Below are 229,879 nucleotides of genomic sequence, written 5' to 3'. Positions count from 1 at the left end.
TCCCCGGCCCTGGGAGCCTGCACACGCGTGGGGGGGGGTCCCTGCCCTCCACCAGGGAGCCTGGACACGCGGGGGGGGGGGGGGGGGGGGGGTTGTCCCTGCCCCGGCCCCCCCCACCAGGGAGCCTGGACACGCGGGGGGGGGGGGGGGGCGGTCCCGGCTCCAGTTCCCCTCACCTGGGGAGCCTGGACACACGTGTGGGGGGGTCCCGGCCCCCCCCACCAGGGAACCCGGACATGCGTGGTGGGGGTCCCGGCCCCAGCTCCCCCCACTCGGGGAGCCTGGACACGCCTGGGCGAGGGGGGGGGGGGGGGGGTGTCCCGGTTCCCTCGACCAGGGAGCCTAGACATGCGTAGCCGGGGGTCCCAGCCCCCCCAGACAAGGGAGCCTGGACACATGTGGGTGGGGGGTCCCGGCCCCGGTTCCCTGGACACACATTGGGGGGGGGGGTCCTGGCCCCAATTCCCCTCACCCAGGGAGCCTGGACACGCGTGGGAGAGGGGGTCCTGGACAAGGGAGCCTGGATACGCGTTGGGGGTCCCAGCCCCCCCGACCAGGGAGCCTGGACATGCGTGGAGGGGGCGGTGGGGGGGGGGTCCAGGCCCCAGCTCCCCCCACTCGGGGAGCCTGGAGAGGGGGGGGGGGGGGGGGGGGGGGGGGGGGGGGCCTGGCCCCTCGCACACAGAGCTGCCCCCTCCCCCCCCGTGGGTGCAGGGTCACACCAGTGGCCCCACGCGTGTCCAGGGCAGCGGTGGGCGCTGGAATGGCGGCAGCTCCCCGGGGACCCTCGCAGCGGTCGGGTTTGGGGGTGGGGGGTGGGATGCCCAGGACTCCCCATCCCACAAACCCCCCCGTGGTGCCCCACTCACCCCACGTTGCTGGGGTGCAGCTCCCGGAGCAGCTGCCGCCTGGAGGAGCTTTGGGCGTCCCGCTGGCGCCTGCCCCTGCCCCGTTTCCCTGGAAAGAAACGCTTTAATATCAAGTGGTTGAACGCTTCAAAGACGAGTGTTTTTCCGCCATCGCGTGGGTTCCTCCGGCCAGAAATCCCAGAGTCTCCCGCCGTCTTGTCTTCTTCCTTAGGGAGACCGTGGCATGGAGCAGGGCCAGCAGCCTCCGAGTTTTGGGGTGATTCACTGGCCATTTGGGCCGGTTTCGGGACGGCCAGGTGGAGCCAACGAGCCTGACAGGTGCTCAGCGTTTAATTATTCTCTTCGCAGTCCTTCCTTCATCAGTTAATGCATAAATCCTGGGGGACGATGGGCCGCAGGTGACAGTCTCTGGGAGAGGAAGGGGCTCAGGAATTGCAGCCATTGCACACAACAGAAACAAGGGCAGCATCCATCCACCAGCTGCCTTCCCGGGGGTGCTGAGCCCCCCACTCAGCAAAGAGATGCTCACCGCGTGGCCCTGAGCCACTCTCATGCTGAACGTCATGGTCACAGAAACCAAACCACATGGTTTGTTAGCAACATGTTGGAAGGTAACTAATGACACCCTCGTTATTTCTCTCCTGGGAGCAGAGAAGCACTTGGTCCGGGCTCCCTCCACACACCGCGAGGGGTGCACGAAGTTGGTACATCAGAGACATCCCCACACCGGTGCCGGGAGAGGTGCCGGGAGGGATGCTGGCCTCGCCGGTGCCGGGAGAGGTGCCGGGAGGGATGCTGGCCTCGCCGGTGCCGGGAGAGATGCTGGCCTCGCCGGTGCCGGGAGAGGTGCCGGGAGGGATGCTGGCCTCGCCGGTGCCGGGAGAGGTGCCGGGAGGGATGCTGGCCTCGCCGGTGCCGGGAGATGCTGGGAGGGATGCTGGCCTCGCCGGTGCCGGGAGAGGTGCCGGGAGGGGTGCTGGCCTCGCCGGTGCCGGGAGAGGTGCCGGGAGGGATGCTGGCCTCGCCAGTGCCGGGAGATGCTGGGAGGGATGCTGGCCTCGCCGGTGCCGGGAGAGGTGCCGGGAGGGGTGCTGGCCTCGCTGGTGCCGGGAGAGGTGCTGGCCTCGCCGGTGCCGGGAGAGGTGCCGGGAGGGATGCTGGCCTCACTGGTGCTGGGAGAAGTGCCGGGAGATGCTGGGAGGAATGCTGGCCTCGCCGGTGCCAGGAGAGGTGCCGGGAGGGGTGCTGGCCTCACTGGTGCTGGGAGAAGTGCCGGGAGGGATGCTGGCCTCGCCAGTGCCGGGAGATGCTGGGAGGGATGCTGGCCTCACTGGTGCTGGGAGAAGTGCCGGGAGGGATGCTGGCCTCGCCGGTGCCGGGAGAGGTGCCGGGAGGGGTGCTGGCCTCGCCGGTGCTGGGAGAGGTGCCGGGAGGGGTGCTGGCCTCGCCGGTGCTGGGAGAAGTGCCGGGAGGGATGCTGGCCTCGCCAGTGCCGGGAGATGCTGGGAGGGATGCTGGCCTCGCCGGTGCCGGGAGAGGTGCCGGGAGGGGTGCTGGCCTCACTGGTGCTGGGAGAAGTGCCGGGAGGGATGCTGGCCTCGCCAGTGCCGGGAGATGCTGGGAGGGATGCTGGCCTCACTGGTGCTGGGAGAAGTGCCGGGAGGGATGCTGGCCTCACTGGTGCTGGGAGAAGTGCCGGGAGGGATGCTGGCCTCGCCAGTGCCGGGAGATGCTGGGAGGGATGCTGGCCTCACTGGTGCTGGGAGAAGTGCCGGGAGGGATGCTGGCCTCACTGGTGCTGGGAGGGAAGTGCCGGGAGGGGTGCTGGCCTCACTGGTGCTGGGAGGGATGCTGGGAGGGACACTGGCCTCGCCGGTGCTGGCCTTGCTGGCAGAAAAATCCTCCTCAGCAGGGTTAACTTCTGCTGCCTCTCCCCCTTCAGCTGCCTGATTGCTTAGAATTACCATATAGATTAAGAAAATCAGGCCTGTCATTTCGCAAGAGCTTCTGCCAGCCTCCTCCGAGCATCTGGAGACCCTCAGCCAGTCCCGGCCCCTGCCCGGAGCTGCTTTCCTTGCAGACCAACCCTGGCCTCCTCCTGCCAGAGGAGCAGCTGATGTTTCCAATTTGGAAGCAAAACTCAGGCAAGACGGCAACCTACACCAGCCACATCCCACTCCCCCCCTGCGTCCCGCGCCGTTCCCCCCCTTGCTCTGCTAAATCCATTCCTCCTAAACCTGAAACAAAATCCCTCCGAGGGCAACAGCCGCCCCCTGCCCCACGCCACCCCCCCAGCTGCCCTCTGGCAGCCCAGCTGGGGCAGGAGCAGCGGGCACCACTCCGCACCCACCTGCTGCAGCAGCTGCGCCAACTGCCCGCACACAGTTAATTCCCGGAGTTTTCCTGCCTGCCCCAGGCCAATTTCCAGAGTTTTCCTGCCTTCCCCAGGTCAGTGATTAAAGCGTGCATCGATTTTGTGATTGCACAGAGTAAGACAGCATCCTTTTCCCAGCCCCCATGGATACGAGCAGGGAGGCACAGATTCCAGCCTCGGCTTGAGGCACAAAAGCCCTGCTCCCCTTTTTGGCTAGAGCCAGGCTGAGATAACCAGTCTTGAAGGCAGGACCAGCAGAGCAGGAGCTACTTCTGCTGCAATCCAGGATCAGGGCACGCGGTGCCACCGACCCACACCTGCACCCCGCAGCCCTGGGAGGCACAGAGCCCCCCTTACAGCACTGCTGGCCTTTCGCTGTGAGCAGGGATGGAGCACAGACCTTGCTCTCCACGGCAGACCCCAGCAGCAGTTTGGGGGAGCCTGCTGTGTCTGGTAACGGCAATAAATATCTGGGGTGCTCGGTGTTCATCATCACGGCGGGAACTACGTGGTGGGGAGAGGAAAAGAGGAAGAATCCTGCAGAGCTCCAAGGAGCCCAGAGCCTGCGGAGGGAGCTGGGAGACCGACAGGGCTCGGGCAAACGGGATTTTTGTCTACACAGGGTTGGGGAGCAGAGGGGGAGCAGAGGGGGAGCTACGGGAGCAGGCGAAGCACAGCAGTGCTGGTGAAGCAGTGAGACGGGTCCATGGCAGCTCAGCCCCCCGTGCTGGGGACAGAGGTGGCCATTTGGGTCCTCCCTCCCCAAACACGCGCTTCCCCAGGTTGGGAGCCAAGTCCCGGCCCCCCCAAACAGCTCACCTCCAGGTCACAGCACAGCCCTGAGCTCTCAGGACCGGCTGCCAGCTGCTGCTCCTTCTCTCTCACCAGCAGCCTCCAATTTCCATTAAATTGAGACTTTGATGCTCTTTTCCCCCTAGTCCCTGTGCATCCAGGCTTAGTGAGTGGTTTGGGATGCTGGAGTTATACCTGATGGGTCCTGGATACTTCTTCCTAGTTAATGATTATCTCATTAGGGGCCTGGCTACATGAAGAGAGAAAAGTTGGACCCCCAGTACCTCCACAGCAGCAAAGGGACACCCAGAGCGTTAAAGATGCCAGTTTGTAACCTCACTCCACAATCCAGCTCACATCGAATTGGATTTGAGCTCCTTTTTACTCCTTTTATTCTTACCTAGGCTGCTCAGTGCTGACAGCCCAAAAAAAAACCCCAACCCACTTATTTTTACAACCTGGCTGCAGCGTGAACAGATGCTGCTGCTCCCTGTTCACCTACAGCAAAACCAGAGCTCCAGAAAGTGAACTGGCTCACCTGGGATTACAGGGCAGGAACGGCAAACACACACTGGTCCTGACTCACGTTAATTTTACATTAATTTCACTCATCCCTGAAATACCAGCAGGGGTGTAGCAGTATGCTGTATGAACTTAGGATGGGGAGGCGGGGTGGAAGAAAAAAAAAAACAAAACAAAAAACAACAACTGTTCTAAAAGCAGATAAACAAGGTGCATTTTTGCCAAAGCAAGCTCGAGCTCCACCAGTTTGGAACCGGTGTCCCTTTCCCAGACTGACCACAGGAACGTCTGTAATGTGCCAAGGCCGGTGCTGGAACCTGGAAGTTTTTGGTTTAGCTCATTGTCACCACCTCGTCTCTTCCGATGTCAATGCCAGGAAGGTGTCGGCCACCCACGAGACCGGCCAGGCAGGTGGGATGCCCAACCGGAGGGAGCTGGGATACTGCACCGTGAGAGCCCCCACCGTGCCATGGTCCCCAACACAAGTTAAACGCAGACAATAAGTGGACCAAAAAAAAAAAAAAAAAAAAAATAATGGATCACATCACCCTCTCTGCCGTCTTTCTTTTGCGGGTTCACCCTGCAACTCACCATAATCACAGCGATACACGGAGCTACTCGTTTCTCTCCAGTCTCAGGGATTGAGCCCCGAAATTTTGCCACAAGTATCAGTAAACTCTTCAAAAACAGGGGGGCCAGGACAGTGCTGCTTTGAGAAAAGCTGGGTACTCTTGACTCCCGCTCACCACCAAGCCAGGAGTCCTCAAGTAAAGCACAACCATGCCACACGCTCTACAACATCCTGCTTCGGCTGTGGGAAATTATTTTATGTATACATATATACTGCAGCAACGTTCGAATGAAGTCAGTCACGTTGGGCCTCCTAGAAACGCGCCAGGGCATTGTCCCTGTGTCAGAACAACAACTCCTTCCCTAAGTTAGGCTGTGCCGACCTCCCAGAGCTGAAAAACCCCAGGACTGTCTCGGTCCTGCCAGCCACCGCTGCTGCACGCGGAGATGGTTCTACATGAGGTTGAGTCTTATCAGCGCTTCGATTTTTCTAAGCAAGCATCGACCTTTGAGATCTGGTGAGCTCTGCTCCCCTCCCACACTGCTGATGCTGGAACTCGACTATAATTTGGCTCTATTTAATAATTACCGTTACTCTGCAATTATCACCTTCTGATTTTTCTCTTTGTTAACGTTTGCTAGGGAGGGGAGGAGGCTTTTCTGCCGTGCCAGAGAGCTAAAGATGTCTCGGATTCAAGACGACGTGGATGTGCCGCTCGCTGCTGCGGCGTTTAACCAGGCACCGATCAAAACGCCTTTCTTAAGTCAACCGTGTCGGAGCTGGCAGGGAGACCCTGGGGGCCGTGTCGGAGCTGGCAGGGAGACCCTGGGGGCCGTGCACTTGCCATTTCCCCCCCAGCTAACCAGACACAAGCCCCCATACACACAGGAGAGGCTAATTAAAGAGTACAGGTGAGCAAAGAGCACTGCCACAGAAGCCGTTATTATTGAAATGAGACAGCAAGGGGAGGATCCTTAATGAAATGGGGGAGGAAGGGAATCAGAGGGAGAACAAAGTGAAAGGGGGAAGAAAGAGTTGAGGGAAAGGAGGACCTGACTGACGGAAGATGTGGCAGAGGCACAGAAACCAAACCAACAAACGTTCTTTCTTTAACATCTGATTTTTCTCCTCTGCTCTCGTTGCTCAGGCGCCCTCGTTCCGGAAGGCTCCAAGCAAACGGCCCGGCATCCTGGGGCTAAAGCACAGCTCACCTTGCTCAGCTCAGCCCTCAGCTGCGCCCGGCCCAGCTGAGAGAGGCTGGCTCTGGCTCCAGGGGCCGGAGCAGACCTTCAGCGTGCGAATCCTTCCCGGAATCCAACACGCTCCAGACAAGCTGCTACCAAGCACAGCCTCGGGCTCCAGGGAAGGTGGCTGCTTACCTGTTCAGACCTGCAGGATCATTTGCCTGAGCAACAAAGAGACAGAGGTGAGCCTACGAGTTCTCCCAGCAAGGCCATTACCTCCTTCCTAGTGGGTTTCCCTAGCTAAAGGCTGCTACCCAGCACAGCACCATCCCGCTGAGCACAGGGCAGGATTATCTCGTTACGCCAGCAGCAGTTATCACCAAGTAAGCAGTTGCATTTGGCTTGTGTCCATTTAGCAGGCGCGGGTTGATGGCCTGTTAGACACAGGCAGTGGCAAAAGCAGCCTCTCTCTCCACCAGCACAGCCGCGCTTCCGCTTCGCTGACTACGGAGAGGCTCCGCAGACCACGTAAGTCTCTGCTTTCCCAGCTGAAGTCACAAGGAACGTGGAATTCCAGCCCTTCCACTGTCATCTTTTGTGAAAAGCGTTTTCCCATGGGTCAACTAGAGAGAGCAGCGACACAGATCTCAACTGCCCGCCAGGGCTGAGTCTGAAACAGAATGTTACAAACCCACGGATCTGAACCCCTTCAGCCACGTGGAAAATCACTCTGCCTATTGCATACAAACTCCTGCCCAGACAGAGCGTGCAATAGCCACATCACCCTCAAACTCCTCCGGAAACGGGCAATATTGTGCCAGCCTCCGTCTCTCCTCGGGACCATCCCGCCACCCTTTTCCCAACCCTGCCTCAATCGAACGCATTGCTGGTGAAAGGTGTGATCTTCTCCAGCGAGATGGTCGTTTCACACTCCTGGTGCATGGCGGCAGGCAAGGCATCCACAGGGCAGGTGTTGCGAGTGGGCTTGGAGACCTGAGAAACACGGTCAAAGGACACCTCGTTGTTTTCCATGGGCAGAACAGCATGGGGAAGGAGCTGGGGGCAGCTGAGGGTCACCACTTCCTTCTGATAGGTGGTGTCATGGTGGTAGGAGACCAGCTGGTTGCTGAAGTTCACTGTCTCCACTGCATTGCTGGGGCAAAGGCAGCCACAGCCCAAGATGGTTGCAAAAGCTCTCCGGAAATCTGCATTGAAGGCGTAGATGATCGGATTGAGAGAAGAGTTGGCCCACCCGAACCAGACGAAGGTGTTGAAGACCACCTCGCTGACACAAGGTAGCTCTCCTGGCTCATGGAGGTCAGCACTACAGAAGGGCACCATGCAGTTGAGCACAAAGAAGGGCAGCCAGCAGAAGACAAAGATGCCCATGATGATGGAAAGGGTCTTGAGGACCTTGGTCTCCCTCTTGAAGGAGTTCTTCAGGGAGGCCTCGTGAGGGCAGTCGTTGCTGTGGCAATTTTGGGCATGTTCCACCGCCCTCTCCAGGGAGGAGATCCTGCGGATCTGCCGCCGAGCAATGCGGAAGATGCGAGTGTACGTCACAATCATGATGGCAACAGGGATGTAGAAGCTAATGAGAGACGACGAGATGGCGTAAGTCCTGTTGAGGCTGGAATCACAGTTCTCCTCCTCCCTGGTGACGTTCAAACCTGGCTCCCGCAGGCTAAGTCGCTCACGATCCTTGTGCCACTTCAGCTGCACAGGGATGAAAGAAATCAAGAGGGACAGTAGCCAAGCCACTCCGATCATGACAAAAGCCACGTGCTGTGTCATCTGCCTCTGATAGCGGAAGGGATTGGAAATGGCCCAGTAACGGTCCACGCTGATGATGCACAAGTTGAGGATGGAGGCTGTGGAGCACATGATATCAAAAGCCACCCAAACATCACAGAAAGCCCCAAAGGGCCAGAAGCCCACCACCTCGGTGGCAGCCTTCCAGGGCATCACCAGTAGAGCCACAAAGAGGTCGGACACTGCCAAGGAGATAACGAAGAAATTGGTGACCTTAGAGCGCAAGTGTCTGAACTTGACCACAGCCACACACACCAGGGTGTTGCCCAGGAGCGTGGAGAGGATGAGAAGGAAAAGTAAGGCAGCTGTCACCACACGGAAGAACAACTCTGAGTTGCCTTCCTCTGCCCAGCTCTTCCTACTGCTGGTGTCGTTGATCCCACCCTGCCCACCTCCTTCTGCGGAGGAGTAAAAACCATCCATGGGTTGCCCTTTGTTCCAGTCCCTTGAGAGGTTTCACAGCTGTTCCAAGACTCCACCAGCATCCAAACCCCCTTTTCACGGCTCCGCTGACATCTCGGAAGCACCAGCTGCAGTCCTCCCAGCTCTCGTACCCAGCCAGGCAACCCAGCACAAGGAAAACTGCTCGAAGCTCTCGTCCCTTTCCAAGTCTCCTCCTGACAGCGTGGCGTTTCGTTTCTTCCCCTCTCGCCTCCCACCCCACTTTTCTTTCTCCGCAGCCTGCTGCTCATGAAAGAGCTGGCACTCACCTCCGGCACTCGAGCGAGCTGGGAAGGCTTTGCTGCAAGCCTTCCTCTCTCGGCAGCTCTTCATCCCTTGTTGATCTGCGCCCGCTACAGAATCCCAGTCAATCCCTTCTGCAGCGGCCAGGCTGTGACTTGCTGCCAGATGCAAGAGGGAAGCCGAGCTCTCTCTGCTCTTGCGGACGGACCCTCTCTGCTCATAAAACAGGCTGCTCTGCTCTCTGCTCTTCCCTCTTGCTAATTGCCTCTGGATTTCACACAGGTGAGGTCTGTCTCTGCCCACACACCAGGTCCCCCACTCACCAGGTCCATCCTCTGTCAGCCAAGAAAAACGTGGCACTGGAAGACTGCGGCTGACAGGGTAAGTCGCTTGGGAATTAGGCGATAGGATGGAAAGGGTGAAACATCAAACATTCGAGTGGGATTTCAGGGTCTTCAATGCAGATCAGCAAGGAAATTTAGTGTGCTTGATCTCTGAATAAAAGACACTTCAATTCACCGCACAGGCACTGAGTCACGGCTCAAACATATGACCCTAAACCAGTTCCTCCCCCCTGTCCCGAGCCGCCCAGCTGCAAGTGCTGCAAAAATGGCATTCACTTTCCACTGCAAAATTCCTTTGTGTCCACACAGAGAAAAAAACAAGAAAAAAAAAAAGAAAAAGAAAAAAAGGTAACATACACACAAAAATGAAAAGCTTGCACAAATCTTGAAGTTTTGCTTTCTGACATTGCCAGACAAAGCACAGTTTTCAGGCTTTCAGTAGAGGTTACATGTAGAACCAAAGAGGATACCGAACACCACTTTGACAAGTTTTTATCCTGAATAAAGGTACTTTTAGCGAAGCAGTCTAAGGTAGCTTCTCTTTCAAATTCCCTGTTCTTTAACTCCTAGCTAATTCCACATTAGCTGTCACCTCAGCGATCGACTAGCAGCTAAAAACATTAACAGGAAAAATCAAGATACCGTCCCAGCACAGCACCCAGCCCTGTCAGCAAACAGCCGTCACCTCCAAAGAGGTCTCCTCGCAACTCTTACCAACCGTGCCTCCAAAAACGCAGAACAGCTCTCCCCCCTCGCACGGGGGCCGAGCAGAGCCGGACAGCCCCAGCCTGCCGTGCCGAAGGTGGGGGCACAGCCGGGGGCTCTCACTCCAGACTGACTCTCACCCCAAGACTCCCCCCTCTTACATCGTGGGGAAAACACCACAGTATTAGGAACCAGGTCTGATCTACTAAGGCACAGTTTAGCCTTGGAAGCACTTGGAGTCCATCACTTCGTAACTAAAGCCACTCTGTAAGCAAAAAGGCTCCTTTGATGAAGACATGTCAGAAAAATCCTTTAGGAAGCAAAGTTTCCTCAAGAGCTGGCTCTGTAACAGCTGCTTAAACGGGGACCTGCTTTTGAGAAACGCCTTGCTGGTATACTGGCCGAGGTGGGAAAGAGCAGCAAACACTTTCCAAGTCAAACTGAGAAAACGACCAGGCAGCTCAGCATTAATTCACTCATTACACCTGTAGTTGCTGTAGTGTATCATGGCCACTTGTGCCTTTGCCTGTCACACATACCACTTCTGAAGAAAGCAGCAGCCAATCTATACAGAACCAGCTCAGCTACACTGAGATTTAATTAACCTGACCCTGCGACCCAGGCTTTGCATCAACCCAGCCAGAGCAGGAACTGCCCAAGAGCAACTTTCAAACGTGAGCACAATTATTCTCTCAGAGATACAGCACCAAGAAGCTGACTCCTAAAGTAAACAGCACACTTGCTTTGTGATAGGTTAAAGAAACTTGTTGCCAGCATGTCACAGCATTTACTTCTAAAGGCTTTGTTTAATTAAGCCTCATTAGTTCCACCGTCGGCAGCCTGCTCCTGCCAAGTGCCTACGCCAGGCAGAGCAGCTGGATGGCACCAAGAGCCGGCTCACGGCTCTGCACCCTCCCTGGGGTCTTCTGCGTTAGGCCAGCTCCCTTCCTCCTGACCAGAACATCACCAGAAGAAAAGAAGGGCCACCCGACTGCCCAGACACCCCAGGACCCTGGCAGTGCACTAAACCACGCAAGGACGCCTGCAGATGCATTGTCCTCTGTGCCCTAACAGGCGTTTTTCTCACGTTCCCTAGACCCAGCACGAAGATTTTTAAGATCTTAAGTTGCAAAACGCAAAGAGGATGATGCTCTCACTGCTCTCAAAGAGAGCGGCGATGGCAGGTGATCTGTCACACAGCATTAAAATCATGGCAGGGGCTTGGAACAGGAGCTCACGGCACGCTTAGGTCGCACACGCGAAGCCAGGACGTGTTCCAGGAAATCATTCCTCGAGATAAAAGGAAGCCTGCCTCCTCCTTAGGAGCTGAAAAACGTCTTAAGAAAGGATCTCACCCTTGCACACAACTTACACTGAAGCAAACATTCAAAGCTGGGTTGGCGGGGGGAAGACAGGATGGGAAGGGATCCAACGTATGATCCGATTTCTGTGCATCTCGGCATTCACCTAATGAAGAAAGGACTGTTAACCCCGCTGTCATCGGCAAACAAAACTCAATTACTCAAACGAAATACTGGCAGTTACTCATGTTCACAGATTAACGCCTCCTGCCTGCTAGATGCAATCTTCTCGACTGAGAAAACCGTTCTATTGCATTATATTACTAAACAGTTGCTGTTTCCTCACATAAGCAGCTGCTATTTTTTCTGAGAATCGAGTTAAGTACTATTTTAAACAGCACTCAAATATGATAAGATACCAGTTTAGTGGCAATTCAGCTCTAGGTTTTTATATTTAATTTCCTCACCCAGCAAGAAACTGCCCTCTATTTCCCTTCCCTGCTGTCTCACCAAAATATACTTAAAATTCTCTATTCAGCCATCTTGATTACATTCCTCACTCTGCATCAAAGGAAGAAAATTACAAGCCACTTCAAATAAAGCAGCAGCTGCTTGGGTTTAACTCTTCCATGTCTGTTCCAGAACGGCTGTCTCAGTCCAATGCGTTACAGAACCACAGGAGAGCGTTTATTCCTACAGGAATCACTTTGCACCTTACTTCCAGAGAAGGTACAAGTTCTGATAGCAGGGGAGAAGGCAAGGGGTTGTCAGATGAATTTTAAAAAAATCCAGTGATACTGGCTGTAAGCAAAACCTGAGCCCTGCAAAAAAAAAAAAAACAACAAAAAAAACCCACCACACCCCACAAAAAAATAAAAAACCACAAAAACCCCACAGTAGCTCTCCAGGGCTCAGCACGCCAGTTCAGATCAAACCTCTTGCCAAAGGAAACAGGCTTGACTGCCTGCAAATTCAAAGCTTACTTCAGGCATCTTAGTATCAGAGGGAAGTAGGAGTAATTTGTTTTGAGCAGTTTATACGCCAGGTTACTCATTTAGAGGCATTGTCTTCAGAGGAAAAAAACAGCACCAGTCTCCTCGGCTGTGCTGCTTAATTACAATCAGAAAAAGGAGCTGGATAAAAACTGTCCCCGAAAAAGGCTTACGAAAAAGGTTCAGTACAAAACCAAGGGGTCCGTTAGAACTGACTTCCTAGCGCAGCAGTTTCCTCCACAGCAAGGTGGGTGAGGCAAAGGACGGTGTTCTGTGCCAGCCTTGAAACTGCATGTTTGTGAGAGGCACAACGACAAAAAAAGAAGTGGAAAGATAAGACAAGCTGAAGGAAAGAAAAAGAAACAAGCCTTTCCAAAACGCTACTCAGAAAATTAAGGCTGTACAACCCAAAATCCGGCACAGGCTACTTGGTAAAAGACAACTTTAAAAGGTTAAGCATCACTGTTGGGCTTTTTTTAAACACAGAGTGAAGACTCGGGGAAATCAAAGTCTGGTACAGCAGATACTCAGTTTGGTTTTCGACAAAGCAGCCCAGGAATCCGCCCATTTACTTTCAGCAGACAAGCTTTATAGATGCAGAAGCACGGCTGGAACAGCACGGATATGGCAGTGATCTGTGGCACAGGGAAAGAAAAAGAGGCACCACAAGGGACTCCGGTTCCTCCCCTCCCCTTTATTACACGTAGGCAGAGAAGACAGTGGTTTTTCTCCCGTTTACTTACAAAGGAAAGGAATACAGAGCTTCAAGTCATTTCACACAGTTCCGTGTGCAGCCTGGGTAAACTGCTAGCTGGCGACAGCACACCTTCTCTGGCAGGAGCCTGCGCTCTGGAACAAAGCGACAATGAAGCCAGAGCCAACACAACACCCTGGTGACACCTGTAACTTCTTCCTCTGTCCTCTGGGGCTAAAAGCTGGGTCTTCAATAATGAACAGGACACGGGAGCTCCAGCCCTAGTTTACCATTCACCCAAGCTGCCATCCACATAGCTCGAGCAATGGAGCTTGGTACAAGAGGCAGCGCAGAAATGGTGACAGGAATACATTCCAAGTCAGGGAGGGGAGGACTGGTTACACACCACCACGTAGCTAGTCACTCCCCCGCCACGCACAGGCTCTGTGTGCAGAAAGCCCAGTTAACAGCACATTCCCCTCCTGAAAGAATTAAATTTATTCATGTTCAGTATCGGGCTTTCTGCTCTTCCATGTGCATACCCATAATAAAAAAGTGACCTGCAAAAGATGACGATTTCACTTCTGATGGGTGAAGACAGCCTCTAAAACACACCTTCAGTTGCTGTGCTCAGTTTTTCTTTTTTTCATTAGAAACATTTACAGGGTTTTGTTTTGGGGCTTTCTAATAACCCATAATCTTGTGGAATTGCAACATCAGGACTGAAGGGAACGTCCGGGCTGTTATATGAAACTGTCCTCTCGGAAAGGGAAAACGATGCACCCCTTCTCCTCCCACCTCAAATCGCACAATAGGGGAGCTCAAAGCAAATCACCCTGCAGCTCCCGAAGAAGTTCTGCAAACAGGGAAGATAGAAAAATAGCGAACAGCTCAGGCTTCAAGTAAGGGCAAGCAGAAAACTGTATTTATAGTGACCACAAGCCTCTGTCACAACAGGCAGTGTAAGAAACTCCTTCATTTAAAATCTTTTGCAGGTCTCCCTTTTAAGGCCTTAGAGTCTTTACAGAAAGAGGAATTATTTTTGTCTTGTGCTTGCAATTGCTGCCCCCTAGAGCAACAACAAAATCTCCTACAATTTAACAGTTACAGTGTCTAGTTGTCCACGACCGTGCAAAATACAGACAGGGAGGGATAGAACTACCAACAGGTGTTTAAGCTTCTTGCAGATAAGTACCGTCCTTGACATAAGTTAGGTGCCAAGTGTTTTAAACAACCACACAAACAGCCAAATGTTGAGCAACTGCAATACTGCTGCAATTCAGGTACTCAACATCAGCCACAGCAAAGGAAAAAAGCCCAAACCAAAACGAGCACTGTTATGGACACAGAAGAGTTCATCTTCACTGGGCAGAATAGTGAATTGCATTCCCAGAAGGGAAGACTGGATGTCGCAGAGTGACTTGGGATCACAAGTCAAACTGAGACCAGTGCAGATGTTGGCACAGATGACAAACACCAGCTGGGGGCCAGTTCCAGAGTGGATTGTCACGGCAGGAGATCCTGTTGCTGAGCAAAGTGATATCCATGAAGAACAGAGGAGTGTTACCCCTCTCGCCAGAAGTTCTAGTCATTAGTTAAGGGACTTGTAAGACAACTTCTCAAACTGCAGCAACAGGATTCTGTTGGGTCTTTAGAGATTCAGTCCCAGAGCTGTTTTGGGTTCAGGGGAAGCAGAGGGAGTCTTTTGTGCCAAATCTAAAAGAAAATTGCAACAGAGAGAGATCAGTTTTCATCAGTAAGAGGGACTAGATCAACCACGTCCGTAACTAACAAATACAGCTTCAGAGCACCTCAGTGCTTCAATATTCAATCGAATTCTCTCAGAAACCCACGCTTCAGGTTTGAGAGGGGACACCGAGTGTTCTCCTGCTGTGAAACCTGACAGTATCAGCTGCCCAAATAGGAAGAAAAATGTATGGACAGTCCTCTGACATTGTTTAATTTTCCTTTCAGGAATCTGTTGATGAAATCTACCCCCGTCCCCGACAGGTCTAGGGGAAGCTCAGCATGCAGTTCAAGCCCGTAAGCTCTGGCCACTCACTGTTACTAAATCAAGACTAGTTTAGTACTAGTTTAAGCAGACGTCATACCCATAACACACAAGACATAGTAAGCACAGAACAGAGAAGATGCTGTGTGCTTGGCAGCAACAGGCATGAAACTGATGGTCTACTTTATCACCGTTAACAGAAGAGATAAAAAACACTGGCTGGCTTTGTACAGGCTTGGTTTAACGACAACAAAAAATAATTAGTCCACACACTAGCTCCCTCATAGGGCCTTCAACTTTCCTATACCCCATGGCAGAAAGCCCAGGCAGGATTTCTAGCACAGAGGGAAGTTCTCTCAAGACAGAGTCTGGTAGTGACAGACAATGCTACTGAGCACCTGGCAGGGATACCAGGAGAGCTTGCTTTCAACTGTGTAACTGGAATTGGGAAAAATTCCGGTTCAGACTTGAGTTCTGCTAGACATCCCTCATTTTACAAGGCTGTCATAGACCGTAATAGCAGCCAGCTAACGCTACTTGCTGACATCCATACCTCCATCAGAAACAGAGAGCTTTTCCAATTCAGCTTCAAGCTCAGCATCAGAAATAGGTAGATCCAGCACCTTCTGGGGAACAGGAGGCAGATCTACAGGCTCCTTAGTCGAGTCCTGGAGGAGACTGTCCAGCTCCTTCTCAAGTTCCTCAGCGTCCGTCTCTGCTGATTAAAGAAAACATTCAGTTCCCAGCAGAGTTAAGTAGTGTCTTTGCAGCACAGAGTGAGATCCCAGTTTAAGCGAGGTATTATTACTCCCATCCATCATTACTCATAACAATAAGGAACTCCCTGTGCTGCTTCTAACAGTGAAAATTCAGTCCTGATCTCAGGAAGAAGCTACTCCTTTAGAAGTGCTTGTGCTGAGGCATCTAAGGGCAAGAAAACATTTCAGCAGAGACGAACAAGCTGCAGCAACACACAGGTCAGAGGAAAGAGATCATCACTTAAAAAACAAAGTGGCAGCCATTCTAAAAACAGATTTAAATCAACACTGCACAACTCTGAACTGAAACCCACCAACACTTAAGAGACTACAAGGATTTGGAGATTCACAAATGCCGATTCCCCTGCAACCCACTGTCAAAGAAACCCACCCTTGTCAGTCCTCATTCCCTCTCAAGGCACCAGCAGCAACAGCCTTGGTATTTCAGTAAGTGCTTATCCTCCCAGGAAGGAGGGCTAGACACGTGTGGGGAGGGAGCAGGGAAGGGATAGCAGCACAAAGGGCCAGAAGTGGCAAAAAAAAAAAAAAAAAAAAAAAGGGAAGGATGAAAACCCCCAAACATACCTAGACCATTGACCCCCACTCCAGCCAGAGTCTGGGCTACTTCATCTTGAGTATCACAAAGCTGAGGAAAAATACACAGCGTTTGATACAGAATATAAATTAATCTTATGTCTTACTGTAGCCACCTGTGTCAAAATTAGAAATAACAAAAAATAAAAAACACAAACCAACCAAAAAAATCAGAAGTTGACTTAAAGACAGCAGGTACTACTGCAAAAGAGACTCCCAACATGACAGCTTTTTCACTAGTGGAAGCAGTAACATGGAAGATTTATCAGAAGTGCTACAAGACCAAGTAGCATGTTTGAGGATCTAACCTGAAACAGAATTTCATAGTGGAAAAAAATAACCCTGCTAATTTTAGCTTTTTCCTCTAAGTAACGAGCTTATACGGTGGCTTAGGCTATTAAAATAAGGAAGCTGAAGACCAATACATCTCCGCCATGAAATTTTACAGATAGCTTCTCACTAGTTGAAGTCACTGTTTAAGTACACCGGGCTGAAGCTGCTAAAAAAGTAATCCTTTTCTGTTTTTTACACCAGCTTGTGCAGACAGATTGCTCTCTTCATTTCAATTCATTCAAAATAAATTCTTCTCCTTTCCCTTACCGAATTACAGAAGATCATGGGTTTGGCAGTTTTAAGAGCCTGTTTTTATGCACATAGTTGCATTCCAGCTTCTAAAGGTATGAACAGACCTTGCTCAACATTCCCTAGGAAAGTTGCGTGCTTGCACAACATTGCTAACCAAAAGAACGTGTGAAATACACACGTTTAACATAAGTTGTGACTACTAGCCAGCAATAAATGCAAATACATAAAACCACATGCAGCCAGTCATCTGAAGACCTCTCCTTGCCGATCTAAAAAGATCATGTCTGTTTGCTCCGGTGACATATGGAACAGGAACCAAACAGCGCCAGAAGCCTCAGCATTAACAGCTGGGCAAGCTTGCTGTGTACATCTACACACCACTTGCTTGTTCATGTAGATGTGCTCTTATTTCAGTACCTCTTGTATCTGATCCACCAGGTTCTCCGCCTTCTCCACAGTAACATCCTTCATAGACAGTTTCAGAGCTCCCACACCAGCTTGATAGGCGTTAAATACCTTTAAACAAAAAATAAAATTAAAAAAAACCCTTGAGATGCACAGTACTAAGAACAAACAACAGGCAGCATAACCTTCTCTGAAGACCTGTTTTCCAAGCAGGACCCTCAGAGAAACATTAACATCCAAGAAGAAAACCGAACCACAAAAGCAGGTTTATTCAGAGCGATATCCCAACAATAACAAAAACAATTCTGTTTCCTAGAGCAGAGAATAAAGTCCTACCAGCCAGCTCGCACCCCACAGGCAAGAGCTCTGACAAGCAGGTAAAGCGGCACAGATGAGAAGAGTGAGGCTAAAGCGAGATGGACAAAATTAACACGCTACCATCTGGTCAGTCTGGGAGGCATATATACGATCCAAGATCCCCTGCACGGCATCCAGCTTGGAATGAAGCTCTTCAATGCGCCTTTCCGTCCTTCTTTTGGACTTCAAGCATCTCAGGGCCTGGAGACATTACACAGACTTGGATCACAAACCAGGCAGCACTCCAAGAAAGTGTAAAAAAAAAAAAAAAAAAAATAAATATAGCAATTCCTCTGCAGCAAGGTACAAAAACACACCCCAGAGCTGGTTTTAAGAGCTAGATAATTCCATTTTTCACTCTGGACAAATATATTCTTATTTTCACCTTAAGGAGACCCTTGGCCTCAGGAACACCACTTCAACACATGCAAGATTAAGAATATCATGTCTAGCCCTGGTCATCATCTGCAGTTAGGGACCAGCTCCAAGACACTTAGCTTGTAGTTCCTTCCAAATAGAACAATACTTACCAATTGCTTTTTCCCAGCTCTACAAGCACTCCGGGCATCCTCTTTACACCTGTACAGATGCAAGAAGGAAAAGCAGCTTATTCCTTTGCAAGCAGTAGTTATTTTACAAATCAGCAACTATCCTCACTACGTTGCTCTGCCGCAGAGGTGACTGAGTAACGATGCATTTTTGATACAACCACCCTTAAGCCATTGCTGCTTCTCTGAAGCAGTCCTTGAATGCATTCCAAATCTCTGCGAAAACTTCTGACATCCATTCGCTGCCCGTTGTTTTCACAGGGACAGGAAACAAAGACTGGAAAACCTGCCCTACCACATGACTGTGGCTACTATGTTTACTGAACAGGAAAGAATAACTCGTGCTTTCAGAGAACAGCTTCGTTCTAACTATGTCACAGGAATACAAAGATCTACATTACACAGACACTCTTCCCACCACCCTTCCCCAAATTACTTCTCTGCTTCCTGGGAAAGGGACTCCACCTTCTGTGACAGCAGCTGTTCGCTTTGCATCAACTGATAGACTCCAATGTCCACATCGTTCATTGGGGAGACTTTGGCATGAAGACCTCGGGCAAACTTCACGATCTAAAGAAAGAGAACCACATGCTCAAGCCCCTTGTCTCCAGAACCTACGCCTGCTGTAGAAATACTTTCACTCTGATGGAAAGAAAAGATGCTTTTACACCCCCAGTTTTAACCTCGTCATAGAGCCATGAGGACGTACCAGTCACCATATAGTCTAATATTAAACTAGACAGGATCAAGTAACATCAGCATGAAAACAGAAAGCCTTAACAGGACACCCTAAAGATTTAAAGCTGTCCTGGTGCTCTGAACAGTGCATGGCAATGTCACACTTCCGAGTACCTCAGTAGTGAACTGTACAGTGCAGAACACTACAGGGAAACCTGCCATCTTAGAGATGACAGCGCCTGCATCTCCGTAGTTACTGACAGACAGGAGAACCTTTCCACAGAAAGTGAAACGCTGATTCCAGTGGTGTGGAGTGACTTTAATTTGGGTAGCTGGAAACAGTCAACCTGCAGGTAGACAACGACAGCATCTGCCAATTTTCTAGCTGTTAAATTACTCAGGCAATATTGCAAATGTTTAAAGAACCTGTTATGCACGAAGGAGGATTGAATCTCATCTATAACCAAATCACAATGTTGGAGTGCATAGATTTTACTTTTCCAAACAAAGAACACCTATGTTTAGCCAATAAAGTATTCTTTCCAGCCAGACGAAATGCAAGACAGGGATTATACCACCCAAAAGCAGTCACCTTTACCCTGTACCTTCTCTCCATTCTGTTCCAGGATCGTGACCCTCTTTTCCTTTTGCAGCTGGAGAAGCAGCAAGTAGAACGTCCTTTCATCTGGACAAACATTGGCACAGAGGGAACGCAGCTCAGAGAGGGCAACAACCGGGTGAGAAGAAAGCGCAGAGTTCTGATACAGGCGATAAACTTCCTCTGCCTTCTCCTGAAGGGAAGGAACAGAGCTGTCTATTAGTTTACACAGCACTCTTCCTTCTCTCACAACAGCTGCCAAGTCCACACCTGCTTCCTCCCACACGCTGATGGTGAAAAGTTAAAGACGCATTGTTTTTGTCTAGACAGACTTTCAGAATGAGTTGTACGTTAACATTCAAAAGCAATTACAACGCTTTAAAAAATATCACCGTTAATGGAATGAAAAATAGCACGGTTTTCCAGGAGAACCAAAACTACACTATTCACATTCCCTGTACAAACATCATGGAACAACATAGGAACTACACAGGCAGCAGGTTGGCTTCCTCTGCACTTCTTGAAATCCACCTCCCCTCTGCCCCAAGTTTAAACCCAATAAAAGCTTTTCCTTACTCCACACCGTAATTGCATGCACCAAGTCATTTTGCACCACGTGTGCGCAGGCAAGGGAAAAAGAAAAGCCTTCCCCATTTCAGGTGAGGATTATGGTCCACTTGAGACTACAGAAACAACTCTTTCCATCCACCCCCCGATTCCCCATCAAGGCTTGTGGTTTTCCAGGCAGCTTTTTGAAGAAGTTTCTCTCCTCCCCCGTGCGCACACCCTCTTGAAAGGGCTGTGGAATGCCCACTGCAGAGGGGAGACACCGTCTGATGTCAGAGTAACTACAAATAAAGGAACACATCTAAAGGGTTCTTGCACTTCTGCCGGTTCCAGTCATTTAGGCACCACCTGCATGCAACAGCAGCAAGTCTTGGTGCTAATTTTAACAGTCACAGAATAACACAGAGAGGACCCCAAGGTCCCGACAGCCAGCACTGCACCATCCAAGTCAGACTGAGCAGCAATGAATTACGTGAATTCACAATGCAACCCACAAGCCTACCACTAACAACATGCCAAAGAAAAGGGTCTTTGACAGGATCCAAGGGCAGTTCTAATCACATCTGAAAAGGCAAGCTGAAAGCAAGTGCCCTGGAGTGAAAGTAGCCTTTAATAATGCACATGCAAGTGCTGCTCGATGATACGCTGGACTGACAAGACAGTGACTTCTACGCCACCCGTTTCTCCCTACAACAGATGGCACTCAGCCTGCAAGTTTCTCTTCCATACTACACTTGCACAACCTCAAACCTGAGATTTACAGCGGTTTCACAGCATACTACTTGCCCTCCCAGGCAAGCAAGCAAGCCTGCCTCTCCCATTTCTTGGAAGTCAGTGAAAAGTCATGACGTTAGTTTCAAGGAACATCTGTAGATATACTACTTCTTATCCGTGAGTTATTCCATCCATCTCTCTACAGGCTTTTAAACACCTAAGGGGTACAATTGAAGGCGTCTTCAACCCTGACCCTTCCTTGCTAGCATATTAAATGACTCACGGTTTTTCTGGAGATGCATAATTTTGAGAAAGCTCTCAACAACACTCACCTGAAGCAGCTCCACATAAATCAGAACTTCCTCTTCCTCAGGGATTTTACTGTCACCCAGCACACTGGAGAGAGTCCACTTCAGGGGCTTCAGAATGAAGACTCCCACACCCCAGGAGATCCAGCTGCTGTCTACACTGGCCATGAAGTCTGACTCCCTCTGCAGCTTGCCACGTCTAGAGAAAAGACATGCACGCACAACTGAATACGGTCAGTCTAAACTTTTTCACTGGCAGTAAGCAAGAACGCCAGCATGAAGAATTATTAACTGAAACTATAATCTAGGCTTTGTGCATCCACAGTCCTAAAGGCATTTTCTAAGACCAGCTTCTAGCTACAATTTGATGTATTACAACTGGGTATTGAAATGGCACAGGGATCTCCACCTCCTCCCACAGGTCTTTTGTTTACTATTTTTCCAGTTTCACAAGTCTCCCAGTTTTCTGACATGAAACCGCTGAGGCACAGCACACAGAAATCAAGAGAGTCAGTTTTTAGAGGAGACAGGTGGACACTTCAGTCTCCTTCTGTGGAGGTACTGAAAACCCACCCGGGATGTGATTCTGTGCAACCTGCTCTAGGAGAACCTGTTTCAGCAGGGGTTTGGACTAGATTATCTCCAGAGGTGCCTTCTGACCTCAACTATCCTGTGACACTTCAATCGTGCATTCAATTGCAAAGATGGCTTTTCTCAGATCTAGAGATTTTACAGACAGTCTCAGCTAGCTCCTGCTGTTCTTGAATCTTTTCAGGGCATCAGCCCCAAGCTCTAATTTCACAACACAAAACGCCTGGCTGCAAACACCAGCACACCACATCCCCACATGCCCTACAGCACGCACCACTGGGTCGTCGCAACAACCGTAGCATTTCAGGGAACAAAATTTAACACAAAGCTCCCGCAGCACAGTATTCCCTTGGGATCCCCGCGCTCCCCGCTGCCCTCCCACACCTCCTGTGAGCGCCTCTGGCTCCTGTCCACGCTTTACCTTGCACAGGGCTCCCAAATTCCCCCCGCAAAAGGTAACCCCCTATTCCCTCGGTGCTCTCCTCTCCTCTGCAAGGCCTGGCACCGCCACAAACCCCCCTCACGCTCTCCCACCGCCAGCGCAGGCCGCCACCTCCCCAAGCCCGGCACCAGGCCTTCCCCCCCGGCCCCCTGCACCCCCAGAGCTCCCCCCCTGCCATGCACACATGGAGCTCTCCTTATCCCGCATCCATGGCGCAAAGCTCCCTCACACCCCCCGCCTTCGGCAGCCACCCCTCCTCAGGCCTCCCCTCCCTCACAGGGCCCCCCCGAGGCCTCGCCTGCCCCCAGCCCCCGCAGCGGGAGGGCTGCCAGGCCCAGGCCCCCCCCCGCCACCGCCGGCGGTACCTGAGGAGCTCCCGGAGGACGGTGCCGAGGCCCAGCGGGAGGCTGCCGCGCCGCTCGAAGCCGTGCTGCAGCTCCCGCAGGCAGGTACGCACGACGCCCCGGCGGCGGCCGCGGGCCAGCACCAGCCCGACCCAGAAGGCCATCTTGCTGTCCCACTCGGTGCTGTTCACCTCGCGGCTCTGCTTGAAAGCCGAGAAGAGAAAAGCCATACGCTCGTCGTCCGTCTCCCACTCGGGCGGCAGGTCCCCCGCCGGGGCCGGCCCAGGCGGCGCCCGCCCCGGGCTGCACATCTACGCGAGCCCCCGGCTCCGCCGCGGCCTCCGCCCGGCCGGGACCCGCCTGGCTGCCGGGGAGGCGCACAGGGCGCATGCGCGCTGCTCCCCCCCCGCCGCCTTTGTGTGGGCTGCCCCGCGCCGCCCCCCGCCCGCCGTGGTACGGCCCTGCGCCTGCGCACTGCGCGCCGCCGCCTTCCCGCCGGGCCTTGCGGCAGCCGGGCCTGCGGGGTGGGGAGCGTGGCGTGGGCCTGGGCGAGGTCTCCTGCTGACCCGGCCTTCGCCGCCCACAAAACACACAGGCACTGGCCTCCCGGGTGCGTGACATCATGTAGCGATGTCATTGAGGGTGATGTCATTGGGGCTGATGCAATTCTGCAGAACAGGGCTTGGGTTTCCCCTGCCTTGCTGGAGTCGGGCCTGGAGGCTGTGGCTGCCGTGGGCCTGCGGTGGGGGTTTCCCCCTTGGGCCCCACTCTGGGGCTTGTCAGCCCAGCCCTCTGTTCCCTCCGAACCCAAGGCACCTGCTGGAAACGCCAAGGGGAGCAGCTCTTCATGCTTTGAACCACACCAGATTAATATGGCAAAGGGCTGCTTTGCCTCTGGGGTCTGTCTGCGCTTCACATGTAGAGGAACCAAGTCAAAACTAAGCTGGTGTCGTTTTATTTGTGTTTTGTCACCTTGTGTCGCAGACGCGGCCCAGCCAGGCGTAGAGCCCTGCATGGGCTGTTGGCAGGTGTGCTGTACGCAGGTGCTGCCAGCCATGCACAGAAGTGACGGTTCAGCCACCGCAGCCACAGCTTTCCCCTGCCAAGCCCTGCAAGCATCCAAGACAGCACCGCAGCAGCAAGCAGGATCCTCCCAGCGCCCAGCTCCTCCAACCGCTGCAGGCAGCTGCTGCCTGATGCTGGAGGAGATCTGAAGTGGGAGAGACTGCATAGCTAAAGCACCTGCCTGATGTCCCCATCCCACAAGCATACACCGGAACTGGGGCTGCGCCAGTCTGGCCCTGCTGGGGTGGCTGAAGGCTGTGACAGGCTCCTTTGCAGGGACTTGGGTCTCCACTAATGTCCACAGGCGATGGCTTTCCTGTCCTTTGCAGCTCTTTTCTTCTTTTCCTTCATGTGGCAGGATGTTTGCCATTTCTCCCCATTGCCCGAGAGGCATCACATGAATCTTGGGATACAGGAGAAGAGCAAGAGAGAGGAGTTTCTTCATGTGGAGTCTGATGTTTTCAGAGTAAAACTCAATGCTACTAAAAAAAAGGGGGAGGCAAACGCTGTCGCATAACAGAGCTACCAACTTCTACGTATTTCTGTATCACTGCATTTGCCATACGTGATGTTTCTTGCAGAGCAGGGGGGAATTGAACTGTGTCTGGAACCTGTGTGCCCTGCCCCTCGTGGGCACACTCACGGGTTAATCAGCCCTTGTGCTTGGACTTTCCAGGTTTCTCAGATATGTTTGGCTTCCCTGAGAGGCAGGGAGGGAAGGATTGCTTAGATCCATCTGCTGTGATTCCTCTGGCTGGCTCTGATGGTGTGCAGTCATCAGTTTAACCCTGTAACCACTGGGATGCAAAAGCCACCGCAGGTGTCTCTGGAAATTGGGGAGAAGTCAGCAGGCCCTCAGGATCACAGGACCCCAAGCTTGTTCTACCCCGTGTTTTTATGAGGAAGGTTTTTGAAGGCTGCTGAGCCGTGCCAGAGCCTGTTTGGACCACAGTGCACTCATGCAAGGCTACTCACAACCACGTGTGGCTGCTGGTTTTGTTTTCATTGAGGTTATTTCACATTCATAGTGAGAGAGTCAGTCCTCCACACAGCCCCGCTGACTCGCAGTGTCTTGGTGAGCAAAGGGCACTGACATCGATAAAGCCAAGCCAGCGATGGTCCATTCAGAGGGTTTGGTAACACCGCCTTGGCTCTCTTCCCCTGGCCAGACCTAGATGGTGTGGGGAAGGCAGCAGGTCTCAGAGCAGCCTTTACACACACCCCGAGATCCATGTTTTAAGTCAGGAGATGACTCAGCAGAGGCAAGAGCCTATTTTTATCTTCTCCCAAGCTTTCTGTGTCAAGCTGAAATTTTATATTAATCCTTTCAGTGCTAGCCCCAAAATAACTTCGCCTTCTAACTGCAAAGCCATTCATACCCGAGGGCCTGCGATCTCCAGGAACCCTTCTGCCAAAAACCAGCCAGTTCTTTCCTGCTAAGCAGGGCACGTTTTGGCTGCAGTCAGCAAAGCGCTGTGTCCAGGAAGCTGAATGACGGCATCTAACCGTGAGTTTTGTTCAAAGGAACCGCACAGGGCTGTGTTTATACACCTGAGAAAACTGGCCTTGAACCTGCAGTGCCGGAGGCTGTTGGACCAGGGCATCACGTGTTCGGTGATAAAAAGAGCCAAGTGAAGGTCTGATCCTGTTCCTGCTCCAGACCAGAAACTCCCTCCTGGAAATTCAGCTGTGGTAAAAACTGTGATACAAGATATAAATTAAAAGATATATTGGCTGAAGAATGAATGTATCCATGTATTTTGAGAAATTCGGGGAAAAGATTCAAGGCATCCTCAGTGTATAAACCCGAAAGCCAGTTTTAAATTTGCTGGCTGTTGTAGCTGTGCGAGGAGATAGAACAACAGCAGCTTGGTCCCTTCGTGATGTCTGCAGGCTCACGTGTGTGACGGGGACATTGGTGCCGCCGGGCAGCGGTTCAGCAGGAGGCGCCTCTGCTCTGCTGAGCCAGCAGGCCTTGCTGCCACCGGTGCGGCTGGACTGCAAGAGCAGGCAGCTGCCGGGCTCCTGCGGGCTTTTCTAGGAGTTTGTAACATTCTAGCTTCGCCCCCACGGAGATTTAAGCTCTCCAAGCTTGAGCAGAAAGCTGGATGTTATGCGATATCGACTATTTCAAACCTCCGACCTGCCGAACCAGGGCTTTCTGCTCCAGTTCTGCTCCAGTTTTGAAGCTGGCAGATGCCTTCATTCGGATATGGAGCCTGGGCTGCAGCTCCTGGGCTGCAACACCCTCACCCCTCTCCTTCATCCCAGAGCTCCTTGTAAGTCCTGGTTCAAGGTGAGGAAAGAGAAGAGGGAAGGGAAAGGGGTAGATCTTAGTTCAGACCCTACGCTGGCAGTTTAAAGTTTCCACTTGCTTTTAGGAGCTCTCTGGGTTAGCAGGGGAAGGAGAGGCATGTAACTGTTTTCCCTTCCCAGTAGCTTCGTACTCAGAGGCAGGGAAGCTCATCAGGAAAGGTGAAGGGAGAAAGGATGAGGAAGTCTGCCCGCTTGCCCTCAGCGTCTCCTGAATCCCAAAGATAAGGCAGGCAAAGGGAGTGAAGACAGAAGGCTGAGCATCCCTGTGCCACAGAGGGGAAACTGAAGCACCGAGGGACTGGGTGGCTTCCCCAGACTTGCCCAAGGAAGGGGCTGCAGTGCAATGGGGAATTGAGCTCCGTTCTCACAAAGTTCACAGCCTGGCCTGCCCGCAAGACCTTTGGCTCCCTCTTTAAAAGAGGAACCGGGCATTTATGAGACAAATAATTTGTTTATCCAGAGGGGGGAAGGTCAAAATTATCAGGTCAGCTTCAGATCCCTCCCAGGCACAAAAACGGACGAGAGGCAACAAAAAGCTGAAAGTAAAGCTGAATGCTGATGTTCAAAAATAATATATATAGGCACGTAGCCCTTCACCTCCCCAGGGTGTGCTGAGGATCACAGTTTAAAGCAAGATGCTCTGGAAGGGGAGATTAGAGCCTCCTTCACTCCCCAATCTCTTTTAAAGATGGACAATGAGCAAACGGCTGCCACGTTAGACAGGACACGAATATTTCAAGGGTCTGAACCGTTGAGTGCCGCAGGGGCAGGCAGCTCATATGAGGTTAACCACTAACCGTGGCATATAAAACTCAGCTTCCCCAGCCAGCCGTTTATTACAGCTGTCCTCCATGAGCAGTTTGGGCTCCAATCTCCCTTCTCTCCATGACGAGGGAGCGGGAGGTGAGCCACAGTCCTGCTGAAACCCTTACACTCGTTTTATTTTCCACTTGCAACAGAGCTGAGGAAGCAGAGAGGGAATTTGGTATCCCAAAACCATGGTGGGTCCCCTCTTCTTCTCAACGTGCTTAATTTCTGTTTCTGTTGTGGTGCAGCCTCCCCGGCTCCTGGGGAGCTCCTGGTTCAGAAGGAGCTGCGGGGATGAGCAGGCTGCTGGTGACAAGGACTGCAGCCTTCCGGAAGGCCTGTCCCTGGGCAATAAACACCCTCCTCTCTCACCCATGACCAGAGCCTGCCCTGAAAATGAGCCTTAAATGGAAACAGCATGCCAGCACAGACAGGGTGGAAATTCTTGCTTGGTGGGTGAACGACATATCTTGCCGGCATGTCCCACCCCTTGGGATGACTGGGGAGTGGGAGATGGCAAGCATCGCCGGCTTCCCTCAGTAGCTCAAATACCCACAGGCTGGACACAAAGTCATCTTTGTTTGGAGCTGTGTGAAAATATTATCTCTGTGGTTTGTCAGCACAGATAACTCTGTTAGTTCAGTTTTATAAATGGGGAGATTGAGACAGATGGAGAAGGCCCTGCGGCTTCGTAACAAGTGTTTGGCAGGAGGAAGATGAAGTCTCGGGGTTTGGATGCTGAGGGTTGGCCTCCTGCTGCTGAGATGTGTCTGAGGGCCCAGTGCAAACTATGGGGCAAACTGGGAAGCTCCACTTCTGTGTCCCTCCTTCCCCACATCCAGTTCCTCCCAACTGAGTTTATGCACAGCAGTTCTCTAAAAAGCATCAGGTTGATTTTTCAGAGAGAGGACAGACTGGCGCTTCCCCATCCCACTGAAGAAGCACAGAATATGCAAATTAGCATTTACTCTGACCTAACTGAAAATTTAATTGCTCTCTAAGGACCCAAATGACTTCAGCTGAAGTCAGTGCTATCTACAGCACAGAACACATGGTTTTGGTTAAACAAAAGGCCCTGCATACTTTTGGGGCTTGTAATAGAAGTACCCACCCAGGAAACAAGCAGGAATTCTTCTTCTCTCCTAAATCCCACTTCAGCTTAATTATTTTCAGCATAGACAGCCCTAACTCCTGCAAGGAGAAAACCAGGTTTCCATTGCGCAGCATGGCTGGGCACACAAGCGCTTGCTTTGCCTTGAGTGTGGTCACCAAAGAGAAGATGCTTCCCAAATACCCACATCTTGAGCGGGTTAGCGTTGGCTCTGCTGATCTGGTTGGACCTGAGGAGCCTCGCTGCTTTCCTCCAAGTCCTGGGGCTGCTGCTGGTGCTGGCGAGGTGGTCAGCAGCCCCACTAGCACCCACATTTTCAATGCATTGAGCCCTTTCCCTGTGAGTAGCTTTTTTTCCTGCTGAGCAGCTTTTTTTCCCTGCAGTCCCACCTGAGCGCTGCCACCTATTTTCAGGCTCACACCTGCTGTTGCTTCTGCCTTGGGCAGCGCTTAGAAAAGCATCAGTCACTCACGAGTTATTCATCCGCAGCCTCCGGTGAGTCACGGCATTTTCAAGGAAGGGAGGGAGCCTGCCTGAAGACTTGGCCCACTGAATCCCGCTAACACACACCACAATTAGTTAGCTCAGAGTTCAGGGCTAGGAAAAGATTAACAAGTCACCACGTTTCTGCCTCGGCTTTGTTTCACAGAATCATGGAACGGTTTGGGTTGGAAGGGACTTTAAAGATCATCCGGTTCCAACCCCGCTGCTGTGGGCAGGGACGTCTTCCACTGGACTGAGTTGCTCCCAGCCCTGTCCAGCCTGGCCTTGGACATTGCTAGGGATGGGGCACCCGCAGCTGCTCTGGGCAACATGTGCCAACACCTCGCCACCCTCACAGCACAGAATTTCTTCCTAATATCTCATCTGAATCAGCCCTCTGTCAGTTTAAAGCCACCCTCCCTTGTCCTGTCGCTACACGGCCTTGTACAAAGTTCCCTCAGGACCTGCGGATGCGTCTCATCAGGCCCCATGGACTTGTGCACCTTCAGGTTCCTTAGATAGTCTCAAACCTGATGTCCTACAGTGGGCGGTTCTTCATCCTCCCAGTCCCTGCCTTCGCCTTCTGTGCCTGGGGCGGTGTGGCTGGGGCACTCACTGGTGAAAACTGAAGCAAAAAAAGCTGTTGAGCTCCTCAGCCTTCTCGATATTCCGGGTAACCAGGTCTCCCGTTCCCTTCTAGAGAGGGCCCACGTTTTCCCTAGTCTTCCTTTTACCACCCACGTACCTACAGAAACTTTCCTTGCTGCCCTTGATGTCCCTGGCCAGATTTAATTCTGTCAGGGCTTTAGCTTTCCTCGCCTGATCCCTGGCTGCTTGGCCAATTTCTCTGTATTCCTCCCAGGTTACTCATCCTTGCTTCCACCCTCTGTAGGCTTCTTTTTTGTGTTTGAGTTTGTCCAGGAGTTCCTTGTTTATCCACGCAGGCCTCCTGGTGTTTTTGCCTGGAGGTTGCAAGAAGTGATCGTTGAATATTAACCAACTTTCCTGGGCTCCTCTTCCCTCCAGGGCTTTATCCCATGGTACTCTACCAAGCAGATCCCTAAGAAGCCAAAGTCTGCTCTCCTGGAGCCCGGGGTAGTGAGCTTGCTGTGCGCCCTCCTCACTGCCCTAAAGATCTTGAACTCCAGCATTTCATCATGGTCACTGCAGCCAAGGCTGCCCTTGAGCTTCACATTCCCCACCAGTCCCTCCTCGGTGAGCACAAGGCCCAGCATGGCACCTCTCCTTCCTGGCTCCTCCACCACATGGAGGAGGAAGTTATCAACGCATCCCAGGATTGTCCTGGATTGCCTATGCCCTGCTGTGTTGTCCCTCCAACAGATATTGGGGTGGTTGAAGTCCCCCATGAGGACCAGGGCTTGTGAAGGTGACACTGCTGCTGTCTATAGAAGGCCTCATCCACTCCATCTCCCTGGTGAGCAACCTGTAACAGACCCTGCTATAATGTCACCTGTCCCTGCCGTCCTTTTGCTCCTGACTCAAGCTCTCCATCGGCTCCTCATCCACCCCCGGGCAGAGCTCCCTGCACTCGGGCTCTCACTGCCATAGGGGTGACCCCCCCCTTGCCCCCGCTGCCTGTCCTTCCTTTAAAGCCTGCATCCTTCCAGCCCAACACTCCCGTCGCAGGAGCCATCCCACATCTCTGTGATGCCAACACGGGCACAGTTTTGCCGGAGTACTGTTTTTACACACCATCCAGACAACCTGACTGCAGAAGAGCTGGTTGTGTAACGGCAGAAAGTTCAAAGGTTTAACTTTTTAATTTTTCCCCCCTTTCCGCTCAAGTTCCCCCTTCCCATAAAACAAACCAAGCCGAGGTGGAATTTCCCCGCTTTCCAACTCAGAGGCAAAAAGGTGACTGTTTTGTGAGGCAGGCGAGCGTTTCGGCAAGCCGTGCTGTGCCTCTGTGCCCCGTTCCGCTGCGCCCCCCCCGGGAATCCCACCAGGGCATGTTTGTGTAACCCCCTTTTCCATGGAAAACAAAACCCTGTGGCTTTGCTTGCTTGAGGCGGTTGCCGCGTGATGGGCAAAAAATGCAAGCTGGAGAAGAACACCCTGGAAGAAACATCCCTGGTGGCTCCCATCGAGCTTTGAAACCCATTTGGGCATGGGAAAAGTAAAAAAAAAAAGAAAGAAAAAAAAAAAAAAAGAAAGGAAAGGAATAGAAGATGCGCTAAAAAATAAAAGTGCTGTGAAAGGTGATCGCATCTTCCCCGGCAAAGCAGGCTGTGACCAACCCCACGCTGAACCCTTCAGGTGTGGTTTCTGGGTGATGGCAGGAGCACGAGGAGGTGTGGCAGAGAAGTGCCCTGAGCCAGGCCAGCCCTCCTCGCCCTCCTCCTCCTCCTCCTCTTCCTCCTCCGCCCCTGCCGGCTGCATTACGAGCGCCCGCGCCTCCCGCTGCGCACATTGTCCAATTCACCGCGCCCGGAGCGGCTCGTCCCACCGTGGCAAAGCGGTGCCCGAGCCTGTAGCCAGCCGTACCCGGTGCCGCGGTCACCCCCGAGCCGTGCCCGGTGCCGCGGTCACCCCCGAACCGTGCCCGGTGCCGTGCCCGGTGCCGCGCTCCGCTCCCCGCCGCTCAAGATGCGCTGGGCGCTGGACCCCGCGGCCCGACAGCTCTGCCTCCCGCTGCTGCTGCTGCTGCTGGCCACGGTGCGTGGGGTCGCGGCCCGATCGTGGAGAGCCCAGGTGAGTGCCGGGGGGTGGGAGGGGGGCCGGGGACCCCCGGCGGCGCTGCCCCGTGCTGCCGCGGCATGCCCGGGCTTGCGCGCCGTCCAGGGGCACGGTGCGCCGGGCTGGGGAAGGGTCCTGCAGGTGTGTGGGGGGGGTAAGGTGGGGAGGGGGCAGCCAGGGTGTTTGGGGGCTGGCCTGGGCTGGGGGTGCGGGTTCAGCCAAGGGAGGGGGGCTGTGTGAATGGGGAGTGCCCCTGGGTGTAGGGAGCAGGGGGCTGGAGGCGCACGGGGGGGAGAGCAGGGGACTGGGGGGGCGTCCCCTTTACCAGGGGTTATAGGGGACGGGTTGGGGGTAGGGCCTTCTATGGGTTAGAGGCCATGTGGGGGAAGCTGGGGCTATAGTGGGACTCACCTGCTCCAGGGGCCATGGGGGGAGCAGGGATTATGGGGGGCTCACCTGACCTGGGGGCTATGGGGAGAGCAGGGGCTATGGGGGCTTACCTGGTGCAGGAGAGGGGGGGGGGGCGCTGAGGTTATAGGGTGCCTCACAATGCACAGGGGCTATAGGGAGAGCTGAGGCTATAGGGGGGGCTCACCTGGGCAGGTTTGCAGGGCATGGGGAGGGGGGGGGGCGTCTGTGGGGCTGCGGCTTTGGGGCAGGTTGGAAGCAGCAGCGTGGAGGTGGACGGGAAGGGTGATCTCAGCCTGCCTGGGTGTGGGGCAGCGGGTAAGGCCCTGTGGCTGTGAGAGCCGTGGGGCTCAGAGGTGACGTGGGGCTCAGTGGGGCTCAGAGGTGACGTGGGGCTGGGTGATCCCCCTGTGGCACTGCCTGTGCTGGAGGGGATTCCCGCTCCCTTCACTTCCAAGCCTGGTTTGCTGTTCGGTGCCAGGATCTTGTGGCTACGCCATGTGCGGGATGTTTGAAAGCATCAGGGTCGGATGCGGGCAGCTCTGGGCTGCCTGGTGCAGGAATGCTGCCTTTCCAGCTTGCCCAAATGATGTTCAAACCCTTAGCGCCACTGGCTTTTAGGACAAAAAATTCCACCTATGCGTATCATATTTCCCCGTGGATTGGGTGTTGGTATATTCTTGGAAATACCTAAAGTTTCGCCTGAAGTCAGGAGGATCCTGCCCTGAGTTTTATCCCAGGGCTGGCCTGTAATCCCTCCGCTGCTGCCGAGCGGGAGTCCAGCGGAGCGGCAGCCCCGGAACACGTGGGTGCTGTACCCGCGTTGGAATTACTCTTGCTGAAATCAGCACTGCCCCTAACAGGTTTTAAAAGAGAGTCAGCTTCTCGTCCAGCTATTGTTTAGCAGAGTTTATTTAGAGTTGCCTGATAAACTCAAGCCTTACTAAACCCATCACCTAAGGGCACACTCTTAAGAGCCTCTGTCTTTTATTTTTTGCCCCCTCTTTTTAATAAAATAAAAGGGGAGGGGGAGCTGATCAGGGCTGGTGGTGCCCCACGTGATAATCATACGATATTGTGGCTGCGGTTCCTTCCTCTGCTCACCAATGCCTGTTGCATCATGCCTGGACCTGGGCCATAGGCTTCCAAGGAGGAATGCTGCTGAATCTCCGTGTTTGCGGGAGCTCAGGTTCTGTGTGTGGGAAGCTGGGGTGGAAAAAACCCCTGTGTTTGTCAGAGCTGTGCCCTCGGAGCGGAGGCATGTCAGGTGTCTGCCCGGAATCTCTTTTTATCCCTGGTCCTTCAGCGCTGTTGGCTGAGGGTGTCTCTTGCTGCAATCGAGGGCTGCGTATTAGTGCTGCGTAGGTGTCCACTGATGGTCAGGGGCTCAGCGAGGGGTCTGTCCTCTGCCGTAGGGTCCAACTGCGTCCTCGGGGTTGCTTCAGGAGCAAAACAAATGGGGGATGGAAGAAGGGAAAGTTCAAAGCCTGATGCTTCCCAGAGCTTTTTCTCCAGACCCGATCATCCAGAAGGAAGAGGCGTTTAGCTGATGAGAGTATTGGGGATTCCTCTGCCTGGTAATTCCTCTGCCTTGAGGCAATGTTGCTTTCTTGGGATGTTTACTGTGGGTGAAAACTACTCTTGAATACCGTCGCCCACAGCTCCCAGCCTGGTTTCTCCCTGTGTTTTGCAAGACTGATAGGTTAGTCAGGGATGGCAGCCCTCGCCTGCCGAGGGCTCTGTGGTGGGCTGATAGACTTGAACTGCTCTTGCTGTGGAAGGTGGTGTGGGCTGTTAACCTCATCACGCACTTGTGCAAGCTCTGCTGAGTCACCCTTTCATGAAAAGCAATGAAATCCTGCACCTAAGGCACCTTTGCAGACAGCAGGTAACACTGTGGTGTTGCTGTAATCACCTTTCACAGCCTGGTAGGCTTTGAATGGTGAAGAAAGACTTTTTTTTTTCCCCGCATGGGGACAAGTGAGGCAGTGGGACACGTTGCCCAAGTCTCAGTCCCTGAAGACATTCAAGACCAGAGTGGGTAAAGCCCTGAGAGCTACTTGTGGCTGGGAGGTAAAAGAAAGACTTCTAAGCTGGATAGAAAAGTACTTTACGAACTTGGAAACCCTCCCGGCTGGAGAAAGCAGCAGCGGGAGATGCGGAGCCAGAAGCCGTTGGAGGGATGTGGGTTTGATCCCCGGTGCTGGCCCCGTTCCCAGGCTGGCTGGGGCTCGGGGGTCTGCGCCGTGGCTGTGGTGGGGATTGCTCTCGCTGTGGCCTGGCCCATCTCAGCCGTGTTGTTTGTGGGTTTGCGTCACCCTCTGCAGCCCCATGACCATCGGACCTGCCGCGGCCAATTCCGGCGCTCACACCCTTCCTTGTACAAGTGTGGGAAGTGTCTGGGAAGAGGGGGGGCATCGGTGCTGTAGATGACCAGGCTGGCCCAGGACATCTCTGGTCTCTATTGTTTCAGCCTTTCAAGGCAGGTTCTGACTCACAGGAGAAATATTTGCCTTAAGGGGCAGGTTTTGTGCTCGGAAAGTGCCTCTGCCAGACTCGCTGCCTTGCAGCATGCAGCATGGCCGGGCATTGTCGCTCCCGACAGCCCAGAGTAGAGGGGCAGAGGCTGGATGTACGGGAAGGTTTATATCCATGGAGCAAGCTGTGCCCTGTGCTGGTTGATAGGCCAAGGGCGTTGTCCCCTCTGGGGATACTGGGGTACCCAAAAGCCCCCAAAACACTGATGGGGCAAGTGGCCATTACTGTCAAGTGTGGCCCCCCTGCAGCTGGAGTGACTCAGTCGGTACAGAAATTGCTGAGCCAGCACAAAGTGTGCAGGAGCTGGCAAACGGCAGTTGGCTTCCTGATCCGCAGCAAGATAACCAGGATAATGCAGAAGCGCCGGAGGCTGTGCTGTCCCCTGGGAGCCCGGAGCAGCTCAGATGTTGCTTGTGGGCGCAGGAGCCATATACCAAAGGGGCTGGTTTCCTCCCCACAAATGCCCTCCCTGTTCCTCTTTCCTACCCTTCCATTTTCTTCGGAGCTGTTGGTTCACGTGCTCGGAAACTGGGGAAGGAAAGGGGTCCTGATGTTATCCTAACGAAGCATTAGCGAACCTTTGCCTTGCTGGTAACCTGGCACAGGGAAATCCCTCTGCAAACCTCCTCCTTATGCTTTGCCAAGGAAATAACCACCTTGGTACGAGGGAAGTGCCCCTCACCTGCGTTCAGGGGAGGTTTGGCTGTTGGGTCCAGTGACTCCAGGTTGTCCCAGAGCTCCTCTCCTGCTTCGCCTGAGTGCACTGGGCAGAGCAGCTCTTGCCTTTCTCTTTCTCCCCTTTCCTCATGGACTTGGGGTGGTTTTTAACACAGGGGTTTCTGTATTTTTTCAGCAGGGGGCTGCTTTGGGACCTGCTGCAGCAGCACTGGATAAAAGGGAGACGTTTGAACCCTTGGACCCAAGCAGGGGAGGGGGAGAGTTTTACCAAGTCCAGGACAGCGATCTCTATTTTAAGCACTATTGTAGGAAGTGCCCCGCAGGTAAGATGGTCTTCAACATCGATCACACCAGCCTCGCCGTGTTTCTGCCTGCAAAGCTGGCATGTCCTTGCTCCTTGCGAGGAGGCAGCAGGTGCTCCAGCTTTCCCCTGCCCCACTGTTGTGAGATCTAAGGACTCCTTATGGGAATATTTTCCTTTTGTTTGTTCCTAATTTGCCTCTTAACTTCAGTGGCAGTGGAATCAACTCCCTCCCTGCAAAGACATCTCCGTCCCGTGCTGTATTTTCACAGATACGCCCTTTCTTTCTCCATCCTTTCTTGCAGGCACCTACGTTGCACAGCACTGTAAAGAGCAAAATGGCTCCAGCAAGTGTTTGCCGTGTAAGGAAGGGGAATACACCGAATACCCAAACGACTTTCTCAGTTGCCTTGGCTGCCAGAGGTGCAGGGAAGGTATGAGCTTCTCTGTAAGAGGGTGATGCTGGCTGACAGCACAGGCTGGGTTCAGCTGAGCAGAGACCTCTCTGCTTAAGAGCACGGTCACCTGCAGCGTCCCCAAAGAACAGCTCAGGCTGTGGGGAGCAGGCTGGGTCTGGAATTGGTGTAGCGGCTTGTGCCAGACCCACGTCTCTGTTCAATGCAGCATCCCTTTCGCAAAGCTCGGACACGAGGCCTCCAGCAAGGACCAGGAGGACTGGGCTCACGGCAGCGTTGCAGGCTGCTGGTGGAGCTTTGATGCGAGCATTGCTTTTCTCTTGGGTACGGTGAGGTGTGGGGCAGAAAGGGTAAGGCTGAAACTCAACAGCAGAGAGTGACATGGCTCGCGGGTCAGCTCAGGTCGTTAGCGGCGTTAACGAAGGGAGCGGGCGGAGGAGCATGGTGCGGAGGGGTTGGGGTGGAGCTGTTTCTCCTCTCGCCCGCAGATCAGGTGGAGCTGAGTCCCTGCCACGCAGTCAGGAACACGCAGTGCGCCTGCAAGAGCGGCACCTTCTGCTCCCCGTTCCAGCCCTGTGAGCTGTGCCAGAAGTGCCGGTCCCGGTGAGCTGGGTGACATGGTGGGTGCTGCTGCGATCCGTGCGGGGAGCCCCAGCGGCTGAGCCTGCCTTGTCTCCCCCTTTCCCAGGTGTCCCAAGGACGAAGTGGAGCAGGCTCCCTGCACACCGCACAGTGACCGCCAGTGCGGTCCTCCCACCGACACCTTGTCCAGCTCCTCTGGTAAGTGGGGGCCTGCTGGAGGAGGAGAGATGGGCTGAGGGGTGGAGGCTGTGAGCTGCTGCTGAGGACACCAGGAGCAGCTCCCCACACATGCCCTGTTTTATCCGCTTCAGTCAACTTGATCGTGATATTCGTGGTGATAACTGTGGTCACGCTGGTCCTCTGTATGTGCTGCTGCTGCTGTCCCCAAGGTGAGCACTGGGGGCGAGGGACCCCTGGGGCGCTCGCCTTGGCTGGGGGCTCTGTGCCCTGGCTGGGGGCTCTGGGTGGGTGTGGGCTGGGTAGGAGGAGGGACCTGCCTAGGGAAAGAGGGATCACAGCACTGTTTGCATCTTCCAGGGCACGGGAGACAGCTGAGCAGGAAGTCCTGCAACATAGTGGTGAGTTGCTGGGATGGTCGGGGGGGGGGGGGGGCAGCCCCATTTGTGGGGCTGGGGGGAGATCCCCCATGCTCTCTGCTCCCCACTTTGCCTGCAGCTCCTAGGAAGGCTGGAGGAGCAGGGAGATGAGTCTCTTCCCTGGAGGGACGTGGTAGAGCTGGGCCAAGCAGAGGAGGGTCTTTGGTAGTGCCCTGCTGTACGTGGGGTGCTTGCAGCCTCCTCTGCAGTGCTGTTAACCCTTCCCTGGCAGAGGTGCTGGCACCTCCAGGGTCCCCAGTGGGGACCCCGGGCTAAAGGGAGGCCTTTGCTGTACCGAGCCCCCTTCAAGCTCAACACGAGCAAGCGAGCTGTGCCCTTGAAACCATGGCAGGGTGGACGCCGCTGCCATAGATGGCATCCCTGCAGTGTGAGCTCTGCCCTCCCAGGACCACCCAACCCAGCTGGTTTGTGCTTCTCTCCTGCCGCAGGATTACCTGATGCGACAGCTAACAAGTTACCGGCGCAGGGGCCCAGGGACACACGACAACCACCACAACGAACAGGTCTTCCAGGATCAGCTGCTCTCCACGGTGTCGGTTTCGGCAGCTCCCAGTGCTGTGAGGCCAGAGGTACATGAGTGTGCCCCTCTGCTCCCTCATGCTCGGCCGAGGTCTGATGCTTTCCTCTGCCTTCACTGAGCTGATCGGCTCGGGGAGCTTCTAAGGCTGGGCCACGTTTCTGCACGGAGACAGCGAGGGGTCTTTTGTCCTTGTTCTGGGTACAGGACTGCAAAATCTGCTCGCAGTCGGCTGCCAGAGTCCTCTGCAGATTTAATGCTGAGCAGACACCCAGCTCTCCTCTCCCTGGCTGGGACTTATGAGGCAGCTCTCCCCTGCTTGTGGCCTGCCGTCACCCCGAAGCTAGGAAATGATGGGTGTCCCGGGCGGGTGTGGTGGTCTCTTGCCCCAACAGCTCCTGGCGAGAGGGAGAAGGTCTCCAGCCCCCTCCATTAAAGGTGCTTGGGGGTAGCGTTTGTGCCAAGGCTTGGCGGGTGCTATAGGACATTGTCCTTCCAGGTGATGGTGCCGAGGACCTCATGTCCCATTGTGAAATCCAGGAGAAATCTGGTTCCAGTGCAAGGAGAAGACCCTGTTAATCGTAAGTGTTGGGGCCCAAGGGACGTCTTGGGGGGGCAGGGAGGCAGCCTGTGGGATGAGCTTTCTGGGCAAACCCCTTTCTGTCTCGGCTATTCGTGCTCTACCCTGTTCTCTGAGCTTTGCTCTTACCCTCGCCCCACCTCTAGTTTTGCAAGGCGCTCTTGAAGTCTTTGCCGAAGACGTGCCCCCCAAACAGTGGAAGAAATTTTGCCGAGCCCTTGATCTGCCAGAGAACACCATTACCCTCATGGAGATGAACAAGGAGGAGTTCTTCCAGATGCTCAGAACCTGGCAGAACAGACAAGGGGTGAATGCCTCCGTGAACACGCTGCTGGAGGCCCTGCACAGGATCAGTCTCGGAGGGGTTGCAGAGGACATCTCTTCCAAGCTGGTCCAGCAGGGATCTTACCAATATGAAGTGAGCTGAGGAGCAGGGCAGGCCCTGCATTTCCCTACTTCAAACTGAGTCCATGCATACCTCTAAAAACACTTGAGTTTTATCTTTTTATAGCTCTCCTGTGCCTTTTCTCCTTTTGAAGCCATTGTACAGTTCAGCTGAGCCCAGAGGAGCTGATCCTCTTGTGAAGTACAAACCTCACGGTCCTCTCTGCTGAAGCTACAGACTTGTTGGTGCTTCCTTCTGAAATCCAAGCTGGTGCCTTGATTTCACTGGGTCAATTGCAAGCTGCCTCTGGGATCGTCTCACTTGGAAGGCTGGTACTATACAGACATCTTCAGGATCTGTGCAGAGAAGGGTGTCTGTAGGTTTTCAAGTGGTTGTAGGCATCCCTGTGTTTTTTAACTGGATCATCCCTTTCTTTGAGGGAGGGGGGGGCTCCTGGCATGCAATGGCTTCTACTTGTAAAACATCTCTAAGCTGGCCAGCAAGCTTAATGCTGTACGCTTGGTGGGCAAGTATCAACTGGATTCTTAGGTTAGTTTCTCAAAGCTGCCCACTGACTTGCATTTTAGCTAATAGTGGTTCTGCTTGTTGTTAGGAGCCAGTTTGAAACTGGACTTTGAGGGGAGGGTGGGAATGATTTACCTGCTCCGTGATCGCTGAGGTTGCCTAAGAAAATAGTCAGCGCAGGGAGCAAGCGAGCTCCTCCTCAGAGCCGGATGGGGAACGTGGGCAGCAAACTATGAGTGTGCCAGAAACTTCCTTCTCCGTGTGACCCTGCACAAGTTGGCTAGCTCACGTTCCCTCGGCCGTGGGGTGGCTTTGCTGTCCCTGTCTGTCTCCAGCCAGCATGGAAAGGCGAACGCATTGAGGTCCGTGTGTGACTGTCGGTACTCACCATCCGTCCTCCAGCTGGATGCGTTGCTCCTCAAACACTTTGCGCCTTGCTCTGGCTCTCACACAGCTCAGGGACAACTTGGCTGGCAGAACTGCGTTACTTGAACTAGCTCCATGTGCCGCAACCCCAGTACAGCCCAGCACACCAGGACCTTCCCCACCATGGTGGGAGAGCGCGAGGGGCATCACCAGCCCCTCTCTGCAGCCAGGGCTGCAGCACCCATCCTCCTACTGCTTCTCCCATGCTCCTCACCAACACTTAAAAAGAAAAATCCTCTCTACAAAACACAAGCAGAACATTTGTATTTATATATTTATTTAGTAATTGGAAACGTACATATATTAACTTAAAAGCTAGTATAAAAATAGTAGTTTTTTACTATGCATGATTGTGTGTTTTTATACAGAGCTCTGGCCCAGCCAGTTTACTATTTCCAGTTTTTACATGTCTCTGTATGAAGGAAGAATAAACTTTAAAAAAATCCTCCTGATTTCTCATCTTTTGGTTTTTCCGTGCCCCCCCCCCCTTGCTCTGCCGTAACGCTGGCGGTGGGCTGTTCTAGGTTTCAGTGGGCACCAAAAGAGCTGGACCAGATGCTCAGCAGCTGCCTCGCATGGCACTGAGGACCCAGCCCGTGGCATCAGCGCTCTGCCACTCCGGCATCCTGCTGGGAACGGTCCCCACCAGCGATGCTTCTGCCAGGGAAAGTCCCCAGCAGCAAACCTGGGCTCTGCCTTTGCTCCTGCGCCATGAGTCCCGTGCTCTTCAGTTGCCTGCAAAAGTCGGAGGCTGAAATCTCAGTTTCTCGAGCGTGCAGGGGCTGGAACCCTGGGGCCAAATGATGCCGCTGGACCCCCCCCTGTGACGGAGCTGTCGCTGCCGGGGGGCTGCGGTGCTCCCTGCTCCGGCTACACCCAGCCAGGGCTCTGTGTGTTGCAATAGCTGTGTTGCAAATCCATGCAGTGCTTAGTGAGCAAAAGGGCTCTGCTCGCCCCAGAAATCCCCCCTGAGCTGCCCGCCAGCCTTCGCACTGCAGTTGGGTTTTATCGATAATGCAGGTCTGGCGCAAGTGCTAAAAGCAGGAGCTCTCGGTGACCTGCCAGGAGGCTTTGTGCCGAGCTCCCGTCCCGGGCAGGCTCAGCGTGCCTCCCAAGCATGCAAACCTGGGCAGGGAGCTCCTGCAGAGCCAGGCACATGCAGGATTTAGTGCCGGGACACAGGGGCTCGGGTCCTGGCCTGGGAAAGGCAAACAGGACTCAGAAGCAACGGCGAGCGCCCGGATTTGAAAGAGAAAGAAACTTGTCGTCCTACCTGCTCGCTGGTGCTGCAAAGTGTGAAAACACCGAGTGTAAGCTCGCTGGAGCTGCAACCTCGCTCCTGCATCTGTGGCTGAGGATGAGCATGCGAGAGGAGTGACTCCAAGGTGCTGTACTGAGGCCAGCCGGGAAGAGGAGCAATGCGGAGCGGGAGGGGATGCCAGCGGGAGCATCCCTGCTGGGAGCACCTCTGCGTGCTCGCTCCAGCGGCAGCCTCTGCCAGGGGTGGGCTCAAAGGAGCGTCCCCCTTCCCGGCTGGGGAGGGTGAGCAGAGGTTTGGGTCCCTCCTGCTCTCCTGCCCTGCCTGGCAGTCCTGCAAAGCCCTGGGGCCATGCTGCCTCCTCCTGCTGGGACCCGCTGGGTTTGTGCACCTACAAGGACACAGGTGGGACATGCAAAGTTAGTCTGACGGTAAAGCCACCCCGCCTCGTACAAGGTGTTTTGATGGCTGGATCCTGCAACGCTTCACTGTCCCTGTACGCCCCAGGAGCGCTGGAGGCGGGGGGGTGCTGGCGTCACCCCAAGCAGGGCACAAGGATGCCCCATGTCCAGCCACTTCCTCCCAAACACACAGGGACCACGCCGGGCTTTTAAAATACCATTTATTACAATGGAGCCTTCCAGGCTAAAATCCCAAGCCAAGAGCCTGGGGTTGGTTTCTGGTGTGGCAAGTTGGGGTGGGCGGGTGGGTTTGGGATGATTGGGTGTTGGAGTTTTTTTTGCTTTAAGTTTTCTTCTTAAATAAAAGAGAAATTAAGAGGCAGGGAGGAGAGGGCTCCTGCCCCCTCCTGCTCCCCAAATTAGGACAGACCCCACTTGTGAGTAGAAGGAAGGATGCTGCAGTGCCTGGAGGCGTCTGGGGACCGGGGTCCCCTGCACCATGCCTAACCCTGCTGCAAGTCGAAGGGGGTGGCAGGACCCCCACAGCGGCTCCGGCTGCCCAGGGTGACAACGTGCCATCAGACAAACCAACCACATCCCGCAGCTTCTGCTTACAAATTCAAGTGGAAGCTGGATGGGTTTCTTCTTCTTCCTCATGCAGCTGATGTCCAAACGAAAACAAAACCAAAAAACCAAAACGAAACCAAAATAAAACCACAACACAGCCCTCGTGCTCCTGTAAACATGAGTTTCTCCTGCTGCTCGGTCTCTGCCAGTCCTGCAGCGTGCTGGCAGCTGCGGCGCGGGGAGAGCAGGGCTCCAGGAGCGCCGGGGGCTGGCGCCCGGCCCCGAGCCCCTCCGCAGGGACAAGCCCCCGCTACCCCCGTCTCCTCTGGGGCTTTGGCCGGTGGCGTCCGCTCCACACTTGGCGCTGGGGCAGGTCACCCCACTCTTCCTCCTCCTCCTCCTCCTCCCCGTCTCCTCCCAGGGATGCTGGAGCCAGGGCAAGGACGGGCTTTCAAACCACAGCCGAGGAGGAGGAGGAGGAGGAAGAGGAGGCTGTGGCTGCCGACGATGAAGGAGAGGAGGAAGGGGAGGTGGAGGCGTTCCAGAAGAGCCACCGCCTCTTGGGCTGCCGTTTGAGGTGGAGGTAGTCTTCCTTCTCCCGCTCCTTCTTCGCCCGCTGGTAGTGATCCTCCTCCTTCAGGTACCACACCGGCGGCCAGCGGTGCTTCTCGAAGTACTCCTGGTTCTCTGCAGGGACACCAGGGGTGAGGGCAGTGCCAGGACCGCCAGGACACCCGTCATCCCGCCCCGGCCCCGGCTCACCTCCCGACATGGCCTTCATGTCCCGGGGGAACTTGCGGCAGACGTTGTTGTAGTTGGTGCAGATGTGATGGAGGCACCAGTCGGCGAGCTGGTAGGCGCAGTGGAACTGGAAGAGATGGAGCCCACGTCAGAGCCCCCACGGCACGGACCACTGGGGAAGCCAGAGGGATTCACCCCACGCCTCCACGGACATCCAAGAGCAGACCTGGTTGTCCTCTCTGCCAGGACAGCATCACCCCCCCGAGCTGCCAGACCCCCCTGCGTGGCACCACCCAGCACCTCGCGCACCGCCAGCCCCGCCGGCACGGCGTGCTGTCCCACCTGAGCCAGCTCCAGGAACACGAGCACATCCCCATCGATGTCCACCATCATCTGGGCCGCCTCCATCAGGCCGGTGACGGTGTACTGCTCTGTGGGGGACACAGGGGGTTACCGGGCAGCTGGGACAGGGTGACAGCGAGGGACACTGTCCTGCTGCAGCCACCTCGACTCACCGGTGAGGGCCACCAAGTGCGGCAGGCAGAGGCGGTTGGCGAGGATGATGAGCTTCATGTCGTCGAGGTCGGGGCTGGAGCTGAACTGCCCGGTGTAGAGGTACTCCAGCACCGCCCGCATGCAGCTCTTGCTGGTGTAAGGAAGTGCCACCTGCAAGACACACACTGGCTGTCACCCTGCGCCCGTGTCCCCAGCTGTCCCACCCTCCCGGGACAAACCCTCCTTACCTCGTTGGTGGAGCTCTCCACGAAGGGGCCGCCGAACATTGCGGCCATCCAGTCGCAGCTGGAGATGAGCAAGGGCTTGTGGGCACTGATAGCACCATCATCCAGCACGAAGGTGACATCTGGGGACAAGCAGAGGGATGCTACTGGGACCATCCCCAAGCACCCAGGGCTCAGCCACAAAGTGCCTGGCACTGGGGACAGCAGCGAAAAGGGGACAGAGCCTAGCACATCCTATATTTTTTCCTAAAGATTCCTTTTTTTTTTTTTTTTTTTCCTGCATCCCCCACCAGCTCAGAGGAGCTCAGGGAAGAGCCCTGGTGGGGCTCCGCTTCTTCCGGGGGATTTTCCCTGAGGCACATCACGACACACTTGAAAGCAAAGGGGAAAACTCAGGAACCAAACATCTCGCCCAAGTTTGAGTCATTGGGAGAGCTGAGAAGGACGCTGGGGGTCTCCTGCTGCCCCGCTCTGCTCTCCACCCTGGACCACAGCTTCTCCTGGTGGCGTGCCATGGGCCAGCACACATCTGTCCCCCGGCAGTGACAGCTTGACCACATCAAGGTCCGTCCTCATGAACCAAATCCAGCTGGAGGGAGGCTGGGACGTGCACACACACCCCCCCGGGATGTCACCCCGCAGCGCTGCAGCACAAGCTGGTGGCACGTGGTGCTGGGTGGAAAGCTGGGGAAGTCCTACCAAGGGCACATTGCTCCTCGTAAATCAGATGACCCAGGGGAAATCTGGGCCTGGGAGGGAAGGAAGTCGCCTTTGCTGCTCTCCCGTAAATAAACAGAGCTGTCAGGCGAGCTGGGGAGCAGGGAACCCAGGGGAAGGGCCATTACACTCACACTTTCTAGGGGGAAGAAAAAAAAAAAAAAAAAAGGCAGCTATAAAAATCCCAGAAACTCACAAAGTGTGACCAAAAAGCCCAAGGAAAGCGAGCGAGTGCCTGCTGATCCACAGCACAGCCACCCTGCACATGCCTGGGGCAAAGCCAGGAGCTGCGAGCCCCGCATCCATCCATCGGAGCCCCCATCCATCCATCCATCCGAGCCCCCCAGAAAGGAGAGGGGGTGCTGCAGATGGTCCTCCCCCTCGGCCCGGAGTCGTACCCGAAAAAGTCCCCTTGGCCAGGCATTCCTTCACCCGGTTGGTCCTCCGGACGTGGAAGGCTTTGGTGATCTCCTGGTTCATGAACGCCTCGTTGTTGAGGATGTTGGCCACCATCATCCGGAGGTCGAACACCTCCAGCAGCTCAGCAATGTGAGCAATGTGCATGAGGTCCCGCTCGTTCTCATCCAGCTCCCCTGTGTACAGGTACTTCAGCACGGCCCGGAAAGGACCTGGCTGGATGGAAGCATCCATCTTCACCACCACCATGAGCTTGGACTTGTAGGTCAGCGGGTCTTCTGCCATCTCCTCCTGGATGCTGGTGAAAGCCCGGCTCCAAGAGGAGAGGTTCCTTCCCCGCCGCAGCCCGTGCTCCCCGTTCTCGTAGCGGTTGCCCCGCAGGATCCCATCACTGGTGGAGGCTCTAAGGCACGGTTTTCGCTGGCCAGACCCAGCCTCCTCGGTGCTCTCGCAGATATCGAAACTAGCAGCTCGCAGGAGGAAATCCCGCCCGTGGTGCCTCTCCTCTTGGTGCAGCATCCGCTCGGCGGCCGCGGTGACGGCCACCCCAAAGCCGTGCCCCGCGGTGCTCTGCTGGTCCTCCTCGCTCAGGTCCATGAGGAACAGGTCGTAAAATTTGGAGGAGGAGGTGGAGAGGTAGATCTTGTGTGCGTAGATTTTGATCTTCTCTTGCAGCACCAGGATGACGTCCGCGCACAGGGGGTCCTCCAAGAGGTGGGCTGGACGCTCCTCGTTGTTGGAAGGGGGGTCTGGGACGATGATGATGGGTGGAGGGGGCTTGGGGGGAAGGAAGGGGGCTTGGAGAAGAGGCCGCTGTACGTTGCGGAGGTGGGACTTCCAGAACTGTAGGTGACGGCGGGAGATGAGGGCGGCACGGATGGCATTGTCAAAGACGTCCTTGATGCCAAACTGGGCCACCACACTCGTCTCGTAGTAGGGGATGCCCAGCTCCTTGGCTACCTCCCTCCCCTTCTCCGGGGGAAGGATCTCGTTGGGTTTGATTGGCCTGAAAAAGAGGGGAGATAATGAAGAGACCTCTTCAGATGCACGATAAGGAGAAAGCGTTGGGCAGGCACGGACACCTCTAGGGCACAAGAGTCCCACCTGGCCAAGGGTCGCCGTGCCCGATTGACGGCCTCCAGGTCGGCATAGCGCAGGTCGAGCTGGCAGCCCACCAGGATGACAGGCGCGCGGGGACAGAAGTGCTTGATCTCTGGGTACCACATGGTCTTCACATGGTGCAGGGAGTTGGGGTTGGCGATGGAGAAGCACAAAACCACAACGTCGGACCTGCGAGGAAAGGAGGGTCAAGGTCCAGCGATGGAGCCAACCCCGCCGTGCTTTGGCACTGCCCTCCCTCCCTGCCCCGGGTAGCCTGAGGCTCTGCCCCTCCCCTACCTGCCATAGGCAAAGCGCCTGTCTTTGTGGTGGTCACCAAAGGTGTCCCAAAGCCGCAAGGACACACTAACGTCATCTACCACATCCCGGGAGCGCTCCAGCACCTGCGGGAAGAGAAACACCATCCAGCTCACGAGTCCTTGGGACCTGCAAACGCAGGGCTGCCCCCACCCCACGCAGGGTACGGAGGGGCAATTCACAATCCCGCTGCGGGGAGGGCGCAGCTCCATCTCCCTGGGGTTCGCAGGGGGCATCCATGAGCCCAGCCCCCCCAGCATCCCTCTCTGCACCCCCCCCCCAGCCCTCACCTCCTGGCAGACACGGTACTGGTCAATGGCCCACACCGTGGGCACGTGGGTGGCGAGGAGCTGGTACTGGGTCAGTGTGGCGTTGCAGGCGCGGGCACAGATGAGTCGGGTCTTGCCCACCGCGTTGTCCCCGACCACGACGCACTTGATAGTTTCTACGTTTGGCCTCTCATAATCCATGTCAGAATCCATTAATTGGGACCTGCAGGGGGAAGCGGGGTGGGGGTGGGGGTCAGCAAAGAGAGAAAGAGAGCCAGGACAAGCCGGGGGGCTGTCTCCAGGTGGGACGGGACGCCAAGGGGGATGAAGCGACAAGATGATGCCGATACTCATGCTTGGAGCTGGCAGCCCCTCGCAGCACGGGGGAAGCTCTGCAGCCAGCGGCAGCCGGGAGCCCCAGCGAAGGCAGCGAGTGAAGGCAGCTGCCCACCCCGCGCTGGCTCCCGTTCCCCGCCAGTCCCCTTTAAAATTTAATATTCCCGTGGCAGCGTGCATTGCTCTGCCGCGCGTCAGACACATGCCCTGCGTTTGATTCGACCCTCCTCCCTCCCCGGCTCTCAGGCTCTGGCTCATGCTTGTTCATGTGAGATGAGGCTTGGCTTTTTTTTTTTTTTTTTTTTTTTTTTCCCCTCCCCTCCTCCTTTCCCCTTTCTCCCTTTCCAGCGTTCGCAAGCGAAGCTTCCAGATCCGCCTGACCCAGTGCACACCCGGGCACTGCCAGCCTCTCTGGCTGCCTGGCTCCGGGGAGCGCCAGCTCTGTCCCTCGACACTGACCTGCCCCCCTTTTCCCACCCTGTTCCCAGAGGGGATATTAGAGAAGCGAAGGAGAAGCTGGTTGCATTTCCAGGAGGCTCATCAGCCCTCGGGTTTGGAGGGCTCCCAGCATCACCAGTCTCCCAGGGCCAGGCGTGACCCCAGTGTTCCCAAGAGGAAGGTTGGTGCTGTGGGTGCTGCGAAGCCGATACGAAGCGCGTGCATCCTGCGAGCGGGCATGCCCGGGTGTACCACCCTCTGCCCCTTCAAAGCCCCAGACTCTAAATCAGCCAGAATTAACTCATCACAGCGTTAACGCAGGGATTTATGTGCTTTCCAGGGAGAAGAGCGAGGAGAAGATTGAAGGAAGGGGAAAAGGACAAAAAAAAAAAACCCACAAACCCACCACATCCCAATTGCTCTGAACTTCCCAAAGCTGCAGCTTTTTTCTCCCTTGTCACCCCCTCCTGGCACCCGAGCTGCTATAATAAACCACCAGCGCAAAGGCTCAGTGAGCTAAAATACCCGGTAACGATGGCAACCGAGCCCTGCACGCCATCCCTGCACGCGGGGACCACGGACACACTTCCCTAAACTAGCAGCCTGGCAAGGACTTTCCAATGTTAGCACCTCCCTCCCGTGCGCAAGCTCTCTGAGCACACCTGGCTCCTCCAGCCTGGAGAAGACGGCACGTGAGAGGGCTCAGCACCGTGCAGGATTGAGCCGTGAGCCTTGCGGGCAAGCAGAGGCAAAGGCAGGTGGCACAAATCCAGGGCACTTTTAGGTGCCAGTGCTTAGCCATCGGCGGGTCCCAAGGCAAAACTTCGCCTGAGTAGCTGTCACCAGATGCCACGTCCCCTCCATCCTTTGGGATACGGGGAGTGCTGTCTGCTGGGGGCATTGAAAACCAGGAATAGCAACCTCCTTGGGCTCTGCACAGCAAAAAGGAGTCGGGGCAGGTTGCCTCCTTCCCCACTAGACCCTGGAAATTTGTTTCCACCTTGGACATGCCCCTCCACCGCCATCCCTGGTCCCCTGCTCCTCCCGGGGATTCGCTTTGCTCTGTAGGACCAGGAGATCTCTGGGTGGGGGGGTTCTCAGTGCTCAGGGAGCTTCGCTGCGGTTATTTTTTGGGCCAGCCGCGCTCCCACGTTGGCCGAGCTCATTCAGGTGGTGGTGGGAAGGCACACGGAGATGACAACTGCGGTCGGCAGTTTGGATGCTTGCCCCGGGCGGGATGCTGGGCCTGCACCCAGCCGGCCGCGGGGGAGCTGGGAGCCTGCTTAGGAAGTCCAGTGCCTCCAGGGAATTAAGGGCTAAATCCTAATGGGATCAGTGCCTGCGGTGAGGAGAGGAAGAGGGGGATAGCAGCAAGCACAGAATGCAGGCGCCGAATACAGCAGAAGCGTGCTGGGGAGCTCTGGCAGCCCCGCAAGGGTGGCTCGTAGCCCCCCCACGCACAAGACATCACCCCAGGAGGGGGCCGAGAGCCTCTTTGCAGGGCCAATTTCAGCAGGACCATGCCACCACCCCCACAGCCCCCCTCCCCACCTTCCCCATCACCGCCTCCCTCCCAGGAGCACTCTGAAACCCACCAGAGAGCAAGAAATAACCCAAGACATCGGAGTTCCCCCCAGGAAAAGCCCTTTCCTGGGAAGCAGGGCTGCTCTGGCCAGCAGCCCCCCCAGCACGTCGCAGCCCCCCCCCCTCAAATCACACGTGCCCCCCCGCACCCCAAAATTGCTCCTTCCAGGCTGCCCAGCCTCTGGTTGCCAAGGCAACCGCACCATCACCCCGGGAGCCGTCGCTTAGCAACTCCCAGGCTAAAAATCCTCCATCCCGCACCTCAAGAGGGGAGGAGAACCCCCAAAGCGGGGTGGGGGGGGCGGGAAGCGCCCCAAAAGGGCGGCAATGCCCCCAGATAAGGTGGCATCTGTCGTGATCCTGGCGGCAGCTGCGGGGTGGGGGCTGCGGCGGGAGAGGGGCTGCACCGCGGCCCCGGGGCACTGCAAGGGGGGGGGGGGGGGGGGCGGGGGTCCCCGCAGCGGGGTGCGGGGCATTGCAATGGAGGCCGGGGAGCACCAGCACCGGGTGCGGGGCATCGCGAGGGGGGCCGAGGAGCACCCAGAGCCGGTGTGCAGCATTGCAAGGGGGGCGAGGGTGCTCGGAGCACGCAGGCCGGGGGTGCAGGACATGGCAAGGGGGCTGGGAAGGACCTAGGCCGGGTGCGGAGCATTGCAAGGCGGGCCGGGGGTGCGGTCTGCACCGGGGCCGGGTGCGGGGCATTGCAAGGGGGGCCGGGGGTGCCGGGAGCACCCAGGCCGGGGGTGCGGGCCAGCGCAAGGCGGCAGCGGGTGCATCGCGGAGGGGCCGGGCCCCTGCTGGTCGCTGGGCCGCGGGGCAGGATGCGCGGAGGCGGAGCGGAGCTGGGAGGCGGAGGGGGGGGTGTCCCCCCCCCGGTACTTACACCAACACAGACGAAGCGGCGGCTCCCAGGGGCCGGGGCCGGGCTCGCCCCTCCGGACATGGCCACGGCGCAGGTTGCGCGGCTCGGCACTGCGCGGCTCGGCGCCGCGCTGCGCGGCTCAGGGCCTGGGGCGCGGGGGCCCATGCCGGCACCTCGGCCGCTCCGCTCTCCGCATCCGCGGCCCGCTGCGCTGCGCTGCGCGGAGCCCTGCGCGGAGCCCTGCGCGGAGCGGCGCGCTGCAGTCGGGGCCGCCCCGCCTTCCATTCACAAAAAACAAGCGGCCCCGCCGAAGCCCCGCCCCCGCCCCCCCGCCGCCGCCCATTGGCTGAGAGCGACGGGGGGGGGAGGGGGGAACACACGCGGGGGGGCTGCGGGCGGGCAGCGGGGCCGGGGCGCGTGGTGGGGGACCCCATCCTGCCGCGCATGGGACCCCCACGCTGCCCCATCCCTCCCTTGCTGGGGTCCCCATCCTGCTCCACCCCCCCCGCCCCTCATGGGGGACCCCCATCCTGCTCTCTCAGTCCTGACCCCACGGGGGACCCCCATCCTGCCCCCCCAGTCCTGCTCCCAGTCCTGCCCTGCATGGAGGACCCCCATCCCGCCCCCCCAGTCCTGCTGCCATGAGGGGACCCCCATCCTGCGCCCCCAGTCCTGCCCTGGCTGGATCTCTGTTCTGCCCCTAACCCCCCCCCTGCCCTCCATCATGTGCTGCATCCAGCCCTCATCTTCCCCCTGCATCTCCCCTCCATCTCCCCACTGCAGCCCACCCTCCCTGCTCCCCCCACACCGGGAAGGGGTGCACCCTCTGCCCCCCCTCCTCTGAGCACTTTTCCCCTCCCCTGCATGGGGGCTGCATAGGGCCGCCAGCCCCCAGGGTCCCAGCCAGGCCCTGTGCGGTGCTGGTGGTGCTGCCAGGCCAACAGCCCGGCTGAGGATGGGGCTGTGCCGGATGAGACCCCTCCTGCGGCCGCACACAAGGCGCAGCACCCCCCCAAGAACACCCCCAGCCCCTTGCAAAGCTGCTTCTCCGGGGGTGAGGGGGGGGCGCAGAGCTGACCCATCCATCCATGCTCTCCAAACCTAGGCCACTCACTACAGCACTGCCTTTGAACCCTGCCACGCTTCTCGCAGCCCCCTCCTCACCCCACAGCCCCCCCCCCCCCCCAGCCCCCCCAAGCTCTGCCACCCCAGGGCATAAAAAACTCAGAGTCATCTTTGCAGCGGGGCTGCCGGGAAGGCATCCGGCACGCTGGCCCTGCTGCTCTGACCCCGTATATCCGTATATCCGCATCATGTGATGCTTCGCCATCCTTCCCCAAGGCTTTGGGCCGCTTGCCCCCCCCCCGCCGCATCGCCTCCACCGAGCCACGCTGAGCTCGGCCCCCCCCCCTCCCGCTCATCTTGCCTGGGCTCAGGCCCATGGCCGCCACTGATGCAACGCCGCGTCAAACGGCGCCAACCTCGCGCCTTCGCATCGCCGCCCAGCGCGGCCCCCAGCCCCCTGCCGTTGCCCCCCGCCTCACCTAACTCGCAGGACGGGGATCTCTCTCTCCATAGCAGAAGGAGATGGAGGCGCTTATTTGGGGAGGGGGGAGCCTTTTGGCTTTTGAGCCGGGCATAAGCAGCTCCCGCTGCTGCCTCCGTGCCCACGGCGGTGGCGAAGCTATCGGCTTCACGGCGAAGTTATTTATCCCCCTGCAACGGGAGCTGCGAGCAGCCGAGCTGCAGCTCTGAGCTTTCTTCTCCTCGGAGTAGATCACGGGGAAGGAACACGTAAAGCTTGTTTGCCAGCCGCATGATTTGGCTTATTTGCTCTCTTCTAGCAGGTGCTTAATTGTGGCAGAAAAAGTTCCTGGCAGCTCTTTGGGCATCCAAATTCCCGCCTGCCCCCCTCCCTGCCAGGCAAAACAAAAGCGCAATTGTCACTGGCAGCCCAAACACCCACCGCCTTTCCCGGCGGGAGAGAGCCGGTGGCGGGAGGCACCGGGAAGGGCACCGGGCAGGGAAAGGGGCTGGGGAGCATCTGCGGAGTATGTGGCCGTGCCCCTCTCCTGTGGGAGGAGAAACACAAGTCTCAGCGGCTCTCGCTGCATCCCACAGCTCCCCAGCCAGCCCACACTGCGGCATGGCACGGCACGGCATGGCATGGCATGGAATGGCATGGCACAGCACGGCACGGCATGGCACAGCATGGCATGGCATGGCATGGCACGGCATGGCACGGCATGGCACAGCATGGCATGGCACAGCATGACATGGCACGGCATGGCACGGCATGGCATGGCACGGCATGGCATGGCATGGCACAGCATGGCACAGCATGACATGGCGCGGCATGGCACGGCATGGCACAGCATGGCACGGCATGGCACAGCACGGCATGGCACGGCACGGCATGGCACGGCACGACATGGCATGGCACAGCACGGCATGGCATGGCACAGCATGGCATGGCACAGCATGGCATGGCATGGCACGGCATGGCATGGCACGGCATGGCACAGCATAGCACGGCACGGCATGGCACGGCATGGCACGGCATGGCATGGCATGACACGGCACGGCATGGCACGGCACGGCACGGCACAGCATGGCACGGCATGGCATGGCATGGCACGGCATGGCATAGCACAGCACGGACTGGCACGGCACGGCACAGCATGGCACAGCATGACATGGCACGGCATGGCACGGCATGGCATGGCACAGCACGGCATGGCATGGCACGGCATAGCACGGCATGGCACGGCATGGCATGGCATGGCACGGCATGGCACAGCATGACACGGCACGGCATGGCACAGCACGGCACGGCACAGCATGGCACGGCATGGCATGGCATGGCACGGCATGGCATAGCACGGCACAGACTGGCACGGCACGGCACAGCACGGCACGGCATGGCACGGCATGGCATGGCACAGCATGGCATGGCATGGCACGGCATAGCACGGCACGGCATAGCACGGCACGGCATGGCTGCAAGGCGACAGCTCCCCTCCCTCAGCACCGCTGCCCCGGCAGGGCTGTGGTTAATAGGCCGGCTGCTGCCCCCTCCCACAGCTCTCTCTGATTTAAGCCTCTTGAACCTGTCCCAGAGGGCTCCCATCTGCCCGGCTCCGTAATCACCCTCGCTCCCGGGCAAAGAGCTCCAAACCCGACGGCTTAACGCTGGGGGTCACACCGGGGAGCTCGCACCGCTGGCACCAAGCAGCCACTACCACCCCACAGCATCCTCCTCCCTCCATCTCCCCCTCCCCAGCAAGAAATGAAGAAACTCTCCGGGTATCGGAGACATGAATGGACATTGCTCCAGCCGTGCCCTCCTCGATAAAGTTTTTTGACTCTCCGAGATTTAATGCCAGGAGCATTTCCATCCTTTCCCTGCCCAGGCATTTGCCCCGATTTGCGGGGGGGGGGGGATGGATGCAGGGATGCAAACCCCTTTGCCTTTTGCTCCTTGGAGCAGCCAGCAAATAAAGCTGAGCTCAGCGTTATCCACCTTGCAGAAGGCTCAGGGGCTGCGACACACCAAGGCGATGCATCCCTCGCCGGCAGCACCCTTCCAAAAGTGGATTTGCAGTGGGGAGACACCCCGACACCCTCCGGTAGCCCCAACGCGCGTTCCCACAGCCCCCGCCATGGGGCACCTGCCTTTGCCTTGCTCTGCCCTAAGCCCTGCTGCGAGTTTTCCACCTGATGCGTGGGGGAACCGGAGGCGTCGCCGTGGCGCGTGTCGAAGGGGAGCAAAGAGCAAAGTCCCTGGAGAAAGTGGCTGGAGGAAAAGTGGCAGAGCTGGGAGGCTGGAGGAGCCGGTGCCACGGCCAGAGGGTACTTACAGGCTGTGAGCCATAGCGGTCATCTTCCCGGCGGGGCTGCCTTTCCCCTGGGTTTCCATCTCTTTCTCTTGGCAGACGCTGTAAGGAGAGGGCAGAAGGGCTCTGTGAAAACACCCCAAACAGGGACTCATGTCTTAGAAGCCCCGCCAGGCTCCTGCACGATGTCACCCCCGCTACCCTGGGGACAGAAAGCCTTTGGGATGGCAGGTCCTGCACGGCCACCTGGGCTGGCCCAGGAGTGTCCTGGCACAGGGAGATGGCTGTCCCTAGTCTACTGAGCAGCTCTGCCCGCCGTCCTACACCTCACTGCCAGGTCTGCTCACCCCACGCTACCACCTTCACTGGACGAAGCAGCCGAGGGGGAGATGCACAGCCCCGTCCCCTGCACTAAGTTTCACAGGGACAGCCCCCCCTCGGCCCCAAGGGCTGGCCAGCAGGGTCAAGGGGTCCCCCAGTACATAGCCCCTGCTCCACGCACCTTACCCTTGGGCTAAAAGCCTTTCCTGGGGGCATGTGCACCCTGGGCAGTGCCTGGTTCCTGGGGTGGCCAGCAGCCCACCGGTGTGTTTGCTTTGGCCAGCACTCCCCTCCTACGAGCTCTGGAGCAAGGCAGGGCAGCAGGGCTCTCCCCTCCTTCTCCCATCACTGGATCAATGGTGCACGCACATGTCAGGCTGGAGCAAAGTCCAACCTGAGCTCCTGCTGGGCAGTGGGAGTGGGTTTCAGAGACCCACCATGGTGCTGGGTCCTTCCCTGGATCCACCCAGGAAAAGCAGTTAGGGCCATCCATCCATTTTGCCGCTCTGAAAACCCCCAAAACCTGCAGCTTTTCTTCCTGGGTGATGTTACAAGGGGTCTCCTTGCTGAGGACAGCTGTCCCAGGTATCCAGGTGGGCTCCCCGGCCCCATCAGCGGGATCAGGAGAGCTGAGCCTTCCCTCGCCGGGCAGCCAGGGAGGGACGCGGCACCTCAGATAAATGGTTTTTAGGGCTCAGTATCCATTTGGACCCAGCAGGCAAGGAGAAGTCTCCAACCAGCACTTTGCAAAAATGGCAAAACCCAACCCGACCGCGACGGGGGAACAGGGGACAAAGGGACCTTGTGCCGCTGGAGACGGCACGATGGGATGTGCCACCGCACTGGTGGGGAGCAGACTGGGAAGGAGAGTCCAGGAAAGAGCTGATACTAGAGGGGAAGTTCTAAAACAAGGAGAAAGAGCATTTCTCCATCTTTCATCCCCTGTCCTGCCAGAGCAACAGGGTCTGTCTCCGAGCCGGGAGATCGGGGTGCTCTGGATATTCACTCTATACACATACTATGACCCAGCTACACGCCTGGAGCCCACCTCCCAGCCCTGAAACACAGCCACCTGATATGCCACGGGTGATAACTCATCCTGCCATCGATACGGCTGCAGAATTTCAGGCATTCATCACTCAGTTTATAAATATTTAAACCCAGAAGGAGCCATGTGCTCCTGTAAAATGCAACGTATTATACAAGCAAAGCCTCCCTCCCTTTACCCCAGCGTGGAGTTAATGAACATCTGGGGCTCTCCAGACAGATCTTTTGCAGCTAGAAACCAGGTCAGGGCAAAATTCAAGGTCTTAGTCCGTGCATGCAGGATTTCTGCACCCTCCAGCTGGGATGCATTGGATTTACCACCCTGGTTGGTGCAGAAAACCCTGCCGATAGGAAATTGCAGCTAAGGCTGCTCCTCCAGCTGCTTTCTCCCACCACCCCAGCCAGGTTCTGGGCATGCATGGCCTGCCCCACGCTCCCGGCAGGGCTGCAGCTGCAGCCTGAAACATTTACAGGCTCCCCGCCGGCCGGCTGCTTCATGCAGTATTCACAGTTTCATACAGTATTAAGAGCTGCTGACGCCTCGTGAAAAAACTGTGAAAAGCTTCTATTTGGGGAAAGTTCCTCTTATAACTGTGCATCCTGTGGCTTCTCTGTTTCCCTTTTCTCCTGGCTCTCTTGCTGTGGAGAGCAGCATGAAAAATAGGCTGATAACATTGCCAACGAGCCTGGGCTTTTCATCAGAAGAGAAAAATAACCCCCCAAGCAACCCCCCCCCCCCCCCCCCCCCCAAGGAATTAATTCTCACATTGCACCCAGGGAGCTGCTATGGGTGCGGGGTGGGTGTCTGCCTGGCTTGCTGCAGCTTGGGGACCGATGCTCAGCAAGAAGGGGGAAAGTGCGATCTTCCTGGCTCTTGGCCCTGGGTCTTGCTGCAGCCAGCACCCAGCGCAGGGAATGGGGCAGGGGCTGGGGGGGTTTGGTGGGGGCCTGCATAGCTCCATGTTAAAAAATTATTAAAAAAATAAAAAACTCAAAGAGCAAGGAGACTGTTTCTAAGCAACTGTCTCCAGTAGGGATGGAGAGCAGGGGAAGGGGGAGAAGGAACGCTGGGCAGGGAGAAAACTTCTGGGGTCCCAGAGCCCCTGGCAGGGTGAGGGAGGGAGCAGAGGAGCTGCCTGGGTCTCTCGGCAGCGATGGCTGTTTGAAAGGCAGGAAAAGAGGGGACGGGGGGTGTCAGACCACCAGCAGCCAGCACTGATGGCAGACCAGGACCCCCTGGGGCTGAGGCTCGTGGGTGGCTGAACGGGAGCATCAGCTCCTTCCCCCACCGCAGAGCCCGGCCGTGCCTCGTGTCTTTGCTTGCCAAGCAGCACCCAAGCCCCCCAGCCCACCCCTCACCCTAACGGCTCCTGGCCCAAGGAAGGGGCGCAGTGCTGCCTGTCGCTCCACCAGGTGGTCCGCAGGGCGAGCAGGGTGGGCAGGTGGGCAAGGAGACATGGCAGCGTGTGGTGGCTGCATGGACATCCCAGCTACTTGCCAGGTGACATCAACACCCCTTATTGAAGCAGCAGACAGCAGCCGTGGAGAGCCACCGGTTTTGTCAGCTCTGTTCTCGTGGGACAGCAGGGTGGCATCCATCCCATGCTGGAAGGTTCTTCGCCCCCATAACCTGGTGCCCTCTCGCACGTGGCTTTGCCCAGCGCCCTCCTCTTTGCCCACACCAGCCACTGGCCACTTGCTAAACCCCGCTTGCCACCACCAGAGCCCCGTCGGGGTCTGACAGCCCAATTCTCAACAGCTCAAAGGGGAGTGAAGGGGCGACGAGGGAACGGGGAGCTGAGACCACCTCCGGAGGGCCTGCATCAGCCCACAGGGCTGGAAACCGCCTGCAGCCGCATTTAAAGCCACCCCTGTGGCACGAGCATCCTCCAGTGCAGCCCACCAACCCATTTCCAAACCCTCAACCCTCACAGCCCTTTCCAGCCCCCCGCAGCTCACCAGCATGGGGAAAAAGCCTTCAGCCTTGCCATATCCCATTGCTGCTAGCAGGGCCAACCTTGGCAAAGGCCTGGGGAAAAAATAGGGGATAATTTTGCTCGGGGCAGCTGGCACAGTTACCTGTGTACGCGGGCTCTGCACCGTCCCGCCGCTCTCCCCTCTGGTCCAGCAAATCTCTTGGCTTTCCTGAAGTGCTAACTGGCCTGGGACAGGTAGGACCCATTTTTATATGCTCGCCCATGTGATCCAAACAAATGCCCTAGGGATGAGTTTTTGCACTGACACAAATAAAGGGGCTGGGACTAAAACCTGTTGAACCACAATCCGTACTCAACGGACAGGAATTTTCCACTCGCTGTGGGTGTGCCAGCGGCACGGCACGCGTCGAGCCCACATCTCCTTGCTCCCGACAATCCCACAACTCCAAAGCCTTTCAGACTCATTCCTAAATGTATTGCAGCTGGAGAAAATGAACTTGGGTGGAGGGATGGATGGGAAGTGTGAAGGAATATGTTTGAGCCAGTGATTACATCTAAATTCTGCAAATCACTCGCTATTTCTCCCACGGTCTGTGGAAGAAAAGAAAGCAGAAGATGCCAGCCAGGGTGAGGAGGGGGGTGGGGGGAACCCTTTGCACCTGGAAAAGCAAACTGCCCCTGCAGCCTTGGGGCTTGGCAATGCCACTTCTGCACGGGTTGGAAGGTGCTTTTGGGAGCCACGAGCTGCCCAACCTGCGGGATGCTCCTCGCGGCCCATCACGGATGCTGCCGCTGGTGAGAAGGCAGGCAGGTACCAGGGCAGGGTGAATTAAAGGGATCAGAAGTGATCAGGATGGGAATGGAAAGGGGAGGGTGAGCTTTGGGTGAGCAGCGGTGAGTCAATGGGAACCGAAGGACCAGGGAAATGGCCACGGGCCACGGAAAGGAGAGGTGGTTCAAAGGCCTGATTCAGTGGGACCAGCTGGTGAGTCAATGGGAAAGGAGGGAGCTAATGAGCTGATGGGCAGCAGGTGTCCATCAGGCTTAAAAAGAGGCAGGGGGAGGCCCTGGGCTTCAACCAGCTTTGCTCAGGCTGCTTTTCTTGGAGGGACTGGAGCATGCTGTCTGCAGGTACCGATCTAGCTGATAACAGGCAGGAACGTGCTGCTCGGCACATGCACGGCGGTTTTGGCTGCTGCAGGTCTTGCCTCACCTTCTGATGGAGATGCTGTCGTGCCCCGGGTGCTGCTGCGTGTGGCTGGCACCCAGGGCTTACTCCCACGTGTGCTATGTGCTCACCAGAGCCATTTGCTCTAGCCCGAACTGAGCTAGAAAGGGGGAGCGAGGGGCATTTTCATGCCTAATTTTGTAGCAGGTACTGAAAGGGTTCCTGTTTTGCTGGGTCACGGAGCAGGGAAAATGTTCCCTGCCTGGAGCAATGCCTGATTTGCAGCTCACAGCATCCTGCAAACGGCCCTGATCTCTGCAAACTGCAGCGTTTGCTGGTGTCCCAGCTGCCAGGGTCAGCCCTTACCTTTGCAAACTCCCCCCTGCTCAGCCCCTGAGCCAGCGCTGGGCTCAGCCCTGCCGAGGAGCCGGCTCTGGGGCTCTGCCAGACTTGGCTGGGCGCAGGCTGCCCTCAGCTGCTGGCTCCTCTGCTGCTGTGGGACTGGGGATACTGGTGGTGCAAAGAGGGGTAGGTGGAAAAGCAGTGGGGGGAGGGGGAGGGTTCTGTTTTCCTGTGTGTTGATGGGGGGGGCATCATGCATTTTCCTCGTTTTGCAGCTGTTTGGTTGTTGGGGTGTAAGGGCAAGGGCTCTGGTAGCTGCAGGAACAGTAAATAGGGGGTCACCTTGGGGTTCCCTGCAGAACCAGGGTGCTAAGGGTCTGGGAGTGAATGCTTGGGGAGGGGGAAGCTGGAAAAACCTTCTGGAAAAGGTAGCCATGCTCCAGGCGAGTACTTGTGGGAAGTACCCTCGCCTCCTTCCAGCATGGGGGAGGGGCTGGGGGCCACCCCCTGCATGGAGCTGTGACGGGGCTCAGGGCTTCCTGGGAAAGCACCATTACTGGGACTCAGCTGAGCTCATTAAACCTGGACGAGCCCCCTGCAGCAGACCAGTTAAACCCATTTAAGGAAGGGTTAAGCCAGTTTAGTGTGATTTGGTACTCTTGATGCAAAGGTTAATCTGGTATAAGTGCTTCAACATTGTGGATTTGGACCAATCTAACGAGTCTGTCTCCCTGTTTTTATCCACCTGACTTAACGAAGGGCCCAGCCTGGCTCCTCTTCATCTCGGGCTGCAGAGAGCCACTGACAGAGAGAAAATAAACTGGGGGCTGAAGGGAAGAGCCACATGCAGGCTGAATCTGAAACGATGCTATTTATAGGCATCCCTGCTCAGCCAGCCTAAATTCCATGTAGGTCCCTGTGCCTGGGGAGCAGCAGGGTGGGCAGCAGGCAGAGCCAGCCCATCACACCTTGATGGGGCAGCTGGTGGGGCCAGGCTCAGCCTGACCTGAGTCAGAGCTGAGGACGCTTCTTCCTCATCCCCAGCTGCTCATTAACCTGCTGGCCCCAGGGCTTTCCCACGAGCATCACCCAGCCCAGCTGGTGAGATGGCAAGGACCAGGAATGGGTGTTTGTTTTTGCTTTGGGTTTTTTTGTTGTTGTTGTCGTCTCTAACCCTAAAGGGCTGTAATCACTATTAGGCACCCACAAGGCATGGGGCAGAGATGGGCCTTCTTGCTAGGGTGCAGCCCTTGGGAGAAGGGGGGGGGGGGGTGAAGAGGGAAGGAAGGTGAAAGTGCTTGGGTGACCCCTCTGTAACCCAGCCCCAGTGCTGTACCCGGCCCACGCAGCATCCCTGGGGAGCATGGGGTGTGTGTGTGTGTCTGTTTGAGCAAAAGCCACAGCTGAGGGTTTCTCAATGCTTTTCCTTCACGCTGCTGTCGTGTGTTGGTCTTTGCAGCAATGCTGCATGGTCTCCCCTGTCCCCAGGAGTGGGTGGGGGGGTGTATGTGTGTCCGTCCTTAATGCTGGAGCTCAAACTAGGAATTTAAAGTGATGCTGAGCAGCTCTGCAGTGGGTTGCAGCAACCTCTCAGCAAGTGTGTGAACGGAGGGATGCATGTGGGAGGTAATTGCATTAGGCAGTGCTCCGGTGAGCAACCGGCTGGGCGGTGTGTGCCAGCACCGCTGGGATCTGGGATCTGCCAGGCTGCGGAGCTGCTGGTGCTGGAGGAAAGGAGGCTCCCGCTCAGCTCTGTGCCTGCCTTGTGACTGCGAAATGTATGCGCTTAATATAGGCCAAATGAAAACATTCTTCCCGAAATAGAAGACCTTCCCCAGAAAGAGCTGCAGCTCCGGCAGGAGCAGTCACAAGGTGCCTGCTGTGGCAGGGTGGGCGCTGGCAGGTGTAGCTGTGCAAGGCAGCACATCCAGTGTGCTCCCAGCGGTGCCTGCCACCAAGGTCACCTCACGCAGGAATCTGCTCCTGGAGCTGCTGTATGTACTGCAGACCCCCAGGGACCCTCCCCACTATGTGCCAGCTGGCTCCGGGGGCCAGATCCTGCTTCAGGGGAGGGGTGTGTGGATGGGGCAAGCATCCATGGGGTGCAGAGGTGGGTGGCCCCATCCCTGAGCCATGCGACACCGCGGGTGAGGATTTTGCTTGGTCTCTGCACTGTGCAAGCGTGCTGGGGCGAGGTGGTGCTCAGGGTGGTGTCGGGTGCTGCAGGGGCTGAAGCATGTTCCTGCTCGCACGCTGATGGGGCTGGGCTGGCAGGAGAAGGGGCGATCACTGCGTGCTGCAGCGCACGGCAGCTCTGGGCTGCTGCCAGGCTTGGGGGGGGGGGGGGCTGCACCTAGCTATGGGCAATAAGCCCAGCAAGGATTGAACATTCCTCCTCCAAGTGCTCCTGTGACGCCCAGCTGAGGGAGAGGGGGCTGGTGCTTGGGGGGCTGTGGTGCCAAGGAAGGCTCTGGGGGCTCATGGCAGCCCGGGGCCTGCTCTGGTGCTTGGTTTGTGCTGCACTGCATCTTCTGTTGGGATGTGATGCGGGGAGCCTGAGCAAAGGGCAAAAAAGCACCGTGCATCCCCTCCCTGACCCCATAAACTGCTGGGCAGGGGGTGCTGCAGTCCTGGACCTGACCCTCTTTGAGGGCTCTGACCCTTCCCCCTTGGTCGCTCAGGACCTTCTCCACTGCTGGTGGTGACAGCAGTGTTTAATCCATCTTAACTAGACACAGCTGCCTGCTAGGAAAATGGGGTGGATGGGGGTGAGAGTTCAGACCTGGGGCTTTGGCAGGTCAAAAGAGAAAAGCCAAAATATTTGGTGGTTAATCTCAGGCTGCACTGTGGATCTGCACCTGGCATTTTCCAAAAGGCAAATCTCTGACGTTTCAGTTTGTAGGCTCATAGGGGTCTGCTTGGGGGTGTGTGTGAATGCAACCACATCACCCTATATTTTGCCCCGGCACCTTATTAATGCTGTAGATGCAGAAACCCAGGCTCAGCTGTTGAACTCTTGCATGGCGAGCTGGTGCTGTCCTGTCTCCTCTGATGCTCAGATCCATCTTATCCCAGTAATGCACGCAAGGGCTGGTGCTGCTGCTGCCCAGTGAGCTGGGGGCAGCTTTTTCTGCACTGTCCGCCTGGGTCTCTAACTCCTGACCCTTCTGTGGCACGAGACAGATCCAGGAAAACTGGAGGCCACTTGAGCCAAGTAAAGCTGTTGCATCACCGAAAGCCACTTAAGTCTTCCCAGAACCTTAAAATTCTCCAAGACGGAAGGCTGGCCCTGCAAATCGGTGCAGATGCAAGTTTATGCTGTGCTCTCGGACAAATGCTTTTTTAAAAAAATTCACAAAGCTCTTGCCCTGTGGGCTGGCTGGGCAAGGTGAAGATGACCTTGTGGTGATTCAGTTGAAGCCGGGAATGAAACTGTTAGCCGTGCAAAGAGGGAAGTGTGAGGACAGCCTGTGGAGAGGTGAGATAAGAGGCACAGCACGGCCAGGGCATGGCTGGAGGTGCAGCAGGTTATGAATGGCGATAGGATGTGGTTTTCTGTTTCCTTTGCTGATTGCTATGGAAAAAATAGCTGAAAAATAGGCTGCCTGCAAGACTGATTAGGGAATTCCCCTGGCCACTGAGGCTCTTGCCAAGTCCTTTCCTTCCTACAGTCTTGCTGGTGGGTATCAACAGGTAAAATCCTTTCTTTTGAGCTGTTTTTCAGACTGTAGGAATTGGTTTCTATTGGTTTCTTGGGTGCTTTGCTCACAGGACTTTTTCCCGATGGGGAAACTGGGGCAGAGAGGAGCCCAAATCAGAGGGAAAAGCTGGGCTGGACTAATGCTGGGAGGTGGGAGTACGTTTACTGCCCAGAACTGCCTCTGCTCATGCAAAGCAAAACAAACCCTTGTTCTCATGAGCACCGGAGCAAAGCAGCAGCCTTGGCTCGGTGGCAAGAAAAGGGGATGAAGTTTCTAATGGGCTGTAGTGGTGAGCTGCAACTTTAGTGCAGCCTAAAACAAATTGGGGGGGGGGGGGGGGGGGGAGGGGAGAAACCCTGGGTGCCAAGTTTCCTTTGTCATGGGACTGGGGAAACTCAAGCCCAGCGCTGCCTCCCTGCTCTGCCTCTGCAGGCAATTAACGTCTGGGGCGAGCAGAGGTCACTTAATGAAATGGGATGGATGTAAGCTTAGATTCCATGAAATAAAATCGCTTTTTATGGCGTGGGGACTTAGTGCTGGGTGAAGTCAGAAGAAACACTGGAGCGGATTATAAATGGCACTGGTTAATCTTAAACTAACATCAACAGGAAGCCAGTGGCTGGGGTGGGAAATTCCAAAGCTTGCAAACAATATGTTTTTGGCTTGCGTCAAAATAAAAAGCTGGTCTCTTCTGAACATTTATGGGGATATTCTGATCTGGAAACACTTGTTTTACATGAAAGCCCAGCTTTAAGTAAACAAACTGCAACAGGGCTGGAGGCTTTGCATGCATGTGGAAGCTTTGAGAGCTTGTCAGATCCAGCTGATGTCCATGGGGTTCCTGGAAATAGTTTAATTTATTTTTTTTAGCTGTGTCCTAATGCTTTCAGTGTTCCCTGGCAAATATTTTGGGACCTTGGCAGTGGCTGATGAGGCTATGAGGGAGTGTCAAGAAGTGGGCTGCAAAGGGGTGATGTGCTGGGGAGCTGGGCAGCACTCGGATGGGCTGCTGCCTCCTCTGCAACAGGCCACCTTCTTCCCTCTGCAAGTACCAGTTTTGTGGCCCCAGGGACCAGCTGATGTGTGTAACTTTGCTCCCAATGCAGGTGCTTTGCATCTTGTATGTGCTTGGTTGCAGTAAGCCCCAGACTTCTCCCTTCTTCCCCTGCCTAATGGTAGTTTCCTCTCATTAAGAGCCTTTTAATCCCTAATATTAATAGGAACTTATTATTTCCTTGGCTTTGCCAACTGTGAAAGGATTTTTAGTAGCTTTTTGACCTGACCTGGTTTGCTGGATTTATAGTTGTGTTTGTATCTTCTCCCAATGAACTGAAGTGATAGTGGGACTGCAGCATATGTAGGCAGCACTCGGCTTCCTTGGGCTTCACATCATTGCTTCTCATGTGATTAACCAAATAAGTCTGTGCAAAAGTGACTGGCTGGGCTTGGTACCTTTTTAAAAGCTTTATTTTTTTTCTTCTTCCTGAATATCTATTCCTGCTGGATGTCAGAAACCTCCTGGCCCTGTGCCCCAGGGCTGTGCAAGGATGGGGAATGGCAGGGAGCAGAGCCTACGTGGCTCCATGCCGAGGTTGTTTCAAGCCATCCTCCAAACTAACAGCAAAAAAAAAATATTTTATTCCTTCCTCTCCTTCCTCTGGAGTTGGGAGGGAAGGGAGAGAGACCAGGGTGAGCAGCAAGGTGACGTGTGGAGATGCAGTGCATAGCTGGAGAGTGGTTAAATCCCCAGGGCTGTGCTTGCTGCCCATGGTCTGTAGAGAAACGATAAAACTGAGGAGCAGGAGGGGGTTTACAGTAGTGTTTTCAATATCGGCTTTGCAAAAAAAGTGTGAAGTGTCTGTTTCGAAGCCGAGGGCAGTATCTCATTCTGGAGTGTGTGTGGGGAATCCTGGATGAACATATTTTCCCCAGCATAGCCGCAGCACCGTGCTGGAGGTTTCCCAGCAGCTGGAAAGATGAGATTCCTGCAGTCCTGGACTGCTTAGTCAGGAGAGGTGACGCGCAAACACGCTGGAGCTGCTGGGAGAGGCAGCTGGCTCGTGCTCTGTACCTGGCTTGACACCACTCGATGTGTTTTCCCATGGGATGATCCCTCTCCGGAGGGGAGGCTGCTCCATGTGGGCTCTTGGGCTTGTGGTATATTGGTTCTTCCCAGCTCCAGGCACAGGCAGGCCGGAGGAGCTGGATGCCAGTGGAAATCAGCTGTCCCTTGCACAGATTTGCCAGGCTCGGAGTATTTGTGCAGGCAGCATTGTGCTGGCTGCAGCCTGGCAGCAAAGCCAGCAGCACCGCTGGCTCCTGAGTCACCCTGTTGTGTGCATGTGTCTAAAGCAAACAGTCTGGTGGCTTCGTGCCCCTTGGGAGCCAGTCTGACCTTGTGGGAGCGGTGCACAGGAGCTCTTGTCTGGCACTGGCAGCACTGCTCGCCCCTGCATTTTCTACCCTCGTGATGTGGGTTTGCTGCATGGGCTTCCTGCTGTCTTTCCAACTCTGCTTCCTGCTCCGGGGAAATGGCATTGTTGTAATTACTTTGCAAATAGCTTTTAGAGAGAAAGCCATAGTTCCTCTTACAGGATGCTGCAAGAGAAATTGTTGCTCCCATGGGTCTTTCTTCCAGAGCATCCCTGGGGGATCCCTCTGCACCTTGTCTGTCGGCAAACCCTTTTGCGCTGATCCCATTTCGTGATGATCCTCTTGGGAGGTCTCCAGATAGAAGCAGCTGATGTTGCCTCTGTGTGACAGGCTTCTCACTGCCTCTAGGTTTAAAATAAAATAGCCCTGTTCAGAGTTCATCCTGTCTCTGGCTTTTGCTGTTATTTGGGTAACCTCTGCCAAGTGGTCACCCCAAGCCACTGCTGCAAAGTTACAGCAGGAACCAACTGGAGTGGGTTAATGCAAAGTAACGATGCTCCTCTGCTGCTGTGTGACAGACCTGGGGGGCTGAGCTGCTGGGGCCACAGCAATGCAAGCCCTGTCCCAGCTTCACTGCTCTTCAGGCTTAAACAGTGAAAATGGATGGTTTTATCGCAGGCAGGGTCCCTTGTCCATGTCTACAGCTCTCCGGTGTCCACATCCCTGTGTCTGTCCTGGTCAAAGCCACTCTCCTGCCAAACTGTCAGCTTTCCAAGGGAAGTCTTGCTGTTCTCAGAAATCCTGAGGAGACTCCCTGGGCAGCTGTAACAATGACCAGCGGTCAGGCATCCCTTGCCTGGGGCTGTGACCCCTCTTCAGGCTCCCCCAGGACCCCAGGTTATCAGTCTCCTAGTGTGTGGGAGCGTGTGCGGATGCAAACCCCATTTTGGTGATCCTGACTCATGCAAACCAGTGCTCCTGACTCCGATGGGAAAAGCGTTACTCACGTGAGCCTGTTTGCAGGATCAGGGCTCTAATTACGGGCTTTGCCCATCTTGTAGCGTGGGAACCGGAGCCATTAGCCCCTAAACCTCCAGATCATTCCCAATACATTAATGTTTCTAATTAGTTAAGCCTGATGCCTTTTTCTCTAATGACAGTGGCGCTAGCACTTACTCGTGTTCGCTCTGCGTGCTGGTACTTCATTATATAATGATACAGTATGTGTTGTAATACCTATTCCCAACTGACAGTGGTTTTTTTTGCATATGCCTCATCCAGAACTGATTAGGCAACGGAGAAGATGGGCTAGTGCAAATAAATGTTTGGGTCACATCCTTTCTAATTAGCTGGGAAGATGCTAGTGTAAGGGGGAGGGGGGGGAATTAGAGTTACCTGGAGCTGGTGGGTTGGTTGGATGCTGTTGTTGTGGGATGAAAACCCGTTGCCTGTTTTTAAGCTCCTGTAGGGGATGAGCTGCCCCTTCCCCAGGCTGTGTTTTCACTCCCAGTCCCTTCTTCCCTTCCTTCCAGGGAAACCATCTCCACGGCAACCTCAAGCCTCCAGGCTCTGCCTCCTGGCTGCTCACCCATCCCCAGGACCCAGCGGGTAAGTCTCTGGGTACCAGGTCCATCAGGTGGCCCGGTGAGGGCTGGCGGGGGGCTTGGCAGGGCTGTGGCTATATAGACCCCCTACCTTGGCTCACCTCCTCCTTGAGGCTTGGCTCCTGCTTTGTGCAGGCTCATGGGTGGCCATGGCTGTTCCCCTGAGAGAAAAGCTCTTCCCTGCTCCAGGGGGGGTGGCTAGGTTCAAGGTGAACCCTTGTGCTGTTCCCCTACAGATGCTCTGCCTGGGGTCAGGGATGCGCTGGTCACGCATCCATCAGTGATGGTCCTGGTTAGACCATGACCAAGCCCCAAACCAATTTTTCCATCTTTTCCATCACACGAGAATCCCATGGAGAGCAGCAGGGCCAGCACCTGGAGGCAGAGACTCTGTCCCCTCTTGGTGTTCCATCTTGGAGTATGGTGGCACAGGGGTCACTGCTGGTGACAGTAGCTGGGCTGCCCAGGCTATGATGTCATATGTGCACATCCCTGGTGCCGTGCAGGAGGGTGGCAATGCACCTTGCTTGTAGGTGGGCAGAAATGGGCGCTCGAAGATGCGGGATCTTGCTGCAAGCCCACTGGTGGCTCGGTGCAGCAGCAGGAAATGTGGTTCCTTTCTGGTATAATCGGGATTAATGATGTAAAAATGGTGGAAATGGGGGGTGGGGATGATGTCTAAGGGTGGGTGTGAGCTGGTGTCTGGGAGGAGCTGAACTGGAGCATGGTGGTGATGATGCTGTGGCTGCCAGGAGGTGCTGAGGGGGGCAGCGCAGGGTCACAGCTCTACCCATGGGACTGACCCTCTCTGTCCCTTGGTCCCCACAGGGCAGGATGAAACTGCTGGCTGCTGTGTTGCTGGCTGCTGGCCTGCTCAGCACCGCTGCTGGGAAGGAACAGCCCCCCCGGCCAGATGAGCCCTCGAAGACCTGCTTCTTCCAGATGCTCAGCAGCGTGGACAGTGAGTTCTGCAGGTGAGGGGGTGACCCCCTGGCTCTTCCCTGAGCTGCCTCAGCTCTGGGATCCAGTCCCATGCGTGCCCAGGCTGTCACCTCCTGGGACACTTAATTCCTGGATCCCTTTTGCCAGAGCTATAAATACAGGCTGCTTTCTCCCTTTTGCCAGGAATCTGAGCCAGAGCGGTGCCCACTGCGCTGTGCTGCTCCGACCACAACCTGGGGTCTTCGTGTCCTGGGTCAGCCAGAGCTGTTCCCTGATCTGTCGTGCAGAGGCTCTTACAGAGACATAACAGCATCAGAGATGACGAGTGGTTTCTACAGAAAGTTTTAGAGGAAGGAGGCTGTTTTTTGGGGAAGAAGCGTGCTGGAATAGTTCACCCTGCAGACCTCAGAGCCCATGCTGCAGGAATGCTGATGCTTACGGCATGGGAAGAGGAAGAAATGGGGGGGGGGGAGGTCCCCTGGAGCTGCAAGCAGGCAGCTGGCTGCTGTATGGGCTGAGCAGCCACCAAATGCACCCCCTGATCAAATATCTGGATGCTGAAGGTCCTTGGCTAAAACTCTTGTGGCCTGTGGGCCGCTGGAGATGGGAGGCAGCGGCACACACGTGCCCCTTGCCTTGGGGGGGGTGGGGGGGGGTGAGTGTCTTAATATCCCACATCGCTGGGAGCTTCTGCCTCAAACCCATCCTTTCTGCTGCTTCTCAGTTAGCCAGAACGTTCTCTAAATAAGAACAACTTGATCTTCTAGATCCAGGCAAGCAGAGACTTCTCTTGTCCCCGGTTTCCTCCCACCAACTATGAGGAAAAGCCCCTTGCTCTGAGCCCGCAGCCCCCCCAGTGCCAGCCCGGTGCTGTGCGGGTGCTGGCTGCAGGATTTAAGGGCTCCTCCTGGGAGGGTCATGGCAGTGGCAGCTTATCAGTGGCCTTGAGATTCGCTAGCTACGTGCTGTGGTGACCTGGCAGCTTGCTCCAGTGGCCCCTTTCGCTGTTGGATAATGCAGAAGCTGGAGATAGAGGATTATTGCACTATCGGTACCCAAAACACAGAGGAGACTTGTCCCTGCTTTCAAATTGCAAGTGGGAGAAGGGGGCTCAGGGCTCAAATAGCCTCTCTGAGGCCAAGGGGGGTGGGGAGTGAGGGTGGCTTTGTTCTCCATCTTCAGCCCTTAGTTTAACCCACATGGGCCATGATTTTTAAAGACTATATTCCCAGTATTTTCCAGTCTAAGGTGTGCTGAGCCATAATGAATGTTTAAAGCTTTGTTGCTGCTTGGGAGAGGGAGCAGACCCCATGGTTATGTTACAGTGTGGGAGGGTGCTTATCCTGGTGTGCAAGGTGCCCAGCATCTTTGATGGCTGCAAGTTGGATCCCACATCCCAGCACTGCAACCACAGCTCAAGCCTGGCTGGGAAGCGGCACCAATTCCCATCCCTGGTGTGGGAATCACACTCTTCTCTCTTTTTTTCTTTTTTTTTTTTTTCCCCCAGAGGGGATTTAGAAATTATCTACCCGGAGCTGGGTGATGTTGGCTGCACATACATCCCCAAGTGCCACCAGTACCGCCGGTGGATCAGCAAGGAGTGGGGCAGCCCCCGTGTCCGGTACCCCCAGGCTGAGGAGGTGAGTCCTGAGTTGCATCACTTGCGAGCAGCTGCTCCACGCTTCTCCAGGTTAATTAAAGGTGTCGCTGGATCACAGGGGAGGAATCCACTGGGAAGGGATGGCGTGTGTGTGTACTTTGAGCCTGCCCGTGACACCCTGGCACTGGCAGCTGGGCTGGGACACCCAGTGCCTGTGCTTTGGGTGCTGGGGACACCCTGGAGCCATTCACCCTGTACTATGTGTGGCTCAGCACCGCTGTCCTGTGGCCAAAGTGCAGTTACTTGGGTTGTGCTCGTAACACTTGCCTGATACCAGGGTGACTTTCTCAGCTTCCCCCCTCGCCGTCCTTCCCTGTTGCTTCAGAGTTTTGGTTCATGGCTGATTTGTGGGTAAACTGAAATGCTGAATTTTCGGGCTGTGGTAGCAAAAAAGTGCATACATGGATATCTTTTTTTTGCAATTGCTTGCAAACTTTCAAAGCAAAGAGATGCTCTGGCTGGGTGTTTGCATCCCTGGGGCTTGCCTGGAGAAACCAGAGGAATTCACCTGCCGAAGTCCTGGGCGGCAAAGGGCTTGTAACGCGGCGTTGATGTGACCGTGATGGGTGACCGGATGGTGGGTGGTCCTTGCCCGGAGCCCCCCGGGCTGCAGTGCCCCTCTGCTGCCGCCAGGTGGCAGCATTGAACTTCCCGAGCCCCAGCGCAGCCCGGCACCGGGAGCCGCGGGGTCCCCCCCGGGCGCTGCCCCCCTGCTGGGGGATGCCCTGGGGGGGCGGGGGGTGGTGTGTGTGTGTAGGAGCGCGGCGCTGTGCGGGTGTTGGGTGTTGCGATGGCATCCCGCATCCCCGCTGCCAGCTGCCCAGCTTGGGGACCACTGTCTGTGGGAGGATGTGTTGGCATCTGCTTGCAGGGGGGTCCTTGTCCCCAAATCCCCAGCGTGATCCTTGTCCCAGCAACCGCCGTGTGCTGTTTCCCCATCATTAGCTCCAACCCTGGCAGCTGCAGATGCTTCAGCTGTAGTTAATAAGGGAGAAACTCGGCTCTTGGCTTTACCTTGAAGTGTTAAGAATCAGTTTTTCTGGCTGCTTCCTTGCCGTCTGGAAAGTCTCTTCCCCCTGTTGATCACATGGTTTGAAGTATAACTTTCCCTTAAAGATGTCTGATTCTTCCAAAAAAATAATTCTCCCTGGCAGAGGATGCTGGATGTAAAATCATCCATCACTTGTGCATTGCTTTCCAGTAGTCTGAAATTTCCCAGGGATGTAGGCAGTTGCTTTTCTTTTTATTTTTGTCCTGGAAAGCAAACCACGGCAGGGAGAAGGGAAGGGACTGGGTGGTGATGCTGGTGGGTGCAGCTCTGTCCTGTCAGCTATGCCGGGGTGGGGGTCTGGGGGAGAAGCAGAGGCAGAGCCTTGCCCAGCTGTGCTAGGGGGATGCAGGTTTGGCATCTGCAAACAGGAGCGGGCGAGTGAACCTGCCCAGTCTGGGCTTGGGAGCTGGCTCTGTGTGGCACTCCTGCAGGCTGATTTTTGGGATGGGATGCTGGCTGCGGGGGGTGGAGGGGCAGGGTCCCTGGGGAGCCCGTGGCAGGGGGCTGGCGGCTCCCACTGGCATCGGGGCTGGCTGATGCCTTGTCTCCGCTGGCAGATCTGTCACCGTCTCTTTCCAAGACAACTCGGCACATCTTGTGCTGAGGTGGCATCTGAGGACACGGGCCCTGCTGCTTCCTGTGGTTTGCATTTCTCCTCTCCTCTGGCCTTCACCAAGAACATCCCAGCTCCTGCAGCGTGCCGGCAGGGGTCTTCGGGCAAGGGGCTCCACTGCCTTGAATCAGTTGCAGAGAACTGGCTCTGAATACCCTCAGGCTTTTCCTATAGGGACATAATATTTCTTACTCCTAAACCTGTAAGGATGCTTTGGGATAATTTCTTCCCCCCAAAAAAAGATAATCCTTAAGTGGGAACAAAGTTGCCTCATCTTGTGCTGGGGCTGAGGCTTGCACAGGCAGCAGGGTTGCTTTTTATGGTTTATGATGGAATTCCTAAGGTCAGAAAGTTGGGGGTTTGTTTTTTGTGGTTATTTTTTTAATTCTCAAGTGAGAATGGGGAACCTCACTCTGCTGAAGTTATCTCTGTCTCTATGTGATGCTTCTTGGCACAGAGGGATGCTCCAGTCCTGCCAGGGCTTGGCCATCTCCTGGATGGAGTGGTGAGACACGGGCTGGCTACATGACTTCCAAATCGGTGACAGAAAAACTCGGGGTTTGAGTATGAAAACTTGTGTAGGAAGTGTCTGCTTTCTGTGGAACACTTTGTCTCTTCGAGAAAAACAACCACCAAAAAAGCCAAATGTGGAATGTTTGTTTCTATCTTTGGAAATATTTATCAGTTTGAGGGAGGGGGAATGGGGTATTTCCCATCCTTGTTCCAGATACTGGTACTGGGTCCAGTGGGGCCTCTGTTTTGCCTTGCCTGGGTCAAAGGTCTCTGCTCACAGCCTTGGAGGCAACATCCATGTGTTTGTGGGTGAAGGATCTTCAAGTGGGGTGGCATCTTGCAAAGCTGAGCTCTGACAGGCATCTCCCACTGTTTGGTCCGGGGGATTTGAATACATCTTCTTGTGTGTTTGTAGGGATTTCAGTGCTTCTCCAGTTTAGACACTGGGCTGTTGCAGGCAGGCAGCCTTATCAAGCACCGCTTTTACTTCCCAAAAGACCCATCTTTGATTTCTTAGCAAGGAAGGCAGCTGTTATGTCTGGCTGCTGTCTCTGCGAGCAGCGTGCTCAGGCGAAGGAGTGAGATGCGTTGCCAGACGCAGGAGGCCAGTGGCTGGTTTGGGCACCCTGGAAACCCTGTAACTGCTGGGGACAGACACATCAACCTGCTCTATGTGGTGGGAAGCGTCTGTCCCCCAGCCCCGAGCTGGAGCTGGGCAGCCACTTGGGCTGTCTGGGTGCCGGGGATGCTCGGTCCTTGCTGGCAGACCACTCTGAACGCTGGGGGACCCCTCTGTGGGCATCCCATTTGGGTAGCACTGCAAGGATGTGACACGGAGCAAACGCCAAATGCAGCTGGGAAAATTTCTGTTGGCACCTTCCTGAAAACCCTGGCAGAGGAGCTGCTGCCAAGCCCTTTCCCAGGTGCAAGGAGGGAGCGGTGGAGAACATCTGGATAGATGGGAAATGCACCCTCCTTGTCCTGCCTCAATATTGCTTTGCTCAACCAAAAATAAATTGGAAAAGAAAATTGGACATTGCATCAATTTGGGGCAAGTTTATAAATTCTGCAGCTAAGCAATCCCAATAGAAAATGATAGATCGCCAGCGCGCACGCAGCCCCTGCCGTGATGTATAGTCGCATTAGCCGAAACGCCGTGTTACATGATTCTGTTTTATTACCACTGTTGGTGGCAGACAGAAAAACAGATTACACTTGAGATCAAATCGATAGGAACTTTATTTACTGGCCTTTTAAAAACATATTTCTGCACTTTATAAAAACATACAATAGGTGCTATTGATGCTATATAGAACTTGTCTGCTTGTTAAAAAGCAATTTACCCGCCACCAAGGTCTTGAGCTGTGCTTTGCGGCTCTACCTTTTTACCTGCTCCTCCAGATTTGTTTTCATCTGTGGGGTTTGACAACTTCCTTAAAGGTTTCCTTGGGCTGTGCCATTGCTTGTTTAGGACATGGGGAAGGGGTAGGACTTGTTGTCTGGACGAGGGGCCAGGCATCTCTGAAATAAAGTGATTTTTTTTTTTTTTTTTTTTCCCAGGGCTCCTACCCCAAATTGAACTTAGTTCAACTTTGAATTGTTTCTGCAAGAATCCTCTCCTGTCCAAATCAGTATGAGGAAGCAACTTGTGCATCCATGAACTAGAACTTTTCTGCAGCTGTACAGATTTTTCTCTGCTCTTCCAAGAACTGTCCCTTTCATAGCATCTTACTTAAAACCGTTTCTGTGGCAGAATGAGCTGGAGCTGAAACGGCAGCTGGAAAAGCCCCCCTCAGCTGCACAAAGCATGGGGTGATGCCTTCATGGGTTGCATCAGACTTAATCCAGCAGCACCTCTGTGTGTTTGTTGTGCCTAAGCCTGTAACCTGCCCCCTGGGGTGATGCCCCTGCCCTGCCCAGGGTGAAGGGCAGGAGAACAAGCCTCTCCCAGGAGCTTGGATTGTTCCGGAGTCCATGGCAGAGTCGTTGCTGGTGATGTCCCAGCCTCAGCCCCAACTCTTCCCCCCTTTTGTGAACACTTAGTGGCTGGGTTGTGGACAGTCCTGATTTATAAAGGTTTCTGTGCTCTAGGGTCTGGTGCCCATTATTTGGAAAATTATTTGTATGGGGAAATTCATTAGCTTTTAACAAAAGGAGGAGAAGGTCTGCTTAATCCCCTAATTGGGATGTGCTCTAGTTGTGTCAGGCAGTGATTTGCAGCTGGCTGGAAGAGGGGGCTTTTGAGTGGCACTCAGGTTAAATTCAAGTCTCATTAAAGCTGGGTTTAAGCAGAAGATTCCTGACAGTTTGTGTATCCTCCTTGGCTCGTGGAACTGTCTGGGGTTAAGGAGCCACCAGCATGTTTTTCTCTCAATCCTGTCTGGGCTACTTTTAAAAAAAACAATGGCCCAACATTCCTTCCTGATGCTGTCAGCCAGATATTATGGGGATTAGCCCAAGCCCCTGGTGATGAACCCCTCCCTTTCGCCCTGTTGGAGCTGATGCTGGTTTGGGTTCCCATGCCCTGGGACCATGCCATGGCATACCAGCATCCCCAACTTCAGAGGGCTGCCAGCCCCGCGGCTCCCCGGCGCCTGGGACCGTCCCGGCTTTGCAGCAACTTCTGAGCGGTGGTGTTGGTGTGAGGCCTGCGAGCTACCAGAGTGCCTGTTTGAGGGCTTGTGTGGGGTGTTAAAGCAAAAAAAAAAAAAAAAAAAAAAAATCTGTGTGCCACAGGCTTTTCTGTGCTGCATCAGCCCTGTCCTCTGCTGACCCGCTCCCAGGCAGGACCATGCAGGACCTGGCGCGCTGCAGCCACCTCTGCTTTGGTGGAGGTTTGCACAGTGGAGCTGGGTCGGGATGCAATCCCTGTCCTGCAAAGCACTGCATGACTTTCTGTGCCTCTTGGAGCAGAGCATCCCTGATGGAAAGCTCTGGAGAAGCGTGGGGTGTTAGTCCCTGCTGGGTCCTTACCCCACCGGAGGGGACCAGTGGGACAGCTGGTGCCACATGCCATGAGAACCTCTTTCCGTGAGCAATCTTGGCAGAAATGTCACTTTGCATCAGTTTTATTACCTACACGTTTGCTGGACGTTTAACCATCCTGGACAAATAACCTTCTCCTTCAGGCAGAAGGGATGGGCTCTGGGGGTGACAAGAACCATGGTCATCAAGTCTGCTCTCCTCGTTGCTGATGTATTGGCATCCGCGCCGGTGCGGGACAGACACTTGTCCCTATTTCAACAGCAAAATGTTTGAAGCAGCTGATGCTTTTACTTTGATCCCTGTAAACACTATACAGTAATCAAAGTTTAAGCTGCTTTGGGTGAAATAATTGCTTAACAATCATATAAGACAAAGTGATTCAACAAATGACAATTAGGACTTGTGATATACAGAACAGATGCATTCAGTGTACCATATTATAATGTGCTAATACAAGATTGACAGCACAATAATAGGAGAGAACAGCCACTCAGCCTATAATTCGAAACCAAATGTGAGGCTGTCCACAGAGCTCAAATCCTAACAGGCTGTAAAATTAGAGGTAAGAAGGCACAAGTTTCACAAAGACTCATTAGCAGGTTGGCTGTGAATTTCCAAGGGAAGGGGGGAAATTTCCTGCTGGAGGATTACTTGTAGGTTGCAGTGCAAGGGATGGAAGGGGGGGGGGACACCTCAACCTCCGCCCATCTATATGTTGGGAAGTGAGTAACTTATATCTCCCTGGTCTCAAATGGGTGGTAGATGCTGCTTTCCCCTGTTAGCACCCAGGGTTTGGAGCAGAGGCTGCTCTGGTGCCGAGGCAGCATCAGCATCCCGATGCCGGGGCATCAGCTGCATCAGTGAGCGTTACTGTACGGCACGGATACATGAACCAGACAACGGTGTGAAGGACCAACTGAAATTCAGACTGATCTGAACACGGAGGTCTAACGGGCGTTCCCTGTGGGAGCTGGGTGCTTTCCAAGCCCTAAATGATACTGATGGGTGACGGGGGCACCCTTTAGCCCTGTCCGTGGCGATTAAGGCGGCTGGCTGGTGCTTGCTCTTCTCTTTGGGTAAATCAAGAGACGGGGACATGTGCAGGAGCGGAGGCTGTCAATCTCTAATGCCCTGCGTGAGCGGGGAGCACGCTGGCACGTGGAGAGGCAGGAGCGGGGGTCCAGCCCCCTCAGCCCCCCTCCCCGGGCTGGATTCGCTCCACGATGTGCGGTGTGTGCTGCTCTCTCCTCCTAGAGCTGCTTTGGAGCCAAAGAGATCAAAGGAGCTAATATTTTCAGCGCTGGTGACAAAACAGACTTCAGCTCATCTTGTACTTTACACACACCATGCACTTATTTCACTAACGTATAATTTTATCATATTTTATTATTAAATAAACATGCCAGAAAAAATACTTTTTGCGTGTGGGGGAGGATGAAAAGGTTTGGTAATTAAAACTTCTATCCATCAATGCTTAACTCCAAGAGATAATTGTGTTGCTTCTGCAGACGTATATTTTGTATTGAATCACCCAGTTTTGTGTTAAAATCGGAGCCGGCGCTCGTGTGTGTGTGTGGAGCTGGGATGTGCCGTGGGCTGTGCGGGATCCCAGCAGGCACATCCCAGGATTGGGAATTTGGCTTTTTGTCTCCGTGATGCTGGTTTATTGCACGGGCAAGTCCCTGACACCACAGGGCACCTTTGTAACCGCTTCGAGTTTGTTAATACAAAAGCCGCAGCGATGCGCCCATCTGGCGGGCCTGTTGTAAAGATATAAAGAATTTTTCAATTTTTTTTTTTTTAACTGTAAAGCTGAAGCACATTGTAGAAGCAGATTAATCTATTCAAAATAACCTAATCTTTTGGGTTTGGTTTTTGGTTGGTTGTTTTTTGGGGGTTTTGGGTTTTTTTTTTCTTCCTTCTTCTCCATTCTGTTTGGGATTTTCCCGGGATGCTCTGGGTGCCAGTGTGGGTGTCCAGCACTCTGGGTTTAAGAGCCTCAGCTGGGGTGACACTAGAGGAATGGCTGCGAAGCTCAGCCCTCCTTTTATTTATTCCTACCCATTTTATTTTGGAGAAGACCCTTAGGAAGCGCTGCCCCCACAAAATGCGTCAGGGGCTTCAAAGTCAGCCTCATCACCACAGTTGCTGGCGGACCAGGGAGCCCCGAGGTGAAGTGTCACTTGCTGGTCTCCTGCCCTCCCCAGGAGCTGCCTTGACTGTTTCAAAAGGAATTTGCGGCATTTTGGGTGGGCAGGAGGGTTCATAGCGGGAGGCAGGCTCCTCTAGCCACTCCTGGCACTTGTGCCTTGAAAATTGAATTTGTGGGGTCTGAAATCAGGTTTAATCGACTACCCGCACCCTCCTCATCTCCCCTGCGAGTTGCTGGCACTGACTCCATGCCGGATTGGTACCCAGAGGGAAAAGCATCCCTGCTGCTGCTGTAACAAGGAGTGAACACAGCTGGACAGGGACACTGTGCAAAGCCGGGCATGCTCCTGCCCCTGCTCTGCAGCTCTGGCCTCACACCTTGTTGGGGCTGGGAAAAGCTCTGGGACCAGACCTGGCCACGGGGTCGGGTGTACTGGGGGGGTGTCTTTGCTCCGTCACCCTTCCCACTGCAGGCAGGTATTGCCCTCCCTGCCCTTTGCAGAGGGGCCTGGGTGCAGCCGGGCTCTCGTGGGTCTCACTGGGATGCGGTGAGAGGCTGAGCACGTGGGTGAAAAACCCACGAAGTGGTGGTGGTGGCTTTGGTCCAGGAGGAGGGGGAAGTGCTATACCATGGGGATGTTTGCCCATAAAACACACCCTGACCTTACTGTGCTCTGGAACCCTCCCATGGGACTATCCGAGCATCTCCCATCCTCTCTCCGGTGTCTGGGGAGGCTCCAGCCTGCTCCTGCCTCAGTTTTGGCAGCGGAGGTTATTGATGCCCTTCAGCAGATCGAGGCGCAGCCCTCGCCATGTCCCTTTTCCACAGGGAAACCCGCTGTGTCCTGCTTTCCTGGGCAGCCTCCCGGGGGGCTCAGCCTCGCCGCTGGCTCTGAGCTGGAGAAACCATCCCTGGGAGCCTTCCTTCCCTGCAGCATCTTCCCCGGTGCCTCCCCGCCAGCACAGGAGCCTTTTCCATGGATGAGTAATTCTTCCCAATTTGGGGGCTCCTTCCTGCGCCGTAACAACCCTGAGCTCGCCTGCTTCGTTCCAGCTGCCAATCTGCGGCAGAAATTTCCCCCTTTTCCCGGCGGAGGGGAGGGGACGGGGGATCTCGGTTATACAAGCTGGGGTTGGGGCGACTATTTTGGATCCCTCCTTCCTGCCTCCAAATTGCAGCTTTGAATGTGACAAGTTACAAAACACTTGAGTCATTTCTCTCTTGCACGCTGCCTTTTCCCCCACAAGGAGAAGATGGTTTGGGTTGTTTTATAGGGGGAAAAAAAATAATAAAAAAAAATAAATGGGGGGGGGGGAGGAAGGCGGCTCCCCCCAGCCCGGGCGGCTGCGTGCAGCCCACACGCAGGGTAACTCTGAGTGCTGTTTATGTAAGCTGCTCATGTTCTGCTGAGCTGCAGCGAGAGCTGTTGTCAATTCAGAGGAAAGCCCACGTCTGCCCACGTAGGATCTCCCAAGCAGGGTTGTGTAACGGGGAACCAGGCAGCCGCGCTGTGCTGGGGGGCTGCCGTGCGATGCCAAGGCTGCTGGGGGGCTCGGGACATCCTGCTTAGGGGGGATGTCTTAGATATCTGGGGGTAAAGAAGTGGGAAGTGTCTGTAGTGCTGGGAAAAATTCTGCCTGCTTTGATGCGGTGAGAGGAGCTTGGTGCCTGCTGGTGGTCCCAGGGGGTTTGAGGATGCTCGGGGAGGTCCTGGCCCCACACTCGGCACGCGTGCCTCCATCCGAGCGTGCACGGTGCGTTTTAAACTCATCGAGTCATCAGGTGACTTCCAGCATCAATGTTTCTTGGGGTCCTGGAAGCAATGGGACTTTTCTGGCAGACAAAATTCAGCGTTGGACTTGAGGAAAATCTTTGCGTTATCCCCAGAGCCCCTTGACGGAGCTGGTGGCTGGTCCTGAGCGTACCCAGATCTCCCGAGACTCCGGCAAGCGAGCAAAGCCCCTGCTGGCCACTGTCGCCGGTGGGTCTGCACCCATGGCTTTAATATCTGGGGGGGTTACATCCACCGCTACAAACCCTTCGCATCCTCCTCCATATGGGGAGGGGGCCGTGCATTATCATTTCAATAGCTCTTTACATAAATACGGAAGAATAAGAAAAGCTGGTGGCTTCTGTTGCTCCCAGCCTGTGAGAAACGCTATCTCGGTTATCGGATTTGAGTTCTTTTGCACTGTTACATTTTTATACATATTTATTCATGCAGAACTGAGGTGCCGAGCGAGTCGCCCTGCCACGGGGCTGCTGGGTGCACTGCTATACATAAGAATGCACCTTCATTTACATCCTCACTACTTGCCCACAATTGAACTATGTGGGTTATTTTCATTCCTCATGTGTATTTTTTTTTTTTTAAAGGTGGGGGAAGGGGAGGAGGAGGAAGAAAAAAAACCCCAACCCTCTAAATTCACTTTTTGGACTTCTGTTAAAATTTTCCCTCCAGTATTTTTGTAACCCATAGAAATGTGGCACATGAGTGAGCTCCACCAGAGGGGAGAGATGAGGCCTGGGGATGAGGGGGCGGAATGCGTTTTGGGGCAAAGAGTAAGTTTATAACTATTTTTCTCGTAAGCGGAGCAGTTAGCTGCACTGCAAGCCATTCATCTTCTGATTTAATAACTCATTCTCCTTGTGCAGACATGAGGTATTATATTCCTGGATATTGCTTTTCTTGGTATCGAGTATGAAAGACGAATCCACATTTTTCTATTAAAATATGTTTTCGTGTAATTGAAATAATAATTTTTTGCTCCTTTTCCCCTTTATTTTGGGTCCTAGAGCTCTCCTGCCACCTGGTCCCTCCTCCTGGCCTGACATTTATTTATTTCCCTTCCCAAGTGACAGGTTCAGCACCGGCAATGCAAACTCCTTCCTTTTCCCCTGTCCTGGGGGGGCTCGTGTGATGGGAGAAGCGCCACCGTTTCCTTTGAGCTGCCTCTAATCAAATAATAAATCGATATTATATGATATATAGGCTATTTTGTATCCAGCGTGTCTCCCATACTATGGGAGCTGATGCGCAGTCAGGGTGCCAGGGGGGTACCAGCTAGCTCAGGGGCTTTGTGTGACCACCTCACCCTTGGCTGACACTTTTTTAGCAGCAACTCATCCCCTGGAGTGGCTAATTCCTTCTCCCTCTGGGGTGCAATGAGTTTGCAGGACCTCGAGGAAGGGCCAGGGTGGGCAGATCCCGGCGCGGTGGGTGCGTTGGTGGCCGTGGTGGGTTTTCTGGGAGCAGAGGGAGCTCTCGGCTCATGGCTCCGTCGCTTCCCGCGCCGCCTCGCCGGGGTTAACATCCTTAAACAAAACTTCTCCCTTTCATGTTCTCCTCGCCTGACTGTCTCTTAACTAATCATTTGATCTCCTCGTTTCTGCGAGAAGGTTCAGAGCCTGATCAGAAATTAATGGGAAAGGAGGAATTAAGCAGTGGATCAAAGTGGCCGCGTCGCGTGCTGCAGTTCGGGGCTGGAAGCAGGGGTGGCTGGTGGGGCGACGCGTGTCGTGGTGTCTGTGGGGGGGGACACACTGGGACCACAGCAGCTCCTGGTGCTCTCAGTCCAGTCCAGCCCCAGTGCCGCAGCAGGGAAGCAGCGAGCTGCAACCCTCGTGCAAAGGGTCTTGGTATTGCTGCAAGTGCCCATCACCCTCACACCAGGCCTGGTACCGAGGGGCTCATAGCTGTCTCCGGAGGTTTTCCCACGTCTGGGGATGCTGCAGGGCAGCTGCGCTCCCCACAGCGCCAGAGCCCACGTACACGCAACAGGAATTCCCTCATTAAACAAATATTTCGCAAGTGGGAGGAGGAAGGGAGGTGGCAGTGCTGCAGAGCCCCCCGCGATGCTGCAGCCCCTTGTGATGCTGCACCCCCTCGTGATGCTGCAGCCCCCCACGATGCTGCACCCAGGCACACCAAGGATGATGGCACAGCAAAACAAACCTGGGGCTGGGGACACAGCATTGCACCCACCAGGTGCAAAAAACCCTTGCAAAAGCAGAGGTGTTTTTTTTACTGAAAACTCTTGCAATTCCTGCTGCGCTGCATGCGCCCGGCTGCTTTTGGGGGGGGGGGGGGGGCGATGTGCCAGGGTGGGAGCGGGGGCACGTGCCAGCCCCATGGTTCAGGGTTCGGTTGCTGCTCAGGGCTTTGCCCCTGTTTTTTTCTGCAGCTGCTGGGCTTTGTCCTGTCCATCCAGGAGCTGCTGCTCCCAGGAGATCTCCCTCTTCACAGAGGGGCAGGTCGCACGCAGTCAACGGATTTGCCAGATTTCTTCCAGCTGGAGGGAAAAGCCTGGGAATTTGGGTGGAAATCTGGCTGCAAGGGAGGAGCAGGGCTCTTGGCATTTGAGGACCAGATCCATTTGGCTGGTGGCGCTGGCTGGTCCTGGTCACCTCTGGGCTTGCTGGGCTGATGCTCTGAGCTCAGCCCCTCCTGGACCATCCGTGAGATGAGCCAGCCTGGGCTCAGCTGCCGGCAGTGGAGCGCTGGGAGCTGCAGCTCTGCCAGCCTGGCACCTTTCCCCATTGAAAAGGGAAGGAAGGCTTGGAAAAGAGGAGTACTGCTTTTGCCACCTTTTGGTCTTCTTTTGCTGGAATGTCACCGCAGGTGCCACTGGCTGCTGTTTGGTGGCAGGGACCTGGCGGGTGGAAGGGGAGATGCTCCTGGAGCGCATCATGTGCAAAGCTGCTCCATCCCTTGCAATGACCGCAGCCTTCACATGGTTTTCCCAGCAAAGATCCTGTAATCGGGACAGGGATACCTGCAGGTGGATGAGCGTGGGGGATTCCTGTGGGACCCCTGCCCGAGCGATACAACCCACGTCCCCCCGGGCAGTGGCTGCACTCAATTTGAGCCCCAGTGGATGCTGCCTTTCCAGGAAAACACTTTATCAAACCTCAGTCTTGAGTCCTTTAATTATCTGCGTCCAGGGTATAAATTGCACGAGCACTTAAGGGCTGTTCTCAGCAAGGGCCTGAGGCCACGGGGCAGGGCTGTGGCCGAGGTGCTGGGTGACGCTTGTTCGTGCCCCTCTCTTTTGCACACCCAGCTTCATTCCAGCACACTCTGGTATGTCAGAAAAAAAAAAAAAAAATCTCCTTCAGGAGGGAAATGTGCAATTAAAATACCACCACCACACAAACACACACACACAAAAAAACCCCAAAAACCTGTGGCAGTCTCCAAACAGTGAATTAAATAAGGATGAAAGGCAAATGCTAGCTCTGGCAAAACCCTAGGAAAGGAGCCATCAGCTATCCGCATCGTCCTGGGATTTCAAACCATGCCAATGAAATTTGGCCGCTTCATTTCATTCGCTGTCAATCAGCGTCGCTGCTACTGATGCTTCCTCCTCTTTTTATATCCCCCGTTTCTTTTGGCGATGCCCAGAGCTCAGTTGTATCCCAGCCAGGCAGCCCTCATCACCAAGCGATTAAATCATCGTAAAAAAAAAAAAAAAGAAGAAAAAAAAGAGAGACGTCGCTTCTCAGACATAATAGTAAAAAGGGGGCGGTGGGGGGGGACGACGGCTCCGGGTCTATTTCTGCTCTGATATGTCCTGGCGCTGCCGGCGTGCGTTCCCCAGCCACCGCGCGATGCTGAGCCGTGCTGAGCTGCGCCGGCAGGTCACCTGCTGCAGATGGTAAAACGCGATGTGCAGAGAGGGCTCTTGCACCATGCAGGGTTTCTGCAGCATCCCAAAGCCCCCAGCCCCGGGTACTGGTCCTGCTTGGGTGCTGGACCGTGCCCTGCCACAGCCTCACGGGGCTGCTATGAACTTCATCCTGGCACAGAGCATTTGGGATGTCGGTGAACGTGGCTGGTTGCGCCTGGTCCCCAAGCGTCTCTGCTCTTGAGCATCCCGACCTCTGAACATCCTGACCCACAAGAATCCCTGCTCTTGAGCATTCCGGCCTCTGAGCATCCTGGCCTCTGAACATCCCTGCCTCTGAGCATCCTGACCCACAAACATCCCTGCCTCCGAGCATCCCTGCCCCGTTCCTCTCACAAGGGCAGCTGCCTCCCAGCCTCTAAAATCTACTGCTTTAATAACAGAGCGCTCAGGCTGTAAAGGGACCGTGGAGAGAGGGGGGGAATAATTGTGCAATTGAGGGTTATCAGTTCGCAGAGCGTTTCCCATCCTGGATTTGGCCATTCCCAGTATAAAACTGAACAATGAGGAAAAGGCTGCCTTAATGAAAATGTGCCTAAAGGCCTGGCCTTGGGGACCACCCAGCAGTGGGCTGTGACCGTCCCAGCCCCGCTGCGGCCGAGGGTCCCTGAACACCCTTATTTGTGCAGATATTTGCGGCAGCGTGGCCCTGGTTTTGCTGTGTGCACGGCTCTCTGCTGGAGGTTTTGGCTCAGTCCTGGGCTGTTGGAAGTACCCAACAGGTTGCTTTGATTTATTTTAAGCATTTTGCATTTAAATGTGGCGCTCTAGGAAATCCTGCCCGGCTCGTGACATCCCCAGGGCTGCTCCTGCCGCCTGGGTGCAAGCGGCACAACACCCAGCTCTGCCCCTGGCAGCAGCCCAGGCGGCAAAATTGGGCTCGGATCCCAGTTTTTCCCACATGGAAAAAAAAAAAAAACCCAACAAACAAACCACCCAAACTTCAGGGTGTAAATGCAAAATCTGTCATCCCAGGGGACCATCCCTGAGGGATTGCAGAGCCAGGGTAGGGGGTGATGGGGCTGGGGGGTTGTTTGGGTAATAACATTAAAAGTCAGTTGCGTAGCGCGTGCGCGGCTGCTGAGCGGGGCAGCACAGGGCTGGGCCAGCCGCTGCTTTTTAATTTCAGAAATGTCACTGAGTCACGAATGACTCATAATTATAATGGGAGACATTTCCAACCCGGTGCATGACTCGGAGACATCTTCCAGTGATATTAGAGCTGTTTGTAAAAGCCAGGCCTTGCCCTGGTGTGCTCCCCCCCTCCCCGGCTGGGTTGTGTGTCCCCCCTTGCCAAGGTGACAGCCCATTGCGCCGCGGCAGCAGGGATGCGGTTGGGGCTGAGGATGCTGGTCTGTGTCGGACAGGAGCAGGGGCCTGCATTAATGGTCCCCATCAGGTGGCAGGTGTCTATTAAAGTGACTCCCATCACCGCTGCAGCTGGCCTGCCCTTGGCTCGGGGCTGCTCCGGCAGACAGCTCCGTGTCGCGGTGTAACCTCAGCGCCGGGGCGGTCGCCGCTGTCGGGGTATCGGCAGGCAGAGGGGCAGTGCATGCCCCCCAGGCTGTGCTCACTCCTGCTGCTTGGGAACAGGCGGTTCATCCCCTTCCCCATCGTTTTGGGTGCAAAAGTAGCTTGGTGGAGTTTTGACGGTTGCAGTTCAATGTCGCGACATCGCTGCCTGCGACGGGGGCAGCACAAGGGGGTGTTGCTGTATCTGAGCATCCTCTGGGTTATCCCTCGCTCTGCCACTTTCCTCCTCTTCCCAGCCAAGGCAATTGTCCTTCCCATTCCTGCTGTGATGGGAAGGGGGTGGGTCTGGCCAGGTCCCCAAGCAGCACATCCTTGAGTGCCGAGTGCTGTGGTGGGCACCTGGGGGTGATGCTCCCCCTCGGAGATGCTTCAACACCTGGCTCTTCTCCTGGCTCACCTTAGCAGGCAGCCCGGTGCTATACCTCCAGACCCAATTCATTAAGCAGGATTGGTATGAATTAAATTAGGGAGGCGTTTGATCCAGCTGGACCAGTTCTGAGCTCCTGGGGTGACTGGTGTCGGTCCATGCCAGCATCGTCCCCAGTGTGATGCCCGGGAGCCGGGCTCGGGGAGCCGTGCAGTTCCCTTCTGACTGGAAATACTTTCTCACCAAATAGCATTAAATATTCCTGAGCTGTGAACATCTTGGACTGATTTTATTTTCCATAAATAAACTTGTTGGGAGATATTTGGAGATGGGCCTAAGCTGCAGAGCTTGGACTGGGTCCCAAATCTCGCTGCTGTTTGGGCTCGAGGGGTTGGTTCAGGATTGTTTCGAGCTTTATTTCGGTTCTCAGAGTCTGAGATTAAATAGCTGCCCTCAAACGCAACTCTCTCCGTGCTTCCACCAGCTCCCTGGCCCCCCCCAAGGGCTGCTGATGGGCGGAGAGGGGCTTGCAGGCATCCCCTTGCTATAGGCATGGGCCATAGGGTTATAGCTCTATAGGCTGCTATAGGGTTTTCCAAAGTGGTCGCTACCGCTGGCTGTTTCCAGCGTGGCCAGCTGGATGCTGTATGTGTCTTCAGGAGGTACCAAGCTGCCGTTGCCTGGTGGGACCGCGGATGCTCGATGCTTGAGGCAGCTGCTTGCACCAGCACCGTGCATTTGGAGGGTGCAGAACCCCTTTCCCCTCGCATGTGCGAGGTGCCGCTCGCCCAGGGCTCCCGTCTCGTCTTCTCGCTGCAAGTGGGTTGTTTTCCAGATTAGGAAAAGGGGGGTGGGGGTGGGGAAGGAGGGGGAAGGGAAGAAAATCTATTCCGGTTGTTTATTTTTAAATGGGGAAATTAAGTAGAAGAGCCGTAAGGATGTGTTTGCAAACCTGCTCCCTACACGGTGCATCCCGGGGAGGCTGGATCGGTGGGGCGAGGTGGTGAGGGCTTAATTCCCTTCCCTTACCGGAGGGGCCAAGCACTTTCTGCTCATCTAACATGTGCCTGATTAATTATGACAAGTACAGGATTGCTCTTTTGGTGAGCACACATGCTCCCCGAACCCCTCGCAGTCCCTCACCCTCGGCTTCCCTTCTTTTCACTCAATTTTCAAGTTTATGCCAAGCGCAGCCATTGGGAAGAGGAGTCTAATCTGACCCGTAAACTCTGTCACATCCTCATTAATTTGGCCATGTCTCCCCTGGTAGCCTAAGGGAACCGTCACATTTTTAATGAGGCTCCGAGGAGGCCGTCACAGCGACAGCTTCATTTTGACAGCTGCGATGGGAAAGGTGCAGTGTCAGGTTTTACGGCGGCTGCCGGGGCTCCCGATGCTGGTGCCGCCTGGTCTGTGTGCAGGATTTGGCCCTTGCCGTGCAAGCTTTTGCAGATCCGTGCAAGGCATTTTGGTTTGGCTCCTTTTTGCCTGGGATGCGGCTGCTGCTCCCGAATTTGCTGGTGGTTTACAGCTGAGCTGGGCATGGACCCAGAGCGAAGGGATGCTGCTGGTCTTCCATCGATGCCTTGGGGTCAGTGCTGGCATCCTGAGCCCTTGGTACAGCTCCAGGATTTGGCACCATGGCTCAAGACAAGCTGCCCTGGCCAATTCTGGGAAATTCTGCTTTTTTCCCCCCATTATTCCTAAATTTAAGCATTTTGGAATGAAATCCCATGGCAGGGTCCATTTCCCAAGGAATTTTCCCCGCTGGGGGGATCAGAGGCCGCATCCATGAGTAGTTTTGTGTTCAGGGTGAGGATCCATTGCTGTTTTGTGCAAGGGCAGCGGCTGATCCTGAGGGATCTTGCTCCACCCTGGGAGCTCTTCTAGCCTATTCTAATGCAAATGCGCATTAGCTGATAATCTGAATGTTGAGTGGATTATTTCACCCCCAGATGAGCTGCTGTAAGGCAAATTTTTTTGCTTTTAGTATACTGAACCCAAACCCCCTCTACCACCACAAATTAACCTACCTTGGAATTATGTTTTATCGCCAGAAATCCGTGCAGAAAGCACACCTCTCTCTTTCCTTTTGCATGCCCTAAAATAAATGAAGAAATAGGACCTGATGACACCCTCTAACAGCTTTATCACATATGCATGATAATTGCATCAGCAAACGTTTGTATTGCAATTAAAATGAGGAGGCAATAAACCATGAGAAATCAATTAAAAGAAGATCCCGGCTGTAGGAGCAGCATCCCATCCTCCTGCCTGTCCTGTGAAGATGCACTAAGACCCTACCATCCTGCTTCATCCTTTCCCCCCCAAAAAAAAAACACAGCAGGGCTTGACCCTACCAAGGTGGGGCTGAGCAGGGTGTAGCTTTTTCTCTCTTCAAATTTCATGAACGTGGAGCATCACTGCTGGCTTCGCATCGTCGTGCTGGAGCATCGCTGCCCGGCACCGTCACAGCATCACTGCCCTGTTTTTGGCAGCTGAGGGCTTGGCCTTGGGTGCTGGCAGGGCAAGGAGCAGAGGCAGCACCCTTGCACCCACACAATGGTGGGATTTGGGTTTTTTTGGGGGGTCCGGAGCAGCAGCATGTTGGGTGGGTTGCTTAAAGCTGCTGGGCTGAGCTCCTGCCAGGGCAGAAATGGAAACGTGCAGGAAATGTGCGTTGTTTAAAGCAGGGTTCAGCTTTTTGGGTGTTGGCAAGCAAGTTGTGAGAATCCAGCCCCGTGCAAATGCTGGAGGCTTTGCTTAGCGCTGCTGTGGGCTCCGCTGGTCCTTCAGCATCTGCCCCCTGCACCTTCCCTAAGACCCTCTCTCACCCCAGCACCAGCTTTTTCCTCCATCCATCCATCCATCCCCCCAAAAAACGGGGATTCGGCTGCAAGATGCCAACCCCCCCAGCCCCGCTCCAGCCAGCACGCAAAGGGCATTTTCCCCCTGGAGATGCATTTCCCCGCTCCGTGCGCTGCACACTTGGGAAAAAAAAAAAAAAAGAGAGAAGATAAACCCACCAAAACAAACCCTTCCCCTGCACGTGCAGCTCCTTCCCCCGGGAGAGACTGAAAGAGAGACTGAACCGCATGTGACAGATGTTAATCGCATCATTTAATGCACTCCTGGCAGGCACTTGGATACAGGGCTTGGTAGGAACCGGTACGGAGGAGAATAGACTATTGTCTCTTGTTTCCGCCAGCACCCACGAAGGAATGGATAACCCCGCGATACACAACTCACCCAGGGTTTTATACAAAGGTGCAAATCCCAGCCCTTAAATGGGGGAATTTTCTCATAATATACACGGTGCTTATGGCCATTTCTGTGCAAATACCTAAAAAAATCACCGTAACCTCTGTCTTTGTTCAGTCTGCAGCTCCCCAGAGCGCTGTTCGATCTGCAGGGGGTAGGGGAGAGGGGAAAATAGTGATGGAGGGATCACGCCTGATTCACGCCCGAGCATCCCTGTAGTAACCCCCTTCTGCGTGGCCTGGGAAATAATGAAACCCCATCAAATATTCCTTGTAGGTTGGAGAAGGGCTATTTGCTGCTTGGGGCTGCTGGCAGCGGGGAATTGCGTTTCTGAGGCAGAAGCAGCATCCCACGGGCCAGCTGCCTGATTGAATTCCCCCTTGGTGACCCAGGAACGTAATTGCAGCAAAGGGGAGCCGGGAGCAGATCGCACCCGCCGTGGAAATCAGCATCTCCATCCATCACCCGACCTGGGAAGAAATTGAGGCAAGATGACTAAAGGTCCATAAAAGTAGCAAACTTATTGACTAATAGATTTCTTAGTCATGAAGTCCCCGTGCTCCATATGTACCGAAATCAAAGCAATTACGGATTTAAATGAAGCTGGAATCCGTGGTGCAGAAAATGCTTGTTTTAGCGTAAGATTGGCCAGAGGTGAACGACCTGTAAAACCCCTGGTAATGAAAGCTCTTCACAGCTTGCAGTGTTTCACTGGATGGTAATTGCTGCAGTCTGTGATACGGATCTGGCTGCGTTAATGATGCCCTGTTCCTTTTCATAGGACTCATTTAAGCTTCCCATTTTTTAGGGATTTCAGAGCAACAAGGTATTGTGGAAATTAACACATTAACGCGGATGTTTTCTCACTTGGAGTATTTAAAATATTATTTAAAGCTTTCCACCGGTATGGATTAACAAAGTGATGGGGGCCGGGAGCCTGGGGAAAGGGTGGCTGGTGTGTCTGCTGGAGACAAATGGAGTGCGACACGGGCGTTCTTTGCTCTTGGTTGGGCTGTGTCCATAGGATTTGTATTTTATTTAGCATGCCAAGATGGATCTATTAGAACAAAACATACATTAAGAAAAAAAAAATAAATTAAAAGAGAGATTTTGGATGGGAATAAAAACCCTATTAACTTCCAAATGAAAACCACATCCAAGGGAGACAGTTGGCTTCTCTTCTTAGTTTATTATTAAATATTTTACTAGGGAGGGAAGTTCTGAGCTGAGCATCTTTTCCCTCCTGTTCCTGGCAAGAGCGCTTTGCGTAGCAGGGAGGGTTATTTCTTGGTGGTTTTGCCAAAGCGGTTTCTGGGTGTAGATCAACAGGTGGTGATGGTGCACCGGGGTGGGGGAAAGGGCCCGGCTGCACCTTTGGATATTTGTGGCTTGGGAGCAGCAAGTCCAGATGCTGGGGGTGCATGGCAGCAGGTAAAGGGATGCGGTGGGTGGGCTGGCGCTTCACCCCTGGGGATGGAGACGGGCAGAGCAGCTCCCGCCGCTCCTGAAATGCTTTTATTTTCCCCCGAATGGGGAGAAAAGCTCTTTTTGCCTCCCAGCCCTTGCAATCTCCGTGGCCGAGGCACCATCCCGGCTCCCAATGGACTCCGGGATTAATTTATTTCGGTGACCCTGGGGGCCGCTGCAGCCTGACCCCGATGCCGGAGGGGAGGCGAGGTCGGAGCCAGGGAGCAGAGGGGACCGGCAGCAAATGATAAGAAGCTTGGGGCACTTAAGAGTTTGAACAATACGGAAATGGCATTTCCAGTTAACTTAATCACCACGCTGGCTCCGGCTGAATGTAAGCGCCAAGATTCAATTACCGTCCCCGCGAGCACGGTCCCCAGGGAGCGACGTGTCACTGTCCCCCCGCAGCCGCCAGCTGCCAGCCCCGCCGTCCCACGCCGCTGCCCCCCCGAGACCCCCGTCCTCCCGCATGGCCTCGGAGGCGGCCGAGGGTCCCTGTGGGCATGCCTGCGGCCGGCGAGCCGGGTCCGAGGGGTCGAGGCGTATTCAGGAATGAGAAATAGAGAGGTTGCAGAGGACTGGGCGCTTGTAGGAATAGGAACTTCTGCCGTTCTTCCTGTGTCAGGCCAGTGATTTCCCTTTTGGAGCTGGGAAATGGTGGGATTTGGTGGCCGCAGAGGGTGTGTTGTACCTGCTCAGCATCATCTGGCATCTCCCTCTCTGCATAGGGATGAGCATCACCCAGAATGAAGCGAGAGCAGGGCACGGGCAGAGCCAGGTAGCTCCCCACACCCAGGGCCGTGACAACCCTGTCCACATCTGGATGATTTTACGGCTGATCATGGTGGAGCAGGGGATGGGAGAGGTGGCGGTGAGGAGCTGGGGTGGCACCAGTCACCCCCACACCCCATGGGGTGTAGCAAGCCCCACTGCATCCTTGCAAAGACCATGGGGACATCCGCTGTGACAATGGCCACGTTGCTAAAAAGAGATGATTCTCAGGTCAGCTGGCTTCCCTACAGCCAAGGTCTGTCCTTGTCCTCAGATCCTCCCACCTCTCACCCCTTTCTCTGTGGCTGGTGTGGCGCTGGGATGCATGTGCGGGGTCTTTGGCATCACCGGCAGCACCGAGCTCTGCGGGGCAGGAAGGTGAGATTGTGACACTGGGATAATCCACTTTTGCTGAAGCTGCTGTTCTCATTTTTAGAGAGAAAAATCTAATCCAGAAAATAAGAAAACACTCATCATTTAATTTTCCCCAGTATTTTTTGCGTGCTCATGGGATTTTAATAATATTAATTATTATTTAATTTGCGCTTTGACAATTCATTTGTGCTGAGCTATTATTTTATCGGAAAGACAGCAACGCTCAATCCACTTGTGCATCACCATCCATCCTGCCGGCCTCCAGCTCTTCCTCCCATCCATCTCCCCATCCTGTCCCATCCAAAGCAACCTGACATCTCCTTGTTGTCCTCCTCCTTTATATTATTTTCTTTTTAATCTTTGGCTACTAAACCCTAAAGATCAATCTGTTGCATGTGTCACTGGGTGCTCTTTGCCTGCATGGGTGGGACCAGCCAAGCAAAGGGCTGCCAGGATCATCAGCTCTGAGTCACAAAGCCAAGGAACTGGTCCCTCATGGGTGTTCCTGGTGCAGGAGCATCTCTGCGCCCCATCCCCATGTGAGCATCCCCCCATCCCCACGGGAACATCCCCCCACCCCCATGCCAGCATCCCCCCATCCCCACTCCATCATCCCTCCACCCCCCTCCATCTCCGCCAGCTGCAGCCCCACTTCCCCAGATAATGAGAGCGAGTTTAAAAAACTTAAAGCCTCTTCCTGCACGCTGGTGACTGACACAAATGGAGTTCATATTTAATCATCTGTTAACTCGTTGTCTATTATAGCTCTTTAATAGCACCATAGATATTCTTAATGAAGCATGATTTAAGGTATTTACAGCTCTAGGACCGACAGACATCACTCACAGTGTGCAGGTAATGAGGCGTAAAACAGCTCTGGAAACCGTAAAAATGGGAGAGAGAGAGAGTGAGGAGGGAAAGAAAGCAGGCAAGGAGTTAGGAGCTGAATTGTTCCAGGGTTTGTTTTAAAATGTTTAGGCATTTAAAGTCATTTCAGCTTTCCCAAGGTGTCTGGTAGCACAGAGTTCAGCAATTCCCAGCACTGGTAACCCCTGCCTTGCTGGGGAGGGTCCGGCCCCACGACGCCCCTGAGTTGGGGCAGCTGCTGCAGTGGCTCCTGCCCTGGCATGGCTGGAGGGAGCGGTGAAAAGCCCTCTGAGGGTCCCCAAGGGCTCTGCGGGCACGGCAGTGGGGGCATGGCAATGCCCCAGAGCAAAGCCTGCCGGTTTTGGTGCGTTTGCCCCTGCCGGTGCCGTTTGCTTTGCTCACTCGCTGGCACGGCCACCACGACCCCCTTGTCTGTGGTGGGGAAACGATGATCCTTTCCTTTGCTCCTTTGCAAATGTCACCCTGTGCAATCCTTTTCCTTTTTCCCCCTAGCAAAAAAAATAATAAAAAAAAAGAAAAAAAAGACAAACCCCCCCCCGAAAAACCCCACCCAAACCCAAGCCAAGATTCGCAAAATAATTTGTGACGGAGATGCCATTTTGCATCAAAATATTTTGTAGAAAATGTCAAATGTCACCAATCCATGTGTCCCCCTGTGTGATAGTAATTGGGCTGGAAGGCTGTGCTCTGCCACTGCAGCCGCTTGCCACCTTCTCCTCCTCCTCCTCCTGCTCCTCGCAGACCGCTTGGGAAATGTGTCGCTTCCCTCGAGTCCATCCCTGGCTCTTGCTGGCCAGCCCAGGGATGCTCCTCGTTAGCTCACCCCGGAGCCCTGCCGCCCAAATGGCACTAAACAGCTCCTGGGAAAGTGGGGGGACAGAGCAACAGCTCGGGGGGTCTGGGGGGGGGTGTTTTCCTTTTTGCTGGTGTTTTCTGGGTTGGGAGACGAGCAGCAGTGGGGCTGAAACGTGCCGCCCCATTCCCCTGATGTTCAGTGTCTGGTGGTTGGCTTGCGGGTGATGATGATGGAGATGGATCTTAATTCTGGGGAAGCTCAGAGTGGGATCTGCAATGGGGTCTCGGAGCCAGGAGGCACAGCCTGTTGCTCCTCTCCCTCCCTAAAAATGACCCAGGGGCACAGCCTCCTCTACAGCCGCCTCATGCAAACCTGTTTTTACAGCATCATGGACCCCTTGGAAGATTTATCCCACTTTCTGCTTGGTTATGTTAAGCGTGTAACACACCCATTGCAGTTTTATTGCGAGGAGCCAGTTTATTCTGCTACAGGGGAAAACTAACCACGATAGCAAATAAACTATTCCTTAAAGCATCCCAAGACCTTAATCCGGGAAGAGACCTTTAACGCGCTCGCTTTAACAATCCCGGATTAATCAATTTTTATTAGAACATTAGGCTGCATAAATATTTGGCCGGCTTCGCCGCGGCGAGCCCCAGGGGAGAGCGAAGGGATGGGGAGAGCTGCAGAGTGTTAGAAAGTCAATGAAGTTCCCTTGGGCAGCGCGGGGCCGGCGGGGAGCACAGACCTGCGGCTGGGGGAGCTGGGTCAGGCGTTCACACGGTGCTGCTTGTCCCCTTGGGCAAGTCCTGCGGAGTAGGGTTAATATTGCTGACCTATTTTTGCAAAGGGAGAAGAGCGTGGAAGCGGCGAGATGCTGATTGAAAATCCAAAGGTAAAATCCTGCCGTGCTCTGCAGCTTTCCCAGAGCCACAATAACAGACTCGGTTGCAAACAATTTTTTGCCTGCCTCACCCCCCGTGCTGTTAGCCACCGAAGAAGGAGCTAGAATTTCTCTTTGGCGAAGCATCAGCAGCAGAATTGCTAACTATGTGCCCGTTATAGAAACTTTTTAGTACTGGGGACAAGCCAAGAAAAAAGCCCAGATTGACTCTCAGCTCTCAGCTGGTGCTCGCAGCGCTTCCACCTCGCGGGAGGAGCAGCACCGCTTTGACTCTTGCACCAGCGGGATGCAGGCTGGAGCCCTCGAACCATCACCCGGGAGAGTTGGGACGATGTTCCCCAGGATGCTGGGCACCTCCCTGCCCATCCAGGAACTCCTGCCCCTCTCCAGCAGGTTGCTTTGGGTATATTTAGATTTTCTGGTTTGCAATTGCATAAACCGAGCTCTCTCCTGACTGTTGTGCTGGGGTGCAAGCTCCAGCCTAGGCGCTGCATGCTTGGGATGCATCACTGCATCCCACCGGCGGGACCGGCCAGCCTCGGTTTGCATCGTCTGGTGCCATCCATCACCCTGAAATGCATTCAAGGAGATAATACAGGCTATGGCAACGCCGAGCTTTAGCTCCTTGGGGAGGTGGAGGGCCTTTTGGCTCAGATACCGTCTTAATCCGTCGGTGCCGTCGTTTGCTTCTGCAGAAGCTCCCTGCCTCGGTAAATTTGTTAGCGGCTGTAAAGGACATGGGTGGCAATAGGTCAGCTCGAAATCTCACCCGTTTCCTTGCAAGGGGCTGGGTGCTACCAGCAGCTTTTGCTGTGAGCAGCGTAACGGCCCTTGCTCTGGGTGGGAACGAACGAGGAGCAGCTCCAAGGGATGGCCAAGCTGGGGAGAATCCATGTGGACTTTTCAAAATGAACCAAACCCGTTTATATACCCTGCGCTGGGAAGCAGGCGCAGGGCTGGGGGCTTGGCTGGGACTTTGCCCATCACTTAGTTTTGAGATTGAATTTCTAAGGCGAGTGGGGCCAGCGAAGCTGGGCACCATCCGGCTTCCCTTCGCAATCAGGAGAAAGTGTATTTCATGCCATTTTTCTCCGTGCCCTGGCAACAGGCACGCCGGCGGGATGGGGCTTTGCTCCGGCTCCATCCCCAGCCAAGCATGGGCATCCCCGGCAGGGCAGAGCCCCATGGCCACCCCAGCTCTGCCGAAAACGCCGGGGCACTGCATGTGTGCTGCTTCCATGTGTGCTGGTTTCCAAGGAAACCGCTCACTCTACATGTGTGTCGCTTAACACCCTATTTGCTTTCATTTGGATAAGTCTTTAATTCCTGTGCAGCCCCAGCTCCACGGGATCTATTGAGCTGTGTGTGTATCCTCAGCGCACAAATCCCTCTCCTGCCTGCCCGCCTCTTGAAAAAGTCCCTGCCTGCTCGGAGCAAGTTTCCTAAACCTGTGCCTAATTGGAGTAGCTGATGCTTTCCGCGGTAATAACTGGATATATTGCTGTTGCTTCCCTCTAGAAACAATTAGCAGGGAAAACACACCACGTTGTGCTGCTGTCATCTGCCACCAGCTCTGCTGCCTTGGCTCCGTGGCGAGGCAGGGCAGGACGCCTGCGCCCGGGGACGTGGGGTGCAAAGCTGGGGGGTAGCGCCAACCCCTCGGGGAAGGCAGAGGCTGGCTAAAATGGTTCGACGCTAATTGCAAAGCACCGCGAGGAGCAGCGGGGGGAGGGGAGAAAGGGTGGCCCTAGCACCAGCACAGCGGTGTCCCCATTGGCGTGACACTGGTGGGACCAGGTCCTGCGCACCAGCAGCTTCTCCATCACCTGGGCTGAACGGGGAAGCGTGACAGGGTGTTGCAGGGATGCTTCATCACCCCAAATTTTCAGCTGCAGTAACCCAAAGTGTTTTTTTCTTCCCTCTCCCCCTTCCTCCCTTCTTTCTGCAAAGCAAGGCGCCGCCCGTTCTCTCTGCACTGGAGGATGGAGGAATTTTTTGATCTAAACCCACTTGCCTCCTCTCCAAAAATCCCCGGGGCTGGTTCATGCTTGTAAAGCTGAGCAGCTCCCGTGTCACTCCGGGCTGGCTCCTGTCTGGAGCCCTGACAGCAGCTAATGCTGTTAGCCTGTGTCGAGGAGGGATTTCAGCATTACAAAAAAAAAAAAAAAAAAAAAATCCAACAAAAAAAAACCCAAACTAAAATCACCAACCACTCGGGATGCTCTGCTGCTAGCGAGCAGAGCTGGAGAAAAACCTGTCTGGGGTGCAGAGCATCGCTCAGGGACATGGCTGGGGGGGGTTGCCCAGCTTTTGGGGTGATTTGGGAGGTGGGGGGGGGCACGGACAGTGCCCTGCTGCTGGCATGGGATGCGACGGCACCTAAGCACCAGGAGATTAACTCGGGTCGCGGAGGGCTTTGCTATCTTTAGGTGGAAGGTGAGGGATTGTGCCTCTTAGGGTGGCCTGCAGGTAATGAGAGAGCAAAATCCCTCGGTCCCAGCCCGGCTCGGGGCCGCTGACCCCAGCTCCCGTCCCCGCGGGGGTCTGGCCTCGCCGGCCCCCGGCCGCGTGCGCTGCCACCTTTCTAGGCCACAATCTGTACCGATTGCGAGCCTGCTGTTAACTTTGCTTGCACCCTATTCTCGTGTTTGCTGTTATTTTTCAACACTTTTTTTTTTTTTTTTTTTTTTAATGCATAAAAGCACTATCCTCTCCCGAGAGCCTGCCTGTAGCGAAGGCATGGTCTGTACAACTGCAATTATTTCGAAGAACAGATGGAGTGAGGAGCAGAAAGTCTGTTAATAGTAATAGAAATGCTACATGTTAACCTGGACAGCACACGATGACAGTCCCATGACTACACGTTCTGTTCCCACCAGCTGGGCTCCCGAGCAGAGATGAGAGATTCAGAAACGCCGTGCTCGGCTCCGCACCCTCCCCAAAGTTAGAGCTCAAATTCCTTCACACTTCCAGCGTAGGGTTTTTGGGTTGTCGGGCTGCTTCTCCCCCCCACCCCCCCCCCACCCCCTCCTTTCCTTTAAATGCTGATATCAGCGCCGGTAAGGAATATTACTGATTTTTTTTCGTGGATGCTCACAGCGATGCAGCCGGCTGCAGCTGCGAGCACCATGGGGAGGGAGGTGGCAGCTCTCCCGAGCTCCAGCCTCACACCCTGGTACCATCACAGCCCCTTTTCCATGCACACATCTGCGTGCTGGATGTAAACCCCCCCCCCCCCCCCCTCCGCGATGCCAGTGCCTTGAGCCAGGCTGGGATTAATGCGCCAGGGCAGCAGCGCCTTGCTGGCCGTGCTCCCGGGTGGTTGCAGAAGTTTGGGATGTTCACTGCCAACTGTTGCCAGGGATTTGCTAAATGGGTTGAAATCCACGTTTTCAGGTTAAACCAGTTCTTGTTGTGGGGATGGGGTCTGCACGGGGGGCTGAGCGAGTCACGGCTGCTGCAAAGGGAAGAGGCTACAGTCGATCCCCGGCTCCGGCAACACCCCGGGGCTTGCTTGCCCCATTTGCCCCAACCAGGGCAAGATTTGCAAGACTTGCAAGATTTGCAATAGAGCAAAAAGGTTGGTTCAACCCCAACCATCGCGCTGTGAAAATCCCTGCCTGGTTTCACAAGCAACCGGGGGATTTAGCCACAGAGCTCCAGCTAATTTCGGTGGGAATTGCATGGCTAAATCCCCCAGCCGTTTATGAAACCTCGGCCCTCGGGCACGCTGGAGCGGTGCGTGGCACCGCTGGCGAGCTGACAGATGCACCTGGAGGTTTTATTAAGATATAGATCCCTTAATCTGGGTGCTTGCAGGATAATCTGGTGCCTGAGGTCCTGCCAAATCCCCTGAGATCAGCAGGTTTTCTATCCACAGCCTCCAGAGGTCACTTCAAACCCAGCTCCATCCTCGGGAGACCAAAATATCCATGTTGTCTTACAGTGTTGGTGGCACCCTTGGGTGCTGGGAACCCTTGGTTGGGACCTGGGGTGGGATGTAAGGGATGCCCAGGGGCTGAGCCAGTATCATCCATGAGTCCCGGCTCTCTTTGACCAGTTTCACCCAGGAGAGGTACCCGACCCCCCGGGTGCATGGCAGCAGCCTTGACTTCATGCAGCATCTTTTGTTAGGCTGGGGTTTGTTCGGTAGGGCTTAGCTCCTTGCAGCCACCCTCGTGGAGGCTGGGGCATCCAGCCTGTCCCCAGCAACCGCCCTGGGGCTGGAGCTACATTTAAATCCCCCAAAATATCCCATCCCCCTCTCCCAGGGATTGCAACCCTTGGCGGAAAGTCCCCTGTGCCGTGGTGCATCGCTCTGCCCTGTGCCGCTGTAGGATGTAGTTAGAGGATGGCTGGCAGGGGAGGAAAATCTCTTTAGTGCCTTTTATTTGGAGGTAGCAGAAAACCCCTGTTCTTCCTCTCTTTGAAGAGATTTAGGTCACGAGGAGTAAATCGTCCTGAGCAGGTTTGTGGCCTTTGTGTTCCCCTGGTGCACGTTCATCGCTTGCCTTCTCTGTGCATTTTGCATGAATGCAACCGTCCAAGTGTGCATGCATGGGAAAATGTGGGAATAAAATGTATTTGAGGAGCTGATCAAACTCCTGGAGGGCTGTTCCTCACTGGCACACCATGGGTGCAAGCCCCCAGCCCTGCACACCATGCCCACAATGCTCTCCTCTCCTCTTTGCAGAGCAAGAAGTACGTGCTGGTGCTGGTGGACCCCGACGCTCCCAGCAGAGCCAACCCCAGGAACCGCTTCTGGAGGCACTGGCTGGTCACCGACATCCCAGTGAGTCCCCCCTGCAGGGTCCGTATTTTGGGGTCCCAGCAGCTCAGGGATTTCCCAAGAACCGGGGTGCATCGGGCGTTTCTGCCCCGGAGGGTTTGATTCCCATGGGATGCGCATCTGGGTAAGGCAGCAGCATCTTCTCAGTGAAATCCCGAAGGATGAGCGTTTGGGAGAGAAATGTAAATGGTGCTCGGCGTGTAGGTAGGGGAGTGCTTCCTCAGGCTATATAGAGCGAAGCTGGTCCAAAAATATTGCTGGTTGGGTGGTTTTTTTGGGGTTTTTTTTTTCCTTCTTCTTCTAAGGAAATGCTGAAAAAAACCTGCTTTGCAAACTCCCCACCACCAGTTCTCTCTGCAGACAACCGATCGTTTCAAACATCTCTTGCTGCCTTTTTTTTTTGGTTAAAAAAGTGATTTTGGTGCAAATCTCGCTGGTGCCAAATTTTGCCTTTTTATTTATTTTTTGGGGGGAGAAAAGTGTTTCCAGCCTGGGGGGTAAATGGGTTTGAATGCCTGCTGCTTCCCAGCTCCGTGGCCATGGGACAGAGGGATGAGCCCTGCAGTGGGGCATCGCCCCCCAACTGTCCCTGAGGACCACTGGTTTGCTTCCAGAAAGGTTGTGGAAAACCGGTTTGTTTCTCTCCTGCTTGCTTTTATCTTTTAAAAGATTAGGTGTTTCAGCCCTGAATCAATCTAACTAATAATCTTAGTACTGAAGTCTAATTAAGATATCAATTAATTTGCAGCACGCATTTAACAAGAAATATCTCGTCATTCTCCTCTATTATTCTCTGAAATTACTGCTAAGGGCTTTTTGTACAGATACCTTAATTAGACTTTTTATTGTTAATGGGAATATTGAGCAAATTAAAATTGGATATTAATACTTTCCATGAATTTCATAATTGGCTGAAAAATATAAAGCTTCAGAATAACTGCAGAGATTTGTGTACAGGGCTTTTTTTTTTTTTAATCCTTCACAGAAACCCTTCTGCATTTCTAACAACAGGGTCCTGAAAGTCTCTCATTAATTTTAATATTTACTAAACGCAAAGAAGCCCAAGCTCTTGTTTTCCCTTCTGTACACAGATCCTTCTGAGGCATTCGCTATTGCTAATTATTGTGTTTTTCTTTTCTTTTTTTCTTTTTTTTGGGGGTCTAAGATCATTTAAGCAAAGAAGGGAAATGCAGGATTAAAACCAGTTCTCCAGCACAAATGGAAGGTGGTTGGTTTTTTTTTTTTTTCCCCTGGCATTTGGGCGATTCAGTTTGCAGTATAAAAGATCAGAAAGCTCCTTGCTGGGCCAGGCAGGAGGGGGACAAAGGAGAATTTTGGGAAGAAGGGCTTTCCCGTCTCCAGGTGCCTGGTCTCTGCCAGGGATGGAGCTTACCCCAACCCCAATTATTCCTTCAGCTTTCTCGTCATGAGATAAATACATGTGTATGTATATGAGCAGGGAGCTGGACTTGATGATCCTTATGGATCCCTTCCAACTTGAGATATTCTCTGATTCCATTAGATATTATATATAATATATGTACGCTGGAGTCGATGATCTTAAAGGTCTTTTCCAACCTAGACGATTCTATATTGACATGGTATATATAAATACGTATAATGATATGATATATATATCCCTCCCATATATATCTTGTGTGTGTGTGTGTGTATATATATCTCACGTATGCACAGACATATATGCCTATACATCTCCCGTGCGCTCTAAGACACCACCAAGGCCAGCAGCATCTTCGCAGGGCGCCAGGACAAACCCAGCTGGCCCAGCCCCGAGGTCGGTGCCCATGGCCGGGGGCGCAGGCTGGGGGGTGCCAGCATCCCCCTGGGGGCTGCAGCCGGAGCTTTCCCAAAGCCCCAGCCCCAAACGGCTCCTGCGAAGCCGGCGGCTCCCCGGGCTCAGCCACATGGTGTCTCGTTGAAATGCAGATCGTTGGGGGGTATATGGAAGTCTTGGCTCCGAGGAGCTTCAGCTGACAGGCTTATTTGCACACTGGCTCTAAAATAACCGTGTAGGCTTTACATGACACCTTCTGTTGCTTTGGTGCAGAGAGGGGCTTTCAAGTGCCTTTCTCCAGGAGGGATGGGGTGGCTGGCACAATGGCTGGGGGGCTGCGAGAGCCCCTGCGCCCCAGCATCGCCCCGGCATCATCACCCTGGCATCGCTGGCATCCCCGGTTTGGAGGGCAGTGGCTCTGGCAGCCCTCCGTGCCCCTTCTAGGTGCTGCAGTACCTTGGCATGCCACCAAGTTTGGTTTCGGCTCCGGCTTTGCTTTCCCAGGTGGGTTTTGGGATGGAGCATCCCATCCCAGCGGTGCCGCTCACTGTTCCTTACCCGCCGCTGCTCCGCCGCTCCTCCGATTGTCAAACATGAGAGATGCTTTCACTCCCATTCAAAATAATTTAAATAAAAATGTTGCTACAAAGTGGAATAATATCTTTTGATGAATGTTTTTAAAGCCCTTTAGGTTTTCACGGTAATTTGCAGTGTAAAATTATTTAGAGATAAGAGCCAAATTAGCTCTTATAGGCGGAGGTCGATATGTCCCGTTATCCATGCAAGCAGTGTTTAAATATAATCAGCCTTTACTCTAATGCAGCATAATTGTTCATTTGAAATAGCTTTTTTTTTTTTTTTTTTTTTTTTTACTCCATTCAATGAGTCATTAAAATATTCAAAGGATAATGCAGTGAATTGGAAATGAATTTATCACATTATCCTGTATATACTGTAGAGCATCAGGTAACTAGGCAGAGTCGGAACCAGTTTACAGAGAAATCCAGTAAACAAGGCTTTCCATTTTGTATTCAGTGGGGGAAAGAAAAAGGGAGAAAATACTGCCCTTCAAATGGAAAGCTTTCCGTCTTTATTTCCCCTCCTTGGGGAGGAGGAAGGGGGAGGGAGAGAGCAGCAAATTTGTACTCCACTAAAGCCTCGCTGCTTTAACTTTATTTTTATCAAAATATGTTTGTAACAGAAAGTCGTTATGGAAACCAGTTCTGCCAGCCAGGAAAAATCCTGCGCCAGGCTGGAGCGGAGCGGGACCCACCGGGTGCTATTGCCACCCGGCATGGCTTAGCTCGCCCCGCCAGCCCCTTCCCCGGGGAGGTGAGGTTGGGGAAACTGAGGCACGGAGCTGGTTGGAAGCGAGTCCGGAGTCAGGTCGGGGAAGCGTGTCAGCTGTGGGTGAAGGAGAGCCAGTCCCACCCCAGCACCCACCACATGAAATGGTTTTTCTCCCCACAGTGGGTGCGCTGGGGTGCAGCCCCCTGGGGTTGAGGTTGCTCCCATGGCTTTGCAGAGTGGGGTGGGGTACCCATGGGTGCAGGACTGGCAGGCTTGGGTGCTGGGGGGACCACAGCATCCCTGGCCGGTCCCAGAGATCCCAGCACCCAGCGCTCTTGGCCCACGGTGCCCACTCCTGCGGTTGCATTTGTCAGAGCGTTTCTCCTTGCCAGTTGATAAACAGGCTCTGGGTTGCAAGTGTCACCATAGAAACAGGTGCTATCTTAAGCAAACAAGGGCTTTATTAACCTTAAAAGTTATGGTATTTTTGCACAATTAGGGGCTGGGAAGGGACCTGCGGGGGGCCGGCTGCTCGCCCACGCGTGTGGCCCTGCACTCTGCCCCAGCGAGCGTCCCTGTCCCCATCCTGAAGGGACACTGATGCACGTGCTCCAAAGCAAACTTTTCCCCCCCGTAGCGTGTCTATACAGCACAGGGTGTGGGGGCCACGCTCATCCACAACGCTTGGATTTATCACTAATCATAAGGAGCAGCTTTAATTGCCGGCTGCTGTTATTTCTGCCCCTTGGCTGCTGGGCGAAGCGCCTGGGATATTTTTGCAGAGCGCTCGTGAACCGGGTGCGCTCAGCTTCCCAGCAGGGCCAGCTGTGGCCAGCCGGGAAAAAAAATCTTGGAGGAGCAGGGAATGGTTTTTACTGGGTTAATTGATGCTAACGGGGGGGGGAAACTCAGCTTTTGTGTATCCCGTGGGTGGGAGGGATCCCTGTTTTGGGAAATGCTGGAGTGCTGGGGTGGGTTTCCCCACCTGCGTCGGGCCTGATCCTGTCACCATCCAGCATCCACGGTGCCTGTGTCCCTGAGCTGCTGGCTGACCCTGCAACACCGTGGGACCGCCGGTCCCCACCACTCCGGGGGATCCACTGCCTTGCAGATGGATCCGTCGGTGCCGTGATATCATTCTCCCTCGTTCGGGCCCTCTTGACTCTACTTTTTGGGGATTAAACCAAAGGTTTGAAAGGGAAAGAACAGAGAGAAATGTTGTTTTAATTGATGACTGGACTCCTTGGAATAGTCAGTTCCCTGGTGTGAGTTTCTATAGCTGCTTGTTAATGAAACCTTTATTAGTAAAAGGAAAAAAAAACCCCAAACCCTAAGGAAACACAAAATAAGCACAAGAGGCTGCTGCTCGGGTGCAGTTTTCTTTGTGCTTCAAGCTGCTCTGGTCCTCCATCGGCACATGGCAAGGTCAGGTCCCCCCAAAACGCCAGCGCCCCAGCAGCGATGGGAACCTCGGCACTGCCGCATCCATCGGAGCCTGGTGCCAGCCCTTGGGCACGTGTTTCCCTGGTGAGGTTTTGTGTTGAACAGGTTTCCCACGCACGGTGTCCCAAGCCGAGTGTCGACGGCTGCGTTGCAAACAGATGGGGTTTAATTGCTGTTACCATCAGGCTCTCTGCAAGTATCGTCTGAAAAGGGTTTTCTCAGCCAATTGTTTTAAAACAAAAGTTCAGGAACGAAGTATAGAAATTATAGATCCAGTGTGTTTTGAAGAGCAAATTGTTGGTATTACCTTTAAACATGGTCTTTAGGCAACAGCATCAGGTTGAGTGAGTGAGCGTAGGGTGCGATGCCACCCTAGGGTCTCGGATGCTGGAGCAGGAGCTGGCTGCTGCAGGGAAGCCCCCACCAGCGCCGGATCAGTCCCAGCTGTGGGAGCACGGAGCAGCTCAGCTGGGGAATTGTTCAAGCAGCATCAAGGCAAAGTGCTTCTTTCCCAGGACTGCAGCTGCAGGAGGGAGAGGAGGGAGCTCAGGGAGAGCCAGAGCCCCCGGGGCTCCCGCTCACCCGGGGAGGGGGGCGGGGAAGGTCTTTACATAGGCGTGGCTGGTTGCACGAGCACATGTGTTTGCCCAAGTGTGGGTTTTTGCATAAGCACGTGTATTTGCACAAATGCATGTCTGCATTAGCGCATGCGTTTGCACAAGGCCATCGCAGGCATGGCCACAGTGCTGGCCGCAGCGCTTCACCTCCTTGCAGCCTGTGCTGACCCATGGCAGCCGCTCACGCCGCAGGGAAACCCCCTCCCCGCATTTCTTTTTCCACTCGTGGTGCAATGGCACCACTCCGGCAAACCTCGGTGCCTGCTCTGCCACCGGCATTTGGGCTGGGAACAGCCCGTCCTTGGTCCTTGCACTGCCCTTTGCTGCCGGGGTTCATCAGTCCTGGGGTGCTCCATCCTTTCCCAGGCTCTGCCCAGGGGACATTCGGTCTGCAGCCCCCCCGCGTGCCAGAGGGTTAAACCCACTGGTGCATCCCTGCAAAGCCTGGCATTCCCACCCCGCGTGAGCTGCTGCTGGGCTCTCCTGGAGCTGCTGCTCGGGTTTATGCTCGCCTGCCTTGTAATTAATGCTCACAGGTAATTACACTCCCAAACCTCCTGAAAAGCTGCTACTAAGCAATTCCCCCTGGAACGCAGCAAGCGCTGAAAGCACATGGGGGACGTGCAATGGCTCTGCTGTGTCTTGGGGAGCCAGCACCCAATAGCCCAGCTGGGGCAGGGGGGATGGGGGCTCCGTCGCCGGGGACCGAGCATGCCTGTGCTTGCTGCAACCCATATTGGGGCTGGGAGAAAAGGGGGAAAGCACTGAGTACCCCAACATAGCTTGTTCCCAGCCTGCCCCTGCCCACCCCACCAAGCCATCCTCCTCCTCGACCCCATGCTGGGCACCATGCTTGGGGGTGCAGCGCCAGCGCAGGGCACGCAGCCACGGCTTGGCCCCCAGCACCACGGCAGGGCTGCAGCCCCCGCTCCCACCGCAGCCCCCAGCGCTGCAGCACCTTTCTCTTCTGCACATGCGATGCCTAGCAAAGCACTCGGGGCTGCGCTCGGGATGACAGGCTCTGCACAGATGTGCATTATATGATTATTATCATTATATTGCCAAGGATCCATGATGAGCGAGATGATTGTGACGGCTACAAAGAGGCTTTTGTAAGCAGGGGCTGCCGGCAGCGAGATGCTCACAGGTTTTTCCCCTCAGCCCAGCCCTGTCCCGTGGATGCTCTTGGCTTTGCTTGGGCCCTGCCATTGCATAGGGATGTTTTTAGGGTGCATGTGAGGTGCTAACCCATTCAGCATCCAGAAACCCCTCTGGTTTTGGGGTTATTCGGGATGTTTTCATGTGCAAGACACGTGGCGTGTTGCACTTGCCAGGAGCTGCCCCGTCAATCAGCCCCTCTGCCTTCATCTCTGCAGCAGGTATCCTTGTTATGCAGATGGGAATTAAGGTTTTTCCCTCGATGCTTCTATTTCATTTAACATGCAAAGGCTAATAATTTGTCACAGTTCAATAAAGTGGAGGTTACAAACACTCTCACTGCTGTTTATTTAAACGATGGTTTGTTAATTAGCTCCTCTTAACGAGGAGAGAATAAATCAGATAAAACGTACCAAAATGGTATGGAGATATTTTGCAGATTAATTTTATTTTCCAGCTGAGATGCTCCCAGCAGCCAGGTGCTTACCTTCTCCCGGCTCTATCCCAACCTGCTTCCCAAGCTGCGGTGCCAGTATTGGTGTGCGGAGGCACATCGTGGCACCGCTCAGCCTGGGCTGATGCTCTGCCCTGTTGCATGTCACCCACCACCAGTCCAAAAAGGACTTTTCTGGCTTTTTTCTGCCGTTGGGCTCTGTCTCTCCAGCCTGGCCGTGGTGGCGGCTGACCCTGCGGCACACTGGGTTTCCCTCCAGTTTAGCTCACCGCTTGTTTAATCTAAGGTGGTTGCAGGGGAAAAATAAAAATTAAATCAAGAATAAAGTTGCGCCGATGCAGTGGGGGGTTGGGGGTGGGTTTACCCATCACCGTCAGCCGGAGCCAAGCTCCGATTTTGTGGCGTGGAGAACACTTAGATCCCATTGGCGTTGTGTCCCTGTCACCTCAGGAATATTTCATATATAGTTTATGAAATGTGTCCGGGAATGGGATTTCTTGCAAACTTTCGTCCACGTCCCCCACGAGCATCCGGGGACCCCCTCGGTGATGGCCGGAGGAGAGCGACGGGGCTGTGCGCTCCCTGGGTCTACCTTGCGGAAGAGACGCTAATCAATGATTAATCGGGCATGTGTGGCTGTGTGGGAGCGATTTGTGTTGGAGGAGGGAACTCCTACAGCACCCCGGTCATGAATCATTTGAAAAGCAAATTTGTGCAGTTACCAAGGGAACGGAAGAAAGGAAGGGACTTCCCTTGCCGAAATGACTCGCGCTCTGATGCGGCTGAGAAAATCGCTCCAAAAAAAAAAAAAAAAAAAGGGGGAAAAAAAAAAAAGAGTCGAAGCTGTGACTAAGCAGCAGAAGTTATGTAAAGTGCTCGCTGGGAAGTGCAGGGGAGGGACAGCACATCCTGCTGCTGCCCACGGTGGTGGCGGGGGGCGGCTGCCGGCCCCCTTCTCACCTCCCCGGGGAGCGGGGGCGAAGCCGCGCCGGCTGGCCTGCTCCCCTCCACTTGCCCTCGCTCATGCAGGTGTTTAAAAAGCCTGGGCACACCCTGCCTTGGTGCCCTTTCTGGAGTGGGGCATCATCCCTGTGCTGGGACCGAGCAACCGCATCCCCCACCTCTGCATCCCCCTCGGCCACGGTCCCTCAGGGACTTGGTGCTGCAGCCGGCGTTGCCCCAGGCAGATGTCCTTGCTGTGGCCAGGGTGGCAGTTTTGGGGTGCTCTGGGGGATGCTGTGCTCTGCGGTGTGCTGCCGCATGCCTGCCAGCCGGATGGGTGCCCACAGCCGGGCTGTTTCCATAGGGAAGGGGAGGATGCGGGAAATGGTGCTGCAGAGTGGGGCTCATGGTGATGCTCGTGGTGATGCTCATGGTGGCAGCCGATCCGGCACATCTTGGCCAGGGCCAGGGCTGGGCTGGTGGCCGAGGGCAGGATGCTCTGCTCTGCTCCCTGTGGGAGTTCAGGCAAAGGCCACGTGCTCATTTTGGAGCTTGATAGCCACATTTAGTGATGCTCACTGAAATTTAGGGATGCTCATCCAAACGGCGTAAAAGCTTGTACACATCAGAGGCACCAACCTTTCCTCCAGAGCAAGGGGATGCGCAAGGCACAAATATGTACCTTAAAAACTCCGAAATCTGATTTCCCTCTGAAAACGTGACCCCAGGGCTGTGCAAAGAGGAGCAGCCAAGACCCCAGGGCCACAGCAACGAGATCCACAGCAGCATCTCGGTGGAGCCCCAGCCACTCCGAGAAGATGCTTGGGATCTTTCCAGCTTCCGCTTGGGAGCCCCCGAGCCCGGCGGGGAGCCGCAATATCTCCCGAAAAGGGAATGCAGAGGCAGCTGCACGGTGAAGGAAAACCCTCTCCCTGCCCTCCCCTGGTGCCACAGACAACCGGTGTCTGAGCGATTAGTCACCGCGATAGCGCCGAGGCTTCCCTCCTCCACAGCAGAGCCTGTCCCCCCACACAGGCAAGCCAGCTGAATGCTTAATTGGAGTTCCTCACACCTACCGGGGTGTAGCCTTAAACGAAGTGACAGCGCGATCAAAGCGCTGGAGTCAGACCCTGGGAGCTGCGGGTTGCTATGGAGTTTCTGGCTTCTGATTTTAAAAGAAAAGGAAGGGGGGGGGGGGGGGAATTAAAATATTAATATGTATATATGTAGCGATCCCAATGGCAAAACTGTGGATGCTGCCGGTAAAGCAGAGTGGTTGGGATGGGAAGGTTGAAGGGCTGGTCCTTGGAGGATCCTGCTCCTTGGTGGGGGTGCTGAGCCCCAAAAAAGGTGCTTTCTGCCCCGTAAAGCCGACAGCAGAGCTGGAAGGGATTTGGGAGTGATTAAGAAACCCCATAAGGGTCCTGTGTCCCGTGCACGGGGAGGGGGGAGGAAAGCTCAGCGTGGCAGGGAGCATCCCGTGGGATCCAGCCGAGGCTTTTGCTCCCTGGTTTACTTTTGGAACCGTCTCAGCTGCATCAGGAAAGTCACCAGTGAACATGTCCCTGTGGTGGGAGGGCTGGGTTAGCTGGCCTGGAGGTGGTAGGGCTGGAGTTTGACCAAAGGATTAATTTTTCTGCCTGAAATGTGCAGGGAGGATTTAAAGCAGATTAAACCCAGTTTCTCATCCCGGTGAGGCTACGAGCTGCATTCTGGTTTGATCAGCCAGGGGACAGTGCGGCATCGGGACCCCTGTAGATGGGGATGCTTGTGTGTGTGTCCCCAGTAGCACCCCATCACCCATCACCTACAGTCACCCCTTCCTCCAAAAGATGCTTGGGCTCAACTTTTAGATGTTTTAAAACTCTGTGAGTGTGTACCAGGACCCGAGTCCCTGACACTGCCCATCGCCTGGGGGAGCCAGGAGTTTTGCCTTCACTCGGGAGAGGGAAATTACAGCTTCATTCCCGTCAGGAACAACTTCTCTTCCCCAAAACAGAGGCGCTGTGCAGGAGGGAAACAGGATATCGTTTGTGGTTTCATGAAAAAGTCATCTTTTTTTATTTTTTTATTTTTTATTCTTGTCGCTTTGGGTTCTATTTAAAATTTGGATATTCTGAGATGGAAAGTTTTTTCAAAAGTACAAAAACACATCAGGTTCCAGAAAATGGTGAAATCAGCTCGATGGCAACTTTTTTTTTTTTTTTTTATTTCTTTCCTGAAATACAGTTCTCCCTCAAATCTCCCCCATGGCCAGTGCAGGATCTGGCCCCATCCCACCCTCACTCTTTGCATGGAGGAGCATCCCTGCTACCAAAATACCATTTTTTCACCCCAATCTTTCCTCCAGCTGGTGGCACACATGCATGCCTGGGGGATTTGCAACCCGCTGCCATGCCAGGACCTCTCCACCGTCTTAAGCCCGACCCCAAATACCCACGCGTGGGCAGGGATGATCGTTGAAGCCCCATCGATCCCGTCTGCCGCTGCCCCAGCAAAAGGGCCCTTCATCGATGAAACATCAACTCTCGCGGGGCACTCCCGCTTTGAAAGATCGCCTTGAAGTGAGGGCTTTCGGTTGCCACCGATTAATTAGTGTATTGTAAATGACTCGGAAAGGAGGTGGCCGGTAAATGCGAGAGCAATTAAATCCGCAGCTCCCGCACCCCTCCGACCCGTCTCCCGATGCATCGATCCTGCTCAGCAGCCTCTGGGGTAGTGATGGGGTGGGCTGAGCTGGGATCACATCCCCTGGCATTGGGAAAAAAAACTTTTCCCAGGCTGGGATCTGCCTCTCCGGGCAGGCACAGCCAGCCGGCTCGCCTCTCCCCAGCAAAATGCAATGGTTTTATTCCCCGCTGTTTCTGAACGAGGGCCGGAACAAGGTAGGAGAGTGAGGAAAACCCTCCGCTGGCTTCCCTTGATGAACTGAGCTAATTTCTCTCTTAATGGTTAGCTACTGAGCTGAATGTGAGGCTTTCCTCCTGCACAGCAAACCCTCTCCCACACACAGACAAATAGGCTGAATATTTAATTGGAATTCCTCACACCTACAGGGTAAAGCCTTGTCAGTAGAAATATAGCCCATCGCCAGCTGGCATCCCCGCACGCCACCCACCTTATCTCTTAAAAAGAAATCCCTCCCCGTCCTCCCCTTCGCCACACACCCACGGGCCCCCCCAGCCACTGGAGGATGCTGCCCCCCGCTTCCCGAGGGGCCCTCTCAGGTGATGGGGATGCTCTGGGAAGGTGCCCAGGCCAGACATGATGCCCGTCGCCCATCACCTGCCACACCGCGGAGGCACGACCCTTGGTGGACCAGCCCCAGTGGAGCTGCTGGAGTGAGCCCCCCCAGGGATGGTGGGGACCCCAGGGTGACCCCAGGCTGGTGGCAGGGGACCAAAAGCAGCAGAGGGCACTGCTGGTCTGTCCGCCCGCACCTTGCCCTGCCAGTGCCCAAGTGATGAAATGTCAGGCAAAGCATTGCCCAACGCTCCAAGGGCAGACAAGGGGTGCTGGCTGGGATGGGGGGGATGCAAGCCCCCCATCTGAGAGTCCTGGAGCCTTGCAGACAGGAAGGCCACTGTGTCCACTCCTGAAAATGACTCTCCCTCCCTTCCCCACGCTGTCCTGGCCAATGTGGGGTGTAACCCTGCGGCATCGAGTACTGCCGCAGACCTGATGGGGATGCAGAGCTGAAGCCCTGCCTGCAAGGTGTCCCCGTCCTGGTGGGCAGTGGATGGGCCCTGCGCTCCCCCTTGGCTGCAGGTGCTGAGAACCCAGCCCAGAGGAATTGCCTGATTCCCAATCCTGATTTTCCAGGGATGGCTGAAGCTGGCATCTGACACGGGATGAGGAGGGAAGCACCCCGGGGCAAAGGCAGAACATGGCACTGGCCCCGCAGTGGCACGACATGGTTGAAACCCTAACAAACCAGCCAGACCCTTGCCTTTTTTCCTGGAAAAATAAGGGATGGGGCTGTGCATTCCCAGCTGGAGCACATGTGTGTGCACACGCCGCAGAAAGTCGAGGGTTTGGGGAGCCTGCAGTCGCTGGGTGTGAGAAAGGGCAGAGATAAGCACTGGGCTGCTTGTGAGGGGGATGCTCGAACACGTTTCGGGGTGACCATCCTGACTCTGGACCACCAGGGGATCAGCAGGTTGGTGCTGGGGATGACAGCAGGTGTTGTTAATGCTTCTGCCCCTTCCTGGGGGTCTGAGAGAGCCCTTCATCCCAGGGTGCAGAGCCAGCTCCAGAGCATCCCTGGGCAGGGAGCTGGGGAGGGGGCAGCAGGGCTCAGCTCCCAGCAAAAGGGCTCTTCCCCAGGGATGTGGAGCTTGCAGTGCCCATAGAGGAGGAGGAGGAGGAGGAAGGCAGCGGGTCATGACCTCTGGGAGCAGGAGGAGACAACAGCACCATGCGCTGCCTTTTGTGCTGCTAAGGGCGATGCTCGTATGCTCCCTCATCCCCCCAATATCTCCTTCGGTTTCTGACAGCATTGCTCTTTTTTCATCCCTCGTATTTTCCTTCTTTGCTCTTTCTCCCTCACTCCTTTCCCTTGTACCTCTCTCATCCCAGGTTTCAAAGACCACCCCCTCCATCCCCTGCAGGGACCTGCCACCATCTGCAGTTTTCTTTCCCTTTCTTCTTGGATTTTTATTTTTTTTTAAAGTTTCCTCGTGTCTTTGTCTTAACGAGCCAGGTTAAATATTCTGTAATCAGTGTAATAATACACCTGGACTCGTTCGCGAGATATCTGCCTTTTGTACTGCGACAGGACATTAATAGTAATTATTCTGCTTTGTAATTGGAGCTTTAAATACTAATTCAAACAGCCAGAGGAAAACCAATTAGTGCTAATTTATCTCTATGTGTTTTGGAGAGCCTGTGTCTGTCATACTGTGAAGAAATAGGTTGGTAATTAGTACAGTTGGGTGGTAGATAGAAGTAATTATCAGATTCTTTCATGTTCTTTAAAGGAAAAAAAAAAATCTAAAGGCTGCACGACTCTTCCTTTCCGAGGAAGTTTGCACCATGAAGGAAGGCAGTGCATGGTCCCAGCCAGCTCCGGGCTCGCCTGCTCTTCCCGAGGCTCGGGGCCGGACCGCCTGGGCATCACGTGCTGGACAAGTGATGACAGACCCGGAGCCAGGATGCTTTGGGCACTGCTGGCGCATCCCAGGCCCCATGTGCTGGATTTAGCCCGGGCAGGGGCAGGGGCGTGGAGGGGGTGAGTGGGACTGACGCTGCGGGGATGGCAGGGGAGCGGCGGTGACGGCGGTGTCAGTGCGCAGCGTGCTTGGGCCATAATGCTGCCTGTCGGGGTGTACTGTGTGTGTCCGTGGAAAGCCATGCATTCCAATCCTACCACATGCCTTTGAGCCAGACCCTATGCATTTGAGCCAGACCCTATGCATTTGAGCCATATCCTATGTGTTTGAGCCATATCCTATGTGTTTGAGCCAGACCTTATGCCTTTGAGCCATACCCTAGACGTGTTCGAACCATACTCTATGCATTTGAGCCATACCCTGTGCTTTTCAGCTGCACCATATGCATTGTTTGAGCCAGACCCTATATGCATTTGAGCTGAACCCTATATGTATTTGAGCCAGGCCGTATGCTTTTGAGCTGTACCCTATATGCATTTGAGCCGTACACTATATGCATTTGAGCCAGACCCTATATGCGTTTGAGCTGTACCTTATATGCATTTGATCTATACCCTATATGCCTTTGAGCCAGACCCTATGCCTTTGAGCCATACCCTATATATGTTTGAACCATACCCTATGGTTTGAGCCTCACCCTATATGTGTTTGAACCAGACCTTATGCCTTTGAGCCATACCCTATATGTGTTTGAGCCATCCCCTATATATGTTTGAACCATACTCTTATGCATTTCAGCCATACCCTATGCTTTTCATCTGTACCATATGCATTTGAGCTGTACCTTATATACGTTTGAGCCAGACCCTATATGCATTTGAGCTGTACCCTATATGCGTTTGATCTATACCCTATATGCATTTGAGCCAGGCCATATGCTTTTGAGCTGTACCCTATATGCATTTGAGCCAGACCCTATATGCATTTGAGCTGTACCCTATATGCGTTTGATCTATACCCTATATGCATTTGAGCCAGATCCTATGCTTTTGAGCCGTACCCTATGCTTTTGGGCTGTACCCTATGCATTTGAGCCAGATCCTATACATTTGAACCATAACCCTTGTTTACGAATCCTAGTCTGTGCGTTTGAGCTCTACCTTATGCATTGCACGCAGACCCTATGCATTTGAGCTGTAACCTATATGTCTGAGCCACACCTTGTGCATTTTAGCCATACCCTATGCATCTGAGCCAGACCCTATGCATTTGAGCTGTACCCTATGCATTTGAGCCAGACCCTGTGCTTTTGGGCTGTACCCTATATGCGTTTGAGCCAGACTCTATCTATGCTTTTGGGCTGTATGTACCCTGTATGCGTTTGAGCCAGACCCTATGCATTTGAGGCATACCATATATGCGTTTGAGCCAGACCCTATGCATTTGAGGCATACCATATATGCATTTGAGCCAGACCCTATGCATTTGAGCCGTAGGCCACGTGTTTGACCCATACTTTGTGTGTTTGAGCCAGACCCTATGTGTTTAAAACCTATGCATTTGAATCCTACCCTATGGATATGAGTGCTACCCTATGCATTTGAGCCATACTCCGTGTTTATGGAACCTGTGCTGTGCATTTGAGGCATACCCTACGTGTCTGACCCATACCTTGTGTATTTGAGCCAGACCCTATGCATTCAAGCCAGACCTTGTGTATTATATACCATACCCTATGCATTTAGGGGGACGTTGGCGGTGGCCAAACAGCCGCTGTCCCCATCGTCCCTGTCCCCGTCACCTCCTGGTGCTCTCGCCTGGCTGCCCAGGAGGCACCAGCAGGTTCCTCGAGGATGCTGGACCCTGCCACATGCTGCTCTTTTATTTTTATTTTTTTTTTTCCCACTTCTTGGATAAGAGGATCTCGAGGTTTTCTATGCAAGGAGGATTTGGTTTGTGGTTACTTCGATCTGCCCCCCGTGTTGCGCTATTCAAAAAATAAATAATGCATGGAGTAGTTGTTCGCCCCATCAGGATGGCGGGCTGAGCCAGACCAGGAGTGCAGCAGGATCTGCAGGAATTCGTTAATGGCCCATTCTGTATTTCCTTTTCTCTCTAAAAACCCAATGGAGTTACCTTGGTAATAATAAAGTGCACTATTCCAGGAGGGAGGGAACAGATTCTTATTTTGATTAAATGGATTTCTCCTCCTCCCCTCCTTGCCCCTTTTATTCCTGCCAATTTAAAATTTTTGTTTAGGGGGGAAAAAAAATATAAGCAAATGCTAATGATGGAAAAAAGCACATTTTTTCAAGGGAGGGGAGAAAATGCCATTGGAAGTCTTCTATGTGAAGAGATGCCGGGGGGCACGATATATCAAAGAAAATATAATACACCCAGGTTAAAACTAATGATTGCCATATAATTAGATGTGAACCATTGTGCTATAAATGTGTATTCTTCAGCGTGCTGTGATTTTACTGTAAAAGAGAGAGAGAGTGAGCGCGAGAGAGAGCGCGCAAGAGAAAGAAAGACAGAAAAACACAGAACCCAGCAACATACTATAAAAAGCACTCTGTTGACTTTTCTGCTGTTTAGTATTCCTTGCCCGTACTCCCCCGGGAGTATGTAATTAGTGCTTTATGAAGAGTGCATTTAAAGCAGTTTAATATTCACCTCATTCAGTCTGAAACAATGTGATCACTGCTTAGACAAATCACTGCTCCTTACTGACATCCTCTGTCAGTACATTACCTCTGAAAAGACCTTTCAAGAGGCTTGGATGTTAATTAGTTGTCTATCATGTATAAACAGAGCAGTGAGCAGAAGGGCTGCACCAGGCCAAAGACACAGAGGGAAATACTGGAAATACTTTTTTTTTTTTCTTTTTTTTTCTTCTTCCCCCTTTAATGAAAATTCCTGGCTTTCTCATCCCCCGCTCCCCAGTTTGCTGGCGCTTCACACAGTTTTGCATGGCCTGGAGTAGAGCCTGGGTTTCCCTGCCACTGGGTGCCCTCCCAGGGATGCTGAGCCAGCCTGGCCCCGTGGCTCTCTGCCACCCCAGCTCCGCAGGCAGGGTGCTGCTGGACCCCGGCCGGCCCACAGAGCATCCTCTGCTTTGACTGGGCACCTGCTGGGCTGCCCTGCTTCCCCCGCCCTCCCACAAAGCATAAGCATCCCAGCCTGCATCCCTGTGCTACATCCCAGCCCTGCATCCTAATCCTGCATCCCAGCCCTGCATCCCAACCCTGCATCCCTGTGCCACATCCCAGCCCTGCATCCCAACCCCGCATCCCAGTGCTACATCCCAGCCCTGCATCCCAACCCCACATCCCTGTGCCACATCCCAGCCCTGCATCTCAACCCCACATCGCAGTGCTAGATCCCAGCCTTGCATCCCAACCCCAAATCCCAGTGCTAGATCCCAACCCTGCATCCTAGTGCTAGATCCCAACCTTGCATCGCCATCCTGCATCCCAGCCCTGTATCCCAACCCCGAATGCCAGTGCTAGATCCCAACCCTATATCCTAACCCTGAATCCCAGTGCTAGATCCCAACCCTGCATCCCCATTCTGCATCCTTGCCCTGCATCCCCATCCTGCATCCCAACCCCGCATCCCAAACCCGTATCCCAGTGCTACATCCCAGTCCTGTATCCCGGTCCTGTATCCCATCCCACATCCCGCAGGTACCCTCCCAAGCAGCCAGGGATGTGCAGCTGAATTCCGCTCGGCTGCCGAGCCCTGCATTGCTGTCCCTTCGGAAGCGTGCCGCTGCCATGCCTTGTTGAACATGGATGCTCCCAGCCTCACGAGCTGGCTGAGCCGCTCAGTGGGACCAGGTAGGGGACCCCCAATCTCACATGGCAGCACCTCGCCACGGTTAGGGCTATTCCCACCGGCATGTGGGCATGGCTGGGGATGGGGCCAGGCACCTGCCAGCTCAGGAAGGTGCTTTAATCCCGGCACTGACACCGGTTTAGTGACTGAACACGCTGAACTAGCGCTTCTGCACCTATAAAATGTGGTTACTGACACCCACCCACTTTTCTAACATGCTTGGAAATGAATGGATGGGAAATACTATGGGAAAAGGAAGTATTGCTATTTAAAACGGAGTTTAGCTTAGCACGGTGGCTTTACCCAGGGCAAAGCCCGACTGGTTTGCTGTGGTGCTTGCTTTATTGATGCTGATAAGCGGCTCTGGCTGGAAGGGATGCGCTGACTGTCACAACCTTCCTCCACGGCACTAGCATGGGGGGGTGAGGGATGCAGGAGCGGGTGGGAAACCTGGCTTAGGCACGCTTATTGCACCCTGAAGTGGCTCCTTAGCCGTCCAAATGGACTTTTTTCCATTTTCCATCGCTGCACCATATTGGCCCCGGGTAAAATGTCTGGCAGATGACGGCAGCTGCCTCACCCTGCCTGCCCCTGGCTTTATCTTCTCAGGGAAATCCAGCAGATTGTGGGCAGCACCGGGCCCTGCTGTGCATCCCTCATCCCCCACCCAGCCGCACACCTGCAGGATGCTGCCCACACTGCCCGTGGGCTGCCAGCGCCGAGCCCTCCTCCCCTGGGGCAGCTTGAACCCCTTGTGCATCCCTGCATCCCCTCGTGTCCCCAGTGTCCCCCCATGTCCCCTCACTGGGTGCAGCGGCTGCAAGGTGGATGCAAGTCGCCATCCTGGGAGCTGGTCCTGGCTCTGCTCGTGGCTCCTCAAGCCTGGCCTCTGTAGCAGGGCTGGAGGACCGGGAGCCTTGGGAATCCTATTACCAGCCTCCATCTGGCAGCCCCCGTTTGCTCACCCGGGTGCTCGTGAGCCAAATCCAGCAAATCCAACACTTCCCGGGGCTGAGGCAGCCGCTCGCTCCCCCACGGAGGTGTTTAAGGGGCAGGTGAGGTCCGACGCTGTCTTGTCCCTCTGACAAGCAGCAGACACAGCCTGTTGCTCACTCTGCTGCTGGGAGCAACTGCCAAGGCTTGAAACCATGGGTGTTTTGGGGGGAGAGCCCCCTGCACCCCATGGCAGGGCTCCCTGTGCCTGCATCCCCATGCACGGCCCTGCACCATGGTGGGGACCCACCGAGCATCCCCATGGGATGCCTTCCTGAGCCTCCCTTCCTTGCCTGACCACCGAGCAGCAGCTCCACACCCTCTGGCTTGGGGTTTTTCCCCCTTTCTCTCCCTTTTCCAGCAGTTTGTTTCTCTGGCTCTCTTAGTCACGAAGGTGAGGCACTGACAGAGACACAGACATCAAAAACAAGAGGTGATGAAACGCTGGGAATAATTAAGTTGCACTAAATCACTGGGCCCCGATGGCATGCTGCCAAAGCGCTGAGGAAACTGGAGCACGAAGGAGCTGAGTTATTATTAATAATCACCAGCGCCCTCGTGAACAACAACCTATTTTGCACCTCTCTGTACCAAAGGAGTAGGGGGGAGCAGCCGGCCATAGGGACCCGGATGGGGAGAGGACCATCAGTGTGGAGGACAGAGCAGGGGACCAGACCCCCAGGTCTCCTTCCCGCTGGCTCTGCCGGTGCATGGTGCTGCACATCCCACCGTGTGTGGGCATATGTGGGGCCAGATCCATCCCGGGGACATCGGCACCGGCCGGGCTGGGCTGGCCATGCTGCAGGCAGCCCAGGACCAGAGCAAGTCTGCTCCCGCCGCGCATCCTCCACACAACCCTGAGCCTTACGTAAGGGCAGCCTTATCCGCCTGCCATCAGGGCTCATCCTCGCACCGGGCTACAAGCAAGAGCTCAAGAGCTCCAGTTCCCAGTGTGTGGGTGAGCCTGCTAGCCCCAGGCTGGGCATTGCACACCTCCTGCACCTCTGCCTGGCCTTGCTTGCATGAGGCAAGCAACAGGCTGCGATTGCCTGCCGCGCAACACCTGATCGGCAGCTGATAGCGGGCCAGAGCGCAGTCGGCGTAGCCCTGGCTTTGCAGAGTGTTTGGGACATGTTTCCCCTGTGTCATTCCAGGTTTTCACCCTTCAAAGCTCTCAGGAAGGTGCTGCGGGGTGTGCAGGACTTGCTGCCTTCGCTGCTCTGCAGCCCCCTCCGGGTCTCACCTCAGCCACATGCTCTAAGGGCTGAGGGAAGCCCCCCAGCACCCATTGCTGGCAGAGGTGCTGCTGGAAGGGATGCTCCAGCTCCCACAAACCTTCCTGCGGCTTTTTGGGGGGACAAAAAGAGACTTTAGTGCAAAGACTCCTTCTTCCAGTGAACGCTGAATCAATGGCTTTACGCTGCGTGGCAGGGCAAGGCTTGTTTTAGGGTTTTATCACACTTGGCTCCATCTCCGCAGGAGCCGAGGCAGGCTCTCTGCAGGATTTGGGGTTGATTTCGGGTGCCACGTGGCTGTGGGCAAAGCCTGGGCCCCAGCTTCCACTGCCGTTCCCACCAGCACATGTTTCATCAGAGGAACTGTCCCGACCTGGTCAAAATCCTCCCTGGCGGGGTAAACCCAACGGTGTCGAAATTTCAGAGAGCTGTAAATCTAATGTGTTTGTAAAACCTTTAAAGCTCTGTCTGCAACGCGCAGGTAAACCTTTAATTCCCTGACAATACAGAGCTAACTCCCAGCAAAATCCTTAATTCTTGCACACCGTGGTCCTGTGAATTCGGTTCCGCAGCCCGGGTCTCGCCTGCAGTCAACAGCATCACTGCAGCATCCGCGCCCTTCGGATGCGGTCTGCATGCTCCCAGTGGAGAAATCCCCTAAACCAGCAGTGCCCAAAGTCCTGGTGCTTTTAATTCAGTTGAGCAGAATCTTTGAAACACCTTTTACTTCTCTTTAAAACAGGGATAACGACAGCTCCCGCATCCCGGCAGTGCCCTGCGCCTGCCCTGAGGTTGCAGAGTGCAGGGGGATGGGGAGGCAGGGATGGAGCCACCCAAACCCTGTGTCCCGGCTGTAGGCCAGCCCCCCCTTCCTCTAAAACAGCTGAAAACCTTTCCAGCCAATGCAACATGTCGGAATGAGCCCATTGCCTGCTCCGGCAGGTGCTGCGAGGCTCATGAAGCATCGCCAGCATCCGCTGAAAGACTTTCCCTTCGGATCCAGCCGGAGCCGATCCCCACGCGATAGGGAGAGGGTGCAGCTGCAGAAAGACCCAGGCGGTGGGGATGCTGAGTGAGCCCGACGGGTTTGGGAGCTCATCAGCATAATGATGACAGCGCTGGTGATTGCTCCACGTGTTGTACAATGCGGGTCCCAGCCGCTGGGAGAATGTTTCCCAACCTGGAGAAACCTGTACAAACGACCACCCTTTCTTAAGCAATTTTCCTGACTCAAGATCCCACCCCGAGTCAGCGGGAGATGGCTCTCTGCTGCCTCTTACAAAACATCTCCATCCAAACAGGTTTCCCCATTAATCCCTCTTCCAGAGATTTTCCCCACCACCACCTCTTCATTTTTTGGGTGACCATGGGTGCTGTTGGCTCTTCGGGAGGGTGTTTGGTGTCGGGCCACGGTGCTGAGTTGACATGGCTTGGCTCTCCTCGGGTGGGGGGCTGAGGCCACCCATGGCATCAAGCACAAATGAGCCAGAATTGTGCCCTTTATAGGAAAGACTTTCTGGAGGCAAGAGGGAAGGGAATGTCTCCTCTGGGAACTGGGCAAATCCAGGTGAGACACAGGGAGAGATTGTCCAGCATTGCCAGGGGATGCTCAGCCCTTTTTTTTTTTTTATTAGTGGCTCAAATATTGACCTGGAGCAAATCCGGAGGACAACACCGTGTTCACCTCCCCTGGATTTACGGCAGATTTCTAAGGAGTGAATACTTTTATAGATGAATGAAAAGCCGCTGATTTATTTCGCTGCTCAGCAAATGGTCCTGATGGGCTAAATCCCACCCGTAACACACCCTGAACTGTCTACGGAAACACCCACAGTGCCTTCTAACCTGTTCAAGACGCTCATAATTTTTTTTTTCCCTCTTGGGGATGACCCGCCACCACTTTGCACGCATCCTGCTGGGCTCTGCCACCGGGTGCCAGCAGGCAAAGGGTTACGCAGCCCCATCTGCTCGGCTCCCCATTTCACAAGGGCGGGTTTGGAGTTTTACTACAAGTTTCAGACAATGAAGGTGTGTCTGCGCTCAGTGCCTGGTTTGCCCGTTGTGTAGGCGTCGGGTTCAGCGCCGTCTTGTCAACACTTGAATATGTTGAGCATCACTCACGGGGCATTCTGTAAGAAACCTATTAAGTTAATTACCGAGGCTCGGTGTGTGTGTGTGTGTATGAGAGCGAGCGTGAGCGCCTCTCCTGTAAAAATTTGGCTTTCTTCGTTGCAAGACACTTCTGATGCAAGCCCCAGCTTCTTGGTATGATGACATCTTGTCTGCTGCTGTAACTGATACAGGGCTCGCATCGTGCTGCTTGCAAGCCAGAGAGGCTGTGAGCCGGTTGTGGGGTCAGGTCCCCCCCGCCAAGCCTGCTGCAGGGACTCCCACCCCAACATAGGGACCTGCTTGTAGGCTGGGGAGGAGTTCGGATGTAGCTGGGTCCTAAACCTGTGGGGTTTGAACTGAAAGCAGGCTGTGCTGCCTGTGTGGGGCCAGCTCAAGCATCCCTGTAGGTAACAGCAGCTCCTGCAGTCGCCGTATATCCTTCCTGCTCCAGCCGAGTACTTGGGAAAATGCAGTTTTGGCCCCTTAGTTTGGGAAGAGGGCTGGGAAGGGACCTTTTGGTCTTTATATGTGCACCGCCACCCACAAATAACCCAAAATAATCAGGGCTGGAGGTGAGGAGCGATTCTTGTTGGGGCTGGAGGGGGGAATGTCCCAGCCTCAGGTGGCAGGAAAGCATGGTTTGTGCAAGGAGATGGTGTGGAAAGAGCCCCGGGTAGCACCAATGGATATCCCTGGGGGAACATCCCCCCTGCTTCTCCTCTCTCCCGGCTTCTCCACCACCTCCACATCCCGCTGGACAAGGAGCCGTGGGTCTGAGCCCCAGCCCGGGTGCGAGCGGGGCTGTTTGAGCGATGCTGAAATGCAGCGAGCAGCAGCACGTGGCTGCGCTGCCCGGCCCCAGCCCTACCATCGCCTCTTGGCTTTCCCCATGTGCTCGCCCAGCTGGGCTGAAACGGGGCCACCGTACGCCGCGCCGCCCCCAAAATATGTCAGAAATGAGTTTTCCCTTTCTGGAGCCCAAGCCAGGGGAGGGAGCAGGGTGAGTGCTGGCTCCCAAGGTGGTTTTTTTGGGAGGTGCACGGGGCATTGCATAAACAGCCCCTGGCGCTTGCATGTGCCCCAGGTAGGGCAGCTCGGCCCCCTCCTTCCCGCTCCAAGAGCATCCCATGGGAGCCCGGATCCGGTGGACTTTTATGGAAGAAAGGGAAGTCCATGGCACCGCCGGAGCAGCCTTGGCAGCGAAGCACTGAGCACCCGCCAGCCGTGCAGTAAAGCAGCACCGCTGCCGTTAACCCCTCATCCTCGGGACAGGCAATGCCAGATCTCTGCCTGTACCACTCCGGCTCCCAGGCAGCTGCTGCCTGCTGGGGGGCATGTCTGCGGGGGGGTCAGCAACCCCAGTGTGGGTCTGCCTTGAGGCGGGGGCTATAGGATGCTCAGCAGCAAAAAGCGCTGGCGAGAAGGCGTGCCTGGCTCTTTCTCATCATCTAAATCAATGCAAAGGGCTCGTCAGCATCCCAAAGCGCTCATCCTGCAAGAACCGCCCCCCCTTCCCCCCAAAAAATAGCACGCAGGAGGGAGAACTTGCGCTGCTCCAGCAAAGGATGTTTCCTGTTGGAGTTTCTCCCGTCCCAGGGGCAGCTCTGGACTCTCCCTCCGAGTGCTGCCAAGTCCCACTGTCAGGAAGCAGCTTTGGGGGTGGGGAGGGGTGGGGGGGTGGACGGCGAGGCCGAGCCCACGGCAGCCCGGATGCGCTGGCGGGGGCCAGACAGCCAGTTCCCCTCCCAGCGAGTCCCAGCCGGGGGTGTCGTCATCAGATGCAAAGGGGATGCTATTTGGCCAACGGAAGGAGGAAAAACAACAACAACCAAAAATTAAAGAAAAAAAAAAAAATCAAAAAAATCAACCCCCAACCCCACGCTCCTTCCCCAGTGCTCCCATCAGATTAACAAAGCCGAAATAGCCAAGTTGGCCCAGAGCGGTAGCAGGGCTGGCACGCGCGGGCTTTGATCCACCCCCGCACCCAGGAAGGTGGCTGGGCCGGGGATCAGACACCCCAGGGAGGAGGAATTTGCAGGGGAGGTTTGCGGCGTGTGCGTGCACCCACGGCCGCTCTCCAGCCCCGAGGTGCCCCCCCCTGCTTGGCTGCCAGGGTGGGATGCAGCATCCCTGGAGCATCTGGGGGAGTGATGCACACAGCATCCTGCCTCCCAGCCCACCGGGGTGGTACTCATGGCTGGGTATCACCCCCCAAAATCTGGGCTCAACACCCCCCTCCCAGGTTTCATGCTCTGGGCTCTCAACCCCAGCTGTTGTTGGTGCATCCACATGGATCCGGCCTCTGCATCGTGTCAGCAGTACAAAAACCCACTCTGAAGTGCAGGACCACCCCGGAGAGGCGGGAGGGGATGCTTCTTTTGGGATTGCTGGAAACCATCAGGTTCTTCTGTGCTCCTAAAGCCTTGCAGCACCATCCGAGGTGCCAGGGCTATATTTTCATCCATAAAAGCCTCCTATCACGTCTAAGAGTAGCCATGGTGGGCCCTGTGCACCGAGCATCACTGCCTCCAGCACCCCCTGGGCTCCTGCCCTCCTCCCCTTGGACCAGACTGATGCTGAGAGCATTTCCACCAGCCTGGTTGTGCCTCGCAGAGGGACGTGCGGTTCACGCACGAGAGGTTCAAGCCCACGTGCCCCACAGATGTGTTTATTACTGTTTACTACTGCTTGGATGGTGGCAGTGCTGGCAACGTGCTGGCACTTTGCAGCCACCGAAGCCAATATATTCCCACCCCCAAAGGCAAAGCAGCTGGCAGTCTCCCCATGGGCATATCCTCAGGGCTGTCCTGCGCCTGGCCCTACAGGAAGGTTTCAATGCAGGCTCCGCTCTCGTCCACACAGAATTGGGCTACAAGGCCTTTAAATGACTGAATTAGGCAAAATTTGGTGTTTCTCCAAGAATCTACCGGAAATCTGCTGCTGGAAAAGCAAGCTCATCTTAAAGCTACACGCACGCAGAGCAAACAAGTTTTCCACTCTGAAGAACTGTAGAGACTTGGGATGGAAAAGACCTTCTCAGTCCTACCCAGCCCTTTTTCTGGCCAGTTCAAGCTTGTTCCCTACGTTGAAATCTTGGGGGCTTTGCTCATGGCTTTGAAACCTCTCCTAGTGCACCTTTGTCTGGCGTTTTTGCAGTGTTTTGAGGATGCCCCAGCAGAGCTGGGAGCATTGGGGGCATCGAGGGGCACCTGCCCCCCAGCTCCATGGGCTGAGGTGGGGGCAGATCCCAGTGGACCTCCTGGAGAAGGACCAGGCTTGTGCCAAAGCCCAGCGCAGCTGCGCGGAGCGATGCAGGTGTGGTCCAGCGGCTGCTGGGAAAATCGGTGTTGCAAGCAGCGTGTTTTGAGCGGTGCCACCCTGCCACAGTGAGCAAAAACTCGGCGAGGTGCAAAAACCGCCCTTCCCCTTCTGCCCCCCGCACCTGAGCCATCCTCAGGCCTTCCTCCTCCTCCTCTTCCTCCTCCAAACCCAGCTCCACTTCCCGCCCCAGCAATGCACCATCAGTCATTATCCCACCGGCACTGAGGAGGCAGGGGATACTGACGGGGGGTCTGGGTTGGATTGCCTGTGGGATGAAGGCCACCCCAGCCCTCCCCTCTGCGGAGCAGCACCGGGCCAGTGGGTCAGGGTGACTCATCCAGCAGCCAGCTCCTCCGTGAGCTCGCCCGCAATTGCAACACCGCGGGGATATTAAATCCAGCCAGCCGCAGAGCCCGGCATCCATGCAGCTTCCTAACACGCCCCTGGGGTTGCTATCAACATCCCTGTTGTTCTTAGCAATCGCATCCATCATTTATCATCCCGGTTTACAACAGAGGCCCAGGGGCTGGGAGACGGGGTGTAACCGTGCAGGACGCGATTGCAACGCTCTCCGAAAGGGTCTTTGGGGTGCGTCAGGTGGCAGCCCCCCCCCCACCATGTGCCGCTGCCTGCCCGCTGCTGCTCTGCCTTTCAGCCACCGCGAACGAAAGCAAGGCAGAGACGGTGTAGACAGCAATCAGAGCATGTACAGCCTTTTCCATAACCTGCTTGAAATCGTCTTCTTATTCAGCTGGTGCAATTTGCTCACTTAAACAAACCCTGACGCTTCTCTGCCACGGACCCGGCAGAGAAGGGGTAGCAGGAAAACTCCTTCATGCATTTTTTTTTTGGCAAGGCAGCCAGCCTCGACACCCAGATCCATCACTTATACCCACGCTGTGAGTGTCCTGGCAAAGCCACATCTCACCTGCCCTCCTGCAGCCCCTTGGCTGCTCATCTGGGGCCAGAGCCCAGCATCCTGCATCCCATTCCCCCCCATCCCAGCGCTACTCTCTGCCTCTATAATACAACAGACATTTTAAAAAACAACACAAAACCTCCTTTTTCAACAGAGGCTGAAGTTTCAAAACCATCCCAGTGTCATCACGGCCTCCACCCCACTGGCTTGGACCCCTCACCTAGATCGTTAGGGAAAGGTGCAGATAGGCAAAGCGTGTGTGCCAGCAACGCCTAAACCAGGCAGGTATCTGTCGCTCGCTGGAAATCCACCCAGCAGAGCCTCCCTCTTTTGAAATGGGATGTTCTGGCACTGGAAACACCAGCCTTGAGATTCTAGGAGCGAGGCAGGAGCCCAGCGAAGGTCTCTGCAACGTGCGGATCCTGAACGGTTCAAGTTATTAAAGGCAGCATTTTGTCTCTGCTGCTTTCCTGCTCCTAGATTAAAAAACCTTGCAAAGAGCCAAACACCGAGGTGATTTATGTTTATTTTGCTTACTTAATAACCCTACAGCATGTCCTTCCCTGGGGCATAAGGGTGTATCAGACAAGCATTAATTTAAATTACAACCGTGCCCGATATTTATTTTTTAATATATTTTTATGGTAGCCTTCCCCTTTTATAGCGATCTAGAAGAAAAGCCAGGCCACGCCAAGAAGCTGTAATCGCTACCTAATAACCCTAAAAGCAATCGGGGTAAATCGTCAGCGATGCTGACCCCGGAGAGCTGGAGCAGAGGCTCTCAGAGCGGTGACATCCCAGCGTGGCCACCCCATCCTGCTCCAACCTGAGCAGAGCAGTGCCTCCCTCGGGGACCAAGGGTGGCAACGGGTCCCCTCAAGCTGCTTCTTCTCCTTGGGGACCCCCGGGGACTCCGAGCGAGCTTTCCCAGGGGCTCGAATGAGCCCCAGTTTATTTTTGGGGGGTCAGGCTGGGTAGTGCGTTGGTGTATATTTGTGCAGCACCATCTCTTTGGCGGTGAGTGCCCACTGAGAAACAGCGTCCTGACGTGATGCCGGTATGAAACACCCGGCTTCGGTGCTTGTAGCTGTGTCAGTCCACAAACAGGCAGATCCACCGGCTGTGCGGTACCGATCCACCCGGATTTAGCTTTTCCACCCGCCGAGGTTCTGGATCTGCGTTAAGAAATGCACCTTTTCAACTCTTTCCGTGCCCGCGTGTAGCTGAGATGTAGTTTATCAAACTTCCATGTGCAGACTGACAATGAACAAGGCAAATATCACCCGGAATGGTGCAACTCCAGGAGATTTAAAGGGAATTAAAATAATGGGCTTGGGTTCTGGGTGACGGGGGATTAGCAGCCAAAGCTGGGGTGATGGCATGTATCCGGCCCCGTGTAGCTCGGCAGGTCCCCAGGGACACGGTGCTGGACCGTGCGCTGCCGGAGCCTGCCGAGAGGAGCAGGAGGCTCTGGAGCAGCAGATTAATCTCCTGTCATTTGCACACATGGAAAGCAAAGCAGCTGGACAATTAAGAGCCAGGCAGAAAGTTAGGCTGGAGGCGTGGGGTACCCATCTTTCGGTGGTGGTGAGATGCTGGGGATCATTTCTGCCTCAGGTCCAGGGTCACCCGTGCCACATCTCCAGCTGCATCAAGGGAGTGAAACTGGCTCCAAGCAAAAGCCCAGGGCCCTGAGTCATCCCGAGGATCCGGGAACTGGGGCTACGGGGAAGCACCAGAGAGCAGGAGGCTGAGGATAACATCTGGGGTTGGGAAAGCTGGTCTGGTTCCAGCAGGAAGGAGAGGTTTCTCTGGATTTGGGGCACGATGGGATCCGGCTCTGGGTGCTCTGCTGGGCTCCGGTGTGGGTTTATCTGCGGCGTCAGGGATGCAGCCCCCAGCCTGCTCTCTGCAGCAAGGTGACCGTGGTTCTCCCAGCTTGGGGCTGAGCACATGGAGACGAAGCAGGAGAGTGCTCAGGCACCCCTGGGACATGCCAGGGAGCAGCAGGAGGGGTGCAGGGAACTGCATCACAAGGGCTGGGAAGTCAAAAGCACGTGTGGGGCGTCAGGGCATCCGTAATCCTCAATTTCCCGGCTTCCCTCCTGATTTTCCTGCTCAGCCGGTGTGGTGGGCAGGCTGGGCAGTGCGATACCAGCCAGAGTGTGCATGGCATACCATGCTGATACCAGCTGGCTCTGCTGCGATGCCAAAAATTGCAACCTTCTTACAGCCAAACCACTGCATTTCGAGTGCAGAAAGTGGGGAGGGGGCTCTGCTCTCCTCCGAAGTGTGCGGGTGCAGCGGGTGCAGAGGTGGGTTTGGGCATACGGGGCCATCCCAGGCTGGGGATGCTGGGGAGCATCCTTGCTCCCCACAAGCCCCCATTGCCCTGAGCCCATGGGGTCTCTTCCCACCGTCACCTGCTCTAAGTCATTCGCAGCCCTGGGAATCCACTGTTAAATCACTGTTCTTGTAATACAGTACCTGGGAAAGACCCTTCCCCACCATGCCCTTCCCCTCCTGGCAGCACAGGCACCTCTCTGGCCAGTGGTGACATCCCCACCTCGGTGCGATCTTCTTCCACGAACTCCTTCCATGTCTTTCCCTGTATTTTCTATTTCTAATTCCTTTCCCGATGGAAAGAACACAACGATTCAGTGGCATAACAACACTGGCATAACGGGATGTGACATTTATCATAAAAACAGAATTTGCATGGTAGGAGCTGACAGTCTCCTTCGGGCATGAAACCACAGCTTGACAGTGTTCGGGAAAGCAAGGGTGGTCATGGAGCTGTGCCGGCAGGGAGAGGGTCGGCGTGGCGTGGGCGAGCCGGGGCGGATCGGGACCATCCCATGCCCCAGCGCAGGGATCGGCGTGGAAGTGAACTAAAATGCAAACGGGCAGCTGAGCTGGGAAATGCCAGAGTTTGGGAGTGCTGGGAGCTCGCCGGGCCCTGCCCTGCTCTCTCATGGCCTCCCTCCATGCCGAAATAATTGGAGGGAGAGTTTCTCTTGGACCGTTTTTTTTTCTCACATGCTTTTTGTTGGAAAGCAGGATGAGCCTGAATGTTTCTGGGGGCTGGGGTGGGAGCGATCCTCACCACTGGTCCTGGCTTTGGTGGAGAGGAGGAAAAACCGAAGTGTGCACCTTCCCTGCAAGGACACGGTTGAACAGATCCGTATCCAGCTGCAATTAGCATCTTGTTCCTTTATTTTATGTTCAAGCCTCCGCTCCTCTTGCAGGAGGCTGGATTGCCATCACGCCGGCTCTGCCCTTCCCGGGATGCTCCCCTGCGCTCCCGAGAGCCAATTCATAAATCCTGACCTCATTATAAAGATCACAGAAAGAGAGAATAACAAATCTGGGCTCCTGGCTGTGCCAGCTTTGAAGCCGCCTTCCCCCCGTCAAGCTAGCGTGCCGTAAGCGAGCAGCACAGGAGGAGCCCGGTTTGGGGATTAACTTCCCCACTTGGCTAATTGTTGGTTAATCGTATCAGCACGCTGCCAGGCCGGCACCTCGACCACTGCCCCATGGTACGTGCCCCCCAGCACCCGGATGGGTCCCATGGGGTCCCTAGGGTCCCCGGGGCCAGGCTGGGGCATGCTCCTGGCGAGGCGGTGGCAGCCCAGCCCCGCTCTGCTGCACAGCCCTGGGTCCCATCCGTCATCTGTTTGTCCTGGTCCCCTGCCAGCGATTGTGCCGATTCCCACACCCACTTTCCATAACCCTCCGTCCTCGCCCGGGCGAATCGCTGGCGTGCTTGCCACCTATCCCTTTCCCCTCCTCTCTGATGGGATCAGACACGTTCTGGAGAAGGGGAAGAAAGGAAAGGGGGAAAAAAAAAAAAAAAGATCAAGAGGAAAACAAAATGTGACTCACTGCCTTCTTAATTTATTTGTATTTGTTTATTCCCCGCCGCCCTACGCTGCGACGTGCAGCAGGCAACACCGGAGGGCTGGCCACAATCTGCCGGTGTGGCCCGTGTCTGGCTTGGCAAAGGGCTGTCAGGAATGGGGGGGGAATAATTTTCTCCACTCTTTTGGCCAAGGAAAAGAGCACAGAGCGGAGCTCCTGGCACAGAAATTGTGTGGCACAGATTTTTAAAGCTGTCCAGGTCTCCGCGCAAACACCCCAGCAGCATCCCGTGCCCCACGAGCACTTGACACCACACAGCACAGACCGGAGGGTGGAAATATCGAATTCCACCTCCTACACTTGTGTCCTCGGTGGGGGAAAGAGAGAAAGAGAAGATAAAAGGCTGGGAAGCTCAAATGGTGTCATTAGGAACTATTAATGCTCTCATAAAAGGGCATTAATAAACACGGCAGCTCATCAGCCTCCATTAGCTCTGCTCGTGGCAGGGATCTTCAGGGGCCGCCGGCGTGTGATGCTCCCCTCGCCCTTGCTGGCATTTCAACAGAGGAGCAATGAGCTGGAGGGGGGGTTGATTCCTCTCTCCATTGCCCCCACACTAGCAAAAACCCATTCCCCAGCTGCAGGTCCCCTCATCCCCCGGGGAGGCAGCAGGACCTGCACGCCCAACCCTGCCATCCCCTCCCGCAGTTTGCTCCCTTGCTTCCAGAATAGCTGTTTACTATTAAAAAAAAAAAAAGAAAGAAAGAAAAAAAAGGCAGGGTTTACAGTGCTAGTCCCTACTTTCTCCCTCCCGCCCTCTTCCTGTTCTCGCCTCTTAAAAGGAGCTTTATCCTTTGACTCTCCCATCCCCCGGGCTAGCCAGAACCCACTGCATCTCAGGACGAGCAGGCAACCCACATCAGCAGGCAGGAAAACAGGGAGGAGGCCCAGCCTCTCCCGATAAGCCCATGGCAAAGCCAGGAATAGCAGCGAGGTCCCCGCACGGGAGCAGCCCTACCAGGAGCAGAAAAAAGCTTCGGTCCCTGCCTTTGAAGAGCGAGGGCTGGCAGCCAGCCCGGCCGCATGGCGAGCTTGGGGTTTGCTACAAGCTGCCTCTGCCAGTTTGGCCCCGCAGCCCAGAGCGGCACAGCTGGGGGAGCAGGCACAGCTGGAGGGGCTGGGCATGCACGGCTGGGTAGGGCAGATGTGCACATCTGGGTGGAGGAGGCACAGGGATCGTCTGGGCTGAGCGGGCATGCACGTGCGGGTGGGCTGGTGATGCGCAGCTGGATGGAGCGAGCATGGCGTGCACATTTGGGCGGGTTGTGCTCGCACATCTGGGCAGACTCGGCAGGGAGAGAGCAGCCAGTGCAACCCCACGGCCTCGCGTGCCCCCCTGGCACACCCCCGGGTGCTTCTCCCCCCGGCAGCCTGCGTGCTGCCTTCCCCTCCCGCCGTGAGCCAAGGCATTCAAACGTGCCAGTCGCTGCCCGAAATCTTAGTCATCACCTCTCTGTCATCGGGATATTTTCAGCTCTGGCTGCCAAGGTGGCGAGCCAACGTCGGGGAGCTGATAGCCAGGGACCGGAGCGGGCACTCGGCTTGTCAGTGACCTTTGCTGCGCCACAGGCAGCTCGCAGGAGGCTGTCACAGCCGTGACTCAGTGCAAAGCAGGTTGCTTTTTGGAGAAAGCAAAGCTTTGATCCCAAAGAGCCGGGGAACCGACCATGTTCCCTGCGTGCACTTTTGCTTGCAGTTATCTGATACATCTTTTTTTCGGGGTAATAACTCCCAGGGCAGGTTGGGACGGAGGAGCCCTGGCAGCGGCGCATGTGTGGGCAGGACTGGAATAACGGGTGCTGTAGGAGAGGATTTACAAGCGCTGGCGGCGGCATCGGTGGGAGGTGGGGGCCGGCCAGGAATAGCACAGCAGGTCAGGGGTGATGTGGCATGTGCGGGGCCAGGATGCGGCCGAAGCTCCCACCATTGTCGCTTTGCCATTAATCCAGTCCTGGCGGGATGCTCAGCGCTCTCGGCAAAGCCTCCCTCCTCCAGGGAAGCGTCCCAGGCCAGGGATGGAGAGCCAAGCCTGCCGGGTGGTGGGGCTTACTTGCCAGGCAGGAGTTTTGGTTGAGAGCAAATCCACCATGATGGAGCGAAGTTTTGCCGTGGGAACACTGGTGCAAATTGCCACCATCCTCCACTGCTGGCCACTTCCCAGCCGGCACAGTTCACCCTTCCCAAATACCCATGTGCCAGGCAGCACCGAGGCTTGTAACGGGGATAGTGTGGCATTCCCGGTGTGCAACAGCCTGGATCACTGGTCCAGATCACCAGATCACTGATGGTCCCCGTCTGTGGGTGACAGCGTGGTGCCAGCACCTCCTGTGCTCCAGGGCACCATGCCTGGAGCCTGTAAATCCCAAACAACTAAGCAAAGCCCCCAACATGCTCCTTCCCACTCCCCCAGGCCCAGCCATGTCCCCCGGAAAGGTTTGCTCCCTAAAGACCTTTGCAAGGAAAAAAACCCACCCAAAATGTTGGAAAACAAATCACTGGGGAGAAGCGGGTGCAGCTGGGGGGTGTCCATCCCCCCCATGTCTTTCTCCTGAGGGTCCTGGTAGCACCTCACCGCACTTTTCTTGTCCTTTCAGGGTGCAGATCTGCGGACTGGGGACATCCAAGGGCGCGTGCTGACGGGTGAGTGCAGCCCCCGCCGTGGGGAGGGGGTCTCCTGCAGCCCAGGCTGGGAGCTGTGAGGAGGCGGTGGCAGAGCTGGCAGTGCCTGGCAGGGACGAGCACAGCGGGACACGAGGGAGGGACACGAGGGGCTCCCGCAGGGTGCAGCTGGGCGCTGTCTGAAATAGGAGCCACTTTTTCTCTTATTTTTCTAGAGGCAAAAGTGGTTAAAAAACTCCCCAGCAGCTGGATGAGCTCCAAACCAGTGCAAAAAGGGGGCGGAGGGGGGGAAATAACAATCAAAAAGAAAAACACAAGATAAAAGCGGGTGAATCCCAACAACTTCTGTGATGTTGCACGAACAAAGACTTTCAGTTCAGAACAGGCCAGACGCGGCTCATAGAGTTTACACCCCAAGGGAGCGGGGGAGAGGGGCCAGGGGCTCACCCAGCTGCAGGTGAACAAGTCCTGGAGGGGCTTGTCTTGTCCCTCAGCATCACATCCTCCCATCCCCCCCCAAGGGCGAGGACGGCTGCCAGCATCGTGTATTGGGGGTCTCGCCCCAGGGATGTCCCTCTCCCAGGGACGACCAGCCAGTGCTGATGCCCCTGTGCCTCGCACCAGCTGCAGACCCCACGTCTGGGCAGCTGTGCGCTGCTGGCTCCCACTTAGGCTGGGTTAAGGGCATGCATGCATGCATGCAGCACAGCGTGCACCCGGGGATGTGCCCACCTGCGCACTGAACATCTGCAGCAAGGTGAGGAAACAACCCCGGCCATCCAGCATCTGAGAACCCGCTGCTTCGACCGCAAGAGCACCCTCCTCCACCAAAGCTGGGTGCCGGAGGACCTCAATGCCCGGCAGCTGGAGCCCAGCCAGTGATGTGCCAGGCACCCCAGACCCCACGGGGCAGCTGGGAGGGTGAGAGGTGCCACGCACTGGTGGGGTGCTGGGGGTCTCAGGCTTGTCCCCCTCAGCATGGCCATACCCAAGAGAGGCTGCACCCAGCGGAGGGGGGTGGGGAGGGGGCACGGTGGGGATGGTGCAGGGGTGGGGAGGGTGATGGAGGAGAGGAGGAGGCCCTTGGCACGGAGGCAAGGAGCACCCCGGGGCTCTGAAGTTGAAAGAGGAGGAGGAGGAGAGGGCGGTGGCTGGTGCAGTGGGAGGTTGGGGGCAGGTTATTTCAGGAGAGGGAAAACAGGAGCTGGCCCCTGGGCAGAGGGGGGGGGATCCAGGCGGCAATAAGGGAGGGGGCAGGTTTGCTGGGGGCACAGCGGCTGCTCTCGCTGGTGAAACACTGGAGCGGCTGAGCGCTTTCTCCCTCCAGCCCCACGTGTGGTGAGGGGCCTCGGTGCACAGCGCTCCATGGGAGAGCCCATCCCCACCTGGAGCCAGGTGGTGCTTATGGTGGGAAGTGGGTACCACTGGCAGGATGCTCCGTTGTTATCTTTTTGCATCCCTAGCTTACGTCCGGCCCACGCCACCACCCCGCAGCGGGTACCACCGCTACCAGCTCCGCCTGTACGAGCAGCCAGCTCACGAGGCCATCGCCCTGAGCCCCGAGGAGCGGGTCTCACTGGGTAAGCAGCTGCCATGCCGTCGCTCCTGGCCCCACGCCGTGTCCTGAGGGGCTTTCCTGGGGGTACGGATAATTCCATGTGTCTGGACATACCCAAAGTGCCAGGCTGGGGATGCTCGTTTGGTGCGGGGATGCTCATTTGGTGCAAGGATGCTCGTTTGGTGCAAAGGGACTTAAATCCTTACACGGGACATGGCTGGGGCGTTGAGTCATGGAATCATAGAATCGCTCCTCGCAAGGCAGCAGAAACCCTCGGCAAAATGGCTGGTAACGGCCTGGCTAGCGGGATCGGGAGCAGGGAGAGATCTCGTCGGCTGTGAAATTGGGCTGAGTCCTTGCTGGCACATCGCCCCCCCCTCCCCGTGCCACAGGAGTTGCCTCACCGCCACCTCAGAGCATGCAGATAAGGATCAGCCGTGGCGATGGTTTAGCAAAGGGTTGCTCAAACCGGGCTGACACAACTCCCAGCTCCCCTCCGCCCAGCGCCGTGCAGGGACAGGGCTGCTGCCTCCCGAAATGCTGCCCCGGCAAGGATGGAGACAAGCAGCCCAGACCCCCGAGACACGATGGGACCATCTCCGCTGCTTCACCCTGGGGCGAGGGGTAGCCCCGCCGTGGGCAAGGACTCATCCTGCAAAATGCAAAGCGTGGGTCCCTTCCCCGGATGGTGCGGGTGCAGCTGGAGCATGGGGTGCTGCAGCTCACATGGCCTCGACAAGGGAAATTTCAAAACTTTCCCAGCTGGGACCACATGAGCACAGCTCGATTGGCAGGTCAGGTCGGTGCATCTCGTCTGCGCCGGCCTGACTCACCCCTGAGCGGCGTTAACCAACGCTGCAGGTCCCAGGGGAAAGCGAGCAGCAGCAGGGTGGCTCCGGGGTGCTCGCTGTCCCCACACCCCCCATGCAGGGAGAGACCCCAAAGCCACCTGGCACAGGGCTGTGATGCTCATCCCGTGGCCAGAGCGGGCTGCTGCTGCTGCTTCGAGTCTCTCTGCGGGTTATTTCTGCCCTTCGGTTTGCTTTCTGGCTCATTAGCTCTGCTTCTTAATGACATGCATTGAAGCCACCCCCCTGCCAGTGGAGTGGGGCACTTCCCCAGCCCCTTGTCCCCAGAGTGGTCAGAGGAGGGGGGTCCACTGCTGTCACTCGGGGCCACACACCCACATCCCCATTGCAGCATCCCAGGGCTGGGAAGGGAAGCTGGGACACCCACCAAGGAGCTTTTTCTGGATAAATCCTTTTACTAGCAGGGTAAGCAGCTCAAGCCCCCAAATTTAATGGCCAAAAGGGTTCAGCCACCTTACCCACGTGTTCTGTGGAAGATGCCCCCATCCCCCCAGGTGGCTGGGTGCTCCCCACCCCATCTCCATTCCATCCTCAAGTTTCTCAACCCTTCCCAGGCTCCCTGGGAAAGACCCGTTGAAACAGCAGCGGATATCGATGCCTGAGCATTGCAGCTGCGGCTGTCTCGGTGGAGGCTGTTATTTAAGTCGTTGGTTGAAGGTTATTTTTAACCATTTCACTGCTGCATCACAGGCTTGGCCTGTCCAGTGAGCGCGGCCGAATTGAACCACCACCCACTGGCAGCCCATCTCTTTAATTCCCAGGGCAGCTGGCAAGCAGGGCATGAGGCCTGAAAGCAGCCAAAGGGTGAGATTTTGGTGTCTCAAGGGTTTTAAATAAATCCGTTCCCAGGGACCGCAGCGGGATGAACCGAACCACTGACACATCCAGCCTGCAGGGCTGAGCGCTGGGGTCTGGCCCCGTGGTGCAAAGGCAGCGCACGGGGGAGAGGAGCAAACACCTTGGGTGGCACGGGGAAACAAGGAGAGTCTGACCCTGACCCCGGCAGACCATGGGTGAGGAACTCAGCCAGCCCCGCTGCAGCTCTGGCTTGGTCCTCTCCTCCTGCGGTACAAGAGGTGCAGGTTCGCCCAGCGATGCCGCAGCCACAGCTTGCAGCCTTGCTCGAAGGTTTCCCATCTTGCTTGCCTTAAACCAGCCCCTTCTCGCTCCTTTTATTCTGTCCTACACCTGGTGGCAGCGATAGCTCCGTCTCACCGAAGATGGTGGCACCCGATGTCAGCAGGTGCTAACGCCAGAGAGGGAGAGACATCCTGACCTGAGCACCCAGCAGGTGCAGGGAACGGTGCTGGCCCATCCCAGACTCACTCCAGCCGCATCCAGCGCTACATCCCTGTGCTGTGCATCGCCAGCGTTGTGCCATGCATCCATCCCTCTGGCAGCTTGTCCCCGAGCAGAGCCCGCTGCGGGGGACACAGAGCCCCAGCAGAGTGTTTCTCCCACCGCCCAGTTTGCAAGGAAGCCCCCTCCTGGCATGGGCTGCGCTTTGGGGGCAGGACCAGGAAAGCTCCTGGGCAAAGTGGGACCGATCCTGGGGAGGTGGTGTGTGCCAGGCGGGGTGGCAGGAGCCTGGTGGCGGAGCCAAAAGGCTGGAGCCTCCAGAAGAGGGCACTAAACCAGGACCTGCCCAGGCCACCGCGTCCCGGCTCCTTGGAGAGACCCACTCCTTGTGCAGATCCCTGGGAAATTAAAAAAGCGAGGGGCAGGGGCGAGTAATCAAAATAAAACTGTGCTGCATCTCCCCCCAGCACCACCTGTGAGGGAGCGAGGATGGCTCCACGCTGGCTGGTGGCTCCGATGTCCAACCTGTCCTGGCTGGGATGGCACCGATGGGCAGAGGGTCGGATGCTGTGCCCAAGGGCACCCAGGCTGGCAGTGGCAGAGCCAAGGGGGGCTGCAGCACCCCGCTCACATCCCCCCGCCACCGCTCCCCGCAGTGAGCCCAGCGCTGGTGACAATGGTGAATCAGTTGTTTACAGCAGAGGTGTTTCTCCAGGGTGGCTCTTGAGCAAAAAGATTTGTTTCATCAGGGGAAAAGAAAAAAAAAAACACCACCCTGATCCTTCTCCGCGAGTGTTTCTCATCAATCCCTGCACCAGCCGGCTCTCTCGCTGTGCGACCTCAGGCAAATAACTCTCTGGGAGCCTCAGTTTCTCTGCTGGAGTCTGATTCACTCCGCTTTTTGGCTGTGCCACAGCTTTGCAACTGAATTGTCACAGGGCACTGGCTCTGTCCCTGCTTGTGACTGAAGCTGGAGGTTCTTGGGGTGTCCTCGAGGCTGCACGGGCTCTGTCAGGCAGCGCGAAGCCTGTCCTCCCCGCTCGCCCTGCTCCCCTCCCAAGCCAGCAGGGTTACAAGCCGTGTTTGTATTTTGGAGAGATGCAAGATAATAGTTTGTGGTCTGTAAAATGTCAAAGCCACCCGGCGCATCCCGAGGCGTTGGCACCCGCTGCGAGCTCGGGGTCGGGCTCTGCTGCAGCGAGCTGCAGGAAACCCCCTCGGCCGGGGAAATTCGGGTGTCCGGCGAACCCCAGCCATGGCGGGGTGGCACGGAGGTGCCGGGGACCTTTTTGCCCATCTGCAGCCTGAGGGAGGACGGAGACCGTTGGTTTTCCATCTCCTTTCTTTTCTTTGTGGGGGAACTTTAATTAGCACAAGATCTTGAGGCTTAATTGCACTTGCCGGGTGGTGCCGTACCTTCCTCTGTTTCCACCCTGCGTGCCCTGCTGCCGGGTGCCCATCAGCTCCAGTGAGCATGGGGACATGCTCCCCAGCATCCCCAAACCTCCTCCTGACCCCAAAAGCCATTTTACAACTGGGAATGGACTTGTGCATCCCAAAAATGTTGCTGCTGGGAAGCAGTGAGTCCTTTGGGGACCAGAGACCGGGGATGTGCCCAGCCAGCCACCCTCCCCGTGGCTCCATCCTCTGGCTTCGCATCGGGGCCACAGAGCGTTGACTCATGAGCCAACCTTGGGCGCCTCTGATCCACCCAGCTGGAAAATCGGGTTGGACTGGGCCCCAGCGGGGAGGGAAAGGCTGCGGCTCGGATGGGAGGTGGCAAAGGGCTGTGGGGAGCACATAGTCCCAGCCAAAGTCCCCGGGTGTCAGTTAATGGTGACCAAAGCAGCTGGCAGCCTCCCGCCTACCTCCACTGGGACATCATTAATCTTGGCAGAAAAGCATCAGGGCTCCTATCAAGGACAACGGCCCCGCTGATGAGTTTGATAAATTACAGCCAGCGACGTGCCCCCAGCGCTGAAGGGCTGGGGGGAGGCGGGGGTCATTTGTGGGGGGGGGGGGGGGGTCAGGATGCAATGGCAGGGCTGTGAAACAGCCCCGCGCACCCATCACCGGGGGGCCGGAGGGTCCCCAAGCTGGGGGAGCTCAGCAGCTGCCTCGTGCCTCAGTTTCCCCACCTGGTGCTCAGAGATCAGGCGGCTGCTGCACGTGTGGGTGTCAGCGGGCGCTCCTCTTCCTCCGGCGGGTGCTCAGATAAGAGCCAAGCGCGATGATATAATCCTCTGGGAAATGAGCTTGAAAACGGACCAAGCCATGGATGAAACGTCGTATTGTTTTGGTGGGGAGAAGGGATGGCGGCACTCCGACCTCGGCTTCCCGGCCAGCCCCCCACTGCCCTCCCGGCTCCACGGTCCCGGTGACTCACAGTCCCCAAGCCCTGGAGCCGGCCGGTGTGGTGGCAGGATTTGGGATGGCTTGTAGAGGGATGTCACCCTGCGTCGGGGTGCACGGGCGGTGATGCTGGGATGGGGCACCTGCTTTGGGGATGCACCCAAGGGGTTGGATTTGGTGGGGGGGGGGCAGACCCCCAGAGCTGGGGCAGGGGGCATCACCCCCTTTGCCAAACCAGTGGCTGTGCCTGGGGCTTTCCCTGTAGCCAGTCCCCGCTCCCCCAGAGGGACAGGCACAGCCGGTGCGATGGCAGGTAGGAAACTAGGTCAGGAAAAACCCTGACCCACGCGTGGCGGCGGGAGCTGGGCTGGTGCCTGCAGCCCTGCAGCGGCTCTGCCTCTCCCAGCTCCTTTCATCCGCTCCTCTCCGGGGGCTTCACCAACATCAATGACAGCTCCCGGCACCCCTGGGAGTCGGGGGGGGGGGGGGCGCCACGTCTCGCTCTCACCCCAGTCCCACGAGGCACCAGCCGCTCTCCCCCGGGTTTTTCCGAGTGCTTTGAAACCCACCGGATGAAAGGCACCCGCCGAAGGGCTGTGGGTGCAGTGGGAGCATCCCCCCCACGGGACCTCCTCCCCTGGCACCACATTCACTGGGACCCCCGGAGCTGGGGGGTGAGCGGCTGCCCCTCCTTGCCGGGATGTCATTAGGAGATGGATGTGTTCAGGCACATGGAGAGGACCGATACCTGCACAGGGGTGCGCCGGGGCTCGCAGCCATCGCCTGCAAACCCAAAGCCACCTCGAGCTCCTGCATGGGGGCATCTTCCCCCTTGGGCTTGGGCTGTGGTGGTGAACCAGAGCCACTGGAAGTGTGGCTGTGTGCCCCTGCTAGTGGTGACCCCGGTGCAGCACGGGGACTGCCCTTGCCTTCGGCTTGGTTTGGGTCCTCAGCAAGTGGCAGTGATGATGTGGGGACATTTGGGACTGCCTCAGCCACATGCAACAATGCATTTCAACATCCCCTCCCAGCCAGAGTGTCGGGATGCAGCATCCGGCCTGAGCATCCTGGGTACCTCCTTCCCAGGCACTGGAGCATCTCCCCAGCCACATCCCGGGAGGTCACAGGGTGCAGTGCCAGCACCAGGAATATCTGCAGAGACCATCAGGGGCTTTTCAGCTGTGGGGTGACTCACAGCAGGGCCCGACTCGGTGCTGGGGGGCAGGTGGGGGGAGGTGGGCTCTGCCAGCACGCTGAGCCACGCTGAGCCACCACTGTCTGGCGCGGGTGATGCAGCAGCTCGGGTTTTGCTCAGCATTTTTGCAAGAGCAAAGGGGACTGTTTGCTCTGGCTGGGGCTGAGATGCGAAGGCAGATAAGGGCTGCCAGTCTGCAGCGTGACATTAAAGAGAAGTGCCGGGAAGGGGAGAGGAGGGGAGGATGGGTTTCAGATAAACAACGGGCCCCTTTCCCCCACCATGACACTGCGGTCGTGTCCCACCCGTCAGGCAGGGACAGAGGTGGCAGGGTGAGCTGCTCGGCTCCTGTCATTCCCAGGGAAAGGAGGAGGGTGCTCCACCAGCCATGGGCCAGACCCACACTGGACACTGAATCCTGGTGGGGCGCAGGGGGATTTCTGGCCCACAGGGCTGGGCGCAAGGGAATCCCTCCTGCCTGCCACCCTGGAGAGAGTGTCCCTGCCACCTTCAGCATTGGAAAAACCAAGGCTGGTTCCAGCCATGAGATGGTCCCGGACCTCTGGCATTCTCGGATCAGGGCAGGCAATGGAGGAGGGGGGTCAGGGATGAAGACCCCCCCTTGGCTCCAACAGTTTGAGAAGCAGCAGCTCAGTGCATGCAAGCGAGGGAGCCGGGGGATCTCCTACCATCTCCCCACATGTTGCTGGGGGATTTCCAGGCACCCCGGGGTGGGCTCATAGGAAGCTGTGGGAAGGTCTGCTCCAAAGGTCAGCAGGGGCGGAGAGGGGCACGAGAGGAGCTGATGCCATTTACCCCCCTGGGGGATGCTCCCCTCGCTCCCTGCCCGCGGCCCCTGTGGGGCAGAGCCCGGTGCCTCCCCTCCTGCTGCTGTTTGCAGGATGTGGTCTGCGGCGCCTGGGGCAGAGCAACAGCCAGCGCATGGCGTGCAGCGTGCAGCCCCAGCCTGGATCGGGCCCTGGAGCATCCCTGCCTCCCGCAGCCTCCCAGCCCCGGTCAGCCCCTCTCTTCCTCTCTCCCCAGGTGCCTGGGCGATGGAGAACTTTGTGGAGCAGTTTCGGCTGGGCTCTCCGGTGGCCTCAACCCAGTTCCTCACCAAATACCACGAGGATTAGCACCGGCCATCCCCTGCGCAGCTGCCTCCCCTCCCCTGCACCACAGAGCCACCGGACCAGGAGGAAACCCTGGGACTCACCAAGGATGCACCCACCCTTCCACCAGCCCAGATTCAGCAGAAGCCCAGCCCTTCCACTTCCAAACCTGGGAGGGGGTTTCTCCTTCCCTCCGAGGGTAACACCCCGAGCGGTGTCCCAGCTCGCCCTGGGTGTCCCGGGGAGGATGGCATCACCCTTTTCTCCTCTTTCCACCCCGTTTCTGGCCTGACCCCCAGCATGTCCCACCTGCACCTTGGGGATCTTGAGCTTTAGTACCTGCAGCTTTCAGAATAAAGCACGGATGGAGCACACGGGGCTGTGTGAGCTCCTTGCTGGCAGCGTGTGTGGGGTGATGCTGGGCCAGCACTGGGTGTATCTGGTTGCCCTGGGGTCCGCACCAGCTGCATGGGATAGAGCTGACCCCCTGAAGATGGGGTTGGGTTGCCAACATGACCCTCATGGGATGCCAGGCATGGCCCAACGTCCCCCAGGAGCTCTGGCGTGGGAGCAGGACCACAGTGACCAGCCTGGGGGGTCCCTCGGCGGCAGCAGCACGTAGGGTGGCAGCGTGGGAACCAGGCACTGCCCCGGCCTGACTCGATCCCTGCCCTACCTCTGCCCTCGCTCGCTGCCTCAGCCCGCTTCTCTTGGAAAGCAAAACTGAAATTAAAGCCATAAATCAGAAGAGCTCTGCCTACTGGCCACTTAGCTGGACCTCCCCTTTAATTAGCTCTTTAATTAGGCTTTCATCTAAGACTCGGTTTTCTTGGAGGCTTGGATTCACCCGCCTGCAAGTCCTCCTTGCAGCATGTCCATGGTGGCTCCACTGTGACAAAGCTGATTTTGCCCTGCCGATGGCCAGGGCTGCATCCCGGAGCACTTACGGGGAGCAAGACCCCGGGGGGCATTTTGCAGGCAGGGGAAACTGAGGCACGAGGGAACAACTTGCTCATGGCCACGCGGGGAGGTCTAGCATCGTGCTGAGGGGATGGCGATGCTCCTCTTGCTGCATCTCACCCCTGCATCAGTCCCTGGGTCTGTCCCAGAGCAACCTGTTCCTGATGCAGGAGAGAAAACAGGTCTGTGCCATCCTCTTCTTGCTCCCAGCACACGGCTGGCTGCCTTCCCTGGCTTGCTGGCAGCGAGAGCAGCTTTCACTCCCGGCCGGTGGGAGTTACACGTGGCCGGGACTTTCCCTCCCGCAGAAAATGGCTGTTTACCTCGCAGGGGCTGAATCACGTTGGCTGCGTGTCGCGTGGGTCCTGCAAAGCTCTGCCAGCCTCCCCTCCCCATGGGAAGGTGCCGGGGGACGGGCTGCAAGGTGCTAAGGAGGATGCAGGAGCTGGGGGTCCCAGCTGGCCCCAGGCACATGCCGCTGGGTGCAGCTGCAGAACACGGTGGGGAAGGAGAGCAACAAAAAAAGGAAGCTGGGTAACATACCACACACAACCCAGGGAAAAAAATACAAAACACACTGCCTGGCTTGCCATCGGCGCTAAGATTAGCAGCAGAGGAAATGACACTTAGAGATGTCATGGAAGTCAGCTAAAGTTGGATTTCTCCTTCTCTTTTTCTATACTTACCCTCCACAGAGGGTGTAATTGGCCCGTTAGGTTAATGCGGAGGGACTGGTGTAAATGAAAGGTCATGCTTTGTTGACATCCTGCAGTCAAACTATAGTCATCCTTTCCTCCCTGCCTTTAATTCCTTGTGGCTGGTGTGTTTATTTTTGGTGGAACGGGAGAGAAAAGGCAATCGGATGTTTATCCTTCTAGGAAATTATCACCATCGTTCTTGGTTTTAATTTGAGCTGGAGATGAGAGGAGGTAGATGCACGCCGCATCTCCCTGGTGTGAGCCAGGCTTGCCCTTGCTGGGTGCCGCGAGCCCAAACTGGTCCTCTCCGCATTGTGTCGCTGATGGGGATGGGGATGGAGGATGGAGATGGGGATGGGGATGGGGATGGAGATGGAGAATGGAGATGGGGATGGGGATGGAGGATGGAGATGGGGATGGGGATGTGGATGGAGATGGAGAATGGAGATGGGGATGGGGATGGAGAATGGAGATGGGGATGAGGATGGAGATGGGGATGGGGATGGGGATGGAGATGGAGAATGGAGATGGGGATGAGGATGGAGATGGGGATGAGGATGGAGGATGGAGATGGGGATGGGGATGTGGATGGAGATGGAGAATGGAGATGGGGATGAGGATGGAGATGGGGATGGGGACGGAATGGAGATGAGGATGAGGATAGGGATGGAGAATGGACACGGGGATGGGGTTGGGGATGGGGATGGGGATGGAGAATGGAGATGGGGATGAGGATGGAGATGGGGATGAGGATGGAGATGGGGATGGGGACGGAATGGGGATGGGGATGAGGATGGCGATGGAGATGGGGATGGGGATAGGGATGGAGAATGGACATGGTGATGGGGATGGTTCAGAGCAGGAATCTGCCCAGGTGACTGCAGCAGGCACTGTGGTGGGACGATCCTTTGCCAGGATGCAGGATGAGGCACCGCTGGTCTTGCACCAGGCGCCCAGGCACAGACAGGGCTGCAGACACCCAGCGTGGCAGGAGCACCAGCCAGCCCGGAGCCACAAACTCTTCACCTGGATGTACGCAAGGCCTTCACAGCGTGGAAAATATTAATTGTGGTTTTTTGGTTCCACTTTTTGATAATTTAGAAAGAAAGAAAAAAAAAAAAAGGAGGAAGCCACATACAGTCACTTTGTGCTGGTCCCAACCCCTTTATCTCTCCTTCCATTTGCTCACCATCAGTGCAAGAGAGAAAAGAGAAGCTGAGTCTTTGGCTGCCTAAATGTAGAAAGTTTTGCTTCTAAATCAGTTTGTGATGGAAAGGAAATACGTCACATCCCTGGGGAAGTGGCTGGTTTTCAGCAGCCACAACCCCAGCGCCGAGTGCTGCAATGGAACAGCCCAGCACTGAAATAGCTCCACGCTCTGTTATTGTCACCGATACAATATTTTTTTTCTCTGTCTACGTGTGTCATTTTTAGCATCCAGAGGAAGTTTTATTTGTATTTGTTAGCTCGACTTTCCACTGTCGTGGCTTTTTTACTTTTTCATTTGAAGGTCCAGGAAGGGGGGGAGGAGAAAATAGAGCTGGGTGAGCTCAGGTGTGATGGCTCGATGGGGTGTAGTGTGGTACCCATGGCACTGCTGACCTCTCCACCTGCATCTGCTGGGCATCCCGGTGTCTGTCAGCCTTGCAGAGCCCAAGGGAACTGAAACACCACAAGTCCACGGGAGCACATGGTCCCGGTGATCTGGGGGGGCTGAGGCAGGGTGCTGTGCCCCAGGCGTGGCTGCAGGATGGGGCTAGCCCCGCTTTGCTCTCCCCGGGATGGGGATGCGAGGTGGGTTTGGATGCTTTCAGCCCATTCCCAGAGCAAACCCAGCGACTTGATGGGATGCCTGAGGAAGAGGAAGACTTGGAATTTAAAAGAATAACAGGGAGTTTGTGAGAATCCAATGTTCCTGGTGAGCAGCAGCAGCTCCCAGCAGCGCATGGGGGGTGGTGTTCCTTTCCAAAACTGGGCTGGAGGCCAAAAGAAGCCTGGGCTAAACATGATCCCTAAGTCAACAGGGTAATAATTACCTATTTTTAATAATTATTGAAATAATTATTCTAATGAGAAAAAGTCTCAGCTCCTGGCTCAAGGGGAGGCAGCCCTGGGTCCCATCCCCTGATGTAGAGCAGGAGGCATCTCCCCTCTGGTGGGATCACCCCGGGAAAGTGCAGATTTAGGGGTAGGTGATATTAAGGAACAGGGACTGGGGGCCACCCCTTGCATCCCTCCGGCCTCGGTGGAACACGGGGACGAGACGAGGATGGCCCAGCTCACCAGGAGTGAAGCGATGCCAGGCAGCAGCTCCCCCTCGCACAGGCACTTGCACAAGAAGAGATTAGCAGGATCAGCTGATGATGATCTAAGCGCATAACTATATCAACCTGTGAATTAATTAATGATATCTCACACTTCATAATGGCTCTATCTGCAGATCTTATGCACTCCTCAAACATTCAGTGAATTAAGCCTTGCTGCATCCCCCAGGAAATAGGTCAGGATTGTTAATCCCCATGTGCTGGTGGGGACGCCGCGGCACGACGCGGGGATAAACAACGCTGCCCGTTTTGGGTGCCAGCACGGCAGATTTTCCAGGTGAGCTGAGCATCAGCATCCCCGCAGCACTGCGAAGGGACCGGGCTCTGCCGGTGGGATGCTCCAAAGCCCGACGCTGAGCTCCCAGCCCTCAGCCTCGTGCTGTGGCCACACGAAGCCCCCAGCCAGCAGGTCCCCCATGTGCCAATGTTCATGCCTGGGGCTGGGGCTGGCAGTGGGCACACGCACCAGGAGCTGGCTGCTCGGCTTCGCAGGTGGCCACGAGGTGCCAGATGCAGTGGACATCTCCCTGCCGCTCCGTGAGCCGTGCCTCGGCAGCCGGGCGGGCCTGGGAGAGGCAGCCTGGGCTGTGGCAGGAATTTAGGGCTCCTGAAGTAATAGGGGAAGGCAGGCAAGGCAAGGATGGGGCCACGTCCCCACCTCTGTGTGCCGTGCCAGCACCCAGAAAGGGCCAGCAAACAGCAAGGGGCATACAGGCCAGTCCTGGCATGATGGTTTCATTAATTAGCGATAATAATTCATTCTTTTGGGGCCTTCAAAATGCTGCATATCATCAGAGGAGCTTGGCTTGGTGGGACTGTCTGGAAGAGCCCAGTCCCCCTCAATGCCCTCTCAGAGCTTGCTTGGTTTGGGGTCCCGGCCCCCCCATCCTGCTCACTGGGGCTGGCACCATTTGACTGGGCTCTTGCAGCACCCTGGGGTGCAAACGCCGGCTGTTGTTGAGGGCAAGTGGCTGTGCCTGCCTGGCTCTGCCCAGAGACGCTGCCAGACATCCCGGGACACCGCATTCAAGGGATGATGAACAGAGAGAAACCGTGCTGGGGTTTTGTTTCCTCTTTCAGCTCGCTCTCCAGGTCGGTTTGGGCTGGGTTTGTCGGCGTGGAGCTGCGGCAGTGGGAAGCTCACAGCCTCACCCGCTCCACCGGGAGCACGAGCACCTTCAGATGTGGTTTGCCCCAGATGCTCCCCGGTAGGGAAAAAAAAAAAAAGAAGGGTTGTTGATAGGGTGGTCCTGGCCCACCAGCTTTGCTCCTGCCCAGAAGCAGCCGTCACCCTTGGTGCGTGCCTGGGTGCCCAGTGCTGCCCTGTTTACGCCCGGCTCTCTGCAGGGTGAGGCAGATGCCTCTCGGGGTTTGCATCCAGAGGTGTGGTGGAAGGTGCTGGATGGCTGTGCGGCTCTGCCAGCCTCCCCTGCCTGCACCACGGGGCAGAGGACGGTCTCACCCCACAGCCCCCGGCCGGCTTGTCCTCACTTGTCGGTAGCAACTCTCTTCCCATTCCCTCCTCGAAGCCCTGCAGGTCCTCGGCTAACCTCAGATTTCCTCATTGCTAGGAAATGGCTAATTCCCCCCGGGCTGGTTTCAATGGCTGTGCAGATCCCTCGCCTTTGGCCTCTCACCAGTTTCTCCTTCAGTGGTTAAAGCCCAGCGCCGCAGCCCTGGGGAGCAGCGCTTTCCCAGGCTGCACAGCCTTCGCATTTCGCTAGCCAGGAGGACATCCATCCCTCCCCTCGCACGGCATCCTGAAACGGATACCCCAATGCTGCCAGGCGCCGGATTTGCCCCCTGCTCCGGCTTCCCAGCCCCTGTGCTGCGGCCACGCAAGGTTGAGCCTCTTCTCTGGCATCGCCATGGGATGGGGCAGACTGGGAGAGGCTCTTCCATGCTTCGGCGCTGGCTGTGCCACGAGCTTCTCTGCCATTAGGGAACCGCTCACGTCTCCAGAGTTGTGTGTCATGGCACAGTTCTCAGAGCTGAAACGCAAGCATCCATTTCCTCTTTTGTTTCTTGGTTTCAAGTTAAAAAAAGCCTTCGTAGTATCTCGCTGCAAACCCCTCACTGGGGCCACAGCACTGCCCGGTCACTCCAGGGTTCCTGGCCGGGACCAGGCTGCCACGGTTCGTGCTTGTCCCATAACATCAGCCCTGGTGCTGCAGCCCCGTCCATGCCAGCTCTGTGTCCCCATCTCTGCGAGTGGTCCTCTGGCTGGAAAACCCGTTGTTCCCAGCGGTGCTGCTCCCTCGGGACAGCTTTTTTGCTCTGGACCTACTATTTTGTTTTCCTGCTAATCACACTGTCTCCTTATCTCTGGGTCACACTGCGCCAGCCGCCACTGCTATTGTTCCCCTGCTTCGGGCTGGATAATAACAGGAAAGACCTCCAGGCTCACAAACTGAAACCTTCTCGGACTTAGATGACCCAGAGGTTCCCAGCTCCCCGGCACATACGGCAGCGTGCCCCTCGCCACCGCAAGCTGGAGCCACCCACCGACCCCAGGCCCCGAGAGCAGTGGAAAATTATGGGATGCTCTTCGGGGTGGCAGAGCGCAGCCAGCACATCCTTGCTGCCGCAGCACCGGGGTGATGTGGGGAAGGGGACAGCAGCGGTGGGGGGTCCAGGGGGTGCTGGCAGGGCCTCCCCCCACAGCAGCCTCGGCACCTGATGCTGCTGTGGGTGCTTCCCTGGCCTCCAGCCGGCTCCCAATGCTGCCACCCTCAGGGACCGTCCCCGACCACCCAGTGCCCATTTTTCTGCGCAGGGTGCCCAGGGCTGCCCCCCTGCCCCAGTTTCAGCAGGGTGGGTTTGCAGCCCCCCTCTGCTCCAAAGGGCTCTGCCCCCCACCCCAAGCTTTTCATACTACTGCTGCGCAGGGAGAGGCAGGGCTGGTGCCTCTCTTGCCACGGGGGAAACCGAGGCAGGAAAGGGCCTCCCACAGCCACCCGCAGTGCTCCCGCAGCACACCACTGCCTGGCTCCCTCCCACAGCCACCCCACGGTCTGGCACATGGGGACCTGCCCCTTGGGACCCACGCAGCCAAGCCTGCAACAACACCCCAGGGCAGCAAGTTCTGCCGGCGGGTCCCTTCGTCCCCCCAAGGAGGAGAGAGAAGGGAGATGTCTGTCTCCTTTGCCATGCATATTTCGGTGCAAGTGTTTCTGAATATTTCCGGAGGAGGAGGGTGTGTAGTTTTCACAGGCAAATCAGGAAAACCAAGGTGAGGCGGGAGACGGTGTTGTGGAAGGACGCAGGCCGTGCCGGGAGGGTGTTGGTCCGGGATCAGGAAGGCTGCCCAGCAGTTTCTCCCTGCTGGAGTTCTCCCAGCCAGAGTTTGGCCAGAAATGAGGATTTCCCACGCCCAACAGCAGTGGACAAAGTCTCGCATCCTCCAGAAATTACAGATTACCCTGAGTCCCATCCCTGCTGGTGCTGAGCATCTCTCATGTCCAGTCCAGAGAATAAATCACTGTCGATGCAGCATCTTCCACATCTGGGCAGCTGGTGTTTGCCAGAGGGAGCTGACACCCCCAGAACGCCACATCCCACCCGTGCAGCCTCACCGCTTGCAGACAAAACACGGTGGCTTCATCAGATACCTCTGCAACACCCACCCCGTGGCTCAGGCGGCTGAAAGACGCGGGGTTTATTTGTTCCCCCCTTCTCCAAGCCACTCGAGAAGAACTTGTGTTGTCGACCATCCAAGCAGCCGCCCACACATATGGCCCTGGTACAGTCATGCCCCGGGGTAGGAGGTAGGTGACCTTTCTGGTCCCCACCAGCCACACTCTGTTTACAACTCTGTGACCTTACCAGCCCCAGATATACATCTACAGCAGATCCAAGGGGCTGGGGAGGAAAGCCTCCACGTTCTGGTAATGTAAGTGCCTCAAGCTTCATGTCTGAGCATCCTCTGCAAGCCGGGACCGGAGGCAGCACCACAGAGGGTCCCGAAAGCCTGAAGCCCACAGCCCTGAGCCGTGTGGAGCCTCCCGGAGCTCCTGAGACACAGAACCACATGGTGGGATGGTGATGAGCACCTTGTCGTGTCCCTCGGCCTCCGAGGCTCAGCTCTGTCCAAGCTCAGCTCCCCAGTGAAGTTTAGACACGATTTCAACGGGAATGAGCATCCCATTTGCCTCACCATGAGGCATGAAAACTAGGCCCATCTCCTCCCTATAACTACATTTATGCTGTCATTAATTAGGTGAAAAAACCCTGAATAGTTCCCCTTTTAAAAGCCCCGGTGGTCCCTGGAGAGCTGGCGTGCAGTGTGGCCTCCCGTGGCACAGCCCGGTGCACCTGCAGGGCTCACGGCACATGAATCACCCGGTGAGCGGCAGGACCCGGTCACAAGACCGAGAGGAGTGGGGAGAAATCACCCGTCAGCTGACAGCACCCAAAGGGACGTGGGGTGCCATGGGGGTTTCAGCACACCGTGCATGGGGCTGGGTGCCCATCTCCAGCTCGCAGCATCGCACAGCCCCGAAGGCAGGAGCAGAACTGGGGGGCAGCGGGAGCTGGGGGCTCGCACCGGCAGCTGTGCTTGCTGAGGGGGAACTGCCAGAACTTTCCAAATGTGGGGACTCTGGGGGTTGAACCTGACTGGGACACTTAATGCCAGGGCTTGTCGCATCCTCTGCACAGGCAGGTGGGGAGCACCGAGGTGCAGAGGGATGGAGATGGGTGCCGGCCGGGGCAGACCTCGCCTGCGCTGCCTGGGCATCACAGCATCACTCCCCCCGTTATCTCAGGGGTTAACGAGGCAGCTGGCTCAGGGGCCAAGCTGGAGGCTGGGCAAGGAAAGTTTGAAATGCAGGGGCAATGGTCCTGTGGGATTTGACGAAGGGCCCACAGCCCATCCACACTGCAAAATCACTGATGCCAGCGATGATTATTTACACTACTGAAACACCCCGATCAGGACAGGGTTCGCATGGCCTAAGAGAAAGGCGTGTGGGATGATCAAAATAAGTGAAAGCTCTCAGCCGCAGACTATCCAGACTGAGCTGTAATTTAAAACCTTTCAGAGCATCCCAGGTGAGATTTTTTTTTAATATTATTTTTTTCTCCCTTTGGGTAAACTGCTCAGGATGCTCGACCCATTAAACTGAGCTGTAACTAAGCCAGTCCAACCCCACGCGGCCGTTTTCATGCCAGTCTAAGGCTGCCTGGGTTTATTTTGGCTTAAGGCCGTTCCCCATCAATTGGCATCAAACCATTGCTGGTAAGCGAGACGGTGGCGGTGCAGGATGAGGCCGTTCTCACAGGCTGGGTTTAGCGGTGTGGCTCCCCCCGGCCCAGCCGGGCCCTTATGACTCAGGAGCTTTGAACCAGGTTTAAACCCTCCCGCGAGGGCTGCGGTGCTATCACTGCGCCCAGTTTGGCCAGGGACACCCGCCCTTCCCGGTGGGAAGCAGGTGCCACTCAGGTTACGGGGTACGGGTGCATGTTTGCCCACCCTTGGCACTATCATCCCGTGGACCTCGGTGCAAGGGGCAGGTACCCACACAGGTTGGCGTGAGCCAAGTGTGGGGCTGGGATGCACGGTGCTCGTGGGATGCACGGTGCTCGTGGGATGCATGGTGCTCGTGGGATGCATGGCACTCATGGGGATGTGTGGGGATGCCTCTGGTGCTTGTGGGATGCCCACCACTCATGGGGATGTGTGGAGATGCCCGGCATTTGTGGGGATGCTCACTACTTGGGATGTGTGGGGATGCCTCTGGTGCTTGTGGGGATGCACACCACTTGTGGGGATGTGTGGGGATGCCTGGCACTTGTGGAATGCCTGACACTCATGGGATGCCCACCACTTGTGGGCATGTGTGGGGATGCCCGGCATTTGTGGGGATGCTCACTACTTGGGATGTGTGGGGATGCCTCTGGTGCTCGTGGGGATGCTCGCCACTCGTGGGATGTGTCAGGATGCCTCTGGTGCTCAGGGGGTGCCTGGCACTCGTGGGGATGTGTGGGGATGCCTGGTGCTCGTGGGATGCCTGGCATTTGTGGGATGCCCACCACTTGTGGGCATGAGTGGGGATGCCTCTGGTGCTCGTGGGGATGCCCACCACTTGTGGGCATGTGTGGGGATGCCTCTGGTGCTCGTGGGGATGCCCACCACTTGTGGGCATGTGTGAGGATGCCTCTGGTGGCTCTGGGATGCCTGGCGCCTGTGGGATGCCCACCACTCGTGGGGATGTGTGGGGATGCCCGCCACTTGAGGGGATGCCCACCACTCGTGGGGATGTGTGGGGATGCCTGGCACTCGTGGGGATGCTCCGGCACAGGACAAGGAGCTGAGCCAGTGCCTGCTTGCTCCGGCACAGCGATTCCCAATATCAGCCTCACACACACACACCCCCCCCCCAGTATAAAATCTCTGGAGAAACTGGGGAGGAGGGGTGATGCCACGCTTGGCAGCCGAGGAAGTGCAGGTTTCGGGGGGGGGGGGTCTGCCTGGGGCCGCCGGGGGACCCGTGCCCGTAGCCGTGGGGGGGCACCCGCAGCATCCCCAGCACCGCGGCCGCGCGAAGGCGGCGGAGGCTGGGGGGGGAGGGGGGCTCGGCGGGACCCCCTCAGCCCACCCCGGCTCAGGGCGGTGCTGCCTGGGGGGTGGGTGGCGGCCGGTGGGTCCCCCCCTCCGCGGCCGCCCCGCGCCTCCCCCGGCGCCGGGGGCACCGGAACCGGCGGCCAAAGAAGGCAGCGGGGGCGGGGCCGGATCCGGGCCTTGTATGGCGCTTCCCGTGGCCGCCCCCCGCCCCCCCGCCGCCGCGCTCCCCCGGGCCGCGCCGGGCCACGGGCGGGGGGGGCAAACAGGGGGGGTGCAGGGGGGAGGGGAGTGCCCTGCAGAGGAGGTGGGGGTGGGTGAGGGCGCAGGGGGGGTGCAAGGGATGGGGGGGCTGTGAAAGATGGGGGTGGGGGCTTCTGATGGAAGTGGGGTCGTGCGATGGACGGGCGTCGTTGCGGTGGGTGAGGGGGTGCGGGGGGGGGGGGGATGTAGTGGGGGGTGGTGTCCTGAAGTGGATATGGGGGGGGTCCTGAAGTGCATGGCGGGGTCCTGAAGTGGATGGGGGGGGTCCTGAAGTGAATAGAGCACACGGACCGCGCCCCCCCCCACCCCGCACTCACAAACAGGCCACCGGGGGGGCTTGCTGCCCCCCCCCCCCCCCCGCAGGCATCCCCCCCCCCCCCCGCACCCCAATCCGAGAGGCTGCCGGCACCGCAGGGCCAAAGTCCCCTGGTCCCGCAGCAGCGGCCCCCCCACTCCCCCAGCCCCCCCGCCCCCCTCCAGTCCCCCCGCCCCCCTCCCCAGCCGGCAGCCGGTGCCCGGGCCCCTCCAGCTGCAGCTCTCCCGTAGCACGGATTTCACTCCCATTGCAAAGCCGGCCCTGCAGGAATTGGGTAAGTGGAGCTATTGCAACACAGCATTTTTCCATACATTTGCTATATAACTCGGAGGGTTTTAAAGATAGCATCAGTTGGCACACTTAGCACGAAACCACCTAATTACTGACGCCTTGGAAGTGCCAAACTTTTAAGGGGGGGGGGGGGGGGGGGGGGGAGGTGAGGTTAAAATCACAGGCGACCAACAAGTGTTACCTGTTTTCAAGTATTCAAAGCCCTGCACTGCACGGGACCCGGGCCATGGGGAGGGGGCGGCTGGCTGCAAAGCCACCACTGTCACCACTGGTTGGGAGGGGGGGGCGGAATTTGGGGCTCCTGGAGCTCCAGCGCCTTCCCCGCTGCCCCTCTCCTTCCTTCCCAACTCCTGGCGCGGTGGTTTCCCCCGCACATCTCCCAACCCGCTTCTCCTGGGCTGCGGGATGGGGGTTGTGGCCGGTGCCCCCCCCCCCCCCCCCGCCTCCCCCGCCGGCTCCTGCTCGCCGGGGAGCGGAGGGATTGGGGGGAAAACCTGCGGGGAGAGCCTGGCTCCGAGCATCCCCGGGGGAGGGGCGCAGGGACCGGCAGGGCCGGCGCCGGCTGCCCCCGCTGCGTCCCCGGCGGAGCGAGCCGGGCAGGGGGGGGCTGCAGCGGCCGCCGGGGGCGGGCACCGGCGGGTGGGGGTGTGAGTGCGCAGGGGGAGACCCCCGCCCGGGGGCCGGTGCCCGGTGGAGGGTGACCAGTGCCCGGTGCAGGGTGCGCGGTGCAGGACGCCCGGTGCCCGGTACGGGGTGCCCGCTGCAGATGCCCGGTGGAGGGTGACCACCGGTGCCCGCTGCAAGGTGCCCGGTACGGGGTGCCTGCTGCAGATGCCGAGTGCCCGGTAGAGGGTGACCAGTGCCCGGTGTCCGGTGCAGGACGCCCGGTGCCCTGTGCAGGGTACCCGGTGCAGATGCCCGGTACAGATGCCCGGTGCAGGGCTGAGTGGTGCAGATGCCCGGTACAGATGCCCGGTGCAGGGCTGGCTGGTGCAGATGCCCGGTGGAGATGACCGGTACAGACGCCCGGTGTGGGTGGCCGGTGCCCGGTGCGTTTTGCCCTGTACCCGGTGCAGATGCCCGGTGTAGGGTGCAGATGCCCAGTGCCCGGTGCAGGGTGCCCGGTGCAGATACCCGGTGTCCGGTGCCGGGTGCGGCGTGCCCGATGTTCGCTGCCCGGTGCAGGGTGCCCGGTGCAGATACCCGGTGTCCGGTGCAGATGCCTGGTGCCCGGTGCAGGGTGCAGATGCCGGTGCCCGGTGCCCGGTGCAGATGCCCGGTGCCCGGTACCTCGCTCCCCGGTGCCCGGCCCCGCGCGCGCCGGCCCCGCTTCCTGCTTTCTAATGTTCCATTGTGCGGAGCTTCCATTGTGACGTCTCGGCCTCGGCTCGGCTTTGTCTGTCCATATATGGGCAGCTACGTCACGGAGCGCTCCCGCCGCCCGGATAAATGGGCTGCGGAGTCCCCGGCGGAGCAGTCGGGCGGCAGCGAGGGAACCTGCGAGCGGAGCCGAGCGCGGGAGGGAGCGGGGACGGGGAGCGGGGACGGGGACGGGGACGGGGACGGGGAGCGGGAGCGAGGCGAGAGAGAGGAGGGGTTAAATCCTCCCACCCGCTTCTACAACCACATCTGCCAGCCAGATCGCCCCCTCCCCCTCGAGGAAACACCACCAGAGACCCACGGAGGACCGCACCCCCCCCCCCGCGCCCCCTCCTCCGCGGCCACCCCCGGCTCCCCCCCCCCCCCCTCCTCCTCCTCCTCCTCCTCCCCGGCCCCCCCCCCCGCCCCCGCCCCAACTTTTTCTCTTGCATGATTTCCCTCGCACGGATTTGCCACTCGGATGTTGTTTCCTCGGGAGCTGAGCTCGGAGCCACGTTGAACCAGCCTTTTCCTCCAGTGCTATGACAGGCAAACTACTGGAGAAGCTGCCGGGGACCATGAACACTTTGATGAACCAATTGCCTGACAATCTGTACCCAGAGGAGATCCCCAACTCTTTGAATATCTTCTCCAGCAGCAGCGACTCGGTGGCTCACTACAACCAGATGGCTGCAGGTAAGGGGGGGGGGAGAAGAAAATGGGGAGAAGGGGGGGGGGGGTGGGAGCCGGTGGGGCGAGGAGGAGGACGCTGTGGGTAGGGTGTCATGGAGCCTCGGAGGGAAGGGAAGCGCTGGGGCTGGGGAGCGTCCCCCCCCCCGCACCCACCCACCCCTTTCCTCGCCGTGTCTCCGCGCGATCGCTGCAGGGCTCCGCCGAGCGTTGCTGCCGAGCCGCCGCCGCAGGTACGGGGACGGCGGCCGGGCTGCGTGGGGGAGGGGGGACACGGGTGGGGTGGGAGGATGTGTGTGTTTGGGGGGGGGGGGGTCGATAAGCGGCTGGGCCCCCCGTAGCGCGGAGGGGCCGCCCGCCCGCCCCGGGATCCGCGCGGTGCGGAGGCGCCGCGGACGCGCGTGGCCGTGGCCGCCCCCCCCCAGCCCGCAGCGGCGGCGGCAGCGTGGGCTCCCCGGGACGCGGCGGCGACTTCCCGGGAGCGCGGGGCTTGGGGAGGGGGGGACGACACGGCCGGCGACATGGGGGGCACAGGTGAGCGCCGAGGGCGGGGGGGGGGGTGTCTCCCCGCGTGTCCCCTGCTCCCACCCGGAGCCTCGCCAGGCTAAACCCGCCCCCCCCCCCCCCCCCCGCCGCCGTGTTTCTCCTCGCCGGGGCTCGGCGCAGCGAAGCAGCGAGTCGGTAACGGCGTCGGCGGCCGCAGCCGGCTCCGCGGAGTGCCCAGCGCTGCCGGGGGCTGGACGGGGAGGAAGCCTACCTGTAGCCGCAGGTACCTCCTTCCTCCGGCCCCACCGGCGGGGCGGCGGCGCTGTGTGTCCCCGGCCCCCCCCCCGGGGACAGCCGCGGGGGGCGGCAGCCCGGCCCCGCACCGCCGGGACCCTCGGCAGCCAGCGCCGCAGTACGCGGAGAGCAGAGCGGGGCGGGGGGGAGGACGCAGCGAGGGGTAGGAGGGAGCGGGGCGGGGGGCCCCGGAGCATCCCCGGTGCATCCCCGGGACCCCCGCCCGGGGCGGCGTAGCCCTCCCGGCTCACCCTGCCCTGCTTCTCTCGCACTTTGCAGATAATGTTATGGACATTGGCTTAGCGAACGAAAAGGCCGGCCAGGAACTGTCATCCTATTCGGGCACTTTTCAACCGGCCCCGGGCAACAAGACTGGCAACAAGACTGTCACCTACCTGGGGAAATTCGCTTTCGACTCGCCCTCCAACTGGTGCCAGGACAACATCATCAGCCTGATGAGCGCGGGCATCCTGGGGGTACCACCGTCCTCGGGTGCGCTCACCAGCACGCAGAGCTCAGCGGGCAGCATGGGCCCGCCGCAGGGCGAGGTGGACCAGATGTACCCCGCGCTGCCACCCTACTCCTCCTGCAGTGACCTCTACCCAGAGCCCGTCTCCTTCCACGACCCCCAGAGCAACCCCGGCCTCACCTACTCCCCCCAGGATTACCAGGCGGCCAAGCCCGCCTTGGACAGCAACCTCTTCCCCATGATCCCAGACTATAACCTCTACCACCATCCCAATGACATGGGCACCATCACGGAGCACAAACCCTTCCAGAGCTTGGACCCCATCCGCGTCAACCCGCCCCCCATCACCCCACTGGAGACCATCAAGGCCTTCAAGGACAAGCAGATCCACCCGGGTTTCGGGGGGCTGCCGCAGCCGCCACTCACCCTCAAGCCCATCCGACCCCGCAAGTATCCCAACCGGCCCAGCAAGACGCCACTCCACGAGCGGCCCCACGCCTGCCCTGCCGAGGGTTGTGACCGCCGCTTCTCCCGCTCCGACGAGCTCACCCGCCATCTCCGCATCCACACAGGCCACAAGCCCTTCCAGTGCCGCATCTGCATGCGGAGCTTCAGCCGCAGCGACCACCTCACCACCCACATCCGCACCCACACCGGCGAGAAACCCTTTGCCTGCGAGTTCTGTGGCCGCAAGTTCGCCCGCTCCGACGAGCGCAAGCGGCACGCCAAGATCCACCTCAAGCAGAAGGAGAAGAAGGCCGAGAAGGGTTCGGCCGGGCAGCCCCCCACCGCACCCCCTGCCGCTGCTGCCGCCGCCGCCACCTCACCACCCGTTGCCCTCGCCCCTGCCGTCACCACGTGCGCTTGAGGGACCATGGGGAGCGGCGCAGTGGCACCCCTTCTCCCCTGCCCTCCGCACCGCTCTGGGGGGGGGGTCCTGGGGTGGCCTTGCCCCCTGGGTTCAGGATGCCGGGGGTTGCGCTCCATGGGCTCCACTCTGCCCGCACCTGGATTGACCGGGTCCAGGCTGCCCGCACCTGGATCCTGCCTGCACTTGGATCGACAGGACCCGCACTGCCTGGACCCAGGCTGCCTGCACCCGCACCGCGCGCACCCGGATTGCCAGCATCCCGGCTGCCTGTACCTGCACCGCCCGGGTCCCGGCTGCCTGTACCTGCCCGGCTGCCCGCACCGCCCGGGTCCCTGCTGTCCGCACCCGCACTGCCTGGACCCGGCTCCCCACCGCCCGGATCCCTGCTGCCTGCACCCGGATTACGCGTACTGCCCGGATCCTGCCTGCCCGGATCCGGATTCCCCGGATCCGGCTCTCCCGGCTCCAGCACGGCCCGGATCCCAGCTGCCTGGACCCGGCTGCCCGCACCCCCGCTGCCCGCGTCCCGCATCTCCCGGCTCCAGCCTGCCCGCACCCAGCTTGGCCTGGATCTGGGCTGCCCGGGTTCCAGATCGCGGGGATCCCGGCTGACCTGGATCGCCAGGCACTTGGATCCCACCTGCCCGGGCTCCCCAGTGGCTGGGCTGCCCAGGATCGGGCCGTCTTGGATCCCACCTGCCCGGGCTCCCCAGTGGCTGGGCTGCCCAGGATCGGGCCCTCCTGGATCCCACCCACCCGGGCTTCCCGGGGGCTTGGGGTCCCCAGGATCGGGCCCTCCTGGATCCCACCCGCTTGGGCTCCCCGGGGGCTTGGGGTCCCCAGGATCGGGCCCTCCTGGATCCCACCCGCTTGGGCTCCCCGGGGGCTTGGGGTCCCCAGCATCGGGCCCTCCTGGATCCCACCCTCCCGGCTCCCCGGGACTGGGCTCGCCTGGATCCGGTCCGTCCGGGTGGGGCTGGCTGGCTGGAGCCGACCCGCCTGGGCTTGGATCCAGCCCCCTTTGCCCCCCCCCGCGCCCCCCCCCCCCCCCCCCCCCCCAGCACCGGCTCCCCGCGGCGGAGGTAAGCGGGGTCGGGCCCCCCGGCCGGGCTGGCGGGGCGGGGGGCGGCTCTGCGGGTCCTCCGCAACTTCGGGGGGCGGCGGGGAGCGATGTCCCGGCAGCAGCTTTCGGGTTTGTTGGTGGTTTTTTTTGTTGTTTTTTTTTTTCTTTCCCCTTTTTTTTTTTTTTTCCCAGCAGAAGGGAAATTCTTTACAGAAATGCAGAAAAAAAAAAGCAGTATTTTGCTGAATACTTTTTATAATGTGAGATATTTTTATTTTATTTTATTTGGTCACTTTAAAACAACCAACCAGCTATGGAGGAGAAAAATCAATTAGTCCTCTATTTTATTTTATTTTTTTTTCTTTCTCCTTCTGGTATGTGCATGTCATTGCATGACTGCTCTGATTTTTTTCTTCTTTTGTTTTAATAAAACTGTGCTCAGACATTTAAGCTAAACTAAGCAAAAATAATAATGACTTAAAAAAAAAATCTTTGTTGCCAAAAGGTCGTGCTATCCAGGTTTGATGTCTGCATGTGAAAAAAAAAAAAAAACACATTAAAAACGTACAAAAAATAAAGAGAAGAGAAAGAATGCAGTCTAATTTATGTGAACCGAAAGGAACAAAAAAACCCACAATCAGGTTTAACCACACAAACCTAAGGGAATGATATTTTTTGAAAGACTTTTGTATAAAGTTGAGTACTTAGAGAAAAAAAAATCATACCAGATGTAATATATTTTGTGGATGTTTTTATTTCTTGGATTTATAGTACCTTATACTAAGGTTAAAAAAAAATAATTATGCTTGATATTGTGAAAAGGTGATAATTTTCACACACATTTCATTTGCTCATTTGTCATGTTGTAATGCAAATATGATAGTTAATGCATACAGCATTTTTAAGGGAAAAAATCAGAAATATTGAACTGATGTATTGTTGTACCATTTGCACTGTGAGCAAATGCTAATGCAGTAAATATATTGTGTTTGCTGACAATCAAAATCTGTAGTAAATATCTTTATTTTACCTTGCTTAAAAAGAAGATCTATATTGGTTTGGAAAAAAAAGAAAAAAAAGTCTCTAATATGTAAGGGGGATGTTAAAGTGGCTTGAAATGTGTAGGACGGTGGGTGCTGTGCCTCATTACGGGCGACTTTGAAACCTGTTTGTACATTTTTTTTCTAGTGTTGTATTTTTTGAAAAAAAAAATTTTTTTTTTGTATGATTTTTTTTTTTTTTAAATAACCCAACCTTTTCTCAGCCCCCCTCTCCTTCAGTTCTGTTCACAGGACGGCGTGGCGAGACCAGCTGGCCAGGACGCTTGGGTGACCCCGAAGGTGACCGGCTCCGTCCTTGCGTCCCCCCTCCCTTTTCCCGGCTGCACGGGGACAGGGTGCGTTCTGCAGCCCCCCAAAACAACCGCGTCCTTGGTTTGTCCTTGACCTTGCGTCTTATTTTTCCCCGCTCGTGTCACCGCCGCCACCTTGACCCCGTCACCATTTTGCCGGCGGCTTTCGCCGGGTTGCATCTGTCGGATAACGGTGGGCAAAAGAGGATCGCGCCGCTTCAGCCGGTAATGCCTCCGCGCCTTTCGCCGGCCAAATCGCCCCAGGTACAGAGCAGAGAGGGGATTTTTGCTGGGCTGGGTCGCTCGGGTTAAAAATAACCCACCGGGATTCGGAGCTGGTGCTCGTACAGGCACGAGGGGCGGGTGGGAGAAGGAGCAGGACGAAGCGCTCGGGTGTTGGGAGCTGGTGTGCGTCTGGTGGCCTGTGATGGTTCAATCCTTCCCCAGCGATGGGCTCTCCTGGAGCTGGCGGTGGGCTGGAGTGTGCTGAGGGTCTGGGGTCCCATGGTCCACGTGGCGTTGGAGCTTCCCCTTTCCCCAGGGCTCGCCAGCAGTGCTGGCAGCCGGCGTTGGCACCGCGGTCTTCCCTGGCATTCCCGGGGCGTGGAGGCACTGGCACCGCCGTCAAATTTCCTGCTTTTTGATTTGCATCCGCAGCTGGGCCACGGAGGAGCTGCTGGTCCTGCCAGGCCAGGCCAGCTCTGCCCATCCCTGGGGTTTTGCCGAGCTCTCCGGCTCGGAGAGGCTTTAATTTGAGGGAGAAGCCGGGGGCCGGGGGGGCCGCCCCGTGACTGAGGGCCAGGCAGCAATGGCATGGCCTGGCATTGGGGGAATCGCTTTGGAGCCCACGGGGGACGCGCAGGGTGGGCTCCCACCGGGATTCCCACCTGGTTGAGCTTTTGGTGACCATTAAGATGAGGCTGGATCGGCTGCTGGATCCAGTGTGGGGCCAGAGGGGCAGTGGGGGCTGCCCACCCCTCAGCGCTCCAGGCATCTCTGAGGTCCCGCAGTGGCCAGGGGCTGGATGCCAGTTCTGGAGCCGCCAGTCCCCGCAGTGATCCCTGGCGTGGCTTGGACAAGCTGAGGTGGATGGATGGGAGCCGGAGTCGCCATGCACCCAGCCGACGGCACGGGGAGAGCCACCGTGACCCCTGGCATCACCTGAGGGTGCTGCGGTGGAGCTTGCGTCCATCTCCACCGGCGCCTTGTGCTGGAAGATGTTGGAGATGCCGGGCATGGGCAGGCGGTGGTGTGGCAAAGGCTGCCAGGAGATGCCACACCACCATCACCACACCACGGCCAGGAGCCACCCAAGGTTTCTCCAACACTTTGGGCTCCTTTGCTGTGGGCGAGGAGGAGGAGGAGGGATGGCACCCACCGAGCCTCGACGGGGTGTTGTGGCTCCAGCACTGGGCTGGGGACCCGCTCTGCCATTGGGGTGCAGGCGTCCTGCTGGGCAGGACCCCCCTCTGCATGGAGCAGGAAGGTGAGGAGCACCCTTGGGTGGCAAAACGCGTGGAGTGCGTGCAGCACCTTGCACAAAAATGTTGGTTGCTACGGAAACACGGCACTTGCCATCCCCATTCTGGGCGATCTGTGTTCTGGGGAGGAGGGAAGGGCTTGCCAGTCACGTACCAGCTCAACACAACTTGCTGCCTTTCCCTTCTCGACGGCAGCTCTGGGTTCCGGAGGAGGCCACCAACACCTCGCTGCTCTCCGCTGAGGGTCTTCGGGGCTTGGCAAGCTGTTGTTGAAAGCCAAGAGCTCACCACGGGATGGGATTTGCTTCCGAGGAGGAGCACCAAGAGCTGAGACCCCATCACTGGGGTCGGGAGCGACGAGGACCTGCAGCCAGCAGCTCCTGGTTTGCAGCTGGTGGATCTCCATGCCACAGGTGTTGGTGGGATCCCTCCCCGATCTTCACAGCCTCGCCCGCTGCCCCAGTGAGAAACTTCTGCAGAAGGTCTGGATGGTTTCTGGATCACCCGATCCCTCATCTCCTGCTCTGTGCTGGTGCCGTGCGGATCCACCCTGCCTTCCTCCCTGTTCCTGGCCAGGGTGGCAGCTCCAGCTTCTGCTCCTGGCAGAGCGTTTTGGAGGAAGGACTCAAAATTCATGACAGCACGTGGGGCAGAGCCTCCAGGGAAGATGCTTCCCGAGCCCCGTGGCCATCAAGATGCCCAGGTGCCAGGACCTGCTCATCCCAGCTCTGCCTCCCACCCTTCCCGGCCGTGTCCCCTCCACCCCGAGGTGCTGGTGGGGGGACGGTGGCTGGGAGCAGCAGCATGTCCCAGCAAGGAGTGGCAACCACCGGCAAACCACGGGCACCAACCTTGCTCCGTCCTTCTTCTTCCTCCCCACGCCTCTGCTGGGGACATGGCAGGGTCCCCCATGCTGCCCCCCCTCAGGGTTTGCTCTGACACCCCAAAACTGATGCCACTGTGCCACCTCGCAACCCCCTGGCTGCCTCTCTGCATCCCGGCACAAAACCGGTGCGTGGGGGCTGTACCCCCCTGCCCCCCGCCCATGGTTTGCCCCCCCCACTTTGCTCCTTTTCGGTTAATCCCCTGTCCTCACTGGTGTCGGTAACACCTTCCCAGTTTAGCATCATCCTCCCTGGCTGTAATTACCGCGCTGTTTACCTCCACCTGCTAATTGATAAAGCCACACTTGGCGCCGGTCCTGGGCCTCCTCCCCTTGGCCCCGTGCGGTGGCACGTGCTGTCACCAGCCTGGTGACACTGGGACCAAGCCGACTCCCCCTCGGTGGCAATGGGGGTCCGAAGGAACCCAGTGCTCAGGGAGGGGGGCGTTTGCTTCATCCCACCACCCCCAGGGTCACCGCAGGGCTGGTGGTGGCTGCTGGGGACAGTGCTGAGGATGGGGGGGTGGTGGGGGTGGTGGTTTGTCACCAAAACGGCTTTGCTGCCCTACCTGCCCAGCCTCCCGGAGTCAAGTTTGCGGGGGTCTCCCCAAATCTGGGTGCTCCTGCCCTTCCAAATGTGCTGCATGTCCCTGCTGCCCTCCCCCTGGATCTCATGGCTGGGGCACCCCCAACCCTCGTCCACCCCAGGGTGCTCCCAGGTACCCCACCCTCATGCCTTTGCCCACCCCAGGGATGCTCCCAGGCATCTCCTCCCTGCACCCCTCGCCCATCCCAGGGGGGTCCTGGGCATGCCTCACCCACCCCAGGGTGCCCCTGGACATCCCCTCCCTGCACCCTTGCCCACCCCAGGGGGCTCCTGGGCATGCCTCACCCACCCCAGGGTGCCCCTGGACATCCCCTCCCTGCACCCTTGCCCACCCCAGGGGGCTCCTGGGCATGCCTCACCCACCCCAGGGTGCCCCTGGACATCCCCTCCCTGCACCCTTGCCCAACCTAGGGTGCTGCTGTTCCCCTCGCCCACCCAGGGTGCTCCCAGGCCCCCCACGCTCAAGCCCTTGCCCACCCCCGGGACCCCCTGCCCCCCCCCCCCCCCCCCCAGGGATGCTTCTAGGCATCCCCTCCCTGCATCCTCACCCACCCCAAGCACCCCCGGCCCCTGCCCACCCCCCCACCCACCCCGGTTTTGGGGGGCCGCGGTGGTTTTGCTCCAACGCCCGCCCCGTTTGCAGCGTTTGCACCCCGAGCGGGGGATTTGAAGGGGGTCCCTCCCCGCTCTCCCCGCCGCACAGAGCTGCGCGCCCCCTGCCCTGCCCCGTGACGTCACGCCCCTCCCCGACGTCACCCCGGCGCGGCACGCGGCGGGCTAACGCTCCTCCCGCCCGGCGGCGGCGCTGCCGGAAGGGGCGGGGCGGAGGCGGCGGCACTTCCGGGAGCGGCGCGGGGCGGCGGGGGACCATGAGCTGGTGAGTGCGGGACCCCGGGGCCCGGCCGCGCCGTGCCCCGCTCCGCCCTGCCCCGCCGCCACGGGGCCCCCGGCCACGGCTGGGGCTCGCCGCCACCCCGCGGCCGACACGGTGAGGCCTGCTGCGGTGCTCGGCCCGCCAGGCCTCGGCTCCTCATCGCGGCCGCCGCCGGGGCTGGCGGCCTGGGGGGGCCTCTGGTGCTGGCTCGGAGGGGTCCCCCGGGGCTGGCGGCTTGGGGAGCCCTCCCGGGGCAGGCCCTGAGGGGATCCCCGGTCATGCTGGCCCTGAGGGGGGTCCTCCAGTGCTGGTCCGGCAGAGGTCCCCCGGTTCTGGTTCTGAGGGGATCTACGGAGCTGGTGGCCTGGGCGGTGCCCCCCCCCCCCCCGCCGCGCTGGCCCTGAGGGGTGTCGTGTGTCGTCCCCCCCCCCCCAGCGCTGGCCCTGAGGGGTGTCGTGTGTCGTCCCCCCCCAGCGCTGGCTCTGACGGGTGTCTCCCCTGGGCTGCTGGCCTGGGGAGCCCTCCCGGGGCAAGCCCTGAGTGGTCCCCGGAGCTGGCAGCCTGGGGTCTCCCCAGTGCTGGCCCTGAGGGGGTCCCCCTTGGGCTGGCGGCCTGGGGGGTCTCTCCAGGGCTGGCCCAGCAGGGGTCTGTGGTGCTGGTTCTGAGGGGGTCTATGAGGGTAGTGGCCTGGAGTGTCCCCCCTGGGGCTGGCCCTGAGAAGGTCCCTGGGGCTAGAGGCCTGGGGCTGGGGGCCTGGGGGCGTCTCCCCCAGAACTGGCCCTGAGAGGGGTCCCTGGCGCTGGCCCAGTGGGGTCCTCGGTGTAGCTGCCTCGAAACTGTGTCTGTGGGCATGCATATGGGATACGGATTCTGATGGATGTGCCCCTGGAAAGCCCCTTGTCTGTGCCCCCCAGCAGCAGCTGCCTGTCCCTCCCGAGGCCACAGCGGGCCTGGCCCCCTTCCTGGGTAAGGGGGAGCACAGGCCGAGCCCCTTGGCCCCCCCAACCCTCCCACCTCCCCACAGCAGGGCTCGCCACCCCATGCCCAGGCACTGCTGTGGGGAGACAGGGGGGTCCCCAAAAATCCCCAGCAGCTCTGTGAGTCTGAAACGCTGTAAACTCACCTTCAACTCCATTAAAAAAAGCTTTTGCCATTAAAAAAAAAATAAAAAATCCCACGTGTGTTTGAATCAGACATGTGAAGGGCTCAGTTCGGCTACCACGGTGCGTTTGGCATGCTGCTTCTGCGCATCTCCCCGCCACTTCTTTAAACTAATTATAGCAGAATTTAATCTTGGCTGCTGCGTGTGATTTCTCATCCTGGGTAGCGATTTAGAGCCAGTGCCATCATGAGAGGTGAAGGATGGGATGGTTAAAGGAGAAAAAGGCCCTTGCCTGGCGCTCTCAGGTTGAGTTTGTCAGGGCCGGCACATGGTGAAAATTGAAGATTTTTTTGTTTGGGCTGGGAGTGGGGGAAGTCGTGGTCTGGAAACATACTTTGAGAATATAATGATGCACACGCAGGTACCTATTAAAATGGGGCCTTTTGGTTAAAAATACACACTTATTCACTGGGTTCATTTTTGTTCCGCTTTACTCATCTTGGAGCAGCCATGATTATAGGCGGCGTCAGTTAACAAGGGTCTCGCAGCCACCTTTTGCCCAGGCTGCCCTCCTGAGCTCTGTGGGTAGCATGGCCTGGGGGCTGCGTTTAGCAAGCTCTGGCTGGTGGAAGACACCTGCTCCGCTTTCCTGGTCTGGGAGGAGCTCCAGAGTTGAAAACATAAGAGAGGAATATTCCCTTCACATGATGGATGTGGAATAATTGGGGTGCAGAGCGGCACCGCTTCCCCTCTGTGCTTTCCAGTGTCCAGCCAGCCGTGCTGTTCCCCAGGGACCTCGCCTGGGGACTGTAGCTTATGGCGCCTGGTGGCTTCCCTACAATACACGTGGCTTTTGCTGAGAGATCGGGTGTTTTCGCCTTTTGCTGGGGAGGAATAAAAGGTCATTGCTGAAAGGAGGGGGACACTCGGGACTCCGCTGCAATCTGAGTCTCCTCTTTCTTCTCCAGCAGCGTCAGTCCTTTGGTGTGTCGTGGCTCTGCTTACGCGCGAACGCGAGGGGCTCGGACCCCGCCAGGCTTCAGCAGCGTGTCAGAGGCACAATCGCTCTCAGTTCGGCCTCGCTGGCCGGCCGGCCCTGCCAACCCTCCTGGCAGATAATTCCCGCAGCCACCCGCCCTGGATGAATCGCCCCATTCATGGGGGGGGCCTGGAGTTCAGCGCCCGGCTGGCAGGGCCGGGCTTGGCGTGACGTCCACTTCGCCGACGCAGCGAGGGGTTACGCTCCCGCCGGCAGCGGTAACAAATGCCGGCGTGCGTGCTGGGGAGGGGGAACCGATTGTGCTGGGGTCATGCCCTGCTCCTCAAATGTCAGAGGAAAACATGTCCGTCCGCAATGCCGCAGCTCTGCCAGCCCCAATGCCGCTGCTCTGCTGGCCCCACAGAGGGAGCGAGCTTTGTCCCAGCCCGGCGAGGCGGGAGGCTGCTTTGTGCGGCACAGTGTGTTTGCTTAGTTTGCACGTGCATCCCTCTCCGGCAACGGGCACCGTTAGACCCAGAGCAGCATTGATTAAAACCTCTGTTTTTGCAGGGGTCGGCTGTTGCAGCTGATCAAGCGGATGGAGCTTCATCCTCAGCTCTGTCCTGCAGGTCACGCTGAGGAAGCAGCACGTAACTCTGCCTCCAGTTTTGCTTCTGCACGTTTGTTACCTTAATTAATTTTTTTCCAAAGGCCTGTGAGAGATCCCAGCAGCTGGAAGGGCAAAGAAGCTGTTTGCAAGCGGGATGGTTGATGCCTTGTTGAATTGCGTGTGGTTAATCCTTTGCTTTCCCTCGCTCTTTGCGAGTGCTTGGTGGGTTGGGGGTTTCTGTGCTGCATCGGGACTGGGAACAGCAGTGCCCGATGTACTAACACAGGAAAACTTTGCTCCAGAGAGTACAGAGTAACCTGCTGGTGACAGAGGCTGGGTTAAACCCCCAAATTCCTGACTCCTGCACCTAGGCAACTAGGCAGTGCTGTCTTTCTAGGCTAAGCTTTATTTAGAGCAGGAGTAGGCTTGTTTTGGGAAACAGCCTTGCATGGACAGATGAGATGTTTTCTAAATCTTGGCAGAGCTTGGTGGCTTCCTTTAGGCTTTTGCACTGTGGATTGGGGTCTGTTGAACGCATTCATAGTCCCCTCTTCCTCACCGCTCACCTGTGGCCTTGTGTTTTGGAGAAGGGAGGGGAAAATACGCCAGCAACTACCTTGGCGGTCACTCGCTTTTAAAAAATAAAAAGAGAAACAGAGCTTTTCTTGTATCATCACCCTCAATTGCCACAAGCGTCTCATTTGTGGCCACCTAAAGGATTTTATTAAGGTTCGTGGAACCCTGTAAAGCCAAATTTTGTTGCAGCTCATAACCAGACTCCCAAATACCTCCTCTTTTGGTTTCCCAGCTCCTACAGGTGATTTTGCAAACGGGAAGGGGGTTTTAGTAGCGTGACAGCTCAATATCTGAATGCTGCCTCTCGGCACCGCTGCAACAGCTGGTATTTACTGGGAGAAAAAATATGTTAAGCAAATGTTGACAGTGAGGCAGTGCGAAGCACGTGTTTTCATGTTGCAGTGCAGCGTATTATTGGTCTGCAAGGGGGTTGCCGTTGCCGGACTGCTAAACCATATGCCTCTTGGCAGGGAGCTCTTGCTAAGTGGACTAAGGAGCTGGCATCGATTTGAAGTCGGGAGTGGAAATGTGTGGTTATGCGATATTTAACTCCCCAGATCTTTACCAGACGCAATCTAGAATTAAGGTGAATGTGTTCTCTGAAATATTTGGGGATGGAGGTGAGGAAGAGGAGCTGTCTGCCTGGGAAAGGGTGGTTGAATGGGTGGATTTATGCCTGCTAGCAAGGGGAGAGGAGAGCGCGGGGAGGTGGCAGGCATAGCCGGGTTGTAGCGTAAGAGTGTTGGTTATTCATTTTGGTTTCCATGTTTTGGAGCTGCGCTGTGGCCACGTTGGGCAGGTGCGATGCAAACACAGACCAAGGCGCTGTTTTCTTTCCAGTGAATCAATATTGATGTTTTTCGGCACTCAAATCGCAGTCCTGTTGTGGTCAATGGCAACACTCCCCCTTCTCTCCGGGTTTCAACGATACCGGGATTTGGAGATTGAGCACGGGATAAAATTAGATTGGATGAAGCAACTGGATACCAAAGCGGTGAGCGAGGTCCGCGCAGCTCCCAAACACCTCCCTGCACGGCGCTGCCGCGTGTAGCGCCTGTGCAAGGCGGTTTGCGCATCCCAGAGGTGGTATCGCGGTGAAACCGACACGCTGGCGTGCCCTCGGCAAAGCGGGCAGCGCCGGCACATCAGCTCACCGCGGCATCTTGCGGGGTGGAGCAGCTGGCAAGAGTCACGCGCCGCGTCCTCCACCGTGGTGGGAGATGGCAGCGCCTGGTGTGGTCCTTGGAGCGCCATTAGCGCGTGGCTATTAATTACTATTTTTTCCACCTTCTTTGTACAGGTAGCTAAAAAACAGTGTTATAGTTGAGCCACAACCGTGTTTCACAACCATGCTTAAAATGGATATTTTTGTAGCATAGTCAGGGCCTAAAACAGCCTTGCAAAATTCTGCTCGCCCACGCGCCTGGCGTGAGTAATTTTCTTTTGATGGGTGAGTAAAATATCATTATTTTTTTCATGCTCATCTTGGAATGGGTGGGAGAGTAGATTCTGACATTATTTTTGATTTGCTTAACATTGACACCGTGCTTGGCTCTGTGCAAGATGCAGAGGTACAAGCAGCCCCTGCTCCGAAGAGCTCGCCGTCGGCAGGCGCACCTCTCCGCTGCCGAAGTTGAGGAAGGCGCCTCGTTTTGCTGGGCTGACCCAAACCAACGTGAAATGGATGCTGACATCTTTTTTTCCTTCTCCCCTGCTGCAAGGGCTGACCCTGACATCCGTTTGTGGCTTAATGCCTATGAGTTTGTAGGGACGGGGTTGAAATGCAGGTGGGAGCGCACGCCTGCGGGGATGGATGCGTGTATTTCCGAGGGACCGTATCCCCACGTCGCTCCTCTCCCTGCCTCTCACCACCCCGTGACCTCCCCTCTCGTCTCCACCAAAGAGAAAACCCAAACCAGATTTTGGCGCAGAGTCTCCCTCGACATAAGCTGTTTGTGATCCGTTTGAATAATTTTTTCCTTTTTTTGCCTTCGCGCTGTGTTTGGAGCGGTTGCTATGAGTTCCTACGAGGCGGGGGGAGTGGGGTGGGACGGTGCATGCAGTTTCCATGGACACGATGTAGTACATTGAGGCATCCGGAGCGATGCTTGAGATTAATGTCTAACCCGTGTCTGCCTTCGTGCCTTTCTCACGTGGGCAGGGCTGGGATCCCCACTGCGCCGAGGGCTCGCTCTGGGGCAGCCCGCATGGCCACGGATTTGCAGTTTTTGGTGTTTTTTGTAGGAAGCCCAAAGTTGTGAGACCCGTGGTGTGAGTGCCCCGGGTTGGTTTTCTTGGCGTGCATGTGCACAGCACCACGTGCCCTGCCAGCCTTCGCCGCTTTTCCTCTCCTCGCGCCCTGTGCAGGCTGCGTTCAGCACTTGTTGGGACTTAAGAACACTAATGAGATAATTACTCCTGCTTCAGCAGCTACTGATGATGGTCGCAGCTGCCCTTGAACTTGCAGGGTTCTCTGACTTTCCCACATCACAGAAAGTTCCTTCCCTAACACCGATGTCTTGTAGTGATGCTTACCTTAGTGCAGAAGGCATGGGGAGGAGAAGTGGCCAGCACGGAGATCCTTGCTCAAACTCACTTGATAATGGCAATGAGAAAGTGAAAGTTGTTATCTCCACATTCGCATCCTTCCTCGGATGTTTCCGACCTTCCTCTTGATGTTTGCAGGAGCGCTTTGATCTCTCCTGGATAGCAGTTAGCCCCATGAACGGGCAGGTCTCCTGGCTGCAATTACACCTCAACCCGGAGTCCTCTTCCAGAGCAGGAGCTCAGAAAACCCCAGATGAGGGGAAGGGCCTCTGGCTGTCACAGGGGGAGTTTCTGGGGTAGCTCAGGGCCAGTTTTTGGCTTCACGGAGGATCAAGTGTAAATGGGTGGTTTAGCAGAAGCCCTCGGCATGCCGCATGCCAAAATCTTTGGGACGACTGGCCTTGGTGGGTTGGGGTCACCCTCGCCGCGCAGGAGGCTGGGTATCGTCCTCCTGGCTGCATGCAGAGAGAGGTTTCTTTCCGGTCAAAGAATTGGGATTTTTGGTGGAAATTCAAAAAGTGAAAAGCTCTGGCAGAAATCCAGGCTGCACTGGCTTGCTGGCGCTTGGGGTTTCGATGAGAGGGAGAGAGAGAAGAAAAAAGAAAAAAAAGCCCTGAAACTTTCCACGGGAAGTGGGCACTTTTCACAAAACATGAGTTGAGTTGACAGTCTGACGGTGGTGGTACCGATAAAAACTGGTTGTTACCACTGGTTCATACCACAGCAAGACCTGCGGGTCCCTGGCAAAAGCCGTGGCAGAAATACTGATTTTGGTGGTGCGCGGTTGCCAGAGACTTGGCGTCGTTTTTCCTAAGTGTCTGGGTAATTAACCTCCAAAACACGATGCGAGCGAGCACATCGCCCCGGCGTTGGTTCTCCCTGCCCCTTCCCTCACCTGCTGCTTGTCCACCCTCTGTCCACCCTTCCTTCTCTCCCCAGCCCCTGGTTTTGGGGGGGCTTATCAGCTGTGGGTGAAAATGCTGCGTGTTTATCCCTTGCTTATCTGCAAGGGGTCTTCTGGGGCCTGATTAGGGGTTGCAAAGCGATGTTCGGATGAAAGGTGCCACGGGGGAAAGGGTCACATCCACCACCCCTTATTTATCTGATCGCCAGCTGGGCTCCCCAGCCTCCCCGCCGCCTGCTCCGGGCCAGGGCTGGTGCCAAGGTTTGATGTCCTGCTCGGTCCAATGCAGCAAAAGGACCATCGCCTCCCTAAATTAGCAATGATTTAGTCTGATTCACGCTGGCAATTCCTGCGTGCCTTCGTTTCAGGGGACTGGCGGAGAGTGGGAGGGGGAGCTACATGTTTTAAACTCCAGCTCCCTGCAGACCTCATTGAGCTGTATTCCCCCCCTGCCTGCGAGGTTTGTTTGCAACTCTCCTGTGCATCCAGAGGAGAATTAGCTGCTTTGGTGTGTGGCCCTGGGTTTGCACATGGAAAAGCCAAGTAAATATATGACATTGCTGGGGAAACTTCAGAGAAAATTAGCCACAGCTTCTCCCACCTTCCCCTCCCTGGGGTTCCTGAGCATCCCCGAGTAGAAGCTTGCAGGATTCTCTCCACCCACACTTTTTTTCCTACTTTAAGCTCTTCCCACCCCCTCCCTGCAGTGCTTCGCCCTCCTCCCTCCCAGCTGAACCCCACTGCTTTCCCAAAGTCCTGGTGACCTCCCTGGGGGGGTTGCTGGCCTGGGCCAGGGGCCAGGATGCTCCCCAGCCCTGTGGCGCAGGGGGGGACCGGGGTGGGAAGGCTCTGGCTGTGACTCAGCTCGCTCGCGCTCTTCAGGAACAGGATTTCAAGGGATTTCACACCCCAAACACAACCCCAGCTTTCTCTCGCTCAGCAGAAATGAGATATCAGAAAAATGTACCGATTCTGGTTTTCCTTTGGTCTACATAGACCCGTGCTCAGCTCTTGACGTAACGGTGATAACCATGCCAGGCTGGTAATCCGTGGCAGTAAAACTGACCCATCTCTTTCCCGTTTCTTTGCGTGACGCCTGTCGTACATTTCCTAAACAGAATAAAACACCCAGTGGCTCTTAATTTTTAAGCATATGGTTGTAACGCGCTGTGTTGTCTCCCTGTTTTGCAGGCTGGGATGGCGACTCACGGAGAGGCAAAAAGTCTCAGTGCCAGCAGCAGCTTGCTGTTGTGTTTTGAGACATGGGGTGGATCTGTTTGTTTTAAAAGCTAAGATATGGATCTTTTTTTTCTTTCCTACAGCTTTTGTTCCTTCTTATGCATCCCATATTAAAAGGCAAAGATTCAGCAACCAGGAGGAAGATTATCTCAAATTGTAAAACAGAAAAAAGAAGAAAAAAAAAAAAAAGTAATTGGTGAATAGACATTACTTGTGTGGGGTTATTTTTAAGAGGTTTTACCGAGACAGACATAATTAGCCAACTGGCATCACGATGCTAATAGAGATATTTACTGCTTCAAAGTGTATTTGCAGTGTTGTGAAGCGCTCCAGTGACTTTCTTTTGTTCTGGAAGAAAGTAGCTGGGGTTTGGTTTGTTTTTTTTCCCTTCCCCTCTGGGGTGCAGGGAGCCCCTGTCCTCCCTGCTGCCTTTCCCTCAGCTGTTGCCAGCGCTGCCAGCTCAGTGGTACCCAACCGATGCCGATTCACTACTACTGGTTCCCCACTACCAGAATTGCCTCGCTGTAACCCAGCTTGCCAGCAGACAGGGATTGGGATTGCTTCTCTAAATAACCCGTATTGGCCAGGCAAGGGAGAAGGGAAGGTTGTATGCAGGTAATGCTTTAATCACCCTTTTAATTGTGCTTTCCCGCTAGGAACCAGCCCAGCTCCAGCTTGAACCCTGCACTTGCTGCCGTGCTCCTGGAGATTGCCCAGCAGCCACCAGGGCTCGTCGGGCAAACTGGTTTTTCTTGGGATAACTGGCTCCCCTGGGTAAAGACCACATCTTTTTTTCCTCCTTCCACCGAGATAGGCTGATGCCATCACTTCCAAAAACATCGAGTGATGGCACCTGGCTGCAGATGGGACAGCTTGTGCCTGCGAGAGTAAGGGAGGCGCCTCATTTTAGTTTATATTTGACCCATGTAGGAAAACACAAAGAAAAAAAAATCCTTATTTTTTTGCTTTCTTCCTGTAAGGCACCACACACCCAGTTATTGACAGGGTAATTATACACCAGACGAGTGTTTGTTTATAAAAGAAGTGTGATTCACGGCTGCCGGGCCTGCTGCAGGAGCTGGAAAGGGTTAACAACCTAAAATTATACTGGTCCCACTGGAGAACCATAAACAGGAAGTTCTCCAGAAAAACTTAAATTTAAACCTGGTGACTCAGGTTGGCTTGTGCTCCCTGAGCCACTCGGGAGGTACACAGGGGTTGTAACCCCTGTTTATTACCGGTGGCTAATTACACTGTTGGTTTGAAAACAGCGGCAAAGATGGGCAGAAGCGATGACGGGAGGGATCAGGTTGTCGGATAATCTTGGTTTTGGTTTGTCCGCATGGATGACGTGTCACTTCGTCGTGAGCGCTTTCCCCTGTCGTGTGGCATTGCTCATAGCTGGGTTTTACAGCATGTTATGCTAATAAAAATATTTTCTGGGGTTCCAGTTGTCTGGTCGAGCAGTGTTGTAGCAGCACTGGTGGGGAGGAACTTCTAAGTAAAGCTGGTGAGAAGCTAACGGAGAACCAGGCATGTGTGTGCTGCCCGGCGGTGAGAAAAGCCAGCCTGGGGGGCAGCGTGACCGGTGGCCAAGCCAGAGTCCTAAAACACGTCTTATTAGCTTAGACTTTTGGTAGCAGCATGAGAATTTGGACTGGTCCAGGAGGGGACTCTGGCACCTTCCCAAGAAGCGCCTGGGGTGGATTTGGGATGGGATGCTGATGCTGCCAAGCCTCAGGCATGCTCTAGTTGAGGCATCTCTGTGAAAAGATACTTGCGTTTCACGATGAGACCAATTTTTGCTTTTTAGTTAAAACAGCATGATGCAGAAAACGTTGAGAGATTTTGGATGAGACGCTTTAACCAAGCAGCACCTCTTTAACTTAATCAAATACATTGAAAACAGCAATTGAATTCCTGGATTTTCATTATACTGATAGGTGAAAGAAATTCAATTATTTTCAGGAGGGCTGCGTGGCTGTAACCATCTGACCCAGCCATCTTTACATGTGTTGTGTAATTTATTTTGAGTACTCTTCACCTTTGAGCTAGCTCGCGTGGGGAAAAATCATTCAGGTAACCCAGATTTGACTAGCAACCATATTAAAGATTTTAAGAATGAAGGCTGTTCTGCTGGCAGGTGAGCTGCTCCTACAGCTGTTGTATCAGAGAAATCCTTTGAAGCAGCTCACAGCTCCAGACACTTGGGTTGTTACTTTTTTTAATATCCTCTTTCTAAATATTTACAGGGTTTGGTTTTTTTTATTTTTTTTTTCTTCCCTCCCCTTCAGAATTGGTTTTAAACATAGCAATGCTCTTCAGCAGTTCGTTTTGCCCAGGAATGCCTGGAGCATCCCTTGCATTTATTTGCCTTCCCGGGATGGCGGGAGGGTGGGGAAAGGGATGTGCTGCAGCCGGCGATGGAGGTGCTGACCTCGCAGGAGACACTGGCTCTCGGAGGGGGAGCATGCTGCACGGAAAGGGGTGCTGTGGCCCCAGGAAGAAGCCCTGCTCACCCCAAACCCCATCATCGAGGACGAGACGCGCGGGGCCGGGCTGCTTGAGGCCAGCATCGCTTGCTTACACCTTCCCTCTTCTCTCTTTTCCAGGATACCGTTCAAGATCGGGCAGCCCAAGAAACAGATTGTACCCAAGACAGTGAGTAAACCAGTTCCCCCTTTTTAGATCCAGCCTTTGATCATGTGGCTGATGAGTCAAGCCGGCACTTTGACTCGTCCCATTTTGCGAGCGTGTGCGTGTGCGCGCGCGTGGGAGGGAGATGTGAGCGAGCAGAACCTGTTGCCGCGTGTGACCAGCGCTTGGTTCCTCGTGCAAGGAGTGAGGGGGAGCCCCAACCAGGGAGAGTATTTTGGTTTGGGATCTGTTTCTTTTTTTTTTTTTTTTCTTCTTTTTTTTTGGGGGGGGGGGGGAGTGGGGTGAGGGGAAGAGCTCTTTTGGTCTGGCACAGTTTTCCTCGGAGATGGCTGAACGGGCTTCCTTCCTTCCTTCCTTCTTTCAGCAATGGCTTGTTTGTTCATCCTTTCTGAGCAGATGGAGGAGGAGGAGTGGTTCAGATCGCTGAATATAACTGTTTCCAAAGAAAGGCTTATAAGCTGAGATGCTTAGTGCTCGGGCGTGAATTAATTTGTGCTGCACAGCATTTGCTTTAAAAGCAAATTAAAAAAGCATTTTGTATTCTCATGTATTTGAGACTCCTATCCCAAGTGCTGTTGCTTGCAGCTGGCTGTGGTATTTTCCTTTCTTAAGCAGATTGTCTTTGCATTTGTCCTGTGCAAAAAAAGCTGTGGGACCTCACAGTAGCTGTCCCTGAAAACTAACCTGCATACCTGCTCTAAAATAAGAGCCCCGACAGCGAGCGCGGTGGAGACCTTGTCTTTATAACGGCATTGGTGACCTAATCCCTTGAACAGACTAACATCTCTGATCCTTCCTCTCTGGGACACTCATCACGGCTAATTCCTCAGGATGCGTGGGCATTTGTGTTTACGGGGCAGTTTCTCCTTGGGACATGACATTTTCCCCTGGAGGCAGAGGGCTAATTCTGCCACTCCCTTGATGGCTTGATTGTCATATTTTATTTTAAAGGGTTTGGTAGTTGTCTGCTGTCATAGAGCAGCAATTTTCTGTAACAGCTCCAAACTGTCAGTATAAAATTTAAGCCAGGCAGGCGATGAAGGCAAGGGCTGATAAAATTCCTCAATGGTTTTTGCATCTCTTCAGCTGCCCTTTTTCCAGGGGCTGATGACCTGCTGCCATCTGCGGTCCCCCGGGGGAGGCAGCCCCCCAGCCTCAGGTCTTCACACCTCTTCCAGTTCATTTCAGGAGCCCCCACGTTGCCTCTCTTCATGGGATTTTGCCTCCCGTCCACTTTCCTGGTGTTTCCAACACCGATGTCCTTCCAGGCTGTCACAAGAACCAACTGCTCTGCAGCTTTGGGTGTCTTGGCCGGCTTTCTTGGTCGTCTCCATCCCACCCATTCTCACATCTGAGCTGACTATATTTTTTTTCTCTTGCCAGCGCTTGCTGGTTTCCCTCTGCTTCTGCTGAGTTTGCTGTTGCAAGGGGTTTGTCGGAGAGACCTTGTTCCCCTGTGCCGTGCTCCATTGCTGCTGAAATCAGCCGTCCCTGAGCTGCAGCAGGAGCTCGGGCTCCATGCAGATGAACGGTTGCACCTCTGAGAGCTTGCCTTCCCCTGAGCTGCTGGTATGTGCTGTTCTGAGGCAGTTGGCAGGCATTGCTTATATATATATATATATATATATATATATATATGTGTGTGTGTGTGTGTGTGTGTATTAAATAGAACAGCTCAGAATATCCGGCAGGCAGAGGTTCATTCAGCAGCATGAGTGTTTCCAGGCCTTTTCCCTTTCCTTCCTTCCTTCCTTCCCTATCTTCCTCAGCTCCCCCAAGAAGAACAACAAGTTTTTGTGTCAACGACTCGGTAGCTCAGAGTTGGATGCTGCTTTTTAAATGGCTTCCACTTGCCTTGTGTTAACGATGGCGATACTCTCCAGGCAGGCAGCAGATACGTGGAAAGCAGAAAACAGGAAGCCCAAAGCTTTGCAACCTCACAGTAAGTGTAAAGTGCAGCTCTTCAAAGAAGAACAAACGACAGGAAACCACGGATCTCCCCTGGGAGCGAGGCGTTCAGCGTCGTGGTGTGGAAGTGATGGGACTGCTTTGTAGCTTTAGCGAGCTCGAGGCCCCTAACTTTACCTCCCAGTTGCAGGCTGAGGCGCTCCATCTGTGCGGGCTTTTGGGAACAGCCGTAGCAGCCAAGGTCTGTGATATTCCAGATGTTGGGCTCTGGAGCCCGCTGCAGGAAGTGGGAAGGTGTGGCATCTCCAGGGCTGCATCCCAAGCCGATCAGAAGGGAAGTGGTTGTGGGTAGAGGATCTCCCACTCACAGAGATTGGACCACAAAAGAGGAGGGGGGGGGGAGAGAAAAAAAAAGCGCATTTGTTCGGATCTAACTTTGGCTCTCCGTGAGGCATGTAACTGGAGCGCAGGAGAGGGGAGAATCCTGTAGCTCGCCAGCGAGCCTTTTTTCTTTTCTTGATGAAACGATGCTGGGGCTGGTGTCAAATCTGGGGCGGCAGCAGTACTGAAGAGCAATTTGTCCAGGCTGCAGTGGGAATTAGTCATGACTCCCTATGCCCACTCGCTGCTGAGCCTTTGAAGCAGGGCAGTGTCAGCCGCAGTTTAGCTCTTCAGGTAGAAGGAAACCCCCGTAGAAAATATTGGCTGGTGAACTGAAGTGATCTCCCACCCCCCAGACATGCCTCTGCTTTGTTTCCACCTTAACCTGGGCAAATCCAATTCCAGACAGCATAATCTCTCCCCTGAAAAGAGCAGCTGTCACCGGGCCTGCCGAGAGGCCAGGAGCCGGGTGGGAGGATCTAATGCTCAGAGAGGACCTGCTGTCAGCGGAGCCACAGAGGACACAGTAATACAGCCCAATTAAACTAATGCCCAGTGATAGGAGTTAAACCTGTTAGAATTATATCTCTCTGCAGAATGTTTATTGCTCAAATCTGATGCAGTGATGAAGCCTCTTCTGGCGGAGATGTTCTTCTCCCCCCCAGGACAACTTCGGTGCGAGCAGAGGTTATGCTGGAACCAGAGCTATAGTTGTCTTCCAAGCTCTCTTGCAGCTCCAGCTTGCTGAAGTTCATCTGCGTCACCCCGAGGTTGTACCCTGCTCTTCACCGGGGCTTGGGTTATCTGAGCCGGCAGGTAGCGGGGAAGAAGAGCCAGCCGTGCATCCCCATGGAGCATGGAGCCAAGTCAACAGCTGGGGGAGTCAGCCGGCCCTTGGGATGGGGCAACCCAGTGCACAACCCCTTCTCATCACCCAGGTTTTACCCCTTCCCTCCCTCCCCCAGCTGCACGCTGGCCTGGGCTGACTCAGATGGCTCTCGCCTTCCTCCTCCTTGCTGGCTAACCTTGGGTGAGTCAGCTTGGCAGGGAGCGCAGACCTGAGCTGTGGGCCCGCACGCCTGCCAAGCCTCCCTTCCTTGACTCATCCCAGCAGCTCTGCCTTCCCCAGGGATGTCGGATGGAGGAGCTCCATGAGCAGGAGGATTCCACTGCAGCTGCCGGCCGTCAGCACCTTTCCATTAGGCTCCACCAGTGAGCTGGAAATCCCAGAATAATGGAGTAAATGTCACAGAAGTGGTGGGGTGAACTCAAGTGACACCAGCTAAATAATTTTTTACTCATTTGCGTGCTCTTCCTTCCATCTTTAGCAGGATGTAACTGGTCTCTGCGGCTCGGAGGTGCATCCTTTTTCATTTTCAGCATGCCACCCAAGCAGCCTTTCTCGGAAGCTTTCTCGCGAGGTGGGGATTTGGAGAGCTTGCTGGGTGGTGAAGGCCCAGATACACCTGCACTCCGTGGCGCAGGAGCTCTGCTGTCAGACGCAGAGCGAATATTCACCCACATTGCTTGCCTCCAATTCTCCTCTTGCTTGATGGGATGGCAAAAGCTCAGCAGAAGTTCCAGGTTATAGCACAATTTCTGGCCTAATTGTATGGGTTTCTTTTTTTTTTTTTTTTTTTTTTTTTTTTTTTGAGAGGAGGGAGGAGGAAGCATAAGCTTTCCTCTTTTTCCCAAGACCCACGAAGAAGCTGAGACCACTGGAACATGTAGAAATCAGCTAGTCCTCCTCCTCCAGGAAAAGAAATTAACCTCAGGGGAATAAGAAGGTTCATCACAGTTCCTTATTTCCATCTCTTTGTAGTATTGGCTTTGGTCTTGCTTTGTTGCCTCGTAACCATGGTGTCGATTATGATATTGCCCTTAAAGCAGGAGGGATGTTATCGCAGGTGGAAGGCCCGGTGTTTGCAAACAAAAATAACTGGGTGAAAAAGAAGAACGTCGTTTTATTTCAATGCTTTTAAGAACTCATCGTTCTTTATGTAGATTTAAATAAAAACCCAGAGATGAGCGATCTTGCATTAACTAGCCCGTATGCCTAGAAGAAAAAGCGTTCAGTACAGAAACTCGTTTTGATTTGGGGTTTTCAGAAAGAGGCTGCAGAGAAGTGGGATTATTTTAATATTACAGAAACTTCCCTTTAGGATATTGTAATTTTCTTGCCTGTACTTCTTGTTCTCGTTACTCTTAACGTGATAATCCAATCCATAGCCTTTTGCCGTAAGTGTCGGGTATGTGTGGCCATTGATGATAGCTACCGGGAGCGGGAATTACTGTGTACTCTGCAAAATGTACTTGGCTTGCTGTCAGCTTGTCCTCCTTGCATGCCTCGGATCCGCCGATCGCTTGCTGCCTGCGAATCTGCACGGTGGGAGCACGTGAGAGCAGGTCTCGCCTGCCTCGTGCGTGGGGAGCCCTGCTCCTTGCTGCCTGCGTGGTACCGCTGGGCTCCTGCGATGCAAAGGAGAGCAGCGATGACTGGGAGGGCTACATCAGCCTGCAGACTGTGATGACTGGTAGCCAGTTGCTACTGTGGGCGTGAAAAATAAGAGCAATCCTTGGGCAGCTGTCTCTGCATAGATGGCACTGGAGATGTGAGTCAGGCCGGGCAGCTGAAGTGCCGCCTTGTAGATTCACCTCGATCGTTTGTAGAAAGCGCACAGGCAAACTGGGTTGGGTGTTTTCAGGGAAGCTTGGAAGCCCTGGAAAATTTTTTGGGGGGGTCACATCACCTGGAGGGTTGCAGGGGAGGAAGTTTTGCCTGCCTTCGTATCCGTCAGGCAGCGACGCCTTTTGCTCACCCCCACTCATTGCACAGTAACGGGGGAATCTAACAGCAAAACGCAAGGGGCCGATACTGTTAATTTTTGCAGGTGGTTTCATTTCGTGGCCAAAACCTTTGGTTCTTGGAGGAACTGATTGCTGAGCAGACACGAGGAAGAGCCTCCAAAACAGGGAGAGACTTCCCAACAGTCTCCTGCGGACAGGGCTGGAGCTCCGTGCCAGGGGAAGGATACCACCAGCCTTCAAAGGACATATTTTTGAGTCGTGCCTGACCCTCTCTGGTTTGCAACCAAAACAATTCACACATAAGGCATATAAATAGAGCGCAATACTCCCTGGTTATTTTAGCAGCCGGAACAGCCATAGAAACTGAGGGTGATTTTTACTACGTGCTGGTTACCTGACCTCCAGGCACCAGCTGCTGCGGATTTCTGCAGAACTGTGAACCAGGCAGAAGTCGTGTGAGCTGCCCCCACACTGCTCCATGCCTGTTCTTCAGCGACCATTTTTAGCAGCACAAAAGGGAGCTGGAGCTGGGTGGAGGTTTTTCATCAGCAGGGAGAGCCAGCATGCATCCCCCGGATGGTGGGAGCTGATGGTGTGGACAGCTGTCCGTTGGGGATGGGGCACACTTGCTGCGCTGGGCACCGGCTGCCTTCAGATCGGGCTGGTCGTGTCACTGTGTAGTTCAAGTCTATCTGAAAGCAGAGACCAGAAAGATATTTAAAAAAAGAGGTTTCAAGAAAACTGGGATTACTGGGCTCCGTCTTAAAATACTGGTCTTTTAATAGCAGTTTTGATTGAAAAGCAAGTGTCTTTATTAAGTGTTCTGGTTTCACATAACACTGTTACATCAAGCCTGGGTTTGAAATCCCGAGGACAGCATGAAGATTTGGAACAAACCTTTGGATCCTTCTAGTCCTGGCTGCTTGCAACACTTAGCATTTCCTTAATAGCGGAGTAGCTTGACAACAGAAATGAACCCAGTTTTGATCCCATGACAACAAAAGCGCATGTATTTACTCTTGGCTGGTCAATTGAAATCCATTTGCTTATTTGGTCGACGAGGTGTGGAATGAATGTTTAAGCGTGTGTTAAAACAGTCAGCATGGAAAGAAAGTTCCTTAAAATATCTTGTATCGCTGGAGATTTGCTGCCAGATAGCAAGTAGGAGGAAGCAGTCATTGATGTAGCACCAAGAGAAGGTTGTTCTTGAGCTCTGCGCTCTTTGCCAGCACAGGTTTCTCCTCCCTTGGCGAGGTGTCGCAGTCCACTCGGACCGCTGCTCCAGCTGAAGGATTTCATCGGAGGGAACTGTTGCAGGGAGAAGGAGCCTATGGAGGGGGCAAATAATACGGAGACCGGAGGGCTCAGCAATGGCTTGAGGGGGCTGCGGGGAGGAGAACCATCCTGCTGAGGGATGGGGAAGGAGAGAGCGGCTGGGTGGGGGTCTGGCAGCCAGCCACGGGCAGAGCCACCGCAGGGCACCTCTGCGGCGTGCTGCTGGAGGAGAAGCGGCTCCTCTCAGCTCCTGGGACGATCATGCCTCGGGAAGGGAAAGCGGGCTCGTCCCCTGCCAGCACCGAGCTGACTGTGGGCGCCTGTGTCGGTGCGTGCTAAGTTGCGATCTCTCTGCTTTTAAGGCATTCCCATTTACTCCGTCAGCTTCCAATTCATGTGCTGGAGCACATCCTTGGAATGAGCTGACGCAGTTGGTGGCACTGTCTTTTGCTCTAAGAGAGTCTGGAGGAAAAAAAACCCCAAAACCAACCAAGATTTCATTTACTTTTGAAGTGTAACTCCCATTATGCTTCCCAGGGTTCACGTAGGCATTTCCCGAGGACAGGTTTCCCTGCCCAGGTCGTTGCCACTCCAGGCTCTGCTGCGGTACCTTTGAGCTGATTTCCATCTCGTCTTTCCGCAGGTGGAGAGGGACTTTGAAAGGGAATATGGAAAGCTTCAGCAGTAAGTATCAACCACACCGGTAAAACAGGAACAGTAGCATACTTCTCTGTTGTGCCCTCTCATTGCATCTTCCCAGGAAATTTTAGCCAGTTATGCTCTTCCCAGCAAATCACTCACTGCCCTGTAATTTCTAATTCTTCAGAGTTTCCCTGGTGGCTGGGTGTTCAAAGGTGGCCTAAGAAGTATTTGCAGTGGGGTTGAGGTTTGCAGATTACGGCAACTCTGAAGTAAAAAGTGTAAAATTGCTAGAAAACTGTGGGGTCACCGAACAGCTCAACACCTCTGAGGACAAATATTGGTTTTACCATACTGACTGTGTCACATAAGCTCACACTTATCATCTGGAAGCATTTGGCTTTACCATTTGTGGCAAGTGTGAGGACTTAAGGAAATATGTGACTTTGAATAAGAGATCACCAACTTGAAAAAGTTGAAAACCATCTGAAAACAACCAGAAAAGGTTGAGCAGCACTGAACTTCATAGAGCCTTGCCTGGATATTTTTAACTCACAACAGAAGCCAGCATATTCAGCCCGTAAATGATTTGTTGCACGTATGATACACTTCAGTTTGTTTCTTTCCAAGATTCAGACTTTGCCTTGTTCTCCCATCTTTCAGATTGGAAGATCAGACCAAAAAACTTCAGAAGGATATGAAGAAAAGCACAGATGCAGACTTGGGTATGTGACTGTAGGATACATAGACTGTGAACTTGGCCACAAAGAGATGAAGTGACTTTCTCAAGATCACATGAGTAATCTGTGACAAGTCTGGAAAACAAATCTAGATCTCAGTCCCACTCAGTTTGCTTAGTTACAAGGCCATCTGCATGAGGGCTGCCGAGCAGTATCTCAACCAAGGGAACAGAAAGTATGTTACGGGCTTGGTCCCTGTCTCTTGAGTGGCGGCTTGCTGTGTGGCCTTGGACAAGTCACTTGCTTTTCTTTGCCTCGGTTTCTGCAGCTGAAAAATAGGAGCAATTATGCCAGTTCTCACGTTAGACAGGCAGGAGCAGTCTCCAGCTGAGCCTATTGTGTCGAGCATAGTCACCTACTTCAGTCAAAGGCATCTTACGCTGGCTGAAGCCAAAGGAAGGTGGGACGAGGCTTTGGGGGGTCTGCAGAGCACCACGTAGGCATCGCTGCGTGTGTTTTGCGTCCGAACTGCTGACCTAGCAGCTCTCATTCAGGAATAACCCTGCTTGTTCCCTCGGTGGCTGCTTGCTTTGGCTTGACCTCGTGGCAGTGGGCGATGTAGGAAGCAATAAACAAGTCATCTCTGCGTGTACCGCCGCAGCTGCCCGCTGCTGCCTGCACGGCAGGCTTTTAAACCAAGATGGGAGAGAGGAGATGGAGCAGTCTGGTGGAGGGCAGCTGGGAGAAGTGGATTCGGTGGATGCTGGTTATTAAACCGAGCAGGGCAGCCTGCAGAAACATGCAGCAAAGAGCTGTTTTAAACACAGATGGCTTTTCTCAGCATGTGGTTTGGAGTAGTCCCTATTTGTACCGGGCCCCCACAGCTCCGGAGCCAAGGCAGATGCACCAGCGCAAACAGGTGTGGGCTGGACTGGTCCAACACTCATCTCGTGGGAGCTGGGTTCGCAGAGGGGCAGGGGAGTGGGATGGAGCCCCACTGGCTGCTTTGCCAGCGAGGGGCTGGCAAACGCTGGGCTTCCCATGATACAGACCTTCACCTGGGTGTATGTGTGTGTGCGCGCTCGGATATTGCCAGACGTAAACATGGATCCCAGCTCCTGCCCGCGCGCTCCCACCCTTCCCAGCACGGTGCTGGCACGTACGTGTGCTTGCACAGGGCGAGTGGTGGGAAAGGCACCAGTAACCAGCGCTGCCAGGACTCCTTTCCAGGGTGAAAAATGCCCTTTCTGGGGACTCTGGTCATTGTCAGGGATCCTTGGTAAGTTTTTCCTTGTTAAGGATTCCCCTCCCCTCCCTTGCAGTGGGCGTTGTTTATATGGAGCATTTCAAGTCCCAGAGGAGCTGTGGGAGGACTTTCTTTTTCCGTTCTGCTACATGGCAGAGTCACAAATGAGCCTTGGCCAGATCCAGTAAGATCTGATTTCTCATTTAAAGGCATGAAATCATGAGTGTAAGGGAAGATTTTGAATGTGGCGTGGTGAGGGATGGGTGAAGGCAAAGGAGGTAGATCTGATCGAGTGCTGAGGACTGCTTTCCTCACCTGGCAGTGCCCTTTGCCACGAGGAGATGGCCGTCCTCGCTCAGCCAACACCCGGCCCCCGTATCCGATGAGGATGGCAGCGCAGCAGCCTTGTTGTGTCCTCCTGAGCGTCTTTATTTCTTCCAGTGTACCTCTGTGCTGAGGGGGCTGCTTATTCGCTGCCTGCAAACACTCCCTAGCAAACTGGACCTGGTGGCTTGAGTCTCCACCTTCTGCCAAAAAAGACTCAGAACGAGACCGATTCCTCCGTCTGCATGAAAATGTTCCTGTGAGGCTCGGCCGCTGCTCTGCCAGCTGCAGCAGCGTGGCTGGGAACGGGGTATGGGTTATTAGCAGCACTCTCTGTACTGTGGCTGAAGGTCGTTAACCTCCTTCCCCACCCTCTTTCCAAACAAAATAGGATCTTGAGAAGCAGGAGGATGTTCTTTAATCGGAGAGAAAAGCTTTTCTTTTGAAATGAGGCGCAGGTAACCCACTGGATCACCGTGGCTCTAGAGAGCCAAACTGTTCTCCACTACTTGTGTATCGCGATTCAAACAAGCAGTGCCTCTCTAAAAGTGCCTCCTTTAATTGCAGTCGCGTCTCACGTGCTTCATGAGCAAAGCACCTTAACAGACCCTCCCGAAGCCCACCCCGAGGGGCAGGCGATGCTCTCCTCTCCCATCCCATGTCAGCAATGTGCCTGTTGAGTTTGGATTGAAGAGGTGGCACCCGGAGATGCCCTCCAGGGGTCCCGGCTCCCCGCACAGCAGTGGGGACACACAGCCCCCCCACGGCTGCTTTTTCGGAGCCGTACAGGTGAGGTCAGTGGTGCAGGGGAACTGTCTGGCCCAAAATCTGGCCCAATGTGCCTGACCCCCCCGCCCCCGCCGGGTTCTGGCCTCCCGGTGTGACCCCGGTGCTCACAGCAGCTCCCCTCGCTACAGTACGCTTACAGTTCTCTCCCGATGAAGGGAAACTAATTTTTCTTCCAGCTGAAGGAGTTCTGCCATTCTTAACTCCGTCCCGTTTTGGCACAAATCCTTCCTCAGATGTGGTCACACATATGGATTATATCCCATCTGTTTAAAGGTTTAAATGCCTAAACCCTTAATGTTTGGATAATAGATGGATACGGTAGCTTTGTTATTCTGTAGTTCTGCATTGAGCTTCCCAGCTATTTAGCTTCTGAGCTCTCTGTATAATTGTGTGTAACCTTTAAATCAGAATGTTTAACCCCTTGATTTATGATCTTAAGCCCCATTATTCAGATGACTTTAACTTTTACTATCTGAATGAGTACAGTAGGAGTCTTTCCAAAGCTCATCTGTAGCACGGCTCAAGCATCTGGCTTTCTGATCTTAAACTGGAATAACTTCCAGCAACAGTGCTGACGAAAAAGAACATTTTTTTTTTTTTTTAAGTACCCGTGACTTTTTTTTTCTCCTTTATTCCCATTTATATTGATGCTTGCCTTTTTATAAATCTTTTTTTCCATTCTGTACCTTAGCTATTTTCTTGCTCTTTTTTAGCAGTCCTGTCATAGGGATTTAATTTTCCCTTTGAAGACAAAGTGTTTGGATAGGAAGAGAGATGTCTGATGGAAAACAAGCAGAAGTGCTCAGCGAGGGAGGAACTGAAGCCCGTGAGAGTGTGACGTGGTGTTTCTGGACTTCTTGTGGCAGTCTCAGGGTCTGAAGAGACTTCAGCCTTTACATTTTCCCCTGGCTTCTGGGGTTCATCTCCACGGGCAGAAAAAGTGCTTAGCCAGCTTGTGTCTCTGCTTCTTGTGTAGTGCCTATTTTGAGATTGAAAGAGAAACCTCGTCTTCTAGTCCTGTCAGTCTGGTCCTTTTCCACCAGCACTAAATCCACTTCAAATATATATTTTTGTGAAGCCATTTGAAAGACTTAATGGACTGTGATTTTTTTTCCTCATTGTGGAAGAGCTGTAGTGGGACTGAGAGTGACACTTAATAGTCTGTCAAGAAAAGACGTATAAAAATCCCATCTACATTTTTTTTAAGAGAACAGTGCTTTTGTTAGTCTGGTATTATTTCTGGCAACATCACAAGCCATACATCAGAGTGGTTCAGACTTAACAGATAAAAACAGTTCTCTGTGAATGAATTGATGGCTCTTCCTTTCTTTTCACTCAACTACCAGTGAATATCTTCCTGGAAAGTTGTGCTAAACCCCCTGCCTTGGTGGCTGAAGTCCCTGATTTTTGCCCTTTGTAGATGCAGGTGCCCACCCGGGGTTGTGTGGCTGTCCCACCAGGCAGCCGCTGAGATGTGACCCTCTCTGCTTTCCTTTGCATGCTCCTGTTTCCCACAGCCATGTCCAAGTCGGCCGTCAAAATCTCTTCCGACCTGCTGTCTAACCCCCTGTGTGAGCAGGAGCCCGGCTTTCTGGAGATGGTCATGGCCTTCGACACAGCGATGAAGAGGATGGACTCTTTCAACCAGGAGAAGGTGAGTGTGGGTTTGGCTGAAGAAGGGGAGACCAGGGTGTCCTTCTCTTTTTGTCATCGTCTCCAAGATGCTTCCCACGTGAGTTTCTCTATAACCTTACTCTTCTTCTGACTCTGGTTGTACTGGGGATTTCAGCTCACCTCGAGCACATGGGATGAATTTTCTATTTTTTGGTTAAAGGGTGTTGTGGTTGAAGCTCCTGCCATCCTATGGTAGGCACCGTACAAATGTATCATTGTGCAAACGGGCTTTTTCAACAAGCCTGACATATAATCATTCCTTTTGCTTTCGACAGGTGAATCAGATCCAAAAGACAGTTATAGAGCCTTTGAAAAAGTAAGTACCAACATTGTCTTATGAGCCATATCGAGTGTTTGTCATAACTGTGTACTGCAGGGCTGTGTATCATGGAAAGAGTGGTTGTGGGGTTAGAAACCAACCCTTCTAAAGAGGTGATAGTTCACATCCCTGTGACAAAATCACATCCTCCTTGCTTTACAGCTGGGGCATGGAAGGGTGGGATGGTCTGGCTGAGTCCATACTCCCATTCTGTGACAAGGGTGAAGCCCTTTTGTGTCTCACCCTGCCAGATGCCTTCCTCTGGACTTTCAAGAACACCAGAGATGAGTAATGTGGAATGCATTAAAACCTTCAACTTCCCTCCATTCATGTGTTGGTTACTACCAACACATTGCTACAGCTGGAGAAAAATCGGCTGGGGAGCTGGGGAGCTCTGCAGCAGGCACGGACAGTGCCATCCAGCCCAGGGCGGTGAGCGTTCGCTTGTTTGAACAAAAGCTTGCTTTCAGTGAAAGTTCTTTCATGTTTATAAATCATACATCCGTGCAGGAAAGAAAGAGACGTTGCAGAGCTGTCTTAGCTGGGCAGTGAGCAGGTGCAAAGTACGGGCAGAAAAAGACCCGTAACTGATAACTGACCCAGGATGGGATGTCTCAGGTTCTGGGGGAAGGCTTGCAAACCTCTGCAGGAAAAGCTTCAGACCACGCGTGGGCTGAAGGGCCAGCCTGGGGTGCACGTGGAGGGGAGCCCGCTGCCGAGTCACACCGAGAGCCACCCTGTCACCAGGAGGGGAGGTTTGGAGCCGGACCTGGCTCTGAACTGTGCCCGTCCACAGATTGCACAGCTTGGAATGAAATCCTTATCAGAGAGCGAGAGCTGGAGCTGTTGACAGTGCTGTTCTGGTAGCAGATTTCTGGTTCCCCCCCCCCCCCCCCCCCCTCCCCGTTCCTTGCTAACTGGTGCCGTACGGTGCATCAGTACCAGTCATGCCTCGGCACCGCGGCAATTTTGTCCCCTGGGTCTCACCTGGTGCAAGTACCCTCCGTCTGCACCCTTCCCACCAGCATTAGCAGCCGTAACCAGTGTCGCAGGCTGTACCCCCGAAACATTTAAGGAGTGCTTCAGTTGCGATACCAAATGTCTTCTGAAATCCTGAGATTTGCTGTTTTCTTACAAGAACAGAGCAAGCGAGCGAAAATAAAATAAAATTACTTTAATATGACAGTAAGTGTTGCAAATTGCTGAATAACAATTTTAGTTTAGGTTTGACACAGGGTGGTTTGGGTTTTTTTAAGTTGTTGTTTTCTGCCCAAATCTGAAAGTAAAATCTCATATACCGCTTAGCACATGAGGTTACAGTGTGTTTCTATTCGGGGGATGTTTGGTGACTCAAGTTTCACCTTGGTCATCTATCTACAACCAGAAATTCTTGATTATTTAGGGGAAAAAAAAAAAAAGAGAGAGAAAGAAAAAGAAAGAAAGAAAGAAAGAAAAAAATCCCAGGCTTGTTCTGTGGAATTGTGTTGCTTATTATCTAGATTGTCCTCATGAAAGATACATTAACTTTTTCTTCCAGCATTCTGTTAAAATTGGAAGAAGGGCTTGTGTCTCTGAAATCTTCGTGGTGGTTTTTTTCCTCCCCAACTTGTGCTAGTTGATGAAGGATAATACCTTTCCCGGCAAACCCTGCTTCGTGTTTTAAACCCCGGGCAGTGTATGGGGCTGTTAATTTGAGATCATAAAACCATTTCCACTTTGCTGATGCTTTATTCTGCATTCGTGCAGCGTTTGGCTCAGGGTGCTCTAGATGCTGCCGTAGCACGAATGGTGCAGAAGGGGAAAGTCCCCTTTCCTCTTGCTTCAGGTTGGAGGCAGCTGGGCGAGATCCCGTTGTATTATTCCTGCCGTAGGGAAATATTGGGGGAATAGTGGAGTCTTACAGGACACAGGGGCCGTTGGTTTGTTCCTCCCTGGTGCAGGTGCGGTGCCCGGGAGCACTTTCGCCAAGAGGTTTCAGCTCACAAGGTGTAACGCTGAACTCGCCGGTTATCTGTCTGGTCCTTAGCTAAATGTAAGGGTGTTTACTTCAGCATCCTGGCTGCTTTCCAGTCTTGGCAATTCTCTCCAACTTCCTAAATTTCCATTGGACTTGAATATGGTATTTTTTTTTTTTCCCCCTTCCTGCCCTTTGGCACCTGCAAACAGTTGCTGCGTGCTCTTAAACAGCTTATGTTTCATGCTCGGAGAGGCTGCATCTCCATGCTGAGCGAAAAAATGTTCCTTTCGTTCTCTCCGACTCTCCGCGAACGTAGGTACGTGCATGGCCGAGTCGTGCAGCCAGGAACATTTCTAAGGAGCCCAAGGGTCCATTTTGAAGCTGATGAGATGCAGGAGAGAAATGCAGAGCTTGCACCTCCCCTTGTCCTGCTGGCAGATAAACCCCAGCAACATTTCTAGGATGAAAGTTTCAGATTAATGAAAGCTGCCTTGAGGAGCTCTTCTTATTTCCAGTTAGGTATTGCTTCCCCTCGCAGAGACAGTCCTCCCTAGCCTCTCCCAAACTTGCTTTGACCTAGAAAAAGGCTTTTGCTACAACAGCTGCACTTTATTACATCTTCACTGGTGGTCTTTTATGGTTTATTAGCCAAAGAAACAGATAAGTATAATCCAGGCAATTATCATTAGTGGTAATATATCGTAATCAGAGGCACATGTGCAGTAAAATCTCCATTCAGTTGTCCAGGGATAGTAGGTTTCCGACAAATACTGTAGAATTTGTTGAACCATGGAGAAGAAAGCAGTAGTAGATTTAGAGGGGGGTGGAGGCTCGTATTGTTTAAATCCTTCTGCTTCTGGGGATGTAGGGTTATTCAGAGTTTTGCTTTTTGAGCCCCAAGAAGCCCTTGGCTGGGAATCACTCATTTAATTTCAGGGAAGGAGCAAAGCTCTGGTGAGAATATTGCATATTTCAGCGTTTGGGTTGGGCAGGGAACTGGGGTGGCTGGGAAAGGTCGGGAGGGATCTGCTCTCCTCTTTGGGAGATGCCTGCATAAATTCACACCACATCAGTGAATTTGGGGCAAGGGGGAAGTAAAACAGCTGGTTTTTACTTCACTCTTCCAGTTCTTCACTCCGGCTTGGGTGAGCAGCGAGGTGTATTGGCTGGATTGGGGATCGGTGATAGACTCTGTACTGTCATCTTAGTATTAACGTATTGCGTGTCAGTATTTAAGGAAGGAAGCAGCTTAAATTAGCCAGGTGGTTTGGAGATTCACGGGCTTTAATGCTTTTTACGTTTGGAACCGATTTTCAGTGCCGCAGGGTCTCAGTTTAACAAACTCCAGCTGTCTGAACCTCCCTGGGCATCGGGCTGTCGTGGTCACCCCAGTACGGTACCATCCCCTTGGCTTGGAGCACGGTCCTGCTCCTGTAGCCGAAGCCGAGGAGCTGCTGCGGGATGGGGAGAGGCTGTGGCAGGGGGGACACAGTGGGCATTGCCACCTGGGTGCCATCAACCCAGGCTGGGTGCCATCAGCCCGGGCTGGGTGTCAGCGCAACGGGAGGTCCCAGAGGTACAATCCCAAGAACCGTTCGCAGCAGATTGATGTAGAAATTGAATTAGAGCTGGATGTCTGCAAATATCTGCCAGCGATAGCAACCGGTGCTTGGCATCCACCGAGCATGGGAGGGGGGGTCGTCGTCGTCTTCTTCCCACACCCCTGCCATTAACATGAACCCTGGAGCTGCATTTCCTCGCCGGCAGCCGAAGCAGATAACCGGCCACCAGCAGCCCCAGGGGTACCCGGGACCGGAAGCAGGAAAAGCCGCTTTCATGTCCTTAACGAGCCCCTAATGAGGATTTCGTGCACAAAGCTAGCCACATGGCTGCCTGGCCCCCTCCCGCCGCGCGGGGCTCTCAGCCTAATCCCCAGCTCGCTGCTTTTTTGTACCGTCATCTTCATTTCTGTTCCTTTTCGCTCTGGTCGGAAGGGCTGGTTTTAATTTCCCCCTTCCTGGTGGGTGGACGGGCCCACGACGGACGTGTGGGCACGGGCTGAGGAATGGCAGGCATCCCCCAACATAGCCCAGATGCTTTGGCCTCGTGCTGAGCCATCCTTGGGCCTCTCCAAACTTCCTCCTCATCTCATCCACCGTCACTTTCTTTTGCGTCTGATGCTCCCCAGCTCTGTTCTTCCTTTTTCCCCTGTCCGGTGCCAGCTGTAGATCCTGTCCTCTTCCTTTTGCTTTCGTTATCCAACCGCTTGTCCTTAAAATACCGTAGGGAAGAGCGCATGTGCATGCCAGCCTAGTCCAGCTCACGGGGCTGCCAATGAGAGCGGTCAAGACACTGGCAAACAGGGAGAAATAAAGGTTTTACTATTATTTTTCCCTGAGCTGAAGCCCTAGCACCTCTTTCGCGTTGCTGACGCTAAAAATGGGGACTGGAGGAAGCCGCAGGGTGAGCACTTGGGGATACATCGGGGGTGGAGAGGGAGAGGAAGAGGTGGGATGCTCGGGGACCTTGCTGCAGGCAGGGAAGTGATGGGATGGTCCCACTCTTTGTGCATCCCTGCCACAAGCTGCTCACCGGGTTTGCCGGCAGCCTCCCACTGGAGAGGGAGAGAAGTTTTCAATCTTCAAGGCACCAGACTTGTCAGCTGGGCTGACTAGCGAATGAATCCGGCGGCGGCGGGAATCCTGGTGGCACTTTTATCCTCCGTGGCAGTGTCTCTCCAGCTCTGTCCTTTAATTACGGGAAGCTGAAGGGAGGCTGGAGCGGAGACGAGGTGGCAACATGATTTATAATTCAGAGAATCCAGCGATTTATGGGTTTTTTCCAAGGCTAAACTGTCATCCTAAGAGGAGTTCACCAGTACATTTCCCCCTCTCCCCCGCCCAGCAGCGGGGAGATAGTAATTTGTATTTTCTTTTAGTTATCCCTGTGTATCTCCCCTCACCTGCTCCTCTTAAGCCGCCTGTACTGTAATCCCCGCTCAGCAGCCTTGCCTAAAAAGTGACAGGGAACAACAGCAGCTTATTCTGCAAGCTGCTTTTGTGGCGGGGGCTCTAATGCCCTGTGCTGCTGTTTTACCTTCGCTCCCACTCTGTGTTTTTAGCACCGTACCCACCACGTTTTCTTTTAAGTCGGCTTCAGTTTTCTTTGCTTTGTATTAAAAAAAAAAAAAAAAAGTAAGTCTCGAGTAACAGAGGGCGGTCCTGGGGATTTGTGAGCGGTTACGGCTGTCAGACCCTCTCATCCCCTAGAAAATCAGGGTCTGGGTGGAGCGTATGAGGAAGGATGGTGCTGGCCTTATCAACAAATACCCGCACCAGCTACAGGGCTTTTCACCCGCACTTCTTGCAGCACTTTGTAGCAGGAGAGATCGTTGTCCCCGTTCCACCATGGGTAAAATGACCCAGGTTTGCTTGTGGGGCTTCCCTGGTCTTTCTAAAGTGCTGTCGTTCTGGGTTTCGTTGTTCAGACATCCAGAGTGCCTGATGTTCTTTGGATGTTGCTCGCCACCCGTGGCACTGATGATGGTCCTTGTCCCTTGTCTGCTGGTGCCGCGGCTGCCAGGAGGGTTTGTGATGCTTAGCCAAAGGCTTTGGAAAAGACTTGAGATCCTTGTGGGGTTGTTCTGGCAGGGCTTGGGAAGCTGAGGGATGTGTTTGTGGATGGCAGCAGCTTCTGGAGCCTCTGTAGACGGCCTTTCTGCCAGGCTTTCCATGAGGAGCATTTGTAAATAACATGCATGAGATATTTGCAAAGACACTGGGGTGACATGTGAAATGCAGCAATTTATTAAGTCATCAGAATAACTTGGCAGTGGCGGGAGCCCGTATCTCTCTATCACCCTTCATGAGTGTTTACCACCCCTGGCACTTGACTTGAGATCGTGTTTCCGTGTATACAGGGGAGAAAAAGCCGGGCAGGACTGCAGCATGGGCGAGAAACCCGCTTCTGAACTCCCGGGGAGTTTCCGAGCTGCTGGGTTAACAGGGAATTCAGGCGGAGTAATTCCTTCAGGTGCCAGAGGCAGCTTCGCCTCAATCCAGATCAGTCCAAGAAGGAAGGAGCATCCTTCCCTGCTTGAGCTGAGCTAATCCTGCATGAAAATTAAACCAGGTGACTCACGAGGAGAGCTCAGTCTGCATGGGGAGAGCTTGGTTGGCACTGGGAGAGCTGGGTCGGGCACGCTGGTGGCGTCTGGAGGAGCCACAGCTGGCCAAGTCTTTCCTGGTGGTGCCAGCGGTGAAGGACCACGGCACCGAAGCAACCTCAGCTGCCACGCGGGGTTTAGACTTAGAAATCCCCACGCCACCTCGCTACTCAGCTGTGGCTGCTCAGGAGAAACTCCAGCACTCAAGCAGGTTTCAACTTTGCTGCTCACAGCCCTTAAAACCCCCTCAAGCATTTCAGGAGGGTGGTTTGAGCCCCCTGGGCACATCCCTCAGCAACCCATCACTTAATGCTGATGTTCCTTTCCAGTTCCCCAGGCCAGCCCGGCTTTGGATCCAGGAGCGGGAGTGATGCGTTGTGTTAATGGCAGCTTGTGGAGCTGAGCCACCCCCCTTCCCCCTCTGAAATGCAGCGTATAATCTATGCATTAAAAGTCCTTGTGAGACAGTAGTTGCTGTGCCTACACAGTAACAGCCTCTTCAGATCCAGCGCTGTAGATATTTTTTTAAAGCGCTGCTGGAGTACAGTGTCCTTCCATTATGGGCTGCGAAATTGCACTGAGTTGGTACTGGGAACAAAAAAAAAGGGGGGGGGGGGAATAAAAATCCAGCCTTTTTTCCTCTTTAAAACCAGCTTTAACTTCAAAGTAAATGGAAACTGTCTCGCTGATCGTCTTCTGCATTCGCTTTTGCTATATTTCTGAGCTAAAGGGTTCGCTTTTCCCCTGCGGTAGCGAGTTTGTAAGATGTAAATGGCTGCGTGCTAATTCTCTGGTGTCTCGTGGCTCTTTTAATGTACGAGCACCGTGGAAGTGCCGAGCGAGAGGGAGTGTGTAAGAGAAAGGACTCGAAAGCCGGACCATCAGAAAAGCACCGTTTCAAAGCTGGTGTTGGGTACCGACACAAGGCTCGGCTTTTTTGAGGCATCTTCTTGATAAGCCTTTTCCAAGAGCTGATGGATGCGCGGGCAGTGCTGGCCACATCCAGGCCACGCTGGTGGCTTGGCAGCCCCGGAAGGATGGCCGCAGCTCAGCGGTTGGTGCACAGCCTCCCTGCAGACCAGGGGAAGGAGGATTTCCCAGCCCCAGGCCACCTCCTTGCATGTTTCCCAGGCTCGGAGGCAGGTTGTGGAGGAGCAGCGTGTTCGCCCCCATCAGCCCGAGTGAGCTGCAGCTCGCTTCTTGGATGCGATGCACAGAGGTACGAGGTTGTGTGCCATTGCCAAACCTCCCCCTGTCGGGGATATAGGACAAAGATAAAGCCGAGAGCCTCTGGCCTGGTGGGATCCATCCTTTCCATTGCCAACTCGTTAATAATTGGGAGAAATTTCTGCAGAAGCTGCAACCTCAAGCTGCTGCCGTTAAGCGTGCTCTGTTGCCAAAGAACGCTTGTGTTGTTACACCGAGGAGACCTCTCCACCCGGGTACCCCTTCCCCTCCTCCGTGCAGTCCTTACTGCCCATCCCTATTTCCCTAGCCCTCTCACGGCATATTTTTGGCCCTTATGGAGAGGAAGGAGATATTTTAGCAGCCAGCCATAGCCCAGGAGATGGTGAGTCCCTGCTTGGAGCCCAACGCGGCCAGGACGTGTAAGCCACCGCGGCATTTCAATATAACGGGGAGCCGTGTGTGAAGGTTACCATAAAAAGCAATGTCAGGGCAGCAGCATCTGATCCGCGCGCGGGCAGCTGGGCGGCAGGGTGACGCTGGGTGAGCTCCCTGATGACTTTTGCAGGTCGCTCCTCGTGCCACGGCCCCAGCTGCGACAGTCTCTCGCGATAGTCTGGGTCGGAGGGAGAATAGCATCGGGTGAGCCCATGAGAGCTTTGCTGGCCGCGCGCGGGCTGGCCCTGGTTATCCTCAGCCGGCGGCGTTGCAGGAACGCGTCACTGGTTCGGTGGGGGATGCTTGAACACAAACGCCTGAACATAAATTCGTACTAAAACAAACCCTTCTCCCTCGCTTCTGGCGTTTGCCCTTTGCAAACTGGTTGAAAAAAAGGCTCAGGGACAAAAGCTTTGCCTCTGCACCCGCCGGTCTGGCACATTAGCACCCTCCGGGGTGAGCGCAGCAGCGGAAAATGAGATTTTAATAGGGGATGGAGTGGCTGTGCAGGGCTGCGAACGCCCGTGGTTTTGTTTGAACCCCAATGGCTCTGCGTTAGCCCTGCATCTGATTACATCCAAAGCAAATTAGAGTCGTAAAGTGAGATTTCTGGTTTTCTTTTTGCTAATGTGCCCCCCAGCCTGGATTATAGGGTTAGGGTTGGGTTTTTTCTCTTCAATTTAAAGAGATCAGAAAGCTCTGCGCTTGCCTCTCAGAAGTAAAAATCATCACCAGGCTGTTTAGATACATCTTTTTCACGACTGGTTCCTGGCCTTGGCCCCCCAGAATGACCCTGTAATGTGTGGAGATTAAATTAATATATCCAGAGGTAGCATGACCCATTTCATATGAACCCACAGCCCAGCACCAGCGCAGTCCCTGCCAGTATAATTTGATTTACTGAAATTTGGGAGACGAGCAATGCTCCAGTTTCTGGCTCTCCCTCTTCTGTCATGTTCAAAAATATTCTCTCTTGTCTTCACCGTCAGATGTTCATGTTTCCTCAATTTGTAACACATTTTAATAATATGAATCTTCCCGTAGCCTGGCTAATTGTTGGCTGCTGTTAATCCTTCTGTGTGGGGTACAGAGCTCCTCTTCAGCTGGGCAAGCCTTGCTGTACGGCAGGCTGAGGTTTGTGACCCTAGGAATCGTTTGGAAAAGCAAAAGTCGCTGCAGTTAATATTTATTTTGCACTTCATATATATTTTTCCTGGACTTTTTGATTCAACTCCTGCTGGCTCATTCCGTTTCCAGACACGGTGTTGGGGAAATACCACATTAGCTGACTATATATGGGGGGAAATTGTTTATTTTTCTCTCTTTGCTTTGCACGGTGGAGTTAACAGCTTTGTTTTCTGCAGCAGCTTCCGTCCCCATCCCAGATAAGGCAGCTCTCCGTGTTCTTGAACACAGCAGCTGGAAGAGAGGGGGAAAACTGTTAAAAATAAAGAACTAATGGTAAAAGCATAAGGGCTGGAAGGAGAAGTCAGAAGCAGGTTGGGACCTTCAAAGTACTTTTAGCAGGCTTTGCAAAATTGGCTCATTTTTTATTACTATTATTATTATTTAAAAACACACCCTTCGACACATGAATTGACCTTCACAAAAAAACCCAACAAGCATGTGCTTCTCGCTGTCCTCTCAAACACTGTACCCTGGCAAGGCTTTGCAAATCTTTATATATAAACTTAATCATTTCTTCCAGTCTCCTGGAAGATTGCAGCAAAAGCTTTTCTCTTTGGAACGGGCTTTGTTTAAACCCCTGGGTGTTTTTGGTCTGAATCCTGAATTATCTGGGAACTTTTTGGCTGGGAAGTTGCCTTGGATGCTGCATCCGACCAAGATATCCCAATCTAATGTCCTTCCCATCCTTTCACCAGGTTCAGCAGTGTGTTCCCCAGCCTGAACATGGCAGTAAAGAGACGGGAGCAAACGCTGCAGGACTACAAGCGCCTGCAGTCCAAGGTGGAGAAATACGAGGAGAAGGAGAGGACTGGACCCGTCCTTGCCAAGCTGCACCAGGTACTGAGATGCTCGCGGCCCCAGAACTCAAGTAGGGTCACCAGGAAAACTTGGGAAGAGCTTTTCTCTTGGTGCTTGACATCCATGCCAAGCCCCCGTGGAATATAACATTTTGGGAGCATGACTTTTATTGATGCAAAATTGCCACGTAGGGTGCTTGCTAACAGAAATGTGAGTTAGAGCACTCAGTGAAGGGAGAGAGCCAGTTTTCCAAAATAAAATGGAATAAAAGCCATGGGAGCTGGGGATGCTCGGAGGAGCGGCCAGCGCTGAAGTCGATGCGTAGGGGATTTCCCCCTGACCTCCGTGTCCGAGCGAGCAGCTGGGTGGGAAGAGGGGGAAGATCAGAGCGTTTTGAGGCTTTGTGTTTGCCACCTGTTACAAAAATTAGTCTTGGAAAATTGCAGTAATTGGTTAACAGGAAGCTTTGCCAGATTCTTTTCTCTCTCCCGAATTTTAGCAAAATCATGATTATTATTATTTTTTTTCTTACATTAAATCTTCACCAGCATTTCTCCCCCAAATCTGTCACTCCTGCAGAATGTTGCTTGATCCTCGAAGGAACAGTTGACTTTTTCGGCGTCAAAGAACATGTATTTTTCTGATGACTTTCCCCACAAAAATTAAGTTTTGTGTTAAAGAATAGCCCTATCAGCCTTAACAAAAGAGACCTCCGATTTAATAGTAAGCAGCTTACATTGCTTAGCCTCAGTAACTAAAGCTGTGGCTGGAAAAATGTGAATGCTTTTGTCGTGGTGATTAAGCCGGTTTTAGTTATTTAATTTTTCTTCCCTTAATGAACTTCTGTGTGATCTAAGTCCTCCCGCCCCAAAAAAAAAAAAGATCTTAACTAACTGAGCTTAAAACCTGCAGGAGCCTTAAGCAGTCCTGAACCTGGGGCGTCCGAGAGGTCCGCAGATTTGATGGGAAATAATAGCATAATCTCATCCAGGTATTTTTATTGAGCTGCAAATTTGCATCTTCCCTTCAGAGCTGTTTGCTCAAAGTATTCTGCTGTTTGGTGCCCCATGTGAGCTCCACCCCAGGAGTTTAAACGCTCCTTGTTTCGTGGCAGATGATGAATTTGCTCATTTGCCTCTCAGACCTACTTAAGCCTGATATGATTTAAGGCTCTGCCAGCCCGGAGCTTTGTCCATGCCATCCCTCCGGCGTGCTGTCCCAGGGAGCAGGACCGGCGCCGCGGCTGGGCTCGGCTCGACGGCTTTCTCCCGCACCCCCCTCCCATCGGAATGGCACCGGGATTAAGTGGCAGACTTGAACCGGTCTAATATTTCACAGCCCACCCCCTCCTGCCCTTTTCCACACCATCTCAGAGACATTTCCCTTTCTCCCCACGCTTCTGTTTAAAGAAGCCAGTTGGACACGCTGAGCTGAAGGTCACGGGCGACAACGACGGTGGGGGCAGGATCCTCTGGCGATGCTCTTGGGAATCGCAGGGCGAGGGGACATGGATGTGGCTGGGGATGTTCTCCAGCCTGACTGAGCTTTGGGGCTGATTTTTGTCCATGTTCTTCTGAAGGGGAGAAGAGTGGCTGGCTCATGATCTCTGCAGCAGCCTCTCTAGGTGCCCCATGGCTTACCAGGGTCAGAGCTTTGGTCCCACCAGGCTCCATTGGATGGTCACTTGGGTCCCACCAGGCTCTGTTAGTGGTCACTTGGGTCCCACCAGGCTCCGTTAGGTGGTCACTTGGGTCCCACCAGGCTCCATTGGATGATCACATGGGTCCCACCAGGTTCTATTAGTGGTCACTTGGGTCCCACCAGGCTCCGTTAGGTGGTCACTTGGGTCCCACCAGGCTCCGTTGGATGATCACATGGGTCCCACCAGGCTCCGTTGGATGATCACATGGGTCCCACCAGGTTCCATTAGTGGTCACTTGGGTCCCACCAGGTTCTATTAGCTGGTCACTTGGGTCCCACCAGGCTCTGTTAGCAGGTTGCTGGTTGTCCTTGGGTCAAAGCAGAGCAGCCTGCTGGCCTGGGGGGCCTCTCTGCAGGTCTGCCCAAAGGAAGGACATTTTCCCAGATGTCTGACTCCCCATCCTCTCTGTTTTCCCAGGCCCGTGAAGAGCTGAGGCCAGTGAAGGAGGACTTTGAAGCCAAAAACAAGCAGCTCCTGGAGGAAATGCCGAAGTTTTATAGCAGCCGCATCGATTACTTCAAACCCAGCTTTGAGTCGCTAGTCCGGGCGCAGGTGAGGTGCTGTCCCCTGTCAGCCAGGTGTCCCTTTGGTGGGACAGAAGGGCAGAAGGGAGCTTCTGGGGTCCCACCTGGGTGTGGATTGCTCTTAGAGCAAGGTACCTCTCGAGCCAAGTGACAACACGCAGGTAACACACAGCAATCCTCCACCCAAATGCCATACCTCCAGCAGTTTTGTTACAGAGCGGTGAGAGGGCATGGGGAGCAGTGTGGGGGCGGGTGGGACGCTGGGCAGGACCTCGTCCTGGCAGAAGAGCAGGTTGGCACGTACTGGTACCTTCGGTGATGTGGTGCTGGCTGGCAGATAGAAAGGGCAACTGGCCGTGAGTTTTTGCTGGTTTATATGGATCCGCCTCATATCAGGGACACTGCTGGTACATGTGTGATGTCCTGTCCCACAAGGTTGTGTGTGTAATGCAGCGCAAGCCCTGCTTATACCTTCGCCACTGGTATTTGATGGCTTTATTCCTCTGGGTACGTGGTCTCTTTGCGTCCTGAGCTCAGGGTTGGCTCTCGTTTGAGATGGTGAGATGCTCACGGCTCCTCTGAAGGGGCTTTTCTGGCTCTTGGTAACCAGAACCCGTGTGCTCTGGCAGAGATAGAGGAGGCTGCTGTGTGATCTCCACACCAAGGATTTGCAGGAAGGGGTGGCCTAAATAAACCACAGCCTGCTTTAATTTCCATCCTCCAGCTTCCTTCCGTGGCTTGCTGCCGCTCCTCCTCCATCTTCCTTCTCTCGCCCTTTTCTTTAGGCTGGAGAAGAGCGTTATTGGGATCTAATCTAGCTTTGAACTTCTGGCATCTCAGGCATACTTCGTGCCCTGGATCACGGGGTGGTCCAGTGCCAGGAGGTGGGCGAAACCACGTGCTGCTCCTGGTGTGGGCGTTTTCCTATGGTGTTTTTTGGAAGGGAGCTGCTGCAGTGACACAGGTGCGGCAGAGTGGCTGCAAGGAGGTGCAAAGAGCACGTGTTTCATCTCACCTCCGACTTGGGGTGGTGTTCGGGGGGGGTGGGGGGGGTTCTCCGCAGAGCTGCCAGCAAGTTGTCTGCAGGCTGATTCACCTACCAGATGGTGCTGATGCACCCTGCCGCCGGCTGGGTGGGTGCTGGGGATGCTGTTCTTGCTGTTCCCTTAGCAATCGGGCGCACGGGGCTCCCTGTTCCAGCCGAAATAAGCAGACTCGCTGGAGCCACCACAAAAATCTCGCTTGCCCTTCCCCCTGCAAACCCTCTCCGGCCGCTCGCTGTGGGGTGGGTGGGTTGTTTGGATGAGACCTTGAAACCCAAATGCCGCCTGCCCTGTCTGGGCGTTTGTGATCCGCTGGCAGTTTCCTTAGAGAGTGGCTTTGCCCCTCTGTCCTTGGCCACGATGTCCCTCGCCTCGCTCGTGCTGGCTCCCAGCTGCCAGCTGGCTCCCGAGCTCGGGGGGAGCGATGTGCTCGGGAGATGTGAGCAGGGAGCGGCAGGGCGCTGTTGCTGGGGCTGTTTGCAAGGCTCCCCGTTTGTACCCTCTTCTTCCTTGGGGAATCCTCTATTTTGTTCCTTGGCCGTCTGCCCTGCCTCTCTTCAGGTGAGGATTTTTGTTAGGAAAAGCGAGCAAAATCTCGTGTTTAATACCCAAGAGGCAGCGTCATAACAAAGCTGATGCATCTCTCGTAGGCTAGACTAAAGCTGGTCCCAGATGGATGCTAAAGCATGTCACATCCCGCCCTCCCCGCCAACCTTAGATGGGAGCCGCATCCCTCTTTCCCAGCACTGGCTGCATCCTTCCACCCCCGGGGAGGGATGCACCGGTACAGCGGCATCTCCGCTGCTGGGAGGAGAGCTCGGCACTCCCCTAACGACTCATTTGTGCCAAGGCTGGGCTCAGGCCATGTTCCCCCCTTTCAGGAGCTCTCGTCTGGGGGCTGTGCAGTGTTTCCCCCATCGCAGGTGGCTGAAATAAAAAAGGGAAGGGAAGCGACTTGCCCAAGGTAACTTAATGAGTCAGTGGCAAGCCAGGAATAGCACCCAGGAGCCCTGACTCACCACCGCAGCGGCTGCTCACCTGCAGGGACCTGGGCAAGGGCGGGGGGGCAGCCGGGGGGCTGCTGCGGTGATGCCGGGAGCATCCCCATCCCCACATCCCAGGTCTGAGCCGGAGATGGGAGGCATGTGAACAGTGACGGGCTCTGCTGACGCCCCCAGCCAGCCCCATTCATCCCGACGCTGCTTCCCGGGTTATCTCTCCCTCCGTGCCTCATTGAGCTTATTTAACATCTCAGGGGTTTCGTGTTACTCAATGGAATTTCTATTTTCAGCCCCTTCTGCGGGTACCTCTAGGAGCGATGGTTGGCTGATGGGGCTCCAGCCTGCATCCCTCAAGGCAAGAGGCAGACTGGGAGGCTGGGGTTGGCTCTGTCCTTGCCAGCAGCTGGCACCATGGCTGGGGCTTTGACTCTGCTGTTGCTTGTCTCCGGGTCGAACCTGCCATTTGAAGGTGGCCCTGGGTGCAAAACTATATAGTTTTCCCTTTTGGGGGGCCTGGAGAAAGCAGGGGGTTTAAAAGTGAGACAAGTGTGTGACAAGTGGCACCAGCCAGCATGAGAAGCTGTGAATGGACCGTCCGCCTCTCTGGGAACAAGCCGTGCCGTGGCAAAGGAAGGACCCTGCTTCAAACCAGCTCTGGAGCAGCAGGTTTATGGCTTTGACCCAACGAGACCCTCCAAGACCTTCTCGCCGGGTGGCTGGGTTCCCATGGCACAGCTTGGCCGCGGGCCCTGGTGCCGGGTGTCTCCTGACAGCATGACATGCCCCGAGCTCGCAGGGGCTGTAACATTCAACACCAAATACTTCTGTCCACCCACGTGCCTGGGCCAAGCCAACGGAGGCAAATATTTCCCTGGCTGGGGACTTTGAAGTGGTCACATGAAGATGAAAGGGGGAGATTTGGAGCTCTGTTGCCGGTGCGAGCACGTGAACAACACTTCCTTCCCGCCTTGCGCTTTATTTTGCAGCTAGAAAACATGATACTTTTGTGGTTTGTTTGTTTGTTTGTTTTTTAATGAAATGGGCAAAAAGATGGGGCTTGCCAGGTGGGACTGCGTGGGGCAGCGCTGTGGGCTGGGGGTGAGGCTCTGCAGTCTGGCCCTGGCAGCGACCCCGGGCTTTTGTTTTGTGTAGGGCTGACACAAACACAAACTGCCGCTGCCCGGCTGTGGCATTGTAAACGCGACCTATAGAAAATCAGGAGAACACGGTGTCCCGAAACAAAATTAGTTCAAGACAGGTGGACCCGGGGCCCTTGGCTCGATCTCAAAGGCAAGTTGGAGATGGGATTTGATGGGATGGGGATGGAGCATATGGTATCCATAGCTGGAAAAGTACTGAGCTGCAGGCAGGCACAGGGCTGCCGGCAGCAGGTACCGCGGTGGCAGCCTCAGGGCGAGCTGCCTGCTGTGTGGCAGGGTCCCCCGCTGCTGGAGCTGTCAATGCCCAGAGGTTTGGGGTGCCTCCCCTCCCCAGAGACCCCCTCCTCTCTCCATAGAGGCGGTGATGGTTTTCACCCGTATTTCAACGGGAGAAAAACATCAGGGGATCAGTGCCTGTGGGATCACATTGATCAAGCACAGGAGGCTCGGATGGCGACGCATGCTGACAGCCGGGATGACTGCCTACTGGTTAGGCACTGGGTCCTACTGGGGGAGAAGAGCATCCCCAAGGAGACCTGCTGGGCCCCAGGGACCTGGTGTCTCCCGCAGGAAGGGCTCACTGGCTGTGGCACGTGGGCGGTAGCGCGGGGGGGGGGGGGGGCAGCGACCAAAACGTTTGCTATGCTTTGCCTGTTCAATACAAGGTGGATGCTGGCGTGGCCAGGGCTTGGGGGGCAATCTCCGGGGGGGGCAGCAGCTCTCCCGGCTGCATGCAGCTGCCTCCGGCCCTGCCACCCCGGGGAGATTCGTTTCAACATGCCGGCGCCTTTTCTGTGCCGGAATTGGCAATGCTGCATGGCCATATGTGACTGAACCGAGCCCATCTGATGCTGGGCTGGGGATGAGGGACACGGAGGGCTGTTCCAGAGCTGCGGCGCCCAGCTTTGCAGCCCTCCGGCCGGGATCCGTGCTCACCCAAGGCATTGCCGAGGGACTACGGTGGCGGCGGGTGTTTTCAGCTCGGGGCAGCATCTCTTGCTTGCGTGGGACTGGGGGCTGCAACTGGTGGGGGTGGATGCTTTGGGGTGACCTGGCTGCAGGGCTGTGATTTGTTGAGGCGGGGGCTGCAGCAGGGCCGGGGTGGGGGCTCTTGCCCGCATATCTGCCTGCTCGGCCCCGCCGCCATGGAGTGAGTTTTGTTAGTCACTGTGTAAATGAGCATTGATGCTGAATCACCCAGCGCCCACTGCGTGGGGAGACCCGGCTGTGGAGCAGCCCCCGCCGCACCCTGGTACAGATGGACCCAGGGAAGGGTGGCAGGGTGGGGGGGATGCAGGCAGCTGACAAAGGCATGTGGGTCCCCAGCATCTCCCCTCAGCCCTGCCCAAAATAAGCATCATTTTGAGCAGGATTAGGGGAGCCGGTCTCCATGGAGACTGTGCATATCTCTGCACTGGCGCTGCTGGAGATGCTGGGGCCGGCCCCGGGTGCCCACCGGGCCTCGCCTGTGCCCCTCTGCGAAATGGGGGCAACGCTGGCACCGGCAGCCAGCGCTTCCCCATCCCTCCCCCCCAGAGCTGGGGGCTGCCCAGGCCAGGCATCCCCGTCGGGCTACTCCTGCAGGGCCCAGCAGCCCTTCGAGGTGGGGGTCTGCCTCTGCCACCCTGCCGGCGGCGCCGGGGGGCTCCCGCAGGCAGGGGCTCGCTGCCAGTGCCCACCGGGCACCGCGGCTTTCCTTCGGCAAGGGCCTGTGCCCGAGCAGGCAGCTCGGTGCCATCTGCCTGCGCTGACCCACTGGCTCCCGCTCCGGGGGAAGCGCTGCTCGCTGCGGAGTTAATTGGCGGTGCTAATTAGCACATTATTAAAACACCCCTCCCCCTGCTTCATGCAGGGTATGGTGCTGCCAGGCGTGATGCTCGCCATGCTCGCCCTGCCCCTGCCCGGTGAGCAGGGACCTGTTGCAGAGCCAGGCAGCGTGGGCAGGCGGCTCGTCCCGGTGCCGCTGGGACGGGTGACAGGCAGGGGACAGCCCGGCTGTGGCACAGGGCTGGCGGCTGCACGGCGGTGCTGGGTGCTGGTGGCAGCCCCGTGTGTGCAGCTCCCCAGATGGGAAGCGAGCAGAGAAGGGCAGCATGTTATTAAAATGTGTTGAGTTGTAATAATCCAAGGGGGTGGTATTAACACATGGGAGGAAGCTATTTTAGAAACAGAAATGCTAAGGCAAGGGGCTGGCTCGGGCAGTGCCGCACCTCTTGGCTCCCACAGCGGAATGGGGAGGAGACCCCCTCCCCCAGCCCCTGCCCCACTTGCCCCCCTATCTTTCTTCACCCCACCCCCCAACAGGTTGTCTACTACACGGAGATGCACAAGATCTTCGGGGACCTGACGGCGCAGATCGACCGGCCCGGCTTGAGTGATGAGCAGCGGGAGAGGGAGAACGATGCCAAGCTGAGCGAGCTGCGGGCTTTGTCCATCGTGGCCGATGACTGAGCAGATGCTGGTGATGGGGAAGGGACTGGGAAATTCCACCACCACCCCCCCCGCCCCCAGCTCGGCTGCTCCCCACCTCCTCCCTCCCAGGGATGGACTTGGGGGAAGGGCAGGTGGGGGGGGGGGGGCTTTAACTGCTGGCTGCTCCCTTTGCCCCCGTGGCTTTGCCCTGCTGCTGGGACAAGGTGTTGCCTGGGGCCAGGGGGAGGGAGCCCTCCTGTGCCCCCCCCCCTGCAGCCAGGTATTGCCTTAAATAGGGGCTTGCAGCAGAGCCGGGAAGGGAGCCGTCCCGCTCAGCTGGAATGGGGTGTGGGCTGGATGCTGCTGGCCCTTCCCAGGCCCCAGCTCGATGCCACACCATCAGAGGTGTGTTGGCTCAGCACTCCCCCTCCCCACCTCAGCTCCGGATCAGGCCCTGGCTCCTTACCTTTCCAGCAGGAGGATGGGGCCACTCCTGCTGGGCTGTTCATTTTGTGCCTTAGGAGCCAGTAGCCCCCCGGGGGGAGGGTAAAAGCATTCGAATTCCATTTTTTGAGGCATGTGGAGAGGATGATGAAAGGGCTGCGCTTGCCGTGCTGAGCATTGAGTGATGCCGTGCTCTGGATCCACTCCATTTTAAGCAGGAACAGTGCAAAGTCCCCCTAACCCTAACCCCAGGGGAATGCGAAAGGGAAATGCAACCCAGGCTGGAGCAAACCCAGGGAAAAGCGGGGTCTGGGGGCTGCACTATGCCTTTGCCGGGAGGGGGTGGGGCAGGGGGCTCCACTGTTCTTCTGTAATAAAAGTTTTTGGCAGAGCAGGGCCGGGGGTGCGTGTCCCGGGGTCCGCGGTGCCAGCACCGAGCTGCTGCCGCCCTCTGCCGCCGCCTGCCAGCCACTGCCACCGGGGGGGGGGGGGGGGGGGGCGACCCGGGGCTGCCCCCCCCGTGGGCTGCCTGGCCTCCCGCTGCAGCGGAACCGGGGTGGTTTTAAGAAAGGTATTACAGGGCTGGAGAGGGTGGGAAAGAGAAGAAAAAAAAAAAAAAAAAAAAAAGAGGAATTGAACAGCCCCCAAGGAGAGGCAGAAAGGAAGCGGCTGCAGCAAAGCACAAGAAGTAACAGTTTTACAGTCAAAGACAGGGAATTTGATCCCGAGCTGGTGGCTTTCGGTACATGGTGAGGCTGCAGGAGCTCACGCTGCTGCCCTCCGTGTCCTGGGATGAGTCGCTGCTGCGTGGGATAAAGGGCTGGAGAGCGGTTACAGGGCTGGCACAGCCCGGAGCCGGTAACTGCGGCAAAGGGACCTGCTACAGGCGTGGCAGCATCCAGGGACCACTCTGAGCCGCTGGGCAGCCTGTGGCACAGCGAGCCCCCCCGTTTGGGACCCTCCATCCTAAACAAGACTATCTGTCCCTTGCCTGTGTGTCCAGCTCTGAGCAGCGAGGTGGCCCGTGCCCTGTCACCGACATGCACGAGACTCGCTACATAAGAGCTTTGCGTCGAACACAGGCAACCGATCGATCAGAGCAAACCCTGCGCATCCCTACGGCTGCCGTGGCTCTGCCTGTCCACCTCCACAAGGAGAGGGCTGGGACAGAAGAGGCTTGAGGGGACCCTGCCACCATCTACCACCCCACTTTGTGACATCCAGGCAGGCGAAGGCTTTACTGTCTCCTGCTGGAGGCCTGTTCCTCATCTAAGAGTCATTAGCCTAGAAGAGAGGAGAGGGGGTCAGCAGCAGATTGCAAAGATGGCACCCCGCATCCCTGCACATCCCACCCCAGCTTACCCAGCTTCACCTCCAGCATGTGGATTTTGCTCTCCAGATACGAGTTGGCTGCTCTGCTTTCTCCAGCAGCTTCCCCAGGTTCAGCACCGTGACAGTGCGGGAGATGTGGGCCAGGGCAGGAAGCAACAGAGAGGTTTCCTGGAACAAGAACGATTTGTCACCCACCGCAGGATCTCCAGCAGCACAAGCTTCACCCTGAGGGCATCATCCCCACGCTTACCAAAGAGCTCCTCTTCCCTTTGGTGCAAGCAGCCACAGAAATTTAAAATCGAAGTACATGAAGGCCAGGAGAGCATCCAGGGGCAGGACAGCGCTTGGGTCCGGAGCCTTGGCTGCTGAAACACGGACGTGCGCATTAGGGATAGGAGAAGCCAACCTCCCCAAGGCACCAGCACCGCGGAGCAGGATGCAGGCTGTGCTTAAGAGTTCCCAGGACGAGCGGGATCGCACCAGGGACATTGGGTTCCCCCCAGCTACGTACCTACATCTGCTCAGCCTTTTCTTTCACCATCCTGGCAGCCCTTTCTTGGCTCCAGGTTCCCGATCTCCAGCAGCTCTTCTCCAGAAAGACCAGGAGCCCCTTGTAGTGCTTGCAGCATCTCCTGGAAGAACTCGGCCACCATCACAGCCACATCGGGGAGGGAGAGGGGCACCAGGGACCTGCCTGCCCGTGCTGTGCCAAGCCTACCTCAGAGGAGAGCTGCTCCACCGCCTCCTGCACTCCAGCAGGGTAAAGGGGGAGATGTTGGAGCAGACAGCCTGCCTGGCTCCATGGAGATGGGCCGCAGGGGCTTTAGGCTCCGGCAGTAGCTTGGTGGTGCCTGGGGCAGCTCTGTGCTGCTCCGGGGCCTCCACCACCTGCTAAAAACTGCCTGGTTTACGTGGGAGCAGGAAGAGAAAGTGCTGGGAGCGGTCACCCAGAGCAGGACCTCACCTTCTCCAAAACACAGCCCTGTCCAAGCACCTGCAGAAATGAAAGGCACCTTTTGGGATATCTGAGCTGGACGGCACCTGGCATCGCCACGCTCAGCACCACAGCAAGGCCTCACCATCATGGGCATTGCTGCTGGTGATGGAGGCAACGAGGGTCCCTCCTCTGCCTTGGGCTGGCACAAGGCTTCCCACTCCTCCAGGGAAGGGCACGCAGCCCCAGGTGCCTGGCAGGAAAACCACCACCACCTCCCACTGGTGCCTGAACTGGCAAATTGGACCCCCAGCGCGGAACAGTCAGGCATGCCCCAGGTTGTCCAGCAGAAAGCAAGGAGCTGGACCCCCATAACACCTTCCTGCTGCTGGCTGTGAAGACAGGAGTGAAGGGAGCAGGACCAGAGCCCCGACAGGTCCTGGAAAGGCTGGTGACTGTCCTCAGTGGGACCATTTGCAGGGACACAGTGTGAGACCCCAGCCTGAGATCATCCCCTGCCCAGCCCACACCCAGATCCCATGCAGTCACTGCTGGGACCGAGCCAAGCCTTCTCCCCCAGCACCCGGCACGGAGAACTTCATCTCCCCTCAGCTGTTCCTTCCCAACCGCATCACATGCCGGGCCAGGTTTAAGCAAAATAAAATCAGTTGCCACGGTTACCCAGAGCAGGGATGCTATATATAACTGCCATGCAAGGAGCCCGAGCGAGGGCCACGCTCTTCCATGGGCGACGTGTGGGGAGCTGAGCCCTGGCAGACCCTGCGCCGGCTCCTGAGTGGGCAGAGGTCCTTGGCAGCCTCACAGGGGTGGTCTGCAGTGCCCTGGGGGGGGCAGTTGGCTGGATTAAACCCCACCTCAGCTCTCCGAAATCCACCTGGCTTCCCTCGTGGCCTCATCTGCATCGCTGTGTCACCCTGCGCAGGGCTGCCAGCCCTCCCCTGCCACCTCATCCCCAACAACCTGCCTCCTGCATCCAGTGCATCCTTACGCCCTGCAGCCCCAGAGCTGCTCAAAGCCTGGCTCCGGCTCTGTGCCATCAGCTCCTCCTGCTGTCCCTGCACTCAAGAGCTGGGTTTTACCGATGGAAACTTAACCTGAGCGTTCCTGGTGGTGCAAACTCTGCTGTCATCCAGAAACCTGCTCCTGAACAAGCAGCCCTTTGCCAGGGCTGGGTCTGCACGCCGGCAGGGACGCACGCTGCGTGCTCTCCACACCGGGCTGGGGAGGAGGACTCCATCTTACATAGCAGAAGTGGATAATTACTGGTTGCTCGCACCACCCACAAGGTCCCAACGTTAATAGGGAGAGCTCGCAGAAAGGCAAAATTAACTCTACAATGTGGCGTGCTCTCAGCCTGGATTTCTGAAACGCTACCGAGGGAAGTGCATCAGCGCTCAGAGCTCCAAGAAGCAGAGGGGAGGGATGCCACCGCTCAGAGGTGCCCCAGCTGGTGGCACTTGCCTCCTGGTGCAGCTCAGCCTGTGCCACATGAGTGGCCTTGCACGCCAGGACCGTGGGGTCAGCGTCGGGGTGTCACAGGCTGTCCCGTGATGGGGACCATGCCCCACTGAGAAGCACAGCTTCATCCTCTTCCACCCCCAGGAGGGACCAGGCAGAGGCAGGCGGTCAGCCCGGTCGCAGCATCCCGGCTGTCCCCTTTCCTCCCTAAAGTCCCTTTTGCCTCTGGGGACAAGAAACAGCCAGGTGTGGCAGATGCCATCCCACACCAGTCCAGCAGTAAGCGCAGATAACAGCATACTGCCAAACGGAAGGGCTTTCCCCCAAAATGGGGTGAATTAACCCTTGCTGGGAATGCCAAGACCAGCACACACCTGGGTCTGCACCTCTGTTTCCTTTGGCGGGTGCTCGGGAGCCTTCCCTTGCGCCAGGTGATCTGGGGGCGCTGAGAGCAGACCTCCCTCCTGCTCACCTCGGCCCCAAAAGCAGAATCGGCATCATCCAGAGCAGCCTCAGCATCCTCTTCGGGGCCAGCCACCAGGAAGCGGTTGAGGTGCCACCAGTGAAGGGGACAGCAGCCAGCCAGCCCAGGCAGAGGTGGGAGAAGCTGCGGGGCAGCCAGATGCTGCTGTACCATCTTCCTGGTGTTGCCGAAGGGGCTGAAGGCAGGGAACTGCACCGAGAGCACTGGGGCTCACCCAAAAGCAGTCCCCACACATGTGGTGTGGGAGCACCGCGCTGGCTGCCCCCAGACTTCCAGGAACCAGGGGGATCCTGTCCGACCATAAATATCCCCCTCCCCCCCCCCCCCAAAAAAAATAATCACTGTGTGGCCAGAGCACCTGCAAAAGGCACAGGTGGTACAGGGCAGCAGGGGAGGGGGCTGCCCAGATGCCCACATCGTCTGAGGGACACATCCCCATCATTGCCATCCACCCGAGTCACTGGGTCCTCGCCCCGGGTGGCTCAGGTGAGTGGCCAGGGGTGGTGGGGAGAGGTTCCATCCTTCCCTGGGGTCACCACCAGAGACCCCCTGCCACCCCTCCAGCCCCGCATTATGGATGAGCACTCGCGTCCCCCGGGAAGGAGCAGTGGGATGCAGGAGGGTGGCGCAGCCGGGCTCCAAGGATGCTGACAGGGATGGCCCGGGCTGGGGAGGGAAAAATCCAACAAGTCACGGTAGGAAATGACCAGGAAAAAGGGGGGGGACAGAGGGGATAATGGGGGTACCTGGTGGGAGGGCACCTGGCAGCTTTCACCAGCATCTTCCCCACCTGCGGTACACGGGCCTTCGCCGCACAGACCCGACGGCACGATGAGGGGCTCCACCAGCACCACAGCACAGCATCCCCCGGCCTGGCCCCCTCCTCACCAGAGCTGGAAGACCACCCCCGAGCTCCGTGTCGTGTGTGTCCCGTCCCCCCCCCCCCCCCCCAACACCCTCACCAGCTGCTGCCCACCCCAAGGAGCACCCCGCTGCTCCTTCCCCACCTGCCATGCAACTGGGAGCATCCCCCAGCTCCGGTGGGGATCCCTGGTGCCCCCTCCCCACCCACCCGCGGTGGCAGCTCTGTGGGGAGCAGGGGGGTCTGGACAAGCCTTATCACCCCCCACCCCCACTCCCTGAAGCAGTAGGATCCCCCTGGAGCCCGTCCCACCCACCCCCCCCCCCCCGAGGGCCAACATCACTGTGCAACGGCACATCACCTCGCACAGAGCCACCTCTTTGGCAGTGAAAAGGTTTTATTTGAGGGGGGGGGAAATTAAAAATAAAGAAGAGTGGGGGGGTGCCGGGCCGGGGACCGGCCCCGGGTGGGCGTGACGTCATGCAGTGGGGTGTGATGCAGTAGGTGTGATGCAGCTCCTCCATCCAGGGGCGGCCGGAGCAGGACCCCCCCTCCCCCGCCAGCCCTACCTGCATCGACCGCCCCGCAGCGAGCGGCGGGTCAGGCGGGTGAGCAGCACCTTCACCCGGCCCCAGTGCGAGCGGCCGTCCTGCTGGGGAGACAGTCGGTGAGGGGGGGGGGGTGTCCGTGGGTGGCCCCCCACCTCACCCCACCGCCCCCCAGCCCATACCTTGTCAGGTGCCGGGGCGCACGCCCTGCTCTCGGGGGGGTCCAGCAGGCTGGGGGAGCTGGCAGAGTGCCCCCACGTCCTCCGGCACAGCCCGGCGTCGGGTGCTGTGTGGGGAGGGGGACACAAAGGCAGTGTGGGGGGCTGGTTGGGCACAGCCCCCTCCCCCCACCTCCCACCCCACTCACCTGGCGCTTGGCTGTCCGAGCAGGAGCGCGGCCGGAACCCCTCACCCCTCCACGCAGCCGCATCCCGCCCTGGCAGCTCCTGGGTGGGCTGTGGGTGAGGAGAGGCACGGTTTGAGCTGGGACCCCCACCACCACCTTCCCCGTGTCCGTATCCCGCCCCCCCCCCCCCATCCTCCCGGCCCTCACCGTGGTGTCAGGGCAGGCGTGCCGGCCATCGGTCGCCTGCTGCCGGAGGAGCCGGTTGTCCTGCTGCAGCCGGGCCAGGCGCTCCAGCATCTGGCAGACGTGCTCCAGGTACCGCAGCCCCTGCCCCGGCACGGCCTGCGGGCAAACGGCTGTTTGAAGGCTACCAGCCAACCGAGCCCCCCCCAGCCGCTCGCTCCCCGCCACGCACCGCTCCCTCAGGGTCTTCCATGGTGGGTTTCTCTGGCTCCCGGGGGTCCCGCGCCGGTTCTATCCCTAGGTCCATCCCACGCCGGCCGAGCTGGCGTGGGCAGCGGCCGGGTGCCCGCTGCCTCCTGCTGCGCTGCACCGCCTGCACCAGCTTCTTGCTGGCCGAGCGGCTGCGGGGGGGGCGGGGGGGCTCGGTGCCCCGCTCCTCTCCAAGGGGGGTCTTCTCCCGGGGGAAGCCGTCAAGGGAGAAGCTGCTCTCAGAGCCCAGGGGAGTGGAGGGCGAGTGGTCATTGCTGGCCATCTCCACGCCGGAGTCCTCCGACTCCAGGAGACGCCCGCCCGCCGGGGGTCTGCCGGGGGACTGGGGGGGCGGCACGGGGGGTCCCCAGGCGCTCATCCCCACCGGGGGCTGCCGGGGGCTCTCCTGCAGCCGGCGGTACACGCTGGCGGAGGTGCGCACCACGCAGCTCTCCGCTGTCTCCCAGGGACCATCTGTGGGGCAAAGGAGAGCCGGGGGGGGGTGTCGGGTGGGGGTCCCCAGGCAAAGGCAGGACGGGGTGCTCACCACCCCTGCATGCCCAGGACCACCACCCCTCCCAGCCTCTCCAGCCCCCCAAAAGGCTGCCCTCCCTGCTGCCATGAGGGGTTACAGCGCCCCTTGCCCAGGACCCCTCTCCGGAGGGTCCCCGCAGCAGGGGATGCTCGTAGGACAGCAGCGTGTGTCACTGCGCCCCAGAAGCACGCCCCCCGCCCCCAGCCCCCCCCCCCCCCGCTCCCAGGTGGCCCAGGGGGAGCAACAACGACCCTCACCCCAACCTGGGGCTCACTAGCGCTGCCCTCCCCTCGCCACACTCCGGCTGGGTGCCAGCCCACCCAGGACACGGCAGCGTGTCACCCGTCCTCCCCCCCCCATGGGATGGCTGCAGGATGGGACCACCAGCTCCTCACGCTCATCCCTGCAGCCAGGGGAGCGTCACCACCAGGATGGGACCACCATCACCCTGCAGCTCCCGGTGGGATCGCAGCCCATGGGCGGGGGTCTTGGCCCTCCTTGTGCAGACCACTCGCCCCCGCTTCCCAGCCAGGGCTCAGCAAGGCGCGAAGCTTCGGCACCTCCAGGACACCCAGCTCAGGGTGCAGAGCTGCCCACCCGCCCCCGGCGAGCCCCTACTTGGGGGTCCCCCCTGCCACATGCACTCACAGCAGCTGAACCTCCTTTTCCAGACGGCTCGGGAGCCACCCCACATCGCCGAAAGCTGGAGCCGACTGCCGGGCGCGCGTCCCAGCGCTCCCTTTTATAGCCACCCCAGCCGGCGACGGGCCCCGTATCCAGAGGCACCTCATTACCGGACTGGTTCCCAACTGGTTCCTTTCAGGATTTGGGATCGGCGATACTGGCTGGACCGGTGGTTAAGGGCTCCCTTCCCGCCCCAACTGGGAAGGCGAGAGGGTTATTTGGGTGCCAGCAGGCAACCAGGTGCTGGATGAATCCCACCGCTTTCGGGAAAGCCCGCTCAGGGGTGGGATTCACCAGCCAAGGGTCCCCGGTGGTCCCACATTCCTACCCCTGCGCATCCGCACATCCTGGAGCCGCTCGCCGCGCATCCCTCGTGGGCTGGTGACACCGGTGCCCACACGGCACAGCGGCCAGCACCAGGAGGTCGTGGCCAGCTGGCGGACAATCCAGCCGTTCAGCGGCCACATGAATGCCAGCAATGCCGTGGGGCAGCCCCTCCGCCCCAGCACGGCCGGCTGCCGCAGCCCGCAGCCCACGCGCCCCATGGCCACGGGAGCCCACGTGCCCCACGGCCACCGGCTGCACTGGGTGGCCCCACGTGCCGTGCTGAGGGGCTGCTTGCCCCCGGGCCACCACGCTTGCCTCGCCACTGCCGGGATTTCACCAAGGCTCAGAGCCCCACTGGGTGACAAAGGGCAGGGCAGGGGGGTCCCCATCACCGTGAGAACTCAAACCGCCTCCGTGGGAGTCCCCCCCTGAGCCTGCAGCTCCAGCTCAGGCCCCCAGCACCCCCCACACCCCCCAGCTTTGCTGCTGGAGGGGGCTCCCAGCACAGCCTGGGCGGGGGGCACATAGCACTGGGGAATGGGTTCCTGGGACCCCCGCACAGCACACGGGTCCCAGGGGGCTCAGCCCTGCTGCAGGCTCAGCCCCACCAGCCCAAACACTAGAAGGCAAAACCTAGTTTGAATTCCCAGCACAGCCAGCACCCTGGGCCCCTCCCAGCAAGAGGGGCAAAAACTATGGGCACCAGGGACCCCCAGGGTCCCCCTCCAGCACAGACAGCATGAAGTGGAGGATACCAGGAACTCCCAGGGCTCCCCTCCAGCACATACAGCGTGAATTCGGGGGTGCCAGGGACCCCCCTGCAGCACAGACACCACCAACAGGGGTAGCAGGGTCCCCCTCCAGCACAGACAACACAAACTGGGGGGTGCCAGGGCTCCCCCTCCAGCACAGACAACACAAACTGGGGTACCAGGGACCCCCAGGGTCCCCCTCCAGCACAGACAACACAAATTGGGGGGTGCCAGGGCTCCCCCTCCAGCACAGACACCACCAACAGGGGTAGCAGGGTCCCCCTCCAGCACAGACACCACCAACAGGGGTAGCAGGGTCCCCCTCCAGCACAGACACCACCAACAGGGGTAGCAGGGACCCCCTCCAGCACAGACGCCACAAACTGGGGTACCAGGGACCCCCTCCAGCACAGACGCCACAAACTGGGGTACCAGGGACCCCCAGGGTCCCCCTCCAGCACATACAACACAAACTGGGGGGTGCCAGGGCTCCCCCTCCAGCACAGACAACACAAATCAGGGAATCCCTGAGGATCTCCTCCAGCACGAGCATCCCAGGCTGGGGGCACCAGAGGACCCCAAATCCAGCCCAGACCCCAGGGACAACCCCCCCCCCCCCCCCAGCTACATGGTGGGGGGTCCCCCATAGCCCCGGGGACCACCGACTCACCGCGGCCGCAGAGCGGCTCCACGCTGAAGACTCCCCGGCGGCGCAGCATCCCCGGGCAGGACGCCCCGGGGGCGGGCAGGGCTGCACCGGGGGGGGCTGAACGGGGGGTGGCTGACCCGGGGAGGGAGGCAGGGCTGCACCAGGGGCAGGGCAGGGCGACGGCAGCAGCCCCGCTGCTCCTCCGCCGCTTTATAGGGCAGCTCCGAGGGGCGGCTCAGCCCCGGGGCGGGGCGGGGGGGGGGGCCGCCCCCTACCCAGGCAACACCTTTGCCCCCAAGCCCAGCCCGGGGCTGTGTTAGCCCAGGGTGGTGGCTCCCGCCCCCCATTCTCGAGGGAGAAGCATTTATTATTCTTTTCTTTTTTTTTTTTTTTTTTTTTTTTTTTTTTTTTTTTCCCTGCGGGCACGCTGCCAGGCTGGACCACCTCCATCCCTCCTGCCCTGGGGATGCTTCAGTCGAGCCACCGTGTGCCGACAGCGCGGAGGGATTGCAGGCCGGGGGCTCTCGGCCTGCCTGACCCCTGCCTGATAGGGGCTGGGGGCTGAGGGACCCCCTGGTGGGTGCCTGGGCCGGGGGCTGAGCCCTCCCGGGGGATTCGGTGCCTGGATGGTGAGAGCTCAGGGTACACGGGGGCTGCGGCGCACCCCGAGCACCCATGGGGCAGCAGAGCAGGGATGCCACCGTGCCCAGTGTGGACAGCGAGGGGAGCAGGGATGCTGCCAGACCCTGCTGCCGGGGGGACGTGGGAAGGGGCTGGTTCTCCCCCAGACTCGGCGAGGAGTTGCCGATAACTGCAAAGCCCAGATAACCGCAAAGCCCTTCTCCGTGCAGGCAGGCACGCAGGGTGGGGAGCGGTGATAAGAGCCCACCTGGGCCTCAGCAGGACAAAGGCCCTGGCCAACAACCTGCAATAAATCCCTGACACCTCCCAGGGACACCCGGAGCAGGGAGGGGACATTCCAGCCCCACGGGGAACCTCGGGAGCAGCTGGCACCCATCCCTGTGCATCACCAGGGCACCGGACCCCCGCGTGGGGTCCTTTGCACCCTGCCCTTTTGCACCTTTTGCAGCCCCTTTGCACCCTGCCAAGCCCTGGAGCCTCCCCTCGGGCTGGGGGGGTTGCTTCCAGCTCCCCACTGCTGCTAGGGGCGCATGCAGGAGGGCTGGGGGGTCCTGCACCCTGGGGCTGGGGGGGAAGCCCACTTGCCCCCAGCCCCCAGGGAGGGCACGGGCTGCCTGCCCTCCCCCAGCCCCGCACAGACCAGACATGGGAGCGGAGCAAATATATATTATATTTATATAGAGATCTGGTTTAATATCTCAGAGAAGCTCTTTGCAGTCAGTGTACAAAGCGGTGCCAGCCCCCTCTCCGGTACCTAAGTGCGATGGCGTCCCTGTGCACACCCCACCCCCCCCCACCCCCCCCCCGTGTCCCCGCTGTGTCCCCAGGCATGTGCAACCGCTGCAGCGCAGGCTGAGAACCAACCCAGCTCATCACACACACTGACACAGCAAGGGCAAAGGTGGGCGGCTGCAGTGTGTGTGTCCCCCCCCCCATCCATCCACAGCCTGGTGATGCCCACAGCCCCAGCCCAACGCCTCCCCTCCCACAGACCCCCACGCTACCAAAGCAGCGGGGCTGGGGGGGCATTCTGGGGAGGGGGACGGGGTGCATGCTGCCCCCCTGGGACATGGGGGGGATGCGGGCGGCAAGGTCCCCATTGCAATGTGCCAGTGCCTGGGGTTCAGGAGTGGGGGGATACAGGGGGGGTGGCGGGCCCCCCCAGAGTGCCCTGGTAGCGCAGGCGGGCGTGCTTCTCGCAGTACAGCTCATCGCCCACCCAGAAGTGACCCCGCATCTTCAAGTTGAGACCACAGTCGGCACAGGCGTAGCAGGATGGGTGCCGGTAGCGGCCGTCCTGGATCCGCACTGCCTGTGTCCTGGGCAAGACAGGGAGGGGGGCATCAGCGGGGCACCCCGTGTCCCCCCCAGGGTCCACAGGGATGGGGGCATCAGCGGGGCACCCCGTGTCCCCCTCAAGATCCACAGGGAGGGGGGCATCAGCGGGGCACCCTGTGTCCCATCCAGGATCCACAGGGTGGGGGGCACCCCGTGTCCCCCCCTGAGATCCACAGGGAGGGGGACATCAGCGGGGCACCCTGTGTCCCCCCAGGATCAGGCCCGTTTACTCCCTGCTGGGCGTGATGGCAGGGACCAATCCTGCCCAGGCCCCCCCCAGCCCCCAGCCCCACTCACGCGATGGTGCTGCCGCACTTCTCGCAGACGTGCAGCTTCTGGACACCGGCCACGGGCTTGCGGGTGCTGGGTGAGAGCCGGCTGGGAAAAGGGGCTGTAAGTCCAGCTGCGGGGAGACGAGGCCATCAGGATCCCGCCACCCCCCCTGGCCAGACCCCCCCCCATGTCCCCCAGTACCCCCCTCACCTCCGCCCTCGTCCTCCAGGGCCTCCTGCAGCATGAGGAAGGTGCTGGACTGCCGTGGGGCCGCCCGCAGCTCCCGGTTCTCCTGCAGCATCTTGTAGACCTCGGAATCCTCCTCCAAGCGCCGCATGGCCGGCTCCGAACCCAGGCTGGGGGACAGCACCCCGGGGTGGGGGGATGCAAGGGAGGGGGGGGGGGATCCCAGCCCCCAGACGCTTGGGTTCGTGGGGCTGCACCCCACCACCTGCTCTCTCCACCCTGGGGAGCTGCCCCAGCCTGCCCGGCCCTCCCACGCCTCGCGGGTGGGTTAACCCTTTGCACGGCAAAACAGCACCCAGCGTGCACCCTTGGGTGCGGGGCCGCCACACCAGGATGGGTGCACGGGGCTGGGGGCTTCCCTGCTTCTGTGTCCCCCCACCCCGAGCCCTGAGCCCGCTCCATACCTGTTGCAGGGGCTGGGAGAGGGCCCAGAGCGGTGCTGCTCCCTGCATGTCTCCCAGGGGGTCGGGGGGACCCCAAGCCCCGGTGAGAGTGGGCAGGGGGGTACAGGCAGGACCGACCCCGGGGGGCTGTTCTGGTGGCTCAGGCTTCCTCGCTTCTGGCAAGGGGAGAGAGATGCTGGAGGGGTGCGGGGGGCTGGGGCTGGGTGGGGGGATGCCACAGCAGCCCCCCAGCACGTCCCAAGGCCGGGGGGCAAGCATGGCGGCTCGAAGGGAAGGGTGCCTGCAGACCCTCCCGCTCCTCCCCGGCACCCTGGGGACACCCGGACCTGGCGTGGGGGCTTTTTTCAAGAGGGGTGGGCCCCCCACCTTGCTCCCAGGAGGGATGCAGGGATGCTCCACGGCTCGGCACGGGGCCGCTGCTTCTCCTCCCAAGCTGGGACCAGCGGGACCCCGCGGAGGGGCAGGGCAGCACCCCCACTGCTCCCCACCCCAGTAACCCTGCGCCTGCGCCCGTCCCCTCTCCAGCATCTGCTCCTGCTTAGCAGCCCTGGCGAGGCAGGAAGGGCGAAACCCGGCTAAGTGGAAGCCGATGTTCCCGGGAGCAGCAGCCACGCAGATGCAAACCGGGGACGGGGACGAGGACCCCCCTGCCCAGACCCCGCGGAGAGGGAGCAAGTACAGCAGCGGGGTCCTGCGGGGCCACGAGCAGGCGAGGGACGAGCTAAAATTAGGCACGGGTGGAGCCAGGCGCCTTGGCCTTGGCCTTGGCCCCGCCGGCACCCAGCGCCAGCCCGCCTGGGGTGGGATGGAAAGCGCCGGTCAAGGGCAGCCCACCCCCCCGCCACCCCCTGGGGCAGGGGGCTTTGGGCACGGCATCCCGCACAGCCCCAGCCCCGCGGCGGAGGTCTTTGGGGCAGGGAGGGACCCCCCCTGGGGCTGGCACCGAAGCAAAGAATTGGGCTGGGGAGGAAGGAGGGAGCAGGCGGCCGGAGGAGCCAAGGGGTGGCCGGGGCCGCGGCCAAAGGCAGCTGGGAAGGGCCTTGCTCCCACCGCGCTTCCCAATTTGGGCTTGAAAAACACGAAAAAAGAAAAAAGAAAGCGGGGAGGGAGGAGAGGAGGGAGACATCAACCCCGGAGCCAGCGGCTGCCCTGCGGGGGGGGGCAGCAGCCGCCCAAAACCGCGGCGGGGAGGGATGGGGTGGCCATAGGCATCCCAGGACCCCTCCGGGTGGTGGGGGAGACATCCCACCTCCCAAGCATCCCGGTCCCGCTCCTCGGGCATCTCAGCGCAGTGGGTGCTGCTGGGGGTGCACCGAGCCGTGGGTCCCAGCCCTGCCAACACCCCAGTGCCGCGGGCTCGCGGGCGCAGGGCCTTGCCTCCCCAAACTGGTTTGGCCTCCCCAGGCTGGCGCCGTTGCCAAAAGGCGCCGGGTAGGAGCGAGCAAAACCATCCCCGGCCAGGTGTGCCGGTGCCCGTGGGGTGCAGGGGTGCCTGCCAGTGCGGCGGGGGGGTCCCGGCGGCACCGGCACTGACGCGGTCCCCCAGGCAGAGTGGGGCTGGGTGATGATGTGGCAATGGGGCTGCAAAGGGTGACGGTTTGGGTTGCAAAGGGTGACTCTGGGGGGTGCAAAGGTGACGGTTTGGGTTGCAGAGGGTGACAGTGCACCCCCCAGCATCTCTGCCTGACCCCACACAGCCCCCCAGCTCCCTGCTCACCTGGCAGAGGCTGGGACAGGCGAACTCCTCCTCCAGGGGCTGTGAGCTGGAGGGAGAGGATGGAGCCCATCATCAGAGTCCCTGGCCATGCCCAGACCCCTGCCCACCCCCTCAGCCCCACACGCAGCTGGGTCCGGCCTTACCTGCTGCGTCTGAGCGGGCGGCTGAGGGATGCTGGGCTGGAGTAGGAGGCTCTCGGGGTGCCCTGGCTCTCCTCCTGCATCCGCAGCCCATCCTGGGGAGGGAGGGAGATGCCAGCGGCTGAAACCAGCCCTGGGTGGGGGTCCAGGGTGTGCGGGGGCTGCCCGGGGCTCACCTGAAAGCGTGCAGCCAGCCTCTCCGGTGAGGTGTCCCCGTTCATGTGGCTGGGAGGTGGCATCGGGGACCTGGGAACCAAGGGAGGTTGGGGGTCCTGCGTCAGCCCCAGGAACACGCAGCCCCCGTGCACCCAGGCGTGACCGTTCCCTGCAGCCCCCCGGGGAGGTGGCAAGAGGCAGCAGCTCCAGGCCCCCAACTGGGACCAGTCAGCCAGGTAACGGCTGCCAGGGCTGCCTGGCCTCGTTACCGCCTGACTCTCTAATTACAGAGCCAAGACATGCTCCTGGGGGGATGGCACAACCCCAAGAGTTGCTGGAAGGGAAAAACAACCGGCACAGGCCTGGCTGGGGACCCCAGCCCGCATGGGGACAGTGGGGCTGCCACCCCCGGCCGTCACAGCACCCACCTCTCCACCTGCAGCTGGAGCTGCCCAGGGCTCTGCTTGATCTTATTCTGCGCCTCCACGTTGAGCATCTCGGCTGCGCTCTCCCCGTTGATGCTGACGATGATGTCCCCCAGCCGGAGGCCACCCGCAGCCGCCTTCCCGTGCTCCGTCACCTCCACAGAGAAGGGGACATGGGGACAGCCCCGGTGTTATTTGGGAGGTACTGGAGCAGTGAGCCCCCTCCCCAGCCACCCCTCCACCCCGTGCACACCGGAGGGAAGCGCCGCAGCATCCCCTCATGCAGCCCTCGTGCATCACCATGGCCAAGGTCCCGGCACACGGTTGGGCGCAGCCAGCTCCATGGCAGTCCCCAGATCCCACCCCACGGGATGCTCCCACCCACCGGGGTCCTCACGGCCCTGCCAAAACAATGCCAGACCCTCTGTTGGGGCGTGCACCAGCAAGGGGGGGACCATGGCCACGGTAACAACAGTCGGAAACCCGGCCCAGCCCTGCCCAGCCCAGGGGCAGCGTGAGCCCCCGCGCAGGCACTGTCGCCTGCCGTGGGGCCGTTCCCACGGAGCAGGATCCCTCAAGGACAGTAAACAGGATCGGCTCCCTGAAGCAGGCTACGGCGCCCGCCCGGCGTCCCACAGCCCTCCCTGGGGCCAGGGGGCATGTGGGGGGCTCTTACCTTGGAGAGGGTGATGGGCTTCCCAAAGTGTGTGGGGGGCTCTTACCTTGGAGACGGTGATGGGCTTCCCAAAGTCTCTTCCCCCGGTGATGCGGAAGCCCCAAGGGGCCGGGCCGGCCAAGGTCACCGTCACTGGCATGGCAGCGGGTGGCTCTGGGCGGGCAGGCAGCCGTGGTGTCAGCAAACCTCAGGGGGACGAGGGGACGAGGCGGAGGAGAGCCCTCTCCTTCCTCCACCCACCGGCGGCCTCCCCCCGTCCCCACTGCACCCCACCAGCCCCCAGCCCTGCACCCCGAGGGTCCCCAGCACGGGACTGATGGAGACCGGCAGCGCCTTCCTTCCGGGGAGGGGACCCGCGTCCTCGTGCCGTCGCAGGGTGCTGGCAGCCACCGCCGCTTCCTCTTGCTGCCCCTGGTGCCCCCGGCGAAGGCTGGTGGCTTCCTCCCCTGCTGCCCCCCCACCAGGGATGAGGTGGTGCCGGCTGCGGCGGGATGGGGCAGACGAGGTCACCCCCGCTGCCCCCCGGCCTTGTGCAAGGCAGGAAAGCGGCTCAGCCCTGGCAGCGAGGCCGGCACCGCGGCGCGGCGTGGCAAGGCCAAGCCAGTGGGGTTTGGAGAGGCCGCGGCTGTGGGGGCAGCCAGTGGCTGGCGAGGGACGGATCCTGCTGCTCACTGCGGCGGGGGTCCGGGCACGCGGCACGGCTGCAAGAGCCCCCACCCCAAGCCCCTTGTCCTGCGGCAAAGCCATGCGGGTGAAGGATGCTGAGGGTCCCCGGGGTAGCACGGGGTCCCCGTGGCACCCCGGTGAGCGCGGCAGCCCTTGGCTTTATGGGATCTATAGGAAGGGGCAGCCCCCTCCCCTAAATGTCACGTCTGGCATCCCTGCCCCCTGCCCAGCTGCTCTGCACCACTCCAGCCCCATCCAGTCCCGCCGCAGCCGGGCCAGATGCTGCCGGCTCAGCCCCGGGGTGGCTGCAGGAGCTCAGCACCCTGCCCGCAACCGCCGGGGAAGGCATTTTAAAAATCCCAAGCGCACAAAGAGGGGCTTGAGAGGCTGCCTGGAAGAATTTCCTGGGCTGGGCTTCACCACACCCGGTGCAAACCCCAAACCCCCTCCCCACCACCAGCCCGCTCAGCATCCCTGGGCAGCGAGCTCTGCCATGCTGAGGACCCCGACAGCCGGCTGAACACGACCCCCAGAGCCCCCCCAACAGCCCTCCCCCTCCTGCAGCCCCTGCCCCCCGCCTCGCTCCCTGCACCCCACCTCGGTCCCTGCTCCGCCTGGCACGCAGCGATGCTGTTGTGGCAGTGGCGGCTGGCAGTGCCGCCTGGCACCCCACGAGGCGTGACGGCGGGTGACAGGCGATGCCAGGGGACACGGGGCCATGGGGGGGCCATGGGGACACACTCGCGGGACACGCTGCCCGCTCCCTCCCGTTCCCCTGCCCGGTGGAGCAGCACCGGGACCCCCGGGGTTGCATCCCCGAGGGATGCCCCCCCCGCACCGGCGGCATCCCGGGTCAGCCCCCCCCCCCGGCCCGCTCCGTGCCCCCCGCACCCCCCCCGGGCGCACTCACCGGCGGGCGGCCGAGCCGGGCGGCCCCGTGGGGCGGCGGAGCCGAGCGTGGCCCCGGCCCCGGCGCCTCCCCCTCGGAAGGGGCCGGCGGAGCCCGACGGGGCCGGGCCGGGCCGGGCGGCAGCTCCGCAGCGCCGTCTGCGGGCACGGCCGCCCCGACGGGGCGCACGGAGCGGGGCAGGCTCGGCACGGCACGGCCCGGGGCGGCGGGAGGGCCGGGAAACGGGGCCGGGCCGGGGGGATGCCCCACGGCACCACGTAGCCCCCCCGGGACATCACACCCCGCACAGCATCGCTGCCCCGCACAGTATCAGACCCCGCACAGCATCACACCCCGCACAGTATCACTGCCCCGCACAGCATCACTGCCCCGCACAGTATCACTGCCCCGCACAGCATCACACCCCGCACAGCATCACTGCCCCGCACAGTATCACTGCCCCGCACAGCATCACTGCCCCGCACAGTATCACTGCCCCGCACAGCATCACTGCCCCGCACAGTATCAGACCCCGCACAGTATCACTGCCCCGCACAGCATCACTGCCCCGCACAGTATCAGACCCCGCACAGCATCACTGCCCCGCACAGCATCGCTGCCCCGCACAGCATCACTGCCCCGCACAGTATCAGACCCCGCACAGCATCACTGCCCCGCACAGCATCACTGCCCCGCACAGCATCACTGCCCCGCACAGTATCAGACCCCGCACAGCATCACTGCCCCGCACAGCATCGCTGCCCCCGCACAGCATCACACCCCGCACAGCATCACACCCCGCACAGCATCACACCCCGCACAGCATCACTGCCCCGCACAGCATCACTGCCCCGCACAGCATCGCTGCCCCCGCACAGCATCACTGCCCCGCACAGTATCAGACCCCGCACAGCATCACTGCCCCGCACAGTATCACTGCCCCGCACAGCATCACTGCCCCGCACAGTATCAGACCCCGCACAGCATCACTGCCCCGCACAGCATCGCTGCCCCGCACAGCATCACACCCCGCACAGCATCACACCCCGCACAGCATCACACCCCGCACAGCATCACGCCCTGCACAGCATTGCTGTGTGTGCAGCTTTGGCCCCATGCGCCCTGGTAGCCCTGTGCAGTCCTGCATGCCCCCTTGCAACCTCCCATGGGCACTGCTGTGGCCCCACATGTCCCATTACAACCTCACCTGCAGCACTGCAAACCCCTACATGCCCCGCTGCAGCCCCACATGCCCCCTTGCACCCCTTGCAGCCCCCCACAGGCACCGCTGCAGCCCCACACCCCACTTTGCACCCCCCCCCCCCATTGGCACTGTTGCAGCCCCACATGCTCCCTTGCAGCCCCACGTGTCCCTTTGCAACCTCACATGCACCACTGCAAATCCCCACATGTCCCCATGCAGCCCCCCGGCACCATTGCTGCCCCACATGTCCCCATGCAGCCCCCCACCCCTGCAGCCCCCCGCAGCGCTGTAACCCTGCACGGCACTGCAGCCCCACAGTGTCACCACCACGCAGCATCCCAACACCAGCAGGGCCACCCCAGCCCCACTGTGCCGCCCCACGCCATGTCCTGTGCCCCCCACCCCATATCTCCCCATGGGCACTGTCCCACCAGCTGCCCCCCACCCCGGCACTACCAGGCTGGGCTTTGGCTCGGGCTGAGCTGAACTTTAATGATGGACAAGAAGCAAACGTGGGTCCTGCACCAGCATCTCGGGACACGGCACCGGCCAGGACCCCCCCAGCACCACCTGGAGACCATGGCAGAGGGGTGGCCACCAGCGTGGTGGGTGACAAGGCACCGGGCAGCCGTGAGGAGGGGTCGGGTTAAGGCACTGGGGTGGGGGAGACCCCCACGCAGGGGGGATTGGTCCCTGTTAGAGGCAGCCCCATAGGGGCGGGAGGGAGCTGGAGGCACTTTGTCCCCATAGGGGGACGTGGAGGGGACACGGCAGGGATGCAGGGTGGCCGAGGTGGGACAGGGGGCAGCCCCCCGCCCCACACCTCCCTCCGGGCTCCTCTTCTCAGCGCCGTGGGTCACACTGGTGCCACGTAATTGCCAGGGAAAGTGCCAAATTTTTGCGTCCTCCTGGACACACCTGGGGGGATAAAGGCAAGGAGAGGTGGTGAGGGGCCATGGTGGCAACCTGTCCCCATCCTTGTCCCCAGCCTGGTGGCCACGTACCTACGAACCAGCCATCGTCGCACTGCTGCATGACATCCACCCGGTCCCCCTCCAGCAGCTCCAGCTCGTCAGCGTTTTGGGGCCGGTACTGGTAGAGCGCCCGGTACCTGCAGGACACAGCGTGGGCAGAGCCCATGTCACCACGGGTCCCGCGTGGGGACACCGTGCCACGGTGCCGCTCCTGGCCATACTTACGGGGTCCACTGGATTTCAGAGCCGTTGTAGGACGGGGCGGGCTCAGGGCGGATGCTGGTGGGTGCCCTCGGGGCTGCGCACTGCAGGGGGGAGAGGATGGGTGCAGCGTTATAGGGCAGCACCCACATCCCCAGAGGTGCTGGGACACGGTGCTGAGGCTGGGGGCTGTGGGGGGGGTCACTCACCTGCTCGGGGGACCAGGCTGAGCGCCAGGGCTCCTGGGGATGGGTGGCCGCAGGGTGCAGGGGACCGGTGGGGGCCGGTGAGGGGCTCAGGGTGCCGGTGCGGGGCAGCTTTGGGGAAGGGGGGAAGGCAAAGCCAAGGTAGCGGGGTGAGGACGGGCACCCACCAGCCTCACCGGGACCCCGTTCTGCTGCCCGGGGGGAGCCGGTGGAAAGTGGGGGGCCCCGGGGACCGGGCGAGCGCTGCAGGGATGGGGAGCCAGCCGGGGGCCGGGGGCTGGGGGAGGCAGACGAGGGTGGGAAGTCCTCGGTGGTGGCTTTCACCCGTGGCTCCTTCAGCACCTGCACGTAGGTGGCGGGGAAGATGCCCTGACGGCTGGTGCCGGAGATACGCCCCTCGTACCAGTTCTCATCCACCCGCCGCACCAGGCAGATCCGCTCGGCCTGCCGATGGGATGAGAGGATGTGTTAGCACGGCACGGCTCGGCACGGCACGGCTCGGCACGGCACGGCACGGCATGGCACGGCATGGCACGGCACGGCACGGCACGGCACGGCACAGCACGGCATGGCATGGCACGGCATGGCACGGCACGGCACGGCACGGCACTGCATGGCATGGCACGGCACGGCACGGCACAGCACGGCATGGCAGGGCACAGCATGGCACGGCACGGCACGGCACGGCACAGCACAGCACAGCACGGCATGGCATGGCACGGCATGGCATGGCACGGCACGGCACGGCTCGGCACGGCATGGCACAGCACGGCACGGCACGGCATGGCATGGCACGGCACGGTGGTTACCTTGCGGAATGAGAGCTCGACGGGCAGCTCCCCTCGGAAGTTGTAGAGCGCCAGGGCCTCGCCGTACTCCAACACCTGGATGGTGGGTGCCTTGATGGGCTTGGGCACCTCCGTGGGGGGCAGGATCTGGTGGGGGGATATGGGTGAGGGTCAGCACCAGGCTCTCCGAGCCCGGCTGCCCCTTCTCCATCCCTCAGGCTCACCTCCACGTAGTTGGAGGGGAAGATGCCCACGCGGCCGTGGTGCTCGCCCTCCAGCCAGTTCCTGTCCACCTCCTTATGGATGTACACGATGTCCCCCTTCTGCAGCGTCAGCTCCCTGCAAGCACTGGTGCTCAGGGACACTGCTCGCACCGGTCCTGGGGGGCACCGACCCCCCCCCCCCCAGCCTGGCTGCCACGGCCACCCCACATCCCAGGGCTCCTGGGACCGGTGGCATGGCAGGGACCCCCAGAAGTGCCACCACTTACTTGGGTGACTCAGCCTGGAAGTTGAACTTGAGGCGAGCGGCTTTCATCTGGGGAGGGAGAGGAGGGTCACAGGGGGGCTCCCCCAGCCCGGCCATCCCCCAGCCCATATGGGATGGCACCGTCCCAGCCTCACCTTCTTCTCCTCCCTCCTGACAGCTTCGGGGGGGTCCCCCATGTCGGACAGGCTGGGGAGGGTCCCTGGCCTCAGGGTGTCTGCAAAGAGGGGGGTGTCACTGGCCGGCGGGTGCACGGGGTGCCCCATGGCACGGCACAGCTCGGGTGTGGGGGCTCACCTCTGCCGGGGGCGGCACGGCTCCGGTCACTGGCCAGCCCCAGGCCACCCCGCTCCATGCCGGGGCTGGCGGGCAGGCAGTGGGTGCCGGGGGGGCTCTGCAGCCGGCGGGGTGACAGGGGGCTCCTGCGGGGTGACGGTGGCTCAGGGCAGGGCTGAGCCCCACATCCAGCCCCGCTGCCATGCACCCTCCATGCTCCCGACCCCGCTGCCCTTGGGGGGCAGGACCCCGGGGTCCCCCAGGAGCAGGGTGTGGGGGTCCCCCAGGAGCAGGATGTGGGGAGCCCCCGCGGTGCCTCTCTAGCGTCTCGTCTCAGAGGCAGCCAGGCAAGACGGGTCCAAAGTTTGCCAGCGGCACGTCCCGGCTGCTGCGGAGCAGGAAGCGAGGAGCAGGCGAGCACCGAGGAGGGCCGCCTGGCTAATGGATAACTCCGCTCCTGGGGGCACTTAAAGAGCCCAAATTCCGCCCCCCCAGCCCGGAGAGGGGGGCAGGCAGGGGGGCAGCCAGCCCTCCATCCCCCATGTGCACCCCTGGGGGGTTACGGTAGGTCCTACAAGAAGCGGAGCCCTTGTTTGTTTGGTTTCCACCCGCTGCCGGGGCAGGACACGGGGCCGTGGGGATGTCCTGGGGTGCCCACCCCATCCTGGGGTCACCCGCCGGCACAGGTATCCCCTCCCTGTGCCGGTGACAGCGGGGACATAGGGACACAGCGCTGAGAATCCAAGTGCCGTCACCTCCCCTGGGACCGAGCCAAACCCTGGGACACGGTGTCCCGGCACGGGCTGGACGGGGGAAAGGGTCAGTCCCAGTTTGTCCCCGTCCCACCCACTGGGCAGCCAGCCCGGCGCCAGGGTCCCCCACCCGTGGCAGGACGTGGAGGGGGCCAGCAGTGCCACGGGGGCCTCCGTGGGGGACGCGTGGGGACCCCCACCCCGCCATGGGAGCCGGGACGCTGGAGGGACGATCCCTCCCACCATCCCCCTGCCGTGGGGCTCCGTCTCGCCGCTGTCCCTCGCCTCGAGTGGGGTGCCGGGGCGGTGGGATTTGGGGGGCTGGGGTGCAGGGAGCAGCCGGCTCTACTCACCGAGCCGCCGGGGAGGCCGGAGCAGGGGAGCGAGCGGTGGGAGCAGCCGCCGAGCTCTGCCGGAGAGGAGCGGGAGGGGGTGGGAGAGAAAAATTAATCATCCAAGAGGCTGAGCCTCGGCGGGAAGCGAGGGAGTCCAGCTCCCGGCTGTGCAGGCCAATAACCGCTGGATGGACGGCGAGGCCAGACAGGGTCCTAGCGTCCCACGGCCACGGTCACGGTCATGGCCACGCCACGGCCACGGCCACACGCCACCGGCCAGCTGGGCACGCATCCAGCCCTGCGTGCATCCAGATGTGCAGCATCCAGCCAGCCGTGTGCACATCCAGCCATGCATGCATCCAGCCCTGCCTGCATCCAGCCCTGCGTGCATCCAGATGTGCAGCATCCAGCCAGCCGTGCACATATCCAGCCGTGGATGCATCCAGATGTGCAGCATCCAGCCAGCCGTGCACACATCCAGATGTGCAGCATCCAGCCAGCCATGCACACATCCAGCCATGCACACATCCAGCTGTGCATGCATCCAGCCGTGCACTCATCCAGCCGTGCGTGCATCCAGATGTGCAGCATCCAGCCAGCCGTGCACACATCCAGCCGTGCATGAATCCAGCCCTGCCTGCAACCAGCCCTGCGTGCATCCAGATGTGCACCCATCCAGCTATGCATGCATCCAGCCACCAATGCACACATCCAGCCGTGCACGCATCCAGCCCTGCATGCGTCCTGCCCCGCGCACGTTCAAGCCGTGCCCAAAGGCCGTGCCTGCAGCTGGATGTGTGCCCAGCTGGATGTGTGCACAGCTGGATGCACACACCGTCAGCCCTGTAGGTCCCTTCAGGGTCACCCAGCCCAGGGAGGCATGAGGGGTGCAGGCTGGCAGGGGCGGGCAGGGGACGCGGGGTACCTGGCGGGGGTGCTGGCGTGTCTCCATGGCCTTCATGTCCTTCTCCAGCTCCTCGCTGAGCTGCTCCAGCTCCCGCTCCAGCAGCACCTGCGCGGGCAGGACGCGGCTGTGGCAGCAAGGCTGGCACTGCCCACCCCCCCCATCCCAGCGGCGCGGGCACAGGGACCCCCGCTGCCACCCCCTTGCCCCCCACCCGCCGCGGGCAGCTTACCTCGATGGACTGAGCCCGCGCCGGTGGCACCGCTGCCGGGGGCTGGGAAGGGCAAGGGGCTGGTTAGGGGCGCACACACCGCGGTGCCCCCCAGCCCCCTCCGCGCCGGGGCTGCTGGGGGTGCCTACCTGCCACGGCTGCTCCAGCACTGAGGATTTCCCCGGTTCGTAGTCAAAAATGCTGCCGGGCTCTGCGATGGCACCGGTGTCACCCCAGCTGGTCCTGTGGGGAGCAGGAGGAGCTCAGCCCCCTGCAGCCCCCCACCCCACGGGCACCCCACTGGGCACCACTGAAGTGCTGCACTCACCAGTCCACCCCGTTGGGCATGCTGGGGGGCTCAACTGCTGACGGCCCTTTCCTCCGCAGCTCTGGGAGGGATGGAGGCACCCTGGTGGGGCAGGGACCGAGCCTACCTGTGGGGCAGCGATGGGTGTCCCAGTCCAGCTCTGTGGGGATGGAGGAGGAGGTGAGCGGGTGCCGTGCCACGCCGTGCCGTGTCGTGGCAGCGGGACTCACCTGGCAGCTTGCGGTGGATCTGCCGGAACATGCTGCGGTACCAGTCGCGGGGTCGGTCAACGCTCTGCAGGGACACGGTGGGGTGGTGAGGGGGTGACACGGTGGGGAGGGGGGGGACACCCAGCCCCGTGCCCTTGACTCACAGAGCGCGAGGCGATGGGCATCCCTGTCTCATCCACCGGCCCGATGCCGTCGTACTTCACCCAGCGCCTCTCCCGCCGCTTGCTGTCCTTGGTCCAGGTGGCCGACCAGCCTGGTGGCCGGGCACAGGCAGGGGCAGCTCCAGGGCCGGGCGTGGGGCTGGTGGGCACGGAGGTGCTGGGTGCCTTCGCCTCCTTGGCCGGCCAGGTCTGGTACCAGTCGCTCACTGGGGGTGAGGCGGGTGAGGGTGAGCCCTTGCCCTCTGCCCAGCGCCGTGGGGATGCCCCCCGGGGATGCCCCCTGGGGATGTCCCCAGGGGATGCTCGGGGCAGGTACCTGAGCTCCTGGGGGCTGGCTGCCCACGCTCGGCCGTGCCACGGGTCTCCGGGTCGTGGAAGTCGAAATTCAGTGTGTTGGAGCCGCGGTGGCGGATGACGGGCACCTGCGGCACAAGGAGGGGGCTGGCGCGGGGACGATGTGGCGGCGGCCAAGGGATGGAGGTGGAGCAGCTCCCCAGACCCCCCCGGCACACGGCAGCAGCCCCTGGCCCCACTCACCCGTGTTGCCGTCGGCTGTGGGGGCACCTGCAGTGGTGGGTGGAAGGGGGGCACGTCCTCCGTGCCCAGAGCCTGGCCAGCATCGGGGGGCAGGAGCTGGCCCGCCATGGCCGTGGGTTGCCCGGACGGTGCTCAGGGGCTGCCCGTGCCCTGCGGGGAAAGGGGCTGCGCTCACGGCGGGTCCCATCCCCATCTGCGGGATGCACCTTCATCTCACCGGGCTTCGCCAGAGAGCTGGGGGGCTCCGGGGCACCCCCATCCCCACCGCCAGGGACTGTCCCCTGTTACTTAGAGGCGCAGGGGACACTGTGGCAGGGTGACAGCCACCGTGGCACTGTCCCCAGCTGTAGGATCCTGGTGGGGCAGGGGGGATATGGCTGTTCCTGGCCAGAAACAGCCCTGGCACGGCTTCTCCACGCAGCCTCAACTCCCGCCACGGCCTAATCCGGACCACCCGGCCCCTTTCCCCATTCCAGGTGGATCCAGCCCCCCTGGGTGGGACAGGGCGATGGCTGAGCCATCTGCCCATCGTCCCAGCATCCCGGCCCGGCATGGTGGGATGCAGCCGGTGCCCTCCTGCCCGGGCACATGGCAGCGCTGGGCAGTGCCACACCGGGAGAGCCGCCAGGGCCGAGCTCCCCGGGGCTGAGCAACACGAAGAGGCAGAAGTATTTCCCCACCCTGCAGCGCAAACAGGGAGGGAGAGGGAAGGAGGGAAGAGGGAATGTGCGGCCGAGCCCAGCACCACCCCGCCGGCAGCGTGATGAGCCATGACTCACCACTGCACCCCATGCCAGGGCTGCAGCTGGGGGCAGGGGGCAGCTGGGGGGCACGGGACCCCCGTAACGGCCCCCGACACCGTTGCGGGGAGATGGGGGGGCTGCATCAGTGGGGGATGAGCAGCCCTGGGAACCTCTGGGGGACACCGGTGTCCGTGCTTATCCCCCAGCATCTCCAGCCCCGCCGGGCATTGCCCACGGGACTTGCACGACTTGCTGCCAGAGCCCAGCACGGCGCAGACCCCTCCTCAAATTGGGCCAGCAGTGCTGCTGGGGGGCTGCTAGCCCGGCACGGTGCTCTGCGTGCCACATGCATGGGGCAGATGGGGCTGGGGACCCCTCAGCTCCTTGGTCCTGACAGTGCCAGGCTGTAATTAACGGTTATCACCACCCTGAGGAAACTGAGGCCCTGGGAACAGCTTGCCCCAGGGCACAGAAAGGGGGGTGCAGGCTTCCCACCCCCCCCCGGGCACCCCAACCACAGCCGCTCCATTCCCAGCACACCGCCGTCCCACGGCCCCCCAGGGCTCAGCCCCATCCTGCTCCCACGGACTGTCCCCCAAAGCCTGCCCCCCCGGGAGCAGGTCCCCATCGGTCACCCCCTCCTCGCTGGCCCCCCGAGCCAGCTCTTACCTCCTGGGTGCTGCCAGCCGGGGGGGGGGGGGCGGGGGAGCCCCTCGGCGAGCAGGACGGAGCTGTGGTAGCAGCAGGGAGGAGAAATGCACGGCGCAAACTTTGCCGGGGGAAGGAGAAGGGGGGGGGGGGGGCTCAGCGCATTATGGGCGGCCGGTGGCCAGAACCCCCCAGGAGCATCCCCCAGTTGGGTCAGCAGCCGCCACCCACCCGGCAGTGGGTCCCCACGTGCCCCAGCCCCCCTGGGGTGCGCTCGCCCCCCCAGTGCTCCCCGCTCTGGAGCGGGGCCGGCCCATTCAGAGTTTCCAGTGACATTTCCAGGGCTGGGATCCAGGGAGGGAAGCCAAGAGGCTGAACTCATCCCACGCCCCGCGCACGCGTTCCCGCACACCCGGCCCCTGCTTACGGAATGGGGCGAGCCCCACGCCAGCCCCCCGCCGGGATGGAGCCGGGGGCTTGGAGGGGGGTTTTGGGGGAGGATGGGAAGCACCCGGTGGAGATGAGGAGCAGGGGTCTGTGCTCCCGCAGCCCCCCCGAGTCCCAGCGGGGGGGACACGGTGAAAGCGGAGTCCCCATCCCCGCTGCCACCCCGCTTTCCCAGGGGTGACCCTCCGACCCCCAGAGATCTGGGCATTGGGGACCCCCATCTGACAGCGCCATGCCCCGCTCTGCGGGTGCCCGTAGCCCACCTTATCCCCTCCGGCAGCGCCCGCGTTCCAGCCTCCACCAGCAGCTTCCTACTTGCTGCTCCCCAAAACTGCTGACAGCCCCGGAACCGGGCAGCCCCGGCCCTTCCTCTGTCCCACACGCTCCCACGTGAGCTCAGGCCTCTGTCCCCACGGGAGCTCACGTGGGAGGATGCTGACTTTGCCACCAGCCACCCCTTGGTCCCCATCGAGCCACCCAGTCCCCTGCCAGAAGCCGCTGCTGGGATTGAAGGGGCCGGTGGCACCAAGCCCTGGCTGCCCGAATGCTGTGCCCAGGGGACAAAGGGGACAAGGGCAGGGGTGCTGCCCGCTGCCACGGCCCCCGAGGACGCGGCTCCCATCACTGAGAGCCGTGGGGATGCGGCCACTCCTCCCGTCACTGGTGCAAGCCAGGGATACCGCAGGGAGGAAGCAACTTGGGGACCGGAGCTGGTTCCACCGGGGTGACAAGGGCAAAGAGGGCCACGGGGGCACAGCCACGGGCACCCAGGGAAAGGGTTAAACCCTGCGAGGGGAGCCCAGACCCCATCCCTGCCCTCCAAGGGGGTGACAGTCCCCTCCAGCCCACCACACCCCCAGTGACAGCTCTGAAGGTCATGGCACCCACTGGCAAGGAACCCTGCGGGCTGGGAGCCCCAGCCACCCCACACCGCTGCAGCCCACCCTGGGGGGTCAGGTCCCCCCCCGGCAGTGACCCCACTCACCGTCCCCTCGGTGGGTGAGCGGCCTCGGGCGCCGTCGCTGCCTCCCCCCCGCCCAGCTCCCAGCACCAGCCTCCTCCGCTCAATGATAAATATTTAACGCGCAGCTCGGGCCGGGATTAACAAAGGGCGAGTGTTTCCTGTTTGCTCAGCGCGGCGATGCCAGCCGGGAGCGCGCAGCCGGGCCCAGCGATGCTCCCAGGATCAGCGGGCGCAGCCCCTCGCTCACGCCAAGGGTCCCGGAGCCTAGGGCTGGGCAGCGACGCTGGGTGCCAGGCTGGTGGCTCCCCACCGTTTGGGGGGAACACTCAGGGAAGGGATGGGAGAGCCGGAGCATCCCTTCACCGTCACACCCTGGGCTGCTTTCTGCCAGCTGGGAGCGGAGATGGCCACCACACCAGGCCTGCGGGGCAGCGGCGAGGGCAGGAGATGGCAAAGGTGTCGCACATGGTGAGCTGAACTCGACGGCAGAGGTGCCACAAGGGAGAAGGTAGACATGGCAGCCACAGCTGGGAGCCGGGTCACCACAGCTCCGCGGGCCGGGCAGGGAGCGGTGCCGGAGCCATCTCCTGCCCTGGCACCCGGGGAGGCAGGGGGAGGAGGGTTATTTACTCAGGCAGCGGCTGGAAGGATGGAGAGGCGAAGAGAGGGAGCCGAGAGCTCTCCAACAAAAGTGCCTGGGAGCGACTTCACAAGTGCCAACGTGCCGGGGAGGCTGGGAGACGCCGTCCCGGCGCTGCCCTGGCCCTGGCGAGGGGCCCCGAGCGAGGCGGTGGCTGTAAACCAGACCCTGAAACCCTAAAACCAAGCAGCAGACATGGGGGGGCACCTTGCCCTGCCCTTCGCCCCGGGAGCCAGGCACCCCTGTGCGCCCCAAAATAAACCACAGCAGAGCCGAGTGACTGTGTCAATTTTTAACTTTTTTTTTGTTTTTTTTCCGCCTTAAAGATGACTTCCAATTTACATTAAGACAGTTCTAACAAATTCATTCCTTGTTCACAAAAAAAAAAGAAATTATATTAAATAATTTCTGCCAATAAATAACATTTTCACCATTTTTTTTTCTCCTTTAAACATAACTAAAAAAAAAAAGCAAGAAAAAAAAAAAAAAAAAAAGGAGGCAGTCTCCAGGCAACGGGCGTATGATCCTTCAGCATCGAGAACCCTAAAATCACCATCACTGCACCCAGCACGTGTCCCGTGGGGCTTCAGGTCCTCCCTGGCAGAGGCCGGTGGGCCTCCACGCATCCCTGCCCCCGCACCTAGCTAGGTGGGATCCGCACCCGAGTGCCGCCACCGGCTCCCGGGCTGGCACGGGCAGCAAGAGGTTCTCCCAACGCCAAAAAAAAAAAAAAAAAAAATATTAAAAATAAAGCTCGAACTCAACCCACCACCCGACCCATTGCTGACTCCCCTCCTTGTTACATGCACCTTGCTATAACATGCAAAAAAAACCCAGGCTGCGAGGCCAGCCTGCGGGCTTTCCCCGGGGCCGGCCGTGCTCCTTGGCTTGTGATCCCGGAGTCCCGTTTGCCAAGCTCCAGGGAGCAGCCGGGGAGAGGGAAAGGGACGGGTGGGAGCTCTGAGATGAGGGGTCTTGAGACATGCATAGCTCCGAGGCGCTGGCTTTGCAAGGGGAGAGGGGGGAAGGAGGAGGAAGGGGGGGGGGGGGGGGTAAAAATCTGTGTATTTCTGGCATTTTTTGTTTTGCCGCGGTGGGGATCGGTGGTAGGGCGCTCGGCCGGGATGAGTGAGGGACCTCGGCAGCGGCTGGTGGCCTCTGCTCCAAGCTCGTCATCACTCTCTTCCCCAAAAGCTGGGGAAAAGGGGATGGGGTCTCTCGGCTCAGCGCCGGGGAAAGCTCTGCCTTCCCCACAGCTCCCTGCGCCAGCCGGGGGGCTGCGCTTGGCAGGGCTGCCAGCGCGGGAGGGGGTTTGCAACGGATGCGCGTTAGTTAATCGAGGGGGTAATTAGCACCCACGAGCCCCATCGCTGCTGCCCCCTCACCCCCTCGGGAACTCGTGTATCAAGGAAGGGGGGACCAGCACCTGCGTTGCTACAGCAAGGGGATCCCCGGCAGCACGGATCCCCGGCAGCACGGATCCCCGGCAGCACGGATCCCCCGCAGCACGGATCCCCGGCAGCACGGATCCCCGGCAGCACGGATCCCCGGCAGCACGGATCCCCGGCAGCACGGTATCCCCGGCAGCACGGATCCCCGGCAGCACGGATCCCCGGCAGCACGGATCCCCGGCAGCACGGATCCCCGGCAGCACGGATCCCCGGCAGCACGGATCCCCGGGCAGCACGGATCCCATACGTGCCGGCTGCCACACGCCTCCTGGGCAAGGCTCCCCGCCGGGGGACACCAACATCCAGCCATGAACCGCCCTCCCCGACGGGCACCAGCCCCTCCTGGGCCAGGATGCTGCAAAGCTGCGGTCCCACCACCCACGGGGACATTTTCGGCAACACCCAGCTCCAGGGATGGGTGGGAAGGGGGGTGGGTGTCCCGGCTCCTCACCCCATCAGCCCCCCCGTGCTCTGCCAGGGTGGCAAACCACAAAGCACAAGGGCCAGACGGGTTTGGAGCGCAAGAGGGTTGGGGGACAAACCGCAAGCAAAGCAAAACCCCCTCGGCAAAGGGACGGTCCCTGCTGAATCCCCCCCACCCCTGGCTGCCAGGCTCGGGGTACGAGCATCCCCCCACGGCACCTGTCCCAAAGCTCCCGACTAAAACTGCTGCTCGGGTGAGATTCCCAGCCTGGGTCAGAACAATATGCCCAAACATGCACGGGCAGCACCTTTGCACGGTTTGCGCTCTCAGAGGAAGATACCACACATCGGCTCACTGTGTTTCAGAAAGGATGCCGTTAAAAAACAGAAGAAATACTCACAGACAAAGGCAATTGGCCCCACGCCTCATATGGGGTTAGAGAAGCTTGCTCAAAACATCTCGCACTTTTTGCAAAGCAGTGGGCGTGTAAAAAAGGGGAAAAAAAAAAAAAGGGGGGGAAAAAAAAAAGTGGAGGCATGTGACTCAAAAGTCTCTTGTGAAAACCCAGTGGTCTGCTCACAGATACGGTTTCCTAAATAGCTGGCATGGAATTAAGTGACGTATGATTATAAGACAATTTGAAAGCTTCCTGCAAAGTTGCTGTTTTCCTCTGTCGCTGGAATCGCAGCTTCGGGCCAGAGCACAAAGGGAAGACAGCAAGATCCAGAGAAGGGGTTGGCAAATATCCCTTATTAGAGGCTAAGCCCGCTCACCTGCTGCCCTTGCTCAGAAAAAGCACAATAGTTAGTTGGAAAAGCAGCAAAAACTGGCAAGGGATCTGCTTCTGAAAGCTGCTGCTTCTACTCTGTGCAGTCGCTGGCAGAAGAGGACACGGCTCAAGCGACACGCGGGGAAGGGAAGCGACCAAACAGGAGTCTCACAAAATCCTTTTTCAACGCTCGCTTCAGGTCAAAGTTTAAGCAAAAGAACGTGCCCCTGCTAAACAGATCCAAGCCTCAAACCCCTCGACTCCGCGAAAAGGGTGTCCTCTGGCAACCCTCCTGTCACCGGGACATCCCCCATCCTCTCCAGCACTGCGCACCCTTCCAAAATTACTGCCAGATCCGCTCGGTTCTTCTACCTGCCAACCTACGGGGAAACCATCCTCCCTCCCCTGCCGTCGAGGGAGGGACGCGCTTCCAAAACCTGGGGCTTTTTAGCAAAGCCGCCTCGCCACCGGCCACATCTCTACAAAAACAAGCAGCACCGTCACCCCATCCTTCCCCAAATCCTTTATCACAAGCTGGCAAACCCCCTCCAGCTGCCGGGAAAGGCTGACGTGCCCACGGCTCCTCTGGAGTCGGAGGAATAGCCACCGCTATAACAAGGTAACCAGCAGCGGGATAAGCCCAAGTTGTCTGCAGTAGGTGGAAGACCCCCCCCGAAAGACGCATGCTGGATGACCGAGGGGCGATGCTGGCTTAGGGGAGACCACCTTGCACGCCCACCACTCAAATACTGATCAGCAAGGGCCGAATCCAGAGCCGGGCGCAGGGGAACGTGCCACGGGCTCTGCAGTATGCGATGGCGGTGGCGAAGGGGGGTGGTGGTGTGCGTGCCTTTCTGCCCGCTCGTTTTATGTCACCCCCTTTTCCTTTAAAATTCAGGCCCTGCAAATTTCCCAAAGACCTGCTAATCGCTAGGGACCGGAGAGAATTCCTCTGCTCTGAATCCGAGGGATTCCCAGAGGGATTTC

At 57.1% G+C, this 229,879-nt stretch overlaps 10 protein-coding genes across 29 annotated transcripts; 4 read left to right on the top strand and 6 right to left on the bottom strand.

Annotated features, from left to right (window-relative positions):
- Positions 1-4,464: 4,464 nt before the first annotated feature.
- On the bottom strand, positions 4,465-12,683 carry LOC101919300 (D(1) dopamine receptor-like). The gene has a single exon (XM_027782294.2). The coding sequence runs from the start codon at positions 8,545-8,547 to the stop codon at positions 7,183-7,185; it is 1,365 nt and encodes a 454-aa protein (XP_027638095.2). The 5' UTR covers positions 8,548-12,683; the 3' UTR covers positions 4,465-7,182.
- Positions 12,684-12,824: 141 nt separating this feature from the next.
- CHMP7 (charged multivesicular body protein 7) lies at positions 12,825-22,744 on the bottom strand. Of its 2 annotated transcripts, none has more exons than XM_055820292.1 (10): positions 22,366-22,744; positions 20,992-21,166; positions 19,386-19,571; positions 18,539-18,672; positions 18,085-18,133; positions 17,636-17,755; positions 17,210-17,308; positions 16,199-16,259; positions 15,409-15,573; positions 12,825-14,560 (listed from the first exon to the last, which is right to left on the bottom strand). In XM_055820292.1, exons 1-10 carry the CDS (start codon positions 22,653-22,655, stop codon positions 14,496-14,498), a joined length of 1,344 nt encoding a protein of 447 aa, XP_055676267.1. In that variant the 5' UTR covers positions 22,656-22,744; the 3' UTR covers positions 12,825-14,495. The 2 variants fall into 2 exon arrangements, with proteins under 2 accessions (XP_055676267.1, XP_055676268.1); XM_055820293.1 differs by having other exon boundaries at positions 15,409-15,570; positions 22,366-22,743.
- A 7,740-nt stretch (positions 22,745-30,484) lies between these two features.
- Positions 30,485-39,241, top strand: LOC101919474 (tumor necrosis factor receptor superfamily member 10A). Its single transcript, XM_055820291.1, has 10 exons — positions 30,485-30,838; positions 34,623-34,770; positions 35,054-35,182; positions 35,653-35,767; positions 35,853-35,944; positions 36,058-36,135; positions 36,284-36,324; positions 36,792-36,932; positions 37,380-37,461; positions 37,607-39,241. Exons 1-10 carry the CDS (start codon positions 30,734-30,736, stop codon positions 37,885-37,887), a joined length of 1,212 nt encoding a protein of 403 aa, XP_055676266.1. The 5' UTR covers positions 30,485-30,733; the 3' UTR covers positions 37,888-39,241.
- Positions 39,242-40,659: 1,418 nt separating this feature from the next.
- On the bottom strand, positions 40,660-55,921 carry RHOBTB2 (Rho related BTB domain containing 2). Of its 3 annotated transcripts, XM_027782236.2 has the most exons (11): positions 55,826-55,921; positions 52,403-52,480; positions 45,344-45,545; positions 45,036-45,139; positions 44,742-44,927; positions 43,619-44,643; positions 42,507-42,625; positions 42,279-42,429; positions 42,106-42,194; positions 41,785-41,890; positions 40,660-41,709 (listed from the first exon to the last, which is right to left on the bottom strand). In XM_027782236.2, the coding sequence occupies exons 2-11, from the start codon at positions 52,459-52,461 to the stop codon at positions 41,474-41,476; spliced, it is 2,277 nt and encodes a 758-aa protein (XP_027638037.2). In that variant the 5' UTR covers positions 52,462-52,480; positions 55,826-55,921; the 3' UTR covers positions 40,660-41,473. The 3 variants fall into 3 exon arrangements, with proteins under 3 accessions (XP_027638037.2, XP_013152174.2, XP_055676265.1); XM_013296720.3 differs by lacking the exons at positions 52,403-52,480; positions 55,826-55,921 and adding an exon at positions 50,087-50,370; XM_055820290.1 differs by lacking the exons at positions 52,403-52,480; positions 55,826-55,921 and adding an exon at positions 48,564-48,855.
- A 246-nt stretch (positions 55,922-56,167) lies between these two features.
- PEBP4 (phosphatidylethanolamine binding protein 4) lies at positions 56,168-136,154 on the top strand. Of its 11 annotated transcripts, none has more exons than XM_027782237.2 (8): positions 56,174-56,310; positions 64,800-64,875; positions 65,700-65,845; positions 67,321-67,453; positions 95,530-95,628; positions 127,371-127,416; positions 128,859-128,975; positions 135,713-136,154. In XM_027782237.2, the coding sequence occupies exons 1-8, from the start codon at positions 56,216-56,218 to the stop codon at positions 135,802-135,804; spliced, it is 804 nt and encodes a 267-aa protein (XP_027638038.2). In that variant the 5' UTR covers positions 56,174-56,215; the 3' UTR covers positions 135,805-136,154. The 11 variants fall into 11 exon arrangements, with proteins under 11 accessions (XP_027638040.2, XP_027638038.2, XP_055676386.1 ...); XM_055820411.1 differs by lacking the exon at positions 56,174-56,310 and adding an exon at positions 56,352-56,478; XM_055820414.1 differs by lacking the exon at positions 56,174-56,310 and adding an exon at positions 56,377-56,494.
- A 12,829-nt stretch (positions 136,155-148,983) lies between these two features.
- EGR3 (early growth response 3) lies at positions 148,984-153,655 on the top strand. Of its 3 annotated transcripts, XM_055820201.1 has the most exons (3): positions 149,121-149,250; positions 149,441-149,477; positions 150,304-153,655. In XM_055820201.1, exon 3 carries the CDS (start codon positions 150,312-150,314, stop codon positions 151,359-151,361), a length of 1,050 nt encoding a protein of 349 aa, XP_055676176.1. In that variant the 5' UTR covers positions 149,121-149,250; positions 149,441-149,477; positions 150,304-150,311; the 3' UTR covers positions 151,362-153,655. The 3 variants fall into 3 exon arrangements, with proteins under 3 accessions (XP_055676175.1, XP_055676176.1, XP_055676177.1); XM_055820200.1 differs by lacking the exon at positions 149,441-149,477 and having other exon boundaries at positions 148,984-149,250; XM_055820202.1 differs by lacking the exons at positions 149,121-149,250; positions 149,441-149,477 and adding an exon at positions 149,880-150,013.
- Positions 153,656-157,532: 3,877 nt separating this feature from the next.
- BIN3 (bridging integrator 3) lies at positions 157,533-201,244 on the top strand. Of its 3 annotated transcripts, none has more exons than XM_055820205.1 (9): positions 157,533-157,626; positions 168,193-168,241; positions 175,254-175,294; positions 175,913-175,974; positions 179,806-179,942; positions 180,238-180,278; positions 189,910-190,051; positions 192,132-192,266; positions 197,747-201,244. In XM_055820205.1, exons 1-9 carry the CDS (start codon positions 157,619-157,621, stop codon positions 197,891-197,893), a joined length of 762 nt encoding a protein of 253 aa, XP_055676180.1. In that variant the 5' UTR covers positions 157,533-157,618; the 3' UTR covers positions 197,894-201,244. The 3 variants fall into 3 exon arrangements, with proteins under 3 accessions (XP_055676180.1, XP_055676179.1, XP_013152132.2); XM_013296678.3 differs by lacking the exon at positions 157,533-157,626 and adding an exon at positions 166,261-166,354; XM_055820204.1 differs by lacking the exons at positions 175,254-175,294; positions 175,913-175,974 and adding an exon at positions 166,237-166,354 and having other exon boundaries at positions 157,557-157,626.
- Positions 201,245-203,806: 2,562 nt separating this feature from the next.
- On the bottom strand, positions 203,807-207,767 carry C17H8orf58 (chromosome 17 C8orf58 homolog). The gene is made up of 6 exons (XM_055820386.1): positions 207,684-207,767; positions 204,699-205,189; positions 204,491-204,625; positions 204,305-204,392; positions 204,120-204,223; positions 203,807-204,038 (listed from the first exon to the last, which is right to left on the bottom strand). The coding sequence occupies exons 1-6, from the start codon at positions 207,730-207,732 to the stop codon at positions 203,955-203,957; spliced, it is 951 nt and encodes a 316-aa protein (XP_055676361.1). The 5' UTR covers positions 207,733-207,767; the 3' UTR covers positions 203,807-203,954.
- A 1,202-nt stretch (positions 207,768-208,969) lies between these two features.
- PDLIM2 (PDZ and LIM domain 2) lies at positions 208,970-215,384 on the bottom strand. The gene is made up of 10 exons (XM_055820385.1): positions 215,256-215,384; positions 213,726-213,832; positions 213,007-213,158; positions 212,599-212,668; positions 212,426-212,517; positions 212,283-212,328; positions 210,566-210,720; positions 210,126-210,271; positions 209,940-210,045; positions 208,970-209,623 (listed from the first exon to the last, which is right to left on the bottom strand). The coding sequence occupies exons 2-10, from the start codon at positions 213,816-213,818 to the stop codon at positions 209,428-209,430; spliced, it is 1,056 nt and encodes a 351-aa protein (XP_055676360.1). The 5' UTR covers positions 213,819-213,832; positions 215,256-215,384; the 3' UTR covers positions 208,970-209,427.
- Positions 215,385-216,910: 1,526 nt separating this feature from the next.
- Positions 216,911-225,706, bottom strand: SORBS3 (sorbin and SH3 domain containing 3). Of its 3 annotated transcripts, none has more exons than XM_055820376.1 (19): positions 225,630-225,706; positions 222,807-222,956; positions 222,586-222,691; positions 222,252-222,475; positions 222,109-222,172; positions 221,900-222,038; positions 221,721-221,814; positions 221,593-221,634; positions 221,382-221,468; positions 220,475-220,530; positions 219,391-219,515; positions 219,231-219,310; positions 219,098-219,144; positions 218,832-218,946; positions 218,629-218,754; positions 217,823-218,263; positions 217,638-217,717; positions 217,443-217,549; positions 216,911-217,356 (listed from the first exon to the last, which is right to left on the bottom strand). In XM_055820376.1, the coding sequence occupies exons 2-19, from the start codon at positions 222,912-222,914 to the stop codon at positions 217,295-217,297; spliced, it is 2,103 nt and encodes a 700-aa protein (XP_055676351.1). In that variant the 5' UTR covers positions 222,915-222,956; positions 225,630-225,706; the 3' UTR covers positions 216,911-217,294. The 3 variants fall into 3 exon arrangements, with proteins under 3 accessions (XP_055676351.1, XP_055676350.1, XP_055676352.1); XM_055820375.1 differs by lacking the exon at positions 225,630-225,706 and adding an exon at positions 224,908-225,006; XM_055820377.1 differs by lacking the exons at positions 221,593-221,634; positions 225,630-225,706 and adding an exon at positions 224,908-225,006.
- Between the last annotated feature and the right edge of the window lie 4,173 nt (positions 225,707-229,879).

Source organism: Falco peregrinus, chromosome 17, assembly GCF_023634155.1.
Source record: "Falco peregrinus isolate bFalPer1 chromosome 17, bFalPer1.pri, whole genome shotgun sequence".
Classification (NCBI taxonomy): Eukaryota; Metazoa; Chordata; class Aves; order Falconiformes; family Falconidae; genus Falco; species Falco peregrinus.
This window is presented reverse-complemented; position numbering and strand designations above follow the sequence as displayed.

Excerpts from the sequence above, each read along its gene's own strand:
- LOC101919300 (XM_027782294.2), bottom strand. The coding sequence starts at position 8,547 with ATGGATGGTTTTTACTCCTCCGCAGAAGGAGGTGGGCAGGGTGGGATC.
- CHMP7 (XM_055820292.1), bottom strand. The coding sequence starts at position 22,655 with ATGTGCAGCCCGGGGCGGGCGCCGCCTGGGCCGGCCCCGGCGGGGGAC. Across the intron at positions 16,260-17,209 it reads TGGTGGATCAGATACAAGAG|CTTTGTGATACTCAAGATGA; the intron begins GTACTGAAATAA and ends ATTTTTCCTCAG. Across the intron at positions 14,561-15,408 it reads GCTCTCTGTTTCTGATGGAG|ATTTGGCACAAAAGACTCCC; the intron begins GTATGGATGTCA and ends ATTTTCTTTTAG.
- LOC101919474 (XM_055820291.1), top strand. The coding sequence starts at position 30,734 with ATGCGCTGGGCGCTGGACCCCGCGGCCCGACAGCTCTGCCTCCCGCTG. Across the intron at positions 34,771-35,053 it reads TTGTAGGAAGTGCCCCGCAG|GCACCTACGTTGCACAGCAC; the intron begins GTAAGATGGTCT and ends CCTTTCTTGCAG. Across the intron at positions 37,462-37,606 it reads AGGAGAAGACCCTGTTAATC|TTTTGCAAGGCGCTCTTGAA; the intron begins GTAAGTGTTGGG and ends CCCCACCTCTAG.
- RHOBTB2 (XM_027782236.2), bottom strand. The coding sequence starts at position 52,461 with ATGGAAACCCAGGGGAAAGGCAGCCCCGCCGGGAAGATGACCGCTATG. Across the intron at positions 44,928-45,035 it reads AGGCGCTTTGCCTATGGCAG|GTCCGACGTTGTGGTTTTGT; the intron begins GTAGGGGAGGGG and ends CTTTCCTCGCAG. Across the intron at positions 42,195-42,278 it reads GCACTTGGTGGCCCTCACCG|AGCAGTACACCGTCACCGGC; the intron begins GTGAGTCGAGGT and ends TGTCCCCCACAG.
- PEBP4 (XM_027782237.2), top strand. The coding sequence starts at position 56,216 with ATGTTTGAGCCAGTGATTACATCTAAATTCTGCAAATCACTCGCTATT. Across the intron at positions 127,417-128,858 it reads CCAAGGGCGCGTGCTGACGG|CTTACGTCCGGCCCACGCCA; the intron begins GTGAGTGCAGCC and ends TTGCATCCCTAG. Across the intron at positions 128,976-135,712 it reads CGAGGAGCGGGTCTCACTGG|GTGCCTGGGCGATGGAGAAC; the intron begins GTAAGCAGCTGC and ends CTCTCTCCCCAG.
- EGR3 (XM_055820200.1), top strand. The coding sequence starts at position 149,097 with ATGACAGGCAAACTACTGGAGAAGCTGCCGGGGACCATGAACACTTTG. Across the intron at positions 149,251-150,303 it reads CTACAACCAGATGGCTGCAG|ATAATGTTATGGACATTGGC; the intron begins GTAAGGGGGGGG and ends CGCACTTTGCAG.
- BIN3 (XM_055820204.1), top strand. Across the intron at positions 180,279-189,909 it reads GTTATAGAGCCTTTGAAAAA|GTTCAGCAGTGTGTTCCCCA; the intron begins GTAAGTACCAAC and ends TCCTTTCACCAG. Across the intron at positions 190,052-192,131 it reads TCCTTGCCAAGCTGCACCAG|GCCCGTGAAGAGCTGAGGCC; the intron begins GTACTGAGATGC and ends CTGTTTTCCCAG.
- C17H8orf58 (XM_055820386.1), bottom strand. The coding sequence starts at position 207,732 with ATGCTGCGCCGCCGGGGAGTCTTCAGCGTGGAGCCGCTCTGCGGCCGC. Across the intron at positions 204,224-204,304 it reads CTCGGACAGCCAAGCGCCAG|CACCCGACGCCGGGCTGTGC; the intron begins GTGAGTGGGGTG and ends CTCCCCACACAG. Across the intron at positions 204,039-204,119 it reads GCGCCCCGGCACCTGACAAG|GACGGCCGCTCGCACTGGGG; the intron begins GTATGGGCTGGG and ends TCTCCCCAGCAG.
- PDLIM2 (XM_055820385.1), bottom strand. The coding sequence starts at position 213,818 with ATGCCAGTGACGGTGACCTTGGCCGGCCCGGCCCCTTGGGGCTTCCGC. Across the intron at positions 212,518-212,598 it reads GGCTGGCTGCACGCTTTCAG|GATGGGCTGCGGATGCAGGA; the intron begins GTGAGCCCCGGG and ends CTCCCTCCCCAG. Across the intron at positions 210,272-210,565 it reads TCTCCCAGCCCCTGCAACAG|CCTGGGTTCGGAGCCGGCCA; the intron begins GTATGGAGCGGG and ends GCTGTCCCCCAG.
- SORBS3 (XM_055820376.1), bottom strand. The coding sequence starts at position 222,914 with ATGGCGGGCCAGCTCCTGCCCCCCGATGCTGGCCAGGCTCTGGGCACG. Across the intron at positions 222,173-222,251 it reads TGCCCATCGCCTCGCGCTCT|AGCGTTGACCGACCCCGCGA; the intron begins GTGAGTCAAGGG and ends GTGTCCCTGCAG. Across the intron at positions 217,550-217,637 it reads TCTGAAATCCAGTGGACCCC|GTACCGGGCGCTCTACCAGT; the intron begins GTAAGTATGGCC and ends TGTGTCCTGCAG.